Source organism: Falco peregrinus, chromosome 2 (assembly GCF_023634155.1).
Source record: "Falco peregrinus isolate bFalPer1 chromosome 2, bFalPer1.pri, whole genome shotgun sequence".
Lineage (NCBI taxonomy): Eukaryota > Metazoa > Chordata > Aves > Falconiformes > Falconidae > Falco > Falco peregrinus.
In genome coordinates, this window is record NC_073722.1 from 350,894 (window position 1) to 639,251 (window position 288,358).

Consider the following 288,358-nt stretch of genomic DNA (forward strand, 5'->3'; position numbering starts at 1 on the left):
TTGATAATTTCCTTTGGTAAGTAGGACTTGACACCTAACGGTTTAGAAACAAATCGATCTATAGAAAACAGACTGGGGTTATCTGAGCCCAGTTTGTACTCACACATTAGCCGGAGCGTGCTTCTGCAATGAGCTCCTTACTTGAACAGTGGCTTTAGGAGTTTCGCAAGTAATTCGGTTGTGTGAGTTACCGCTGGCAGCTTTGCAAAGTTTAACTTTGCAAAGTTTAAGCACGGCAAAGTGGGAAACGGAGGCTTGCAATAGCGAGGCTGTCACCGTCCTGCGTCCAGCCCCGACAAGCCACTGTTCGGCTTTAAAAAGGACGGAGCCGGCCCGAGCCTGCCGGGAAGGAGCCGGTGGAAGGGCCCCCAGCCCAGCCCGGCCCAGCCGGGCCCGGCCCTCTCCGGCCCAGCCCAGCCCAGCGCCCACCCGCTCCCGGCTCAGCGCCCCCCCAGGCCGCGCAGCCGGGATGGCGGTGGCCGGTGACCCCGGGGCGGGCGGGGGTCAGCCCGGCCTCCCGCTGGCGGGGCCGAGCCGGGGGGGCGGCGCGGGTGGCAGCCCAGAAAGCTGTTTTCCCTTCGCGCTGGGAGAGCAGTTGGTGCTGCTCCTCAGCGAGCCCTGGCACGATGCCTTTCCAGCAGGGCTCTGCCCGGACGCGGCAGCGCACCGTCCTTCTGGTGGGGATCGCGGTCCTGCTGGCCGCCCTCGTCCTCGCCGTGGTGCTGGCCTCCGTCCTGACTCACGGGGAGCGAGAGCTCAGCCCCCAAATGCTGAAGTGGAAGGACAGAGGGACCACTAGGAACCTGCAGGAAGTCATCCTGGGAAGATGTTATAACTACATCACGGCACGGTACCCTGAACTGGGGTGAGTAGTGGTCTCGGGTGTGCATCAGGTGTGTAAAGTGATCCAAAGAGAGCTGGCTCTCACCTCCACCTGGCTGTGTCCACTATGTTTGCAGTGGCAGAGAGAAGTCAGGGGGGTAAGACCCCCGTTTTGTAGCAAAATGTTCAGACTCTGACAGCGACCATCAGCACCTGAGTGGGGGCTCTTTAAGGAAACTACCTGCAGAGCCAGTGTAATGAACAATAATCCTAGGTCAAAACGTAATCATCAACAGGTTTTGAAACTTCCTTAAAGCCAGCTGAAATAAAAGCTGCATTCTAACAGGTTTGAGTACGTGGAGGTAAGCAATTTGCTATAAAGCTGATCTGCCAAAAATCCTGCATTCGTGTAACCAAACCCACACAGCAGGGAGGAAAAGGAGAAGGTTCAGCACAGATTTAAAGGATGGACAAAGGTGTTAGAAAAGCATTGAGAAATATCTCAGGGTTAGCCAAGACAGGTGTTTTTAGCATGTGGGTAAGACTTTGTGATGAGCACACAGACAGCTCGCACGGAGCAGTACAGATGGGTAACTGCCAGCACAGCAGTCCCAGGCAAAGCCTTCACCCAGTGCTGGTCCCTGCTCAGCCCATGGCAGCAGGTGGTGTGACACCCCGAGCAGCCCACCTCTCCTCTGCTGCAGAAGAGGATCCCCTGAGCCCACGTCTGTTAAGGCTGAGAACTGATTTTCTGATCTACTTCACCACAGGGAAAGGCAGAGTATGAAATAAGGAGTGCCCCAGCCCTGCCCCCTGCAAGTGTTGGGGACACACAGACCCTCAGGACAGGATCCAGAGCAGCCAGGGTCTCTCAGCAGGGACACATCCATCGCTTCTGTGGCTCCAGTCACCCGATCTTGTGTCCGCAGTAAGCCTCTGACAGCCATTTCCACCACCCTGGGCTGAGAGCTGTGGGGCTGCCCCACACCTTGGCCAGGTGACAGAACCATCCTGGTCTTTGTCTTACAAAAGGCAATTGCCACCTCTCGTTTTCATAACATTTTGCTGATGAGAACAAAGCTGTACATAGTTTGCTTGTGTTTGGACTTCTCTTGGCCCTGGATGTCTGGTGCCATATTTAAAAGCTGATTTGCAGCATCTGAAGGGAAACTGTCACATTGAAAATCATGGCCCAAGCATGCAGAGACTTAAGTTCATGCTTTACATTAAACACCTACGTGGGTTTAGTGAGGGAAGGGGGATTCTTTTTCAAATAAAATTAAAAAGCTCCTGAAGGTTTTGCAAAATCATGTACATATTTCTAAAGGCACATACGAATTTATTAAAGAAGCTTATTTATTAAATACACTTCGTATTTAAATCTGAAATTATTTTGAAGCCTGATAACCTTTAGTACTTATGCTTGTTTCTTTCAAATTGGGGTGCTGAAGATGTGAAAACCAGTTTTGTGTGAACACGTTTTCAAAGTCACCTACGTTTTCATTCATAACAACAGGCTGAATCTGAACCACAAATAGCACTGGGAATAATTTATTTAAGCAATTATTTCAAAGACACTTTTTAAAAAATCACAAACTCATGACCATAAATTTTCTAGGAAGGTTGTTTTTACAAGGCATAACATTTTGTGCTATTCATAATCCAACAATGTTTAACAGCTTCATGGCTGTGAGCTCACTTTCTTTCAGATTAAATGACTTCTGTATAGTGGGACGCTTTTTGGTTTATTTTATTTAAGAGACAAATCTATCCAAGACATAGAACACTGAAGAAAGGAAAAATACGCTCATTCACACACACCTGAAATGTTCAGGAGGTTCCTGAACAAAGGATTAAACATAGGTGCTTTCCTGGGAATCCAACACGAGATTCCTCATTTCTGATCCAGCTGACCTTGGTGCAGTTTGTCGTGTACGCAACCACTTGTGTTGCTGGCACTTTGCAATAACAAAATGCTTGCCTTTAGGACACATCAGAGCACCCCCTATCTTTGATCCCATGCTCTTTCATCGTTAATGTTGGCCTTGGATCTTGTGTTGCGTGAGATCTTTGATGCACTCAATCAAAGTAAAGGAGTAGGAACAAGGAACTGCAGAAACTTGGGCAGGTTTATGAGCTGAGCAAGCTGTGGTCTATATTGAATCAGGACTTCTGTTGCCACCGATCCCACCATGGGAACCTTGGTGCCTTGGTTAGACATCTTCTCATTTCCTCATAAATTTGCCCACAATCTCTTCTTGCCCTTTTAATCTTACACCAACATGCGCATTTGTTTAAAAAACTCTCCTTTTAGTAAACTCATGGGCATTTCCTCATACGTTTACCTTTTTATATCAGAGCCACTAAGTTCCATCTTTGGTGATACTTTATTTTATATTTTTAAAAATAGCAATCTATTCACCGCAGTAGTTAGTGAGTGTGACTACTACATTTTGGAGTGCCATAGTTCAAATTGGAATAGCTGGCAGATTTTAGAAAAAAGGGGGATTGTTGACATATGAATATGGACTTTCATAATGTTTCTGGATATCATGGATGGATTTAACAAAGGCCACAAGTCTACAGCCCCCCTTTAGCTCTGCTTTTGCAACTGCATGCTATAAATCATGTGAGAAGGCCAGGGACATGCTAACGTACACACCTCCACCATCATGGCTGCTTTAATCCTAGAGGATACCTCCTTGCACTCTTCCTCATTTTCCTGGAGCCCCAGACACCGTACACAGTCAGTACACTCTGGTCATGCTCTTCTTTGTTGCGACATGGTCTGTGGGCTGAACCCAAGCTCAGTGAGGCCACTGGAAAGGCTGCTGCTGTCTGCAGTCGCGTTTTGAAGAATTGCCTCATGCAATCAGGTATTACCCTGTCGATGTGCTTATCCCCCTCAGCCATCAAAACATGCAGGCGCGGTATTGAACTTGCTTGCTAAAGGGCAGTTCTCAGGTACTGTATGCAGCACCTCAGGAAAAAAAATTGTTGAAGTACCTGTGTGCAATGCAATCCTCAGTTTTGTCTCTGCTGCTGGCTGCCTGACTTGCACACCCACAGTTTCCTCGGTTCATCTTCCTGCACAGAACTGTCACCATGCCACAGTTCGCGAGGAGGCAGGGAATACCAAATGCTTAAACAGGGTATTTTCAATATTAGCCCCATTTTTTAGGAGAAAATGTGGGTGGTCTAGCAGCAGGTTTTAGGGGGTTTGTTCCTCGCACACAGGGTTGCACACCCAGATGCGGACATTAAAGAGCAGTGTTTCATTTTGACTTCCCTGGAAGATACTGGCAGCTGCCAGGAGACGGAGCTAGAGCCATAGCTTGCCACAGCTCAGCAGTCTGAGATTTTTTTCAACATTAACAAAAGCTGCAAGTTCTGCTTTCACTAGTCTTGCCGAAGTCATCGACCATGGCTGTTGGTACGCGCGGTAGTTTTGTCTGAGTAGGGGCCAAAGGCTGAGGGAAGGATTTGACCTCAGATTACTCAGTCTCCTCTTTCCCAGCGGTGCGGCCTCCCTCGTGGCTATCGGAAACTCGCCCTTCTCATACTCCGGGTCTCATGCAACACAAATTTGAGCTTGCAGGAATTTATCGCAGATATAATTGGAGGAGGGAGGCGTAGGGGTGAGCAGAGCGGGGCACCCACCAGCACCAGCCTGTGCCGGGGCAAGGCCGGGTCATTTGGGAGGTCAGGGCTGGTCGAGAGCAGCTGTGGCCACCTGGTAACTTACCATGGCTGGGGGATGTTGTGATGGCTTTGTGCCTTGATGCCTGCAGGGGGAAAACCGGCAGTAACAGGTGTAGCACGGAACTTGTTGACGGAGTTAACGGATTTCATTTTCCTCCGCCGTGGCTAGGTTGGCAGGCTGAGGTCAGGCATGGATCGACACCTTGTGCCCTGGGAAAGGAGGAGAGAAGACATATTCTAAAAGGTCATAGTCACTGATCCCCAAAGCATAAACAATGCTTTTTTTTCAGTCTAGAAATAAACTCATCTTAAATTTGCAGCCCAAGAGATTTTTCATTCCCATGCAGTGAGTATCCCCCTCGGATCTGCAGTCACTTCTCAGTCTCCCATTCACCCAAGCTAAGCCAAGCTTGCACGGACCTGCTATTTGGAAATGGCTGAAATCAAACCAGCTTATTTTTTGTCTAACCTCTGTCAGTGAGAGAGCACCAAGTATGCAGAGAGGGAGCCACTTTGGTAACGTACGTGACTCTCCAGGCCCAGCAATCCTACTGAGTCTGACAATGCAAAAACCTGGCGATGAAAGGCCCTGTTTATTTTTCTTACAAGCCTTTTTATATTTTTCTTAAGAACATGTGTCTATACATGATTGGTTTAATTAGAGACCGCCAGTTCATGATTGGATGATCTTTTCTTCGACACATCTTTAATACGCTTCTTTTACTTGCGCAGCTGTCAGTTCCTTTATCTTGTTAGCTCAGCTCTTCTCAGGACTTCTCGGACTCTTCATGGATACACGGGTATCTGTTCAAGGCTAAGCTCACATTCCGATCCCTCGGACCAGCCGAGGTTTCCCACAGTATGCAGTTGCAGGACAAGAGGCAATGGGCACTAATTAAAATACTTCTGTTCATACTTAAACAAAGAAAATAATTAAAATTCCATTTACACATCAGACAAAAAATCCTTTTCTTACTGTGAGGGTGGTCCAAGAGGAGAACAGGTTGTCTGGAGAGTTTGTGGAGGCTCCATCCTTGGAGATATTCAAACCCAGACTGGACATGGCTCCGAGCAACCTGCTTGAGCCAGGGATTGGACTAGACAGTCTCCAGAGGTACTTTTCTATTCTCCTGTTTCTTAGAAAATGCTTTTAGACTGCAAGAGGTCCGCTGACTAACTAGGACAGTGATGCAGCAACATTTTGGCTCCTCTGTAATGGCAATGGAGTTGATATCTGTTGCTACTTTCAGTTTGTCTCTCAGTATTAAGGTGGGCACTGTATCATCATAATAACACACTGCTTATTAGAACGCCCAAGTTAGAACATTTGCTACAATGCTTCAGTGTATGTTCTTAATATTCTTCTCCCTATTTCATATGCCAATATGATGACTTTAATACCTTTTCTGTGTTAGCCTTTGTTACATGAAGCATGCATAGCTGTTTTTCATGTATTCTGTCCTTCAATACTTATAACGAGGTCTTCTTTTACAGTTGTTTTCCCCTGACTTGTATGTGAGTGACTTTGACCGTTCTTGTAATTTCTTGGTAACTAAGATATAAACATTATAAACATTAAGAATTGCTTGAGTCTTACTTAAAGATACACTTCCATCAAAATATGCTGTATTGAGCTTTAATGGGAAGCTGGAGTATAACATTTAGTAGGCACAAATGGACAGTTATTAGCACTTTAAGATTTAGAGGTGGGGCCACTGGTTCTATAGTTGGTCCTTCAAATGAGCCCTCATGCTATACAGGGCTAGTTTCTTAACTATTCTTGGCTGTAAGATAGGGTTCTGTTTGGGTGTCATTGTAATCTTTTCGGAGAGGAGGTTTATTAGAAAGAATTCATTTTCTCTTTAGCAAGAGACAAGTTCATGTGGCAGTGAGTAGCTATCATTTATTTGTTCTTGAGATAATTAACCGCCAACATTTGTTTCTGCTTTTCTTGAGTATAAACATCAATGCTAGGCTGTGAAAGGCCATCCAATTCTGGGCAAAGCTCATACTCATTTCTGCGCCTAAAATTTACCCTCCCAGGCTGTAACTCCACTGACAAGAGCAACCCAAGCCTGAGAGTTTCCTGCAGATTTAAGGGGAAGATATCAAAAGTTGCATTGTCTTTTCTCCATGGCCAACATCAATGTACTTCTGAGGTACAGAGATGCTGTTGAGACCTGAACTTATCTCTTGTTTTGGCAGCCATATGTCAACTCCTCTGTCATCTATATTGAGTTATAATCATATGAAAATTGATATTAAATGACTATGTATGTCTCATATATTCAAACTTCTTACATTTATTTAACAGTGGTTAGATATTTAATGGCTCTTACTGCAAGATTCTGTAGGATTTCAAATAATTTTTCACATTTAGGTTAGCCTACACATACTGCATCACACTTACCCCACATCATATAATAAATCTGCTTGCAGTGAAAGTTTCCTTTGGTTTTAATCCAAGATACCAAAGAGAATATCATTCTGTCGGTACTGGCCTTCTATACATTAATCAGAAATATTTGTTGATGAAATACTGTCCAACTTTTCTACTGCAACTTTATGCAGCTATTTAGTCATATACAGTCAGTGCCTGTTCTTTGCCTTCTCTCTTGTTCATTGATTTTATAGAATTGGCTATACAGAGCAATGGCTGGGGCTGTCTAAATTATAGCACTGTTTTAGAATTGAAATTATTAGATGTTTGGATAGGCCAGTCAAAGAGCATGTTGTTGCTGAAAGGGGAAATCCTTTTCTTCCCCACCTCTCCCTGCTTCAGTTCTCCTGTAATATCTGTAGAGATGTCAGTGAAAACAGCTGTGCTTAGAGGTGATACTGTTCAGCTGTCATTGCTAAGGTATGGTTAAAACTTGAGAAATTTTAACGCTTCAGAGCACTGTGGGGAAATATAATTTTGCTTCTCTGTAGGGGCATCCTTTTTCTCTCTAGGGTCAAATGAAAATCTCCCTTAAGTGTCCAAGGGTAAAAACAGATGCTGAAGATGCAGGCTGTCTTCCCAGGAGATGTCACCCAAATCAGGTATTAGCAAGTTGTACTAAATCTCTGATCTGTTCCCTTGTCCTTGTCTTGCTGACACATGCCACCCTTGAAGCAGGGACTTCTCCTTACTGCATTTATGCCACATCCCAGCAGTTTCAGTTCTATAAAAAAACCTAATGTACTGCAATTTATTTCTTTTTTCGGGGGGGGGGGGGGGGGGGGATAGTCTGCAGCTGCATTAAGCTGTTGAGTGATTCCCTGCTATAACATACTTTAATTTAGATCTTTCTTATAGAAGTGTTTTTCCAAGTTTCATATTAAAAATAAAGCAATACTAAAAATACACTTTCTAATCAAGTGGCAAGATTCCAGCTTAAATTTGTTCCCCTTCTATCTGTTGATGACATGGCCCTCACTTGGAAGCTTAAACTGTAAAGCAGCTATGACCCTCTGTCAAAATGCAGTCCAGGTGAAGCTTCTGCCCTTCTAGACACTGTGTCCCACTTACAGAGCATCACTGAAAACACCATCTGCTTTAGCAGCTTGGGTTTTGACCCAGGAAAGCTGAAATCTAGCCAGCAAAAAAATCTGCTTATGTAGATGAACCCTTCACTGGTTTATAGCTGCCACCTCTTGGCTCAACTTTTCCCAGGAAGGGTGGTAAGGCTTACTGTTGTCCTGGAGCACACAACACACGTGAAACACTCTAGGAACTATAAACCAAAGCCACAAGTACACCTGCCATTAAAACCTTCTCATTGTTGCCAAAGGTGAAGGACCGATGTAATGAGGAGCTATCGTTCGTTCCAAGTCGTTACTTGTAAATGAATGTACACAGCCCTGAGGTGCACCCAGTGGAAATCTCACCTTGTACTTCTTTTTCCAGACCTCCAGACTCCCCACCTCTGCTGTGGGGAATTTAATCGCCCTGCCTGCAGGCAACTTTTCCAGAAGTCATCTTTCTCTGAGGCAGAGTTTTGGATCTTGTATCCCCAGTCAGTTCCTCCAACATTTTCTTTACTGGCTTTTGAACTATTTAATTAACAGAGAGCAATACCTACAAAATCAAGCTGCCAAGAAAATAGAGTATGTCATTCTCATATTGAAAAAAAGTTAGTCAGAAATGTTATGGTGGCAGACACTTTACAATAATTAAACCAAGTGGGTAGTGAGAGGCTGGTGCTCATTGGAAACATTGAGATCGACAGGTCTTCCGTGATTTTTTTCCTTCCTCCTTTCCCTTGGTAATTTCCCCCCTCTCTATTATCCTAATGCTAACAACAGCAGACAGTTATCTCATCAAATCCTCAGCGATGACAGCGTGTTGGCTGACCTCTCTTAAATCATATCTGTCTGATTTTTAGCACAAAGATACCTGATGGGAGATTTTAGGTGCTGGAAGAATAGGCACAGAGCTGATCTGTTGCATGCACGTACCCATCTTCTGACAGGTGGTCTGGAGATGGGTCTGGCCATCAGCTGGCATGAAGAACCGCACACCTCTGGGGCTGCCCTCAGCTGGGGCTCCTGCGAAGCCCCCTCTCCCTCCTGGTGGCAGTGTTCTCCCGGCATCCAGCTCCTCACACCTGCTGCTCGAGCTGGCTGCAGAGAAGCGCAACCACAGCCGCCTGGGCTGGGCTTGGCAGCCGCTCCAAAAAGCTACTCCAAAGCAGCAGCAGGCTGGGAGAAGGGAAGGGACAGCGGAAGAAAACCCAGAAATATTTAGGGCAAAAAAGGTAGCAAAAGGATTCTGGGTTACAGAGGGCTTCCTCAACACAGGCATAAAGGTTGTTGTTCATCCCATCATTTTTGACAACATAAAGACATAGCCACTCACAAGTTTACATGAAAAAACAAATTGAATATGGATGTGTAAATTGCAGCACTGTCTACAGCCATCACAGTTCACCTAAAGGAGGCAGATAAACTAAAACACAGGCAGAGACGGGTCTGTTAGATGCAGAAATACTGCTACACCATTTAGATCCTTCAATATGCATTCTCCTTCTGAAATGCCTGGGCTTTCACAGGTGAAGACGATACCTTAAGCTCCCAGCAGAGTGTGAATTGACCTTAAGCCTTTAAGGAGCTTCATAATAACCACAAACTTCTCACTGATTTTTTTAAAAAGCCAAATTTCCGAGTGCTTATTTGCATATCTGCATTACAGTTTTGGCTAACAGTGGTAGCAAATGAGAAGGGTTTTCTTATACAAATTGCAGTTGCTGGTGAGGTTTGGTGCCTGCAAAGGCCAGTTACGTAAAGGACTCAGGGGACTGTTTCCAGCTCTAACTTCAGAGCCTCACCACAGAACCACAATTAAAATCTCAGTGTGGCCTGAAGACATTGCGTGCTTTAGAAAGAAAACTTGAGACCTTGGAAAAGCCGCTACTGGGTGCAGGGGAGACCACGTCTCACCAGGAAAGTATCTGTGCCTCACAGCGATTTGAACAATACAGGCAGGGTTGACTGAGTTCTCCAGAACAAAGCCCAGAAGTAATTTCTTACAAATTTAAAATGGGTCCCATACTTGAAGCGTCTCTCTCAAATCTTTGAGTATAAATGTACAAGCAACACAGCCCAAGTAACTGAAAGCAAGACATTGTTCATGGTGTAACTGAAATCTGCAGGGATGAAACTTATTCATGATATTATAACAATTAAATAGATTTCAGTTGGGGATGAATTTGCTCTGTCATGTCCAGTTAAAGAAAATTACAAAGTAAAGAAAAAGGAGATCTATATTAATAGTGATTTTCCAGATAGTTCAATGCCATCCCATTCCCTTAAGTGAAAGGATACTCTTTCAAGGTTAGCCAGACCAGTGTACTGATATGCAAGAGATAATGATGCAGGAGCTGTCCGTTTTTCTAATAAGCACATTAAAGTTTGGCTGCTAGGATAGCTGCTAATGGAACTATTCTTGGCTCCAGCTTCTGTCTGATAAATTAGTGTGATATTCATATAAAAGGTAAATGGGTAGAAATACTCAAATTCATTGGAAAATGCAACTTCTACCCAAATGTAAGGACAAAGGCAGGATATGCTTTGCAGTATGTATAACATTTGGATTTAATAAGGCGATGTGGTTTTAATGGTTATTTGCATCCCAGCCCTTCTTCAACACTCTACAGAGTACAGGATATAGTGTCTGTCTCCAGAAGGTCATGAGGCAAGTTCTGCAGTCCTCACATTCAGGAGAAAGGGTTGTAAGTTCAGTTCTTGAGTTTACAGCAGGTTTCACAGTGTTCCTTCTAAGTAAGCTAGTTATTATTTCACACGTGCCAGCATTTCCCAAACTCTGTTCATAAAAAAAAAGTTTTAAAAAAATTAAACATAACATTAGAGTGTGTTTATGTTACATGTCACTGAATTTGGATTAAATATTTCAGATTCTGCAGTAGAATAAAAGGCCTTAAATATTTAAGCATAAACAATGTTAACCTCAAAGGAAGAAATCTGTTATGCACAAATATATGATATTTGCAGATATGATGCAGAATTAATATGCAACCCAAAACATACAAACGAAAACCAGAGAAGGAGATCACATGAGCCTCCCAGCAGTGTGGTATGTAACGCATTCACCATGGATTTCTGTATCTGGATTAGATAAATGTGACTGGTAGACTGGTGATCTCTTTTGCATGCTTCCTTTCTTTTGTACACCAAGAAAGAAAACAAAATGAGCCCATTCTGTGACTGAGAACTTCCCAATGAGAAGTTGGGAGGACAGTTTGTTTCTCAGGCATTTTTTGGTGGGGCAGATGTGCTTGTTTCAACCTGAAACTTCTTGCTGGAATTTTTAGCATACCACATGCCAGCGAACTTCTCGTGTTGTTTTCAGGAGGCCCAGAGCTACAGCAGGTCTCTGCCTTTACCTCTACTCAGCGTGAATTAAACGCTGCATACCAGACAAATGTTTTCTCGCTGTGCTGGAAAAAGGGAGAAGTGAAAAGTGTCTACCTCAACAGTGAGGCTGGAAAGAGTGGCATATCTCCCTGGAGCTGGCTTTAACAAGTCCAAAAGACTTCTCATGACTTATTTTTCCATATATCAATCAAAATCACAGTTCTACATGACTGGCAATCTCTTTGAGATATGAGGCGAAACCTGTATTTCGTATCAGAGAAATAGCTTTCCGATGGCATATCAATGAATTATTTTAATCCACCTTGATAGGTGAGGACAGCAAAAATGAAATATTGTTAAGCTCTTGCATGTATTTTTTTACATTGAAGATCTGTATTTTGATTTCTAAAACAATGCTGAAATTACCTAATTTCTATAAAAGCCCATCTTCATGCCTTATCATTTTAGTTTATACAATTAAAAGTACCACGCCGATTAGCAGCTGTAGATGACCTTCCCCCATTTGAAGTCTAAGCCATACCACTTCTGTGACATTTGTAGTTTTGCTCAGCTTTGCCAGGACCATGGATATAAAGACTCTTCTCTTGGGCACGAGTGACATCCATGCACATCACCAAGTACTGAGCTTGGTGTCTTGAAATGCTAGAGAGCTGATGCTTTGAATTTGTGACTCAGCAAGCTGTCCCGGGAGGATTGTTAATCACCTGGATGGTTGCTGCTTTGTGCTTTTTATGGCCATGACTTGAGTCCAGCAGCAGAACTGCTTTGTATTGTGTGTATTGCTTACCTTTCTGCTTTGGAAAAAAACCCTCCAGATTTTTCTTATGATTCCTTGAAAAATATTTTGTCTTCTGAGACCAAGTTTAAAAACTTTGTAATATGAAAGAGTAAATGACCAGGTAACCAGCTGTCATCTGTGGCTGTTAACACTGTTACATATAACAGATTTCAGGAGTAGCTTAAAAAAATTTTAAAAAAGCTTCTGCCAGGAGCACAAATCATTTGACAGATGAGAAGGTGTGAGCCATATAAATGTCTGTGAGATGTACCAGTGCTCATAGCCAAGCCCTACAAATTCTCTTGATTATACTGTTGACTGTGCAAAGCAAAGGGGACAGCTGCCTATTCTGCCCTCCATCACCCAGAGCCCTCTCTTTTGGCTGATTCAGTGCAGACATGTTGTAATCCTAAGTGGCAGTGAGAGGTATTTACAACTTCCCAACTCCTAAATGAAATACCAAAGCTAGAAGGATGGTCTCTGCAGGTTAATTACACAGTTTGCAGCCAGGGACAGGCTCCTCCAGGAGAAAATTTAATACACTCAAGTTAAATTCTGCTAAGTAAAACATGTGAAAACTTCCTGACATGACAGTGCACTGACTGTGCTCCCTAGAGCATCTGCAGTTTGGCTTCTGATTTCTACGGTGACTGTAACTGGAAGTGCATTTAGGCTCCCAGATAAAAGGCAACAGCCCTGTAAAAAATCATCATTCTTACTAGTCTTTCCTTACCTGGAGGTAAATTTGGTTGGTATAAGCAAGAGGTGTGGTCCCTAACACAGCAGTACCAGACTGCACGGTGAGGCGTTAGATGGGGCGTGCAGCCAGGCTGCCCTGGCCGGCTGGACACGCTCCGGGCTGACCTGCCTGTGCCCTGCCCCAGGCTCAGGCTGTGTCTCAGACAGCACTCTGCAGCAGCAGCACCCAAGCTTGCTTGAAATCTGCCAGGTTGGGCTGCGGCATATCTGCAGCCCAGCTAGAGCTCTGCAGTGTAACATGCTTGGCTGCCGTGGGAGCGAGAGCTGAGGACATACCCACCGCGGAGCCTTTGCAGAGGGCTGGAAGAATCCGGGGCATGGAAACCTGCTGTAGTAACCACCTTGGTGGTATGACCTCCCCATAACTAATATCATATACAATACTCAGTTAGATTTGCTACTACATAAATAAAGGCAGAAAAGAAGGAAGGCCAGGGACATCTTGTTGTGGATTGCTTGGTCCTTCCTGGCATGATACTGGCCCAAGCCCCTGCGGTGCGTCTGGTGGACACATTCCCTCTGGTACACAGTGCTGTCAGGTGCTGTCGCTTTCTTCTGGCCACAGAGTGAGTCTGGCCTCCTATTTGTCTTCTGATTATTTTCCATAAGGCTGAGGAAGGAAAGGAGGGGAGCTCATGCCCAGACAAGCAAGGAGACGGCCAGGAGCTCAGTGGTTCTGGCTCCTGCGGCCCACGTCACACAGAGAGCTCAGCATTCCAGTTTGGCCCCCTGATGCTTAAACGTGTAGAAATTGCGATCAGGTTCAGCAGTAGGAATGAGATCACGCAGCTGTAGGGACAATTAACTTGAAAATGCTTTGAAATCTTCAATGAATTGCTACTGCTTTTCTTAATCCCTTTAGGACTATTTGGAAGTGATCAGATTCCACATCCCACGTGGATGTGCCAGCTGGTAACAAAGCCTGCAGCTGTGGGTCTGTCGTGTACTAATTGATCAGTGCTGGCTTTATAGTGCTCTGAAGGCTCTAATTTCTTCACACAAGACAAAGTCCATTCTTCAAACAGCTTTTAGTGGGAACACTCTGGAAGATGATTGCAAATGGTGAAGAAAGAGCAGATGAGTCAAAGACAGAAGAGCTCCATTCAGACATGCAGACAGCAGGATAAGGCAGTCAACATTTTAAATTTACATTAAAATCGAGAAGAGAGTTTTTTATCACTGCTGTAAGGAGAGAGGCTGGCTTTCCACAGGGGCCTGAAACTGTGGGAGCAGGAAGAGGAAAGGAAGTACACCCATGGGGCACAGCCTTGAAAACCCATACTGGACAGGCAATAAATGCAAATTATCTTAATACAAAGTTTTCATTCATTATCTCAAGTACAAGAAAGCAAATGTCCTGAGCCATCCCAAATGGTATTGTATGCTGCAGCCTCAGGAAGGGAGCATGGCACTACATCAGTACAGAGACACAGTTGCTTGCCCACACTGTGCAACAGAGTTCCTCTTGGTAGTCCGAAAGGAGCCCTCCTGTCAACAGAGAGGTGCTTTAATTTCCTAGGCTGATGAAGCAGTGTCTTAAGAAACAAGCACAGGCTGCGGTGACAGAGTTGTGTTGTGGCAAGAAGCAGTTCCCCACCATGTAAATTTAGTGGAGCTCCTCTGACTCATGCCAGTGAGAGCAAAAGTGCCAGAACCTGTAACTGGGTGTAGGATCAGGAGGGGACTGAAAAAACCCACTGTCGACCAAGCACCTGATCTGGATCTTGGCTATACGTGTGCAAATCAGCTGTGGCTCCAGCAAAGTCAGTAACTACAAATGAGTGCATAAGCGAAAATCATATCAGGTCCAAAACAGCCAGACACCTGCTTTTGTTTTAGGTAAAAATATAGATATTATTTCTGTACAGGGAGATGCATGGGCATAGTTTTGGCTCACCGTACCTGAGAAGGTAGTATCCTTCAGCCATACTTTTAAAATTACAACCTATAGCCTGCCACATTTGCTTCACATGATTTGGTATGAATAATCAAGAAATCTGATCTTCTGGTTATGTGATATCAGCACTGCTCTTTTTAAGGGACAAAACCATAGAGGACATTCAGATATTGCAATAATCAGAAATTCAAAATGCAGGATAGAGAGAAAGATGTTTTAAAACTGTTCATTTGCCCAGGGAAGTTGTGGAACCACCATCCCTGGAAGCGTCCAAAACACATGTAGATGTGGTGCTTAGGGACACGGTTTAGTGGTGGACTTGGCGGTTCTGGGTTAATGGTTGGACTTGATGATCTCAAAGGTCTTTACCAACCTAAATGATCCTATGATTCCTCCGTTTTTACTTAATTTGCTTGAGATACTCTGCTTTTGTAATGGATAATGTACTTTGGTGCCTAAGGACAGTTAGAACTCTTCTAAAGCTTTTAACCATAACAGAAGGACATCCTATCACAGCAATAAATACTCATAAATACTAATTAACTATGTTTTAATCTTTCAGCAGAGATAAGGATTGCCTAGAAATATGGGAATCATTAAAACATGCGTTCATTTACAAGAACCCCTGTAATATTACATCAGAAGATTATCAGCCTTTAATGGAGTTAGCGAGTCATCCTATACCCTGTAACAAGGTAACAGTACGATGCATGGTGGACTGCTGAGGTAGGATTGTTGTGCAATGGCATGCCTGCGCAGTGCTCTGAGCGATGGGATCTTGTCCGTAATGACTGTGAGGGTCTGTAGGTCGACTAGGGTGATATTTTGCTTTTGCCCTTACTACAATAGTCCTGCAGTTATCACCTTTGGACCCCAGTGACCTTGTTCATTCTCTGTCACTGCAGATTATCCCTGTGTGAGGCTTGCCTCAAACACCAGTACCAGGGTCATCCTGGTGAAGTGAGGGAGATGTCCCTGTTCCCTGAGCAGGTGGCTTTTTGTAAGGAGCATCCCATCATGCTGTTAAAGGGACACTGCTTCCAAAAAGCTCTTCCTCCACGTGCAGTTCCAAAGCACACAACAAATTAGTTATGTATCCTATGAGAACTAGTCAAAACCTTTCTTTCAAAATGCTTTATAGGCTGAACGCATCCATTTCCACAAAAAAGTAACCACCCAAAAAGATTTTGGAAATGGGAGCATGGGCTGCAGGAGTAAGAACTGACCCACTAAGGTGAACTTGCAGCATTTCAATAAAAACTAAACCTCTTTCATTATCATGATATTTTTTGGTTTTGTTTTTCTCCAGGAAAATTTCCTGAGCAGCTCTAGTATAAGTATCACTTATTAGACATTGTACCTTATTTCACAGTCACTGTTTTGGAGCAAGACAAGTGACCTCGCTCATCGTTATACAAAATCCAATCAAAATTTCCTTACCTTGGAGGACACCTTGTTGGGTTATATGGCTGATAGGGTTTCATGGTGTGGAGACCCCTCTGCCCCAGGTAATGAGTCCGGTTTTTTACAAAACAAACATAAACACTGGAATTCTAGACTATTCTTTCCTCTTGTGTATCTAAACCTAAACACAATCCTTTTATCATATTCTTTTCTTGTAATTTAGTTTAAAACCTTAACTGTGTTTCTGTCCCATGTTATGGAAAACCAAAAATAATACTTAGTTCTCGGGTTAATTTTAAAACCACAGCTTTGGCTTTTATTAAAACACAAAGTTGCTGCTTGGTCTAATGGTCACATCTAGCTCTCTTTATCTAGCTTACTCGCTGCCTTCCTGTGACCTTTGTAGTACAAACCCTTGCGAAACAGGAATGCCATTCAAAAAGGTCCTGGCCATAGGCCAGTCAAAGTGTCAGGGGCACTATGTGGGTATCCTGGGGCAATTGCTGCCCACAGGACCCCTGGGTTGGTACTTAAGGCTAGCAACCTCTAAACTGGGCTGGAATTACTGAAAATGTTGGGCAAAGTTTAATTTTTCAATGCAATTGGACAGTATTTGTCAAGAGCCACCTGTTTCTCAATTTTTTTTTTTTTTTGAGAAAATCAGTTTTCTGAGAATTACTTGCATGCAGGGCCTGCAGCTGCCTCCCCAAAACATGTGTGAGCAAACTGGAAGACCTTTGAAGACATGCAAATTCGTTTCCCTCTTAGACCCCTTTCCTTGTGTAGCCTTCTTTCTTTGGTAGGGGGCAGATCTTTTTGCCATCGTTAGTCATCTCTCAAAGCCATGTAAACATTGCAATGATATTTATTCTAACCTTAGCTATTCTATAAATTTATTTCTTCTCAGGAATCAACTATGAATCCTGTCCAAAACGAAGTGAATGTGAGAGCAATCCTAGCTCTGTGTTCTGGAAAATGGCATCCAAGATGGTAAGATCTAGAACAAATCTCCCTGAATCCAAGAATGTTGAAAGGCACTAAGTTCTTGACACTGCCAAAAATGTGAGTTTGCAGATTTGACTTAAAACACACAACAGAAAAGTTCACATGAGCTTTAGCTTCAGGTGCTAAAAATCATGGTGTTGGAAATGTGTATTTCCAAGGTCCCATGTTTTACGTACAGGATTTAATAGCACTGTAGCTTGGGCATTCTTATGGGTGGGCTGAGACTGTGTGCTGGTGTCTAGAGCAAGACTTGGCAGACAGCTGGAACTTTGCAAATAATGCTTACACTAATAATAATCACCACCTTAATTAAATCAGAGGACTGAAATTGCTAAAATAAAACACATTTTAGCATGTAAATATTGAGAGCAGTGCCTAAATTGGCACAGAATTTTTCCAAGCAGCTGAGAATCCCCTTGCACCTTCCTGGCATAAACCTGAAGAGCATGTCCTCCTACAGCAGCATCTGGCCAGGTTCCTAGGGTGTACCCACTCGTATGCACATGCCAACTCCTGTCAACGCAATGAGACCCTGCTAGTCCAAGTTAAGCAGTTAGCCTGGGTTTGTTGAATCAGCACTTTACAGAAAAAAACTGTCAGAAAAAAACCTGTTCTGTATCAGTTTGATTTTACATGTCTCTCAAGACTTCATCCTTGATACGGCTATTAGTAGATGACTGCCCAGGTGGAAAGCAGGCATTCCTGTATGCTTCAGCTCTCGCGTACCCAAGAAAAAGTCTACTCACCATAAAAAAATAATTTTGTGGGTAAACTGGTGTACATAAGTTTTCCAAGGTCAGAATAGATTCTGTGTTCTTATTAATCCCTTCAGTTCCAGAATCTGGGAGGTATAAACAACCGTACAGTCAGTCTTGCTCAGCTGCAGGCTTTCCAGTCCAAATAAATTTAAGATCTATTAAAACTCACGCGTATTACATTAGCAAGTTACACTTAATGAAATCTTCCTGCAGTTTCACAGCTCTCAAGATGTGAGTGTGAGCCACATTGTTTAGATGTAAGAGGACTTGGAAGATTTGATAAGTACAGTCACCTGCATCAAGCTTTTTAAAAATTCTTTGTCTTACCAATGCATTATGTATCTAAAGTGGTTACTTTATGTTGTAACCTTAGTAGTCTTTAAATATTTGGCCGTGAGCTTTAAAGACTAAAAGAGCAGTGATTACATGATCCAGTAATGTAAAAATCAAATTAAATGAAACTCAGTGATGAGCTTTACGAAAACCACTGGGGAGAAAAATCCTAAGCCACAAAAGAACACGGAGGGTGAATCACGGTGTAACAAATACACGATGGTTTGCATCTCCTAAAACTAGTGTGGCATCTCTGTTCTCGTCATCACCACCTGAGTTAAAGTAGTCTGAGGATTATTGCAAGTTACTACAGCCCCATCAGATAGCTGTAGCTGCTGGGACTCTGAAAAGCCCTACAAAACCTGAAAACAGCAGTGAAAGCAAAGTTGCTGTACCAATCCCATGCAGCCTCTGACAGCCAATTCATAGCTGGCTAATGTACCTTTGTCACTGTTTTGCCATAGCCTTTAGAGGCTTTTTGGGGTTGGTTTGGGTTTTTTTGCACTGATATGTTCTGCAAAAATATTGGCCAGATCCTCTACTTGTATCCATCAGTTCTGATGACATCAAAGAAGCTACAGTAATTTCTACTAGCCCTGAGTTTGACACGGCACTGCATGAAGTGTCAGAGTGTAATGTCCATTTGTTTTGTTCAGTTTGCAGAAGCAGCATGTGGTGTGGTTCAGGTGATGCTCAATGGATCAGTAGAAGCTGGGGCTTTCAGAAGCAGCAGGTACTTACTCAGCGTGCTACCACCCATGTTTCTGTGGGGCCTGCACGCTGGTGAGCATGTCATTGCCAGCGAGTCCCAGTGCAGAACAGATTTTGGGAAACTCATATAGGGGTCTAAACCATTGGCTGTGGTAGAGCTGATTCACTTAACTCCTTCTATGCAGTGACTGTAATTGAAATCCTTCAGAGGGTATGAGGGTGGGGTATCCAGTATGCTCTTGCTACAGAGAGTAACTTTATCATAGCAGTTTATTTTTTCATTACACTTGAATGACACATTTCTAACCGTTCATGGAGCTGATTGGATTTTACCCTTTCAGACTGTGCTTCCTTGGGTCATCTGGTTGGAAGTGCAGTCTTTAATAATACTGAAAGATGCAGAATGTGCTGGTCAGGGGAACAGCCATAATCATTTCCCTTGCACTGGACCAAATCAATAGCCAATAAACCAAACAGGTGCAAAGGTACTAAAGATGGAAAAACTTCAGCTTGTCTCAGTCTGCAGACAGGTTCAGAAGTTCTTCTGAAATTGAAGTAATGGGGAGAAAATATTTTACCATAAGGTGATTAAATACTCTATGAAAATCCATTGGCAAGATAACGTTCTTTCACTGAGAATAACAGCAGCGCTAATAAGCACTAGTATTTGGGGAACATACTCTGTACGTCTTTTTCAGATAACAGAATGTTTTGCTTTTTCATGTCCCATTCTTACAGCATATTTGGAAGTATTGAGATCTTTAACCTAAATCCAGATAAAGTCTCTGCAGTACACATTTGGCTTATGCATGACATCGGTGGACCTCAAAGGTAAGTCATGCCAGTACGAAACAACAAGCATGTAGAAGCCAAACAGCACAGCTTAGTTCTAACAAGTGACTGACTAACAGTGACACTGCCTTAAACCTGCACATAATACCTGCTCTACCTTCACTCTCCTAGCTGCTAAGTTTACTGGAAAGAAAAACATCTGTACTGTTGTTTTCTTTAGTATTTTTTGTAGGTACTGCTGAGAAGTTGTAGCTAAGACAAATGACATTTTTCTTGCTTTCAAGAGGTCCCATGACCTTTACGTTCTTTCCAACCCCACTGAGTTCTACAGACCTTTATTATGAGTGCAGCACTGAAGTCACAGAGCAGGCTACATTTGCAAGGGTGAACGGCTGAAAATATCTTTGTCTGCAGTAATAGTATAATTATGCTGAGCAAAACTATTTTTGATAAAATAATTTTGAATGCTAAAGCAGGTTTCCCAGAAAGGTTGTGGAGTCTCCAACTGTGGATATTCCCCAAACCTGACTGGGTCCTGGGACACCTGCTCTAGCTGATACTGGTTGGACTAGATGATCTGAAGTAGTCCCTTCCAACCTAAGTGATTATGTGATTTTTAATAACAGATCTGGAGTCTAAGTGCTTACCATGGAATTACTGATACAAGAACAGTGACCTCAAATCACATCTGAGCCTTTCTGAGTGACCTTCTCCATCCTGGTCAGATTCATTTGCAGATCTATCACATTTCAAGCACTGAGCATGAGGCTCAGTCAAAGAGGCCTTTGACCCCTACCTTCAGAGCTGGTTCTGTGGTTCCTGTGGTTATAATACACTGCCATGGTTTCTCCCATTCCTAAGGAATCCCCATGACAGAGGCAGCAGCTCTGATCCTGTGGGTCAGGAAGCAGGCTGTGATGATGCAGTTGCCACTCAGGAATGAGTGTGGACCCAGCAGAGACCCTTGCTTAGCCAGCCTCACTGTCTGACACAGTACCAGCTCCAGTGCTGCAACAGCTTCCCTAGCCCAGACACCTGAAGTGTCTCTGCCACACAAGCTGACATATCTGTTGGAGCCCACAGGCACGCATGTATCCTGTGGTCAGTGTGCCAGACATACTCTTGTGTCCCATTGCACAGAGGTTTGCTGAAGAAAAGGACACTGAGTAATCTGTGCGTTAGTTCTAACAGACATAGCACTTGATCCTTTCGGTCACGATTCCCCTACATCAGAAAAGCCATCACGTTCCTCCTAAACAGCTTCAACAACCCAGTGCCCTGCCAACCTTCTTGACACATCCTCCTCCTGTGCCACATTCACAGCAGTTTCCTTTTTATTTTCGACTTCCTTCCAAGGAGAAAGAGGGAGGATTAGCTCCAATAGTAGATATTCTTTTTATCTTCTGATTTGTATTCCATGATGAGTCACTGATAGATCTGGCAAGTTTAGTGAACAAAGGAGAACTGCTTTCCACTAATGCCATATGTTAGGAACTGGATACGATCTGCTACTGTATTATTGCCCTGGTGTGTGTCCTATGTTCTGGACTAGGTAATTATTTTTATCCCAAGGTAGCAAGTCTTTTGCAGTATCTCTGCCTATGACATTTGTCAGTCCTCTCACTCAGCTTTGGGGCCCCTCGGGCTATTTCAAGCAAATTCAGCATAGACATAAATATCTCAAAGGCACGACATTGTTACATGCTTCATGAAACCATCAGCTGGATGGAAAAGGAACACACAAGTTAGGGCTCCTGCCAATGGAAAAGAGGTTGAAACAGCCCCTTGCCAAAACAAAGCAGCAGCACCCACAGACTGAATCAAACAGACAGGCGCTGCTCATAGCATGCTTTCTCCCATGTTGTCTACCTGCTTACTCCTGTCTTATGTTCTGCCTGGGGCTTAGCTGCTCATTTTCATGATTGGTCCTTTCTCATCTCACAGAGGACTTGATCCCTTTGTCCTTCCACAGCCTTATATTGTACTCCTGTGGATGGAGGCCACCAATAGCTCTGGAGCAGTTCTAGAGCTTATTGAACTATGAATGGAACTGAATTATTTCCCACTAACACCATCCTGCACAAAGTTCTTGTGCAAGGTACACAGCCGAATATCACAGTTCCTACCAGCGAAGGCCCAATGGTAGCAAAAACTCCACAGAACCAATGGAATTTACAGCACATTAGCAAACAAGCTTTTAAAGAATCTTACCTGAAAGAAAGCAAAGTGACATAGTATGGAATTTAGCTTCTTGTACACGTAAGGAACACAAATAATGAAAGACTTTTCTCTCCAGTGAATCCTGCTCAGGTCATTCCATAAAGAGGTTAAAAAGCATCTTAGAAGAGCGAAACTTTAAGATCACCTGTGAAGACAATTACAGGTAATTACTTGCTGTTATTGGTAACGCCTTGCTAACATAAACCTGAAATTGCATCTCCCTCTTGACAGGGTTTACAGCAAGCTAGAGCAGACTCCCCTCTTACTGCCATCACATGCCTTCAGTGTCTGTGTGCTTCTCAAGGGCTTCCACTTGGGCTGCAAGTGTTGGCTGGGTCTGGGGTTTGCTCTCTGCCTCGTGCTTGCCATTAAGCTTGTTCAATTGCTTTCAGAGAAGGAGCAATCTTCAACAGATTTTCATCTGACTGGGCTTTTTACCTACAATAATCAGAACCACGTAAGCAGCTTTCCTCCCCGTGGCATGCAGATAGCGCAGTATGTCAAGGATGGTCCTCACTTCCTTCGCTATAGTTTAAGCTTACTTTCTGTCCAGCTGCTTTGTCAGAGAATAAGGCATGAGACATGATAAGCATTATTAATTACTATAATTTACCATTGTCAGGAGAGAAAAACAGGAACCTGGGAAACAGCAGCCCAAGTTCTGACTTGCCTGAAATCTCCAGCTGCCTGCTGAGGAGATACAGAAGCCTGAGAGGCTTTATCCCTCTGTGTAGGTTTAGAGACCTTCACACAGAGCAAAACTATTTCTTAGTGACATTAGAAAAGCAGCAAAAGTTCAATATTACTCATATCTGTCAGGAACAGCTTTTCAGAGTGAAGAACTCTTAATTAGATAACATTTCCAAAGTAAACAAACATTTCTAAAACCCGCTGTGTTTGTAACATCGGTTTTAAGTATGGAAGTGTTGGCCTGCAAAGGAGACAAATGCCTTATCTGGTGATAGAACTTTAATCCTGAAGGCAGAGCAATATATTCCTGTTTAGGTATTGCTGAACCTGATTAACGGGTACTCTGCACCTTGTGAAAAAATTATCACTGGTGCAGTGCATAAATCTGCCAGATCATGTACTCACTTTCTCTTTGGGTAAATGCAGCCTTTAATCAATGCTCCCAGGACCTGTGAGTAGGTACAGACTATTTTAGATTAAGATGAATAAACTAAGGGGCCAGGAAGGAAGGGGAAATAAGTAGTAGCTTAGATCCCTCATGGCTTAGCACAGGAGAAACCCGTAACACATCATGAAGAGTTGTTACAGAATCCTATGATTGTTTAGGTTGGAAAAAACCTTTAAGATCAGGTCCAACCGTTAACCCAACACTGCCAAGTCTACCACTAAACCATGTCCCTAAGGACCATGTCTACATATCTTTTAAATATCTCCAGGAATGATGACTCAGCCACTTCCCTGGGCAGCCTGTTCCAATGCTTGACCATCCTTTCAGTGAAGAAATCTTTCCTGATATTCAATCTAAACCTCTCCTGGTGCAACTTGAGGCCATTTCTTCTCATCCTATAGCTTGTTGTCTGGGAGAAGAGACCAGCCCCCAGCTGTCTACAGCCCCTGTCAGGCAGTTGTAAAGAGCAGTAAGGTCCCTCATGAGGATCCTTTCCTCCAGGCTAAACAGCCCCAGTTCCCTCAGCCACTTCTCATAAGACTTGTGCTCCAGACCCATCACCAGCTCCGTTGCCCTCCTCTGGACATGCTCCAGCACCTCAAGGTCTTCCTCGTTCTGAGGGGCCCACAGGTGAACACAGTAGTCAAGGTGCAGCCTCACCAGTACCAAGTACAGGGGGATGGTCGCTGCCCTGGTCCTGCTGGCCACACAATTTCAGATACGAGCCAGGATGCTGTTGGCCACCTTGGCATACTGCAGCTCATATGCAGATGGCCATTGACCAGCACCCCCAGGCCCTTTTCTGCTGGGCAGCTTTGCAGCCACTCTCCCCCAGCCTGTAGGGCTGTGTGGGGTTGGTGTGACCCAGGTGCAGGACCCAGCACTGAGCCTTGTTGAACCACACACAGTTGGCCTTGGGTCATCGGTCCGTTCTGTCCAGACCCCTCTGCAGAGCCTCCTGTCCTCAAGCAGAGCAACAGTCCTGCCCAGCTTGGTGGTGTCTGCAACTTACTGAGAGTGCACTTGACCTCCTTGTCCAGGTCATTGATGAGGACATTAAACAGGACTGGCCCCAGTACTGATCCCTGGGGAAGCACCACTTGTGACCAGCCCTCAACAGGATATAACTCCAGTCACCACCACTCCTTGGCCTCAGCCACCCATCCAGCATTTTACCCAGCGTAGAGCACACCCATCCAAGCCATGAGCGGCCAGTTTCCCCAGGAGAATGCTGTGGGAGACAGTGTCAAAGGCTTTACTAAGGTCCAGGTAGACAACATCCACAGCCTTTCCCTCATCCACTAAGCGGGTCACCTTGTCATAGAAGGAGATCAGGTCAGTCAGGCAAGACCCGCCTTTTGTAAACCCCTGCTGCTGGGCCTGACTGCCTGGCTGTCATATGTGGCTGGACGCCACATAACAGCATTCAGTGATCTGCTTGAGCGCTGACACACTCATTGCTGTGATTCACAACTCTCCTCAGACACAGTAACAAGTGTGGCTTTTTGTCAGAGCTCCACTAATACATGAACAACTGTGTAGAGCAATATGGACAATTAATTTTAGTATTTTATATACAGAGCAATAATAAAATAAGCAATTTACACGTACAGTAAAACTCTTCAAGATAGACTGTGCAAGTTAGCATCACTCCACTGAAGTCATTGCAAACAGGACTGTGTGGGTCCATATCAGATGAGCATTTCGCTTTTCATGCCATGTAGCAATTTATGCTGGTCATTTTCTCCTGCTTCTGTCCACGTCAACAGCATCCTCCACAAGTAAACCCCAAAATAGATTCACTGGATGTGATTGCAGCAAAAAAAATCTAATCATATCTGACATTGTTAGCAACAGCTTTACATTGTAGCACTAGAGGTTACCATTGAGTAAGCAAGATGGTAAATTTCCCAGCATGGCAGCAACTCCATAGCCCGTGCAAGAGATCTTCTTTTTCATAATTATTTTTGTTAACGCAGCGTAGCTGACATGCTGTGAGTTCACATCATACTTTATTGCATACTCACTTGCTCTTGTCCCTAGCCCCTAGAAACACCAGTTATCTTTCTGCAGCAAGATCTGAAAAATAACCTAAGAAAAGACATCTACTTTATAAGCACAGATGTAACATGCACTGTGACTTTCATGTTGGGTTTAGTACCTGGGGAGTTACTCTGTTGTACTTGCAAAGTGGTTACTAAATATTTGTTTGTTTTTGTGTCTTATCACAGGCCAGTTCAGCTCCTTCAGTGTGTGCATAATCCTGACCACTCAGACTGCAGACTTTGCACCAACGCCACGGCAGCTCCATGAAATGCAGTCCTACACACTGCTGAGGACTCTCATTATTTGCATGCAAAACTGGAAAAGATGAGGTTACATAGCTTAGAACGATAAATAGTAGTGTGGTGTGTACAGAGTCCATAACCAGAAATCCTTGCTGTGATACTAACAACCAAATAACAGGAGATGATACTTTAGGTGTGATTACTGTACACACATGCACACAAACATTATTTCAAAGGGGCCGGGGCATGTTCAGTGGTTGAGGGCAGATGGTTGCCCTTGTTTGCTCCCGCCTGTACAGCTCCCCTTGTGCCCACAGGCTCAGAGCATGGTATTCCCTGGGGCATGCATAGAGAAGAGAGAGACTTTCTGGCGGAGGCAGAGCTTGCCTGGCTCAGTGCTCTGCTACTTCCCTGCTGGAAGACTGGATGGGAAGTGACTGGAGCATGCTACACTCTCCCTGCATCCCAGAGGGGAGCACTGCCCAGTGGCACACGGTATATATACATCATGTTTCTCCTAGGGACCGTGGCACCCCCAAGCAAGTGAAGCAAGTAATGGAAGAGGCAGAATGGTTCTTACCTTTTATTGGGCATCACAGCAAGTGGCTGCTGGGGAAATGGCTGAGCTGAGCTAAGAAAAGACCAGAAACCACTCAGGGGGTTGCCAGCATCTGTAAGAACACATCAAATATGTAGCTGGGGAGAGAAAATAGCAAGACTGACTCAGACTGCCCTATTAACATCCTACTGGAAACACTCTTGCAGTTCAGATTACATTTTATTCTTAATATAGCAGTAAGCGTAAGCCTTCTAACTCTCATAAAAGGTCCTTCAGGCCGCAGCTTGGCCATCCGCTGGAACAGAGACAAGCATCGAAAGGTTGCCACAATAAAGAGTCTCTCTTGACCTTGGTTTCTGAGGTGAAAGGTGATTCCTTGCAGTGCATAATTCAGAAGCACGGGCATGCCATAGTACACTGAAACAGCAGATTTCATTGATTTCCTTGGATTGCTATTTCACCAGCCTCATATGCATAGTTTATAGTGCAGTGTTTATAACAAAGCAAAGATCTGAGGGCAGCTTGTGGCCGTGGCTGTAGTGCCTTCATGCAGTGCCATTGACAGTAAGAGAACAGAGCAAGCCTTGTTACAGAGATGCTCCTAGGTGTTGCTGTGCCACCGTAACCAGCAGATTAGGCGGACTGAAGCTCCCATGATCCCACAGGCAGGAGGTTATAATGCCGTATGTTATTGCAGTTACCCAGAGTGTGAAGCATCCTTATGGAACTACACAAGCTGGTGTAATTTTGCGCGTCTCTAGATAAACCTTTCCTCTGTAATGCACAAGCCTGCACTGAGCGTAGCTGGACCACTCCCAAGACCTCACCCATAATGTTTACATTAAGTGAAAATATTTTTGTTTGCACTCTGTTATGTAACTTCTTAGATGCATCAATGCAGACACATACCAATACTTTGAAATAGATTATTTCTGACTATAGGTGAAGAGTTTGTCTTTGTGCTTGCTTTTGTACCTCTTCTGTTATAGTATAAAATATTGACTGTAAAGTTGGGATCTAGAATAAAATTGCAGATGGCAAACATGGTTAATTCAGTTTCACATTCTATTTAAACCTCCGACTGAACATAAAAATAAGCATTTCCTAAAAATAACTCAGAAATTCATTCAAAGTATGAAACCCTACATATACCCACGCAGGAAAGCAGAGAAAAGTCACAGCACACATCTTCCCTAGGCTGCACTCTGTCTCACTCTCCATCTTAAACAGAAATGTCCATGTCTCTGTAGGTGGCTGGCAGTGAAACATCCCGTGTCTTTATCTTGAACACATCCATCCATATATATATATGTTGTTCTCAGCCATATTAATTAAGAAAGGTGACTGTTCTTATTTGATTATGTAGTAAAATGCCAAGAAGGACATCCGTGGTTTTGAAAGCTGATGTTTACACCTAACACAGGCAACTGTGCTGGAGTAAATAACAGCTTTGTAACAGAGGTGGTTGGCGTGAACACTGTCCTGGCAAAAAGTCTTTCTTTTAAAGGTATGTAAGATGACACACAGTTACAGGAGAAAAGGGCAATAAACAAAATTAACCTTAGGGAAATAATCAACTTTCCAATTGCCTGATTTAATTTTGACTCGTTATTCTGCTGCCAAGAGGGGTTGCAAATTTTCTGCATTTGCAGGTGGATGTGCTGGGAAGAGGGTGCAGGACACAATGGCTCATTTGCTTTTCCCTTCATTAGCACCTGCAAAGGGAGATGTCAGCCCAAGTACAGCAGCTGTGGCACACTCTGGATATCCTTCAGCTCCTTTCCCCAGTACCACCCCCCAGACCCACAGAGCCTGGTGTCATCTACTGTGTTCTGCTCGTTGCCTTTCGGGAAGCAGCATTAATGTTGGCCCACTTTATTTACTAGAACAGATGCACTGTAGGTGTACATCTGGCCCACTGAGACACACTCAGGTCTGTGCTTGGATTACATGCATAACAGAACATTAGTGAACTCATTTACAACTAGCATTTTTGTTATTCATAGTCACACATTTGAAATGCCATGCAGACATGCCCTACCAGACAAGTATGATTCCTAATCCTATTGCTTTGCTGAAAAATTATAAACCAAAGAAACGCCCAAACCAATACAAAGTATCCCAAATTCACAGAAAACCAGACAAAATGAAGCAGAATTGATGCTTTTTTCCATTACATGGAAGAAGTATTTCTTAATATGGTTTGAAACACGTTGGGTTTTGAAAATATACTTTCAACCTGATGAAGCTAACCTCTGTCACAATTTCATTAAGATAAATTGGCTAACCTGCGCCCCAGGCCCCTAGCAAACACTGCCAAAGAACACTGTCCAGAAACCTGAGAGGAATCAGAGTTACTGGGTGATAAGGAGATATCAATGTTATGCACTCCCAGACCACACTGTGTGGGGAAAGCTACTTCTGTGACACTAGTACAGGGGTCCTCAAACTATGGCCCGTGGCTGGATATGGCCCCCCAGGGTCCTCAATCCAGCCCCTGGTATTTACAGACCCCCCTGCCGGAGGTTGTGGGGAAACTAAGCAGCCACAGATGACTGCCTGCCACTTCATCTGTGCGCCAGCCCCCTAGTTAAAAAGTTTGAGGACCGGACCGCTGCACTAGTACCACCGCATTGCTGCCTCCCCAGTCTTTGATGTACTCAACCTGACAAGAGCCTGCAATTATGAGATTTGTTTTTAAGATTAGGAAACAAATGAAATGCAGAAAGATTTGTTCTCCTTGCTAGCCATCGTTTGGTCTTGTGTTCAAATTAAAATATCAGCCTCTCCTAGTGTCAGGAGGCTCAATGCGATGGTATGCAGATAGCCTGAATCCCGCCTAGCCCCGTATGCCTCGTGTTTCCTCTTGGCTGATCCCGGGTAGCTGCCCCCACGCATCACTTCAGCCTCCTGCATCTCCCCGCAGTCACCTGTCAGGAACCATTAGCTCCCTCCATTGCCTAGGTGTAGGGATGGGGGTGAAATTAAGGACTGGGACTACAGGCTTTCATTTCAAATAACAAGCCTTACAAGTTAAGAGAAAAATCTGAAAACTGGAAATAAAGGTTGAAAAACACGCAGGGCAAATAAACCTTACTCTCAACATCATGATTTTTTTTTATTTTAATCTTCTTTTTCAAGTTACTGTCTGCTTTTTCTGGAGTCCAAAATTCTTAGTGCAGTGGCTGTAACAATCTATGGGTAAAAGTCTTTGGAGAGAGGGTTCTGATTTTTTTTTTGTATATGTATTGGCAGCGTGTAGTGCAGTGGATCTGGGTCCCCCTGAACACTGGCAATAGGGCAGTGGGTTTGGATGGGACCCAATGTAGCTGCAGCACTGCAGGCTCTGTCAGAGGCAGAGGTTTCCCTTCACTTGATTTGGTCTACCCTTCATGTGTTACCTGGGAAGATACCCTGATACTCAAACCAGTGACCCCCAGACATCATCTTCCATAAAAGAGCTCAGTAGAGAGAGTAGAAAAATGAGATCGGCAAGCCTTCCCATAGGAAACACTGTGAATAGGCTGTCTCTCAGAAACTCATAATAGCAGCATCATTTACAGGCTTAAGACAACAATTAAATGTGCTAAGAGGCTGATCCTTCCTATTAAATAGTTTAAAAAGAGTAGGGTACTGACTAATCCAAAGAAAACACTTTGCATGTAAAACCTGAAGGCTGGTGAAAAAAAACCCCACAACAAATAGCATGGCAGAATGACAGAAGGAAAACCACAGTAAATACAACAGGAGCTGCAGTAGCAGAAGAAAAAAGATCTATAAAAACTCCAGCTTTGTGGTTGGACTGTAACAACCATAGTGCCCACATACCTATGGCCATGGGGTGTACATGTACCTGTCCTCAAGCCTGAGGCTGAACTCAGCATTTGACTAAGCCACAGAGAGCTGTGCAGGCTTAAGCAGTCCCCAAGCAGCTGTTCCAGGTCACTCCTTTATCTTGCAGCAGCATCCCTCTGTTCTGCCAACACAAATGTTTCATAAAACTCCTGATGAACCAGGACCGGCAAATGGTCAGACATAGTATGGGGGTTTACTCCCTCTGGAAAAAAGAGATTTTATATCTAGCTGAAAAAAAAATATGTGAATCAATAGGAGGTTTTTGTTTCAAACTGTATGTGTATTTTCATCATGCTTGTTGTCCTTCCTTTCCCGTGTGGCACTGCTTGCCCAGATCAGAAGAGCCCAAGCAGCAGCCCATACAGCAGCATCTGCTCCACAACAGCACATTTCGCAGCAATACAGCTACCTTAACCCCGATTCATTTCACTGCTGGGATCTGGGTGTGCATTGAGGGAGAGTAAAGTAGAGAGGGTTAAAACTGATACTAAATACTTTAGATAGGATTGATATTATTTACAATTAGTCACCTGATTATGTAGACTTTATAGTCAAAGGGACAAACCAGGCACCCCCTAAAAGCAGTTATCCTGCTCTGCACTGGTGAGATAAGACAGCAAGGATGATGTGTGCTCCAACAGAAGCTTCTTCTCTTTCTCTACTGACTATGAAAGTTGTCTAGATGATTAGCTCAAATTTATAAAATTAGCTTCCAAGTGGCTAAATAAAAAGTTTCCCTGCAAGAAACACCCCTAAACAGAAAAGGACATCAAAACACCTTCTTACATAAAGCAGATAAGAGTTTTTTGCAAAATATTTAAAAATTGTGATTTAACAATCCGCTTTCTGAGTACATACAGCCACAGTTCTAAAAATCTGCTGATCATTTCAGGAACTGACTGTTCTTTCAAGCGTATCAAATGCAGTCAGTTAGAAAATCTAGTATTCCACTAGAGAAAAAAAATGCTGTTATTAATCTGCTGCATCTATTTCATATGTTTTCTGTTGACTGCCTCCATTTGCAAGACAGACTGCTGCAATTTGTGTCACGTTGGTCAGGAAATAATGCAACACAAACAAACTAGCAAACAGCAGAAAGCTTTACCACTGGTCAGACTCCCCTGTCCATGCTGTTTCTGCATCCTCCAATAACCAGACCACACTCCTCCTCATCTCTACTTTACCCAGAAGCTCATCTCCCACCCTCCTCGGCGCTATTTAACCATTTTGCGGATGAGCTACAGCTGCACATCATCAAAGCAAGGCCACCGCTGCATATTATCAATGTCAATCAACCCCACTACCCTCATTCCCCTACATGAGACCACATTTACTTGCTTTAGGCTTTACTTTTTGTGCATATGCCGTACTTCCTTAGATATTTATTTTTTTTGGCCAGTTTACTTGATAAGCACAGCCAAAATTGCCCAATGCCACCATGACAAAAATCTTAACAGTTTCTTTCCTGTTGCCTAATGGAGTAAAAATGCAACAGGTATAAATCATATTTATATCTTAAAGAGCTTAAAGGGTAGTTTGAATGTTTTTTTTCTCTTACTGAAACTGAAAATCCAGAAATCAGTAAATATAGGATAGTTACACCAATGGTTTGCACACGACTGGAACAAGCTCCAGGGAAAAATATTTTCCCATACCTACTTTTCCTGAAATACTAATAATAAAAAATAGTAATTAGACCTGGGACTTCTGCAGATGAGGTCTGAACCTTAGGAGCTGGAGCAAAAGGTCTGCTGTCTGAGAACATTAGCAAAATTACATTCTCTGTGGGCCAGACACAGTGGGGATGCATAATTTGCTAAACAGTCAGTTGGAAATGCATTGGCATAGATAATAAACTTCTTGACAGTGAGACCTTATGCAGAGTCATATTTTTGTGCTGTAACATGCTACATACAATGTTGGGTGACCAGAAGAAGCCAGCTTTGCTGCCCCTGAAGGTAGACTTTCAACAACATCAGTACGTGGCTGTGTTTGGTTTACAGCAGGAAAACATTAAACAAAGATTAAGAAGTGGTCTAGTCAGAAATAAACAAAATAGTAATATGGATAATAGCTCATTTCTTATACTAAAATAGGGAGCAGGAAGTCAGTGACAGTTTCCACAAATTTTTATCAGAGACCTATAGCTTTCATGAGTAACATCAGACAGTTCTGATATGTGATACATGGGGCAATTTCATATGGCTTGATAAGTGTAAACAAGTCCTGAGGTGCTTGAATATTTTTTTTCATTAATGAACTACTATTTTATTTTTTTTAAGCTGTAACTGTATTGAATGGACTACGTAGATAGAAATTTATTTCTAGGGCTATAAAGGACTTGCTATGTGACACTGGGCAAACAATTATATCTCTAGATTTGAGATGTCCTGCCTGAATGGGAGGAATGATAAATTCATATTTTAAAATTTTAAGATCATGAGGGTCATCACAACAGCTAAGCTGATCTTATGAATACTACAGCTTTCTAGTTTCATTCTATAGCATGCCTCTACTCTGTCCTCAAATTGTGCTTTAGGCTAATGCAGAGAGGCACCAGCCTCATGCTTTCTGATAACACAAGGCAATGAAACATCCACTCTTCCCATCATAAGTTGTTCCAGTAATCACTTATTTATTGTTTTTTTATATTTTACATGTATATAATATTTATTTATATTGATTTATACTTCACCTATATTCAGGTTCTAGCAACTTCTTGTATCCTAAGAACAAAATTAACTCTATCCCAACCAAAATCAGGACAGTGCTAAAGATCTTTTTTCTTGTGGAGAAGTGTAGCTTCTCCTTCTGAAAGGAATTCGTAATCCAGACACTTCTCACTCTCTTTTTTTTTTTTGTCAATTGAAGAGATTAAACTTTATAAACATTTCAGGATGATACATTTGCTAGAAGCTGTGACTTTTTACTTCACCCACTCCCATTCCTTATTATTTTTGTAGTGCAAAAAGACACCTTACACACCCTGCAGCATGTTGACTATAAGATTAACCTGACATTCAATCCCTGCTTTTATTGTCTTTATCACTGATGAGTCATAGTAAAATGATTACAGAAAGTACTCACAGGTTTGTTGGAACAAAGTCGAGAGGCACATTGTCTACTACTGAAAACCATCTCAGTTGTTACTTCAACCAGCTGAAGTGGGTGAATGTTGTGGTCAAAATACTCAGCTGCTGGGAAGTTTCAGGGAACCTCTTTCAAGTATGTCTTTCATTTAATCTATTTCACACACTGTATTTCATAACATAACATCATTGCATCAATTGACATACTACAGTAGGCAAGATTTTTTTTCAGACTTACACCAAAACACTTTCTTATCATTCTACTATGGTTAATTGATTACAAAATAACCTTTCCCTTTAATTAGTAACCCAAATATCCTAGCTATAACAGAACTCTAACAAGCTGGTTTTTCTTTTCTGATCCAGACATTTTGTCACTTTAACTTTCTTGAGAAAAATAATTTCTACTTAACAATATAGCTGCAAATATGAATTATGTGTATCAAGCTTTACTTAGTACATTTCCTGAAAGCCGAAAAAGCTGTCACCAGCATCAACATATCACTATTTCAATTTACCAAGAGAAAAGCAACAATCCTGGCAATGCAAAGACCTCTTCACCAATGTCTGAGTTCTTTCCTAATCTAAATACTACATTGAAGCACAGAAAGTCATAGAAGCGTAACTGTAAACCTGCTGATGCTTTATAGTCCTCCTTAACCCCCCAACCCTGCTGGAGTGCCACACATGTTCCATCTGACCATAATTCTACTAATTTTTCCTGTTTATGCCTAGTTTCTACTCAGTCTTCCTGGAAAACAGAGATGCTTGAAAGTAAACTAGATGGAAGGCACAAGCACATGGGCTGTGGGATATAACTGAACCAAAGCCAAACTGAACTGAAGCCAAAAAGAGATGATTAACATTTCAAAGAAGAGGAGAAAAATCATTTAATATTCGATGTCCTTTTGGTTTGGATTGCTGGTGTTCACAGTCTCACAATATCACCTTAAAATAAGTGGCACAAAGATAATTTACTGGGAGATGACTGATTTTGATCTGGGAATGTACAGCATGACAAATTGCATCAGTGCAAAAGTAATTGCTCTTTAATTACAATGTCAAAAATTATACAGTCCCACGGCAGAAATATACCAGTCTGCATTTCTAAAATTTTCACTCTTTTCATTGACATTATGTTCAGTTATCTCACAAAAGGTTACTGTGGCCAAGGCTTGGCATGATAAAAGTTTGATGTAGTAAATTAAAAATGGATAGGAAATAATTTATATATCTCCTCCTGTACTATTTTCAGCAGCGGATGAGTTGTACTAGATGGCAGCAAAAGTAGGAAGTGCCTGGACTGTCTCCTGAGCTGATAGGCACCGGCCGGTCAATAAACCCATGGCAGAGCCCATTGCAAAATGTCCCTAGCCAGAGATAAGAATGTTGTTATTACTATGACCTGAATTTGGTTAAATCTCTACTTAGTATTGACAAGGATATTCCAGCTGATCATTACTGAGGCAGAACCCAGCCTTTTGCGCTGCTTTGTCCCCAGTTTGGTGCCCACCAGCGAACAGTCCAGCCCCGCTGCGGTGGATGGAGCAGCACCCTCAGTGCAGTAACCGTGCCACAGCAGCCCAGCCCATGGCACACATGCAGCAGGGACACCGTTTCCAAAAGTCGTGCTGGCAGTGCAACACTACCCAGAGAAGGAGAATGTTAGCCATTCCTTGGGCCTCCTCAGACCTGAGAAAGGAAAACCACTGCAGGAAAAAATCCCCTGGGAGCTGGATGGGAGCTCTGTTTCCAGAAAGCCAACATTTCCCAAAAATAAAAAGCTGGAGGAGGAACGAAGAAATATGATGCGTCATGGGCAGTGGTGAAATTTTCTTCCTGGTGTGTGATTAGCAAGATTTTTGGTTACCCCTAAGAATACATAAGCCTTAGAAAAGGTCAGTGCTTGGAAAAAAGTAGGTAATCCCTCGAAGGTTTCACTGTGTATGCTGCAGTCAAAACGGCAGCCAGAGAAGGGTGGGCTTAGCTTCTCTGACTGCTTTCTCATTCAGCACACAGCAATGCTCTCCAAACACCCACATTTTTGTGATGTTCAGCAGATGCAGGGAATTCAAATACAAATCCAGTGTTTAAATGAAATAATACAAATTTATTGGTAATATTCATGTATTACTAATTATGATGCCAGAATAGCATAACGAAAATATAAAGAGCTTGTATTATTGTAATTATAATTTTCCCTGTCTCAACACAGGCCTCAACAAAACTACGGCTCTTGTTACCAACTGAAACAGAACAAACTGTTCCCTATAGAAAACATTGTTTCTTGGGATGCTTCTGCCTGTAAAATTCACCAGATAGCCCTGGGTAAAGGCTCTTTTCCAGCAAATACTACCAGCTATTTTCTGGCAATACTACTGAGGAAGTAAAGGCTGAGTAATGTTAGATTTTCACCTGTCAGCTTCAGCTTTAACTTTTTAACTTTCTGCAGACGGGATCAACATCAGCAGGTTCTGTGGACAATATGCTGCTTGTAAACCATGGGGTTATTTTATGTGTTTTGGATAAGTCATTTGTGGACATAACACAGGCATAACAGAAACTCAGTCTGTGACCTGCAGGCCCTTGGACAACAGCACACATCAAAGGCATGTGTCTAAGTTGCACGTAGCAGGAGTAAGATCAGCATCAGTGTCACAGATCCCTAGAGCTGGTGCAGACTTGTCACTGCTCTCTCTGTTTCCTCTAATAAAACCACTGTACTTGACTCTGGTTGCAGATGGCATGTGAAATGACATCAGTATGTCCAGAATTTATTAACATACAATGTGTGTGCTGCTTTCTTTTGGCTCTGTGTAAACTACTACATGTCCAGAATCCTAGGTAAATACCTGAAATCCTCAGAGAAGTCCAGGACAACACTTCCTGATGAAAAAAAGAGATGAAGTCCGGCCAAGGCCAAGCACATTGCTCTTAAAGTTTATTTCCCCAGAGGAAAAAATGTGTTGCAAAGCTGCAACACGTTCCTCTTTCCCCCTGGCTTCATAGTACTTATTATAACAGGTTTCTGCTCTGTTACTGGCAAACACGGTCTTCACCATCGCCATGCAGCCCTTGTGGTTGAGAATGACTGTGCAGGGTTGCTGGTGAGCTAAACCCAACCCATACCTTCTGCAGCACTGCTCAGCATGACCATTACTGTTGCTCTGCAGCTGCTTATTTCTCACCTTATTCCTGTCCAAGGTCTTGACGCTGCTGATGCACAATGCCAACAGCTTTCCTCATCAGGGTACTCTGCACTGCTGCTTGTAACTAAGCACTGCTGAGATCTGGTTAGTACACTACATGCAGTCAAACACATCCCTTCTGTATCCTGAGGCACTTGACCTTTCTTCATTACCGGATGATATATAATGGATGAATAATGAATAATTGTAGGCTTTTGAATAAACTGAAGTTATAGGCATGACTGTTTGAATATTTCATTCCACATTTGGTCCACCTCTTCATAACAATGGCCATTAAAGAAAATGTCTAGCAGCATTACAGTTATATTATTACTGCCCTTTGAGCTTCCAAAATTTTGGGCAAAGGCTGATTTTTTCCTTTGTGCACCTTTCTGATAACTGTGGAGTATTCCAACAGCATTTTACCTGAGTTCATGTTTTCCCTACAGTGGCAAGCATGAGTGAAGTTCAGCTACAAGGCATATGAGGGGGACTCACCTCCATCTATGGGAGCTTCCTTGGAGCGTGCTCTTTTGTCTCTAAGGCAGGATGGATACTGCAAACCTGCTCAGCTGTCAGCATGGTCTAGAAATCTAAAGCAAAGGTGGGGGCCAAGGAAGTTATTTCTTTAGTGCAACATACAGATTTAAGTGATTTAAACGTGGATGTAGACGACATGAAGACATTAAACTTTTCAAATTGTACAGAAAATGGGAGTCACTGCATGTGCATTTTAAAAGTCTGCACACAATTGTGACTGGGATTGCCAGCTTGTTTCATTTGCTACATCCATTGTTCATAGCTTATGAAATCCTGTCCACAAAAGAGGCACATGGATTTCCTCATGGTTGAAAAAGGATGTTTTTTGAATTCTTTTTCCAAGCTAAATCTCACCTGACAGCTCACCGGTAATGATGCCTTCATCAGACAGACTTCAGTGCATACTAGCATCGCAGTGTGAGGTCTCCTCAAATCTTGGGGAAGCAAGCTGGTTTCTGGAAAGAGCAAAGAAAGCATTGCTTATGTGTGCTGTTTGTTGCCAGACAGATCCATATCCAATGTGTAATAAATCAACTTGGTAGAAGATGAACACTGGTAATTATTTTTCTACAATGATTTTCAAATGAGATTTCTTTAATACCACCAGTCTGGAGCTCCTGAGGCCCCTGAACAGTCTGCACCGCAATGCCCTGCTTAGATTTGGCCCACTATTCACTGTTCCCTGTGCATCAGCAGTATGTGTGTTTGGTGATTTAGTACCACATGACAACATGGCACACAGTAGAAAGAGCACTACACATCCTCCCTCAGAGCTCTGAAGCTTAATTCAGCTACCTCTAACTCATCAGCTGATGGATCAAATCCAAAGACTCCCAGATTCCATGGAAGTATCTTTTCTTACGACATTCAGAGGTCAAGTTTTAGATCCTGTTGATTGACTTCTGAGGACCAGAGGCATTTGGAAACACTTATCATCCCAAATAAAGGACAGAAAATAGGACCATAAGATTGTCTAGTCGCAAAGACATTTCTGACAAAGAGCACTTATTTGTAGTCTCTTGCACACCTGCAATTGGTGGATAAAATCTGAAGTGGTTATTACAAGTGACTATGACATATATGCAAATGTATGGAACATGATTATTTTTTGTTTAGCATGTTCTAAGAAAGTAAATCTTCCTGCGATATGTAGCAGAACCTATTTCAGCTCTAGACAAATCATGAAAGGCAATTAGAACCTCCAAGGACAACACCACATATGTGATGTGATGGCTTCACCTGCTTTCCAGGGTTTTGATCTTGTCCGTTGCTTATATCACATCCTGAAGAGCTTACAACTTTCTCAAAACTTGTAGTTCTGTAATCAGAAGACATTAAAAAGAGGATATTGGTCAGTTCTCTTGAGTCTGCTTTCCTCCCCGCTTCCCCAATGAAAGCTCCCAAATGGTTCCCATTGTCCAAACTTGAGCAATAGGGAAGTTTCTATTGTTCCTGCAGCAATGCCCGTTTTCTCTTTCTCCTCTCATCATGCTATTTGAATTCATAAAGACAGAGCCTCTACCTTTCTCTAAAATTTCCTGGCACAATTATTGCCAGGAAAAGTAAGTGTGCTATTTATCTCAGCAGAACAAAGCTAGCGACTGTACAAATACTATTCTGCATTAATTCCATGAGCTGTCTGGGTGAAGAGCTGAGAGCAACTCCTTGTGTCACACAACTATCTAACAAGACAATGTTAGGAAGTCAGTGCTTTGTGCTGCATGGTTCAGCAATCCTCTTGAACTGGGTATTTCACGTAAATGTAAGGGAGAAAGGTATACTAAAAATCAATCATGATTTGATACCCTGTTATCAAAGTAGATGTACTGCCTAGAAGCACTGCTGAGTATGATGGTAGCCACCATGAGGAGACTTGATCTGCATATTTTTAGAAACTGAAGAACTTTCATATCTGTTAGGTCAGATACATCACCTCTGGCTATCGGAGGGGTCATATTGACTGAAGTGTTTGCTGAACTCGTGCGGCATTTGTGTCTTGTATTCATGAAGAAGCCTAAAAGACGTGGCCTAAAAGACATGACCTAAAGGAGTGTGGAAAGAGAGAGCTGTTGGTAGACATCGCTTGTGCCTTCGCTGCTTTCTCCTTCAGTCTGGTTTTCAGTTGTTCAATTAATTCTATTTGCAAGCAGTTAATTATTTGGCTGCTTCTGACTTACTGGTCAATAGTGAATTACAATAGCTATTTCAAAGAGTAAAATTAATCCTAATAGCAGGGTATAAGCCAAATTTACTTCTGAGTAATACTTACGTGAGTCTAGAGGAGCTCCATTAGTATTGAATAGACATATGTCCCTGAAAACAGTGTTCTTGTGTAAAGGGGTGCATCTCAGGGGGAAACCACTGGGCCTCTCAGGTAATACAAATACAAAGCTTTCAAATGCAGAGAAGCCAAATTCAACATTCATTTGGCAAGAGAGAGGAAAGGTGATATGAAGACTGGTGCTCTGTAGGGAGGTGAGTTAGTTTTCATCTCTAAATAAATCTCGCCCTGCTTCCAAAGACTGCGCCCAATATACTAACAGAAATGTCAGCCATACTCTTGCCAGAACTGTCTCCAGCAGGAAGCATGGGGCAAATTCAGATGAGCCATGCAGGCATGATCTGGTATCATCAGCTCCTAATAACAGCCTAAATTCAGGCATTAAGGTAACCTTTGTGCTGCAATGCTAGAGGGAAAAAAAAAAAAAAAAAAAAAAAAAAAGCCTACAATTTTTAAGGGGAAGGGCTCAAACAGCCAACGAGCACCTGCCAGTTCAGGAGTTTGTCATGACTCATCAAACCTCACTAAACCCGCTCTAATACACTTCTGCTTTGGGTTTGGTTTTTTTTTGTTTTTCATTCGTCCCTGACTGGTACTTAATCTGTTCTTCTTGGAGAGGAAGGAGACATAAATTTGTGTGATGTGCTTCTGGAATGATCCTGGTTTGTGTATGTCTTCTTCTGTTCTTTCATCACCACAAAAGCCTGTAAAACAAGTTGGTACTTGAAAATCCACTTGAAGATAAGGGGTAGGCTCACAATGTCAAGGAAGATATATAAAAGGTAGCAAAGGCATCCAGCTAAACATTGCCAGCTTTTGAAAAGGCAAACCCCACCGGAATGCTTGGCAATATACTCCAGCTGGATGAGGAAAACCTACATACTCAGGTTCTGAGAAGAGTTTTTAATACCATGACTGGGCTTTGTTCTACTTTTGGTAGTAAAATTATTGTACATTAAAATAGGTCTTTCCTCTTTTTTCTTCTGCATAACATAGCAACAGTCTATTCTTCAAAGCCTTTTAATTGTGGGGACATAATTTTTTTTAATGAGCCTTCCTTATACTCTGAATAAAATACACTGAAATAGAAGTAGACGTAAATTACCAGTGTCTGTTTTCTGTGAATTATATTTTTAATCATCGCTAAGCATCACAGCTACAGAATTTAATGGGATTATTTCTTAGTATTTCTTTTACGTGTACATTTTCTCTCCTTTCAGTTTGAAAAAGAAGTCAACTTTACAAATGTAATTTCTATTAATGCTGCTCCCATTTCATTGCCTGGAACCTCTCCCTCCTTTTTACCAATTTGAAACACTCCAAAGTTATGGGTCACCCTTATGAGGTTAGGTTAGAATGCAATTAAGGGAGTAAATAAGTAGGGGTCTCTTTGTATTTGGTATTTGGCTTTTGAACTGCTGATGTGGAGGTTTTTTTTAAGCCTTACTCATACTGGGGAGGCCAAGATACTTTTTCATAGGATTCATAGGATTTCATAAGATAGCATAAAAGAAACATCAAGCACAAGGATGTTAAAGATAAAAACGCTGGATGCGAAGACTTTGATTCTAGTTGTTAACATTAACTCTGCCTCTGAAATCAGTGTTTTCCTGCTTTTGTTTTTACAGCCTCACTTCTAATTTTTCTTTCACCTTCTCTCTAAATTACAGTTGGAAATTGCCCTAACAACTGGTCTTCCTTCAGTCTTGGGGGACTTCAGTAAATACTTTTCCAGCCTCCTGCTGAAGTAAAATCCGGCACACTGAAATATCTGTGCGGGCAGAGCACAAAGCGGTTCAAGATGGTGAAGAAAGATGCATCTGATTGAAATTCTGAGAAGAGTTTGGGCAGCAGAGTGTAATTACCTAGCTGGACATTGGCCAGGACTTCATCAGCTAACATCTTCACTCTTACAATGGTAGTGACCTGAGAGCTCTAATGACCCTGTACAACCAGCAACCTGATCATTAACCCAAGCAGAGTGTTGTTAACCCAAACACCCCATCTGCAGCAGCACATGCAGACCCTAATTCTTTGCATGAGGATTTTTTTGGAGACAAGATTTCATCTAAAATCACACACAAACCAGCATCCTCAATGTCCCAACTTTTCTCTATCCACAAACTGACCTCTTTAGCTCACTTCTGTGTCATTTGCACATGTAAATGAGGAATACAGTCTATGAGATCAACACTTAACTAGAGTCCTCCCTATAGGACAGTAAGGACTATAGGCTGCTGCACATATAGCATAAAAACCATGTTCGTGCCTGCAGGCACAAGAGGCAAGATACAAAATTCCCCGGAAGCTTGCACTGCAGGGAGGAACTGCAGCTATCCTTTGGAGAGCCCTTTGGAACAAGGAGTAGGAACAGAGCTGCCACGGCGCATACATCTGTAGGGATTCAGCTGCTGTGGAGCAGCCCAACAGCAGTCTTAAGATTTTCCAGGGAATCATACCACCTCTAGAGTGACTCTAGAAACCGCAGCACCTTCAGGCAACAGATGTAAAGGTATCTTGCATTATTTAAATAAAATTCTATTATCTAAGCACATTCATTACATATAATTTGTGCATGTATTATGGATATATAGAATACATTCCTGTTACAGTTTATATTGTAATTCCTGGATTTTAAGATTCATTTTAACATCAAACGTTCTGGCTGACTGGAACAACTCTCCTCTTCCTTGGCATACCCAAAGCACCACAGAGTGCTCATATGTGCACACTCGCAGACAGTTTTGAACATGTTGCAGGCTCTCATTACATAACAAAGTCCCTTTGATGTGTCTCTTTGTTGCTTGGAAATCAGTGTGAGACTTCCATGGTCCACTGAAAGCTTCAGATTAATTAAGAATACCCTTTCTACATGGGGCCTGGTATGATTAGTGAGTGAGGCGGTCAGGAAGCAACAACTTGGTGGGAAAGTCCTCACAGTTCTTCCACCTACTCATTATCATTTCTTTGTCTTAGGCCAGCTATTTCCAGTGGGATCAATAAGCAATTTTGAATGAAGTTCTAGCTGTTGAGTAAAACATGTACTTTACATAGACAGGAGCATGTTTCTGGAGAAATCTATAAGAATACTCATTAAAGAGATAAGCTGGGCCCTAATGCATCCTTTTCTGCTAATATTAACTTTATAAGCAGGTAAAAATCTTTGTGACGTGGCCAGTGCCCTCTCTTTATGTGTGACCCTGTAGAGTCTCACTGCAGTAATGTCAATGGAAGGAGCAAGCGAGGCACCTGGATACCCTTTAGAAACCTCTAGGGGTTCGGTGACCGCTAGTTCTAACCCTGCTAGGGTTCTTGCACTCTGCTTTCTCTCTGGCTCTTTGAAGAGAGATGATGACTGCAGCTGGGGTTCAAAGTCCCCCTGCTCTTTCAAGGGAGGGAGCAGAAAGAAGCTCAAAGATGTTAGAACACAGTAATACCTACAGCGGTCTTGAGATCCATAGGATATGTTATACCATTTATGGTGCTGACAAGCAGAAGCCATGCATCCTCCAGCCAGGGATGGGATGATACTACCACCCTAGTGACAAGTTTGCAAGGAACCTCTGCAGGCTGGAACCTGCTGAATTTCTCATATTGAAGCTGGATTTTTCCATTTGATCAATTCCCAGTGTTGTATAACTCTTGGAAATAGCCTAAAGGAACAAAAAATGTACTATATTGAAATGGAATGAAAACCAGGCAAAGGCACAGGTGAGGTGAAGCAGCTCCCAACAAGTATTGAGCTGCCTTGCTCAGGGCAGCATCAGAAAAAAAAATAAGGTAAAGGTGGGTAAGGGAGTGGAATTTATTATCTAGGTTCAGCTACGTCTAAATGGATTGAGCACGGCAGTATAAAATATGTCTTGTCTGAACACTCGCTCTCCACTACGGTTGGCCAAACTCAGGTGAGGTGATATGGGGTGGTAGGTACTCATTGGCCCCCTCGGGGGAGGAGGAGGGTGAGGCACTCCTGGAAGCAGGAAGGTTGAGTCACTCAACTCTATTCTCCTACAAGTAGTCATGCAACAAAGGAGATTAGATAAGTAATCTGGACTGTTGCTAAAGTGGTAAATGAATAAACGAGGTTGCAAAAGGAATGGAAACTCATTCAAAGGAATTTGTGTGTGAAAGTGAGTTGAAAACACACTACAGAAAATGACAGAAGAATAAAACTTCACAGTTAAAGGAGCTGAAATTTTAGAGATTTTTTAAGTAGTACTGCATTAGCAGAGCTATTTGCTGGGTTTTAGCAATGTCGCTCCATTTCCTAGTGAATACAAAGATACATGTAAAATTTTCTAGATAAGACTGTCATATATTAGGAGATAACTAGAAAACCTCTCATCTTACAAATTTTTCTCTCCTCTTTTTAAAAAAATCCATTTTTTTACTCTCCAAAGTTTGGAGAGTTTGTGGAGTGTGTGAAGGTTGGGTCCATCTAAAAAGATCATCCATAGCCCAAAGCAGTTACCAAATGTATCTTTATTCCATATTGCAAGAGCAGGGAAACTCCCTGAAACTTCTTTATCTCTGAAGCTACAATGAATTTCTTATCTTCAAAAGCCCCATCCTTCTTTCTAAGTAAATATTCAAACTATAATAGCCAGAGTATCTGGAGAAACAAACTGTATTGCCTACAAAGTAAGCTACTTTTTCCCAAGAATATTCCTAATAATTTTAAAATAGCTAGAAGTTAGCTGGATATTTTCAAGAACACACATGTAGTTCTTGTGCAGAATGATCTAATCACAAGGCACAAGAAGGAGACCACTGGAAATTCGAAAATCTCTATTTGGTTCCTGATTCAGATACTGCTTTTTTCTCCATGACTGTCAAGGTCATCTGGTCTTTCTATACCTAATTTCCCCAGGTGTAAAAAGGGGCTGGTTTTTCCATAACTCAGGTTGGTGCTAAGAAAGCTGAGATCCTTATGTTTTCAATATGGTGGGACAGAGGACTTGGGCTGCACAGAAATAATTTGTTATTGTTTCCCTGCACTGTGCTCCTGCTTGCCCTGCTATAGAAAGTGTTAGAAAAGTCACTACCACCATTATTCCAAGTTAAGCCAACGTGACTTTCTGACAACTGGTGCACCTGGGGAAAAGAGGCACAGGACAGACCTCAGCTGTGACCTGTCTCATAATGACCACAGATACTAAGATGAAGAATGCCAGGAAATGTTTTATTTATCCTAACCAGCTTGACTCCAGAAATACCAAAGTTATGCTGACCTAACTGGCTCTGTAAATGCCCAGAAAGAAAAATTGCTGTCAAGTAATTTTTTTGTAGATATAGGACAGAAACACAAGGTTTCATAAATGCAATGAGAACTTAGATGCACTTAGCTGTACACATGTAGTCTGTGCAGTTATGGAAAGAGCTGTTAATGAAGTTAGACTCCAGAGGTATTTGCCTCAGACCCTGTATTCTGAAATGTGCCCTTCTGAAGAACAGCCAAAACTATGTACTCATGGAAGTTAAAAATCCCATTGTTTAGCTGAGATAGTTTTGAGATCGGCACTCTCACATTAGTCCACCTTCCAAAAAAAGGCTGCTCAGAGATCTCCACACTGTTCTTGCAGGATACCGGCTCAACGGTGTGCATCACAGGTGAAATGCACCCAGGAACTGTTGAGATTGAGCATGTTTTCGTCCTGCAAAGAGCCATGCATGAAGAGAAAAGTCAGTGCTGAAAAAAACCCCAAGATGATGAGGCAGCAGAAATATAATGCATCCCTGGAAAGGAGCATGCAGCTCTAACATGTGGATCCAGGTGCTGACAGTCCTGCACATGGAGATGTAACTCCCAACTCTGGAATCCCAGGCTGGAATTTGTTCTGGGATATGTCACTGGTTGGGTGTTCCTGGCTGGCCGGCAGCCACAAGGAGAGCTATGCCCTGTGGCAACTCACACTCCAGGCAACAAAGTACTTAACATAGTACTTGTGAGGGTAACAGCAGCTAAGGGTAGTTAGGATTGGACATTTTCCAAAACATCTGGAGCAACTGAGCCTTTTAAACCAGGCCTGCCCAGTGCTCTGGTTGTGATCTGGGACTACAATACAGGTGTCTGTATACAAGATTAGATACTAATAATTAATTGCTACATTGATTGCTTGAGCCAAATGTGCACTGCTTATCCTTCCTCTGCATCTTTTGACTGTCTTACCTCGGTGACCTCCTAATGCCAAGTGGTATAGGCCAACACAGAAGGTGTCTAGCAGCTGGAACTCACTTGCACTTTCAGTATTTATCTATCTGCCTTAACAGCCGGGAGCTGGCAGCTTGGCACCCTGCTTCCACCCTGCTTGGCATCAGAATGGCTGTGTTTTCCAGCTTCCACAGGAGTTAGTGCTGATGCCCCTTTTTTCTGGAGTGGGCATTAGTCCAACAGAATTTACTCTGTGCAGCCTGGTGACTCCCAGTGTTTCCATAGGGCGTGCAGAGGCTGGAACTTCAGAAAGAAGAATCTCCTTCTTTTTTGCCATTCGGACTTGGTAAAATACAGCTGAATCCTTCTCAAACACAGTTTGCCGGACTAATAGCTACATCCCACACTGAGGATTTTATTAGTCACATAGAGTTCACAATATTGTAAGTAGAAAAAAAAAGTAAACAAATATCATATGAAGTACTTATGAGAGCTGTCAGAATACTATACTCTTTAAAATACTGTGGCTAATGCCTGAGCTGGCACCATACCTTCTTACTGACTCTGCCAAAATAATTTCAACCCTGTGTAAGAAGACTTGACACTTACTAAAAGAAAAAAAAAAAAAAAAGCTGTGTGTTTAGTAGCATATGTTCCTCTTATCGAGGACTTCCATCTACATTTAAGCATTTTTGCTAAGTTAATTCTTCATTGCAAATAAAATAATTATATTAAATAATGGCAAGGGCCTTTATTGCTGTACCAACAAGACAGACTAGTATTAAAATGCTCTCCCCAGACATACTCATTTAAATAAAAAGTGAGTATATGTGACAATGAAGGAAAAGAGAAGCGGCAGATGGTGAGTTACTCATAACTACCCATCTTAAGAATATTCTCTCAAATAACCTAACAATGAGATAATTGCAGAAGGGAACAGCCTATATTTTCGCAAGAAACAAGTATTAGTTTAATTTGCTAGAAATGCTCATGAAAGTTCAAGTTGCTCCAAGTGGGCGACTGTGCTAGAAGACCACCCTTCCTAACCCAGAGCCACTGGAAAAATATAACTTGTATATTCTATTTCTTCCAGCTGGAGTTTCAAAAACTATCAAAGGTCAATAGTCATTATTTAGCTTTACATTTTCTAAAATCTCTAGTCTTGTAGATTTTGGATTTTTTTATTTTAAAATACAGATGAATTTTAATGAATAAAAAAGTATTTATTAGTGTTGTCCATACACAAAATAACAGGCAATAGAACTTCAAAGGAACATACAGGCAGTGGAGCACAAGTGCTTTAGCTGCTTGAGTAAGAGTCCAGTCTTGGGCCTATGTGCGAAATTTTACAAGTGTTTTTATCTCTGCATCTCTGTTTACCTGCCAGAAAATGATTATAATGTGCTTCATACTATAGGAGAAAAGAAAGAATGAAGTCTGCATACTTTTCTGACATCCTTTGATGAAATTGGAAAACTGAAGTTTTGCAAAATTATGGAAAAATCTGAAAATCTTGTTGCCCTTCATTATCACGATGATGAAAAAAATAAAGGTAATGTAATTCCCTGCCGAAATGTTGCTTGCACTGGCTGAGAAACCTGAAGCCTGCAAAGCTGTAGAAGTTTTTTAAAAACTGCTTTCTAAGCAACACTTTGGCTAGATCCTGTGAAAGTGTTAAGACAAAGGCTTAGCACTTACAGAAAAATCTAGTTAAAGAGAGAGAGAGGGAGAGAGATAGATAATATTTTGAATATATTTTGAAGTTTATTTTTCTTAATAATCTTTAGGTCAAAATTATTGTACATAACCAAGAAGTGCATAGTGCTAAATTCATTTTGGCTAGCACAGCTCAAAAAGGGGCGAGGAGACTACTTATACACTTCTCTGTAGAGTATGTAACATCCATTGGTAACATCTGTGTAGCAGTGTATGTGCAAATAAAATCAATAACATCTTCAACTATGTCGAGTGTAGTCTGCTGTGTATATACAAAACCAGAAAAATATATTCCTTTTTTTTCTTATATACACTATATAACATAAGAATAAAATCTGGAATAGCGTGCTTTAACTTGGATGAGACCGGACTTCGATGATACAGAGCTTTAGAAACACTTCCTCAGCATTTTTTGTCTTGGACCATTGTGATAAAAAAGTTGCAGAAAGAAAGCAAGCTTTCTGGACAGTATTCCTCAGCCACCTTTTTCTGATCAATATAATCTATATCTTCAACACAGTCTTGACGACTGTGTTCTAGCTTTTTTTCAGTCACTGAGGCAGCTGCTGGAGTCTGAACAACTTCTTTTGCATGATGAATTGTCCCTTCTGCAGGACCCACTGATGTTAGCAGGCTTGAGTGGGTCAGCTTGAGATGAGCACTTCGTGGGCCTTTCCTACATACTTTAGATTTTAGGACACTTTTGGGGTCTTGACAGATCTGCTTCTGCTTCCCGAGGGATCGGGAGACTTGTTTCCAGTAGGATTTCTGGTTTGCTGCGTACTGTGCACAGGTGGAAGGGTCTCCAGAGAATTCACACCAGAACTTGCTGTCCCCATGCTTGCACTCTATGTACACAGCAGCAGCATTCGTGTCAGTCACTGCCCAGGTGCACTCAGCATTTTCTTTGGTTTTAAACTTGCCTTTAGGAGATGATTTTCCTCCTTTTGACTTCCGCCCTTTTTCACTGCCTTCGTTAGATTCAGTTTGTTTTTTCCCACTGTCTTCTATGCCTTGTCTTCCCTTTTTTCTTTCCTTCTGTCTTTCACAGTTGGCTAGTAGCATCTGGGCAACCAGAATCAACACACAAAGAAGTCCAAAGCTTTTGATCTTCATGGTCTCTGTTTTGCTTGTTATCTGCCTTCAAAACAAACAAACAAGCAAAAATGTAAAAATATTTTCGTTTAATGCTGGAATCCATTTGACAGTTGCAGTATTTCAGACATGGTACTGCACTGCTCTTTGATACCTTTTAAAATGATGTTGCCAGCCAAATCCTTTGTCCTTTGTGTGAATAATACCTGGTTTCTAGAATCATTATGTATTATCCTTGGGAACGGTAGATGGCTATCAAGTCCTTCTGATCCAATTAATGAACTATGCAATGTGGAACAGAAAAGAGTCACTCCCAGGACATGCTACTGCCCAGTGACTGAGGTACCTTAATTAAAATCTCTTCTGCAGTCAAAGAAGGAATTTGAACCTGGGATTTGTCAATCTCAGATGGATATCTGAGTTTATAAGTTTACGAGTTATAAATTCTAACAAGTAAGCAGTTATTCCCATGGTCTCCCATTTTCTAAATGGCATGTAAGAAATTTTGACTCTAGCCTCCAGCTATTTTTCAGAAATACACCAGACAGAAAGGAAACCATTTGGTTCAAGTTGAGCAAAATTATTTCTTAATTGCCTTAATTCGCTGGTCATGCCAGTATTTCAGTTTTCTGTTGAAAAGAAATATGAGAGTAGTCTTTCCAGAAACCAAAAAGTAACTATTGATGCATTCTTTGCTGCCTTGACTGCTAAACAAACAGAACTACCTTTCTGTTTTTGAAGACACCTGCAGTGTACTGCACTGTGTCTAAAGCTACCAAATTCAAGGGATAAATATGCAACTTCAGTTTTGATGTGTAGCTAGTTAGCAAATTATTGCCAAGCCACTCCCTGTGTCTGCACAGAGCACATTTATTTCAGTAGGTCTTTCTCGTTATGAAGCAGCTTTTAGGATCAGAGCATACCATAATAGTAAAGGGTTTAAAACTAGCATTTAGTTAATTAAATCCCTAAATGTATTTTTCAGATGTTCCCATCACAGCCATTTCTGTAGCCAGGTTTCCATGTTAGAAAGCAGAAATTCATGTGTAGGCACGCTAACAAGGAACCTATTTCAACATTAAACGACCTGCAAATATCTTTAGCTGCATAAACTTAGAATCTAGAATACACAGGTAGCAGGAGATGTGAGCAGGTTCTACTTTTGCATAGTTCTTACTTGACTTGCTTCAAGCCTTACACCATACACAGAGATTTTTATACTTGACTGGCTTCATGCCTTTTGCTCTGCAGAGATTTTTCACTCCATAAAACCCTCTTTAGAGAACATCATGTAGTATCTACAGATCTGTTGCAAATACAGCAACTAATAACACTAAAATGAATAATGATGTAACAGTAACCTGTTGCAAGTGGAACAGCGCAAAAGTAAGATAACTAAAAGACATACCTTGCATAGGGCTTGGGGACACCCAAACGCAACTCCTGCTGCAACTCGTCTCTTTCAAAAGAATCAGAGCCAGTTGTAAAAGCAGCGTGGTATTTATAAAGGCAGAGACACACCTTCAGGTCTCCAGCAAGACTATTACAACACAATAGGGTACTTCAGTGCCATGTTCATTTACACCTCTGACACACCTCCTTGGAAAAGCGCCAGTTCTCATTCTTAGCACAAAAAAACCCCAACCAACCACCCGAAAAACAACCAACCAAAGTCAGCTATGGTGGGGTGACAAGGTGTGTTTGTCTAAATTAGATACTACTTTAGCCAAGTCCTTCCCTCTTCACGAACAGCATTAAGAACTTTATTAGGTCATGAGCTTCTCTAAAAGAGCTTCTCCCAGCCATTGAGGGACATATCCTGCAACACCCTCAACAAGCTGCATTACCATTGTGTTTAGCAAAATTTGGGTAGTAGTATTCAGTGATTCTTTGGGAAACAAAAATAATTCCACAAAGCAATTTAAAGTTACCTTTTGAGCATTTCACTACCTCCTGTCATAAAAATGTATTGGAAAACATTTAAAAATCAAAATAACTAATAATTCTGCACGAAGGACAGCATTCATTCACATGTTTCTGAGCCCAAAGCTCCGACACAAGGTCAGGCTCCCTCAGAATCAGTGGCTGTGTGGGGTCTGAGAGCTTGGATCAGCTGCACAGCACTGCTCTACGCTCCGCCCTCTGCAGCTTTTGCATGCAGCTTTTGTGTATGTAAAGAAGTGGGGTACACTGTGAGATTTCATTACGGGACCACATCTAATGCATATTAACCAGAAAAAGATGACAGTGAAAGAACAAGCATTAGACAAATCCAAAAATGTGTTCAGAGTTGGGAATAATTGTCTCTTAAAGAATAGATAGAGCAGCTAGTGCCTTTGTAGCTCGGTTGCTTCAGGTGGTTTTACTGGAGAAAAGTAAGTGGGACATTTGTTATATATGCTTGGGAACTACTTAGAAGAATAAAAGGTGGGATGCAAGCAGAGATAAAGTAGAAAATGGTGTAAGATACAGGCTTTGACTCTTTCACATCAGACATAAATGGAATGAGACAAAGGGACAAAGCTATAGGCAAGGCATTGTCTGGTTTGGTTTGGTGATGACACGACTGCTAACTTTCTGTAAAAAAAGCAGAAGCCAAAAAAGAAAGAAAAAGTGTAATTCTGCAGTGAGTGCAGGACAGAAATGTGGGGAAAGGGATTCATTTACTTGAGATGCTAAGGGTCTGATCTGTGTGCCAGGACTATCTCCCAACCTGTGTATGTTCAGCTCCCTTTGATGCTTTCCAGTTGAGTTCAGCCACCAGATCTGCCTTGTGCACCTTCGATTGGAATGAGTTTGTATGAAGCTGTGTACAACAGTCCATTAAATGTGAAAGATTTTGGTTAGCACTGGCAAGGGCTAATGAATAGAGGTAAGGATGACTCAAGGATCAGAAAACCTTTCACGATGTGTCAGGTTGGATGGGAATGAGAGAAAGAAGACAATGTAAGAGATAATTAAGGGACTCTTGCTCAGGAATCCTAAACTAACACTACATAGTATGCACAGTATCATCTGGAGTATTAGTATTTAGCAAGGATCCTCAAACCTAAGCAGCTGCATTAGTGTGGCTATGTGCCCTACCTAATGAGTCTCTCAGCAGGGCTAATTACTTTGGGGACAGCATCAAGCCAAAGCAGCTACACTACCTCAGGTTCTGGCACTAAGTCAGGTATGGCTTTATCATGCCTCATTGCCTTGTGTACGCATACTATAAATTGGTCTTTGTGTGACAGATTAGGGGGTTCATTCAGGCATGTCACAAAAAACCCCAAACAACCAAAAACCCCAAAGCCACCAAACCACCACTGCACTCCTCCCTACTGTGTCTGAACAACGTCTACAAATAGGGAGGAGAGGAAGATTACAAAGTATGTAAAGAAACATGGGCAGTGGGACCAAGCACAAGGTTTACAGTCAGGAACTAAACATTCCTGTCCCAGCTCTGCCACAGAGTCTCGGAGGTATTCACCAGGAGATGCGAGATGTTCTTTACCTGCAAAGGGAATATCCTTGTAGATTATGTTGCAATGATTTTTTTTTGTTGGTGTTTACCAAATACCATATACTGGTGAAACTAACCACAATGCACTGAAAATATTTAAGCCCCCCACCATCTATCACTTCCAAAATTGCCTATTTTGACAACTTTGTCTAGCAAAATAGGTTTCAGTGCCAGCCTCAGTTCAGCTGCCCCATTGCCAATGGGACATAGCAACTTAGTCTTCCTACTTCATAAAAATGGGGGAGGATGGGGAGAGAAAAGGCTGCCCAAGAGATCTGCCTTTCTGCTGCTTTGATATTCCTTCCCTGAGGTCATGGCAGGCTGGACCCACATGAGCTCTTCCCATCTTGAGCATGCGGAAACTTCCGTAGAGAATTCTGCAGCTGAGTGCTTGTTGGCATGGGCAATTACATCTTTCAGATGATCTGTCTTGAGCCAGCTGGAACTCTTGCTTAACCTGCTTAGATGATTTCAAAATCCAAGTAAATCAAGATGTACTTACTTAGGTACATAAAATATAGTCACAGTCTATGGAAGTTGGCCTGGATACTCTGCAGTTTGTTGCTATGCCCCAAGAATATCTTTCTGTTCTGTTTTGCTTTAAGTAGACATGCACTGACATTTTATGGATGCCTTTTACCTACCTGGGCATATGGTGCATATTCATACTGTACCCTAATAATCCTGCTGGGAGCTGCCTCATCAAGTGATCAGAACATTGGTTATCATCTTGAAGAGACAGTAAACAAAATTAAAGTAGGACCTCCATTTCTTAGGTGTTTAATTAGTACCTAACTGTCAACAAAAAAATGCTGCAAAAACTTTTAAAAATATAATTTCCAAGAAAGTTGAGGTTTTGGTGGGTTTTTTTTGCTGTTGTTGTTTTTTTATTTTTGTGATGCACATTTTAAAATATACCTTAGTCTTGCCCTTTGCTGAGCGAAAACACTGTTCACTTGTAAACTGCAGGCATAGTTTTGCTGCAGAACAAACAGTGCAAACTAATAATCGAAAGACAATTTGATCTATGCAACATATGGCAAACCTGAACAGCTAATTTGGCAAGGTCAAATTTATGGGGAGCTATTTCGTTATTAAAATAGAAAGGCACAGAAAACATTTGGAAACACTAGCAAATCAAAGTAATCACTGAGAATTACAAACATGGACACCCAAATCCCAATGTGAGTTGTGTATTGAAAATCTTAAGCCTTTTGACTGAAACTTGAGGCAGTTAATCAGCACTTGAAAATTTTCATTAGAACTGTTATAACTAAACCTAGCTGATGTCTTTCTGTTGTTCAAGCAAAGAGAGGAGAAGTTTTATCCTTATTGCTAACTATGATTCATTGATGTGGAAGAAGTGCAGTATTTTCTAAGTTAACACTAATTGCTGCTTATATTATCCACAGATATATATATATATATATAATTATTATCATTTAAACTATTAGTTGCATTGGTGCATTATTTGCAAACTGCAGCTTGCTTGTGGTATCATCTATGTGACATTGTGAGGCTCCTGTTCATTTATAGTTTTTCCCACCCAGAATAAAAAGTTCATTTTATATACAAACAGTTAAGAAGTTAATTTAATTTACAAGTAGAAATTCATCAGTTAGTTTCCTTGACCACCTACAAATACAGCTCCATGTAAGAATATCAGCAATTTGTCAGTCATATGCATAGACACCAAAACGATGTTCTCTGTGCAAATGCTCAGGCAGAGCAAATTAAAACAGATCCAGCATCAGTGAACAGCTGCATTTCAAATTAATGTCAATGAGTACCATCCTGACCCATTCAAGCAGTCATGATTATGGGGAGTGACCCACTGCAGCAGGTAATGTTCCAAGGATATAAAAGGAGGACTTGATCTTAATGGGACTCCAGGGACATGTGTAGAATCAGTCCCTCTGTCAAAACATTCCTCTTCGTTTAAACAGTTTGCACATAGGCTTCCTTGAAAACCATGTCACCTGGCACACCATACCTCACCAGTTCTCTGGAGTGAGTTTGCAAACATTGTTAAAGGAACAGGATCAGGTGTATGTACTATAAACCTCACTTTCTACTTTTCTATATACTTTCTACTATACTGTTACTAGAAGTGAATACATATTTGCTGCAAGACCTGAAGAAAGAATGATATTCAGCATTCTACATCTAGAGTTCCTTTAAAAATTACCAGTCTGAATAAATGGATGATGTCAAGCTGCAGGTACTTTCAGGGGCAGGGAGCAGAGGGGTTGTGAGGTTTTTTTTTCATTTGCTTTTAATGTGACTAGCATTCAAACAGGCAGTTTCAGTGCATAGATACACACTGTTAATGTGCAACTCTTACTACAATTAAAACAGACGAGCCTGTTCATGTACTGTTCACTAATGAAATATAATTATGTACAGGCTGTAGGTGTACAACATTTTGCTGAAAATACCTGCTGAAAGACTTAAGTATGTTAACAAATGTGGCAGCTATACCCTCACCTCCAAGTGCAATACTCTTTTTACTGTGGTGATCAGCTGTTCTCTGGCACCTCACTTCCATCCCTAGGTAAAAAAGCTTCAAGCAAGGAACTCATAACTTCATTTCCTTCTTGATTCTTTGAATCTGGTATCTACAAAAGACAATAAGCTGAGAGCCCTAAATGTTCAAGCCCTTTAATGTAACATTTTTAAAGTTGCCACAAGGGCAATGGCATCAGTGCCAACTTTTCTGTATTCTAATTGCCTGTGCCAAACACTTCAGAAGATATCCATAGCCTACTGATGTTTCTCTGGAAGAGGCTAGTTAATTTAAAATGCGCTGATGGTTTCAGTGCAATGAGATCTGTTCACTAACTATTTTACATTGAAACATAATAACTTGAAGAAAGGTTGAAGAAAACCCATCACTTAACAATAATTTTTAGTAACCTCTGACCTGGAATTAAATTCATATTAGTTAAATAAATACTATAAAAAAGCACCAGATTCTTTCTTTATTGAGTCTTTAACGTGTCCAATTATTTCACAAACTGGCCAAAACTGACAACTGAATTTGGCAGAACAGCATCCAAGTGAAAACCAATATCATGAAACCCAAATAAGAAAGCTAATTCAAACAAGTGTTAACTTTAAGTTAATCCCAGAACAACAGAACCCGTATGACTGCTGTACACTAATTATAAGCCAACAAAAAGAAGACCACCTTACAAGACTAAATGGTGAGGTTTCTTTATAGCAAACTGCAGTTCATGTTGAGGTTCCCATTTCCAGATGCTCAGACATTGCCATTAAGAAATAAATTCCTGAAACACTAGTAAATGAAGACTGCTCCTTCACACACCAGTTATCTGTGAGTGAAACTAACAGCTTAAAATTTTATCCATCATTTGTAGCCCTAGTATTACTGAATACCTGCCTCATCTATGAGCTCAGTAGTTTTTACGTGTAGTGTTATTCTTCATTTACTTGCCGCATTATGTTGGCAACATTTTGATTAAAATATCCTGATAATCATTTACTGCCAAGATGTAGTGTCTTTTCAGCAGGGGTTATAACCCTCTTGGCTCCCAGCCAGCCAGCAGCTGTTAATCTGTTACCTGGCTGCTTACTGAACACAAGAGTATTGCTTTATCTTGGTAGGCAAGGACAGCAGTGTTTTTAGAAAAATACAAGTGGTTTTAATTAACCAAAGGAGATCCAAGCCAGTGGTGGAGCATGACCATTAGGAATGTGTTTCTGAAATGATGAGGAAATTCCTCTTATTTCATTAGACAATACACAGGAAAATTCTGTGGACCACTTGTATAGAGGAGACAGAAAACTTTGATGCCAAATGGAGTTTACAGAGTGTTTTGCCTTGGCAGGAGGAGTCCTTTTGAATTCAAACAAGGACAGGAAAATTTGAGATGCCTCCTCTCTCTTAATCTTATTGTGAAAGTATGTTGAACCAACCTTAAAGAAAGTTTGCCTTGATTTTGAAAAAATTCAAGGACAAAGAAGTATAAATAATTGCCGTTGCTAATGAAACATGATTGCCTTCTTCTATACAGGATTGAATGCTGATACCACGATAAAGATAATTGTTACTATACAAGAGTTGGTGGAGATCTGAAGACTTTGCTCCCTACCTATTTGCATTAGATAATGCTACAGGATCACCAAACAAGAGATAGGATTTGATAGATTAAAAAAAAAAATAAAATTTTTCCCCTTCTTCTTCAGGATTTAGCTCACACAGAATGCAAAGGCTATATTTTAAAAAGAGAAAAATTTCTTCCCAGAAAAAAAACCATGTAAAATAGAGGGATACTACACTGAAACGTGTGTTTCATACTGACTTTTCCAAAGTCAGGAAGAACTTCACCTCAAAATCTGAATTTTACATATTGTCATTTAATTTTGGTTATAATGGGAGTTTTCACTTCTCTATCTCAATCACAGCTAAAAATTCTCTAAGCACAATCATTTTGTTGTCCTGTGGTTTTGTTTTAGCAGGCTGGCTGCTTGATCTGTTAGCACAGATTCACTATATTTAGAGCGTACTCAAGTTGTTTTGGCAGCCAGGGAAAACAACTATTAACTAATTGCCATCTTAGTCTGCTAAGACTTTCATAGCTTAGAGCAATTCAAGAGCCTGTCTGTCTGACCAGAAAAGCTTCAGAAATGCAGACAAAAAGATTGCTCTCTTTGGGAAAGATAAAATTATAAAATAATAGAAAGATGCCATTGTAAATTGCCGCCTGCTGTTAGACTGGAGTCTATTCAGGGTAATGGCAAGTCATATCTATGAGGAGGAATAATCTAACACATTACACAAAATCATCAAACACCTATTGCTAGAGCACAAGGGACCGTTTTATGGGCACTGCTGTTTGCCATAAGCACTGAACACTCCAATCAAAATATTCTTTTGGCTGTCATGTCTCTTGCTAAAGCATTACAGTAAAAAATTCCCCACATGCTTATTCAGATGAATAGCTTAAAAAAGTCTTTGCATTAAGGCAATACTGGTGGAGTTACTACAGCTGGACGAGGGTAAGAAATGTGGTTCAGCCCTCTTCTAGTTCTAATCCACCTTCTCATAAAGGTAAGATTTTTTTTTCTTGGTGGGAATTCTAGATGACTGAGGCACTTGTATTTTTCTGATGTATACACAGTGGTCTCCACTGAATTACTTCCTTTACAGGCAGCAAAAACACTAATGGATCCTGCGTAAGTGAAGGTAACAAAGATCAGCTGAAGGTTCGGAACATTTCAAATATTGACTAGACTAGTGGTGAAATTCTTTCACACCTTGATGCAGTAGCAGAGTGATACAGGATGAACATGAACGGAGTTGAAGACAGAGTATGTACAGCCAGGATGTGGTGCATTAGAAAGACATTCTTTCCCAGCTGCTGGCCACTTTTTTTGGAGTTGTGTCTGGGCTTCTGTAAAACACATCTAATCTGAACTGATATAATCAACAGTTGTTTTTTTTTACAGAAGGTGCGGCAATTATCTTTTCTGCCTTTTATGTTAAAAAATCAAAGCGAATTACATTTCCTTTCTAGTTCACCTCTGATGTAGCTCTGGTCAGAATAGATGGACTTTCAAAAGTCTGGTTTTGATATCAGTGATATCTCTGGTCTTTGTCTGTTCTCAGGATCCTTTCCAGAAAGCTTAAAGCTGTACCAATAAATATACATGTGCATATATACACAGATTTATATACAATACAGTAAGCATTGAATAGTTTTCTCCCTTCCATTACAGTTCATTAATATTAGTCGGTTTATTTGTATATTTTTTTAAGTAAGGGGTGCATATATATGTGTGGAGAGAGAAGAATATATGTATCTACCCTGACTAAGAAAGTGTATTGCGTAAACTCTTTCGAGTTTATTAGTGCCTGGCAATTTTGTGGGTTTTAGCACTGGTTCCAAGCACAGCAAGACATTTCTAGCATCTGTTTTAGCATTCCATTCTATGGAATAAACATTCATTTCAAGTACGCTTTTTAAATATCGTGGGAAAATGGAAACAGGAACCAAGAAATTGTTCCAGGAAAAAGGAATAATGAACCAGGAATGGAAAACCAGGGACTTCATGGTGTAGGAGACTGGGCTGAGTCTGGCTGGGATGGAATTAATTTTTTATAGCAGCCCATATGGTGCTCTGTTTTAAATTAGTGACTAGAACAGTGCTAATAACACATGGATCTTTTAGCATCAAGGCTTTTTCTCTTTCTCACTCTGCCCCCTCTCCAGCAAGCATGCTGAGGGTGTGTAAGAGATTGGGAAGGGACACAGCCAGGACAGCTGACCCTGGCTGACCAAAGGGACCTAAGGGATATTCCATACCATACGGTGTTGCACACAGCAATAAAACAGGGTAATTTTTCTAAAGTAGCTATTGCTTGGAGACTGGCTGGGCATCAGCCTGCTTGTGAGAGGTGAAGAGTGAATGTCTGCACCACCTGGTGATTTTTCCCCCCCTCTTCCCTTCACTTATTAAGCTGTCTTTATCTCAACCCACTTTTTTTAACTCTTTTGCTCTTCCAGTTCTCTCCTCCATCCCACTGGGGAGGAGGAGCGAGTGGCTGGTGGGTGTTTCATTGCTGTTTGGACTCAGCCTACCACAAAGACTTCAATCCTGCAAATAACTAACAGAAATTTTTATTTCAGTGGATTCTAGTTGGAAAGAAACCAACACAGATTTCAGTCTGTGTGCAGAACTTCCCTTTTGCTAAAAGTACCAGTGGCTAAGCTATGCTGATACCGCCTTGGCTCTATGCTTCTAACCCACGACATTTATCACAGCAAACACAACAAGAACACACAGCCACAGTTGTGACAATTCCTTTGCTGATTTAGGTGACTACATTTGACAAAACTACTTCAGCTACATGGAAAAAGTGGCCTTGGGCCAACACAAGCTACGCCTCCACAAGTCATGTCAGCCACCATAGCCTGACTTACGCACTGCCAGGAAAGGCCACAATCTTGGGGTTATCCTTGAAACATAGTATAAGCATCCTTTAAATGCACTTGGGCTGTAAGGCTCAAGAGCTCACATGTTTCAGCTCACTTGCTGAAAGCTCATCAAGTCAGAAGAATTACTATAAAGGTCAGCATTTCATAGCTACTGTTTGGGCTGGTAGCTCTCAGCATTTTCACACATGACATAAGTCTCTGAAGGCACAGAGAAAGGGCAAAGGGAATGGACAAATCTTATCTGCCGTTTTCATTTTACTGAGATGAGCATGTTTAGGTATACAGTGACTAGAAACCATTAACAAAGAAAAAGGTTTCTTGACCCATCAAGTTGTAGTGCAACTCATTACGGTTGGCAAAAGCTGAAAGGACACACATCCCTCAGCATCTATGACAGATCTGGGGTTTGTTTAGTTAACCAAGAGTTAACCAAGCGTCAGTGTCTCTGACTATAGCGATCTTTCAAAACTTCATGTTTTTCTTGGACCATTTCTAACTCTACAGCTCCTCCATGTGGAGATGATTAACAAACAAGAAATTAATAATCCTAAACACTAGGTATTAATACTTTTTTAATGGGTTTGCAGAGGACAAGCAGTACTCTAAATATTTAGGACATTTTTTAGAGATAATCAACACTGTTCAGCCTGAAACTCATTTTCTGAAAATGGGTGAAAAGCATTTCTGAATATGCAGTAATTCCATACATCAGAATGTCACTGCTAATGCTGCAGCATTGCAATTCCTATTCTAATTTTAATTACCCTTTTTCCTCTGTTATCACATGAATTACACTAACTTTTACTCATATTTAATTGTATTTATTCCTGTGTGCCTGTGTAGGAATATCACATCAATGTCCTACTTTATGCTATGAGGGAATTTGGGGATTTTCTTCTGTATGTTGGCAAAGAGGACCTAAATCCTGGTTAACTAACCTGATGGTTGAGAACAGGGCTGAAGGCTGTATCTAGTAAAGAACATCCTTCCCATAACCCCTTCTCATACTGCCTGTCCACAGCCTTCAGAAATGGAGTTCTAGATTATTTAATGCAATATTTAAAACAATTATTTGATAGTGAATATTATCTGCATGTTATGATGACACAATACAAATTATTTCATTAAATACTAATAAGCACTAGGCTTGAGGAAACTGATAAGATAAGAAAAGAGCACCACCTGATACTCTGCAGGAATTTTGGAGAGTAGTTGCTGGCACTCACCATCCCCTCATACCCCTCCAGAAGGAACAAATGTGGCATGAAGAGAGACTCTCTCTCCTGCCCATTCTCACTGCTGAAATGGAAACGGCCAATGTTCTCAAAGGTTGTTCAGATAGCTTTCAGTCATCACAAGGATATCTGATGTATGCTTGTAATTAACAAAAAGTTCTCTTTTGACACTTTTTATTAAAGGCTTGGGGTTAAATAGGAAGTGGAAGAAAATATGGAAAGAAGAGAGACTTCAGGTGCTATTAGATTTGGCCTGCAAGCCACATTTTTAATGTATGTCCAGTGATCTGAATTCACATCCACTATTGATTAGTACCGGAGTGGTACACGTGGTAAAGCACTCTTTCCTGCTTTCTTTTAAAAAGTGTGTCCTTAAGCCAGGTCTCACAATAGGTAGGGAGGGTTGTAGGATTCTTTCTGTTAGCTCTGCTCAGGTTTTGACCTCAGATCTAAAATAAATGGAGCTAGCTAATTCCTTTTGAGAACAGTATTTTATATTTTTTTGACATATAGTTGAGCTCAGCAAGGAAACCTCAGTCCTTCCTTGTTTCAGCACCGCTAAAAGCCCAAAGCTTCTCTGAAATAGGATAAGCTCGCGACTGAAGTGTTCTCTGTAACCGCAATCTACAGTACAAAAAGGCTCGATTGGCTGCCCCACTGCCATGGTAGGGGGTGAGATGGGGTGCACCAGGCAGGCTTCTTTCACTCCAGCACTAGGTTGAAATCAAGAAGAAAAACAATAACATTTCGACAGCTCTGAAAGAACAAAAAAGATATTTTTGAAGACAAATAAAATTTATTAAATTAGCTCATAAAATAATTTCAAAACTATTATTTTAAAGATGGCAAAAAATTGACTACAAAGGGAAAAAGCAACCTTTTTCATTGCTGTCTCCTTGCCACGGAGACATTTGTAAATTTTAGTTTTGAATAATCAGTGAAATCTTGGCATTCTCAAGGGCCCTTTCCTGTTAACCCATCAATACGTACTGTGTTCCTCCAGCTACCTCAGAGCAGTTTCTTAATATTTGTACAAAGCTTGTTTTTATATAAAAACACAGACTAGGTTTTAAGTATTTTTGTTCCTCCCCTTATCAGCTCTTTCTCCCTTCTCTGAATCATTATATTTAAGGTAATGAACTAGAGAACCCAAGAGGAATGGTTTAAATAAAGTATAAACGTAACGAGACCAGAGGAACACTGTTGCATTCAGATGGGAGATTTACATTAAACTACCTGCCGGCACACGTAGGCAGGTCTGTATTCACTGGGCACACTATAGATATTAATCTGCACTTTGCAGCATGACAGATTTACAGTTGGAACAACTGAAGAGATGCAGACAAACAGATATGCAAGCCGATAAAATGGTAAACAGCAAGACCTGCGAAAGAGATGGCGTTTGCAGTGCAGAATTTCATTGTTGTATCTATATGCATAACCTACCGATTACAGCCGCAGTAAAACTGTGTACCAGGCTGGCTCTGTTTGAGAGCCCTCACTGCGTCTTCAAGGTCCAGAGCTGGGGCACGTGAGGGATAGACTTTGTTCCCATGTGTGTTCTCATCTAGTAGAATTACAAAAACATGTTACATTTTTGTTTCTGCTTAAGAACACATCTAGTACTGTTCAACATACTAGCTTCTGTCGAAACATCTGCTGTCAAAGGCATGACTCTGTTTCCTAATCTTTTAGAGGTGCGTAACAATACTTGTCTGTCAGAGAGATGCAAGAAAGTTACCTTGATATTTCTTTTTCTGGAAACATCCTGAAATCTACAAATAGAAGGCAATGTGGAAACAAAATGTATTACAATTTTAAACAATTTCTACGACTTAGAAACTAACTTCTAGGTGAGTTCAGTACTCTGTTGCATTCAGTTTTCCTTTCCAGGTCTACAGGTCTACTACACACTGGTAAGTGATGCGCTTACACAAAGCTGTTGTAGAAAGCACACTAGCAATTAAATCCTTCTATGTCTCTGTAAACAGCAAGAACTATTTTTGGTTTAGATAATGCAGGAGAAAACATAGACATGATGATGATGTGGAAAATTAATTACCTGAGGATTTCCTTTTCAGATGGATTTCTTCTTCTCCCTCAGGTATTTACAACATGCCTTTCTTCTCACAGATGCTGAAGACAGTTTTCTACATTGCTTTCTAGCCCTTGACAGCAGATTTTCTTTGCTCACATAAATTATGCTGGAGCTGCAAAGTAGTCACATGCAGTTCTTTGCTATTCAAGTTCAACTAATACATAGATATTTAGAAAGGGCCACAATATACCCTGAAGAATAATTTGTCTGGTGGTAAGGATTTAAGGTAAACTTTAATTTTGGATCTTGATTTTTTTGCAAGTCAGAAATACTTCAGACACAATCCTCCACAGAAATATGATTTATAATGAGGAAGAAAAAAAGTTTCCCTGTTCCCTGAAATACTGTGATTGATCTATTGCACTTGAAATGAAATATGTACCTGCCAAAGGACACTGCTGCCACTGCAATGAAATATGTAGTGTTCTATAAAAAGTTTTGTAGTTCCCTAAGCTGAAGGAAAAGTGTTTCTGATTTCTTTCAGTTGTTGACTCACCCTGAGCCAGGAAGATGTCCAGACACAATGTGATCAGCGTGAAGCAAAAGCAAAGGCTATCGAATTAACTCCAGCTATGTAAAAGATTTCAGGCCTGAGAAGGCAGGGGAAGCAGATGGCTACAGATGATGTTCCTCATTAGTACTACCCAGAGGCTCTCACCTCCTGTCTGGTGTATTGTGAAAAGCATCTCCTGTCATCCTGCACAGCTTACCTTCGTGGCAGATGCAATGTGGATTTCTACGGATGGGTTTTAACAACAAGTCTTGGAACATCTTCCTGATGAGAGAAAGTGATGTGAGTGAGTCATGGGTGACAACAGTACTTGAGGCAGGTCTTGTGGAAAGATGAAGATTTTGTCCTGAGGAACCACATCTCCATGGCCTGCTCCAGCATCCTCCCTTTGGGCAAAACCACTACCCCGTGGCCCAAGTTCACTAACATGACATGAAAGATACTGGTGCCTCCGCCGCTCTGGCCTCCAGCCCCCTGCAGGGTCCTGTCAGCCATACCTCTGCCGAGCGCCGCTGCTCCCAGCCAGACCCTGCTGAACAGCCAGGACACCTCCACCTGCCCGCAAACCTCCTCCTCAGCCCTGCCCAGGGCTCGGGAGCCACGGCCCCAGCCCAGCACCGCAACACGGCCCCACAGCCTGACAGCATGCAGCCCCCGGGGCCCGCACAGCTGCTTGCACCTGGTCCACGGGCAGCTCAACCAGGAGACCACCCTGCTCAAGGCCATGCAATTTTTTCCCCACAAAACCAGGCACGGCCCCAATGCTTGAGTTTCAGCTTCACGTGGGCCATCAGAGGCACAGAAGAGCCGTGACTGTCTCCGGCAGTGCTTTCTGCCCGATGATGTGGAAACCCTACTCCACGTTTCCCTCCTGCTGCCTTCCCACACTGACCGGCTCTCCCACGTTATCACCAGGGCATTGGAGGCAAGTCTGTGGATTCCCACATTACATTTCTGGAGCACCTCAGTGCCTTGATGACAGCATGCCCGCGGCCTGCGCCTGACTTGGAGCGAGGAGAGCGGAGGGGGGAGGCAGCAGGCAGCACTCCTGCCCGCCTGCCCTGGCAGGGCGAGCGGCAAGGCCCCAGTCAGGGCCCAGAGCCCACACGTCACCATTTCCCTCAGCTGGAAGTTTCCAGCCCTCTACAATTCCTAGCCAAATTAATTTCATTACAGCTGCATTTGTGGGGAGCCCTCCCCCCCCCATTATATGGGTAAGACAAATAACAGGGCAACCAACTTCACCATTCGCACATTAATTTTTAACAGGCAGCACCAGCGACAGAGTAACGCCATTTTTTCACGTCTGCAGGCAGCTGACCTGAAAGGACACCTCTGTTTCCACTCCTGACTACAAGCATTGTGAGCCCGGAGGCAGCAGGAGCGCAGCACGGGATGGATGGATGGATGTACGGATGTACACCCATGGCAAGCAGCCAGTTATGCAAACAGTGTTATAACCTGCTGAGGAGAGGGAGATGGGGAGGCAAACACGAACTTCCACTCCAGATCAGGCATCAACTTCTTCTTGCTCCGTACAGCCCATAATATAGCTACTCTGGAAATTCAGCAGCTGGCCTCCTGCCTAACATGTAAGCAGTCAACTTTGTGTGCAAGATGTGAAAGAAAGATTCTCAGTATGTCTGTTACGGTGTCCACGAGGTAACACCAATGTCTTGTTGTCAGACTGACTGCATCTCTTCTACTTTGTTTTCTTATTTTTGCTTTTGTATACGTATCACATATTTTTTGTCATTGTAAAATGATCTGCGAATTCTGGGGACAGCAGTTCTGGTTTGTAAGGGGAAAAGCAGAGAGCCAAAAGAAATCTCCTGCGCTGCATCTGACTCCTCTTCAGAGAGGAAAGCAGAGATTAGGAAAATTAATAGCAAGAGAAACAAAAAAAGAAATCAACAACCATAAAGCTCCTGAAAAAGCAGGAATGGCAATGGGCAACTTGGGGAAATTTTAGTTTCCCCCTTGTTTTATTTTTGTGGAAGTTGTCTGTCCCTAAAATCCATGTCACAGCAACTATGACACCTATTGAAAAATCAAGAATGCAAAAAGTAAGACTGCAAGCCATGCCAGAACAACCAGGCAACACAGCTGAACAATTCCCTCAGAAAACACCGGAGTGCACTACTGCATAGCTGAGATGATTTACAGGTAGACAAGCAGCACTGTTTTTGAGGTGTGGATTTGCTCTACTTTAACACAAATAACCTGCACACTGCAAACAGCAATCTTCTTACTTTCAGATACTTCATTTTAAGACAGACAGACTTGATGTTCGGTGTTCCTTAGCACCTGAATCTCTTGTTGATTTTCTCTGCTGTCAAAACCAGACTAAATAGAAGCATGCACTAAAACCCAGGGGCACTAAACGTGAAGTTATCCAAGATGATGCATTCGACATAATGATGGGATCTGCCATCAGGACATACTTAAGAAATTAGTCTCTTTAGTTCGATTTGATACAGTTAGAATGGCCAATTCAAGAGCATTTTTTGCACTTTAAGGAGACACGAATGCAGACGTGTTCATTATTAAATAACCTGAACTTCTAAGATTTCTTCTGTTTCCATTGTACATCACAGAATCATTCAGGACAGAAGGCACCTTGGGAGGTTTATAGACCAACCTCCTGCTCAAAGAAGGGTCACAGCAAATTCAGACTGTGTTGCATAAACTCTGTCCAGTTGGTCTTGAAAAGCTCCAAAGATGGGAGATTCCAGAGCTGCTCTGGGGAACCTGTTCCTCTTACAGTGAATGTTTTTCCTGACACCAAGTCAGAACCTTACCTGTATCATTTTCTGACCATGATCTATTTTTCTCCTATCAGACAGGTCAGGGAAGGGTCTAGGTCTGCATTCTCTATAGCTTGCTCATACATACTGGGGCGCAGCTATTAGGCCTCCCCTAAAACCTTCTCGAAGCTAAACAAGACCCATTTCCTTCCTCTTTCCTCACAGGAGTGTGTTCCAGTCCTGACCATCTTGGTGGCTCTCCATCGACTTGCTCCAGCCTTTCCTGGATCTTACCTATGCGTGTTAAATACACATTGTTTTATACACAGGTTCTCCAAACACATCACGTTGCTTTGCTTGGAAGATTATCTTGTCAAAGTAGCAAATACTCATGATGCTTCTGTGGGAACCTAAAGATGAGGGTCTTGAGGCAGGTGGACTACTTCACATTGCACCGAATTAGCAGCAGAAGCAATGGGCCTGGATGTCAAGAGTCTCCCTGGCTGTAGGAACAAGACAAACATTTTTGCCGGCTGTTCCTCTGTCAAGAAAATAAAGACCAATTTCATCCCCACTGAAGCAGATTTCCTGAGGTGCTTACATACGTGGGGACTAACCTAAAATGAATGAATCAGCAGATTTCATGCATTCATAAGGTACACGAAAACTGCATTAAACTCACCACAAACACTTCTCCATTCATCCTTTCATTAATGAATAGCACTTCCATACGAACAAGATAACTGAAACATCACAACTGTATGTTTCTAGTCCTGAACACAATTAAACCAGCAACATAGCTGATATAATCACAGTGCTGTTACACTAGGGTGGGCCATTTCAGTTAGCATCCAATTTTTTAAACCTTTTGAAAGCAAGATCATTATAGTTAACTGACTTGCTAAGAGTGCATAGTGCTGCCTAATAAAATGCAATCCATGCCATGCATCACCTTGGTGCCACAATTATGTATTTATTTTTTTTTTTTAGATTTAGTGCTTAACTCTGTATTTTGGATCCTGGGTATTTTACAAAAAGCATTTCATGAAAGAGGGGCCTTTGGTGCAAGACTATTTGATTTCTGGTTTCAACAGTGAAGCTTCAAGTGATGATTCTAGACAACGCAGTCCCAAATACAGAGCCCTGTGCAGCAGAGCTCTGCTCTACTGAAATGAGATACGAGTTCCCTAGGAAACAGGGCACTAGCAAGTATACGTGGCATTTGTCCTCTACTAAGCAGAATCAGTGATAACCATATATATATATAATATATTTGACTGTATCATCAAGAATTCTACAAAGGGTCAGACAACTGCTGCCTTCTGTGCTCAGTGCATTACATACAAGAGGGCATAAAGGGGAAATTTTTCTTTTGGTGAACTGATGAAATCTCCTCTTTTCTTCTGCTAGCAGTACAGCAGGTGAATGAATCTCCCAGACTCCTCTCAATGCAAGACACTGTCTCATTTTTGAGGTCATTTCTGTTATTGTGGATACTACTGCAAAATATTCACCCTGCAGTGTGGATTTTGGATCATACAGAAGAAGAGTTTCAAAACATTTAAAACACACCTCAAGAAAAATCTTAACATCCCTGTAACATTTCCAAATAGTTCCCAAACATCACTGTGATGCATTTTGCATGTTTGCAAATCAAAAAATTATATTCATTTCTATGACAGAAATAAGTAAATAGGTATTAGAACCATTTAGGTTGGAAGACTTTAAGATCGAGTCCAACTATTACAGCTGTACTACTACATTTTTTTACTCACAGCACAAGAGCACGGCAAGGGTAACAAGTTACAAATGAAGATTAACCACATTATATTTATGGCTGACAAAAATACAGACTTGCTTGAGCTTGCAGCTCATCAGCATTCAAGCTATTTTTCTGCCTTGTACACACAACCTTCTGCACTGATCCATGTTCATTACTTGCCTTTCCTTTCCATGTATTTTAAGAGGTTTGGGGACAGAAAATGATTTCAAGTTCTTTTGGTACAAGGCACAACATTTATCGATACGACAGTCACGGTCTGGAATTATGAAGTAAGAATTACTAATCTGTGAGTAAAGCTGGAGAAGTACTTAAGTGTAACAACACCTTGCAGAAACAAGCAAATACAGAGCACTACTAACTTCTGTGGTGCTAAGTTTTTCCAGTTATATCCCTGCTGCAAAGCTCACTTGGGAACAAAAGGGATAGTTGTTAAAAAATAATCTGAATATAAATGTGTTATAATCTCTGACAACAGGCTATTAGGTTTTGCTTTGTGTTTTGATGAGACTTCTGCAAGTGCCCAAGTGCAGGTATGAGTGACTTTTCAGAATATTCACAAAACATTAATATTACCACTAACAGATCCTGCCACACTGAACTCTGCAGATGCATCACAGATGAACACTTCTAATCTGCTACGTTTAGAAATGTATTATTACATTACTCTTACTTCTCCCATCTCTTTTTCCCTGCTGGCTGAAACTTATCATTGTAATATAAGTGTAGTAACATAAAAAATATTAATATTAATGAAAACATGTTCACAGTGGGAAAGTAATAACTCAGACCTGTAATTTCTCCTCACATTCTACCAACAATCTCTTAAGAAATAAGTATCAAATACCATGATTTTATACAAGTAACACCATTTAAAGTTTTAAGAAAGCACATTGGGTATGTTTCAAAAAATCTTACTTTTATTGTTTGCACTAACTGCAGCATCATTTACAGTTTTTATCTCTAATAAATTGAAGTAGATCAGCACACAAAGACTTTTTCAAGGTCAGCACTCAAAGTGGAACCTTGGTTACATAAATGCTTACACCCTGGTGTGTAACAGACCTAGGAACAGTTAGTTCATCCTAACACTTTTAAGTATGATCACTCCAGTTTCATGCATTTTTCAGGGCTGTTAAAGTTTCATTTTAGGGGTGCAAAAAGAAAACAGCTGCAAGATTTATAGAGATGACTCATTTTTAAACCAAAATTCTTACATCTAAATTCTTAAACTACAGCGAGGACCCTCTTCAGCTATAAAAATTTTGCTCTGCAAAACAAAAAAGAAAAAAAAAAATTAGTGACTTTGCTGTATTAAGCACAGGTAAGATCATTAGCTGCCTAAACACTTGCTGGCTTACAGAGCATATATTCCCATTTCTGTCAAAAGTTTGCCAGGTTTAGTCAGCAGCTCCTGGCTTTCTCACCAAGCCGAAACAGAGGTTGGTATAAAGCCAATCCTTCTGCAAGGGCTTTGCATTTTTAAATCCTGGCTGAAAACCTAAGACTTCCCAGACAACCACCTGCATGCGATCCCCTGTCGCCCCTACAAACCCGCAAACCAAGACAGTGCATTTGGTTTTACGCATTTCTGCCAACTGTTTATGAACTCAGTTTTTAAGTTAAAATGGTTAATTATTAACTAGTAGTTTTAATGAACCAACATTATCCTCTCAATTTCTGAATGTAATTTTAAATTGTTCTAGCTGTTGTATTTGTTATTGGATCTGACGCATTTCTTACTTATCTTACTTCACTGGCTTAAGTCCAGAAGTCAGCACAAAAGGGAAGGAATGACAGGAGGTGGAAAACAAGCCCAATTCAGTTAGAACTGAAACACCATAGGATTAATAACAGGTAGGACAAACACCTCTGTACGTATTAAAGACTTCACAGGAGGCTGTCAGGGAGTTCCAAACCAGCAGCTATCACTGGGAGTTTATGCCGTCCAGCTGCTTGGAAGCCACGGTACAGGCTTTGCCATGTTAGATTTTAGTAAGTGAGCCTAGAACCTCTCAGCCCACACCCCTGAGACCCCAAAGATCAAACTAAACCAAAACTACAACAGGATTACTCTTACATCTATTTTGCTGTGCTTCAGGATGGGAGTTTTACCTGAACCAAATCCTTAACCCCTGAAGAAGCCAATAATGTAGGAGCAGAAACCATGCAGGGATTCCCAGCAATGTTCCCGTGCCAGTTTCATTGCTTCTGTTTCAACTTCAGACCCTTGACCATGTTGGGCTGTTTTTATAAGAGGTAGTATTGGAGGTTTCCCTATTTTCTTAACAGAGCTTATTCCTGCTTCGCTCATAGAAGTGGAAGTTTTCTGGACTGATTTGTCCTGGTTCACTAGATCTTCCAGCTCCATGCCAGCAGCTACTTGCTTCATGAGAGCCTCTGGGTGAGCCTTTTGGCACATGGTGATCTTCAACACTTGCGTGGATTCACAAGCATGCGGGAGCTTTCTAAGTTCCATGGCAATCTGATTCCAGTAGATCTTTGGATTGTTTAGGAAAGCACGGCAGACTGACGGCTTGCCAGTGAATTCACACCAGTAGGACATGCCTTGGCTTTGACATTCAATTCTAAGTTTCATTTCCTCATCCCCACTCATGCTCATTGTGCAAACATCTTTGGTTTTAGTCCGAAAATTGATTTCTTCACCACTGCTTCTTCTGTTTGGCTTCAGCTTCTCTCCCAGTCCTCCCAAGCCACAGATCACTACCACAAAGAGAAGAGCGAGACTCTTCATGGTGACAGGAGTTGACCAAGATCCTCGAGCAACACAATCCAAAAGAGTGAAAGCTGTTAAGTGGCTGCTCACAATTTAAAGGCTTGGTGCACAAAGAAGCCTCTTTCCAGTGCAACATGGGATATAAGGGTTTTTCTTAAATAAAAATCATAAATCACACTTCAGTAGGCAAGTGCCCACAATTTATAGCCTGAGACAGCGTCAAATAGCCTGTGAACTCTCAAGAAGGTAACAAGACAACTCTTGTAAACGCAGTTAAATACAGAACGATAGTTGTATAACGAAAAAGTGCATTCCTTTCCAGGATGAACATGTCATATTTGATTTTTAACAGATATTTTCCATTCTCCAGCTGCTTTATAGCTGTCTTCATGCCAGAGCTTGTAAGACCATATTGAAGTAAAAAAGGATAAAAGTGCCAAAGCAATCTATGCAGCTACATCTGCATGATTATAAATGTGTCCTACTAATAAAGGCTGATTTGTGGAACATGTCTTCACCGTGAGGATGCAATTTTAATACTTCATTTTGTCAGCACATGACTTGCAGTGGAGACACATGGAAGAATCAACTGCACATTCTGTGAGCCATGAAAGATTTTTAGACTTGCAATATTTAAGCAAGATAAGGAATAAAGCATTAGCCAAATAAAGATATTCCAGGCCTAAACATAAACAAAACATTTGGAAGTTTTATCATCACTGTCATACCATGGATTATTTTCAGCCAACAGAGCAAGACTAGAGAACTAGCTTACCATGGGTTTCAGCAGCAGGGAAATAACTCTAGAGCATGTCAGAGATATCTGTGCTTTATCACCTTTCACTTTTTTTTTAATACATATTTTCCTGTTCATAATAAATGAGCTGTAAAAATGCCATAAAACGAAGGCAAGAGAATAGAAATATTTTAGCGCAGAGTCCTGTACTTGCAGTTTCTGCTGCAGTAACTAAAAGCAGAGCTAAGGAAAATTGTGTTGACTCCCTTGGCATTTAGCGGGTCAGGAGATAAAACCCCTCCCATGCTGTTCCGAGCCATAGGACTTTTCTGGCTAATAAGACTCCACCATGCACTTCCTTCAAAGACCCGTATGCTACACTCAGCCTGACCTGAACAACTTCTGGAAGGCGCATTGTATTATTTAGGGGTATGCTTGAATAACTGCGAGGTGCTAGAAACCCTGGGGTTAAGAATGACCATTTATAATAGGACAGAACACCATTCTGTATGTCTGGCCACTCAACAAGTATCACTACAGAAAATACCAAGGCAAAACACATTCATTCCACACAGACAGTGAAGCTGAACAAACAAACAAACAAAAAAAAAAATGCAGAAAATGCTTCTGTAATACTTGACAACAGACAGAGACCCTTAGCTGCTGTGGCATCCCAGCTAGCCTGAGAGCCGCCTGCTTGAAGATGAAGCCACCTGGAATAGCCATTCTGGGTAGCCTGAACCTTGTTCTCCCAGTAAATGTCATGAAATTCCCCAGGACTAAATACCATTTGACAGAGAGAACACCACTGTTTTCTTTTCATCCCCTTGCTAAGGCTGTTTTAATAACATTTTTAGCAGAGGTCTCATTTCTAGCTTCTGCCATTTGTTCCTCCTGACTGTCTCTCTTTCAAAGCATAGTGGTGCGGCTCTCCAGTCAAGTCTTAGGAGAAACACTAATGGTACAAGCCTACTCAAGATTTACAATTCACTCTTCTGTTGTTTTCTGGTGCGTCTTCTCACCCATCATCCAGCCAGCCAGAATCTTGTTGCCCACCTCCTACTTCAATTTCAAGGATTTCAAATCCCTACTGCAAGCACTGAAAGACCTCCTAATATTCGGCAAACAAATGTGTTATTTACACTTGGTTATGCACAAAAGCACTGACAGTCCCTAGATTAGAAACTAAAGGCACTCATCTCTCCTGTTCTAACAATTGCTAAAGAATCCAAAGCTACTTAAAAGTCATTTTATACCAGTTTCAGACCTCTTTTTCTGACACTTTTTAAAGTGTAATCGTGAAAACAAATCAGACTACAATGATAAGGACAAATACCAAAGCTTGGACTCAAGAGCTCTGGTATATTTGTGTATCACAGTTAATATGTTATTGCCAAGCGCCTGTCTCACTTCCACCTGATGTTTGTACTCTGCCTGCCTGCCTATCAGATGAAACAACTCATAGTCTGTTTTATTAGTGGAAAACAATTGTCCTTTTACAAGTTAAGCCAGGATGCCAGCAGTGAACTCTGGGAGCTGAAGAGCTGCCAAGCATTTAATTCTGTTGTCAGTGCTACAAAAGCGAGAGGCAAGCAGTGAGTCTTGAGCACTTACAGAGTATGTGGATATCCTCCACAACTCATCAGCTTGAATTCTACCACCTCTGCATAGATCACATTCTTTGTGGAAGTCAGAAGTGCCTCACCCAATATGCTTTCAGTCTCTTCTGCTCTAGTTCTTGGTCTCTTATCTTGCTTAAGTTAAAGTCATCAATAAAAGTCAAATATAGCAGAAATTTTTAATCAAGGTAAAAAAATTCATTTTTGTAAGATTTAAATTCAGTGCAACTCTTCTGAGACAGCTCTACACAACAAAACAATTGAGAATCAAACATCAGGTAGTTAAGCAAGTTCTTTTTTATTTAAATGAACTGGGAACATTTTCTCAAATTAAAAATTGAGACTTTTAAAAATCTGCAGTTCTGAACATTACATATACACATATGCTACATACTGTCAATTAGAAATGTTTCCATTTATGACCTAAAAATAAAAAAAAATTAAGGTTATTCCAGATTGAATACCGGTATCACTTTTCAGTGTTCCTTTAAAATTATATAAATGATTTACAGGATTGTCCCTACTTCAAGCCAATGAACCTTGTTGGAAACAAAGCTAACAATACTGATACATGAAGAGACACTTGTTTAGATCAATATACCCAGTTACTTTACCTGCTGAAATGTTTTACGCTACTAACAAATACTTTTGGCCTTGTTGATGAATTCTACTGTTAACTAATTCAGCAATGCAACTGTATGCCAAAATTCAAGGCAGTAACTCTAATAGTACAAATGTTAATTTCAATTCCTAAACGCATTTGAATTTCAGTATTGGTAACCATATTTTGGTATTATTTAGCAAAAAATAGTCTCGCTGCCCCCTGAAAGAGACAAAGCTTAATATTGACACTGTTAAGGACATTATAGAATTGAGTGTGAATGAGGAAAAGGAAGTCAGAGAATGTAAAGCATTCTAAAAATCACCAACATATGACACCTTTCATGCTCTTTTTGAGTACTATTGAACTGTAGGAAGCTTAGCTTTTTCACTATATTATGCATTATGCATTATGCACAGTCCCAACCCTCCCACCCAAAGTTTCAAAACAAACTTCTCCAAAAAGTCCCTTTTAGGTCTATACTGCAAAACCCACTAGATATTAAATAATTTAAAAAAAGGGAGAAAACAAAACTGCAACTGAACTTTTCAGACACAAAGAGACACTGTGGATCCCATTACACTTCAAATTTAGTCCAAAGTGGTCATTCAAGAGCACCAGATAGCAACACTGAACATGCTGGTAGATTCATTTGTGAAGAGTATCATACAATATTAAAATCTTAACTAAACACTTAAAAGTTTTAAGAAAAAAGTATATACAAAAGTCTCTGTATACAAAATGTATTTTTATGTAAACGTGTATGTACTTGTATTTAACACAAATCTACAATTTAAGAACTTGACTAATTGTCAGAGGATTGCTAGGGAAAGGCTGTTAATCTAATTAATTTGTATACTGTGATGTAAGGTAGAAAGCCCAGTGTAAAAAAAGTAAAAAACAAAAAACATTTTAATTCAAGCTTTGAACAGTGGTATTTGAGAGGCAGTGCCCTGATCGCAAAATATTCTATGCAGTAGTTTGTGGCATAACATTCGATAGTACATTTGGGATTTACAGTACAGGTGTCATAAAACAAGTGGCTCAGGATTTGGAAGATGAATGCAAATGCCAATACACTTGGAAGAATAATGATATATTCCTGTAGAAGAATCTTGAGCCTCATTTATGTAGCCTGTAAATCACACACACACACAAAAAAAAAAAAAAAAATCAGGAAAATTTGATGAAGACAGAATTATAATACAATTTAAGCAGAATAAAGTAATAGATTTTCACATGAATATCAATATGGTTCAGTATTTTTTTTTATTTAAAACCTTACAGCACTAATTTTGCAGAAAGCAGAGCAGCCTTCTTCAAAACAGTAAAGTAGTAATATACTAGAACTGGCTTATTACTTACCCCTTAATGTTCCCAGCACGTGTTACCACTGTTCCATAGAGCTATAAAAAAAAAAAAAAAAAAGAAAAAAAAAAGGAAAAACAAAAAAACCACACAAACCAAAACAGTCATTTTCTTTTGCCCACAAATGGAACAGAAATATCGTGTCTAACTAAGGCTAGACAAGCTCAGCCGGCGCAAACTATTCTCAAACTTTTACCCATTTATTCAAGAATTTTTCAAAGAAGAGGAAAAAGATTCATGGTTTCCTCCACCAACCTTTCTGGTTATCTTTGTTTTATGATGGAAAGAAACACTTGGATTACCTATTCAACAGCACTTCTTAATGCAGCCTCCAATTTTGCTCTCACAAAAATGGTGGCTGCATTTGAGGTTATTTGTATCTTTGACGTATATATAAAAACATCTGTGTGAGATATTTATACAAATATAACTCACATAGTTCTCATACTTGTATTTATGTATCTTATATTTATAAAGATAGATATCTGCATCTCTTCCCAGCAAAATAACCCAGCTGATTTCAAAGGACAAAAAAGAAATCCCAACAACCCATGGGATTCTTTACACCTGCAAAAGTACAGGCGTACAGAGATCTATTCAAAGTCAGATCTCTCAAAGTATGTCTCAAAATAATTTGTAGGAAATGAGAAACAGCAAAGATAGCATAAAAGCGAAGAGTTTGTGATATGAAAATTAAACCCAAGACTATTGATATGGGAATCCCAGACTGAGAAATTCAATGCATATATAATTAGCAGGTTTTCACATTATTTCAGCACATCAGAAGACCGGATTGCTTCAAACCAAATACTTACATTTTATTATGGAAGCCCACTTTGAGTAACTTAAAACTTAGGAAGTCAGGACTGAACTAATGCACCTTTGTTCAAAAACTTATTTTATATTAGTAATTTTTAGCTTATTCAGGAACATTGTATAAAACTATTTGTCAATCACTGAAATATCAAAGAAAACATGCTATGAACCTCAAGTATTAACATCCGTATTAAAGATTCAAAGATCAGAAAGCAACTTCTAAGGCCTGAGCAATTATTAGTTTCTTCTTATGTGAAGTATCAAAAGTCTTTAAAACTGAGAGTCCTTAGATACACCAGTGGAGAGCACTTTTGAATTGAACGTGTTGTAGGTTAATTTAGGGAGTACCCTTACGCTGAAGAAGGGACCACGACAATCATGATCATAAATATCACTAAAAAAAAATATCATTATATATAAATACTTCTTCAGAAGGAAATGTGGAATCAAGATTTGGTCAGTAAATAATATTGTAAAATACAGTTCTAATAAATAATAATATACAAGTGATGCAGCCATAAATTCTGGCCAGACTTCCAAACTTCGGGCTCTCTGGTATTTACACATTACTGAAAGAATGGTGGTATCTCACTTCTCTGCCAATACTCAACCTATACTTTCAATCATGAAGTTGCAAGTTAGGCACAGTGAGCTACAGATTTCAATCATAAAATAGATCCTTTCCTAAACTCTGATAATTTTTCAAACCCAAATATTGAAATTGTGGGATGTAAACGGGAAGTCTCACGACTATTTACAGCACAGAAATTGTAGAGACAGAAGAACCCAAATCTCCTCCTGTTTAAACTTAACTTGAATTTCTTGTCTTGTGATATTACACTAGTTCTGCCCATGCAGAATCACCCATTTTCTCTGTTCCTGTTTTCTGCTTAGCCTGGATCACCTGCTTTTTGCACAGGAAAAGCTCTTTTCCTCACCATCTAAAAAATAAAACAACTCACGAATGAGAATGGATCCCATTCCACCACTTTCAACTGCTGTCAGGGTATTTTAATATGTTTATCAGTTCAGGACCACCCACTGCACTAGATAAATACCTAATTACCTGGATTTTAAAATCAAATTTAGGGAATTGCTTTGTTAAGTTGCTGGAAATTACTACAATATCTGCTGTTATGCAAAGAATATTTGAGAAATACAAATCATATAGCATTTGCTATAGAGAGTAATCATGCAAAAAACATAAATGGAGAATAAAGTGGTTCACTTTAAGAACGCGTAGAGAATTGGATAGGTGATTAATATAGTAGATTAAGTATGGACACATGAAAGCATGCAGTTTCAGACTTGGTTTACCTTGTAAAAACAGGATTGTGTATACCATATAAATGCTCTTTATGATAACCATTATTACCATTTTCCGTACTGTAATAAAATAAATACACCAAGAAAATCCACGTTAACTATAAGATGCAGTATGTACAGTATGGCTTCTAAGACATGTATGTCGATGATGGTCTTATATGCAAAGATAAACTGTGTCTGTACAATAGAATATAACTTTTCCTTTGTAACATTCAGGAGTTCTGACACAATTATAATTATACATTTTAAAATATTTTTTTATATTCTCCAAAAATTAATTATTTTGTTATTCTTGTTGAGTTGGATACTCTAATAGAGTCTGGCGAAACAGAACATGTTACCTCTTTTGAAGTAGCAAGTTACATTAAAAATATAAACCCTCCCTCCCAATATAATAATTTTAATAAATACCAGCAAAAATGTCTTATGTTTTCATGAGTATAGTTTTAACACTAAAAAACACAGAAAAGGAGGAGTAATTAACTGGACACCAATAAGCGAGTCATTTTAGCTGTACATGCCTGTTTCTGCTCTACTGACTTGTGAATGTGTAATGAAAAATGACCAGTGTGAAATTTGAGAAATGCAGTGCACAGGCTAACTAAACAATGAGTAAAACGAAGTAGAAGAGAACAGTAAAAACAAAACTGATTGGAAAATTTGTAAGAACAGTTATCATAAAGTAAAATGCCAAGTCCCTGAGACAGAGGAACTGCAATTGAAAAAGGAAAGACTGGTTAGGAATAACTAAGACAGTAAGAAAGCAAATAATTAATTCAAGGACATTGCAAAAGCAGGCATAGTTCACCTTAACAAGTTATTTAACAAAGCTAATTACTTGCACATTGGAAATGTATTTATATAAATGCTGCATACAAAGCCCTGAAGACCTCATTCTGAAATAAGTTTCTCAAAGTCAGAGCTAGAAATATCTGCACAGTCAGGGCAAGGCAAGGCAATCAAAGCCCCCTTTGCAGGCACCAACCCAAACCTGCAGCATTTCACAATAACATACAGTTCTAATCTGACAGCACAGAAGGTTTAAGGATTATGGTGCTTTCATGTGAGACACTAGAAAAAGCATTTCAATTCATTTGCTAATTGGCTTGCTTAGGACTATATACTTACTCATCATATACATCCTCTGTATCCATTCTACGATAGTATTTGGAGAGTTTCACAGCAAAAATTATGGCAGGAATTAAAAATATTGAAGAGCCTCCCAAACCAAACCAGAATGTATTCTGAAACAAAGCAAAATCCAGGCAAAAAAAGATCATAGAGAAAATGTATCAGAAAAGTGCTGAATCCTTGCTTGATATTCTAAGCATTGTTACTGGAAGAACACAGTAGAAATCAGTGGCTATCTGAGGCTCCTTATACCAGCGCGGAATAGGGCAAATTAAGCATTCTCCACTGTCAATGTGAACTAAATCAAGAACTCCACCGTCTTACAAATTTAACCAAACAGGAATATGTTCACGGTTTCCCAAAGTTACATAGCCCTAAGAAGTTATTTCCATGTAGTCAGCCTTATGCTAGAAAGTGATTTGGTGTCTCAGCATTTAATTTACTAGCCGCATTATTTCTTTTTCCTTTCTTGATATTTTGAAGTATTTGGCAAGAACCACAAGAAAGACAAAATCTGAGTTTCCAGCACTTTCTCGAAGTACTTTTTAACTTACTAACTGCAGCCTGTTTGTGTAATTAATTTCGTTATTGTACAGTTGAACTGAGTTATCACCAGATGTTAAAATGATGATTTTTCAAATTTGATTTGTATTGGCTGGAGGCATTTTGACTTATAAGTGACTCAGCTAAGTTCTATCATCAGGAAAACTATGGTACATCTGCCACCAGATGGTTAGTGGCTACACACAGGAGAACAGAAGCTGTGTAACATACCAGATAATCTGTAAGTACAACATGATTCTAGCAGATTAAGAGGTTTTCATGGTTAAGCATTACGAAGGTTAAGCATTTCATGGTCAAGCATTTTCAAGGTTAGAGTGCTTTGGCTTTGATTGTTACATGCATTTACTGTTGGTATGCTTAGGAACTGGATAAATGTATCACGAAGCTAAACAATAGCTAGAGGTTTTAGGGGGGTTCCAGGCACATGGTTTCTTATTCTATTTTTAACACATGCTGTCCTCTTTCCAAGCTACTCTGGCAAGATGAAAAAGCCAATTTTATGAAAAAAATGATGAAAAAGCCCTTATATACTGCTACCAGTCATGCTCGAGCCTCCACCGTACAGGAATGAATCAACATCTGTCACAAGTGATAAAACCTCATCTGGGTTTTCTAGATACCAGATAAATCTAGATATCCAGAAAGATACTTGAGATTTCCTTGGTATTTCTCACTCACTTTCTGCCCCCACCCTATTCCCATAAATTAGAAATGAGTACAGCTCAAACTTCAGTTCTTTATGCTTTTCCATTTTAAGGTGATTCAGAATCAAGCAAACCAAACCCCACCTTTTCCAAAATTTTTATTCCAAAGCAGTCGTACTGCATTTACTTTGCAATTCAAGTTGGAAGAAATTTACTAAGGAAACAATTTTACAGATTTCTTGCTAATAGAAGCCTAAGTTCAATGGGAACCTAAAAGAAGTCCAGCATTGTTGGACTTGATCCAGAATAGTTTTTCCTTGCGTAAGTCTGGACGTGATACTTTACTATCATACTCCATAATAATTAAAAGCAGATTAATGTTCAAAGATTGCCCCAATTTTGAATAACAGAAAATATTTCTTACCACAGAATCAGTTATATAGCTGCATAAAAAAATATCTACTGCTGTATCTATCACATTGGCAATAGGCTTGCATGCTGCTACCTCCATGGCAATCTGAAAGACAAATTAAAAAAAAACAAAACCAAGAAACAGTTTAAGTACTTAACAGAATAAAATAAGAATCTCAAAACTTGCTTAGTTACAGATACTGTTACTAAATTGTTAACTCTCACCCTATCAAAATTAAAAATAAATTCCAGTGTTATCAACTGAACATCTTTACAAGATCAGCTTATGTTCTCAAAGACTGCAGCTGAACAGAGAAAAATAAACCAAGAAGTTAATGACATCAATTTGAACTAAGCAGGGTCAGGCTCAGTGCAGTATTAGCACAAATTATTTCAGGCTAGCCCTGGAAAAAACGGTACTATGTTCAATTTGCATTTTATCCCAATCACCACAATTCATCATTTCCATTCTACTTCAATCACAACAAAACTATTTCTAGAAGACAAGTTTCCTCTTCATAGTAAGTACAAATACCTTACAAACTGAAACTATAAAATATACTATCGAAGTAACATTTTTATTTTCGTTATTATTTAGCTATTTTACATGGTTTTAAATGCAGCTTCTCCCAATGAAGTAAATGCACCTTACCGACTCCTTGACCCACTCAACGTATTGCTCAAAGTAGCCAACTATGGTATCCATGTACTTTTTTGTCTCCTAGGAACAGACAAAATAAGTGAACAAAAGTAAGTGAACCTCTATCTCCATGACATTATAAATTAATGTACTTTAATCAAATAAAGCTTACCTGGACAATAACTAGAGAAGCATTGTTATTTATGAGAAGCTGGGCAGCATTAACGGCACTAATGACATTTTTCACCTTAACCTGGAGAGGAAGAAATGGCGTTTAACACAAATAAATCCCTTCCAAGCTGTTACAATGGCTCTGCAGCCATTATTAGAAACTTATTCTCTTGATAAACCAGCGTCACTAACCTGAAAAAATACACAATTCCAGACAGAACGTGAGCCTGCCTAAGGATTCATGATCATTTGACTAAAATTCTCTCACTACTACGAAAGGAAGGTATCAGTGGCTACAAACAGCACCTTTTCCTGAAACCTTTGTAACTATACACTAGATCAGCTTTCTCTTCCATTCTCTTTCCTTTCCTGAAACGTAGAAATAGTTTCCATCCATGTATTTATATAAACTACAGACCCCCACAGTGCACAGGAAGGAAACAGTGGGCTATAAACTATCACAGCTCTTGATTACTAGAGTATGATTCTATACAGCTAGAATATGCTGCTAATCCATATCCCAAAGGATCAAGACACTTCTTCCATAAATGTACAACCCCATAAAGTCTCAGAAAGAATGCACACAAAGGAAAATGTAACATGCAGCCTCAAACTTTAGAGACATTTCTTAAACATACTAATGGGTCAAATATCATCCTCTTCTTACCAACACCTTATTTCATGACTTCTTACCTCCCCATCCAGATTCAAATCACAGATTTTTAGAAGAAATCTAGCCGGTCTGCTGCTGTGGATGGGTGAAAGCCATAATGGGAGAAACTGAGGTAGGTAGGGCCCACCAAGCTGTTTTTATTAATGACCAAGTGGTAGCTAGTGCGGCTGGATCCCTGCTGCCGGAGCCAAGGCAGGCCGATGGCACCAGGAAGCTTTGCTGCCACAAAAGTAACCAACCTAGTGCTTACTCTCCTGAGTCCAGCAAAGCACGGAGGCAGCTGGGCTCACAGTGGTGCCCGCACTACCTGCTGCTTCAGAGGTGAAACATGGGCTGCCCTGGGGAAGCCTCCACACAGCGAGGCCAATGCTGCGGAACCAGGGAGGTACAGAGCACAGTGCTAACAACACGGGCCCTGCTGGGAGCTGGACATTGGGCAAGAGGAGGTTAATGCTGTGAATCACCAAGCTCTCTCTTCTCCATTGTATTTTTGCATTTTGTTTCTTGATTGTCCCCCCTGAAGTTTTGCATTCAAGGAGTCTAGAAAAAACAACTATATTTTTAGGAAAATAAATAACACAGTATATGGAACTGTACTGAAGTCTATTTATCATGTGACAATTAAGTTTACAATTTATACTTCAAAAAATTTCCCAAACTTTTTTTTTTTTTTGCCTTTTTTTCCCCACCTCCTCTACAAAGAAAGGAAAACCAGGGTAGAAAAATCTGTGCAGAAGAGATATCTAAATCCCTGTTACTACCTCAAAACATTACAATCTCTTCCAATAACAGAACCGCAAGAACCAGAAAAAGCTGTACTGAAAATATATGCCCTGCATATGTGGCAGATGGATTTAAAATGCATAAAAATATTCCTGTTGCCAGAAAGAAAAGCTTACCGTAAGTTCAGATGATGTCCTCTTCAATAACCTGATGCTCTGATTTAAAGTGCTCTATTAAAGGGAGGGGGGGGGGGGAGAAGATTCAAGTCATCACTACAGGTAAAAGCCCACCTGTTTTAACATTATATGCATGATTCGTTCATCTATAAATTATTTTGCTTCTAATACAACATAGCACATTATATATAGTAACAACAGTTCTATTAAAACAAATTTATTGTGGTTTTAATAGCTGAATCAGTATTTCACTGACAGCACTTAGTCATGAATTGTGTACTGGAAGACTTCAGATTTAACTAAAGTTAGTAGCAATAAACTGAGCAGGATTTATTTAGAGGGAAGAGGGAACAGTTAAAATCAGAAGCAAGTGTTCAGAGAATTCTGTATTATGCAATTTCAGAAGGGAAAAAGCACTTACCCTAGCTTTAACATATTTCTTGACAGTCAGTTTTGTAAAAGAAAAAAAGATATGAGAATAATTAGGAGTTAATTAGGGAAGAACAGCATAGAATCAGAGTGGAAGAGAAGACTTATTGCTTTTCTACAAGAGGACTTTGATAGGGGCAGAAATACTGTACCAGATGCTAGGATAAAGTAAAGTCTTCATGTTACGAAGAGCAAAAAGCAACACCTAGCATGTATGAGATTCACAGCTCCATACTACACAGATTGGTGCCTGGCAAAATCAGGCAGAAGCACCCCTTTCACGTCTTCTATAGCATCAATAAAAGAGATTTTTCTTTGGCCCTAAATACTACTGCCAGGAGTTTCCAGTTCCAATACTGTTAGGTGATTGCTAACTCCCAAGAAATAGTGTGAAACTGGCAAATGCTCTTGTTACTGAAGACAAATGGGAAAAAAATAAAAACCAAAAAGGGATTTAGGACTAGAATTTTGCAAAGTTCTCCCCTGCTTCCTCTCTTATCCATATATAATCACAAATAGATACATAAAAAAATGGGAAAGAAAAGGGTCAATATTTTAGAGAGTATTAATTATATAGCAGTAGTATTACAAGGAGTAAAACTATTTATTACACACATACTTTAACCAGATTACTCTTCAGTGACAATGCAAATGCAACCTGTGCTTATATAATATTGAAAGTCCAGCTTTCTAAATTGTATTTAAGAGATTTAGAGATTCATACTTCTACAAATATGTTTTAACATTGCTTTAATATTTTACCATAGCTTGCTCTAGTGGAATGACTTGCTGGTTATGAATCATTCGAATGCTGTTTGCGTGTCCTTTTAAGGCATTTTCCAGTGCTCCTTTCGGCTGCAAAAAATGCAATTATGCAGTATTGTTCAGTAGTCTCAAAAGCCTTCCAACAAAGCAACAAACCAATGAAAGCTGTATATTATACTCATCCACTGCAGAACAGCTGATGCTAACAATGGGATATGGCAAATTGAATTTCTCAACACAAGGAGGGGAAAAATAGCCATATCAATAATTCAAACCTCAGCAACCAAGAGACAGATGTATTACACCGCTTTTCAGGCTATGACATTATCAGCACAGATTTCACCGAAGAGAGTTTTCACATGGTGCAATAAGTCATTTTAAATACAGAAGAGCAAGCACATTCACCTCTCGCTCATCACTTCTGCCAGTGGATCAACAGCCAGACTTCATCACAAGAACTGTGCAGCATGGTTCCCAGCTGGGATGAGCATCTCCCAGTCGTGGATGCTTGCTTTTGTTTTGGCCACTGCCAACACCACCCTGAAGCACCCTCTGCTTTGAGGGGCACAAAAGTTTAAATATTTTCAGCCAGTAACTTGGAAAGGCATCTAGGAAGGGTATTTGTCATTTTGGGGGCTCCTGCCCTTCAGTCAGAAGATATGAGTTTGTGCCCCCATTTCCATGCCTGAGTGCCTGTCTGGAGCTCATACTTGTTCCAAAATACTACAAAATTTGGTTTTACTCTCAACAATACATTCCTTTTCCATTTCCTTTTGGTGGCAAAATCACTTGGTTCCCTGCATACACACTGAATACACACTGCTAACTGCACTTTGGAAGTGTAATAACAACACACTTCAATGCTCAGAGATGTGCTTGCTTCCTGTGAAGTGTTCATGTAAGCAGTCAGCTGTGGGCACTAAGCATCTTCAAGACATCTCCTGTACTGACAAGTTTAATTCACTTACCTAATGACACTTGGGGTTGGTATTGCACCCTCCTCCATACCCTGACCCCTTGGGTTGATGCGAGTTTTATTACACTCGCTACTTCCAGTGTAAAAACATAGGCTCCATTTTATGTAAGGTGCCAGAAAATGTAAACTATACACCCAAAGTTAGTTAATTCCAGAAGCTGTTAGTTTATTTCTTAATTGATTAGCCTTGTAAACTGCAAAAGCTATCACTAATAACAGGGTGGGATTATAAAATATCCTTGGAAACCAGTATAAATTATGAAACAATCTAACTTTTGCAGTATGTCATATTCTTGTGGGTTGGACTTTTTTTTTTAGACATTTCATAGATTACACTAAATACCATCACAAAGAAGAAATAAACATGTACCCTTTGTGTTTGTGACAGCAAACACATTTAATATTGTATTTATCTTTGTCTTTTATATGGAGAAATTAATTTGCCTGATCTATTCTCAATTCTAATGCTTGCTTTAGATTCTATTACAAAAAATAATGAATAAAACAATCTATCAGCACAATATATTTTCCTTTGTGGAACTACATGGAATATACCTTTAAGAAGACATCTCAGAAGCAATTCTACGTAAGATGTGACACGTTTGAAGAACCTCAGCTTTCACTTAGAAAATAGCCCCAAAACAGCAGCAAAACACTCCCCCACCTGTATAGCCTTCAAAATAGCACAGTAAAAATTGAGAATGGAAGTGAAGCTACTGGTGTCTGTCCAAGTTAGCAGACAGCCTACACGAGTAAAGAGGAAATGTGCAGCTCACTCACAGTGCCTGGAGAAGATGTTAACTACAATACAAAAAAAAAAAAAACAAAATCATGAGCAGCCTAACCTTGACATGAATGCATGTGTGGCAGGAAAAAAACAACCCAAAACAACAAAACCCAACAGATGTAATCAAATTACGCAATAAGCTGCAGTAAACACATTAGGAGTCTCTGTTGGTGCCCTCCTCTCCCTGGAGTAGGGATGGATATCTGATAAATTCCAAACAGCATGGTCTCACTCTGCTGTCTGTGTCCCTTAGTGATCCAAGCAATTGTAGTACGTGTGCAGCATAACTCCTTCTCCTACATCACAATGCAGGGATCTGTCTTGAGCCAGTGCTCAATCTAGTATCCAAACGATGACTCATTTTGAAAAATAAACATAAAGTGACCTTGACATGCATTACAAACGTATCAACTGAATATTCACTATCTGTTACCACAGCTGTGTCATTCTGCAGATTCATTCGCAGGCAGTGTTGTAGCTATATCCTCCGACCATTGTCCATGTGTCCGCATTCAAAACGCTTTTCAGAGCGGACAGGATCTCTTTTGTCCACTCTCCCTCCACAATGGAGCCCCACTTCTCATTAGAGCCTTTATGGTGCCACAGTATTAATTTTATTGCTAATTGTCAAATCTGCTCACTAACTGAAAGAAAATTCATTCAAATAGTCTTTCCCATCATAATCTAACCAACTTTTCTTCCAATTGGGACCCTAAAATGTAGACAGCATAACAAGAAATACTCTAACAGAGTATTCCCCTCTTTTCTTAAGCAAACAGTGGAATTTTAAGAAATTACACTTCCAAAGAAAAATTGTAGAACAGTTAGCGTACAAAAATAAATAATTAGCAATATTTAAAATACAGCTCACACACAAGATTGTTCTTTAAAGTTTTTCGTTATGTGACAATCCATCTTGTATATAAGTACATATATAAGTACAAGAATTCTCTCATAGGAAGTCTAAATACTTGTCCATTTATTTATACTTATATAGTATATACAATAATACATAAAATGTATTGTTTATTAGTGAATTAAACTTACCAGCTGGTCTGCCCTTGCTTCTAAGTCATTAGCAAATGACAGAAGATCAACCTTGGTAACGCTTTTATTGATCTGAAACAAGATGTGAACAGTAGGGAAAGAAAAAGAGTATGTTGTTATTGTGTATACAATTTGCACTTAACCACACCACCTACTTTTTCAATCCTTTATTTCTTTAAATGTTTATTGACCTTAACTTCTGAAGTGCTTTTACTCCAAGTTTTGTGATTCTTCTGCCCTATCACACAAAAGCAGATTTTTTTCCATTTTGCCCGTTGTTAAAGAAACATTTCATTTTATGCTTTCTTCTGACTGTGTCTCTAGTTTATTAGTCTCACCTCTGTCAAATATGCTGCAAAGTTTATCCCTTCTATTCCTGAAGAGCTAAAATTCAGAAGATTCTCCTTTCCAATTTCATCCAGTAGAATGATTTTGCTGAGGTTAATCTGAATATGTTCAATTTTAAGTGCTACATCTTCTGTATACTGAGGGAAACAAAATAAAACACAAAAGTAGTTTGCACCCAGTGAATATTCTTCTATAGGTGTCCCCCCCCACTGCCAAAAATCTAGATTTTGCTGGCTCTTCACTTCCATGAAGAAGCAGGCATTCATTTTTGCTCACATCAGTTTAATTCAATTAACTTTAACAGAACCCACCAGGTAATGTTCCTACCTTCCCTGCAGTATCCACACAGTCTAGCCATGCCATGTTATAACCTACCTATGCATCTTTCATACCAATTAATTATTTGCCTTCCATTAAATTTTAAGCAGGCTACTCCAAATAGATGTTAGTCCCTCCTAAGAAGAGACTGAGTTAAAACAGAATTCTCTTTCCCCTCCAGGAAACAGTACCCTTACAAATTTTAAGTTGTACCCCTGGCCCTAATCAAGGAAACATAAAGAATTCAGTACCTTAGCTGTGGCCAGGACAGATGCTATCTGCTGTATTGGCTACAGGACTGGATGAGATTCCTCTAAGATGTCTAGTGACGACCAAAGATGACTTGCTTATTGTTACCCAAAGTACTCCTGCACCGCACCCAAATCTAAAATGTTACCTGTCCTGTAGAGGCCGCAAAACAATGGATGAGGAATCTGGAAACCCAACTTGCCTCCCAGCCTCCACCATTAGTCTGTTACTGAAACTCAGTTTTCCCCTCTTAATGAATCTTCCCTGTTAATTTCGTACATTATTTGGGACAGGAACCGTATCTATTAAATGTGGGTACACTGCCTGGCAGAAGAGAACACAGATCCCCTAGGGGCTGCTGTAATGAAGACCACTATTACAGGCAACCCCACAATTAGTACAGGCATGTAATAAAAATGCAGTCGTGTACTACTACAGCTTAATTGAAAAGATTTTATTTTATCCCAACACCTTCCCACTGAAACCAGAACCATTCTTAGGAGCATGGTGTATCATATCCTGGATCAACATAAATCTGACTGCAGGAAGAAGAGGTCACACCAAGAAAGGCATTTATATAAAAAACAAGACTCTCCATAAACACCACAAGCAGCCTTTGCAAGATGCTAGACTTGAACCTTCTATGCAATTTTCAAAATTAAAACCAACATTATTATCAGCACCCACAAAAAAAAAAGCACATCAGAAAATGTCCCATGGCCCACCAAGACTGGTAAAGAACACCATATTCGTAAATAGATTTCTTTCTTTCAAATTAGCTTGGAGAGTTCTTCCCTCCTTGCAGGGTATATTGTATATAAAAACAAAAATCCCCTAAAACAGAGACATGATATACTGTGTTTAAGAGCAAACCCCTCTCCAGCCTTCAAAAATAATCATGCACTCATTCAAACTTTCTTTACTTACCATACTAACATTTAAAAATTCATTGATATTGAACAGTTGTTCTAGGTGAAGTGAAGTATAAATTCCTTTGTTTTCCTTGCAATCACTATAAAAATAAAAATACATATATTAGCCTAAAAACGACCTTAAGGACCAAGTATTATGAAAACGGTTAACAACATTTTCATATTCTAAGAAAATCAGCACTTTAAAAAATGTTCTGGCTATATTTTTTGATCATTCTACAAGAAAGCAAGTAATTAACAACTTCTGCTGGTCTCAAAGATGCAAAATGTTCTCTCAAGTAGTATTATTGCACCAAGACCACCTCTAATAACCCATATATAGGAGCAGAAAAATCAGAACATCTTCTGCAATGTGATTTTTGCATGTGCTTCAAATGAAGCATGGAGATACCACAAAAACAAAATGTATAAATTGAATTAAATCTTGAGCATTAACTTTAATACCTGTACACTTTTTCAAAAGTCAAGTTAATATTTGGATTTTTAAACAGGATGCCAGAAAGATAGTTTTTCCAGTGTTGATTTAGTAAGTAGGGAGTATCCAAAACCTAGGAGACAAAATTCCGTAACGTTACTATGATTCTGAGTTTTCAATTAATGAATTTATTCACATGCAAACTTTTGACACATACCTACATCTAAGCTTATTACCCACTAATGGAAATACAAGCAAAACAGTGAATTCAACTCTCTGGTGCAGAAGGCAAATATTAAAGCTCCATGTCACCAAGAAATGCTGAATCACAGAAATACTTATCTCCAAAGGAAGACAGACATGCAGTATTTACATCACAAAGGAAATTCAACCAATAAAGGATAAATGTCTCTATTTGGTGTATAAGGGCAAAGCAAACCCAGATCCAAACTCACTTGAAGTGTCCCATAAAATAAATATGCCACACAACTGACAAAACCATGGGGACTCATGGGGATTCTACTCATTATTTAATAGCTTGAATAACTTCACCTTGAATAAAGTTTTATCTTCAAAGGGCTCACAGACCAGTTTTTCTACATTTCCACCTGTGACAAAGGTGAGCACCACGACAATCATCAGCACCCAGGAGAAAAGAAAACTGAATCCAACACCACTGAAAAAGAAATAAGCTGAATAAGTTTTTGCTTTTTAAGAACAAAGTATATATACATGGGGCAAAAGTGAAGCCAACAGTTAGCAGTTGTAACAGAGATAAGAAAAACATAAAAAAAATGGTTGAAAAACTTCTGTTTTCAAGGTACGTTCTTGCCCTCTGAAACATCTTACATGTTTCAGCCCTGTAGTCTTCAGCTAAAATGAATATAAAATGCTCACATTTGCATTATGCATGCAAACTCTTTTAAGCATTAAGTTTAAGAGCCACAAAAGCCTACAATTTTCTTTTTTAAATTCAACTCTCTAGCCTTGTGCTCTCAAATGAGTTTTAGACAGATTTCAGATGCAATTTTCTCTTGCACCCAGCAGAAATTATATTAAACCACTACTGGGAACTTCCAAGAGCATCCCCAAACCTGAAGTGCCAAACCAAAGGGCTCTGAGAAAATCAAGTGTTTCTTGTCCCTTGCATGTTTTTTTTTTCTTTTCAGCAAATGCTCAAGTATACTAAAAAGCTATGAATTTCCTTTGTATTTGCAATTATCTGTTCCCAGTTTTTGCAGTTTCCAAATGGCCTTACTAAGAAATTCACTAGCTGTAATTTACTCACCTTAAAACAGCAGATTCAGAGGTTTTATCCTTCAGCTATGATACTTAACGAAAGAGCAACCAAAAATCCCCAAGTCCCTCAGCAGAAGTACATAAGAACAATACTTATTTTTGTTCTTTTTTTCAGCACATATACATAGGTAACAAACTAAATTCTTTCCATATCTATCCATCTATATGTCCTTCAAAATCAATAAAACCAACCTTCTACAGACACCAATAAGTGAAACTTACGCCATAAGAAAGTTTCCCCCAGTGTTGGAGATGCAGCCTCTGGTGGTTGGAGAAGCGTGTTTATCATAACCACAGGTGCCACACAGCAATCCAAGATAGTAAAAGACCAGAATGAGGACCACCATGCAGCACAGGATGAGACAACCCAGCCACCTAAAGAATAAAAACCAAAGTGCTTTGTTAATAGAATGTAAAGAACACACCAGAGACCTGCAGATTACTTCAGGCAATACCATATTCCCAACTGGCCCACTTGTGGTTTTGTTTGAGCAACACATGCTAGCAACGAAAAAATGCTTTTCCTACACTAGCATGTATTTTGGGCCGAACATGATCACTGTTGGATTATAAACAGCTGCTGCTGAAGAGCTGGGGAACAAACATCACAAGAACAAGGTGTTTCCAACCTCAGTTACTCCAGGTTGCTCCAAGCAAACTGACACAGAGGAGGCAGATGGTCAAACAGTAATTTATTCAAGAAGCAACTGAGAAATTTATGAATGTGGATTGGTCATGTAATTGTAATTAACTGTATATAAGGCTATTAAAACCTAAGGCTTTGCTTGTCTGCACTGGAATGCTTTCAATGTACGGAGCAGGTAACAGAACTCCATCATGGGAAAGATCTTGGATAGGAATTGAACTTTCATTTTTATTAATTAAATCACATTTAATTATTTGTTACACAAGTACCAGTTCTATATGCCCACGTATTTGGAGCACATCCATTTATTCATGTTTTATATCTCATTCTAGCCTTTCATCCTCTACCAATTCCCTCTGCTCTTCCTTTTCCCCTGTTATCACTTCTCCCAGCTTATATTTCTTAAGTTCCCTTTTCTTCTCTCTATACCTTTGTAGAGAGAAAGCAGGAACAAGAAAAATCAGAAAAGGGAATACCGTAATGAATACGCACAGCCAATAAAGAAAAACATTAATGCTGACAGGTACATTCATAAAAGAATACTTAGTAAGAACCACAGAAAATGCACCTGTAATCATGAAAGGGATGAACAGAAAGTAATTTGGACAGCCACAAGCTACTTGGTTTCATTTGTACTTGAAGTACTACTAGTTTAGGTTTGACAAGAATGGGTATTTCAGTGTCATGCAGATAAGATATTTTGCCACTTTTTTGAACCTAAATAAAAGATTAACATATACACACTGTAGCAGAATGAAGCAATATATTTATTTGACTAAATGCAATCTGAGCTTCAAAGAAAACATTGCTAAATTTGTCAAATTAGGCTCACTACAAAAAGTGCCAGATAAGGAATGGCCTAAAGGTAACATTAAAAGTAAGGTTCTTAAAGTTCAGACTTCTGCTTACTTTTATTAACCACTGTATTAAAGCCATTACCGCAGTTATTCTGTAACAGAGAAACTGATTATGACACAAAGATAGAAACAATTATCAAATTATAGGATCAATTGAAATGTCAAAATGTAGGGAGAGCATAGGATGAGCTTGAGGACTGAAATGACTAAATGTGGACAAAGTTAAATGGTATGAAAAGAAAAGCCTTATGCTTCAAAATATGAGATTATTGATCAATTATAGGCATCACACAAGCCCCAAATAGGAAGAATATGGTTTCTTCAAGGTACATTCAACCCATGCATTCACAAGGAGAAGTAATACACCAGTAGGAACAAGCAAGGGTGCGCAAGGATTTACAAGGTGCAAAGCAGAATCCCTGCTACTCCTCCTCCGCGGTAGGAAGGGGGCAATAAAAAGGGATTCACTTCAAAGTCTCTCCAGTCACATGCTCTCAGCCACTTACCCTGCAACTCAGCAAAACCAAGACCTAAATAAGAAGTCACTCAGACACTGTGAAACAATCCATTCCTTTACACATTACGTCTTCAATGTCCACCTAGGTATATCCTTCCTGAAAAAGACCTGAAGACCTAGTGGAAACTACCTCTTGCTCTGAAGTGGAACAGCACCCAGTTGTTGATTAGCTGCAGTTTTGGCTTTTACCAAAACACCAGTAACAAACAATTGCCTTACAGCATATTTGTTTCACTGTGTTTATCATTAATAGTTTAATTACCTTTACAGAACATTAAAATATTAAAGTATTAACAACAGGTAGCACCTCACTACTGCCTTATTTCCTGTACATACCTGTAGAAATCATACTGCTCCACTACTGGAAAATAATCTTGAACATATGCTTCACTCTGTGTAAGATATATTGTCAAATCTGCTAAAATCTTCTGAACAGGGAGTGTTTTTGTGAAGGTAGTGATATTTGAACCAATTGATTCCAGCAAATTTTTGATATCTAAAAGAAAAAAAACCATATTGCACCATTACAGATTCATAGAAGAAATTTATATTCCACATATGCATTATAAAATGGTAATAAGCCATTTGCCACATGTAACAAGCAAGCCATGAAGACAAGCGTGAGGAAGAGACAAGCAGGCAACAAAAACTTCAAAGTAACACAATGGCATTTTAAAACACACACTTTTAGCATTCAGTTTAATGATGAAAGATGTAGATGTCAAGCCAGAATTCTCTTTCCTTTTGTTATAAGGAATGTGTCACTTTCTATCTAGCCAGCTTATATGTTGCTTTTCATGCAATATTGCAAAAGGTAACACTAAGCAAGATAATTAGCCACTAAGTTTAAGAAGGAGAAGATCAATATCTATTTAAAACTCCATCCCTTGGGAATACAACACTGTGGAAGAAATTAGACTGCTTATATTGAGAATCTATACCAGTTATTTTCAATCTTATTAAAAAAGATCACTTAAATTCATTCCGATGAGTTAGCAACACTCTTCAGATAATGACCACTTAAAGCCATTTTTCCCCTCAAATTATGTACAAACATGCTATCTTATACTTACACACTACTTAGATACACGAAGACATGATTAGTTCACTTATTACACATCACCTATTTGTAAAATGCAGTTTCTGTTCACTCTTGCCCTTCTTTCAGCTTGGAATATAGTTGAAACAGCAGGATGTATAACTATAGGCTGCTATTTGGTAGTAGGCAACACCTTCCTCTTTCTCAAACAAGAACTGAGCAAGTTTCTGGATGTTTGTTTTGTTGTTTACTTTTCTAAATTCAACCAGGTACCAAAACACTCTTCTTTTAAAAGTTTACAAATAAATGCATTTTTTTTTGCTGTAAACCTATTTTTTCATTTGCTTTGTAACTCAAACTCAGTTTTTATAAAAAAAAACCACCTTGACAACTTATAAATAGATTAATTAAGATGGCTTGTCTGTGTTCAGGCATATCAGCAGATACTGAAAATTGAGTAAATCTGCACTAGATATCCTAATGAAATGCATAACATCAATTTTAGAACACTGGCTCATTTTAGGGAAGTTCACACAGCATGCTATGCTTGTATACATACTGTGTTTCAATTTGCCTGGGAGGGAAAAAAAAAAAAAAGAAAAAGAAAAACTTACAAGGAACAGCTGTTAATATAATGCAGAACGGGTCCACAGTGCAAGAACAAAAGTTAAAACAGGTTAGTATACATACACTATACTACATTTTATTCAAATGTCAGGTGTCCAGGTATTGTCAAAGAATAACAGTGTAAAGCCCAAGTAACAAAACAACTAAGATAGACGTTTAAATTATCCTTCAGGTGTATTTTTACCTCCCCTTTGCCATTCACTACATTTTAACACAGCAGCAGGCAGGTTCAGTTTTTAACATCACACTACTAAACACATCATAGGCACGTTGGTCAAGGAAAATTAGCTTTTCAACCAAATAAAGATAAAGTGTGCAGTTGTGATCCCAAAATTTCTCATTACTTGAGCAGTAAACCCCCTATCAAATAAAACTCCTCCATAAAATACCATATGGCCTATTTTTAGATTTAATTTTGTGTCTTCACTACTACACGGTTGCTTTCTATGAGTTTTTTTGTGGCACCAAATTAAAAAAAAATTGTTAACTTCTACATTGCCATTTTTAATTATCTTTAGCCCAGAAAATATACTATCAATAAAAGAAAACAAGAACATCAGTAAGTGATACAAAACCATCAATATTAAACAATCAAAGTGAAAACATCGTTTGTCCTCACCTGATAAAATGTTCCTGGTTTGATTCACCACTAAATCTGGAGTATCATTAAATGCTGCATAACCCTAAGAATAAAAGTTGAAAAAATTATAAGAAATTTCTATTGTCAAATTACTTGCATTTTTTTTCTTTTATAGAAGGAGTAACAGTATACACATGCTAAAATGTATGTGTCAATACTATGAAAAATATATTTTTATCACTGCACATTAGAAAAGGTCAAAGCAAAACAGGAACTCAAGTATATTTCAGATTCAGTTTGCTCTCTGGGATATTCCTTGAAAAAAAAAATTTAGAAAATCTAGATTGAAATATACATGCATCAGTCACAATAATCTCAAACTTTATAGTACTGTTACCTGTCAGATCTAACTCACGTAAAACTGAGAATACACACGTGAAGACTCACTAAGTAGAAGGACTTACCGCATACCGAACACCTCCTCTCTGCAAGCCTGTGCCTTCCTAACCTGAAATGCATGTCACACAACCATGGAATCCAACTGCCACTAAAGACACTGCAACGCTTTCTTCAGTGAGAAGGGGAAAGCAAGGGTCTAAACCAGGGGAACCAAGCTCAGTAGCTCAACCGGACTGAAAGCAGCAGCCACTGCAGCAGATGCTTGAAGTCTTACTTCTTGCAGGCATGGTCACTTCAGAAGCAGGCAGAGGTCTAACCTACACACAGCCTATGGTTTCAGAAAGCGCCTTCCATTCCTCACGAACATTTTCTGATTGCTAGATTTTTAAACTGCTCAAGCTAAGCCATTTTTTTTCTAGATGAAAATCATCGTGTTTTGTGGATAGTCTTGCAAGAATACTATTAGTAATTCCATTAGGTCCATTGCACCAGATTTAATAACAAATATACACATAAAGAATTTGAAAGGCATATTTCAAAATAGCTGGAATACAATAAAATTAATTAGGACAGCATGGATTTTTTCTTTAATTTGAACCAAAAGATATAGAACATGCTAGTGGATCCATATTTCTGCTTTTTTGTTTTTTAATGATTGTCTTTTCAGGCAGACAATTAGCAATACTTCTTAATCTGTAGTATCCTGGAGACAAAAAGCACTACATTCATACTTTCAAATATTAAATCTTGGCCAAACAATGGAATAAGGAGAGATACCCGCCATGAGGCAGGATGAGGTGGGAAAAAGACAATTCTGCTTGAAAAAGTCAAAGGAAAAAAACAAGTGATACACAAGTACCCCGGTTTAATTAACAGTTTACAAGCCTGCCAAGAAACATACCTTTTGAACCAGACTAGAAAGGTCTGTTTTTAGAACATCATTGACCTTCGCAAGCTGTGAACTCACTCCTGGCAACTAGGAAGCAAAAAGCATTCTTGAGTCACATCGAAGTAGTAGTCTTGCTAATTTACTAAATATTTCAAAGGCAGGAGAGAGGGTAAATAAACTGGAAAGATGTTTTGTAGTAGATTCTTTCTAGCAAACTTGTACAAAAGCAAAGCTTAATCTCAGCATTTTTGCAAGGGCAGATTACTTCACTGCCTGGGCACTGCAAGCACTTTAATGTAGCTGCTTGACACACATTTTATTCTTTCCTACACAGATGAAAACAGTGACTGGAATTACCCAGAAACACAATAAGGAAAGGTGACTTATCTCACAAGTGACAGCACTCACTGAGCCATTAAGTTGCAGAGATACTGCTGGGCTTATTCAAGGCAATCACACTGTAAGAATCTGAAAAATATTCTCTTACCCCACTAAAATTGGCATTGATGTTCAACTGATGTAATGAATTCCTGATGATATTGCAAGTGGAGGCAGCCTGAGCTGCAGAGCATGCAGAATCATTGAGGGTGTTGCTTAGATGCATTTTAACATCTGTCAAGTTTGCATGAAGCCTCTCTGTTCCCTCCTGCAAAACCTCTACAGAGACACTCACATTTTCTAGTGCTTCCTTTGTTTCTCTGATGGCTGCAAAGATGTGAAGTTTAAAAAAAAAAAACAAAACACTTTAATTAGAAACCAGTCTATAGATACAGTTATGAAGAGAAAGAGCACATGTAAATGCTATGACATTCTCAACAACACTGATTTAAATAACCCTGCTTCCCCTCCAGAAAAACCCTCTAGCACAGAATATGTATTTATGGCGCACAAAAATACACAAGTTATGCCTTCCTACAAACAAATTAATGTGCTCAGGCTACTTTTATTGAGATTCTATCCATCTCCCAGATTACTCTTTTCTACCCTTTCCCTACCTCTCCTTACTCAAGTGGTTTCAGTAAAGAACTTTAACACTTGGTCATTAGGTATCAAAAGAAAGCCCATGTCCACAAAACTGTATTTTCAGTATTTTTTTATAATCCAACTCACAAATTATGTAGCTGCAAGAAAGGGAAAGAGACTATGTTGCATCAGTCAAGCATCATGAGTGCGCAATGCTGTCTGGCTTTAGGTTTCATCCCAATCACACCAAACAAACCACTGATCAGATGTTTAATAGACAAAAAACCCACACAGATACAACTAAAAATACACAAGTCACAAAAATAAAGTGCACTTCACACAACACAAGGTTTTATCATGTTTTTTTACCTTTGATAGCCCTTTCCACTTTGACTTCAAGACAAGTAAGAGAAATAAAGCAAAAAAGGAGAATGATGACGAGTGAATGAAAAAGAATTCATGGATAGAAAAACCAGAGTGACTCAAGTTCATGGGTGTCTTTCACTTTGTGCTATTAGCTGTACCTGATTTTCTCTATAAACAGTACCTAATTCCTTATACAGAAAATGTAATAAAAGAGTACTTTCTTTAAATGGAGACAGAACTAGGCATGAGCAATGCTTAACTCAAAGAGACTGAAGAAATGATGGTTAGCAAAGCTTGGGAGTGTACAGGATGAGGCCATTGTATGTCTAAGACTAACCTGCAAAGACCTATGGACAGCTCTTAAAGCACAGCTTTCCTAATCTCCCTTATATTCAATGGAAAGGAACAACAAGCTGGAGCAGGGAATTTGGATTTCATCTCTCTTCAATGATGCTGAAACTAGGTATCAACAATACCACATAAATCTTGGTTTAGTTTATAAATGTATTTATACATTTTAAAATATCTGAAGTCTTCAGTTTAAAAGAAACATTGAGGCACGTAGAAAAATGGTAAGTTGAACCATGTTACTGCATAAAGCCATCCCATACTGCGCACTAGAAAGATGATGCCTGTTTTACCACAGCAACAGAACATTAATACAATGATATGTACATCTTTACCTCCTGCCATTGTCAGAGCTGCATCAAGTGCAGGGCGTACTTCTTTTCCCAGCTGTTCTTGAACTCTATTTCCAAGCAAGGGTCCTACATCTATATGTGTGGACAGATAAAAATACCCATTACACACTAGTTCAATTTAAACAACCTCTTAGTATAGGCGCTGTCAGACTCTTAAGTTAAAGTATACCTATAAGATTAAAATTTCTCTAAGTCCTGACAGCGAGAACTTAATGACAGAAGATAACGCAGGTACACAGTTCTCCTTTAGCTAGCTATAGGCCTGTAAATTAAAGCAGTGAATCAAAATGTGACTGAGAACATTCACTAGCACATAACTATATAGGTAAAGACACAACACTTCTCCAAAATATGTGGTTTATTGCATTTACTACTTTTTTGGAAACAGGTATTTTTTTTCACCATCTATCTCAAAAGAGGTCTGGACAGCAATGTTGTGTCATACTCTTTCACTACACACCGTTTTCATAGTGCAAGAGAATCTAGAAAATGGATTATTTTCCTTTCTCCTGTTCCTCATGTACCCAGCAATGTCAAGGTCACCCACAGCCCAGACCTGTCAGCCATCTCCGCTGAAATCCCGTAAGCGTGTCAGGCACCTGTCTCCGGTCCCTGACCCCTCGTGCAGTGCACCTGGCACCCCTGCTCAGGGCTGGTTTCGCGCTTACCCTACAGCTATCCCCACCTCCAAACAGACAGACGCTGAGCAGAGTTCGGTGAAGCATTTTAATGTAACATATCCTTTAGGTAGTTTCTGGGTCCCCTCCATTTGCAGATCACGGTAAACAGCTTTTTGAGTGTTTTGTTCTTGATGAGATGGGAATACTGCATGCTACAGAAGCATCCATTACTGTCAACACTGCCAGGTCTGGCTTGGGATGAGAATTTTTATCAAGCAGAAAACACTTCTCAGCATTTCCTTAGGGTGGGCAAACTGAACTCATCTACACTTCTCTCCAAATTTATGGTACTGATTCCCTTAGAATGAATTTTTTTGCCCCCAGGTGTCACATACTTAATTCTGGTATTTCAAGAAAATAAAAGCTATCTTTATTTATTGATGAGCACTCTCATCACAAATCCAGTTCGTTTTCTGTTAACATATTAAATTAGCATTGAGAACAAGTAAATATTTAATTTGAAATTTCAGTTTGGAGCGCCTGGTAAGCTACAAGCTAGCACTTGAAATGCAGGTGTCAATTCATTATTATTATAGACTTAAAGATGACACACACCTTTTAGACAAGAGTGTTTCTGCCCAGAATTAAGTTGCAAGACTATTGTTGCTCCTTGTTTCACAAGAACATTCAATGTGCATTAGTAGCCTCACAGAGACAAGACATACTGACCCTGGGTCATGCCAAGCTGGCTGCATTGAGGACTACCTTAAAAATACATTTTAAACCTAGACAGAAGCATGGATTCTGGGTAAAATAAATCAGTTTAGGATAAGTGGCATGCTGCCACATTTGCATAGTTTGATCCCAGCAACAATCCTTGGTTTTTTGGTATTTCTGTATTTCACTTCAGTCTGAAATGCAGATCTGAACACATTTATCAACACCTGCTAAGAAGACATCTTGAATTATAATCTGCACTGTATTTGGTCAGCCCTTTCTGTTATCTGTTTTGGAAAGCAATGCTTAAATTAAAAACAAAAGTCAGTCATTTGGTTGTTTCTGTTTACTGAGATCTTTAAAAGATAACGCCTCGCACTTTAACTGTGCTGAAGGGGAAAGGGCAGCTGTTGTATTTCAATTTTATCTCCTGCTCTTCAACTGCTCATTCTGAAATGGCAAATACGTTAAGCAGCTTTAGAAAGAAGATAAGCTTATACCTCAACTTCTAGCTGAGTAGAGGACAAAGGTGTAACAACAAAAATAAACAAATACAGAGCTCTCTCACTCACTGGAACCATCAAAACAGCTGGCAGCTCTGTTCCTTGACATTTGGCTCCACATTAAAAACCAGGGAACAATATTCTGAAAAAGCCTTGAATATTAGTGGTTATTGAACTATAAAAAGGAAAATAAAATACTAGCCTGACTTATGGTATACAGTATTTAAGAAAATACTTCTATTTCAGGAAATAATATGCATTATACCAGCTCCAAGACATTTTATGTGAAATTAATTTCAGGTTTTAGTCTCATTTACCACTGACAACAGCACTTGTTTGAAAACCATATTCTCATAAAGAAAATTTCATTTTGCATTATGAGCTATTGACATCATCTTATTCAAGTCTTTAAATACACATTGCTAACCCTCTTTAAATCAAAGTACTTACTATTTAGGTCAGAGAGTGCTTTATCCTTAGTTGTGTTGTACTGGCTCACCAAGTAGTCAATTTGCTGAAAAGAAGATGATAAAATAACTATTAAAACAACTGGAAAAAAGTTATGCTTTTAAATAATGAGTCAAACTGCCTCTTTGAAGCAATCAAAACACTTGTGCAAACCCCCAAAATCCTGGCACTCTACTGTTTTCAGTTAACTAAGTATTTAAAAAACTTCCTTGGCAGAACTGCATGTAATAAAAGATGTGTTTATTTGGGAAAACTACTTAACTAGAACATCACTGGAGTAAATGATTCCACTGAAAAGTGTTAAGTAGCAGGAACTCTGGCCTTATGAAGGCCTCAAGTCAGTCAGGCCAATAAGGTTTTGCACATCATCATCTCTGTTATTTGATTTTCTAGTGGCATTAGCTCCTCCTTCGTGAAGAGACATGCGCAAGACGACAGGGTGGTAATTTGGAAACGATTGACCACCAGACTGGCTTGTACCTGGGCAGCCCCTCAGAGCTTCTCTTTCGGAAAGGAGCTGGCTGCTCTGACTTAATGCAAATGGTTTTCCTTAACCCCAGGTAGGTTTGGCCCAGTCACAACCTGAGCTCTACCAAGACACCATTAAAACCTGGTTACCAGTGGATGCGGAGTTTGGACAAAAGGCTACCAAAGAGCCATCCCAAGTGGAAATCTTACCATACTAGTTTTGAAAAGACATTAACCACCTTTACTGATTTCTGCACATTTAAAATGGTGCATTACGAATCCTACCCCAACTGAGCTTAAGTAATGTAAAAGTTAACACACTTGACAAATGGGTTTCCGAGTTTAAATGTGACTCAAATGTGTACCAAAGCGTATCTGGCTTGCAGTCTCAAACTTTCTGTTGAGTAACGAAAAAAACCCGAACAGACAAAAAACCACCCTCAAACCAACATATTGATCATACAGCACTGGATGTAATTAAATGATAAAGTATGAGGCAGAGCTCATTTTTCTAAAAAAAAAAGTGGAAAAAAAACCCCAAAACAACAAACCTGAGAATCGCTTACTAAAGGCAGCTGCAGGTATATTTTTTGTTTATTTCTTTTGTCTTCCTAGGCTAACCTAAGGACTAAAATGTTGCAGAGCTACAGGTTTTGCATTGTCTCCAGCAATGTCACAGACAAAAGGCGATTCTGTGTAACTAATAGTGTTATCGCTCAATACTCGGTCTGCAAATCTTCTATGACATGGACACTTAACATGTGACTTCTTTTTATAAATCCTCTTATATGCTGTATACCTCATACTGATGAGTCAAGGACACCAGTTAGGATTTCAGAGCTTTATAGCCAAATAGTTGTATTCTACAACTTTTTCAAGAAGCTGACATCCTTCTCCTATCCTCAAGAAATTCTTACAAACATGTGTGTATACATGATACTCACGTACCTTCTCTGACAAAATTACTTAAAAGATATAACTGGTGACTGCATCATTAAGTAGCAAGTGTAAAAAGAAAAATAATGCTGCCTAGAAACTAAAAACCTGCTACCTAAGTGAGACTTTGAGGAACCCCTGGCACAAGTGTTCAAATCCTGACACTTAAATTCAGTAATTCAGGTGTTTATTAACTTTTTTAGCTAGTGTCTGTGGTTTTTTTACCTATTAAGATAGTTAGTTCTACATAACAGATTTTCTGTTCCGACATTTCTTGTCATCGCTCAATGTACTGCGAAGGGGAGTCTAGTGGTTTCTGAATGCAACTGGATTGCATCTTTCTGTGCCTGAGTCAGTTCCAAACTGACAAAAAGGCACTCTGCTTCAAGAAAGAAATTGTTGGCATGGTGTCCACTTCCTGCCACATATGTTCATCACCAGACTGTCACAACACCATGAGCAAATGATTAATTCTATAGGGAACAACTCCAGCTAGGGAAACATTTAAAGGCACCACCCAGATGTCTCCTGTTTGAGAACAGCCCAGAGTTACTGTGACTGTGATGCTACCACACTCACGGATCCCTCCTGTTTCCAATTTATCAGTCACATGGAAGTAAAACAGATTAATTAAATGTAATTAATTAAAATTAATGAAAGCCAAGGTAATAGGACTGTCGGGCTTTTTTTTCCCTCCTAATCCATTAAGAATTGACATTTGTACATGGCAAAGTTTAAAATCTTCCTTACTAGCATTTCCCCCCCCATGCAAAAAAGATACGTAGAGGGCTCCTTTCCAGACTCTAAGGAAAGCTTGAGAGTGGAAAGAAAAGAATCTTTCCTGTTTATTATGGCACAGTATGACCCTGGTTTAAAGAAAAAACAGTAAAAATACTTGTGGAAAAGAAGTTACTGTAGCTCAGTCCCAGAGCACATAACAAGTCCAAAATACAAGGAAACAGGAAAGAGAAACACAGAATCCACATTCTCATGAAAAACCTTCTTTCCCTTTTTTGTATGTATTCCTTTTAAAAACATATTTTTTCCAAACGATTCACCTTCTGCTAGCAACCTGCAGTAGTTCTGCAGAAGGAAGAGGGCCTACAAGCACCATCGCACCATACTCCAGGAGTACAGCTCAGAAGTTGCTCAAAGAATACTGATCCATCAGGATAACTCCCAAACGTTTACTGCTGTCTTACCTTGCATCATTTGTTCTACTTTGTGAGACTGACATATAAAGAATAAACAAAATACAAAAAAGTAATTTATGCCAAACAAACAACTATGTTCTGCAATATTTCTTTCTTACACTTCTTCCCTCCCACTCCCCATAAAGATAAAAATTCTTTACCGCTGGAGTGTCGTTAAGGAAAATTTTCAGATCTTTAAAGTTACTGTTAACCAGTTTCTTTGCTCCTCGGACTTGGTTAGTTAAATGCTGGTTGGCAGCATAAGCACAGAGCACTCCAACACTATAAAAAATACAGGTAATTATTATTGTAAACGACCATTCTGACATAAAATAGATACAAAAAATTACAGCTAAAAAAGGTCAACTTTATCACAATAAACACTTCCATAAATTCACACATTCTCTTTTTCTTTCTGCAAGTTCTCACTACTCATTCAAAAAACAGAAAGGAGAAAGCAATGTTAACCTGAAGTCTTCAGAAGTTACTAAAGCACAACTACTTATCCATTTGCATTGATACTGTCAGAAGATGTATATAGCCCAGGTAAATTGTACCAGACTTAGAAACGTTAGGCTTTTTTACAAGTATTATTAACCTTGACACAGCTACCAGCAAACGTGCATAAGTTAACAGTGAAAAGAAATATTTTACATTTGAAAATGTCAGCAACATTTACTGCTAATGGCCCAATTTATTTACATAATTACAAGGATCTTTTAAAAGCACACGAATAGTCCCTGTTAACACTAAAATAATATATAGGCATTTCCTGATACTAAGCCAAAAGGTAGCGAGTTAGACTTCCAGTCAGCACTGCTGCTGATTTTCTATTTGATCATACCCCACTGTAAAATTCTAATTACAATATGACAGATCTGCACAAACAGTAAGTAAAAAGGCAATTAGAAGTCCCGTGAGAGGCTTCAAAAGCTGTCTTAGCATATATCACCCTTACGTTTCTTTGTTTAGTTTAGATGTAAAATAGACTTAAACAGAAGGATGACAAGCACTTGACAAGCAGACTCCAATGACTAACTCTTCAATACAGTTTCTTGATGATGCTTATAGAAAGTGGTGGAAACTTCAGTAGATGACCTGATAAGAGAAACTGGTGAAGAAACTAGAACTGATAGGAGAATTAGACAACATGTACATTTTCACACAGACAATGGCTTCCACACTGGCCAGTTTTCTTTGCCAACAGACAAATGGCAACTTGCATCCATAACTGTGTGGCCAGCAGGACTCGGGAAGTGACTGTCCCTCTGTACTCAGCACTGGTGAGGCCGCACCTTGAATACTGTGTTCAGTTGTGGGCCCCTCACTGCAAGACAGACATGGAGGTGCTGGAAGGCGTCCAGAGGTGGGCAATGAAGCTGGTGAAGGGTCTAGAGAACAAGTCTTATGAGGAGCAGCTGAGGGAACTGGCGTCATTTAGCCTGAAGAAAAGGAGGCTCAGGGGGGACCTTCTCACTGTCTACAACCACCCAAAAGGAGGCTGTAGCAAGGTGGGGGTCAGTCTCTTCTCCCAAGTAACAAGTAATAGGATAAGAGAAAATGGCCTCAAGTTGTGCCAGGGGAGGTTTCGATTGGATATTAGGAAAAAATTCTTCCCTAAAAGGGCTGTGAAGCACTGGAACAGGCAGCCCAGGGAAGTGGTGGAGTCACCATCCTTGGAGGTATCTAAAAGACACGTAGACATGACACTTGGGGACGTGGTTTAGTGGTGGACTTGGTAAACGTTGGGTTTACGGTAGGACTGTATGATCTTAAAGGTCTTTCCCAATATAAACGATTCTATGATTCACTTTTTTTTTGTAAACATCTCTTGGTCACAACAGCTAACCTTTCAGACAAATACCAGAAAAATCAAGTAAGCATTAGAGCGGTAGTAGCCTCAAAGGCAGCTCACTACAAACCCACTTGATGGGCTAAGCTAAGCACTAACCTTCCGCAGGTTTAACTGGCGGACAGCACAGATCCACTCAACACCGGCTCAATACAGCCTCAAAGGGCAAGCACCGCCCAGGGGCTGCATCTGGGTGCATCACAAGCAGTTGCTGGATGGCACATTGGGTCAGTCCCGTACTGCGCATTACAGCACATCAGCTCAACACTGGAGAGGCAGGTAGTACCCTGAAAGGTCACTGTGGACATCCGCACAAAAGGGAGTCACTAACACCAATGGTATTGCGCTCCACCCAGACTGTCAAACTTCCTGAGTTGGGGTGTCAAGACAGCCTAAATACTATTTTTAAGTAAGACTTAGAGAAATACTGTAACGGGCTTCTGATGGGGCAAAATATACAGGGTAAGAATAATTCTTACTGCAAAAAAACGTGTGTTCAAAGGAAGCCATAATACAACCAGATAAATGAGAAATGGGATGGTGGAGAGCAAATGGGTACTTAAACCAACATGATTTGCATATCCTGGCAAGACAGAAGCGAACACCCTGATGATGCATGTCTCCTCTTATCAGTGATCCAAAACCAAGCCTTCAACTTTATTTTGCTTTTCCTATTTTAGCCTTCCCAAACAACGTAAAGGCTTGTTCTCCTGGTAAAACTAGTCTCAAGTACAAGAATCTCTTCTGCCCTGACAAATACTCTCAGTAGGAAAATTCTGATTTCAGAGCATGATACAGAGAGATGGCAAGACTATATGCTACAGGTGCTGGTCTACTACAAATGCTTCAATAACATTTTTCTCAACATCCAAGAATATTCATAACAGGATAACAGAGTCTGACAAAGCGGTTGCTTCCCTAGCCAAAATTTCACAGCTATGTCTTCAAAACTGGCAATTAACTATCTTCCCAGAAGTCATTAATGAATGAAGGGACACCAAAATTTATCTTGCTATTTACTTAACTAACAGCAAATGACATAGTTGTATTTCCACTACAAAAAACATTTGAGCAGCCATTACCATCAGCTACCCCCCATGGGTAGCTCAGAATGCATAAAAATCCCAAACCATTTGATGATTCTAAAATGAAACCAGTTACTTTGCTTATCATAGACACATGCAATGTATTACTTCTTTTCACTCTACAGTGATGGTAATTGTGGGTTTTTTTAAATCAGAAGATGAACTATCTCAATTTTTCCTGATAAACAAGCATTTATATGTCACTATGAGGTTTGGAGTTTATCACGTCCTTGTTCTTTGGACAGCCAGCGTTTTTATGTCTTTTCAATATTATGCTTCCAGAGCAGAAAGGTCAACTGGAAGCTAACAAAACAGTACTTTGTAAGATATGAGCATGATAGTTTTTCTCTTCATCTCCTAAAGGGAAGGAGTGGGAGGAAACAAGATAGCAGAGATGCTGTAAGCAGACAAGGCACTCAGAACAATTGTGACTACATTCTGAATGTAACTAAAACACACAACATGAGAGAGGATAAAAATAAATCTATTTAACATGTAACTGAGGCTGGAGTCAACATTCAATAAAAGGCTACAAGGAGAAAGTCATAAAGCAGGAATGAAAAGGACATGCCTTTTCTACATTCTCTAACAGATTAGAGAATTGTTTAAACAGTCTCTTCAGGAATCAGATATTCCACCCTCAATTTCTTATCAGGTTTCACAGATATAAATGTTACTAATCCAGCTGCAGTGGGGGACCGAAGCTTCTCCTTTAGCTGTGTTTGCAAAAAATCCCAAGTCACAGAATAGAAAACTTGAACAGATTTACATATTGTAAGAATCTTACCTTCCTCACTACTAACTAACAAATTTAAGAAAATAACAGGCTAGAAACTTCTGTAACAACTTTTTCACCAGATGCCAAGTACCATTCCCTTCCTTCGGACTTGGCTTTCCCTAGCCTCATACATAACGACATCCACAACTTCACAAAACTTACAACACAACCTCTCTTGGAAGGACAGAAAACTGACTATGTGTTTTTCTATCCAATAGCCAGGACACCTTCTATCACCAGTATTAAATTTGGTACTGTGATGTATCAGGATATTTTTCTAAAGAAATCAAGTGTCCCTTCCTTGACTTTACAATTTAGAACTTAATGAAATCACATTTCTTTCCCAAAGAAAACATATGTTTGCCTAAGCTTGCAGATGACTAGGAAATCAGATTTAATAGCAGGTCTCTGATCCTGAATTCGAGTTAACCTTTGCAGAAAAGCACATAATTTTTTGATGATAAATTTGGAATATCAAAAAATCAAATTACTCAGCTATATATTTGATAGATTATTTCTACATCCTATGCCCTTTAGCAATAGAATCCTACTTTGTAGGACAACATTCATACAGAAAAACTGCAAATTACCAAAAACACCAGATGTGTTCTTGGTTCAATCTACCAAAAGAAGTATTTCAAATGCATCAAACAAATGCACGTACTGGAAAATTACACACTGAAGGCCTATTTAAGATAAACAACAGGGTATGTAATCACAAGTCTTCTGAATGGTCTCTTGTACCTTTCCTTGAGGAAAGCATACTTCCCACATGCACCCCACCTTCAGAGAGCAGATCTAGGTAGAGTGGTTTGTGGGTTTTTTTTTTTAATTAAAAAAAAAAAATCTGTCATCTTTAATTCCTTTACACATGATTCCAGTAAGCTTAGTATTGACTTCATCCTAATTACCAGAGGACCCTATCAATGGAAAAGTGAGAAGAAATGTTCCTTGAGATTAAAATCTACTAGCTGAAATCTTCTAAAATCTGTATTAACTGCATATATATGTCAGTGTGAACTTGCATGCTGACACACAGAAAAGCCATTCCCCACCCTTTACTAGAGTTTTCAAGAGATGTCACCTATATACACAATCTACTGCAACCTCCACATTCAGAGTCTTTCCCCTACTAATACTCTCTACTATGCATTTGACCTGTCCTGCCCAGCCAAGGAAATACAGTTTGAACCCATCTTTCCATACCAAGGACTGGAAAAAATAAAAAGTTTAATGAAAAAGAAATAATTCTCATGCTTCCTACTTTCAAAGTTCTGATCATTTGACTGTGTGAATCCCATAATGTCTGGCATTGCAAGGGAAAGGGACAGGAGGATGCAGAATGTACACTTAAATAGTAATCCTGAAGAAGTCCATCACCTAGAAAACCTTCCCATTCCCCCCATCAGCTGTCTGCATGTACCTTCCACTGGACAGCCTTAATTTAAAGCAAAGCTCCACTGGCAGAGGTGCAGGTTCGAGGCACTCTGACGGATGCGTGTCTTGCTAAATGCATCTCCTGAAGCAGCACACTAGTTGGGGTGAAGAAGTCTACAGCATTCCAGTCACCTGGCAAGGGTTTGGGGGGGACATTCCCAAAGGAGGCCCCTGATGCTCCACGACCTTTACCCAAAAAATGAGAGGATCCACCTTAACAATTTAATGTTGCATCTTGATGTAATCCTGTATTAGCAGAGATCATTCAAGTTTTTGTTCTTTTGGCTCTGTTTGCAAGTAGCCATAAGCATTTTACTTGAACAGGATGAACCTTTTGATTATTGTCATAGCATATGTATTCAGCTGTGGCACATTCCTTGAGAAGTGTGATTTTGGAAGAACAACTACAGGTAAATCTTCCACCTAATATGAAATTCTATGGCAACTTGGGGGAAAAAGTAGAGAATAGTCCACAAGGAGACAGCCTGCATACAATACAAGAAATAAACAGTTTTAAGTAAATCTCAGGCTTTCTCGGGGGGTTCTTTTGGGTTTTTTTGGGGGGTGGGGTGGGTTTTTTTTTTGTTTTTTGGTTTTTTGGGGTTTTTTTTGTTGGGGCAATGGCTACCTGTCCTTTTGTGTTTCAGCACAGCAGCAAGCAAGTTGACATAGGCTTAAATAGATCCAGAGCACATCATCTTCTCTTCTCTTGTGAAAGAACATCCAGGAAGGGCAGCAGAATCTGCTTTGTACGGAGACCCAAGCACTCAAGCCAAGCTGGCCTAAGTAATATTTGTCTCATAAAGTCCTATCTTGCCTTGCACAGCACTCACAGCGTTAGAGACTTAGCCAGCAAGTCATAGGAGATTATCTCCACCTGTGCAAACCTGCAGACAGAGCTCACGCCAACACCTCCCTTAAATTAAGCATCTGATACTCCTGATGTCTTACAAAAAAAGGATGAGTCCGAGGCAGACTCCCTAGGCATGGAAAGCGTGTCAGTAGGGATCACTGACTTCCCAGTCATGATCTGCAAAGAATCATTTGCCAGTGCTGGGTATGCTTAATACCACAAGAATAGCTCACAGCAAACGCGCAAGATAAAGAGACCAACTGGGCAGATGATCTCCCAGTTTCTCTGCTGACAGGCAACATTCCTCAGTCATTATTACCAGAACACAGCATCCTGCAACGTGGTGTAAAGATAGCTGGCAAGGTCTGTGAGCTACCTTCAGTTTTGGCATGCTGAGAGATAATTTAATAACTTACTTTCTTTAAGGCACCATTGTACTATGGAGAACTTTTGTCCTGTCATCATGGCAGGGATGCACCTACCACCTGCAGTACCATTTGACTTTCTGGTCTTCAGGATACTGAAGTGTCACATTTGTTAGTGATGCCTGGGAGAAAAGAGCATGTTCCCACACCAGATATCAGTGTGGCCCACATTTGAGCATAGGCAAGGTCTCAATTTGTCATGAAAAGCAGTAGTAAAAAGAAAAAAAAATATTCTAGGTTATAGTGAAGTGACAAAGTAAGTCCCACCTGACTGACACAGTATAGGTCAAAAGACTTGATCTATAATCACAAAATAAGGATAGTAGGCAGGTGAAAATATGAAAAGGTTGAAGGAAAATAAAAAGCCTGAAAGCAATGTATTTTGAGAGCATCTACAGGGAAAAGTCTTGACAGTAGTCCTTTATCATCTGTTACACACCCAGCAGAGAACAAGAGTGTGCTCCTAACACCAGTAGCACCGAAGTGTCTCCAGACTCCAGGATTTCACAGTGAGTGCATGCAGGCTGTAAACAACACAGTGCCCACAAGAAAACCCATTATTCTGAACTAATGTGAAAATCAGGGGGACAGCAAATACTGAAGGAGGTCACACAACTATTTTTCTCACTGCCGCTACACTATCAAGAACAAACTAGCATTTTGTACCTCAGGTTCTCTTATGGGACGGTAACTGAACATAGGACACTATATCCTATATTCCTAAGGCTAACAAAACCTTCTGCAGCTGCCATTTTGAGACCGGTGAAAACTTCATTTGCCAAAATCGAGCTTATTTTTTTTTTGTTTCACACCTACATTCCTCTCAAGCAAGTACATAATGACCTGTGGATAGCAATGGTAGCAGCCTTTTTACAATGTAGTCACATTTTCTTTAATAATTCTGCACCTGTAGGCTAATACAGTAACATTATTTGTCACATGATACTGCAAAATTAGTGCTATACCAAGCTTCATATTGTTCTCTTTATTACACTTGCCTTATTATTAAAGAAGCAACAAAAAGAAATGTTGCAAAACAGCTCCTCTGACAGTCAGCATTTTTCTTCTGTCTTTGATGCATTTCCCCACCACAGTTGTCACAGCAACGACACATACAGAAGCAAAGTCCCACAAGAGGCAGTAACAAAATAAATAGCAATCCCAAGGCTGCGGAGACTATAAAACCGATTTCATAGTAGATAGCCTGTAATTCAGACAAAAATAGTGGTAATAGCAGATATCACATAGTAACTGCAATCAATATAGAGCAAATAATATTAATAAAAAAAAAAAACCAAAAAACAAACTACAGACTAAACCATCTACAAAGTTCCCAAGGTTAAGGACGTTCTGTATTTTGTCAATAGCTGACAACTTTTGATACAACAAAAAGATACATAACATTGTAAATACTGATAGCTAATAATTATTTACGTAGAGTATTAGCTAGGTAAACTACAGGAATGAGTGCTAAGAGAAATACGCTCACAAGAAACAAATGTGAATCAATGCAATTGAAACAGGTTAAAAATGAACACATTTGATTTCCTGGACCACAAATTTACTGTTTCTCACATCTGCTTCCAAAAAGACTCCACAAATTATCTGCAAGGCTAACTAGATCAACACTTCATTGGGGGCGGGAGGCTTGCCTTGTTCTCCTTTTTAATCAGTAATGGGCAGAAAGGTTCATATGAACCGCAAAGGGAAGCACTTCAACGGATGATCAATTGCAAATGCTTCTCCAAACTGCTGATGCTAAAACTGCTTAGGGACTGGAAAACACAAAGAAGTGGATTTTAAGCTCTCTCAGGTAAAGACATTTATTCTGCTGCTGAACAGCAGAGCACCAGCAACTAAAAGGACACTTTCAGAAGCTGGAAAGAGTGAAAGGGAACGATGCAATGCAAGAGCCTAATTAGCTTTTACTGCGGAAGCTGTGCAAGTGCCCCAGGACCAAGAAGCAGGGCCAGGCAGCCCTGGGGCCAGGCAGCCCTGGCATAGCCCCTACACAAGGCGCTGTGGCTTCAGGGGATAAGCTGGGAGCTGGCCACACTGCTTCCCACTGCTGCAAACACAAGCCAACACATTCAAAACTGGATTGGGCGGGTGTCTGTGCACAGAGCTAGACAGCACGGCATGGGCACCCCCCCCACCCCGTTTACCTTCCCTGATACATCTCTCTTCTCCTTTCCTTTCCCAATTTTAGGAGAACTAATTCTCACGCTAGTACTTTAAGCCCTCTTCTGTTTTACAAATCAGCCAGCACAAGGGCAACTTGGCAGCAAACGGATGAAATTGAGGCTGGATATAGTCCTGCAAAATAAGTTACAATTTCTCACAAGCTATCACTCATGCTCCAGTTCCAGCTTTGCTGATGCCCTTCCTCACAATCCCTAATTACCAACTGATCCAAATACGGCAATCATCACCATTAGCAGAGTTGCAAATTTCTGACCTAATTACCCATTCTAGGATAAAGCCTATTTTTTAATTTATTATTGTTATTAACTGCTGGTTAAAAGCTGTTAGCCCTTCTGAAGAATACAAACTAGATGCTTGGAAGAACTTGGCTAGATTTTGCAAAAGGATTACTGTTCTCCTTTCTAATTAGCTGAACACTTCAAAAACTATTTGACAACATAAACGATCTTAGAATAGGTTAGATGGAAAAACACTATTAAAAAAAACCATTAAAAATAGTTATGGATGTTTTAATAGTAGTAGTGCATACAGATGTGGTTAGTGTCTTTTGAAAGCTGTACATCTACCATAAAACATTACCTGAAGAGTCAGGACAACATTTTCTGGCTGTGGAAGTCAAAACAAATGAAGAATGTGTGTAATACACAGGCAGCATGCACAAAAACAAATCACGTGAATAATGAATAATTAACCATGACCAAAACAATTAACAACACAGAAACAATAACAAGAAGCAACTAAAGTAAAATAATGCACAGAAGCACCATTAAATAATTATGCAAAAAATATTTACAGTAAAATACATAGCAGATAATTTCTGGTTTCCTTGGTAAGTGAAAGGAATCTAGTATTTGTCCAAAAAATATTCCCATATTAAAACAACAACAGACCAGTTATTTTCGCACTGAGCATCTGTTTTGTATCATTCCCAACACATCTCACAGAAGAGAAGGACAGGGCTTGCATTATACTTCGTGGTTTAGTGATGTCTTCATGAATTCCACCTGTCATAACTGCTATAATATTCCTGACTTTTTCTTTTCAATGCTTATTTCATTTTTGCAGCTTCAAAAGCAGTTTTGGGACCTTAACACATCACATGCAAAATTCACCTTCACTTCTAACTAATTATGTACAGGTTTATTTTAAATCATTCCAAAGTATAACAGAAAAGGCATTCAAGAAAGACTGAAGAAGTCTATTTAACAGTTTCTTCACTGTCTTCTTATCCATAATTTCAAAACAACACTGAAAACTAAACATTCAATTAGAGGAATTTGAGAAGAATCCGATTTGCACAATGGAAACAGAATTTCTTGTATTTTTCCCCTTCATCTCCATATGACAAGTTCACAGCTGATAACTCTTTTCCCCTTTCTTGTAAGTGGAAAAGGGAAGCAGAGAAGCTAAAGATGGCAAGACTCCTCAGACCCGAGTCTGACGTGTGAGAATCAGAAATGTTCTCAAGGTTTAGGAAATTTTTTTTCAGCATCACACATATCTTTATGAAACTTCTACTGTACAACATACTTAAAATGTTCAAAATCATATTTGGAACTATATTTTTAATGGGAGGAAAACAAATGCTTACCCACCCTTATAAATCTGGTACCAAGTACGATTTTGAACATTTCAAGCAAGCCCATCTCCCAGCAGAAGTAAAACAACGGCAGCAGCGAGCTGGCTCGCCTTGAGCAGGCACAGCAGCTGCGCTCAACTGCTGGGCTGTCCTGACAGATTGCTGCCCCTGACAGGGGACCAGGAGATGTCGACAGTAAGAGTCCAACTGGGAACACTGGGACACACAGCACAGAAGTGGAAAAAGCCTCCTGGGTCACTAAACACATCCCACAAATAGGATTAAAAAAACCAAAACAACCAAACAAAAAACCAGCAGAGGAATGGCAGCAGATATTTAGCAGGATAAACGAGAAGCAGATTTCCTGTTCTTGCTACTGAAGGCCTGTTCCCAGCGCTTGGTCAACAACTCGTCTTTCTCACATGGATTTATACATGGCCCATTTCTGCCCTTTGCTTCTGTGAAAGCGTCATCGTTCTCCCAAACAGCAGTGTTTTCTTCCTGGTGTTTCCTCTCCAGGTATATATTTAAAAAGGGTAATTGCACCCCTTATCCATTCTTTTCCTAAGCAAAGCAAACTCTCTAGTCCCCTCTGAAGACCTCTGTGTTTCCCAGGTGACCCTAAGAGACACTTTCTGAACTCATCCTAGCCGGAGTTCATTCTCCTAGAATTTGAGTGATCAAAACCATAGGCAACATTTCTAACTACTTACTCACACCCTTCTGTGACATTCACACCTCCCTATCCTCACTGGAAATTCTTCCAGGGGCACTTCTACAGCCACACTGGCCTCTTCACAGCTACCTCTCACTGATACTTCTGTATTCGAGGGGATTCTCTACTTGTCCTGATATATTTTCCTTTTCCAAATTTGTTTTACAGTTTTGCATGGTATTCAGATCATAATTAGGACCTATAAACAGCCTCTGTTTTGCTTCTTAAGCACACCTAATATTGTATTTGCCTCCCTATAATCTCACAGTATTTTAACAAGCGCCTCCACTATGCAGGATTACAGCTGTCATTAGTCTCAAATTTCCCATGATTTTCGCACTAGTTACTAAATACTAGTGATCATGTATACCACCTATGGTCTAATGGTTTTGTCCAAAGCCTCTACCGAGCAAACCCACCCTACACTCCTCCCAGGTGTACAGGCACAGCCTACGGCACACCGCTGTCACAAAGCCCCACAAACAAGCCTATCGGACTGGCAAGAGTCACTTGATACAGCATGACAATACCCACGCACTTGGATGTCATGCAGAGGTTATCAAGCTACTGGAGCAATAGGCTTGTTGTCAGGAGGCCATGGAAGCACAAGGCTTTCCCCCTTCTAATCACAAGCTCATCCCGGTCATCCTGATTCAAAGCGATAGCTCAGTGCCTGCATGCCAAGCGCCATACTCATCTTCCTGACAGGTACACCATACTGCAGGGACTACAAGCAAGGAGCTCACATGAGGTAACGTGCCCATTGCATGGTCGCGGTTAAGGTTCCTGCTGCAGAACTCAACCAGCGATACTGCTTCAACAGTGGGCCACTATATTTGAGAACAACCTAAAATCAGAGCACGTTACATTCAAACTTCTCATGCTACCAGACTTAAGAATTTCAACTGTTACAAGATGATTACCAACCTAAAGAGAGAATGGAAAATACCCTTGACATGATTAGCACGCTACATAAACTAAAATACATTTTATATGTAGGCTGCGGAAACTTTATTTTACAAAGGCACCAGAGCCAGCATAAAAACGCAGCTTTTTGAGGACAATAGCTTTAGCTAGAATGAGAGCTGAGCAGTAATGGTTCTCTCTAAGCATTTTTAAATAAAAGCAAAATTTTTCAATACAGAGTCTCCAATCTTTGTGCAACACACACCACAATCACATTACAGCTGGAATTTGTAAGTGAGCCTTAACCATGCATAGCTTCTTTACAGTGGCTTATGAAATTTTCTTCACAATATTTTTGGAAAGGTTTTGGTCCCACTTTTTGTATGAAGCCATCAGACTTGTTATTCACAAACTTCATTCTTTCATCCTGTTGTTAATAGCTTTAAAACACTTATCTCCTGTTTTAGAAACAAAACTTAATTTCAAAGTCATTGTTTCCTTTACTTTATGCAGATACACATAGACAATTTACCTTTTGATAATCGCCCTGTGTATTTCCAAACTTCTGCTGTGCTAGTTTTCTGATGAGATCTGAAAATAAGCAAGAATATTCCAGAGTTTTAAACAACAAATTATAAAAATGGGGGTAAGAGGATGGTATGAATCAGTTCAGTAGGCAAGATGAAATTAAGAACAGACATCAACAGGACAGGCAAGCACATAAGTGTTTCCATAAACCTGTCTAGTAGCAACTTTTTTAATCAACTGTGTGTTTTATGAGCTCACAGGAAGATAACCAGGCTATCTATCAATCAATCAATTCCCCCTAAAATACAGTGAAGGTTTTTCTGAGGTCATCCTCTGTACCATAAAATCATTATTAAAAGTTAATCACAAACTTATCAATTACTTGGACAATGTTCTGGCTATCCCTTTTGCTTCAAATTTATGCCAACTATATACATGCATATAGACATAGATACATACACACACAGAGCATAAGAAACATAACATGCAGCTCCATCTAACACACTCATTCCTCATTTATTCACAATATAGACAGAATACAGTAACCACCAAAAAAAAAGAAAGTAGGAATGTAACATTAGAAGTGTCATTTTATTACACCAGTTTCTTTCAGTAAACCCCAGTAGCTGCAATGAATGGATCCCCTTTCTGGGACAACACCAGCCTATCTTTATCAAGGTTTTGCCATCCTTATGGGAACTCTGCAGGGAATTATGGCCCCCAGCCATTTCTGTGACACCCTGCACTTGAAGGGGGGGCACCAGCAGCTCTGCAAACCCTCTGCCTCAGATGGGCATCAGCAACTCTGGGCATGCTCTATGCCAAGTTGTGTAAAAGCAGCATCGTTCGAATGTTTGGGAAGAAATAACTGATGAACTTCTGGTCTCCTCCAATGAAGAGGAAACACATTAGGAAGGAGCACCCTACACCTCAAGGAGGAGCACTCTACCCCCCATGTTCATACAGAGGTGGACTTCATGGTACTATTGCCCTGTCCTTAGTCTCCCCATATGCAAATGAACGTACTTGATAAAAACCTCCAGTAAGTTACCTATCCTGGGGACCAATACAGGGCCTGACAGCTCAAAACGGACTGTTCATCTCCCACAAATCCAAGCCCCCTCAGAATTCACTGTAGCACTCATTAAATATGTTCAGTGAGTTCACAGGGGCTGTGATCTCATTCCTTTCTAATCCTGCACATGGCTCAGGAAAACAAATCCCTAAGTAAACCCACAGTCCTCCCTCCCCAGCACCCTACAGCGGGAACACAGACTGGGCTGATCTGCAAGGTGAAGAGATCCTCCAGAGCTCCTCACAGAAAACTGCATCCCAGGAAAGAAAACACACAACAGTGAGGTGACAACTGCTGTCCTAGAGAAGGTACTCCCTGCGAGGAAGCTGCAGCCAGCAAGGCTGCCGGCTACAAAACAAGAATCTGTTAACGTATCACAGGAGTGTCAAGCCACGAATCACCCACAGACTGGAAGTATGTTCTGTAACGCAGAAAGAGTGCTAGCAGCAGATGATCAAGGACTCTGTGGTGAGGCAACCTCATTTCGGAAAGACCATACATAAGGCAGAAGATAAGGCTGAATCCCACAATAACAGAAGTAAAGCCAGAACTTATGTAAATAAGCACCTGGGACAAACAAAATGCTTTCAGGCTCTGCAGCTTAAGAGTCAGGAGACCGCTGAAGGAAAGGGCATACACCACCGCATGGGTAACACGCAACTGATACACCACTGACACATCTCACAGACTGGGACCAGCAGAGTCCTCCTCCCTGTATTAAGACCGTTCTAAGCAGAAACGGTGTTTCTCTGGGAGTTTGAGCGGCAAGGACATACAAAGCAAAATGAGGCAGGACTGCACAAACCCCAAAGATGTAACTCACAATGGTTGTTAGACATTTTTTTCTTCTTCAGCAGAGATAACATTCCTTTCTTTTTGTTTATATACCTACCACATAAACAAATTTAGGAAATATTGGTTCATAAACTATCATGCAATGAATTTTCTCTACAGCTAGGTGCCTTTTAACAAGCAGGAAAAGAAAAGGGCTAAACCAACTCTTGTTTACACATTTATTCAACCATTTGACATTATGTGACAACACACTGCAGAACAGCAGCTAAAGAAAAACTTCTACCAACTTAAATGAGAACGTGATGGGAAAGAAGAAAGGAATAGCTCCTGTGATCCTCAGTGGCACAAAGCAGTACAGACTGTACGGACTGTGTGCGGGCAGCCAAACGTGGCAGCTGACCATCCAGGATGCTGTGGCATCACCCTCCTTGGTGCCACTCCAAAGCAGAGAGGAGAGCCCCCAGCAACCTGCCTTTGCTTCCAGGCTGCTCCTAACTCAGAGGTTCATCGTGCTTTGGAAGAGGGTTGGACCTGATGACTTCCAGAGGTTCCTTCCAATCTGAAGTATTCCAAAGTTATCCTACAATCATTATAACTTTGTCTTATAAATTACTTAATGAAGGAGTGAAAGCACTGCTAGGAAGCGTGTATGAAAACTAGATTTTATTATTGACAAAAACTTCCTTTGATACATTTCCTGTTGTTGGGAATTGGTACAAAGTCAAATTTTAGAAAATTAGCCTTTCCTGTTAAATAAAAGTTGGAAGTTTTCCCCCATTCTTCTAGTTGAGTCTGTCCCCATCATACATTAAAATTAAAAAATGACAAACAAAACCCAACAACAAAACATTTTACATGAACTTTTACATACACGCATATATATTTATGGACATCTGTATGCACAAGCATACACACATGTTACACTACTCAAAAGAAACAGGATGGTTGAGGCTGGAAAGGGACCTTCCAAGATCATCCAGTTCAAGCCCCCAGTGCAGTGCAAAGTCACCCACCACAGGTCATCCAGGGCCACATCCAGTCAGGTTTTCAATATCTCTAAGGAGAATATTTAATACTTAAAAAAACCCAACCAATCACCCCCCTCCCAAAAAAACCCACACATAAAAAACCCAAACAAAAACCCCCAAACCACTCATTACTTGCAATATGCTTAAATTGCTCAGAAAGTTCCTGATTCACCATTTATTTATACTGTTTCTGTAATTTATAGCCTGCCAGTCAAAACAATGACAGAAATCAACCTGAATACACTCTTAACAAACTGATGCAGAAAACAGCATTTTCAACGTGGGTTTGAATTTCAGAGGCTCTAAAGCCTTTTCATCTGAAATGAAAACACCTTCATATTTATAATAAACAAGAAAGCCTGAAAACAGGTACAAAAAGTTCCAACATGGATTGAGTAAGTTAAATAGTGAGAACAATACAGGTTTTATACATAGCGCAATGCCCACCATTACACTGCCCATTTTCTCCCCTTAGTTTTCCAGAGTGTGAGACATTCCTGCTGAATAAAGATTTACTACTTGTATTACTTTGCAATGATTTTTCAAAAGTAACATGATGCTTCAGGGTGTTTTCCTCACCAGTGACTGACCAGTCTTTGCCATCAACTTGCTATTTCAATAGCCTTACTATCAACTGCATTAGACATATTCCCAGTTAATTAATTACCCGCAGTTACTAACCCACACATCTGTAAGCAGAAACATGCCTTAGTGGTTTTGCAGCATCAAGAATCTCCCTGCACATTGCAGGGGGGTTGGACTAGATGATCTTTAAAGGTCCCTTCCAACCCAAACAATTCTACCATTCTATTAGGTTTTACATTGATAGTAATCACAATTCCTACTGCAGCATTTAAGGGTTAAGCAGGCAAACACCCTGTGCCAGGTACTGTGTAAACATAAGCATCCTATTTTTACATATGGCTACACTGCTTACTGTAGCACAGTGAAGAGACACCTCAGCTCACATTTAATCCAGTCTGTGCTTTTGGTTTGCTTTTATGAAGCATCTTTCCTCCCTATCTAGAACATCTCATTTCTAGCATTCAAGTAAGTTTTTATGTAAAATTTAACTAAGGTAACTCCATGACTTTCTCCTACATTACTGGTAGAGTACCACCTTGAGGCTGATTTCTGTTTCAAACACAAAAGTGCCAGGAAGGTGTGATAAAAAGCAGTGCCCTCTATTTTCTGATTAACAGGATTACTTCTGAAATCTCAGCTTGACCAGCTGCACACATTGTTTCACAGGACCAGTAATCCACGGCTTTAGTACAGAACACATTTTATCACTGGGGTTAAAGAGCTTTACCTTGTGAGGCTCATTTACATGGCTAATTACATTACTGCTTTGCTCTGTCTCTTTCCTGCTCTCATCACACATGCAAAATGCCATCTGCCCTAGTAAATCTAACTAGCCAGATGAACTGTTAATTCACCAATGCAATTTGTGATGAAATATTAAGCACCTCTGAGGAGCTCCAGTTCAGAAAACATAATCACCAACTCCTGCATTGCATAAGTATTGTGTACATACACTTGCTATCTCATTACCCAGGCAAGAAAATGAGGTTATCACTAGGCTGGCTTAGAACTGCTCTACAGAAAGGAATAGCAAAAATAATAGAGATTTAAAATAAAGCTGTCTGGCTATTAAGTACCAACATAAATTAGTTACAAATTCATCCACCAAGAAAGCTTTTCAAATCTAGGTGACAGGAAAACAGTTGGAGTAAAACCTTTGGGAATGCTATGCTTTCTCCTCACTCAAACAATTCCATTGAGCCAGTTCAGCTATAGTGCAACTCCAGCATTAATCAAATTATGCCAGAAATTAATTTATCTTTTTATTCATAATATACCATATTAGGCTCCTATTCTGAAAAGGACTTCAAACAAAACAGTAAGAGCCATGACTGAAACATTCATGTCACACTGAATGGAGATTTTTCAGAATAACAGGGGAGAATTAGATAGATAAAATACATGATAAGTTAATAACTGCTTTAATGCCACCTGATTGTAATGCATTAAACTGTATTTCATCCCATTCCTCTTCACACATAATAGATAAGAGTCAGCAGACTACAGACATGCTGAATAGTTCAGCATCTCTCTGAATATGGGCCAGTTTGACCACACTTAGTCTCATAAATAAGAAGCAATAATTAGTCTGAAATTAATTAATGAAAATAACTTCAAGCTTGTTTTTTTCCTCTCTAATTATGACTCAGAGTAATGAATAACTCTTGCAAGTCCAAGAAAACCAGGAAAGCCCTATTAGCCTTTCAGACTTACCAGAGATAAAAACCTTTCTGGTATCTTACAGCAAGTTTTACTGCGAGTTCAGTTTATTGACATTTTAAAATACTTGCTTTCACTTGAGTGGGGCTTTGGATGCTTCCCCAAAGTTAGAAAGCCTCTGGCCATTAGCCTTTACTATGGTCAGACTCAGCTCCCACTGAAGAGGTGTCCTTCAGCAGGTAACCCAAGGTTACTTTTGGTTCCCTTTACCACCTCTACCTGCTTAAGGACTCTGCTCATTCTTACTGTCCCTCATCCTGCAATCATCACTTGGCTCTGATCCCACCACAGAGTAAGCTGACAGTTCAGTAATGTTGATGGCCAAAGAATCCACCATGCACTTTGGTGCAGCGACTGCAGAGAGGGTCCTGCCGCATTCCTCACCCCCTGCAGCCTGTCCTCTTTCCACAGAGCAAGAAGAAAACTCACTCTGTAGGCCAAGTGGGGAAGTCTCAAAGATGAGGAGATCTTCCCACTTCCCACACAGTAAGAGACCACTTTATAGTCCGCAGATGAGAAGTCTAATCCATGCATTCACTCAAATAGTCTAGTCCATTCCTTTCCAACTCCAGACTCGAAAGGTTCACTCCCCTTTTCACAACGTCTACCTCAGACAGTCTTGGGCCATAACCCTTGCCCCTAAACTAAGGAAAAAAGCAGCCTTCTCAGATAAATTCTCCCCACAACTTTCAGGCAAGTCATCTCTCTATACAATTTCCAGGTTTTTTTCTTAGAGTTACTGGGAACATGAAGTTGGTTCAGCTTTCACCTCCTGCTCCTCATGAGAGGCCATTCTGGCTCCCTTCACTTCAAGCACAACTGAGCAACACCCACCTTCCCCCCCTTGCTTCTGAAGCCTCCACACAAGACCACCTACTTACACTACAGAGATGGTAAAAGGGGAATTACCTGTTCAATCACCTGTTTATTCATCTGCATTAAAGAAATAAGGTGCAAAACCTAATCTTAAACCATCAGCCATGCCTTTGGACAAGAAAAAAAGACAAGAAAGGAACCTTGCTATTGTACCTCACCAATGACATCCAAAATGAAGCCCTAGAACCTGTTGTTCCACAATGGCTAGAAGAAGTCATTTTAATGGAGGTAAAAACCAGCAAATTCATACTAAATTGCTGAACTATGTTAACATCTAATCTCATCTGCTATGGGCTGTCTGTCTTCTCACCCTCTTCTGCGTTCAGTAAGCCATTTCCTCTCATCAACACGATCATTGTCCATTCCCTGACCCTGCACTCTTTAATTATGTGCTGATTAAAAGCAAGAGAAATACTCTTATCCTACAGCACACACTCATTCTCAAAATCCAGGAACACACAATACAACACAAGCAAAAACACAGTAAATGCATTTTTAAGGCCTCAGCAGACTTGTAAAGCACATACTGCTTTATTCATCGTTGAAAGGACAAGCTACTAGACCACCTAGAAATGAGTCCTAGCTTACACTGGATGCAGTAAGGGACAACGTGAGAGCGGGGTAAAGCTGCAATGTGAAGTAGGTAATGAAGAGATGAACAGCTATGAGCAGGAGCAAAGCGGTAGGAATGGTCTAAACAGGGTGAGCTTTAACCAGAGGGCAGATAGGACTAAGCATGGTGCAACTGCTGAAGATAAGGAATTGCAGGGCAGCAACAGCTGCTGAAGGAACCAGGATGTGAAACTAAGGAGACCCTCTCTGCACCCTTCCTGACAAAAAAATATCATTGATCCACTGAAGAAATTATACAGCAGTGGATCAGATAATCCACTAACAGTCGATGAGCTTCCTTCGTGCACACAAGAAGTTCACACAACACTTCACAAAAATGTGGATGAAACAATGAAGTTTTATAAAATCAGCTTCCTCAAGGCTGTTATTAGTCAGGAAGACCAACTGGGTAATGGAAGTCTTCTACAGAAAATCCTCACATCTTAGAGCAGCCCCAAACTTGAGGTTATTCCTTTAGTGCAGTTCTGCTTTCTGTTTAGGCACATTCTGCTTTCCATCAACATGCACAATGTTAAAGAGCCTGCTCAGGAAAAGGTTTGGAAAAAAAAAGTAAATAACCACAGTATTGACTGTTACAGGATGCTTTGAATAAAGATTTCTCCTTTGAAAATAACCTTTGCAGGGCTTTCTAGTTGTTCTTCGCTACAAAGAAAGTTCTGTTCTTGCTGAAGTTTTGGAAAAAGAACAAAAAGAGAGAAGCCTTTAGAAAAATCTTTGCTTAGGAGGCTGTAATAAATTTTGCATGTATCACACAGACACAAAGTCAAGTACAAAGCTTTGAAGAAGTACTGCAGACAGAAACTGCATACTCTCATTTTCTGAAGGCAACAAAACTTCTGCAGCACATTGTTTCTGCCACGGCAGCTATTTTTTGCCACTTACTTTGCAGCAGCTTACCTCAAGTTCTCCCTAGCCCACCATCTGGTAAAGATTTACAACAGATTACAGGCGAAGATTTAACTTGGTGCACTGTATGTGCTTGTCTGTTTTAGCACACTGCAGAGACTGAGCAACTTCTCGATAGTGTGGGTTGTGCAGACATATTGGACTTGCAACTTTGATCAAAGCAGTAAATATTTAGACTGGATGAACAAAAGCATTTTTCCTACTCCTTTCTCTTCTCAGAAGTTGCTGTAAACCAAGGAAAGCACAGAAAATCTTCTCATATCATTGAATTATTGGAAATATGAACACAGATAATTGGGGATTACATGCTGGAGCCCTGCCAGTACCAGCTTTTAATTACTTCAGTGACTGGCATTCTGGCAGCTCCAGTGAGATTCCTCAGAATTCTTTCTCTCTGTTTTCCCACTTCTGCAAGGGCCACAATTTTCCACACACGTAGGCTAACTGTGGCACGCGTATTAGTTTGAAGTACTACAGAAATCACTACTTCACTGAAAGAATCAAAGCAAAAGTAATGGTTGCTACTCTGAAGGAAGTTAATTAGGCCTCAAGTTTGTATTTCGTCTATACAGGTACACCCAGGCATCTTTCAGCTCAGTTAAACAGCCAAACCAATACTTAGTAGTATTAAGAATATTCATACTTACCATTGTAATCACTGTTTAAAGTTCACAAAAATTAAATGATTTGGTATATTTTCAGAGAAAATAAGTATCTTGACTATGTTATAATGCAATACAGGTCACAATTTAAACACAGAACTCTCTTTAGATAAGAAGAAATATATCTGCATATTGCCAAAAAGTGTCAAAACAGGTTTGTGGGGGGGGGGTTTTGTAACAGGTAGGCTTAGACTAAGATATATACACTGATTCATTGCTCAGCTGAAACTACAATAGCTGACATTCATGGCAGCTGGTTTCCTTTCTAACAATGAGATAATCTGGTTGCAGAAAAGGAAGAAGTGTACTCAAAAAGTTTTAATAGCAATATGAAAAGATTTAATACTGTTAAAAGGATGACAAACCCCACTAAAATTAATACACATATATTTTGCTCCAGCAACTTTTGAATAACACATATTAACTTTAAAAAAGCATCACTTTTGTTCAGATCTAGAAGTTACACAAAGCATCTTGAGAAGAAAAAAACAGTGAGAAAAAGGAGAGGAAAAAATTCTAATTGTCGTATCTTTTGATGTAATTAAACATTGAAGATGAGGACCGTGGGAAGAAGATTTGTTGCAAACATTTATCAAATTCTTATTACTTTGGCTGACATCATTGAAGAAAAAGCCATCATTTAACGGGACCTAGGAGTTTGTTGCTTTGTTAAATGACAACCTAAGAAAATTGTCAGACAAAAAAATGAGAGGGCTAGGCTAATGTTATCTAATGATGGTCTGTACCAAAGAAAAGAAAAAGTCAAATGACTGCTTTTCCAATGACAGGCAGTATCCATACAGTATCTCACATGATTAACTCAAAATGCTTTGTAACAGCCAAGATGACGAAGGAACTGAGAGGTCCCTTAGAGGCTTGTGAAAACATTATTCCTGTAAGTCCAGTGACATCCCCCACCTCTCCCTGTCAGTTCCATGAACTACAAGTTAGAAAAGAGAACAAGGTTGGATACTATGCAGATAGATGAGCTTGTAAAACCTAAATGGAAGGGGGAGAATGGACAGCCATCGTTAAGCTAGGAAAATCACGGAGCCTCAGCAGAGTGGCCTGAAAACCTGTAAGATGTCTGCAGTCACAGATACGTTTTCAGAGGTTCACACGTGAAACATGTTACCAGAGAATGTGGCTGACCCAAAACCTATTTCATCCTACTTCTTACCATACAAGACGCTGCAGGTATGCTCTGGAAGTCTCAAATAAGCTTTCATGCTTTTAGCGGTTTAGATTTCCTATTAACAGCAGAAGTGACACAAAGAACTGCCTTCTTCACATGGTATACTCTGACTGTGATTGTGCACTGGCAGCTGAAAGGTGAACCTTAGGCTTTGACCAAGGTGATGCCCAAGGTACTTATCTCTTTGCTACGAGATACTAAATGGGACAAGCAATCTTTTAGAGAAGAAAAATTAATGCACCCAGAGCTTAATTCAAATTGTGGTTTACTGTTATTGGTAGCACACAGACACCATGCTATATTCAACTTATCTAATGTTACCACACCCAATACACACACCACACAGTAATCTAGATGCAAAGGTACTGTGTCCTAAAATTGCATGTTTTTTTAAAAATAAATACACAAACCCTACCAATGAAGCTACTTTACCTAGGACGATAAACAAACAATAAGGCTACTCTCTGTCACAATACCATCCTGTAGCTCCCACCCTTCCCTTCCCTGTAGCCAGCACCCCTGGATTTAGCTGCGCCCAGAAGTCATCCCCTGCGCACCAAGGCACAGAACACTGCTGATCACCTCTTTGGTTATATGTTGTGTCTCCCATTGATATCCACAGACAAACAGAACAGGGTCAGGACACTTTCAGCACTGGTCTGGCACTGCCCATGCTGTGACTATCAGCAGGTCTCCTGAGCCAGGTCAGTACCTTGCCCAGAAAATGCCCAACCCATTTGCTATGAAATGTTCCCAACAGACACGACTGACATAGCTGTCTAATTTGGAAGGGATAGAAGGCAATTTAGGTTTGGGAAACATGAGCGAGTCTCAATACCACACAACTGTAGGCCCATTTTATTTATTATTATAATCTAGCTTCCAAAAGGCACTGCTGCTTCAGGTGCCCTCCAGCCTATCACCATAGCCACCTGTGGTGATGCCACTTCTGAACATTCTCCCCACAGAAAGTAACTCAGCTCCCTCAGACTCTGCTTGAGGTTCACTTTCATTAGTTTTTCCCTTCTGTCCTGGTAATATTGAAGTTGTGAAGCTGGATTGTCATTTTCCAATTGCTGTCAAGGCATGTTTTTCTCCCAGGCACAGCAGGCAGGCGGTATTAAACCAGACCAGGGCACACACTGAGGATGCTGTACAAAAAGGATTCCACATGTGCGTATAGTGCAAGACGTTCAGATGATCAGCCATGCTACACTTAAAAAAAAAAAAAAATAACGGAAAACCTGTCTGCAAGAGAGATTCCTTGTTTACATCACCCAAAAGAAGTGGGCAGGAAGACATTAAAGAAAAGTTAATGTCTGCAACTACAGTTCTCTGCAGTAGCCTCTAGCAGATAATCTGTATAAGCCTTCCCTCCCTGTCCACCAAAAATCCTTTTGGCGAGCAATCTGTTAGATAGTCTGCAGTCTGCAATAGTTCAGTGAAAAAGGAATTACTCTTCTGACACCTAGGAAAATAAAAAAATAAAAAAATCAGGCCTTAAATCTACTTCAGAAACATTCCAAGTGTTCCTTGTTTACACGGGTATGTCATCAAGTAAAGCATCTCTTAACTTCCCAGCATGAAATGAACAATGATCTTTTCAAACACACTTTCCTTAAATGTATATGAGTGGGCAGAGAAGAGGCTAATTTATCTTGTATCTTCCTGCTGCTCCATCTTCCCCCAGTATTTCCAACATTAAACACAAAAAATTTCTTTCAATGCATACACATTACCAAGTAAAGAAGCACTGCAAGTCCCCCTTCTTACCCCAGTTCTACACAAATGACACCACCACTACTTGCTATATATAACCTCTGTCACTAAACCTGTATTTTTGATATGCACACTTCAACTACTACTCTAAAGTCATATCACAGCTCTAGCCACAGTGCTGGGGAAAAACAAACACCAACAACCAACCAACCAACAGTTAGAAGGTTGTGGTGAAGGCACTGACTCTACAGCTTACTGAAATTGTTTTTTTTCACAATAGCGCTTAGCCAATCTAACAGGTAACCTGGACGGCGAGTCTTGCTCTTCTTCCCTTCTTCTCAGTTATTGCACCCCCCAACCCAGCTCCAGGACGTAATAAGCTTTAAGAAAACCAATCCACATACACAGGGGGGTAGCTGTCAAACACTAGCTCAAAAAAGCAGTCTCTTGCATCAGTGCAGTTTCACACCCAAACTAAAACTGAGACTTCGTACAACTGGACAAAAAGATACTGTAATTTAAGTTTTTACAAGAGGTCATAACTGTTTTGGGTACCTGCACAGTATCTTACATTGCTTGACTGCAGCATCTGTGTATGTCAGAACTCACATCCCTTCACCACCTGCCTGTGGCAGACATGGCCAACACTCCTGGGAAAGTCTCAAGTTTAAAAAAAAAAAAAAAAAAAAAAAAAAAAAAAAAGGGCATTGCCAGCTACATGTAACTGAGTTTGGTTCCAATGCCACAACATCCCGACGTGCTTTTTTTTTTGGTAGGAGCGTTGTGGAAGATTTATTACTATCAGGAAGCAAAACTGCAGTAGAAACAGGCAACCAAGAACTAGTTACAAAAGGCAAAGTTAGTCTTGCACAAAAAGAAAAATAAATCTGAGTGAGTTTTTAACTGAGGGGGTGATAAAGCATTTTTATTATTTCCTTTTGAACCTCATAGCCAACATAGCTAATGTATATTTAAAAGAAGAATTAATATCCTAGAAGCTCAAACCTACCTACAATAGGGTTTTGCATATACATTTTGTTACAGCTATACTAGGTACAGATACACTGTTTATTTTCACATCATTATGCAATTTTGTAAAAAAATGTTACAATGTTTTAATTGCTGAATACACTAATGTGAGAGATTAATTGAAGAGATTTCACACAAGACTAACTTGCTGAACTCTGCAATCTGCAGCTGCTTTAAAGGCTGACCAGGTAAGGAGAAAGGAAGACCAAAAGGGGTCAGAGGCAGGACTTTGCATTAAAATAGTCAAGTCCTGATCCTCAAGTCTTATGCTCAAACTGTTCAACAAGTGAAACTCCACATACAGAATTGAGAGGTGTACTCCAGGTCTAAAACCTAGCTTGCCCTTGCTCCCCACAGGCAAACAGTACATTTACCTCTCCATACTATGTTTTGCCCAGGAAGTACCTGCATTCAACAGTTGATTTTTATGATAAAGTTTTATTCCTGCTTCAGCAGAAACAGGCTTACCCAAAACAAAAAACAGAAGCTGGAACAAGGCAGCTGTAACTTAACAGAAGTGGCACAGCTGTCCTGCAATACATTCAGGTACAGCGGAGTAAGGTAAACAGGCCTGTACGTTTTTGTCTTATTTCACCTAAAAATAGGTACAGGAGCTTTATTCCCAGCTTATTTCCTTTGTGAACTCTTCACATTCTCCTGACAAGACACAAGCTGTGAAGCTGAAGATTTGTGTACATCCTGCTGGCAAATGGAATCTCAGATTAACATTGTCTTACTGCAACTAACAACTGGTTTCCATGGGAACAAAGACAAAACCATAGTAAGATAATTCATAGCAGCCAGAGGATCATACTGACCAGGCCGTGTCTACACCAGATTCACATCTGAAGGTCTGTGGCAGAACAGATGACATGCAACATGTCACAACCATGAACTAACTTAACTTTACTAATAAATTAATGCTTCGGTTTATGACATACAAGAAAGGAGAACTGACAATGTTTTGTTAGACATCCTCTTAGCTGAGTGATAGAAACAACTTGTAATTTTCCTGTTATCATCTATTTATTTTAAGTGGTGCTATTAACAGCAAAGAATAATGATGGTCTATACTACACAGTCGACAAAAGCAGCAGTGGCACCTTCATTTCCATTTTACAAATGGAGAAACCAAGGTAAAGCAAGATTCAAGTGACCTGCTGAGCTTCAGGCAGCAAGCCAGTGACCAGTCTTTTCCATTCCAGTGTTACCATTAACTCAAAATGGGGGCTGCTCTCCTGCGTAACATTTTATGCTTAGAGGAGTAAATTCACTCCCACTTACACCTGCACACCATCTGGTGAGGACAAAACCATTTGACTGCTGGAGCTGAAAGCAGAATCTGTTTACACTCACTGAACCACTGCAATCAGATAACCTAGTTCACTTTTGTTAAATTAGTTTCTTGCCACAGCTAAAGAGCACAGTGCTGGTCTTAAATGTTCAGCAATTTAAAAAAAACTTCAGGAGTTACAGATCCTTGACTAGGTTCTGTTATCGTACTTTACGCAGCACTGTATTTAATCACATTAATAATTTACCTATTAAATCTAAACTTAGATTTAAGTTGTATGTCCACAAATCTGATGGCATGCACAAATTTGGAAGTGAATAAATAGATTTAACCAAAAAAACCCCTTACAAAATATTTGACTGATTTTTCTTTAAATGAAGTGATCTCTTTCAACTTAAGTAACATAAGAACATTTATTTAAATGTTAAGGCTTAGCAGCATGCAAATACTTTAAGAACATTTTCCAAAGACTCTGATGTACTTCATATTTTGCTTTATTGTAACAGTATGAAGCTCATTTAAGCTTTCTTCCTAAAAGGCACACTTGGGACTGAAGGAATATGAATGTTGTACTGTAACATATTCAGCTCCATCAGAGCACTACTGAAAGGACAAAAATTACAAAGGCAGGAATATCTAAATGCAATTAGACAATCCTGTCACTTTTTTCCTCTCAGCTAAGAGGACTTACAGTAGATTGGAAAACCAAACAGCAAGTACTTCCAAGTACTAAGAAAAAAAAAAGCCTACGAAGATCAAAGGTCTAAATGATTGATGTCAAGTTCTGCACACAAATCACACTTCTCCACTGTTATGGTTATACGCAATACACTGGGGCATCAACCTGGAGCTAACTCTTCTGAAGCACCAGCCCAATTGGAATGATGAAGTTTTGAGTTAGAAACATCAAAAGGCTTGCCTTCTGTGCCCATTTGTGATTATGTTTATTTTCATCTCTGAATCAGAATTAACTCTACTTCAAGTTGGCAGTTTAAAAAAATAAAAGAAGCATTTCAAGTATGTAGCTACACCACTAATACACCGAATGTGAAAATAGAACAGCATATGGCAAAAGAGATTATGGGGATTAACCAATTAAATGGTATGACTCAAACTGTCATGATCTGTCAAATCTGTATTTTGTAGTGAGGTATGTGGGGGCATGGGAAAAGGACTTCACCTAATGCAAGTAATGAAAGCCAAACTTCAAAAATAACCGATTTGGCAAAAAGTATCCACAAGGAAGGAAGAGTTATGAGATGTGCAAAACTTGTAAGTTAAGAATAAGTGATTTACTTCTGGATGTCTCCTTTCTCTTTAATGATGGATTTCACAACACCTACTTGACACAGAACTTACTACAAGCAGTCACGCAGGGCTATAATCTCGATCATAAACTCTATACTCAATTATTTATATGCTTAGGGTGCATAATAGTAAGTTTGACATACAAGGATACATACAAAACAGGACTAAATTCCTGTTAAAATAAAGACACAGTAAACATCTCACTGAAATCAAGTTTCCACAATCACAAGAGAATAAAATACTCAAGCAGGACTTCGGGCAGAACAAAGTTCTGAGAGCTGAATGCAGATGATTCTACTGCATCACACAGTAACCCTAACACACCAGGTCACACAGAGAGGCAAATAGTTCATCTGCGTATTTAATGGAAGGAAAGAGGCCACGAAAGCAGAGGTATCTGGAAACAGTTCCTCTAAAAGGTGACATTACTTCATGCAATTGCCCTCATTTACATCTTGTGCAAGACCTGCTCAGGCTCCCCTGCAGGGAACAGGCCAGGATTTTGCTCTCCTGGTTAACACCTGGGATTCTGGGCACCTGTCTAAATAGAATTCATTCACTCCTGTTCATTTGAGCTCATTCTTCTATAGCTATTGAAGAAGTGTCAAAAATACAAGCAAATAATAGTTCACCGGTATCACACAGGTACATGACCACAGAATTTATTTAAGACTTTAAATTACTAACAGTTTTAATATATAAATTGAAAGATGTACTACAAAACAACACAGATGCCTTTTATACACAGATACAGCTAAACCACCAAAAGACACTAATAACAAAACAAAGCCATTCTTAGATTTTATTAGCGCTTCACCTCAATATAATTTTATATGCCTGTATTATACAAACACATTAGCATTTTCTTTTAAGAGCTAAAAGAAAGAGAAATGTTGGAAAGTGGATACAACCACCATACCCACAAACACACAGAGTTCACAAAAGCACCTTTTAATCAATACAACCTCAGTAAGCACACACTTCTCTGATATCTTAACTCTTCCTTTAGAAGAAGAGACAACTTAGTAAGAAAGGAATGGAAAAAAAAAAAACCCCACACAATAAAACATCAAGTCTTAAAATGACAGCTCACAAAGGAATGTGTAATGGAACTGCCCTTACATAAAACCATACACTGTGGATGCACAGGTATGAAACAAATGAAATTTATTTCAAGTTGCTAAACTTCCATTTCCTAAGCAAAATCTTGTAATACCGAAACCACCTGACTGTTTATCATATGCAATTCTAAGAGAGTTGTCTCTTATAGATTTACTACTTAATATAAAGCAGTTCATGCTTTACACCTACCTCATGCTTCTAAGCATACTTAAGAAAAAGTCTCAGATTCATCAGTGACAGCTTTGAGATCTGTAAGCATGTATGAAATTTCACCAGTATTTCATTTTCATTAACAACCTCCTCCCCACTATGCTTAGCAGAAAAATGTTATTTATATGGAACTGTACACATTTCCAAGCCGTAACACATGCTACTAACAAAACCCTTTGTATCATTTACTTCCAGATTATGGTCTTGATAACTACAACAGGATGAACACATCAGTAACAAATCTTTATTTAAAAAAAAGAAAAAAATATAGTTTATTGCTTACCTTGAGGAAAATAATTTGGCTGCACTAAGTACAGGAATGCATGTACTATTTTGAACAAAATTCCTATTGGCCCAGGTTCATGGTATGCACCTGTATCATAGGTCTTGGCTGGTACAAATCCAAAATCCAAAGTCCCAGGAGGTGGTTTGTATATAGGCTGTACCTCTGAAATGGTACTTCCACAAAACAGCAGCAGCAGCAAACAAAGTTCCACAGCCATAGCTAGCGGTATTCATAAAATTGGAGGTAGAGATATCTGTCCCACCAAGCCTAGAAGTCTTCAAACATTCACTTGGGGGTTAGCTTTCTAACCGGGAAAATGCAGGTGCGCCCTCACACCTTTTATCTATCCTTCAATGTATTCTTTCTTCAGAGTAGTACAGAAGCCTCTTGTGGAAATGACTCAGCGCACCATCTCTGGCAAAATCAAGAAAGAGCTTGTTAAGGTGTGTGGAAGCAAATTAGAAAGTGCAAGATAACCTGCAGTCTTCTGTGAAAATTGATCAATAGTTATAAAAGCAAGCCAGATAGGATAGAAAAGAAAAAAAAACAAAAAAAAGATTGAGGCTTGTCAGTAATACAGTCTATAACATACTGTACTTGGGGGGGGGGGGGGGGGGGGGGGGGGCGGAAACGAACAGTTATGCATAGTTCCAGGTCAGTGAGTTTTCAAAAACAAATAAAGCAGAGTACTGGGACAGCTCCAAGGGAAACAAAACTAAAGGAACAATGTATGAATTGCACTTCTGACTGAGTACAATATGTCATGTCACAACAGTTACACAATGCATTTAATCAGCCACCTGATGTTACCATAGTTGATGGCAATTATTACTAGTCATATCCTGTAGCTTCTTTAATCTCAACCTTTCAGTAAAACGTTCCAGATGCCAACTACTCTTAATTGTCTTCCAAGACAGAGGAAAGAAATTATTCATCGCTGAAAAGTTAACAAAACAAAAAAACCAGAACAAGAACTTCACTCTCCTGACAGGTGACAATGGGTGTCAGTCATTACCTTCTATTAACTCAAACTATCTCAAGGCTCTCCTTCGGAACTGGAAAAGTCAACTCAACAATTTTTATTCATAGCTTGCTAAAGCTGAGTGTCATTAAGATGACTTTGGGTGCTTACGCATGTTTTAAGAACATTCTGAATCTACAGAAATGACAGCAGTTTAATCAACCACCACTTAAGAAATGCAACCCCCAACAAAGTTTCCTGCAAAACAACTGATCACATCATCTATCTGGGGCTAAGTAAGGCTCCTTCACTTCAGCATGGGCTGTGGTGGCCTCCAAGGAAACAGACCAGAAGAAAATCAAAAAACAACCAACCAGCAACAGAAACATTTTCTGACTTTGGAAACAGACAAAAAAACCTAACAACAAAAGTTAACAGAAACATTTTCAGCTTCCGAAGCCTCCTGTACTTGGCAAGTGTGCCAGCAATCACTGCGCTGACCTTCCCACCCATCAGACTGGCTTACCTTTGAAATGTCTTTGGTGATCTACCAAAGTGCCATTGGTGGGGACATCTGGGGACACTGCGCCCAACAAACTGCACACTTCAAATCAGAGAGCACCCAGCACAAACTGCCTTTGCTTAGCATAGTTATCCCTCTGTTGCCTTTTTCAGCAGCACTACCCAATAGAAATATTTTTAATCTCCACCTTGGTGTTCAGACCATTCATGTGGTGCTGACATGTGACAAATGACAGCAAAATAACACAGACATCTCATGGCCTCAGTCAGTCCAAGCCTACACCAATACTTTTTCTTCCAAGGTGCTTCCAGGTCAAGGTGATGCTGAAGACAGAAGACTTAAAATTGGTAGTAAGGTGAGTCTTAAGTCTCTCCCATGCTTTACAGTGTCTGGCAAAACCAGGCTACCCTTCCAAAAACCAGCACTGACTTGCAAGAAACCACGTTGCAGTCTTGTTTAATAGTCTGTGCTACATTCAAAGGATAGATCAAGACAAATACGGAACAAAAGGAATACAAGACCAGATCAAAGAACCAGAGGTAGTTTTGCTTCCCTGAAGTCCAATCGAGTTAAGAAGAAAAACAAATCTACTTTTCCCCCTCATGGCTACTGAAAACCAAGAATGAATAGTAATAATGCTATGAATAGTAGAATTATCCAAGCCTTATTCAAAAAGGTGATGTTAGCGACCACTCTGAAATATGATGCTCAACACAGAAACATAAGAACTTAAACCACAAACCATAAGTATTTTTCCTATCTGGAAAAGAATATTTTGTTAAAGAATAATGAAAGAAAAAAAACAGTGCAGCTCCAAATTATTATTTTTCCTCCTTTAAATTTTCTTAAGACTAGTTTTCTTCAACATAAAAGATCTTTTTCAGTGGAATTTTAAGTTAGGTTGGTCACAGAAATCGTCAGAACCCAAAACTTTCTTAGGCTGCAGTCATTTATTATCTAATCTACAGAAACTCTCCAGGACAAAATATCACAAGACCAGAACTAAGTGAAAAAAAATTATTTTGCCTTAATGACAGAACAGCGAAGATTGTACAAATTTGATACAGTACAGTAAAACTTGGTTTTCTTAAAGTTTGAACACTTCCTCTAAGTTTAGTTTAGTTTTCTGGAGATTTCTCAAGTACAGCTGCAACACTTCAGGAGAAGAGTCAGGAGAAAAAGCTCACACATGGTGACTGAGCCACGATTCCAAGAGTTAAGGAAACAGATACAAAAGTGTACAGTACTGAGAAATTTTAGGTGTGTTTGTGAAGAATGAAATTGAGAGGAAGATGACCTACCTAACTGGTGGCTTAAGGCAAATCCAGAAGACTGAGTGCATTCTGTTATACTAGACAAAGGGCAGAAGTACACACAAGTTGCTCGGGGTTTTTTGTTGCTGTTAAGATTTTAGGTTAGGAACAATTTAAAGTGTATCTAATTGCACAAGCAGGCAAATAAAGCACTGTCAAAACATCCTCCCAATATAAGAAAATAATCACTACAACTGCTAGAAACATGAAGTCATGTATTAACCAAGACAAAAGGGTGGCAGTTTTAAGACAAGGACACTACTGAAATTCCAAGGACACTACCTGTACTGCAGATACAAACAATATCCTGCTAAGCGGAGACACATAACCAGCTTTCAACTCCAAAGACATTACTGCAGTCTCCAACTCTACCTAACTTTCAGTTAAACTTTTATAAAGTTCAGAATCTTTCAAAAGCAGGTGGGTTTCTTGCGTATCACAAAATCTGCAGAATTCTGACCATAGTCTCTTCTTCTCCCTTTTTTGACAAATGTATCACGATAAATGTGGTATATATAGTCTTACTGGGCGATTCCTCCACACTGACACCAGATCCGCTCCATACTACAGAAAACACTAATGTATTCTCAAGGTTACATTAATAATGATCAGGAACTCACAGAAACACTATTAAACCTGTAACTCAGGATACATCTGAGCATTCAATATGTATTCAACCTACCTAAAAATAACCCAGATATAAAAAAGCTCCCAGCAGTTATCCTTATCTTGGTATCTAAAGGAAACTTAGCTGGGAGCATATCAGTTGTTAAATATGCAAGACATATAGCACCAAAGAGCAAAAATCTATCCATGAAATTTGTAATTGAGAACTGCAAGAACTCACACAAAAGTGACACATGTAAAGAGAATTACATAGCAGTTCATAGCACTCTTCATTGCAGCATACAGCCATCCCATTTCCTCAGAAACAGTGTGGCATCCCTGCAGTCAGTGAGCTACAGTAACTGCCAGTACAACTCTCCCCAAGTTCAAGCAAATAGAGAATGAAAAGAAGTTGTGTGAACCTTTCAAGTGCTTATGTTAATTATCAAATAAGATATCCATTACATTATGTTTTGATTAAAAACAAACAAAACACAAACCCTGTTAAGTACTTCAGATATGTAATAATGAAAGAGTTTATTTTCTGTGTGGTTTACAAGTGTCCATCTTTAAAAGACTAGAGCTTCACTGTCTGTGGAGAACACCCTCATCCTTTTACCAAGCATGCTTCAGTATTATCATATCTCTGATATATCCTACCTGTTATTAAAAATATTGCAGTATTTTCCAAAACCAATAAAGCTTCAGCAACCCCACTGTAAGTCTGAGAGGAGGAGAGGAGACAGAGCAAGAGATGCATTAGTTCAGAACTGCTTCCACGATACATCAACTCTAAATAACAGAGCTCTGAAAGAGCATGATGCCCAGCTCTTTGTTTCAACAGGAGTGGTCTCCCTCTGTTTAACACTGCAATCCATGCAAATACAACGCTGCAGTGCAGTGATGCAACAACGATTAACCCTGCAAACTGAAATTAAATCAACCGGAGGCTAGACTGCTAAAGCTTGATGAGGGAGCCAGCTGGCCATGAACCACTATGGGATGGGATGGTGGAAGGATGCAGTTGTCCGTAGGAAGCCCCCACAAAGTATCTGGCTATGTTTGTTACATTTTTTAGTTAGTCATTTGAAAATCCAAGTCCATAATCCCCTTGACTGAGGTTGCTCCAGTGAGAGCAACCACCAGAAGAGCAGAATTAATTAAAACAGCCACAAAACAGATAGTTACAGGTAGACTAAAACTCTCAAGTATAAAAAAAAAACCAAAACCAAACAACAACAACCACCTTCCCATTCAAGAGACATAACCCGGTAAGCCACATTAGATGTTGGCAAGTTAGAAAGGTACAGTTTTCCATTATAAAATCTGTGCTAAGTCTACCAACAATTACAACCTGTTGCTATAGAAGGAGTAAGAAGCAAACAAACCTAATAAGCACTAGGGCCTGCAAAATAGAGTCTGGCAGCACTGACAAAAAACAAGTAAAATGTTCCACACGAGGTAGCCTCAATATGCACCTGACATGCTTGCTATATCCTCAAAATGAGTAAGTGCTCAACTCAGGAAAAACTGGATATTCAGAACCCAGTTTGCTTTGAGCAGCTACTTAATAATGTGAAAATAAATAGTTTTTTTAAAAGCAACACAAAAAATCCTTTCATTGTACATGTCACAACCGTTTGCAAGCAACAGAGACAGACCTGTAAAAATTGTTAAGTGATGTATCTTCACCAGAACACCATCAGCAACTCCCTAAATGTTTAAAGTATATTTTCACTAACTGGACAAACAAAAAACAATTAACTTGATTTTACCCTAGTATACATACATAGAGCATTCCTTGTGAGAGGACTTTTGAGCATCACATAGAAAATTCTAAACCACAGTAAAGCCAACCCACAAACTGGCAGTTTTCTGGCAAACCTGAACCGACAAGGGCTGAGTACACATCCCACTACCGAGATGCTGCCACACGTACTCCCGATGGCAGCTGAGGCCAAGCCTTCCCTTCATCTTCTTTCCAGTTACTACAACTGTAGAGACCTCCAGCACGCTGCTTACTCCTCGATCTGCAAACTGCAACACCAGCACGGTACCGCAGCTCTGCCCCTGCGGGAACACCGACCCATTCGGTAGTTTCTCCAGCCGCTCCCCCGCATGTGTGGCAGAGGACGGCACTGCCCAGGGTTACCGCCGCGCCTGCCCTCCCCCCCCCGCCCTCGGCCCCAGCCCCCAGCCCCCCCTGCCGAGAGCAAGGCCTGACCGCCGGGGGCCAGCGCGCTCTGCCAGGTGCGCGCTGCGCGACCAGCCACCGCCGGCACCGCCTGCTTAACTCCCGCGCGGCGGCGTTCGCCGCAGCACCGACCGCCAGCCCCTGGCGGCAGCGGACGGGCCCCCTCCCCGCTCGCATCCGCGGTGTTACTGCAGCGCCCAGGCGGGGTTTCGACACCCGGCGGGCCGATTCCGTGGCCAGCACGGTGTCCCCTCACCGCTCCGCCTCGCCGGCGCCACTCAGGCCACACCACCCGCTTACCCCCGGGCAGGTGCGCGCAGCGGGCGCCCTCCTCCCCGCGGAGCGGCTCCCCCGCTCCCCGCAGATGGCCGGGGCTCTCCCCGCCCCGCTCCCGCCACCCCTCTCTCTCCAGCGGCCGGGCACTCACGGCCGGGCCCCGACCCCTCCTCAGCCGGGCCCGCCACACGCGGCCCTCCGGGGAGGAAACCCGCCTCGCTCGCCGCGGCCGCGGCCGCCGCCCCGCTCCCCTCAGCGGGCGGATCCTCCCTCGCTCCCCGCGGACCCGCACACACCGCCGTGCCGTGCCGCAGCCCCTGCCCCGCGGCCGAACCCGTCCCTCCCGCACAGCCCCTGCCCGCAAAACCCGCCTCGCCCGCCCCCCTCAGCGCAGACTTGCCCGCCGGCCGGCCCCTCTGCCTCCGCCCGCCCTTCCAGGGCCGGGGCTACCCCCGCTGCCAGCGCCGCCACCCGCCGCCCCCCGCCCCCACAGCTCGCTCTCCCAGCCCCGACTGAGCCCCTCCCGGCAGCGCCGCGGACCCCTCCCCGCAGGCAGCCCCGCTCCCTCGGGCACCCGCCTCCCTCGACGGCCACGCGTCCCCTCCGCACCCGGCTTCCCGCAGCGGCCCCCAGCCCGCCGACACCGCTCCTCCCGCGGGGGAAGGGGCCCTCTGCCCCCGCCGCACTCTCCCGGCCAGGACCTTCTGCCGCCCGCAGCGGGAGCGGCCGGGGAAGGCGGCGGAGACCCACCCCCACCTGCTGCCTCCCGCGGACAGAGCGGCGGCGGGGGAGCTCTACCCCGGCAGCACTCACCGGCCAGGCGGGGAAAGCGAGACGGAGGTGGCGGGGCACGGCACGGCACGGCCCGCTCAGCCTGCCGCCTCAGAGCGCCGCGGCGGTCGCGGTGCCGCCCGCGCATGGATTACGGAGGGCGGGCTCTGCCCCGGGCCGGGGCTGCGGGACCACCCCAGCAGGCTGGGGCTGGGGCTGGCGGGGGGAGGAAGAGGAGGAGCGTGAGGGGTTTAACCCCGGGCCGAGCGGGAGCTGGAAGGGGGGAGGGCTTCGTGCCGTGGCTGCTGGAACGTGGCCGAGGGGGCCAGGCTGAACCTGTGCCCGGGCGGGCCGGAGCGCGCAGCCACTCGGCGACCTGTTGCGGGCCGGGCCGGCTCCGAGGCGAGAGGTGACCCCGCGCTCGCCCGCTGGTAAGGCGCCCCGGAGCCAGGGGCCAGCTTCTCCTTGCTGCTCCGAGCCTGGCCGTGCCGCCCCCCCCCCCCCCCGGTGATTTCGCCGAGGGCTAGCTTTGAGTTCGGGCGGGCTTGCTTGCCCATCAAGGTGACTTATCCGTTAGCTTGTGGAAAAAAACATCTTGGTTTACCCTTCTCACGGGCTGTCCTTATTTCCTGATGGGGTTATTGTTTCTTTTAGGGCTGGTATCCATGTTCCTGAGTGGGTTTTGTTTCTGAGGGGCAGTGATTTTACTGGTAAAAAGAGACGTGCTTTTCCTACAGGTTGCAATACAGGAACACGGACTTTCAAAGGCTCCCGCACATTCCTCCTCTGTCCTTTGTGACTTTTATTTGCAGCTTTGGTATTTTAATATGGTTTCCCTGTTGCAATATATGAAACATAGACATGATTCTTGCCTCTTAGTAGACCCACCATTACTCAGCATCACAAATCAAGGCAAAGAAAGAATTTGCACTGGAGATCCAAGGTCATGCTGGTATGAGTGATGGAGAAGCAAGTTAGTCTCCCTTTTGGCAGGCAGAAAGAAATCAAGGCTACGGCTGTGGCAGCAAACTGCATTGCTAATGCAGGTTTGGCCAAACATTGAAAGGTTTTCCCACATGTACCCACAATACCTCCAAATGGTATTTGGTGTTGCTGAACTCTACCTGTATTTCAGCTCAGGGCATTTACCAGCAATGCACATCAAAGAACAAGTTGTTACATTGGCTGAACCTAGCCAGAACTATTATTCTGACTACAGCTAATTGTGGACTTCTTCAGCAGGAGGATGTGTAGTGATACAACCGAAAACGGAGTGGCAACGAGCTCAAAGAAAGGCTCTTGACCTAGTTCTTGTTATAGTTCTCATATGCACCCTAAGCCCTGTGACAAAGAGGACAATGCTGTAGTCATGGGGAAAACACAGAACATCCTGACAAAGGGACAAATATGTTATATTAGCCGGATAGTCCTCAAATCCAGAAGTACAGTCTTAAGCTTTGGATGATAATGGTTCTAAATGGTTCTAAATACAAGAGAACATTCCTTCCACATAGTGGGCTGTGAATGCCAAACACTGTTAACGAGATGATCTGGTGGATTTGATTGCCTTGCTTCCATACAGGGTTAAAACAGAAAGGCCAAATCTCACTGCAAGGGTGGAACAGAACTTGAGGAGAATGTGGAAATGTGGAAGAGAACAGCATGGAATGAAGTTTCAGAAAATCTTGCCTTGCTGGAGCCAAAGACGCTAAGATTTTCTTTTGGATTACTAATTTATACATTATAGGTTTACTACCATTTATAGTAGGCTACCACAGGACTTCTGGGTGAGAAATGTCTGCAGTTTGCATACACAAGGACATGCAACTAGAGTTACAGGAAAAAGATAATAGCTTTCAGAGAAGAACTGAAATTAAATCAATACTAACACTGTTAATGAAGGCATTTCTTCAGCAAACTAAACCAACACCTATTTTCTGATTAGTGTTATCCATGTGTAACAGCTTTCCTGCTTTTTATGCATGATGCAATTAATATAAGAAAGCTCTCCAGTCCCGTCTGAGTTTCTTCATACTATTGGTATCTAGCCCGATACAAGGAGTCTGCCTAAGGTCTCTGGAAGTGACTGAACTGAGTTAAGATAATTTATATCGCATTCGGTCCTGAAAATGTGTTCTCTGAGTAGCACCTAGTTAAAACATCAGAGCTTATCACTGTGGGATGGTAAATGGAAGCATGAGCTCTTCAGCTGCCTCCCATTACATTGCTGGCAACCCCAAGTATATGTCTGACCTGAAAGCGCTCCGAGGAGCTGTTGACCTTTCCTTGATGTTTCCTCTCTGCTAACTGCATGGCCAGTAGAGGCAAACAGCTGTGAAGTGGGAAATACTGCAGCATTTTGTAGCCCTTCACTCCGTGTCTCCCTGCGATCCAAATCGCAACTGTGTCTGGGCTTGCTTAGCTGCACACCTGCCTGTTTGATGTTTGGCTGTTGGCACTGCAAAAGATGTGCAGGTATGTGCTTTGTGTGGATGGTGTAATGCAGTCACAGTAGAGAAGCCAAACTTGTGAAAATGATGTTTAGTCTTAGCAGGCTCAGAAAGCATCAAGAAAACTTGTTCTCCAAGGACTACACCATCTTTTGATCTGTGGTCCTTCATGCCTTGGGGCGATTGGGCTAAAATTAATTAAGATGCCTTCTAGCTTTATTCTTTGTGGCCAAAACTTTTAAATGGTCTGCAGTCAGATTCTCAGGACAGGTAAGCCCCTAATTACTCAAATAAATGAGGAAGTGGTCTTTCAAACCACAGAGCAATAGGTGCTAAGGCCTTTGAAAAGCTGCTTTATAAGCATCCAAAACAGAAACAGCTGGATGAAGAAACCTGGCGTGTACTCTATGGTGAACATTTGAAAATCTGGCTGCATATCAATCATCTCTGTTATCTCAGAGGAAAATCCTCAGATAACAGGAAGATATGTGAGATTTAGAGCTTAACTATAATAGTTGTATCATGTAATTGATTTTTAAGTAGAGCTTGTGATTAAAGGTCTATTAGACAAATAGCCTTTTTCATTAGTTGGAGTTAAGCTAGGCATAGTATTGCCTGAAGAGATCTAAAATCGTAACTCCAACCTTTCCACCTCCCAAAGGGAAAAGGTAGAGGTAGAAAACCGCTCACATTGCATTTAGTCTTCCTCTGGCTGTTCCCTGAGCATGTGTTCAGGGAGAGAAGGGTGCATGGAAGTGGGGAAGAGGAGCAGTGTGCCTTCCCTGCACCAGGGCTATGGAGAAAAGTGATTTACACCCTTTGCCAAGAACACGCTGAAGAGTGAATTCTGCCAACATGCCAAAATCCAACCAGTCTACATATCCCTCTTGTCAGCTCTACCCTTTATCCTGATGCCTGCGCGCTTTGCCTAGGTTTCTGTGGGTTATAACCTGCGAGTCCTTCATTGCCCCCTACCACTGTGCACTCTGCCTAGCTCTGCCCTCCCTCCTGCCACCCAATGCCCTCTTCCCTTTGGGTCTGCTTAGCCCCTCGGATTCTGCCAACCCTCCCAATTAGCTAATGCTGCCCAGCAGCACCCACCAGCTACCCACATACAACGTGCCTCTCTTCTGCTCAGCTCCCCATCGGCACTGTTTCTCCCTTCTCTGACATCCACAGCTGCATCCCTGCTCATCGTTAATTCTCCTGTGGGATGTGAGGTTTAAGGGATTATGGGCTGTGTGAGTTCACAGCTCAGATTTCGGGCTGTGAACTCTCCCAGGGTGGAGCCAGGCTAGCTCAGGCTCTGCGGGCTCCGAACTGGATTTGCAGCAGGCAGGAGGAATGTGTTGCTGTATTAGAAGCAAAGCATGTAAAATTTGAAAAAATGATTAAGACGCATAAAAATGGTGTGAAACAGCACAATAGCTGTGTGCTATAGCCTGCCATGTATTTGCTTAATTTCTTACTCCTGAGGGAAAATAAAAAAGGGAAATGGACAATCTTACTCATGTTCATTCTCAAACTTAGAAAACAACATGACATTTCATTGTAGACCTTTGATTCTTGCCAGTTTATGATATTATTTCAGTGAGGTTTGCCTTCATTTGAACAGAAGATTTATCCTGCTGTATATCGCTTTAGGGTGCCTTCAGAGAGCTGATGTTTTGCCAGCTACACGTCTTGCCACTGCTCTGCTGTGCCCTCTTCTCACAACTGTGATAGAGCTGCGTGACAACTCGTCAAGGAACTTAGAAATTATATTCATTGCTTTTCATCTGAGGAATCGAGTTTTCACTGCTAAACAAAGATACAAACTGACAGGGATTACATGATGCATGTGCTGGGAGTTTGTAGCTTCTTTCATGAGCTCCCCACCCCGCCCCGTTTTTCCATCATCTCTGTGTTTTAGTTCTGCTCGCAAGCTTTGGTGCTTGACATCCTGATAAATTACCATGTCAGGAATGCTTGAAATTAAAATGGGAACGGCACATGTCTCTTTGACACTGGAACAAAAGGAGCATGACTTGGTTCTGATGCTGTTTGATAACAGATTGTGGAGCAATGGCTAACTACCACCGCCGATTTTGGTTCTAGCTCCAGCACCTTGCGTTTCTCTGGTGACATAAAGATCCTGAACAACAGCTCCCAGGTTCTCTTTGTGGGAACTGTAGCATGACCTTTCTGACAGAGGACATGACCATGCCAGCAAGGGCATTTCAGTTTGTTAGAAAGCAACTTCTGGCCTTAAATAAATGCTTTCAAATGAAGTCCTGAAAACCTTCTGCACCTTATTTCCCTTAATTTGATCTTTTAGGAAAAAAAAAATTTAAAGAAGGATGTTCCTGTTTACCAAACTTGCACACACAGTTTGGTGCCTTTCCCCTTAGAAATGAGGGTATGGCCATGGGGCACGTGTGTTCTCAACTACTGGTAATTCCTTGCTTGTGACCAGATGATCTCTTACTACCACTACGGTGGTATCTTGTGGCACACCAGTATGTTGTGGAGGTACATACAGGCTTCAGCCACACAGTCACAAAGTTGAGTCCTGGCTAATGAAGCCCCCTGTGTGTATGGTGCAAGCGGCCAGCAGCTGTATGTGATCCAGCACCAAGCCCAGCATGCTGCCTCACCTTGGGCTACAGACACGGACGCCTGGAGATTAGGACTGATAGAGTCTTTGTTCTTCCTTGTGGCTTATTTATTTGATTTGGTTTTGTTTTAATTAGTGCATTTATTCATCTATTCTGAAAGCCAGGACCTGAGCTGGACTGCTTAGACAGAGGCAAGAGAGACTGTAATATACAGCTTAAACATAATGTGCATCTAATAAAAGTATCTGTATGTCAGTAAGAACAAAACACTACAGAGGTAATTAATCAAGCCAAACCAAGTACACTCAGGAAAGCTAGCACAGCAGCAAAGTAATTCATGTCAGTAGTCAGTTGTCAGGAAAAAAAAAAAGATCGGTTTTCATCTCTGTTTGTGACCCTATGATAAGCAGAAGTACCCTCAGCGCAGACTAACTATCCCATGCTTCCCACAAAATGTAATCCTACCTTAGGAGCTTAGCTGCTGCAGTGACCTTCTTTTGTCTGCTTGCTCCGGAGTAAATTCTGTCTGATGTGAGTAAAGAAGATTGGAAGAAGGTTATTTTTAATATCAATATAAAATAATCTGTAGCACAACAAAATACAAGAAAGGAAGGCGTCCGTTCATTATGTTTTCAGGGAGAATGGCATCACCACCTACAACATCTTGCAGGAAGCGCATAAACAACACACATCACAGGATTAACCTGACAGGGTCCCTTCGCTCTAGTTTCTATTATTAACTTTACACCTAGTGCAAGTCTCCTCAAATGAACTATATGCAGTATAACGATTTATCTTACACAGACTGTACCTCAGCTGAAAAGTTATTACCAGGATAGTAAGGGGCCTGGGTTTTATAAGCCTTTCACAGAGGTGTGCTGAGTATCTGATCCCTGAGTTTCTTATAGCATGGGTAGAGAAATTATTACTTTGTCCAGGCTTTTGGTCTAGGTAGTGAACTTTTTCCTCCGTTTCCTCGTGTTAAACTGCACACTTAAAAAAAACCCCACATTTCTGACCGTCCCCATCCCAAACCCACACTCGCTGATGCTGTTCGGACAGCAGCCAACAGCTATCTACAAGCTGTTGTCTTGCAAAAAAAGTGCAGCTTCACCCCTCTACCACCTGACATCTCCAGCTCCCTCCTTCATCTTCTCAGGTGTGGTACAAAATTATTCCCTATGGCTGAGCAAAACACTGCAGCCACAATGATAACATGGACCAAGCAAAATGTCATTTTCTCCTCGATAATACAATTCTGTTCTTTTCTTTTTTTTTTTTTTTTTTTAAGGAAGGTGTTTTCAGAATTTTATGGAGGAGATTGTTTTTTTCTTTCCCTAATGTTCTCATTAATTTATTATTTCCTGTATTCTACCTCTCTGCTGATTAAACTATGAGAGACCAAGCAAGGGAAAAGTATTTCTGCTGTTGAAGCATGCACAACATAAAAAAGAAAAGGTGACCTTTAACTCTGCTCCTCTGTCTCTTTGCCCATCAGAATGTCAAATGATTTTCCATATTGTAAGTACTTCATGACAACACCAAGCATTTGAGAACTGGGAACATTTGTATTGTTGGAGGACACCTGAGGTTTGTTGCTTTAAAGTTAATCTGTAGCCTTAAATTCTAGCCTGAGTAAGAGGTAGCGTATAACTGTATTTGTGCAGCCAGCAGAGCACAAATCAGCCTCATGCTCCAAGAGCCACAGTGTGCCTCTTGGTTCTGCCCTGCTGCAGGCTACAGCTTCCATCTCTCTGTGCTAGAGTTCACAGTCGAGCTGGTGAGTACAGCAGGGACGCATCCATGTTGTCATGCTTGTTTGCTCTTTGCTCAGGTTTCCAGTCTCTGGCTGCATAAGTATTAGTTCACAGGTAGTGTCCAGACTGCCATGGTTCAAGGAATAGTTAAGTCTGGGGTGCAGGTCATCCACTTGTGCACATCCCACAGTCTGCACTTTGGCCTGGGAATGGAGGCCCACACAGGCACAGAAAACAAAGACATTGCACACATAATCTAGGCAAAACAAAGAATAACTTTCATTATCATCATAGTTACTCATCAACTACTTTCATAAAAGGGACTGCAGCAAGTCAGGCACTTTTTGGTCTGCAGCGCGTCCCATGAAGAAACGAATGATCAGGTGCTGTTTCATAAACTCCTTGATTCACAGGGATCTTTTTTTAAGTCAGAGAGGACTGTTCTGGTTACCTTGCCTGTGATTCATATGCACAACATACATGAAGCCATGAAGACTCACATACTAGCTTCAACATCAAGCTCATCAGGCAGACTTCTGGAGAGAGATGCCTAGGTTTCCAGTGACAGTGGACCTTGGTTGTATTGTGAACTGTCTGAATGGCCATCTTCTCTCATTATTAAAGATCAAAATTTTAGCCTTCACCTGAGTTTCCTAGTTTCAATTTCCAATTTCTTTTCTACTGTTTTGAACAGCCTTTTAATAGTGATGACTGATGCAGTTGCTCCACAGCACCAAGCAATACCAAAGAATTAGGTGTGGTACCACTCAGTGCTGGTACTAGTCCTCAAGTCTAACCTCTACATCTTGGCCCAACAGTTTGCCATTTGACCTTTATAAGATTCTTTTAGTCTTTTCCTTTGGCAGACTAAACCTGTTAGGATACAGTAGTTCCATTTTTGAAGGCAACCTTGCTAAGTAGAACTTTGATGCTTTTCTCTTTTTTTCTGAACTAAATATTAGAAAGAACTATGTTAAATAACATGTTTTAATACCCACCAGCACTGGTATTGCCTGGTCACTTGATTAAAATAATGCTTGTGACTGAATGTTGTTGGCTTTCCCTGCCATCAAGTATAGTACAAGCTATACAGTGTAGAAAAAGAAGGTCTGTGCTTGGAAGAGGCAGTGGTCCAAAGCAGACATGACAGATAAAAGATTGGGATTTTGGCACCAGTTCCAACTAGAAAGCAGCAGTAGCCTCTTCAGCATATAAAGCCTGCAAATCCTACACAGCTGCTAAGGTAGAAAAGATCTTTTGTGAAAGCTGGAAGCCATTGTGTCCTGGTTTCAGCTGGAATAGGGTTGATTTTATTCTTAGCAGCTGGTGCAGCGCTGTGTTTTGCATTCGGTGTTGATGGCCATGTTGATGGCACACCGATGTTTCTGGTCATTGCTGGGTGATGTTTACACTGAGTCAAGGACTTTTCAGTTTCTCAGGCCCTGCCAGCAAGAGGGCTGGGGGGGCACGGGGAGCAGGGAAGGGACACAGCCAGGACAGCTGACCCAAACTGGCCAAAGGGATGTTCCATACCAATGAGCATCATGTTGGGTATATAAGCTGGGGGAAGAAGGAGGAAGGGGAGGACGTTTGGTGTGATGGCGTTTGTCTTCCCAAGTCACAGTTACCTGTGCTGGAGCCCTGCTGCCCTGGGGGTGGCTAAGCCTGCCCGCCGGTGGGAAGAGGGGAATTAATCCCTTGGTTTGCTTTGCTCGTGTGCGTGGCTTTTGCTTTACCTGTTAAACTGTCTTCATCTCAGCCCATGAGTTTTCTCACTTTTACTCTTCCGATCTCTCTCCCATCCCGTGTGGGGAGAGGGAGCGAGTGGCTCCGTGGGGCTTGGTTGCTGGCTGGGGTTAAACCATGGAACATTGTTTATTACTCTTAATGCTTTCTCTATAAATCTGAGCCTGACTCATATTGTGGCAATCTTTCTGCTCTTTAATTCTCTGAACACTGAATTACAGACATTTGATGAGATGGAAGTCTAATAGTCTGAGCTTAGATTGCAAACTCCTGTTCCCACTCCTCTCAATAAATGGACCCTTCATTTAACTCCTCTGCGTTTCAGCCTGTCTCTCTGAACAGGCAGTGACAGAAAAGCCTTACAGGACAATTGAGGGCAGCTAACTGCCAGGCAGATTATTCCCACAAATTTAGGGACTTTGTGCTGTTTTGTTGTACTACACTTTACAAGACCAAAAGAGTAATTTTCACCATATTTTGGTAAAGCCTTCTCAAGGCTACCAGTTCTCAGTTTCTGTTGCGCCTTGCTCAGCCTAGCATTTGCCTCTGCACAGACTTGAATATTTGCTGTTGCAGATCTTTATTTGTAGCATGGAAAATAAATTCCCAAATCATGCTGTAGTTGTAAAAGCAATCATCCTATAGAAAGTAATCCAGAATTCACTGCAGTAAAACATATTAGTTTCTATATTCTATATGAGCTGAGAGTTGATACAGTAAAGGCATGCAATTAAAAAGTGCACATCAGATGTATTTTGAGCTTTCTTTAGCAGCTGTTTTGTATTACCAAACATGCACGTTGCAGTAGTTTTTAAATTGGATTTAAGTAGCTTGCAGAATATCTCAATACACAGAGCAAAACCCAGCAAAACATTATAAAAAAGTGTGCATAGTAATTCCACCCAAGAGTTGCCAAAGTAAGAGCAGAGAGATCACATGAAAAATATTTCCTGGCTATGTGAAATCTGTGAAAATTCCCAGAAAGACTAGGAAACAAAGTCTGTCCTGGGATGGGAATACAGTTTGTATTGAACCCAACAAGAGGAGATATATCTGTGTGTAGCTGTCAGCCCAACCTGAATTCTGCTGTACTTCAAATGTTAACACGTGTACTGAAGTGACACAGCATACCACATGCACTTGAAAAATCCTTCCAGTTGAATTTCAGCCTAAGTTTGTGTATATTATAGCCATTCTGATATTTATTTCCTGCAGTCACTTCACAATCTCTGAAAGACAGCAAATTCAATACCTTGTCTTTTGATTTTGACTGAGAAGCCCAATTTCTTCTTTAATATTGAAGTTTTTTGTGATGGAGGTCAAGGGGAATAGAATAGTATTTTTATAACTGGATGCTGAAATAATAGAACACCAGGTTGGAAGGGTCCAGCCTTTCTTGGCAAAAGCACTTAAAGATTTTAAATATATATTTTCTCACTGATGTTAAAGAGGGGAAAGAAATCTTCTAATACATTTTTGCTGCTGAAGCAAGATTTGCAATACTTCCAGGGACTGCTGTTCTATTTGTGAGCTAAGATTACTCTCAGTGAAGTGGCTCAGCTCCCCGAGGTTCTGAAAACTCCCGTTACGCCTTTGCCAGATTCACAATAGTCTCACGTTTGTTATTTCAGTAAAAAAGACAAAAAAAGGGGAAAACCATGTGCATGGCTGAAATAAAAAGGAAAAGCAAGTGCATGGCTGAAAAGCTTCAAAACCATCTCTGCAGAGCACCTATGTGAAGAGCGCTGAGGATCATTTATGATCTCATCTGCCTATTCCAAGTCTTGGAACGAAAGTCTGGAGGGTGGACACTGCAAAGCGAAAATCTCTCTCTGTGAATCTGTCTCCTCTCACATTGAGAAAAACACTCACTTGCTGCAGTTCACTTTACTGGTTGGCAAAACGGTCCTAATAAAACTTGCCTTTTGTCACAGCTTTCTGTCAGCATGTATTTCAGAAGTGCTTCTGGAGCCCTGTTTGAAGAGCACTGTATGGTACAGTATGGTGTCTTGGGAAATAGGACAGATGTGTGCCATGTGTAGAAATTATTTTTCTGTCACATGAGATCATAATTTGTTAAAGTGCCAGGTAATTAAGGAATTTTTGCTGTTCTTATTAGATAAACAGGCTTTTTATTGCAAACAGTTCTCATCTTTCTAAATCAGTTCCAGGAAACCCTATAATGTCAGTCACTATTAGCATTTGGAATAGCATTAAGAGCTTTATACAAGCTCATATTAATCTGTCTAGGTTAACCTTTGTATCCAGGCTGCCTCAGTTGCTGTATTTCAAATCTGTAGAATGTCAGTTCTTCTCCATGGGCAGGAAGAGGTTTAGCACAGATTTAGCAGTGCTTTGATCATAGTATGAAGTCATTTTGAACTTATTTGTGACCAAAAAAATTTCTCTGGAGCACTTCTATTCAGCCTTATCAATTGAGTTGCTTAATCATTTGGAGTAAACTTTTAGCCTCTCTTTTGCTCCAGAAGCTACTTCAAAGACCAGATAAATGCCAAGACAGATAGTGTCGGGAATATTACATTTAATTTGGGTACTGGATCTCAGAATTTCAGAAATACCACGTAGGCATAGAAACAGAGTGGGAAGGGTCCCCAGCTCCCTCTCGCAGCTGCAAAGTCTGCCCAGAGCATCCTGAGGCACTTGCTCAACCTACACTCCAGCACCTCCCATGAAGGCAGATTCACTGTGTGCCTCAGGCAGTCTGGTCCAACACTTAATTATGCTCATAATTAGAAAGTTTTCCTAATATCTAACCCAAATATTCTTTGCTGCAAACTAGGTTCATTTCAGCTCATCCTTCCCTCAGTGTACATAGAGTAATTGATTGTCATTTTTATAACAGTGTTTGAAATATTGGAACATGAACTGGCACATGTTACCATGTCCTTCCCCTGGTCTTCTGTTTTCTGGATCAAAGCCCAGATCTTCAAAGCTATCCTAAGAGTCATGTTTTAATTTCTGACTTGTGACCTCTCTTTGATTTGTGTATGCCCTTTAAAATATATATAGTTCCTCTGTGTAAACATGCAACCCCAGCTGAGGGTTCCCTTCCTGAGGAAAGCAACCTAATGATGTCCCACACCATACATAGCCTCTTCTTCATGCACTGCTGAATTTGCTTTCTCGGTAAGGGTGTCCTGTCCTTGGTACGTACCCAGTGTGTGTGTTGGTCCTTGCAATATTCAGAATCTCTTAAGCAGTACTGCTGCCTAGGCAAGTCTTTCCTGGTTTTTTTTTTTTTTTTGTGTGTGTTCAATTTTTTTCCTCCTTTTCACTTCACTTTCTTTAATTTTATATATTTGATGTACAACTTCCACATTTTATAAAGATTATTTTGAATAATTCTGTCTCCAAAATGGCTACTGTTTCTCTCAAATTGGCATATTTTGTAAGGACACCCTCCACTCCCTTATCTGTATCATTGAGGAAGGTATTCCTCACAAAACTGGGTCCCAAAAGATCCCACCTGAAATGTTTTCAGGGGTTGTCACTGAACCATTGATATCTAACCATTGTGTTGCGTACAACGAAAGGATTCACAGGCCATCAGTTTTCTCAGTTGCATGTTTTTCTGGTAAAAGCACAAAACTGGGAGTCAGAGGTTTTTGACTTTTTGTGTTCATTTTGTCCCAACTTTTAATACAGGTGGTAGAAAGTTATAATTGCTCTTTTCATTTATTTCCTTGTCTGTAAGAGAGAAATGAAGATGCTTGTGAAGTGAGTGACTCCTCGGGGGGAAGATGCTATTGAAAGTGGCAGAATATAGATGGTAGTGTATCGGGCCCAGTCATCACTCATGCTAATTGAAACTAACCCTTGAATCTGTAGGACTTGCACTCCCAGTATCAGAACCCAGCTCTGTACTGTGTTGTGGTCTTCTCAGGGCCCTTTGCCTTGATTTCCCCTTCTAGCATTCAGCAGCAGGATCTGCATTTGTGCTTGGTTGGCATCAGCACTGTGTGACACACATCTGGGAACAAATTCTAGTTACAATTCCCTTTGCGCACCTGACACAAACTTTCACACTGTTAAAATGTACCAGTGACCAGTGGAAACAGCGTGTGGGATGAGTCTGTGTTAATGGTCGTTGCTATGATTTTGTCATTCATATTAGAAGAGTTGACTTCTTTCTGCTTTTAAGCTTCCTGGCAATGATGCAAACCAGTTTTTAAAGCTCATTTGCAGCAAAAGGTTATAATAATACAACAGCTTGAAGCTGCAGTGAGATTTGGAATCACAGGGGTAAACAAAACTTGTTCCAAACAAAAATGGGCCAAAATGCCTGCTCAGTGCTGCAAACAGCACTGGGTAACCGAGGCAGCTGAGCCGAGCACCAGGGCTGCAGCCCCAGGGGAGGAGACCCGCTGCTGTGCCAGGGACTTGGGTTTCAGCCCCAAGGGGGGTCCCAGGCTCTGTTCCAGCCCCTGTGACTGCTCCCGCACAGCCGTCCAGACCCTACCTGGCTTCTCCCCACTCTGTGGCACCAGGGTGACTGTGATGTTTAGCCTTTGAGGGAAAAAGAAGAAATGTAGATGATCCTGGAGGGATGGTAAAAAAAAAAGTTGTTTATGACTGGCTGCCTGCTTGTTATTTAAACATGCAGGGAGACATCTGATAAATATTTAAGTAGCTCCAATTTATTTAGTGCTGTACATGTTTAACATGATGAATACTAAAGAGGCTAAATAGATTAAGATTTCTAAAATGATTGTGCCAAATGTGTCTTTTTACTTCAGGCCTCTATGTAGCAAAGATGTTTCCACCAGTGTAACTATCTGTTAATATATTAATAAATCCTGTGCTTTGAAACCCTGATGAACATATCCTGCACAGAGGTAGCCACGCTAAAGTACGCAGTATTTTGTGCCGCTGCAATGCATCTGTGGTGTATCTGTACCAACAAAACATCTTCAGGCCAGACCAGGCTGGGGATCCTGCGCCTCTCTTCTGGCTGTCACCTTGAACACCTTTATTCTCGCCTTGAAAGAGGCTTTGCTTTTGCATGGAGATGGTGTTAATGTTTAACATTGCCCTTGCACATGTGCACACATGCACACTAGTCGCACTAAACTCACAAGTAAAGATATGTGTATAGAGATGGAATACATGACCTCCCTGTATTTCTGTCTCAGTCACATGTGGTGGGGAGTAAGTCTGTGTGGAAGATTCGCTTGAGTACTTTGTATGGCACATAAAGCCTCAGTGAATCTCATTTGATTGGTTCTCCTGTCCTGACCCTAATACAGAGGTAAAAATATTTAATGGCCTGTACTAAATTAAGTAACACCAGACTGACTCAAGTATGCATGACTAAATCTAGTTTAGGGATTCTTATGCTTGAAGTGTCACCAAGCTACCCCCAGAAGAGAATGGCTTAGGTAAATACACCATGGGATCAGCTTGCAAAGGAAGAATCACTTTTGAATACTTGTTTATATTAGTCATAACCATACAAGAGCCCTCTGGCAGTGCTGAGCTTTTGTTTCAGATAGTAGAATACCCATTAGAAGTGAAATTAGAGCATTGGCATCACTGAGAGCTTTTTCCTTTTGCCGTATTTTGATTGAGAGAAAGCCTGCCTTCGTTCAGCATGACACCTAGCAGCTACCACGGCCACGGACATCAGGGCAGAAGACTCCAAATATACATATTAGCGACCATTCCATGCTTTTAGTTGCTCCCCCCTGCCACAACACCGGAGAAGCTCAGTGAGATCAGTGTTGTCTTACAAACGCAGGCTGGCATCCTGCACAGAGGTTCAGCTTCACATGGGTCAGGATGGGACAAGGCCTATCAACGCAAGTCTTTTTAATGGAACAGACAAAGCTGGACTTCTGTATTTCAGCTGTGAACATCTCCCTGATACAGCTCCCATTAAAGAATGGGGTCAGAGCTGCCTCTGCCCCACCACTGGAGCAGCCCTGCCCCACACAGCCGAAGCCCTCACCAACAGCAGTTCCCATTCTTGTAGGCAAAGGAGGTGATGGCTGCCTCTTCTAGGGCTTTTCCTGTCCCTGTCAGGCTTCTGTCTTCCGCAACTGTCTGTTTTGCTCAGGTACCAAGCCACTTAAAGGAGGGGGAGTTTGGTCTGGTGAATTCTTTTTTAAGCAGAACTGGAGTTATACAAACTTTAACAATGCTTTAGAAATTAAGCTATCATGTATGAGAAATACAGCCTATGCACTCATATATAAAACCAGATTTCATATTAAATGCATTCATCCTCATTCTGTCACCCACACAAAGTTATTTTCACCATTAAAATTATGCGTGACAACTTGTTTATCCATTCTGAATGCACTGGACGGGAGCTGGTTTTCTGTATTCAGAGCAGAACATACATCACCTCCAAACATGAGTATCGCATCTATTTGAGATGCTTGTTGGAAGATTTAATTCCTTTATCAATTTTGTTAGACAGCATTTCAGACAGGGCAAAGCTCTGGGTTTTGTACTGTGGAAAGATCTTCCTTGGGTCTTATTAGCATGCAATAAGAGAAAGGCTGTTGAAGCTGTCTCAACAAACAGCATGGAAGGGACACTGCCAGTGAGGCAATAAAAAGCCTAGTGGGAGGCTATTAAAGCCACAGCATTATTTTATTTGGGAGAGGTTTGCCAGGACAGCAGGAGTCCTGGTGCCTTGGAGGCTGGAGGCTGAAATAAAGACCAGAGCGCTCCTGTGGACAGGAGGAAGGCCCAGGCCGTCAACCAAGTCCCCCCGCTTAATCTGCGGAGATCAGAGACAAGACAAACGGGGGTTTCTTCTCCTCTGTAATTGGAAAAATATGCAGAGGATTTATTTTCTCTGGATTTCACAGGACTTGGTTACATTTACTTACCAAAACATAACACGGCGGGGTGTGTGCGTGTGTGTCTGAAGAAAGACCCCCCAGCACGTGGCCTCCGCTCTGCGAAGGCCCAGTTCTGCACGCTGCTGCCAGGCAGGATTATCTGGGGCTTTCCTCACTGCCAAGACCACCACAATTACTGGAATAGAAAGGCAGTAGATAAGATATTGGGATACAGAAAAACTGGTTGCCTACTGCCTTCTGTATTTATGATCATTTTGCCCCAAATACGAACACTGTAATCTGTTGCAAAGAGCCATTTAGGACGCGGAAGCAGAGGAACAGCTCAGGGTAAACTTTTGCCGCTTTTGAGTGAAGGTTTCAGTAGCATACAAACACTCGCAATGCTTGGTCTCTTGCTGTGAGTATCTTTTTTTCCCTAGTCCTGAGGTGAATTGCAGTATGAGATACAGCCTTTAGAAAATCATTAATTAGTATTTCCAATCCGCAGCATCTAGCTTGAGCCAGCTGCTGATTTAGATTCATTTACAGCAGCACATGTCCATCTCTGAGATTTTCTGAACAAATTAGACCGTGTTATGTACTTGTTTCCAGTCGCACAAAAAGAGGACGTGCATTTTTTGTGAATTTACCCTCTAGCGACTGAAAAGTTCAGTATTTGAAGAAGTCATGCATTGGAAGCCCCCATCCATACAGTCACAAACCCCTCTTGTGATGAGTGAGGACAAAAGGAGAGAGGGATTCATCAAAATACGATTCCAAAATTGTCAGTCTGAATTTGTAATGGCTGCTGGGAGATATGTGTGTTCTTGTGGCTTAGAGACTTATTTTGAACGCTATTATCAGGCTCTCCCTGGTACATTCTCCTCTGTTTCAGCAGCAATGGGTCAGAGTTACTAACTGTATGTGCATTATTTACACCTAAGTGCTACGCAATTTCCGTCATCCACCTACAGAAAATATCCACATTCAACAGCACACTTACCTATTCATTATGCATTACTTCCCAAGTCTCAGAAACACACTTCAGGCCATGCTTTCCTACATAAAATACTTTCTTTTTTTCTATTTACTAATTACTTCTCCTTTGCCCTACAAATATATATAATTCATTTTGAATATTTTATGCAAAATGCAATACTAATGGGATTTGAGTCTTGCTGATAAGGATTCAGGTTCCATAACGGGTATTCATGCAAAACTTAGTCTCTGTGTTTCAAAATAGATGTGATTCACACTGCAAAGCTGCTTAAAGGCACAGAAATAACAATGATTAAAAGGGGGGGGGGGGGGGGGGGGGGGGCGGGGAAGGGTGAGGGATTAACTGTCACTCATGCAATTTCCCTAGAATTCTTCCTGAGCAGGAAGAACAACTTCTTCCCCAAGTAAATGACAGTGCTGAAACCTCTTGCATTGCCTGTTTGGAAGAACATGAAAAAAAAAATGTCCACCCTCAAGCTGGCAGCTGGATCATGCTGCAACAGAGTCTTGTTTCAGTGTTCATGATGTTCACAGCCCAGTCTATCCAGCTTAAAAGGGGAAGATGACATCCTCCCTCCTGTGGTTTGGAGCAACATGCACCCTGAAGGCAAACAGAAAAATCAGTTCTTTTAATTTCCAGTTGCAGAGAAATAAAGATATTTTTTGTTCACCCTGCAGCATCCTCTCAGTATTTTCTGGGTGCACCCAGTTATGTGACGAGGAAAAAAAAATAATATTTGAACTATTTGCCATCTTGTCCTCTATGGCTGTTTCATTCTCTCTATCTGCAGTTTGGTTGACTGGAGAAATGTGAGTTTTATTTGCAGTTGTGATAGCTCCACTCAGTGTGATAGTCCATATAATACTGTGCCCTCACCACTCAACATCTCTCTGTTACCCATACAGGGTGAATATTGCCCTCTGTATAGCATTCATTGGTCAAGGAGAACTCCTTCACGCTCTCAAAATCAAAGTTACCCTTTCTTTTTATACAATTGTGTTCTACACAACATTTTTTCATACAGAGGGACCAGACTCTTCACGTTAATAGCCAAAGCATAAGTAAGGACACCTATGAGCAAGATCACTGAGTGGAGCAGTGAAGTCAGTCAGCGCCACTGTTAGACTGCCACGTTGGGCTACCCTTCATTCACCTCTCATGAAGGAGACCTGCATGAAGGGATGTCTGACATCCAAAAACTGTCAGCCCGCGCTCTGCCTGTACCTTTGTTAAGCATCTAAGAGACAGCCAGAGCCTGTGCAGGGCTACAGTCCATGTTGGCTGAAGGAACCCAAGACCCTCAGTCGGAGAGATGGGGCTGTGCAGTTACACTGAAATCACCTGCAGGGCAACTGTAGAGAGTCAGATTTTTTCAGGATGGGATATGTACAAAAACATTGGGAATTGACTGAGCTTCTTATCAAAATAACATGCAAGAGGTTTACTTTGTTTTCTGAGTAACTTACCTTTCTTCTTCTTCTTTTTTTTTTTTTTTTTTTTTTAATGGAAACCTCAGAGGAGATAGTGATCCTACTAGAAATAATTCTCAGATATTCATTAGAAGAATTTCTGGTGACAATAGTGTTTTGTATTTCTGAGTTGGACATCAAACAACAACTGGACGGAGCAGCACGTAAACCTGGAATGTTTCTCCCTGGAGTCCTTCACAGATAGCAGGTCCCAGCGCAGCCTCTCAGTTGTTGAAAATCTGGAGGGATTATATGAACTACCTCTTGCTGGTGTGTGTGCAGGCTACCCCCCTGATCATTAGAGCTGTCAGGACTATTACAGGGTCTGGGAAACAGACAGAAAGAAATTCAGCAGGATGGATGCAGAGCAACCTCCCCTGGCAGAATTCCAGCAGCTCCGTTCAAACACGGCAGCAGCTTGTGCAGCGCTGACGGAGCCTCCCTGCAGAGTTCAGGTTTCCAATACATGGTGCCCATATAAAAGGGCACAAATAACTGGCACTAATTGTGCAGGGCAGAAATAAAATGGCAGTAAAAAAATGGGAAGATCAAAAATGGAGACATTATTTGTATCAACACCAGATGTCCTGGAAAACGTGATCCTAAGTGACTGGAAATGAGAAAATCTTGACAGCCCTGTTTGTGCACTGATTCACAGTTGCATTTATCTCCCTGTTTTCACTATTGCCAGTGATACTGAGTCATTTTCGGAAAGGCAGCTGCTGTTTGGTATGCTTGGACACCATCCTTTTTTCTGATGATCGCTGCTCTGCCATGGTTGGCTTTCCTGTAAGCTCACCGTGGGAACTGTTGGGTTAAGTAAGACACCATCGGTTTAAATAAGACACGTTTAGGATAAATGAGATTCGTCAGGTGTTAGAAGGGCCTGGTAACAGGAAACAAACACACTGAGGTGAAGGGCTGGAACTTAAAAGGAGGGTGACAGTTCAGGAAGGAAAGCGTGTGTGAAGCCCCACAGCAAGCCTCGGCAGTCTAGTTCAAACTCATTTCTTTCCACCAGTTACCAGGATTTACCACGTTTACCCAACACGGGAAGAGGAGTGCTATAGTAACGTGGATGTGTTTTCAGAAGTGGTATTTGTTTAAAGAGGAAGCCTCTAGGAATCTTATCCAGGGCAAGGCTAAGGCACAAAGCTCACTTGGGTATTGCTTAGGTAGGCATAGGTATGAACCCAAGAGGAGGAAAAAGAACTCAGAGGAAGCCAGTGGGGACTGCCATGGGTACAGCTGCAAAATCACATGTAGCAGGACCCTAAAAGAAAGTATGTGAAGACAAGGCTCTGAGACAGGGCTCTGGCTGCAAGGCTGCTGAGGCGTTAGAAAGGAAACAGCGTCCTGTTTGATCTTTCTCAAGCTCCACTGAACAACTCCAGAGTCATTGTCAACGAGCAGCATCACATTTAAGACACATCCATGTTCAGTTTCCTCCTGCAGTTAAAACAGTTTGAAAGACCTTTCTGGTCTTTCACTGTCTTGGTTCAGTTGTGCAGCAATCCAGAGTGAAACCTGTGAAGATGTTAAGTAATTCTATGATTCTATGAAATCCCACATGAGATTTGCACAATGACCTTTGCTGCTCTAAGGCTTGTCATTGAATTATCATGAACAAGACCACGAAGACGAGCAGTAGTCTGCTTTCAGACTCTCTTAAGAAAGCCTCCTAATAAAGCCCTCTGAAATTAATGGAACATTTGATGTGTTTTCTTTGAGGAATGTTTGAGAAACAGCATTTGTTTCAAACAGTGTTACTAAATCTTTGATCAGTTCTATATGCTAGCACCATACAGGCGCATTACGTTTGGATTTTGAAAAAGAAGTGATTTACATCTTGTGATTTGTCTTGAAAACAAATACATTTGAACTACAACTTACTCAAAGAGTTTGTTGAAGAGAATTTGCCTATCAAAACTAAAGCTGTTAGATAATTTCAATTTTTTTTTCAATAGAGTAACAGATGAAAACTACCTACTTTAGCACAAGAGACATTGCTGTGTCGTTCTGTTTTCATGCTCCTGTTCAGCTTCTGCAGGTGAATATGCTAGAAGCAAATGGTACTTTCTGAAGTGAAGTATCTAGGTCATCAGTTACTATCCTCAACTGTCTATGGCTGGTCTGGTCATTCCCAGCGTGTGTTTATAGCTCCCCTAACGCAATGTGACCCAAACCGCAGCACAGTGGTTGGCTTCGACTCAGCACAGTTATAGTTGCCGAATACCAAATACTCCTGCTATTGAGGGAAATGCATTCAGAGCACATCCTCCACGCATGTAACCGGTGCTGAATTTCAGGACATTTTTAAGAATGATTTCTAGGCCAGGACTGGGCAACAGACGTAAAGGTTGACATGTTTTGGAGGATGTTGCTCGAATGGAATGAAAATCTTTTCAGTAATGCTTTTTCAGTACTTACCCAATCTGAATCTACTGTTAGCTTTCTGCTACAGCCAATAACACTTCTGCTAGATGAACTGGGGAGCTCTAGCAGAGTACTGCTGCCACGGTCAGAACTTCCCTGCTAGATAAGATTAATGTATACTTTACCTCACCAAAGCAGTACAATTATTTTTAGACATCAGATCTGGAGCAGAGCCTTCTCACCTCTGTACCATTCAAAGACACTGAGAAATCATGAAGTCAGGAAAAAGAAAGACATATTCTTTAATGAAAAACACTTAGATTTAAGAATTCTCAGATACACATTAAAGGAAAAAGCATTCACAGCACTATCAGATTACTATTAGCTCTAGAAAGCTGAGAAAAACTCATGACAACTCTTCAGTCAAAATAAATTGTTCTGAAAGCCAAATATCAGCTAATCCTTTTCATGAAAGGGGTCTGCTTTAACTGCTGCACGCACAGTTGAGGCAACACTCACTAGTGCGCTCATGACAGAGATGGGAATTAGGAGTTGTTCAGTTCTTACTATGACTGCTTTTAAGCCCATATAATTATATGGTAGAACAATCTGCGGTAAAGGAGCATTTCACCCCAGGAGAAAGCATCTAGTTAAGGTGGCAAGCCTCATTTTTGCACTACAGTCCTGCCAGTCTTGCAATACTCACGCTTGCTGTATTTCCTAAGGCTGGAACTCCTGGTGTCTTTCAATTGTTTGACAATCTGCAAGTATTGTGGGTTAACCCCAGCCAGCAACTAAGTACCACACAGCTGCTTGCTCACTCCTACACGCACCCAGTGGGGCGGGGAGGAGAATCACAAAAAGGTGGGTTGAGATAAGAATAATTTAATAATTGAAATAAAGCAAAATATAATAATAATAATAATAATAATAGTAATAGTAGTAGTAGTAGTAATAATAATAATACCACCATGTGATACACAACAGAATTGCTCACTACCTGCTGATTGATGCCCAGCCAGACCCAGAGCAGTGATCAACCCCTCCAGGTTATATACTGAGCATGACATCCCATGGTATGGAATATCCCTTTGGCTAGTTCAGGTCAGCTGTCCCGGCACTGCTCCCTCCTGGCTTCTTGTGCCCCTGCTCGCTGGCAGAGCACGGGAACCGAAAAGTCCTCCACTTAGTGTAAGCACAGCTCAGCAACAACTAGAACACCAGCATGTTATTAACATTATTCTCACACTAAATCCAAAACACAGCATCGTACCAGCTACTAAGAAGAAAATTAATTCTATCCCAGCTGAAACCGGGACAGCAATTTACATATTTACCTGTTCGAGAAGACCCTGCTTTAGCAGGGGGTTGGACTAGATGATCTCTAGAGGTCCCTTCCAACCTTCACCACCCTGTGATTCTGTGAGTGTGTATTTATTTTAGAGAAAAATCTTCCAGCTTTCAGGTTACAGACAAAATCTTAAAAAAAAAAAAAAAAAAAAAAAAAAAGAGTAATGTCCTGGAGGTCCAAGAAAAGAAACTGGTATCTAAACCATTTTGTTTTTCAAATCTCATGGTGTGTATCAATCATGGTGCTTCACAGAGGGGAAGAGCCTGCTCAGACTTTTCCCCATGAAGAACGGGGAGCCCCGAAGCCTAGGCCTGAAGGACCTTTGCACATTCCCCCGATGAAGCCCAGCAGAGTGACCATAAAACAAATAGTTTCCTTTGTGTCGGAGAAGTGCTGTTCTTTAGGATGAACCAGCACTATAGGTCCTTCTAGCCTTGTCCCTTACCATGAGACACACTTGGGGTTAGCAAGCTAGAATCCCTGCACTTTGTTTCATTACTTTCTTAAGCAGAAATAGTCTTTTATGTCCCACTGTGGGAGAATGTGCTGCTATGAAGCTTAATTGAGATTTATTGGTTTTGAGATTATTGGATGAAATATGAAAGCATGATATTATGTTTGCACAGGGATTTATTGCACATTTCAAAAAGGAGAAAGTATTGTGGCTTAAGTGAAAGCTATTCTAGGATTTGAGTATGCATTTTAACATGTGTATCACTTTCAAGCAGACGCAAGCTTTCTAAGTAGTGCCAGTTGTTTGCTAGGGGAGTTGCCGAAGGGGTACTATAGTGTATTTCCTAATTAAATACTTCACATTAAACATATCTGTAAATGTTACTGCATGGGCAAGCTATATTGGTGCTTTCAACTTACAACCTAGGAATTACTAATTGAATTTGTTTTAATTAGGAAAAGCTAGCTAGAACTGAGGAGCTGCCCCACATAATTTTGAAGATTTTTGCACATTGCAGTGCCCTGGAAATTGCTATCATTTGCCTAAAAAAGACAGTGTGGAGTGGGTTTTGCGGGGTTTTGGGTTTTTCTGGTTTTGTTTTGGTTTGGTTTTTTTTTTTTAATTTTATTGTTTTATTTATTTATTTTATTTATTTCTTAAACAAGTATTTGACTTTAGTTTTTTTCCTTAGGTGTTATAGACAAAAGAGTGGGGTCTTTACACTAAATTAGCACTGTATAAAATACATTAATTGGGTGGGAAACCTGTGAAGTATATATTTCTGATTCTTTGTAGTCTGCTGATATTCCACTGAGAGTACAGGCTCAAGGACTTAAATTCTTGCCTGAAGTATTTTATTTCAATTCTCATCCAAAAATATAACATCAAAATATTTGACACCTCACTGGAAGTGTAAATGTAAAGATTATTGAAGTGCAAAGGAAACCAGGCGAAGCCTGCACCTTTCATCTCTCCTTCACAGCACTACATCTAGGATTTCATGAGAAGATACTGACATTGTAAGTGGAGCCAATATTGCATCTTAATTGCCTGCTTCTGGTCTTGAAAAAAGTGACTTTTTATTATCTGTAATCAAGGCATCGGGGTCCCAAAGCAAAATCATTAATCCATATTTATGGCTATTACTCCTCAATGAAGTGACAGTCTCAACACAATATGCAAGAGAGGAGTTTTCTAGAAGTATTCAGGTGCCTAAATAAAATTAATTAGCATCTAAATCCTTTTAAAGCCTAGCCCAGACTTGGTGCAGTTGGCCGTGCTGCTACATGGGAAATGTCCATAGTTTGTGCTGGCAGAGACAACTTCTCTGAAGATTTTGCTTTAATAGTTGATTAAAGTTTTATATAGTTTTATAAAGTTTTATGTAGTTTTATAGTTGATTTTACTAGATCAACCATAAGATACATTAACAGGAGCATAACTTGGAAAGGAAATAATTATTCTGTTGGTTTTGTTCCCAGCGAAGCCTTGACAGGAGCACTGCTTCTGCTCTTGGGGATGAAGATGCATTATGGAGAGTCTGAAGAAAAGAACATCAAGCTACTTTAGCCTAGCAAAAAGATCAAGAAGACATATGATAATGGTCTTCTACTAAAAATATTGTTACGAAGTGATTCGTTGCTCACTCTATCTGCTAGGATAAGGAGAAAGGAAATGAACATATCACAGGCTTCCTCTGCTTCAGTTCTTGACAGGGAGCCACCAGTTTAAATTGCTGCTCCAGTATCCTGTCAGAAAGTAAGGATTTTCTCTTTGTTGGGGAAAAAAACAAATGGCTTGCTAAAACCCCCCAAACATTTCAGAGCCATCACTGCAAGGAAAAAGTAGAAGGAACTGTGGACTTCCAGCTGGGTGCAACAGAAGGGCTCCTGCCCAGGCGGTGGAGTCTCTGTTGGCACCCAAGCCTCAAAGGCACTGGAGAGGCACAAAGACAGCCAAGAGCCACGCACCAAGTGACCCTGGCTGCTCGACTGAGATACTTTCAAGAAAGGCCTGAACAGCAGAGAAAGTGGTGGTGGTGTTGCTCTAGACTTGTGACTCCTAATCCTTCTGCCTAAAGACCTGGTGGTGCCAAATGCTTCCTGGAGGCAAGTGCACAGATGTTTCTGAGATGACCACGGGGTGACGCTGCATGGGCTGTTGAGGAAGACGGGATTCCTCTTGACATGGAAAGCCTCTTTGACTGCCACATTTCCAGGATGGGGAAGCTTTAAGATTTGGGAGGAAAAGAGTAACAGGAGCCCATTGGCAAGCAATAATGTCTCCATCTGGACTTAAGTCAAAGGACCAGAAGAAATCAGGTAGTTACTGTAAATCCAAGGGAAGGACGGGAAGGAATCCCTCCACTGAAGGTTTTGGATGCCTGGATACTGCCTGGGCTGCGTGCTGCTCCCCCTTCCCGAGCCAGCAAAGGATGGGGCAGAGCCTCAGCCCTCACCCTGTGTTTGAGGGTGATGGTGGGACACTGCCTTGCCTGGCTCTTCAAAAGCCCTTTGCTTTCTTGTTTCTCATTACTGGACGTTAGGACACCACAAGACACTTCAGTGGGTTCTCTCATTTCTTCCCTATTCCTCCTTGACATGCTTTGATAAACATTGATTCTGGTGATGGGTTAGCACTTTCTTCCTTTTATCCCCATCGGTACTTGCAGGCACATTAGTAAGGCTTTGCTAGAGAGAGCTGCTTACCAGATTCACATCAACCTTCTTTGTGGGAACACCGCATGATGACAAAATACAACAGTACAGACCCCACCATTCTCCTTATCAAATATACCACCTGCAGCCTCACGGGGACTCATACAGATCCTGCCACAGCGGTACCGAGGCATGTAATATTTTGCACTCAGCTTAGGTTTGATCCTTGACAACCAAACAAAAAAATCCCGAGTGGCTAACGGGTCGTTAGCAGTATTCTTGTGATTTAAAGGAGAAATCTTTACAACAGGAAAAAAGGAAACTATAGATCAAACCAGTTGCAATCTTCCAAAATTTTTCTGATCAAGTAATCAGATTTGAGTTTTGTTCGTTTTAGTGCCTGAAGAGTAACAGGATGATGAATGAAAGCTAGTATAAATTTGTTGGATCGTTTCAAACCAGTGCGTTTTCCTTCAACGGCATAACACACCGTAAGGTGAGAACCAGCAGATAGTCACATATGTTGATTTTCATGAGGCTTTTGATACTCTCTCACATGATATTCTCAAACCAAGGAAACAGTACAGATTAATATTGCATGGAGCTGTTGACAAAGCTTGTCGGGAAATCCTGCTTGGGGAGTATTTAGCACTAGACTAGTTCATCATCACACAGCAGCAGTTCTGCAAGAGGTCTCATGCTCCGCGGCTCTTCAGTGTTTTTAATCAGTAGTATGGTGCTGGTGGGCGGGCTGTGGATACGTTACATGACAGGAGCTCAATACAGGCTTGGCTAACACCTGAAACCAAATGGATGGTAAAAATATTGAACAGAAGCATTTCTAATACAGGATTTTGCAGCACTGCACCACAGCACAAGTGCAGGTTTGGGAACCATTAGGCAGTTCCACAGAAAGCACGTAGATCTCACAGTGCATTCACACCCTCCTGGTCAGAAGTCGCACCCTGGTTTTAGGAGGTAAATCTCATACCAGGAACGGGCAACAAAAAGCTGGCTGGTCTAATCCTCAGGCTCAGCTCAGCTGTGTAGGAAGGCATCAGCTGGAGTTCTGTGCCCAGGAAAAGCATGGGACACGCTGTCTGCACAAAGAAGCTGGACTCATTGGAGTGGTTTAGCAAAGGACCCTGAGGGGAAACACGAAACAGTCTCATCTGCCGAGGATGTAAAAATAAAAAAAAGGGGGTGGGTGGGGGGTGGGGAGGTGAAATTTATTCTCTATGCCCAGGATGGACAAAAAGTAGCAGGGGTTAAATTTCAGAAAGGAAGATTTAAAACAAACAGTAGGACCAGTAATACTATTATTTGCAGTGTACATATTTACCATTCAAGAAAGTCGTGGAATCTTGGAATCTGTCATTTAAGATCGAGGAAGATGCTGAGCAGGTATCTGTCAGGAGGTACACGAGTTGGGTGCTGCATCAAACAGGACCCGAGCTAGAGTAAGTAGCTCTACCCAGCTTCTGATACTGTGAAACATGCTTGATTAACAAGGTTCAGAAAAGTAGACAAGGAAAACAAGCGAGTGCAGCAGTGAGTACTGGAAGAAAACTGGCAGAACCAGCTCAACAGCTCTGAGAACAGACCTCAGCCCTGGCACTGCTCTTGTGGCAGAGAACCCAGCCACCAGTGCCGGGCTGCGTGATGAGCACCAACACAGAGGAACAAGGAGGAAACCAGCAGAATGAAAGCAGAAAGATCCAAATTATGACAACTGGCCTCCAAAAATACTCTAGCTGCTCTAGCATGGTGTACTGGACTAACTTCCCTGACTGTTTAATAGCTGTGACTGTTGTGTGCATCTGTGGCTTGGTAAGGCAAGTAGCTTACAAGGGTCCAGTAGTGGGAGGGCTGGACCTGCCGTGCTGGTAGGATAACTCTTATAAATGCCTCCCTTACCTTCTATGAGGCACTGGCTGGAGCTCAGATGTTCTTATCCCCATCTCTCAGTGTATGCCAGGCTGCTACATGCCTCCATGCCCCCACCCCCCATTTTACATTTTACATGGGGCAAGTGGAACAAAGCCCACCCGCCTTCTCCCTGTGCCCATCAAATCACACCATCACCAGCACCATGGCACCATCCCTCCCCCCTCCTCCGGGCACTCAGCTGTAGGCTTTGAGATCCAGGAGAAGCTTCTCTGGATGCAAGTGCACTGCTTGCTACAACAGGAGGTCAAGCAGGAAACTTCTGTACTGCGATACAGAGGGGCTTTACTCATAGGCACGAAGGGGGCTTTGACAAAGGTCTCCATTTTCTGCTGTTCTCTACGTGCAATCTACATCCAGGAGAGCCTGTCAGAGTTCACATCAGGCCATGGACTCACCTTGGCACCCATCAGCACAGGGAAACCGTATCTGCCCAAATTCCTGAACAGTCTAGCAAAGCAGAGGAAGTATCTGCTCCCATGAAGTGCCCCCCGCCAGCTCCCCGCCCCCCAGCTCAGCGCGCCCAGCGTTACACCGACCCATGAACGAGGGGGTTTGCTCTCACCTACGTACTCAGAGCTTTCCCTGTGACTGCTTCTTGCCTGGTGGCAAGACCTTCCCCAGGTCCTGAGCGCAGACCTTTGCAGAGGCAGCTGCGTGATCTGGAGACCTGGTACCCAGCCAGGGGAACAAGAGCGCCCAGTCACGAGTGTTACAGGGTCATTTCATTCAGGGGCTGTTCAGTTGATCTGAAAGGGCCAGGCGGACAGTCAGTGACGAGATGGCATGGCTTAGGAGTGTGGAATGACAACGAAAAAAGAATTCCCCTACTTTGTCCCCACCCCATAAACATACACAAATGTGTCTCTGGCAAGATGCACACAAATGCACATTACTGCTACTGCTGCACTTCACGCATGCAGTTCTACATTTGCAGAGGCTGTTTTCAAACATTTCATTTTTTTCCCTCCACTGGCTTAAGTTACTCATCAGTCCTCTCCTTTTTTTAAATAAAATAATAAATATCTATTCTTTGTAGATCATCGGCCACCATATAAATGACACATGCTTTAGAAGCCCCAGTCTGCTGAGCACTAGCAGGAGAAAGCCCCCGATTATTTTTTTTCTATGAAAAACATTATCCTGAACAATTTCTCCTCAAGACACTGGGAAAGATTTTCAAATGCTCCATAATATGCTAGACAGCATTAATGGGTTTTAGGTGGCTTTTAGGCCACAGCTTCTCGTTAATTAGGGAGCTCCGGTTTATAGCTGTTGTAGGATTGTACTTGAAGGTTACCAGGTGTCCTCGTACTCATAATATCCCGTAGTGAAATCATTACGCTGACAATCCGATACCCATTTCACCATTCACCACAGGCTGCCAACAGCTACTTGGAATATTATGGCAAACGATATTGTCTTTAGAGGAAGAAAAGGTGATTACTATAAAAATAAGATCACCGTTTTCTTAATAGCCCAAGAGCCCCTCCCTTCTCAAGTTAAATTCTGTTGAAAAGATTTTTCCTCCACAGACAAAAGTTATTCAGTCTTTTATTAAAAAGAAAAGGAAAGGAAAGGCTGCAGGTTATGGTTATTCTAGCATTCATCCAGGCCAATGAAAATTTGACATATCCTAAATGACAGCAAGGAGAAGAGATTTAAGATCTAACTTACTTCCCTGGTGTTTAAATTGTAAGGCAAATTTACAAGTAAACTGTTAAGACCTGCAAACTGATTGTCCTGTGCATTGGTCTTTTCCTCACTGTGCTCCTCCCGCTCTTGTGGACTGCTCACACCAGAGAGACACCGGAGACACCGGAGATTATGTTGCTCCTTACAGCGGGGTTACGTGACACTACGAAGCCTGTATTCCTGTTTCTCAGGGTTTGTGGTTGGGTTAGCTTACCGAGAACTTAGCGCACCTACGCCCTCAGGCCCCTTGGGACAAAAAAAATGTAAATTACTGAAAGTTGGGACTACTGGAATTTTAATGTTTTAGAAACTAGACTTGCCAAATCAATTGAATAAATATCAATAAAAGAAAAGACAGGTGTGTTAAGACCTTTAGCTGAAACTTACCTCACGCCATTTGCCATTTTGAACATAAGGTGTACAAAACAGGTAAATCAATTCCACACAATTACTCTGATGCCATTAGCAGAAGATCTACTGTAAAGAATCACTTATTAAATATACACTGGGATTTTGGGTCTTGCTTTTAAGCAGCGAGGGTCTAGCACAAAAACTAGCTAGAGAAGTTCCTCCTGCCCACATGAGGCAAAATAGCACGTGGTCGTTAAACAGCAGAAGAGGCACCATAAACCATTACCTCAGATGGAGCAGAGTTCACTCTCCTTCTCTAATGTCAGTCATTTTAAGTCACCAAAGACAACTCACATTTTTAGATCAGCCTAATGGTGGGTTCTCTGCTACCGTATCGAGGACTTTGTCTCACATCAGTAGCTAGTGCCAAGCCTCAATGCATTTCCATTACGGCTACGCCCTGCAGGGTTCCAAAGGGCACAGAATTAAGCAAGTGACCTGAAAACAAGGTCCCATGGCTTTGAGGTTAGCTACATATACACACAACACTTCAAGAATTGTTTCCAGAAAAGACAAGTTTAGCACAGCTCCTGCTGCCTTGGCCAGAGCCAGAAGCTGGCTGATGGCTATATTGCTGCCCTTACCGAGAATGTCAAGTTCAAATCAAATCTGCAGGAAAATTCTGGACTGACAGTCAGTCCTGTCACCAGGCTTGTCCTTGCTAGCATCAACTCACACATCTTACTGTTCTGATTTGGTGCACTGAGCCGAAGAATGTGGCGTCCAACGCTGAATTTTAAGTTTCCTTGCCACACTTCTCTGTGAATTGGAGGCATCGCTTGCCAAGACTCTGTGATTCCAGTTCTCTGAATTACCCATTTTAAACTATCGGTGAACAAGTGATTCCTGAGCTACCTTGATACTTAATTTCAACAGACAGAAGCATCTGTCAGGACTGGGTATCGCAGGAACACACTCTGACATTCAAAGCAGTCAACATACACAGAAACTTACTCCTGCTTTTGTCCAACAAACAGAGCGTGGATGGGAAAAAGCAATACCAACATAAAACCTGAGCCTTCCTTGAACACCAAATATTGCTCTACTCAAAAACATACTTGCCTTGCAATATCACACTCATACCACTGATCTAAGATTAGTAAGTTCTGATATAAACCCATGAAAGCAGTAAATTCAATGTAACATGTAATACATGCAATGTGTTTGCATATTCAATACAGGATTTATTCAGCAAAGTTTACAATAGAACTGCACCAGTCACCCTAAAAATTTACAACCAAAGTTGCTGCTGCAACTCACATATTTGTATTCACAAAAAATCGACTCCTCCCTCTCCCCTGGATGCCCAACACTTTCTGCAGCTTGGCTAAAGCCAGCACTGCCTCCAAGAGCGAAACCTTGGCTCTGCCTGACGACATTGCTCGCCTACAAAGTAGTAATGGATTGAAGAACTGACAGCGCCCAGCCTAAGACAGTAGCTGGGAGGTACGGGTGGGCAGCTTGCTTACAGTAAGGGCACATTTTGAAGTCTTGCGATTATTTCAGTGCAAACATGGTAATAGGTGTTTTGGTCAAGATTGAGAAATAAATCCAAAACTATAATAGGTTTTTAAATATTTCTGTTACTACAGCTGTGAGCTTATTAAAGAGTGTTCTTCGGTGTTACATATTTGTGCTCCCTCTTACAACTGCTCTGTTGGCAGCGTTTTTTCTAAATCAGAATATAGCAGATACCAAAGTCCTAAAAAAAATAAATTTAGTTAGGCTTAGTCGGCATGGCCAATGAAAGATACTATCCTCCTAGAGAAAAAGACATGCAGAAACGATAGGTTAGGTGTTTCTGACAGCCTTCACAGTCTGAGCATCTCAGACCCACCACATGCAGGAAAATTCCCTGGAGATCACAGCGGTCCTGTTGCACCACTTTGCCGGTGTTTGTTCCAGCCCCCTTTGCCAGCTGCTTAGTACTTACAGGGAACTATTTGCCTCCTTGGAGTCAACAAAATTAACAAAGTCCAAACTTCTAAGTTTCCTAACTTACTCTAAAGAAGTTTTAAGAGCAAATTTTGTTTAGTAATTGCGAAGGGCATTTCTGAAGCCATGATTCCCCAAGTCTGACACTGTCGGTACAACTAGCTTACTCACCCACAGAGCAGCTTACAAACGTTAAGACAAAATGTTGTAATGTTCCAGGAGTTTCACAGAGGCTGCTTACATTTGTGCTACAATTAAGGAGCATTCATCCTCCCTTACCACCACCAAAGAGATTCAGAATTGTTGCAGCAGTTGGTGTAGCAGCCACAACTGGGCAAATACTGGCTTTAACAACAGTGACCTCAGCGACCATGCTGACTTACAAAACCAGACTTCTAAATGAATACTTCGAATGTAGAAAAATTTGCACCACAAAAAACCAAAACAAAGTTGAAAAGTTTCAACAAACTCACTCTAAACTGAGAGGCAACTAAATTAACAGCATACTTGTGACTGTAAAAAACTTTGCTTGAGGGGAAATCTTGCTCAGCTGATGAACATCTGAAAGGCTTCAAGTAAGTGATCAAATAATCCTACAGAAAACACAGTTGTTCCTTAATGCTCCCATAATGAATAATGCTAATTATGAATATACTGTACTCACCGTCTGCTTTTGGAATTAATTTGGCAACTGTGACTTTAGTTGAAATATCACTATTTGCATCAGAACTGCCTAGATCTTATTTTTTGAGAGATTTATGAACTGAAGAATGCAACTTATTCACTGCTTAACCTCCAATGCTCTTACTTCACTGTTAAGACAGGAGCTTTTCAAGGAAGCCTGAGGAAATAAAACCCTCTATCTATAGACCAAAATTCGGTGTTGGGGTTTTGCCTGGTAGTTTTTTCCCCCCACTCAGCCACCTCTAGAGTTCTGAGAGGACCACCCAGGCTCAGAGAAGCAGCTGTGACCTTTTATTAAAGGTACACTGCTAGATGTTCAAGGAGTCGCTATTAATTGCAAACACAAATATGAGAACAAATAGAGAGCTTGGAGCAGGAGAAAACAATGAAATTTCATGCTCAGTTGGGCCCCTGCGAGACTTTCAGAGAGTTTAGGGGGAAGTGTTGCATTTGCAATGCCCTCTACAACCAACGCTTCAAGTATACCTTCGAATTACCGTGACCCAGAAGTCAGAGCTATGCCCCCCGAAGCCCAGCTATACTGCTTCAGGCCCAGTTACCACAATCCAAGCGTGAAAACAAAGCAAGAAAGCTCCCAGCCTTAGGACGAGGATCTGGGCCAGGAACTGGACTTAAGTGCAGTTAGCCATTACCTTTTCACCTTTTCACCACTACTGTTGGGCTCAGGAGAGTACCTGTCTAAGCTTATACTGCAGTTACATTTGGCTTCACTGTGTCGCTGCAACTAGTCTAGTTGTAGTAACCGACTACATAAATTACAACTCCCTTAAGACATAATAACTTTGCATTTACACGGGTTTTGTCTTCAAAAAACAACATAGCAGTAGGCTGGCATCAATACCTTCTTCCTACAAGTGGCAATAACTAACTGGTACAGAAATAAATCAGAACTAAAGGCAGTGCTAACCCAGTCTGCACGCACATTTGTACCCCGCATTTGCAAGAATCTCACTTTAAGGAAAATGGAACTGAATCCAGTAAATACATTGCAAGTTCACCAACTCTGAACAGCAAGAAAGAAATGTTGACACTGTACTTTTCCTTTTTTTAAACAAATATTACAAAATTGAATTTTATTGAGTTTCACACAAGATGCACTTATAAAATTGATACAGAATGTCATTCAACAACAACAAAAAAAACCCAAAGAAAGCAATCCCAAGCTTTCTTTAGCAACTGCTAAATAATTCAAAAATAAGATACACCAAATTGACAGATAATCTGAATTTCAATGTGTGAACGTCTCCAATTAGTATAAAATACATCAAAAATTAAAGAATTTCAGAGTTTTCCCCAGCCCAAGTCCTCTTCTTTTTACTCTCCTCCCTGAACAGTAACCACAGATTTTGGCTGTTACTCCAGCTACTCTTGATGGGAAAGGAGTGGCTGAAAGACTGCAGCAAGAAGTTCCCACCAGAGCAGACCATGCCAACCTGTATGGCAAAGCGATCTCATCACCAAGGCTGCTCAGATACACAGTAACTCTGTCCAGCTATCTCCATTTGCTGTATTACTGTAGTCCTGTAAGTTTCAGGGTTAGCAGATACATTAAACTTTCACATGTTCATTAGGCAGAACAACTTTGGCTTTCCCACTCTTACAAATTATGAAACTGGCAAAGAGCAAATTTTATCTTCATTTGTTCAGCAGTGAAGTACTCTTATGATACCTTCCCTGGGAAAGTGAAACTGCTGCTTACTTAAATATCTTAAAGGCATCTGAAGTTAAAGCTGTGTTTTAACAACAATATATGAAGAATTTATCTTCTGCTACAAGCCTCCAGCCTAAGTTTTGAGCTCAAATTTATTCCATTCTTGGTCTGAGGATTCCAAACCATCTTTCATCAATTCTCCTACAACTGCATCTCACACCAGAAATTAGGACGCATTGTGATGCTTAAATGCTTTTTATAGATCTAGTTCATCTACTGAAGTCTGGCTAAAACCAATCAGTTAAAATGTGTAATTCTGATTTGATTGTCAGTATGAGTTTTCATATGCATGTTCTCAGGCAAGTTGATACACAGACTTGTGTATCATTCTTACCAGAGTTAAACCCCAAATGCTGTGTAATATTCTTTACTGCTGCATTCATTTCATACGTACAATTCCAACATAACGCTTGCTTGCTGCAATTAACGCCGCCTTTCCTCAACGTATAGAAGTGCCCCTTTGTTATTTTTTTCCTACAGCAACAAAAAATCCTCAGCTTTTTAAAATAATTTTATAAATAATTTGCTTTGCAGGACACACAACACAAGAAATGAATATGCTTCATATTTGCCCAGTTAAGCAGAACCTTCATTACTGTGATCTTTCCTTGGTGTTTAGATAAAATAGTATGCAGTAAGTCTTTCATTTAAAGGCAAAGTTTTATTCCGATTACAAGATTTTCAAGATACATCTTGAAAAGATTTTTGTTGACAAGAACAACTATCTTGACTTACTGTTTTATGTACCAATGCTTTATGCGTTTGTTGATATAAGCACAAGTTTTGAATTCTGCTTGCAGATGTTTAATAAAACAAGGTAACTGGAAAGGCAAGCTTCCGATCAAGCTGTCATACATTTCCAGGAATGTCCTTATACTGGAGGAACCTTCATGAAAAGTAGTATGTTCTGGAAGCATGGTTTCAGAACGCAGAACAGGATTATGCTTTTTTTTCCAGTCTATTTTCCAGAAAAGTGATACTGCAGCTCTGCCACCAGGCTAGAGACTCAGGATCCAGCACATTTTCCAAGAGGCAAGTTAAAGACCATTTATTGACCTGACCAGATACCAAGCCAAGTTACTTGTAGAAAGAAATTAATTTTTTTTTTGCCATTAATAATTTAAGTTTTAAATAAATATTATGTGCCTTTTTTGGCAACTGTCCATTCTGGTAGCATCTGCTGTCCCAACAGCTCAGTATCCTTAGCACATTGATTAAAAAAAATAACAATAATCTTAGTCAATTCTGTTTCCACAAATAGTAAACCTGTCTATCTCCAACAAGTCTTTCTTTGAAGACCTGTGTTTCAATTCTGAACTGTCTTGGCTTATATCTTTTTCTTCACCATCAGGAGTTGTCAGAAATTGATCAGAATTGCTTGTTACAAGTAAAGATGGCATGTTCTCCTTCTGATGCACCGGCTGATTGGTAACTGATGTAGATCCATTTTCATCTGTGGAAATTCCTATTGGAACAGAAGATTATTACAAAGATAATAATGAATTTAACAAAGACATACTGATGCATCTATAACATCCAGACTAATCCAAAGCTGTTCTGAAAAGCATGTTGCACCAAATCAGCAGAAGCCACAGAAGAATGCTTTGTGGAAGCTACTACCAAGCCACTACCTCTTCTTAGTTTTACCATAAGAGATCTCCTTTTCTAATTTGGTAGAAAAATGGAAAACAAATTCCACAGAAGTTCAGATAACGAGCAAGAGCATAAGCAGTAGATGTTAGGACATACACTGCATCCTTCTGGTTTACATACTGTTTCTTGTCGGCTTAAGCAAGATTTTTGACAGTCATTGTATGAATCAGATGTTTTCTAATGAAACGAAGAAAAGGAATCTCTGTAGGAAGAACTAGATGTGCCTAATCCCCTATATAAGTACAATAAACCTGGCTTTTCTAGGAATAGCTCATGAGTCATGCACTGCTACACACTTTAATAGCATTGGCTCCTAAAGCATTCCATTAAAGATGTCTAATTTTATTCCTGCCTCTTTCTTTAGTGGAATTGAACACTGGCTCCATTAACTTAAGATATTTGTAAGTAATACCCATGTATTGTTTCCACTTTTTGAAAAAACACTTAAACGCACAAGCAACGTCAAGGAAAGAAATTTTTCTTATTTACTATCTCCTGGTAAAGACTGAGTTACTGTTTCTACAGGAATCGGGGAAAAAAAAAAAATCTAATGTGGAGAATGCTGCAGATAGCCCAAGGGATCACTATCTGTCAGAATGGCAACATTATCCAAATTACTACAAAAACTTCTTTCTATTGAGCATCTCTTCACACTATACCATCTACTACCTGAAGGTATACGGATTATTCTGCAGTCTTATGCAAGTCAAAGGTACTAGGCCTGCACTGAGAAAGGAGACAAGTAATACTAATTGTAGGACTTTGTTATAAAGGTAACTATTTTCTAAACCAGCAGCTTCCAGAGAAATCTGGTCAGCCTACAAATGATTACCAGGAACTAGAACTTTCATTCTTCAAGAGCAAGTGTAAAATTTTATCCTTCAAAATTTTAAGCTGTTACTGTGGAAGAGGTGGAAACTCTTAAGAAAATAACTTGACTTTCATTATAAACTGATAGAAAGTAGACCAGATTAATTCCCCTCACCCTCATTCTAGTAAGAGATGGGTTGAGTGACTGTATTGAAAAAAACCCAAAAAACCCCGATAAGTGGGGCACAGGGATTAACCAATATTGCAGAGCCCAGCAGTAATAATACAAACACACAGAAGCTGGGGAAGGTAAAATCATTCTTTCACATAACTGAGGTTTCTAATAAATAAAGAGCTGTTAAAAGGTAAACGCCCCTGCCCCCCCAAAATACTGTTAAAAACAGAGCTCTTTCATCACTGACAGAAGTTAAAAATATTCTAAATAAAATCAGCAAAAGCTTTTTTGATTGCTACTTTTCAATCAAAATATTTCCAGTTGAGGAAATTAGCATCTCTGCTGACTGACCTGGTAAAATTGCTGCTGCTTCAGCTAAAAATAGTGTTCAGGATTTATTTACTGTGAGTGAGTTTGAGGGTCAATCTAAGTAACTACAACTTACCAAGTCTCATATCCAAGTGCAGTACTAGAATGTTTAATTAAAACATTATGACAGTCATCTAATGAAATACAAAAGACATCCAGACCAATTCATATTACGTTCTTTCATCCTGAAACTAAAGCAACTCTGTAAGTTTAAGCTATTTAAAAACAGATGTCTGCACCAAGTTTCTGCCTGATGTGGTCTGACACAGGTGAGATACAGAGAATTACGACTGAAACACTGACAGATTCTTAACTCCACCATTGCTGGCAAGACACTATGATGACTAATAAGCACCTCACATTTCAAGCTGTTCAAATCTTTGGCAAGCAATAGAATGAACGCAATAAAAGCCTCACTGTTAAGTTTTCTAGGGCTTTCATTGAGCTCTTCACAGAGGATGATATACAGTCCAATTCAGCTGACCGGAACAATGAAGGTTTCTATTTCCTTCTATAATGTGTCACAGGAATATAATAATGCCCCATTTCTATTACGTATTAACCACTAATGCTGAGGACCTGTACAAGAAAACTACAAGTAATCATACCTATTATGTGCCATGTTTTACATTAATTTTTATAATAAATGCATAGATTGCTTCCTTATTAAACTTCAGCCCTTTCAGAGATGACTTATAAATACTTACTTATTTGTGTAGTGACAAGGCAGAGAGCGGTGGACTAGATCTTTAAAAGGTCCCTTCCAACTCAAATCATTCTATGATTATGATTTTCAAACAAAAGTGTGCCATGTTCTGATGGCTTGCATCACCTCCACTTATCAGGGTGGGATCTTACCAGAGATAAGTATTTATAACCAAAAGAAGATGCATGACCTAAAAGCAATTCACTCTATTACATTCAGAGACTTTCACAGCTGCGATATGGTACAACTAAGGTCTGGCAGCAGGGTTACTATGCAGCAGCGTCATACATCTGGTTTAATATTAAATTTAGTCTGAAAGCCATTTTCATTACAGCTGAGAACAAAACAAGGTAGTCAGCCTTACCTTGAGTAGATTTAAACATGCTTTGCTGTTTGCCAGCTGGTTTCCCTGGGGTGGCAGTCAGGACAGGATTGAATAATTTCTCCTCCATTTTTGCCTCCTTCACATATTGACATGATTTCCCCAGCAATACAATACTGTTAAGGACTTTTAGAGTTATTAATCTGAAAAAATAAAAGGATTTGTTTTCATATTTTCATTAGCATATTAAAATAATTGCATATTATTTATACTGCAATTAGTCACATTAAAATACTTGCATATGGTTACTGCTCTCTTGGAAGGATTAGCTAACAAATTAAATCCCTCCAATACCAAGATCAAAAGGTAATTTCCTTTTTGTAACAATCTGTTTCAGATTCAATGCCTCCCCCCCCCCCCCCCCCCCCCAAGGCATCTGGAGAAAACCATGAAGTTTTATCATAGTTTAGCAAAAGGACTACAAGGACAGTGAAGCAGCCATTTGCCATTTAATACACCAAATATTTAAACACAGAACTAAAAAGGCCCCTTAACAGTGCAAGTCCAAATTAAATGCACTACCATTAAAACAGCAGCCTTAAGTGTTCCCCACCAAGGATCACCAGTGGACTTTGAACCACAAGAAAGCAAGTATCTAGCTTTCACAAATTACAGCGATCATAAAAGTCCTTTTTCGCATCCCAAAAGACAGTCCATAAAACCCAAAGAGGCAGCACCGCACTGCCATCATGGTACAGTCCAGTTGATAGCAGATTCCTTTTCTATTATCACTCATTTGCAGAACAGACTTCAGCAAATCGTTGAAGTTTTTTTTCTTTTTAACCTGTCTTCTCGTTTGAAGAACAGGAAGGTCTCATCTTCCATTAAATGCTTTTATATTTACAACTCAAATGAGCTTTGTAAAATCTAAGTTCTGTTACTAGGATTACAAGACACGCAAACCAACGTCCACTGCAGAGGTGACAGCAGCGGTGACGCAGGTGAAGGTTTATACAGTGTAGCAAGGAAATGGCGATCTATTCTCCATATGATGAGTATAAATATTCTCCACACAAATCAACCTATGTAACAAAAGTGAACCAAATACAGACTCTAAATTCATTCTCCACTCTGAAAACCCATTTATTATGTACATCACTAACAGATTAAAAAACTGAACGTTCACAGATGCACGAGGGGGTTTAACTGCTTAATCATAAATTGACCCAAGCACACTTCAGCAGCAGCTTCACTATCCCTCACTGCATTAATGTAATCAGAACTTGTCAAACAGAAAAACAAAGTACACTGCACTTTTAAGGGAATTTTAAGTAATACATTTACTTGTAGAAGAAATTTAGAGACATGGAAGAATGAGCAGAGGAGACTCACATTTTAGTATCCAAGCAACCATTCAGCAAGTTGAAAGCTGTGACTCTACAGTTTTAGTAGGTTATCGAGATAGATCTTGTTTCTGAGAGTTGAAAAGCCCTCCTCCAATTTTATTAAGTTTTAAGAGACGCTTTTCCCTACAATTTTTAGGTAGCATGCTTTTGTTCTGAGACAATAGGTGTTTATACCCCGACTTGACTCTGATTTAATGAGGTTGGAAGTTGAAAAGGCCATAAATCAACACTTCACTGTATCAGTTCCAGTTTCTCACAGAAAATTATGCAAGAGTTTCCAGCGAACCTCCTTTATTCTTTTCTGCCAGTCCACCCCGGGCTTAGATTTCTAACAACAATGTAAAATCTGTGGTTATTCAAAATCCCAGAAAAAGAATTCTCAGGTTTCATATGCTGGGCAAGACTCTTGAATAGTACAACTTAAACTATTACATTTGTTAATATCAGTACAAAACAATATCCTCCACATTATAGTCTCAAACCTTTGCCCAGTTAACTGTTTCGGATTTTATCAGGTTGTTTCTCACATATCTATGCTATACTAAACTGATGAAAAGCTGAAATTCTTGTTCAGAACACAAATTGCTTGAAAGATGCAAGGAGTGAGTTAGCTCCAAATCTGAGATCATGGCAGAAGTAAAAAATCTCTTCTCATTTTTCAATAAAAACAAAATAAACCAAAATGTATTTACTCTTGTAACCTACGCCTTCAAAGAGCAGCTTTTAATCCTTCATGTTAAACCACGTTACTTCTTCCCACCCTCCATCATCCAAGCCACAGAGACACTGAAAAATCCAGTACTGGGCTGAAGCAGTGGAATGGTAGAGGTAGGGAAATAATTATGTTTATTGGGAAACGGGAAAAGCCACTGAGCAGAACGAAGGCGTTGAGCTCGGTATACCACGGCTTGAATGGGACGAGCAGGGGCTAGTGCGTGCAGCTGCACAGAGCTGGCTTTCAGGAGAACACGGGCACAGCACGGGGCACGCTGGGGAAGAAACCCAAGTACGGTGCAGGGAAACATGGCTAACATTTTAATATTTGGCCTATATGCAATGTCTCAAAGCCTTAGTTATCCAACACTGAACAGATGTGTCTCTACACTGATGTGGACTAGACACATCAGATCAAGTTCTATTTTTTTTTTTGCAGTCAAGGTCAGATTAGAGGTAAGTGTCTATTAATAAAAGACGTGTAATAATATCTTCTTTTTCATAAGGAATTGTAAATTAGCAGCCTCATCTCTTCCACTGTACCTGCTGAACCACTGCCCCACACCTAGAAGTCTCTTACTTCCCAAGTCTCACTGCCTTCCGTTACAAACACAGCTTGGCAGGGCACTGGAAGAGGCAGACTCACAACAACATAGGCAGGTCCTCTGTACTGCAGCAATTTGAATCACTTAATTCTTTATGATCCATTTCAGGATGACTCCAGTATCAATCAGTACTGGGAGACAACAAATGCTGACACAGTTCAGCATACAGCTTTCCTAGAAACTGGCCATCCCCATGGAGTCGACAGTAAGTGCCTCAGGACCAGCAAACTAGACTGGGATTGAAGTACACCTAAATGCATCTCAGAAGTAGGTACTGACTGGAAAGCAGTTAAGGATAACACAAGTATAAACTAACTCGGCAGTGAAGAGATACTTGCAAGTCATCGGTTGCGGTAAACAAGTTGCCATAAGATGTTCTATCCTTTAACTAAGGTTACTTACGGAACTCACACTTCCCAGAAAGATGAGCCCTGTATTTACTTTTTCTTTTCTGTATAGCAGTTTCCCAAAATGAAGAAACCTTGCATTGAACTACCAGAGAGAAGAATTCATGATCTGCTCAGAGCAGTTAAAACTGCTTATTTTTGTTGGCATAATGAATCTTTTGTTCTTTTCACAGAAAGGTTCATTCCTTAAAATTCAGTTTCCCCTTTTATGCAGAGATATGGTGCTTGTCTGTCAAACTCTTTCTATTATTTTTCCATTACTTTAATTACTGAAGTTACTTATTGAGGGTTATAATCTGCCAATACAGTTACAGTACTTGGGGACCAATCTGCACTCTCAATTTCAGTTTATGAGTGTTAAGTGTTTTACACTTACGTTCTACTGAACATAAACTGTGTTTACACTTATACACCTAGAAGTATCCACAGAAGCTTTGTTCATGAATCTGACCAAATAATGGTAAATACTTTTCAATTGTGTGTATTTACTTACCCACAGTAGAACAGCACAACACAAACATAAGCTAAGACTCCTTGTACTTTTATGGAGCTTGTTACAACTCTGATGAGCTGTTTTAAGGATAAAAGTTAAACAGTTAAAACACACAGCACACAATTATTAATATTCTAACAGATCTTTCGTATTTGGTAAATTCAAGACAAAAGTAGAAACATCTACATTAATAGACGTTTATTCTAATGTTCCCCTTGGTAGCACTAACTATTCAAGATTTTGATCTGAGTAAGTATCACGTTAGCAGCTAGTTGCAACTTTGCCAAAACTACAGTCTGATAACATTTCCTTCACCTCTGACTTCCAAGTAAAATACCTGAAATAAACTTCTCCAAAAGTCAAGGACTGGAAGCTGAGCTACCAGTGTTTGAGGAGAATGTCAAGAGATGCTGATGCAATAAAACAGAATCAGTGTTTCACACATGGTAACATTTTGAATACAAAATTGCTTTGTGGACTAGGCAAAGGAATCCCAAATTTCAGTAACAAATGATCCTGAAGTCTCAGTTTTACTTTAGTATTTCAGGGTTAGGATTCCAAGTTAGGAAAGCACTTCAGTTTGTTGTAAACCTATGAGTATCCAGGATATCATATCTGAACCCAGTTAACCTGAAAAAAGAATTTCAATTGAATTTTCACGGGATGTAATTTAGTTATAAAAGAAAACACGATTATGATAATAGTTGTTTTGATTTTTTGTGGTTTGTGGGTTTTGTTGGCTGGTTTTTGTTTCGGTTTGTTTTTAAGTCATGGATAAAAACTAGGCAAAGCCTGTCAATAGTATTTTTTCCCCATCTCTACAGCAGAACATTCTATTTAAGTTAATTCATATTGATATTCTTCCAGGAATAGCATCTTCGCTGGCAAAGCAAGGACATGTTCCCAGTACTATGGTAACTACTGCTTGTCTACATGTGTGTATGGGGAAGTCTGAGCAGCTATTTACAGAAAACATTCTGGAACAGTTTCAGAACAGAGAGCATGTGGACACAATTCCAATAATGAAGTGATTAATTTTATAGCAGCATGTCCATGTAACAGGATCAACTATTTCAGAACCATGTATTCGATAACAGCTCAGAAATTCGGTGCCCCATATAAAAGAAAACGTAGTCATTAAGCATACCATTACAGGGACAACCAGAAGGACTCCTATGAAAAACCTACAAACGCCTAGTACGCTACGGCTAACCTTCTGGCAACCAGCTGCTTTGACTATTCCAAATGAATGAACAGGATAATTGCCAAAAGGAACAGATTAATAAGCTCAGATGTAGTTTAATTCCACTGCTACAATTCAAGAGTTTATAAATTCTAAAAAATTAATATATATTCAATTTTCTATGAAAGGCTGATAAACAGTAACACATAAGTGAGGTCATAACTAGTATGTGATAGGTTATACTGAATGCTAACTCAACCTCAAACTCGCAGCATCATTACAGTTACTTGAGATGATCTTTTTGTCCTCAAAACATCAAACCGAGCCAGCTATCTCACAGGCGTATATTCTCCAAGTGAGATCTTATTAACAGAAAACTGATAGGAAAGATAAAACTTACTAAAACAGCCAGTGGAAGAGGAATGAAACCCATTCTTCTGGAAACTGAATCACTATAATCTGTATATGCCTAGGAGAAAGAAGAAGAATAACGAACTATTTATGCAAAGGAATGAGCTTATTTTAGCTTGGCACACCACCTAGATAAGAACCACATCTACAATAACAAACACTATACTGGTATAAAGCATGCCTATTCACATTTTGAAATTCAAACGTGGATAGCTGTACTCTCAGACAAAAATGTAATACTACCATAACCAGTAAGATTAGCTTCAGTGCTCTAAATCAAGAGCAACTGGAGTGTAATACAAATCTCTAAATCGAGAGCAATTAGGACACTGAATCCAAACGTGCTATGATATTTCATCTGTACACTATTACTAGCTTAGAGACCTTTTTGTATTAATTTGACTTTGATCCTCAAATACTGTACATAAAAACCCGTAACAGGGATAAAAGAACAAATATCCGTCACACTAGACATTTTAAACCATTCTACAAACATCTGTAATTAGCCAGACAATAAATGTGTTAAAATCATTCCGAAAAATATGCCGGCATTGGAACTCTCAAAACACAATTGCTTTGCATGACAGCTTTCATGCAGTATTGAATGTGATGCCAAAGTTAGTGCCTGTGTGATGCTACGTCATTTTCCACAAAGGATCCTTAGGAAAAGTAATGGAATTTTCAGGACTAATAAACAGTTGTTTTTTTTAAATTAACACATTATTAATAGTCAATTATTTGTAATTTAAGGTGTCTAACTCCTTTATGAATACAGCTACTGCATTCCTAGCAATAGCTATTAAACATGCCCAAAAATTCTACATAACTTATTACAATAAATTTCATTTCATAGTTAAGAGCACTCACTAATAGTTAACAGACTCATCTAGGAAAGGCGTGCTGCAAATAGACTTCCCAAAACAGTACTGATGAAAAACAAAAGCAGGCTGTGTGCTCTGCAAATACCCATACCACAACAGTAACACACATGGTACAAACACCCCTGAACATTGTGCAGTCTGTGAAGTAGTCATAGAAATTCCTCATGAACACTGTATTTTGATCCAACACAGTTAAGATATTCTTGAGGTAACTTTAAATCACTGTTCTTTTTGTTTTATTTTGTTAAGCTTGCTTACTTCCCATATCTCAAAAATGTCAAAGTTGTTACAACCATCCCCTGACTATAAGTGTGTTTGGAAGACTTCTCAACAATATATAAAATAAAGCTCAAAATAACCTGAACAACTGGATAAAGGTAAGAATGTACATCAGAAGGAAATACTCCTTTTATCTCTTACTAAAAAAAGCAGAGTAGAATTTCAGTGCTTCGGAAGTGTAACAGTTCCACACATATTTAAGTACTTGTTTCCATATTCCCCCCACAACAATTACGTTAGTTAATACAAGCAAATCCCTTTGTTTTCAGGCTTACGTTTTTCTGTCGACTGCTAACAAGGTCAAATGCAAGACTAGCTCTGTATTCACTGTAGACCTGGAAAAAATCCAGCACAAGGGATGTATGATTAATTTGTTATCACACTTCATACAAGTGACAGAGATATTAATAAAATATTTCTCTAAAAATACTACAAATATGCAGAAGCTGAATGAATCAAAGCCAGTTTATCTGAGGTCTAATTGCAGCCTTCAACAGATGAGCCTGTGTTTCTGTGATCAAGTAACCTGTGTGTATATATACAACGAACAAACAATACTACGGTAAGGTTTAGGAATTGCATGAGACTTTATAAAGCATTTACTGGATTTGAGGATCATCAGAAACATGAAGTAAGAGAAGTCATGCTTCATAGAATCACAGAACGGTTTGGGTTGGAAGGGACCTTAAAGATCACCTAGTTCCAACCCCCTGCCACGGGCAGGGACACTTCCCACTAGACCAGGTTGCTCCAGGCCCCATTCAACCTGGACTTGAACACTTCCAGGGATGGGGCATCCACAGCTGCTCTGGGCAACCTGCTCCAGTGTCTCACCACCCTCACAGTACAAAATTCCTTCTCAATCTTAATTAAATCTACCCTCTTTTACTTTAAAGCTACTACCCCTTGTCCTATCACTACATGCCCTTGTAAGAAGTCCCTCTCCAGCTTTTTTGTAGGCCCCCTTTAGGTATGGAAGGCTGCTATCAGGTCTCCCCAGAGCCCTTTCTTCTCTAGGCTGAACCCCAGCTCTCTCATCTGGTTTTCACAGGAGAGGTGCTCCAGCCCTCTGATCATCTTTATGGTCTCCTCTGGACTCACTCCAACAGGTCCAGGTCCTTCTTACATTGGGGGTCCCAGAGCTGAACACAGTAGTCCAGGTGGGGTCTCACAGGAGTGGAGGAGAGGGGAAGGATCACCTCCCTTAGACTGCTGGCCAGGCTTCTTTTGATGCAGCCCAGGATATGGGTGGCTTCCGAGCTGCAAGCGCACATTGCTGGGTCATGCTGAGCTCATCCACCACCAACCACTGCCTGCCTTCTCAGGGCTGCTCCTAATCCATTCTCCACGCTGCCTGTATTTGTGCTTGGCACTGCCCTGACCCACACGCAGGACCTTACACCTTTGCTTGTTGAACCTCACTGGGTTCACATGGCCCCACCTCTCAGGCCTGCCAAGGTCCCTCTGGACGACATCCCTTCCCTCCAGCACGTCAACCGCACCACTCAGCCTGGTGTCACTGGCAAACTTGCTGAGGGTGCGCTCAATCCCAGTGTGTTGCAGACAATATTACACAACACTGGTCCCAGTACTGACCCCTGAAGAACACCACTCATCACTGGTCTCCACTTGGACATCGAGCTGCTGACTGCAACTCTGAGTGCAACAATCCAGTCATTTCCTTATCCACAGAGTGGTACATCTGCCAGATCCGTGTCTCTCCAGTTTAGAGACAAGGATGTCGTGTGAGACAGTGTCAGATGCTTTGCACAAGTCCAGGCAGATGACGTCAGCTGCTCTTCCCTTACCCACCGATGCTTTAACTCCTTTCTAGAAGGCAACCATGCTTGTCAGGCACAATTTGCCACTAGTGAAGCCATGTTAACTGTCACTGATCACCTCATTTTCCATGTGCCTTAGCATAGTTTCCAGGAGGATGTGCTCCATGATCTTGCCAGGCACAGAGGTGAGACTGAGTAGCCTGTAGGCCCTGAGATCTTTCTTTATTTCCTTTTTAAAATGGGAGTTATGTTTCCCCTTTTCCAGTCCATGGGAAGTTCACTGGACTGCCATGACTTCTCAAACATGATGGACAGTGGTTTAATAGCAAAAAAAGTCCTTTAAGTACTTCAGCCTTCTCCATATCCAGGTAACCAGGTCTCCTCTTTCCCGTTTACTTTTTTCCTACAGTTCATAAATTGGTTTTAAGCTACAAGAAAGGTAGCACTGGGATCAAATTTAAAAAATGGGGGAGCTTACTTACGTATTTTAAGGAAGCGATCCCATGAAAAAAGCAAATTTTATGAGAAAATGAAGATGCCTTTTTTTTGTCTTTATAACAGTTCTACATATTGCGACAGAAAAGCATCTATTTTAAGGATAAGTGTCAGGGTAACTTGCACTGCAGGTGTTCAAAACTTCTGAAAAAGTCTGATCTAGTAACTATCGATCTTTAGAACTTCATACAAAAAATTCAATTTATTAAATAAACCGTGAAAACTGTCACTCACTACCCCCATCCTCCAGTTATTTCAGCACACTGAAGCATGCTATATTTTTGGCTATCGTTACTTCATTACTGCTCTTTTCCACACCCTCTGTATGAAAGTAGGGCATGCATAAATGCCTCTGGCATAAGGGAGCTTATTAAGTACATCTATTAAATTTGTTTCTATACTACACAACGTAGTTACTTTGGAGATGCTGAAAAAGATAGCACTTCCAAGTTCTGGTCTATTTCCTGAAGTGTTTTTAGTAGTAAAAAAAAAAAATTCGAACTCATCTCTTCACAAATTTATCAAATGCATTTGAATTCACACAACATGCAAGGCAAATGGCCAATGTATCATGCCACAACACACAAAAAGTAGCCTCATTTCCTACTATAAAAGAAGGACTGCATAATATATACAGCCTAAGAAATTTCAGGAGTGGGAAACTAACATAACCTACTTCGTATCGGTGCTCCAAGGAAAGTGGAAAAATGTATCTCTGCTTTCAAATTCCACCTCTAACACACACGCAAGAACAGAGATTCAGCAGCCTCACTAGATTTGCTTTTCCCAAAACCTGAATTTTAACCTACAATCCATTCTGTTAGGAAAAGGTGCAAGCTCTGTCTAGATCGTACAACAAGTAACCTGTCAATTTAACTAGTGATCACTTCACAAAACGATCTGCCAGTTATGTGAATTGTACTTATTTTGTGAACTGTTATACAATGCTTTCCATAATTTATGGATCTGGAACTACTAATTTAGAAGCAGAGGTGTTTGTTCCACATTGTAAGGATCCTCAGAAGTATACTGCATCAGGAAACTACCAACCTTCCCCAAAGTATATCCTATACATGAAGATAACATTTTTTACATTTTCTGCACTGGAATAGATTTTAATATTTTAAAAAAATTAGCAAAATAAACTACAACTTAAAACAGCACTCAGCATTCCAAACAGGATACCTACATCTGCTGTGATGTCATTGAACTTTGTTATAAAGGCGTGTTTCACAATATCCACCGCAATTTCTGAAGCAACCACCATGCAAACATCTGGGAATAACACCCAAAGATGATCTGAAGGTTGGAAAGAAACAAGTTAGGCCATTTAATTTGATGTCAGTATACAAAACCACCAAATTATAACACGCAGTGTTATATATAATGCTCAACAGTAAAAAATCGTCAAAAGTCTGAAAAGTCTGTAACTTTACATCACCACTCAACAAGCAGCGTGTGTGTTCTTGCTTATCCCACTGCTGTTCTAGAAACTTATAGTACTGTACAACCACACCACAGTTTGGATAAGCTTTATCTCTACTAGGAAGACAACCTTTGCACATGCTAGATAAATGTTGAGCATGTATGAAAGATAGACAGAGCACCTGTGGTGTTAGATGCGTAAGGTAAAATTTAGGTAGACTGGTAACATTCAAGCAAAATACACCACACAGATCAGGGCTCAAAATTATTAAAATTCTAATAAAACAAAATCCAAATTTTACTCAATACTTACTCAATATAGTATTACAATCTTAAGTATAATAAAAATGGAAATTTTTACATACTCGTCTCACTGGCCTGACAAAATAAAATTCTCTAGGGGATCCTTCATCTTCAAAGTACTTCAAGGAAAGGGCAGGACTGGGAAGAAATCATTCAAGACACTACGCGAAACCTAACTATGCACATCTGTAGTGTAACAGCATATACTTCTAGCAGAAAGGACAGGGTCACTCTTACAGGAAAGCCAGTAATTAGAAAAATGAGAATCTAAGGTATCTTGAAATATTGAAAGATTTCTCAATTAAATGCCCTGGCTACCCTTATCTTTCAGATTGAGGAAAGAAGCAAAAGATCAATTGTCGACAGCACAGGAACTTGTCATTTTGTATTTAATTCTTCTACCAGTTAACTCACCTGGATTCCATGAGAACTGTTCCATATTTCTTAGACATACAATTAGTAGCAGCACGTAATTGGTGAACCTCTCCTTTATATCTAGTTAAAAAAAAAAAGCTGTCAATTCCAAAGAAATACTTATTTGCATACATAGTTATCTATTCATTCTGAGGTTCTATTACTTAGTAAATCTTGGATTAGACAATCTTCTCCCACAAATTTGGATTTGAGAGGAGGGGACGCTGGGAACCACACCACAGACAGGAACTCTGCAGTATGCTGTGACCTGACTGGAAGTCCATCCAGTGCTGCATCAGCTCAGCTTTCCCAGCATCAAAAGGGACTTAAGTTGTGACTTGTTGCCACCTTTTCCAATACATTCATAGAATAGTTATCTTTCCTGATGAAGTGTGTGCATTTCTTAGGGGATTCAAAAAGGACCAGCACCTCCTGGTGCAAAAATGGAGACAATACACCTGTCTATCTTTTCAAGTTATTAGCAAGGCAAATTTCATTTTCTACAGATCATGGATATCCACATTTTTATATACTGGGTCCAGTAGTCAGAAGAAAATTAACTCTATCCCAGCCAAAACCAGGACAGACATCTTTGGCCTTGAATTTCCTCTTATGCTGGGCAATAAACATTCTTCCCCCACTAATTTCTGAGACCACATGACAGGCTGACACCTATTTTTCCCCTCTGCTTATTTTTCCTGATCTCACTGATCTCCCTTCTAATCTTTTATCTTTGCTGCCACAGCGGTTCAAGGCTGCTCAAGAGTGAGAGGAATGAGTTCAGCTGCTCTTCTTCATCCTTGTCCTTCTCATCATCCGTCAGAGATGCAAGCAAGGGAGAAAGTGAATATTACAGCGGCTTCAATAGTAAACCCAGATGATTCAGAAATTTGTTTCATTTCTGTCTCATGGGCAATGACAAAAAAGGCTTGATGATATCCAAAATAACCAATGGTAACCAGACCTAAATCCCGATTAAAATTTCAGAATACAAAATACACACCAATAATATTTCATCATTTATTATGAACTTCTTTGATGTTGTATATGTACTTTTTTTTTCTTTTAAACAGGCAGGGGGAATTTCCTGTACCATGTATTACCACTTCTTAGATGATGTGATGAACTATAGAACAAGTGAAGCTACATTCCTAGATTCACACTTACGGACATTATACTCTTAAAGAACAACAAAAGGAAAGTAAGTTACCATGTTTGTGAATCTGGGGAGACAGTGACAAGGCACCAGTGTCAGCGTTCAGTTACAAAGAGCATAGGTACTGGCAAAAAAATGTCTCTAATGTGCTTTAGTGTGAAGAAGAGTAAAGCAGGAAGAAAAAGGGATCTCTTCCTCATTCTCCATCATGACAAATCCTTAATATTGATAGAAGCCATTTCAACTCGATTTCAGACATACCCCATGAAGTGCTGGTGATAAGCGTATCACAAACTGTTTCTCAGTTAGAATACAGTACAGCTTTAACAACCCTTTCCATCATAAGACAGGGTTAAATGACAGCCAGAACAACTCTGAGGGCATTTTAAACGGTCTTCAGCTACCTCCACAAGCATGTGATTAAGAAGTTTACTTTCTCACTGTTCATGCTCCTAAGTGTTGCAGAGCTGACATTGACCACCAATTCAGATATATTCAGACCCCCTGACTGGTCTCTTATCAGCACATACCATGCATACACTGCATTCCAATACTGTAATTAAACTGTACACTTAACAGGGCTGGCCCTAAAGCCTGCCCGCACATCATACTGCATACTCCCCTATACCCGCTCTTTGTAGACTATTTTGAAAGATGACACTGAATTTGCTTGTGCTTCCATGAATTCACTGGTGGTGCAAATGACTACTTATGATTAAATCTTTTCAGTTTCCTTTAAAATATGAGTTTCAGTATATTGAAAAGGGAAAGGAAGAATCAGGCATTCCAAGACTTCGTACGAAGATGCCATGTGTACCTATTATGGTTGTCATATGAATAGAGGTGGTAAACATTTATTTCAAAGCCAGTAACGCACATACTGCCATAAAATGCAATAGGGGAAAAAAGCAGGAGGTACTTTTTGTCTATTGGTTCTCTGAAGTAAAACCCAAAAAAGGCCTGTACATAGCGAAATCAGACTTTAAATTTGCCTTGCTTATATCAACCCTGCCATTCCAATCTGAACGCAATTCTATGCCCATGTTAATAACACACTCTGCCCTTCTATAAATCCTTCTGAAAAATAGAGACATTCAGTTTAAAGGACTGATGACAACAGAGACTCAAAGTTAAAACTACCAGTGAGTCATAGGTATCATCCCTCTGAAAAAACGAGGGGAAAAAAACCACAACTAAAGAAATGGATGTAATTGGAAATACAGAATTGTTCCTAGGACAGCACAACATTGTCAACATCCTAAATAATCAGTTACTGAACTCACGCAGTAAGGACCTGAATTCTGAAGAACTTGGGTACTTTGCTGAATTAACTAACGAGAAGGGCAGTGAGATCCCACAACAAAGATCCAAAAGTGGCCTTTCTACTCGTCTGGGTAGAAAAAAGTCTTTAGAACACCTAGTTATTTCCTTCTAGATTCCCTGACACATCATGCAGGAATCCTTAATCAGGAAGGAAAAAATAACTTTGGTCATGTTAATCCCACTGTTCATATGTTTAGATCAAAAGCTGGTTATAAACCAGTGTGTAAGTAGTAAAATAAGATCATTTAGTTTGTATCTCAGCAAATCCTAACTAGCTCTAGTGACAACTACCTCTTAACATGTCACCAGAGCACAAGGAAGGATCAAAGACTGAACAAGGAATCATCAAGGAGGCACTGGTCTATCTTAAATGTACTCCTGCCCCCAAGTCCCTCATCTTTAAAATGAACAACTGGATTAGAATAGTGGTATTAAAAACTAGAGCCACATGAGAAAAGATTGAATTCAAGAGACCAAAAGGTAAAAGTGAAGGCTGTTCAATATTTTGATCAAAGCCAGCGAGACTGATAAATCAGGAACAAAGCAGGAAGAACAGAATTAAGAAAAAAAAAAGGCTAAGAAATTATACAGAAAAAAAATTGAAGTTCCTAAAGCTTCCGAATAGATATGTTAAATTTCTGAGAATAAAGAAAAAACATGGAATAACAAGGCCAAACAGCAATTGAAGCAAATAACTTAATGCACTGCACCTAGTGTACTTCATATGAGGTACAACTGTGTTTTGTGAAAAACTGAGCTTCAAATTAAAATAAGATACTTAAAAGCATAAAGGATGACAGCATGCTGGGCTTTCTAAAAGAGTTTCTCTTTATAATTTTGTCTCCTCATTCACTAATCCTGAATCCTACAATATTTGCTTACAATTATCCATTTCAAAAAGGAAATATACTACTTACATTTAGGAAAATATTTCATTCTGCTACAACAAACACAAGGTTTTATGTCTTTTGTATAATAATTTTTTCCAAATGCGACAGTGTTTAGATTGCCTGGGTGTTCATAAATTTCCTAGTAGAAGTCAGGGTGACCATGTGAAAGTAGTTTTGTTACAGCTGACAAATGAAAGCCACAGGAACAGTATGGTTGAAGTCACACATTCTGTAGCTGCAATCTCAAGCAGCTATACAAACCTCACAATCTTTGCTGACCTCCTGCACCTAGAAGATAACAGGTTTGGTTTTATTAGGTAACTGTATAACCAATGTATATCTCATGGTTTGTTCAATTAGTTTTTATGTAGATGTTTCGCAGTTCTTTCAGTCCTGAAGTTTTAATGAATTGGCTGTTAGAGCAGAAGTTTAAATGGCCATGCAAAGGTGAGAAGGATCACTAACTCCACTGACACCAAGTCCAGAACTGGAAATACTGGGAAAAATAGTACAGCCACATATCAGCTTGCTATCCACAAGCCAGTGCTGAGCACAATTGCCAAGTGAAAATGGTTTCACAACTTCCAGTTCTAAACTGGTAGCTTGGTGGCACTTCATACGTTGGTGTCTTTCTACATGATGTCTTCATCACCAGACAGAGCTCTGCAATGTATTTCAACACATGACATAGGACAAGCCTTAGGACACACAACTGAAACCATTCATTTCTTTTCTCACGCTTCTGTACACAAGATTACTTGCTTTTGAATTCTATTTGTAGCACATCCTCTTGGTCACAATGTCTACTCTTGAGCTCACTGATACCTTACTTTTCTGCTAGTTTATGTTTTTCTTTTAATTAACATGTTAAATAAGGGAGTTTCACCTATTCATGACAAGTTCCTCAGATGCCTCTATGAGACTGACCTTAGTTCCCTCGCTCCCCCAAAATTAATACATTTAACCTCTGTGGACTAATCAGCACCTGAATTAGGATTAAATGTTTGAGACAATGGTAATACTTTGATCAAAGCCCCAGAAAAGGTGGGGCAAGGGGGCATTCATTCAGTCTACCTAAGCTTAATCAGCTACTGTTGTCATTGTTGCCCTACAGCGGAGACTGCAGGCCTCAGAACATGGGTAGAAGAAACTGAGAGAAGTGGGAAATATATGGGGGAACCTGTATTTAGTGATTTACTTTAGCGGTTTATTTCAGCCCAGGCATGCAGTTTAAGTATATTATATTCTAGGACGCAGAAGGCACTCCAAGGGCTAACTGGAAGTTCAGTCCCCAGGACCAGACTAGCCTCAGCTCCAGAGGCAGGAATATAGCATCGGCTTAGAATGCCAACACATTTCAGCTGCAGGAAATAAACACATCTAGAAGGATAACAAAGTTATCAGAATACATGAACTGAAGCAACACTGATCCATCCTTAGAGAAGCTGTGATGCAGTAAATCTCTTCAAGTCCAAAAGAGGTGAAAACCTCTTCTAAAATCCTGTCTGCATTATATATCTACAAGAAGAAAAACATTGCTATTTATAACCACACCAAGAAAAAAAGGTTATCTTTTTGAAGGGAATAAATTAGCTTGTTTTGTGCACTCTTCTGTGTATGTGCTCACCTGCCTCCATCCCCGTATGGTATAATGAATGGCATCACTTTTTCCACCAAGTGATAAAGGAAGGTCTGATATTGCTATTATGGGTCTTCAGCAATAATGCCTAGCAATAAAATATTGATATACATTTCTTCTAACATACTATTGCAGGTGCTTTTTGTGGAGGAAATGACTAGCCATTTCTAATAGTAGTCCCTCATTTATTTCAACATTTAAATCAAGAAAGAGGCCTCGCCTTTCAGTAGAGCTAGGTGCATACTCGTAACTATTATCTGCAAGTATTGTGATTAATGAGAGGAAATGTAAGAAAAATCATCGGTGTTTTCTGTTAATATTTTAGTAAACATCACTTTTAGACATTCTCACTGTAAAGTTAAATAAATTTAAATTTTAAAAAATGCAAGTATTTAAATCTTGGAACTAAAATTACATACTAGTAGAACAGATAAACACCTTAACCCATCTGGGAAGATTTTTTGGGGGGCATTAAGAACTTATGTAAGTTGAGGTACATTCAAATTTAATGCTAATTTTTTTGTTATGTTATATATTTAAGATGTTATATAGTCTCTCACCCAAAGCATAACAAAACAATTGCCATTTAACATTTGTATGTAGTATCATCACAGTTTGCAGATGAATTTGATGAAAATCACACTAAGAGCCAGAATCCAAAACCTGAAGCAAGCCTGCTGGAAGTTTAACTCTTGATAAAAAAATCCAAATCATCTATTTTCAGATGAGTAGCTACATCATTTTTTTTAACCTTTTGAACAGTTGAGTTCTCTGGTTTAAAAAACTAGGAGTTGGCATGAAGAAATATATTCTGTTTGCCTATCTATAGCTTTGACCAAGAGCGCCATATGCAGAAATAAACAGAAACATATGTGATGAAAGGTCAGAAAATATTACAAGCAAAGAAGCTCTAGTTTAAAGTGCAATCTCTCCTATTAGTTTTGAAACGAAGAATTCCGCAAATATTTCAGATGGCTGATACCAGTATTAGAAAGTACCCCCATCAAAGTATACCTGTAACAGATTTTCCTCATGAGACACACTGAGTAAGACTTCCCAAATGCCATACTAAGCAGCAACACAGTTAAGAAGTGCCAGAAGCAAAACATGTTTCCCAAATACCCCCTCCTACTGTCTCAACACCATGTCAGCAGTTACAGTCACGTCTGGTATTTCCCTCATAAACCAGCTACTTCATCGTTACGTTCTTTTTGAGAAGCGAGGAAGCATTTCAAGATCCATGCTCACAACTGCCAACAACATACGTTCTAAGATCAACATCAACTCAGCACACTATAAAGTCAACTTTTTGAAAACACAGATTACTTCAGATGCTTTGAAGCATACATATTTTGAATACCATGAATTAAATCTGAAAGTCATATTTAATAACTTTAGCACACAGCCAATAGGTTGTTTTAGCATTTCAAATAAAAGTAGCCATTTAAGAATGTGTGAGACACTGGTCCTGGAAGTGGAACCCCAGTTTCATCCTACCGAACCAAACAGTAATATGGGAGATGAGGAACTCAAGTCAGAATGCTCAAATTCACCAATGTAAAGCTGTTTTAACAATAATATTAAATAAATAAATAAATTAAAAAATTAGATCTCACTTCACATTTTCTCCTGTTTAGCCCAGCTATACATACCACTATTTGACATTTGAAAAAGATTATTCTTCTCAAACTTCTTGAAAACACTTCCTTTTATTTCAACGAACTGCAATTTTTAAAAACAGTTAGTTAGTTTCTATTGATTAAAAAATGATATAAACAAATCAGACTATCAAATAATATGAAAATAGACACGATACATATGATACACAGATTAAGGATGGTGAAAAAAATTAGGGTAGCTATGTAATAAAGCTACATACTTACATTATTGGACATCATGATGGTAAGCAGTGATTTATTGTGGGAGTTGAAGGCCACATTAAGGGTTGTTGCTTGAACCATTATAAGAATAGCGTGCAGGACTAGATAGCAGGGTTAAGGAAGCATATTTGGAAGTAATATTTCCTGTTCTGTTTCCAAAGTTTAACAAAGAGATTTGTATCTCCCTGTCCACTAGATTTACAGCTCAGAATACCTAAACCTATGTAATGTGCCTACAGTGTTTCATAGCATGCAATAATTGTATTAATTTTTCTTGTTCTAGAAGAGCCTCATGACATTAGTCAGGAGAAGCAGCAATACAACCTGAAAGAAAAAAAAAAATCTGAGATAAAGAAAGATTCAGAATTAGCCTAAAGATGTCAGAGAAAACAGAGGAAAGTACAAGAATTCAAAATTCATCACCATATCTATCATTCTGTATGTCTTTACAGATCACTTCCATTATTTCACTCTAAGGTTACTTCACACTGAACTCATTTGCACCCTGAATATTCATGAGTTTATTCCTTTGTTTCAAGAAAACATTTTCAAGCTATGTTTGTAACATTCCACTAAATAACAAAACCCCACTGTCTTCAAGACCCTGTAACCCAAAATAGTCAAATACAAATCAGAGATCAAAGTTTCCACGAACTATCCAATTACTGTTTTTAATTTTACTGCACATTAAAAACCCCTGTCTACTACTGCAGTGGTATACCGTTATAAAGGTTTGGTGTTTTTTCTGAAGCAGGTTAGAAGAGGGTTTTTTTCATTAATTTTAAACTGTAGTACTGGCAATCTTACTTTGAAAGCAAAGGAACACCAATTTAGGAACACTATCAATTTTTCAAATATTTTATAAAATAATGCAGAGCAACTACTCTGTAATTTAATTTTTTAAAATTTGCAACTTCGTGAAGAAAAAGGATACAGACATAAAGCACTGCCATGAAGAAGTGAGGAATCACACCTATGTGAGCTCTTTTTCTTTCCTTAGGTTCTGTAGCTGTCCAATAAAGAGCATCCAAAATATCTTGTCCAAATGAAGAAAACAGACGATCAGCCACCTAAACAAGAAGAACTTTTCACTGCCTTAAAGCAATATTTTTCTAACACCTGAATATGACACTGTAAGTACAGCTCAACCTAAAAAAAGTTTCACGTATTTATCACTTTCCAGCTCTTATTCATTCCATTTCCACTCTGGATTTCACAGACATTGTTCCTTTTGTATACTCAGCAGCTTACTTTCCCTCTCAATCTCACTATATCCCATTTTCAGCAGTATTTACAACATATAACCATTTACTTTTATCTTACATGCCTCCTTGGAAGACACCCAAGTACAGTTCTAACTTCAGCCTTTGATAAAGCAATATGTATGTTGCATCAAACTATCCTAAATACTTTTTTCCTATCCCTCTGGGTTTAATGGGAGGGTGCTGGGGGAAGAAAAGTGAATTTCAGATGTGTGGTAAGGAACATCATCAACTTACAGATACAAGAAAGACTGAAATCAGATTTGGCTGTACTGTTTCCTTACACCTTGGAATAAAGTACATACTTAATACAAATCTCTGCATAAAGCAGAATTCAAAAGTAAAAGTACCACAGCACAACAGCAGGTGATCAAGAGGGACTAAAATTCTGACAAAAGGGGAAAATAAGTTTGAAAAAGCTACAAACGTCTCAAGTGTAATACAACGAATATATGCACGAGTTGGGAAAAATATCTAGCAGCAATTCTAAAGATAGGAAAAACATGGACAGCAATCTGAGCTCGCAATACCACAGGCAAGAAAGGTCCCATGGAGTTCTACCAGTTCCCAACACTTTAGTATCAGCAAACATGTAAACCTGAAGATAATCACAAGGGAAGTTTTTTTCTGCCTATACACTACAGTTCAATAATTTTCAAACTAAGCTGCATAAAACAACAAAACCAGCACTTACAAAATTAAATTTGGTATCACAAGGCACATGTCTGGCTAAAAAAAAAAGCCACACTGCTTACTAACTCTACAAAACAGAAATAGTTGAATATGAAAACCTGATTAAGTCTACTTAATAAAGACAACTGATATTTCCTCTTACTGTCTTTCTGCAAGACAACTATTTTGGACATGTTAAAACAACATGCAACAATACAGAACTAGGTGCATGATGCACCTGCAAATATTGAACCATACCTATTAACAGGAAAATAACTTCTTGGGACAACATAAGTAAGTGTGGATTTGGGATCATTTTCTGACTTTGTTCACTAAGAGTTCTGCAGGTAAAGATACTGAAGGAGGGAAGTCATACACTTTAACCTATTCAAGCCAACATTTATTGAAGTTACCTAGAATTTGAAGGCTGAATTAAAAAAAGTAAACTATATGCTACTCTTTAAGCATCATCTATGAAATAAAATGAAAGAAACCATGAGCTGATGAATCATCATAAATCTGAAGTTCAAACCCCCATCAGTCTGAGAGATATTTACAGTGGTATTGTTTTCGGCTTTTAAATTTTGTAAATTAAGGTGATCTACATTATTTAATTCCTGCTCATTGTGATGACCCATTGAGTAATTACACCTGGTGTAGTAACACCGACTACAGAATGCTTAGAATTTGGTAAATTTTTGTTCACAATATTGTGAGGGTTTTAATAGATAACATGGTGGCTTTGCTTTCCTTTTTATTTAAGCAGTCCTTGCTTCTCAGCTGACAGAATAGAAAATATTAAAACCCACCACACAATATTGTTGCTTGCTTTTCCAAATACGACTTACCTAAACCCTACATGCCGGCTCCAGGCTCCAGCAGAATTCCATGGTGAGTGCTGTCACCAGCGGTAACGCACACTGGGGCTTCACAAGGAGCAGGAGCCGGTGGGTCTGAATCTAAAAAAGAGAAGTGTCATTTAAGCTAAATGTGCTGAATGCTCCCCTTAAACTGTCTATCGGGAGCATTCAGGACACAATTTGAAGCTTTTGCATTCCTCACATCTGTCCAGGACAGTATTTCCTGGACTTGCTGACAGCCGAAAACATTAGGACATTGTAAACATCTCTGTTGCTCAAGTGATTTAACTAAATTAAGGAGATCTTCCTATTTTGAAAACTTGTAAAAATGTAAAGTTTATTGCTTAAAAAACACTGCTTGCATAGTAGCAAAGACTTACAACAAAATTCAACAAAGTAATCTAAGCAAGCCAATATTCGAACTATTGAAAGCCGACTATCAAGTCTTCCAGTGGGATCCCATGACATTTACTGCCAATACTGTGCCTGCAACCTACCATGGTAAAACCAAAAAAAACCACTTTAAACATGCCCTCTGCTTAGCATGCTGGGTTTCATGAGACACCATGGAAATTAAATACAATTTCTAACTTCAAATTCTAATGTAACTTTTCTAATAACTATGAGTGGCAACAGACTTCCCCCTTTCCCAAAAAGAAACCCGGGCAGCAATTCTTAGTTGAGACACACACTTCTGATTCTGCCAAACATAGCAAGGAAACTCAACTCTTCTCCTCTCCATTTAAATTGGATTGGCATGTGGCTTCTAATTTATAGCAAACACTGCAGTATCTCTTCAAATTACATGGTAAGCACATAGTGCTGTACTTTCTCAGTTTTTGAAGTAGTCTTGAAATAAAAGAGAAATTACTATTTTGAGCACATGGATTTTTTGTTAAATTATACTCTCTCAGATTGTGGAGCTATATGTGGATGAATATTTCCCAACACAAGTAAAATCCACATAGTAACTCAGTGCGAATTTAGTATGTGTACATGTTTTTCATCAAATCTAAAAACAACCGAAACAAATCCCTATGAATAAACAACTGAGGAGGCTTGTATGTTATTTATTTCACATAGGATAATGAATTGTATTCCTTATGCAATATTTTCATATTTTATGAGGAAAGAACAAATACCTTTAGACAAAATAGTCAGATTTTGCACAAAGCGTAGCCCAATTTTAACAGTCTTCAAACAAAGGTAAAACAGATGTTCAAACAAACATTAATATGTTATTCAGAGATCCCAGAATCCTAGTAGATTAACTCTTGTGTACAAAGATCTGATTGAGTCCTTTTAAGAGGTTGTATTCCTATACATGTCCTACGGTTGCAGGATAGAGACAAGATTGTAGCTATGAAAACATTATTCGTGAATCACTGCTCATAAAAGTGCAATTGAAAATTTCATGCTTTAAATTAATAACAAAACAAACATTTTTTTTACCCCTGAATTTCTCTTTACCTTACCTCCCCAAACAGGACTTCCTTTTCTTGTTTCACTATATCCATTCAACTTACTGTTTACGTACTCAGGCTTTTGTCTGCTAGCCAGGACTGAGACAGGTTAAACAGTAAAGCATGTCCTTGCATACAATGAAAGGTATACTTCCAAAAGTAAGAATTAAAAAAAGAAATTCCATGTCTTCTACTATCTTCCTTCTCCGCTCGCTCTCAGGATCTTATTATTTCAAATCGATAGTTTCTGCTTTTCAAAACTACTTCAAAATCTTATCCGGTCCACCCCTTGCATTTCAGTTTAAGACAATTCTTCCATTTCCATTTCTCAATTTTCATTCAACTAAATTAATTAATAAGCTCCAGGAACTAGGCAATACGAAACAGTATCTATAAAGCTTATTTTTCATGAACTTGTCTGTTTCACTGCACCTAGGCTTATTAATCATGGGTGTGCGCACATTTGTGAGAATACGAGATGCACCACATTCTAATTACAAATACAGCGATACAACAATATTTTAAACAGTCTGAAAAAAGCATGCTTGATATTCTGATGTCAGCATTCTTACCTCAAGCATGTTATAGATGATGTAGAGCTTTATGACAGACTGTCCCCTTATCAGATGATACATCATAGAGTAGTCAACATAGTGCATCATGAAGTAGCAGATGACCAATATAACTCCTTTGAGAATGTCACATACCTGAGCAGGTTGTAGCAAACGTCTATCACTGAAATACAAAGGGCAAAAAGTTCCACTAAATGTCATATACCCACAAAATACAGACATTACCATATGAATAAGAACTTACAGAAGCTGTTAATCAAGGATATATTTTAATGGTAGTTTATTACTGCCCCTTTCCCTGCCCCTCACTCCAACACATAAGGAACACCATGACCGTGATACACATTTATAGATCACGCTCCTGAACAGGATCACATTCTCTTATCTGCCACATCCACTTAGTTAAAATACTGTACTTGTTGGGTTAAGAGCTTCCACTTGTTAAGAACCTTTCGCATGCATGCCCATTGGTTTTTAATTTACCTTCCCTCTTCTAGCCAGCCAATTCGCCTTATCATTTTGACTTCCTCAGTTACAGAAATTGTATTTACTATGACCGAAAAAAAAGAAATGAAGCAGTCATCTTCAATTTCAGTGAAGCAGATGCTGAGGAACAGGTTCTAAATGAAATCCTGTATCTTCTTTCAGCTCTAAGCTCTGTAGCAGTAAATGCAAGCGATCTGACATCGGAGCACTTGAGGTTGATCTTGAACCAATGCAGAAGTCTTCTATCTATAGTTCCACAAGTAACTCAGAAGTCTTCTATCTATAGTTCCACAAGTAACTCAGAAGACCAAATGAATCATTACACAATTTCATCCTATGAACTAAAACTACAGGATGAAAATAGCTTTACTTCAATTGCCACAATAGCAGCCATAAGCATAATGAAATCACAAGGCAGGATTTACTTGTCTCTTTACTTAGTTTAGTATTAACATGATGCAAAGCATTTAAACAGCTTTCAAATTAAATCAAAAGGTTGAGAATATAAACAAATAGAGAAATAATTTCTATGACAGGTATTTAATTTTAATATACACTGAAAGGTTTTTGCAGAAATTAATGGTTCATAAAAGTCGGAACCAATTAGCAGAACGCAAGTTATGGATTTTCATTTTCTGTATTTTTAAATCACTAGGTTATCCAACAATGCTCACAAACTGATAACATGTTTAGAAAAAAACCCTAAATTTGACAAAAATTCATGCTATTTTAAAAAAAATCTGAACAGTTACTTATCACCTCTGCAAGTCAAGACTTTCTACAGATCTGCAGACAAGTAAAAAATGCCAGCTACAACATTGGAGCTAGAGTGTTATACTTCAGGTTTTTTGTTGTCTTCCATTTAAAAAAACACAAAACAAAACCCCTGAAGACAGCATTAACGCATCATAACACTGAACCACAGTGTCATTCTACAATGGGCAAATAAAGCGTGCGCATAAGAAAACTTGCAGAACTCAGATTTACAGTATTACACTTTGAATAGAGAGCAATTGCTCCTTTTATTCTATACTTTTTACTGCATAATCTGTATTAAAATTAATTATATTCTGAAAAATAGAATTCAACCTGGTCTAGCACAACAGAACTGCTTAGAGTGGCTTTCTCACCCTGAGACATTTTCTTGCTCTCAGAAGGCATCCAGTAACAGCAACCATACCACCTTTTATTTCAGTCTAAGTCCTTGACAAAAAGCCTGTGAATTTTCTTCCTTTTTACCCCCCGAACTGAGTTTGAACTGCACCAATCTTGCAAAGTTCATGAAAACTGAAAGTGTCCCTTTTCTAGCATATCCAGTAGTTGTCTGCTACTTAAGGAACCTGCATGACACACACAAAAAATGCAAGCTCTCCAAACTGCAAAATTATATTTTAAAAGTTTATTGCCCTATTTAACTACATCTGACTTAAATGATTATACTTATTTAACTATATTAGCATACATTGAAACATCTATAGGATTTAAGGAAGCCCATGATTATGATTGCCACTCATATGCCGAGCAACACAGCACGTTCCTTCTCCAACCTACTTCAACTTTGGAAGTATACTCATTCAGTAAGAGTCAGCCAACACTCATACTCCACGATATAGATTGGGATAAAGTGGTAACGGCATTATTACTCCACAACAGTAATGCAAAGTCCTAGCATTTCAAAAAGAGAATCAGAATTTGTTACTCAGAAAATTACCATCTTCAGCCTTCCAGCCTTCTTATCACTACAGAAGTAGTCTGTACCTGGTAGAGAAAACCTGACTAGCAAGAGAGACACCCACTTCAAAAGTTGATGGTTTAAAACTTTGGCAAGGTACCAGTTTTAATGACGGGCTGGTCTCTTGTCCAAATGCACTAGTAAGTAGAACCTGTTTATGAAGTTTCTGAAGCAGTTCAGAAAGATTCTCACACGAAAATGCTTTGATGTCCACAAATCAATACAGACTGAAAATTATAATGTTAAAGGTTTTCTGGCTTACAAACATCAAAGATGCCCAACCACCACTACAGTCAGAAGTTGCAGTTATTCTGTACTGTTAACCCTATCACTCTTCTGCTTATGTTGATTTTCATCAGTATGACCTACATTCACTTGAGTAAAACCAGTTCAGGTGGTGATGTAAAAGCAGACAGTGACCATTACAGGTGAATACAAACTCTAAGACCAGACTACACATAACCAAGAGCACAACTGCTCTTCTAAAGGTGGTCTCAACTCCAAAAACTAACTCAGGAGAGTTAACGCCATATGAAGGTGCATCCAAACTTACAGCGCATCCTGTACACTGGACAGATGAACCATTTTGAGAACGTGCTGTGCACTGAACAAACGGAGCATCGCTATCATTCAATTCAAAGGCTGCCCAAAAGGGTCAGATCAAGTACACTTGACTGCTGTGCCTCACAGGAATTAAGCTTTTGTACAACAGAGTACATTCAAATTATGGGTTTAGAGAATTTTACCTCTCAAAGCCACTTGGATTTAATTTCTCAATTGTCTGTGTATCTAAGAAAAAATGCAGTAAACACTCCCATTTTTCCCCCTGACATTTTAACTAAAAATACACTCTATTAATGCTCTATTCAAAGTTCTGCAATAGCTTCTTGTGCTTTGCATACACACAAGTAGCAGACTACTTCTTCAAAACACATCTTTAAAAGAAGTCACAAAAATATCCCCACGGTTTCATTTTACTGAGTTTGATGACCGAAGAGCTGTCAGCACCCCTAACCCCTAGTCAGTACAAGGGATTATGGCAGAGGCTGAGTACAGAAAACTGCTTTCTAGAGAGAGAAATGAGTAAGAATATCCTAGCATTTACAATATATTCCATGTTCTTTCACTGTGCACTAAGAAAGACTCCTACATATTGACTAGGCAAGTAATCTATGGTCCTACAGCTAACATATTTCCGCCTGAGAGAGATTAACCGTAACTACTGCATAAACCCACAAAAGCACTTTTATTGCAGCAGAATCCTTTTCTGCTCTGGCTAAGAACATTTACAAAAGGATTTCGAGGTGTGGCTCTGAATATAATATGGAATAGGGATAATTATTTCCTACAAAGTAAAAAAAAAAAATCAAGTAAATGAATTAAGACTAATGATTTGTCACCTTTTGGCAAATACACGGAACTGCAAAGCTTGCAGTTATGAAACTATGTGATCAATGTGAACCGAACACTGCAGTTTTAGCATATGATCAGGCTCACATTGGTTCAAGCTGTATTTGTCACAAATCATACCTATCCTTCACATTAAGCTGTTTAATACACAAACACACAGGCTGATGTGATTTTAAGCCTGTAAGAAAGTCTTAGCTCACTCATTACATAGATTACATTTTCTGCATTTCTTAATACATGTTTCTATTTATTGCCTCCAGTAACTACTTAGTGCCAATACTGGAAAGTACTTCCAGAACAATCTTGATTAATCAGACCTCATGATTAGTATCACATACAAATTTGTAACTCTGTACTCATCTGCACCATGAACACTAGAGAATCTCAAAAACATACGAAGAAAAAAGCCAGTATTGGCCAAGCTATGACAACTAGACAAAGGTCAAGAAAAGCATAGCATAGTGCTGATAATACTTTCAATTCAATTTCTCATTTGAAAGAAGCCAAGAGGTAAAACTAGACAATACTGAGCTACTGTACAACTCCAGAAACCACTGAACAGAGATCTGAGAAGCTGAAACAGCTTAGCTCATTTCAAAAGACTTTATATTTTTAAAGTTGTGCAGGAAGTGTGACAGAATACAGAGGGAAAGATTTCACATGAAAATTAGTTATGGGTGTTTTTTCTCATGCGTGAATAAAGTAGAAAAATAAAGAGCATAACTACCACCTTAATTTATATTTAATTATTCTGGTTACGAAACAGCAAGGAGTAGGATCTTTCTACAGAGATCTGTTTGTTTTTTCCTTCAAAGCTATCCCATGAATACAGTGATGCTGCAGAAGTAAATTAAATATTAACACTTTCCTGGCTTTAGTGAACTCTGCTCTTAAAAGATAATGCCATGAGAGCCTTTGTCCAAGATGCAGTTCCTCTAATATCCTATTGGATTCCAGAAATAACGTTATGTAAATTGTTTTACAATTTAGCTGATTACATAGCTGAACAGAATTTAAATTACAAGTTTCACATCTCACATACAGCAGAACATAAGCGGATTCAGGGCATTTGAACTGTCCTTCAAATGCACCTTATTAAGATACATGATTTCTGTCTGTTCACCTGATTATTTTCTGCCGTTATTCCATTATTACTTTAACATTTTTGCTCTAAGTCATGCTCTTCAAGATGCTCTTTACACAATTTTAAGAGGTTTCATTACACTAAGCCTCTAGTTCCCACATTTAGCTGTACAGACTACCAAGGAATCAATTTTTAAAAATTAAACTTCAAACACCAAAGTACCTTAGTAATAAAGAGTAAGGCTTATTCATTCTTTCTATTACCCGCCACATAAAATCTTGTATTGCTTTACTATTACTACTGCTGAATACACTGAGCGGTTTGAACATGGGATGATCCTTCAACCTGCACAAATTCAAAGTAAAAATCCAAGCATTTCTCTATAGATAAAACTCTCTCACACTGTAACACTAACTAGCAAATTAAGGCCATACAGAAAAAATAACACACAGGGACTTCAATATTCTACAGCATCTACTTAATAAGTCGTTCAAACTCCTCAGCCTTTGGGTACGTTCACCATTTCATCTACTAATTGACAGAAAATCTCCAGTGAAACCAACTCTTATGTCTCCACAAAATATAATTATACAAATGCATGCTTAAGGGGATATACAAGCTTATTATTAATTTTAATATGAGATGTGTGAGCCTTGCTACTATACCTCCCTATTTCACCACTGCATGCTTCTGTTCCAGCCCAGTCAATTAACAAAAGGAGAAGCATGCCAAGCTCAATGTTTATCACACACTGTTCGAGGCAGCTGGAAGGGAAACTACGGCAAAATTTATACAGTGCACTGACTGACATCGACCATGAACTAGCAATTCAGAAAACTAGTCTGTTTAGTAGAAAAAAAAATTACTTTTTTCAGCACAATTCATAAGCTCAAGGCTTAATACTCATGCTTTGAGCTTTCCATTTTACGGCTTGTCTGCCCTGAGACACATTTAGAAAGTGTGAATCCAAGTCTTTCCTGCTTAGTAAAAATCACTGGATCTGCGTATGTCCTCCCCCTTTAGAAAGCTAAAGCCAAGCAACTTTCCTTATAAGAAGTTAAGAAATATTTACTTTGCTATTCTATAGAATTAAAATACTATAAAATTAGAATCAAATATTACTATTAAATATTAATATTGAAGAAAATATTATGGCTACCGACAAATTTGCTCTATATATTTTAGGAAAAAACCAGCAAAAAACCCTGGGTTTTTTTCATGATTACTTGTGACACACGTCCACATAATCCACTCTAAATGTTACAAAATTAAAAATCAAACCAATTTCAAGATATACATAAACCAGCTACCCAGTGAAATCCGGTGTGAAAAAAAAGCGTTCATCATATTCAGTCTCCTCAGACAAGTGAAAGTTTAAGTAACTAGTGACCTGACTGTAATTTTCAAGGTACGTCTATTTAACACCATACACAAGAGGCCATGATCTGCATTTCATACAGTAATAAGAGTTCTGTCTCCATCCACTGGTTGAAAACCATGAGGTTCAATCATTCACAAAGGCCACCACCATAAAAATGGTCATACTACCAATATATAATGTTTGTGACTTTTAACTGAACAGCATGTTGGATTTCACAGTACTTTTCCCTTAACAGTTCAAGGCTTTCAGTGTATTGGCATCTACCCTACAAACCTCTTTTTTGTTCCAACAAACGTACAATTAAAATAACTTAGCATTAAGTAGAGCATTATTACAAATCAACCACAGTTTACTGATATCTGGCTTTAATATGTTACAAACCACAAATAGCTAATGCATAAATTTGCTGAAGTGACCGACTTCCAATAAAATACCCAACAAAAAAGGATGTTAAGTGTTTTAATAAGCCTTGCATATTGAATTTGAAGTGGTTAAGCCATTCGGAACATAAAATGCACTCCGCAACACACACAAATTTGTCCTTACTGTATAAAAAAAAAGTCTAAAAAATACCAGTAGTCTGTGGTATACACATTTCAAAAACCATCACTGCAAAATGAATATTTTCACTATATAGTATACGAAGTAATGTGTGGATAAGTACACTTGTCTGAGTACTTAACTACTTTAGCATCTGATGCGTAAGTGCTCTGATTATACCACTTTAAACTTACCTCTGCACAGATTATCATACACTGTTCATACAACTTCTTTACTTTTTCAGGCTTTCTAGTGCTACTCATTTCTTCACTAGTCTGATTACATACGGTTTTCCAGTCACTTTGTAGAGTTTTTTGCTTTTTGATTGTTTTGTTGTTTGGGGTTTTTTTAAACCAACAGGAACTAGATTTACAGCTTATTGCATTTTTAATTCGTTCCTTAAATATAGTCTTGTCCAAATAGTTCAGATTGTTCCTTCATCATTCATCATTGAGCACAAACAAAATTTCCAATGCTCATGTCACAGACAATTTAAAGATATGAATACACTATCATTGCAATAATGCTTTAGATTGATATCTTAATAATGAACCTAACCACCTGCATACTATTACCTTAGGAGTTTAAAAATATATATGTATTATTCTATAAATATTATTGTACTTCACACTATTAAAAAAAACTTTTCATTTATATAGGTGCACTGCACTGAAGAAGTGTTTCAGCACTGAGTTTACAAGTTTGAGCAATTATTTTACAGCAAACTTTCTAACTATTACTTATTCAGTGTTAACACTTTGAAATAGTTAAGACAACCACTGAGGTTTATATTAATTAACAATATATTACTGTTAATGAAATGGTGGTCCAGTTAATGTTTTGTTTAGATATCTTTTCTTTCTCCATTTTTACATCACAGATACTTGTATGGAAACTGAACTGTGGGCTTTTGTTTTACAGGTAGATAATTTAGTCTTGATCAAAGTCTTAATCCTTCAGTGTATCCTTCATTAATGAACTGTGACATGGTAAATTTCTCATTTTATATGAAGCATTAAAAAAATAATCAGATTAACACATAAGGGGATGCTTTCCTGTTAGCATACTAAAAAAAGATGTCAGGGAAAATAAAGCCCAAGCAAGTTTGTCTGAAGAGTATACCTTCCTATACAACTACACACTAAGAATTTTCAAAACGCATGTACTGATCTATTGGAAATACTTTCCTACAGTTATGTTCAAGTTTGGAATTAAGTCTGGTGTCGGAAAGAAAAGCCATTTTGATCTAATATCCAGTTTGAGACTTAAGAGATATAGTTTACAGTATGCAGGACTTCACTGTTGTAAAACTGTGAGATATTACAGAGTGAGTGATCATAAAAGTATGTCCCAAATGAAGAACTCTAGGATATGGAGAGCCAAGTTTGCCAAGATTAGATGGCATTTCATTTTTCAAACAATAAAAAGTCTCTACATGCACACAACACAGCACAAGACCATGCTAAGAATGAAACGAAACCAACCTTGCTGTTAGGCCCCAATGAGAGCTGTCTCAAAATAAAAAAAAAAAAAAATGAGGTTTCAAATAAGTGACAACTAGAATAAGCTTTCATTAAGCTTCTACTGTTTTAATAACAGAATCGACTATAACTGAAGTCAGTAAATGAACATATGCTGAAGTGCTGTACTTTATTATGCAGAGAATCAACTTCCAAGTCTAGTGTTAAGATACCTGGCAATGAACTTTCAAAACTCCCCAAAATTTACATTAAGCATTACGAAAAACCTGCTTGCAGTACACACAACAACAGAGCTCTGAACCTGGCTGAAGTGTTACTTAGAATAAATGTAAAAAAGCTTAAGGCACTATAAGTGCAGCAGGGGCTACAGTGTTTCCAAGATACCCTATTTTTAATCGGGCTTAACTGGTCCATAGGCACTCTGTGTAATAATAAACAAAAAAGTTTTAAATCTACTAGGTTCACAAACTACTTCCGCAGTGATGCAGTTACATGTGGAAATATACCTACCATAAATAGCACTGAATCAATTTCATGTGTTGGTTATTAAAACTAAGTGTTGGTTTCTCCTTTGAATTATGTCGGTTAATTGAGCGATACTGTTCATTTGTAATCAGGCTTTTTACTGATTACATGTAGATGTATGAATTTGGCTGATAGCATAGAAGGAAAAAGAAAATCAGGATTTACTCACCAAGGAGGAATCCCTGTGACACCACATTCCATCCTATAAAGGAAGTGAAAGTGCTCTTCCCTTCGGTCTGATTTACAAGAAAGAAAGAAAGAGAAGGTTGTAACGTTGCTACGCTATGCACTGTTATGGAGAGGAGAAAGGAGTGCTTGATCTGAGAGTTTACTACAGAAAATACTGAGTGCACCTCCCTTTTTTTGGTTGGTAGAAAGCCACATTTTTTGGTGAACAGGTGCACTACTTTCTCAATTTAACCAAACAATAGGAAGTTTATGCATTTAACAGCTATAGCCCTTACAAAAAAAAAAAACAACAACAACACATAATTTAGGCTTGAGAATAAGTGCAACAGAGGCTCAAATTTATTTAATACCTGACAGTATGAACAAAGAAACAATGTTCATAATAAGAACACCAGTAAATTTGTTTTGTTTGCTTTCTGAGATTCTTTCTTTGTACAGGTTTCTTTCTTGAAGTAATGCGGTTTACTTCCTATTGGAAAGGGTAAACCTATGATTTCACACAAGGGCAATGGGAACTTTAAGAGGTATATATAATAAACTGAAGTTAATGATGTTATTGCTGACAGGATCTAAATTCACTTATTTCCGGGAAAAGAGAACTGAGTAAAAGAAAAACACAGAACATATATATTGTCTATATCTATTTCTATATGGAAGAAATTTAAAGATCCTGTCAATCAATCTTCAGATACAAGAACATTCATAATCTAATTCTCTATTTTCTTGAGAAAACTAGAATTTGGAGAGAAAAAAATTAGTCTCACTTTCTGTAACAAGTCCATACTGGCATTGTGGAGATGTAAAATGCCTTTAAGCATAATTAGATTGGGAGTCCCATCAGTCTCACTAACATACAATTTTAGCTTTCACATCATGGTGTTTTTCAAATAATACACAAGAGCTTTTACACATCCCCACAAGAGCTTTTACTGGTGTGCAACATATTTTCAAGAAGAACAAAAAGTTGGCTCTATAAAAGTGTTTCAAAACAAGCAGAGATATTAACCTGCCCAGAATCTCTGGGTCTAAGGTACTAATAAAAAAATGTGCCTAAATTGTAAAAGGAAACCGTATCTTTCAACCACAGGTATAGTTACTTTTATGAACCTATCAAGGACTGCAATTCCAAAGAGAACTCCACCATGTCCACTTCTCTCTCTACCTTAGATCTGTTGTTCCAGCACAGTATATGCTTTTATGTTGTCAAAGAATATTTAAATAAAATGAGAGCAGATTTGAAGAGACTCATTTAGGAAACTTCTTTCCATGACATGGAAGAAAATACTGCACAGCTGACGTTTGTTGGGGTTTTTTTTGTAATTTCAGGATGTAATTTAATTTTGTGATGTGTTTGTTAATTTTTTTAAGAGCACCCTATTTACAGAGCACAGCAGTAATGAAGGTACACCTGCCAAAAGCACAATGTGATTATTCAACCCCTGCCAGTTTGCCCACAGCAATTTAAGCAGTTTACTTAATGACAGAATCTTGGATTCTTGTGACTAAGTTTTCGAAGCTTTAGAGTCTCTCTCTTTAGAACAGCTATGTTAACACCAGCATAGCTCTGACAAATAACAGAACTGCATTTACTAAAAAGGAAAGATCAAGTGATAAGGAATGACAAATTAGCAGCCAAACTGAAGCACTTACAGTGCTTAGGCAGAAAAAGGAAACAAATTCCCTTAAGATACAGCACTCTCTTCTCCCTTTCAGAGGAATTTTAAAATATGTGGAAGAGGCTATAAAGCACTCCCCCTACCTTTAAGCACTGCACACAATACCATAGACAGGAATTAGCCGATCTTACATGGAATGTAGTTTTATTGTTTAAAAGAAATGATGCATAATATAATCTTGTTTCTACACTGCAAAGAGCAGACAGAGTTAAGAGGAAATAAATGACTGGAAGAGTAAAACTGGAGGGGAAACAGAACACCCACTGCTCAATCACTTCCCTCAGATGTTGAGAAAAAAGTCAAGATGAAGGGAGGAGCACTTTTATTTACTACACAGAATGGAATATGATGTGGCAGGTTCAAATAACTAGTCACATCTCTCAAAACTTACTTGACATTTGTGAGGAAGAACAAGTGAAAAGATAAAACAGCCACCTGCTTTGTAAGTACCTTTTGTAATTGTAGATGTTTTACCTATTGAACTCTGTTTTGTTACAAACACATAAAAACATTTCCTGAGCGAGAAGAAAATCCCCGAATGTTTTTTTGCCATAATAAATCAAATCAGCCTAACTAGGGAAATAAATAAACAAATATCAAAGTGCAGGCTCTGAATATTTAGAAATAAGAATCATTACAACTGAAAAAGTTCCATTACATACTATAAACATGAACTGTGAATCTTTCAGTAAAAAGCCACAAACTTTAAAACATCAATGATTTGGATAAAGCCTCAAGTAGTGAACAAATAAAGAGATTATAGGGCAATAAATTCCACAAACATTTAAGGAAACAGCGATGAAAGAAACTGCTTCAGGAGTTGTTACAAAAACAAAGCCTTCTTCACTCAAGATAATCTCAGTTTCACCGCATCTTACCTGACAACACTTTATACTTAACACAGTCAAGTTGAATAGATTAAAGTGGATTCTGTCCTGCCTCACACTAAAAACACTGTCAAGCAAACAGACTAAGTTTTAACATTGCAGGTGCATGTACCTAAATATACACGTGTGAGTGTAGATGGTATTTTCAAGATCACTTCCTTCAATATACTGAACAATACCCAAAAAACAGCAACTGGTCTTTCACATTTTTAACTGTAATTTCAGAAGAGTAGAAAACTTGTTTCTCAAAAGCACAGCTGAGTTTATAAAAACAAAGAACACTTTTTTTAAACCCACAAAATTAGTACATTTACCTGAATTTTAATATTTTAGCAACAGCATCCGTACAGATATTTAAAATAGGCAGAAAATTTGACTTGACATCAGGCTAAAACCAAATAGCTGGTTTGTTTTTTGTTTTGTGTTTTTTTGTTTTGTTTTTTTGTTTTTTTGTTTTTTTTTAACACAGCTAGGCAAACTCTCTTAACATAATGGAAGTCTGAGATTCAGCTCAAAATTAACAGCACTGTAACACATTAGAGACTATGGCTTAACATAGCCACCTAGTGCCTACGGTAAGCATCACCAAAGTACAAACACTAACTTAAGACTATACATTAAATATTATTTTTTTATGCAAACAGATTAGCATTTACCCTAATCAGAACATAAATTCTAAACTATGCATATAAAAGCACTTCATATATGAAAGACTATTAATAATGCAAATGCAAGCAACTAAAACAAATAAATCTATCAGCTACCATAAATCAACTTCAGGTTTGGGGAAATCCAGAATGAAAACCCTGAAGTCCTTATTTATTCAAGGAAAAATTACAACATCAATACAAATACTCTTTTTCTTTTAGGCTACACTTAAGATTTGCATAATTATCTTTACCATGAAGTAGCAACTTTTATGAGGGAAATTAATTCTATCCATCTTTGATGCCTATGCCAGAAAGGCAAACCAAAAATCCTATGCATTAGCAACAACTTCTCAGGATTGATCTGAACAAAAAAGCAAGGAGTTAAGATATAGAATTTCTTAATATTATTCTGGTCAGCCCCATCCAATTACTCTAAGATTCTCCGAAGGAAAGAAAATAACACATTTTATTTGGGGATCCTTTGGGCAAAGTTGACTGTGGAAATAAGGAAAACTTCTGTTGTAAAATAATCAAACTTTTGTTCCGATATCAAGGAGCCTATCAAAAGACATGAGCCAAATCATTAACTCAAGTCGAATAAATCTTAAACCACTGTTCAAACAGATTTTAGTTAAAAGAACAAAACTACAGGGTAAGGTTACATCTCTGTCCGTTACTAACCTGAATATGCCTAAGTAGTGCTGTTATCAACCTGTTGTGTCTGAAGGAAACAACGATGACAGTTAATGGCAAAGCTTAAAGGTCTCATGCACACCTTTGCTTTGGCTGTTAGACCAGAACTTCTATTTTACAGTGGAAGAAATCACTAGTTATTCAAACAGCACTGAAAGGCCATAAAATCAAGCACATGGATGAACAGAGAAACGTTATTTAAAGGTATTAACACTATTCTCTTGAATCAACTTACCGTAAGCCATAGCAAGGCAAAGTGATGAACCGGAACATTGCCAGAAAAACTCTCAAAGGAAGCAGGGTGAATACATACAGAAAAGCATCCAGGCACAAAAAGATTCCAAAAAACATCAACTAAATTACAAAAATAAAACAGAAGTATATTAGTAGTTTATAGAGAGTTACAAAAAGTTTATAAAGAATTATTTTATGAAAAATAAATTTACTTAAGGCTAATTCATCACATAGGCGCAATACTCTCACTTTGTTTAAATCAGCTGGACTGCAGGAAAAATAGTACGCTATGCACCTGGAAGACTATTCAGCAAAAATTCTGCACCACAAGCTCTTGCACCAAAGGCTTTTGCAGACCTCCATGGCTCACCAAACTCAGTCTTTAAAGAACAGATGAACTGAATTGTACTTGGATATAACAGCAGCTCATTTTGCCATGGTGACTTTCCTCCAATGTTACAAAAGTTAACCTTGGGAAAAAAAAGTAGAGCTGTATGTACATGTGCTCAGCCATTTTCTACCTACCTATAATATATATATATATAGTTTATATAAATCTATATTTTTACTTCGTTAAATTTTCTATTGCACAGCTAATTACAGCTGTGGTAGTTCTCCTTCTGAGAATATCAACCTTTTCTATACAAAGAAGAATATAAAATATGAAGAGGCAAATTTCCAACTGCCCTTAGTTTAAATGCTTTATCCTTAGTTCACAGAAACAGTTAAAGCCATTCCATTATAGCCACAAGCCAAGCAACTCTATGATATCTAAGCTAGACCTAAACTCTGCAGTTCGAAAGCTCTTATATACCAGACTCTCCCCACACGACATTCCTTCTTTATCTGCTTTTTGAATGTATCTAAGATTTACTTGAATGGGACTTTAGGCATATGCTTGCATGCTTCTGTCAGAAGCTAGTGGTTTTTTCCTGCAAGGAAAATCACACAAAAAGGTAACCTTAACTGGCTACACAATTAAGACCAGCAACATCTAAGCAAGCCTACCCATCCATGACAGATATGCACTTACATGTGAAAATTCTATGTATTGCTGATGGGAAAGGAAACCACTGGTTTTGGGCAGGGTGGGAGGTAAACCAAAGCACAAGTCAACTACTGTTATCTCCCACAATATCTTTGCCTTTCAAACTACCTTCTCTGTCAGCTTGTGGAACAGCCAGTTCAATGTCCAATGAGCTAATCTCTCACTCTTAGTCCACATGCATCCTTGTAACTTTGAAAGCAATCCTACAGAGTACACACCAGTACATCTATCTGGAAGCCACGTAAGATGACTGAGTCAGGCACAAACGCACTGCTATAATCTCTGAGCTGTTGCTTTCCCTTATAATACTCTTTCTACCGATTCTGCAGTCTGTACTTCAATACCATCACAACATTAATGTGTCCTCCCTGATATTCACTCATTCACCTCTAATACCATTTCCTAAAATTTCAGTAGAGGTTTTTTCATTCAAAATTATCAGAAGCAGTGGTTACAAATAACAGATGACCTTATGCAATGCATCTTAATATACCATTGTTACCTATTTCTTTGCTAACTTTTAAACCAGGTGCTGAATATCCAAGCACTGAAGCTGAACATGTATCTTCCCTGGCTTGTTTCGTTGGGGTTTTGTTTTGGTTTGTTTTTTTTAATTCCTTAGTCCAAGCAAAATAGAAAGATATCCTGTCATTTTGCCTCTGTATTGTTTGAGGGCATCTTTATAATCTAGAAAACAACTCTGCATTTTCTTTTTCATTTAGACTTTTTCTCTGCAACCATGACTTTTCACGTTCTATAAACTTGTATTAAAATTTGCAATTATTGTTTAATGTCCTCATTTTCCATTTTTTTCTACATTCCACTTGCATGCCTACATGCGCCCATTGAAATATAATCAGCACTGAACCTGCCACACATTTCTGTAAACATTATTTTTGCTGCTGCATTCCAGATACTGAGAAGCTAACAGAAAAGCTTACAGAGTTTTTCCACCATAGTAACTATATTTTAGCAAAATAACGCTAAGTTTAATTTTGAGATCAATTGACAAGTATTCCCTTAAGACAGCAGGAACAAGGACCACCTTTGAATTTAGTATATATAACCTATGACAATGAAAAGCTTCCACTGAAACTGCACCAAAAAGCTCAGAGACACCATTTATAGAGAAGCTAGATAGTTTTTAATAAACAAAAAAGAACACCACCACTACCCTTTTAACATCACCCCCCCTCTAAAATTACGTACAGGTAATAAGTGTATGTTGAAGAGTATATTCTGATATTAGGCTTTGATAAATCTACTCCATCTGCTCTCACTCCACCCAATCATGATTTTCATTCCTAGTCTATAATTACACTATTAGGTAGTAAACACTGCAAACCATTAAGAAAATTCTTCTCTTCCCTTCCTAGTGTCTCACATGCTTTATTTCAATTAAGCAGACATTTCAATCACATGGTCAAGTGATTTCTCCAATAGGTGATGACCTATACACTACTTAGTTTGCATTCTAGGTGCTCATCCTCATACTTTTTCAATGAGGATGATTCAATTTGATATAGCTAGTATGTACACTAACCTGGACTAAGCTCATGCAAAGAACTAAGAAATTTATTTCATAATCTCTGTGTAAAAAGATAATTATCACTTAAAATCCACCTGCTTATTACTCAGTTTCATATTCTTTCATGTTCAAAGTACTGACTGAAGTTTGACCTACCATGCAAAATCCACCAATTTCACAATTTACAGCATCAATCTTATAAATACGTAAGGCTGCTGGCCTTCACTTGTTCTTTCACACTAAAAGTTTTATTGGAAATCTATGGCGATGATCCTTCAGAATAATTTTTGTGGCTTGGAGACAACATGTAATAGTCTACATAATTACAATGAAGGTGATGTAGAACCGCTACTATTACTCAGCTGAGACTTCACCGTAACTGGAATATTCCACTGTAAACTGCAATGGGTGAAAAGTAAGGATGGGAAGACACAACCGCTGGAGATGTTCAGAACCCAGTGGGATCTGGTCCCAAGCAACCTGCTGTAGGTGATGCAGTTTTAATCAAGAACTTAGACTACATTGTCTCCAGAGGTCCACCTCATTCATTCTGTGATTCTCTGCAGTAACTGACTGGGAATTTAGTTTTGTAAAACCGTGTCTCATCATGATCCAAGGACAAGCTCAACTCAAGGAGGAACCTGACTGCTGCTGACAAAGGGAAGGCTATTCTCTCTCCCTCCCCACTCTTTCATCTTTCTACCCGTAACCCCAGCTATGCAGCTCCCCTTCCACCCTTTTGCAGGCACTGGATTCTCAAAAATACTGGCTGAGCAAGTCAGCTCACTATCCTAGCAGAGAACAAACAAAGCAAGAAATGTGAAGCATTCACTGCCAAATTATGAGCCAATTTAACTCTTAGAATGGTCCAACAAGCACCACAGCTCATGTAAAACCGGCAGCACGCATAAGGCAGAAGACTAAAGTAGAATAGTGAAACGAGACTCTTCCTTCAATACAGTTTAGAGTTAAATTGATATAGCCCTACCACGTACCTTTATCCTTAGTAGTTTTGAGAATTTCAGCAATACTATTTTTAATATTACTGTTACTCTGCAGCATAGCCAAACCTTACTACTAATGTTGCCTTACTCATCATCCTTGAGCATATTCCTGCTGCCTCCCTAATCAAAATGGTTAAGCCAGAATAAAACTCTTGTCTACGTTACAGTATTGGAACTGGCTCACTGCAGGGCCACAATTATATCTAAGCTGATATAAAGGAGGTGGCAGGAATGTCCCAGGAAAGGCCATAGCACTGCGACAGGGAGAGAAGATGCAGTTAAGTGGCAAGATGCAAAATAGAAGGCTATAAAAATTAAATCAAAAACCTTAGTCAGGAACTCATCCATCACCATATTTTTAAAGGACTGAAATCTTTCCACCCTCAAAACATTTTAGACTGGAAAAATCTTTAAAACAATATTTTTTTAAACATAAAATTACATTTTGCTGTAAAAAGTTTTATTTTGACTATTCCTTTCAGGACCAGTGACATCTTTATATTTGAATCAATTTTTCATCATTTGAACTTGAAAGTTGGTCATGTCCATCTCTGCTAGTAACATGAGTTGCCAGCAGCAACAAGCAAGTGTAGGCAAAACCCCCTGAAACACAAATGTTGAAGTTACTAACACTGAAAATTAATCATTATGATGTTTAAATTTTTTTAGTAGCAAACCTGTTTGGAAATAAATATTTCTTTAAATAATTTAACGCAACAGATTTCATTTCTGAATTAAAACAAATCTTAAAGTATACTTCACCTTTTCCAGTTCTTTTGGTATCCGCATGCATGTGTATACTCTTTCTCTCCGCTCTGTGTATTTTGCTTCATTGTGTTCAAGGAAGTAACCTCTTGTTAGCTCAGCACTGATGAATCTCAGCAATGAAAGATCTACATTCGGGAACACACACAAGTGTAAGACACTTCAGGCATAACCTCCAAGAGAAGCAAGAAGAACGCTATGCTTTTACATTTTGCTATGTTTCCTTTACATCATACCTAACCCAGAAGATTTCTGCTGACTGTGATGAGAATGTCAAAGAACTTGGTGTGGAAGGAGCTATATGAGAAGCAAGTCCGACGCTATGCCGTTCCCTTGTTGCCTCCCGACAAACAAAACAAGCTATTTTCCCAGCCACCATTTTCATCAGACATCCCATTTCTCCAAAACATTACTCAAAGCAGTTACACTGAGTGCAATACACCTAGTAGACCTAATCCTTAACATACTGACAGTCCTCCTAAACTTACTAAGCACTGTTTCAGACTTAAGCTATTTTCTCTCTCAGCAACACTAGCAACATGTCCTTTATGTTAAAGAACTTTCTGTAAGATCGAAATGATCACGGATACATGATCCCAAGTGATTTGGTGCACAAACAGTACAAGCATGCTTTAATGATGCTATTTAATGGTGATCAGACTGAAGTCTTTCAAGACTGACAAGCCATCACACACATACAGGTCTTCTGCATTTTAATGGCTATACTTAAGTAAGCCGAAGGCTGACTGACCTATGTTTAGTGAACTCATATGGCTTGCTGCAAAGCAGTCTTCAAAAGGAGTTAAAATATGAAATTATAATGATGAAAATTCAGACTGTCACCGCAAGGAGGCTGAGCTTAAACTTCAACGTTCACTGACAAGGTCTGACATTACCACCTCCTGGTAACACTTCAGAAGTGACAAAACGCTACAATAAAGTTCAAGATTTCTCGTTATTGTTGACATTTAAAAACACAAACTCTCAGTGTTCACACAACATCCAAAAGATGGAAATCACTTACATAGGTGAAAAGCTACAGAGCATTTATCATGACACAAGAACACGTTAAAAGTCAGATTTTAATCAAAGTCTTAGTGACTACTGGAGGTAGGGGTGGGCCTTGCATGGTACAACACTCCACATTTTTGCGCGGAGGAAAAGGCTGCAAAACACCCTTAGTAAAATTGCCTAGATAACAAGTGTCAAGAGGAATGCAAGTATAGATGCTGTGTCTGAAAAGTTCACCCAAAACTGTCTCAAGACAGTGGCTTCTCAATATTCGTTACACTGAAGACTATAAAGACCACTAGCTGGAAGAGTAGCCAGAAAATTACAGACTTTTAAAGCGAATGAGGAATCAGCCCAAACAGAAGCATGAAAGAATCAGAAGAGAAAGGCTGTGCTTATAACCTACACTGCCTTGGGTGGGGGGCACATGTATTGAGTCTGATTAGAACTTGGTGGGGGGATAACAAACGGGCATTTTGAAGTTTGTGGTGGTGTATTAACATTCTGTGTATATCTACTATTGCAATTTATCATGTTGCTGATACTGATCACAGCTATATAATTCACTGACTGCTGGTTAATTATGCATTGTTACTACGTCATTTACGTGATCATTTGCTTTAAACTACATGAACTGAACAGTTTTTCCCTGTATGAGCTTGTTTGGATAGTGATTTTGATGATTTATACACTACTGATCCACTTCTATTAAGTAGGCCAAAGCCACTGTAAGCCTTAAAGGTATTTATTTTAGAACAAACAAAGCCAACATGTAGTTTAATAAGTAGTGAAAAGCCTAATATTTACATGTAAAGTTTCAATCAAAGTTCATTCCAGTGAAATAAGGCCAAAGGTCATACCACAAAATTGTTGTTCAGATCTCTTGCAAACTTATTTTCTGGAGTCTTCCTTTGTAACACTATGACTTGTAACATTTTTAGGTTTACCCAATTCTTTCTTGTTTAAAAAGTAAAAAGAGATAACCTTAAGTATGAAGACACCAATTAACTGCCCAGGTGCATTTTCTTACACCTCAGACAATCAACCTTCTCTAACTTAAAGATAACGCATCTCAAACAATTGAACTTTCCTGCGAAGTAAATAGATGTATATGGACAGCCACCACAAAGTGACTTACGGGTCCCTTCCAACTTGAGATATTCTATGTTTCTAACCAATAAGCTATTTGTTCTCACGCCTCCTTACCTCAAAGAAACTGGTTCATGGGCCTGTTGTTGAAAAACCAATGATTTTAAGTTTCCTCCAGCTGGCTAGACTTTCACGCCCTAGATATTAAGAGATAATCACTCCTCATAACTGAGGCTGATCAGTACACAAGCTCCAGACTGTGACTGCAAAGCAGTCTCTCCAGTGACAGGGGATGCACTGAAGTACACAGTTGGTCAGCCACCTCCTTTCTGAGCACTTACTGCCACCCAGCATCTGCCCTAGGTCTGCACCAACTGTGAAACGCATCAGTGGCTGACCCTGTAGGAAAAATACAGTAAGGAAAACAGCATGAGACACCGAGGCAGGACAGAGTAATAAAGCATTTGAAAAACAGCTTAATTCTGCTATCAAAGCATCATTTTATTTTTAAAATAAGTAGACACACTAATTCCTACTTCAAATTTGTTCCCTACTTCAAATTTCCCTTTTTCCATCAGAGTTTTAGACTGAGGCCTAAATTTAAACTCTTCAGATAGCATACTCCTAATGCTCAAAGAATTCTCATTTATCTCTCCACCTCAGGACAGAAAAGTACAGGCATCTTCAAAACATAAAAGGCCACCAATTCCTTCAGGGTAATAACATAATGATTTACCAAAGTTATACTTCAATGCATAGCTACACAAAGGATAATCATTAACCAGAAACGGAAAGAAAATTTGTGCAAATACCAAATGTACTGCTTCTCAGTAAGTGTCTATTGTTATATAATCATAACTTTAATCCTAAATGCAACAATTCCAGGCACTCACTTCACTCCCATCAAACCTAAATACACACTTCTTCCACAAACACTCAAATCAAGCACAGATTTTTTTGGTTTTAAGTATTTCCTTCTCCTCTAAACAACTTATCTGTGCTGCACTGGTCCTATTTTACCATCATGAAAAAACCCTACCTCTATTATTTAATATGTTGCTACCATTAGATGAGTTTGAATTTTTAGTTGCTCTATTGAGAGGCCTGTTCTTCTAATGTTTTCCTGTCCTGAAGGGTCAAAAAGTGCCAGTGGTTTTAAAGTATTTTTAAATTTAAAATAAATTGCTGGAATATAGTTAGGAATCACACCCACCCACCTATAACCATTTCCTTACTTTTTAAGGAGTTATTTGTTCAGATGTCTTTCAGGCACATCAGTATGTGTGTTGACCATTGCTTTTTCACCATACCACAATTCATATATAATACTACAATCAAGCCAATTCCTTACAACCTATGGAAATTAAGTCAGTTCCATCCACACCACAGGACTGCAATGATGCTGCAGGTCCTCTGACATCCCAGGTCAGAAACTGACACAGCACCTGCAAAACTTACAAGAAAAGCGTTCAGTTGTTGGCAGTGTTTTTAACTTAAATCCTAACTTCTGTTTTTCTCTTTCTGTGTTCGATTAGACCTGTGTTATCACATTCAAACCAACATGAAGGCAGAAAGCCTGGAAATCTGAACACCACTGAGCGCTTTCCAGATTTTTGGCAAGCCCCTTAATTAAAAATTAGGTGCTAATAGTTATAAAAAACCTTACCAACACTTAAATCAACCATGCCACACCGAGTGACAACTTTTACAAAAAAGGCAGGGCTATTTTCAAAAACTGCTCTGTAGATGCCTGAGACCACCAGGTCAAGTGTAAATGTAAATACAGCCGCAGATCGATAGCGAAGGCCGTGACATTTTCCCTTATTTTTACCTATGAAATCCTTAGTACGCTACATTTAGTTTAAATGACTTCTAATAATCTGCGTGTAACTCCAAGGCTCTAAGAGAACCGCCGTTTTCAGCAGTAGGCGCGAAGACTCCTGTACTTATAGCTGTGTGTATATAACAGGAACCGCCAAGAGGACGAAGCACTCCTCGTACTTCAGCAACGGAGCGAGGCCGGCCCGCAGCCCCCGGCCCGGGGGGCTCAGGAAACGGGGCCCGGCTCTGACCCGCTCCGCTCCTGCCAGAAACCGCTCGCCGCCGCCGCTCCTGGCGGGCGTGCAGCCCCGCCACCGGAGCTCCGACCGCAGCGCCCAGCACTTCCACGGATGGCGCCCACCTCGTTTAAAGACCTCCTGGCGACTACCCGTTACCACGCTGCGCGGCAGGGCACGGGGGCCTCGCTGCCCCCGCTCCCCTTCCTGAAGGTGCCGGTGCGGGAAGCGCGGACACAAGCCGTCACGCCGAGAGGCTCTACCGCACCGGCACGGCGAGCTCAGCGCCAGGCGGCAGGGCAGGCGGCGGGGAGGCAGCGCTGCCGGCGGAGAAGCCCCGGCCCGCCGCCCCCGGGGCGGCTGAGCGCCGCCGCTCCCCAGGCCCCCGAGGTCCCGGCGCACTTTCTGAAGTCGCTCGCCGAAGTTTGCCCGGGCGGGCGGCCGCGGCGCCCTCAGCCCCGCCTCAGGCACCCGCCCCGGCCCCTCGGGCGGGCCGGGCCGCGCCGTACGGAGCCAGCGCTGGCGGCGCGCCCCGGAGGCGCCTCCCGCCCCGAGCAACGCCGCCACGGCCACCCCGGTCTCCCGTGGGGGCCGCCCCGGCCCGGGGGCCCTCGCCGCCCTCCAAGCGCCCCGGCCTGCGGGCGCAGATCCCCTGCCCCGCCGCCGCCCCTCACCCGAGAGGCTCCGCTTCTTCTTCCTGCCCCGGTCGCTCTCGTAGAAGCCCAGCGTCTCCGTTCGCTGCTGCGGAGACGGCTGCCCCGGGCCGGCACCAGGCGGCCGCGGCTCGCTGCTCCCCCAGAGAGTTTTGGGCTCCCCGCGGCCGCCGTCCTGCTGCTCCGGGGCGCCGCCGCGCCGTCCGTCCCCGCCGCTGCCGGGCGCGGCGGCGGAGGCAGCGGCGTCGGCCACACCAGCCATGTTCGCCGCCAGCAGCAGCGCCGCCCGCCGCGCGCCCGCCGCCCCCGCGCCGCGCCCCTGCCCGTGACTCATCACCGCGCGACAGCAGCGCGCGCCGGCCGCCGCGCGAGTGCCCAGCGCGCGGGGCGGGGACGGGGGCGGGGGCGGCGCGGCGCCATCTTGCCGCGGCCCCGCCGGGCTTAACCGCTTGGGTGCCGGCGCCCCGGCGGGCAGGGCTCGCCGCGCTCAGCCCGGCCTCGGAGCGGCCTCTCGTTATGTATAGACACAGCCGGGCACAGGGGCGGGTGTTTGCGCTAGGGGAGGGATCTAGCGGCTCCGCTGCCGTTGTCGTAAGGAAAGTGTGTAATGGCTTCACCCGTCACACGGGCCGGGGGGCAGTAGCTTGAAGCAGTCGTGAAGAACGTGAGCAATCTACCCTGTGCCGCGCAAATAAAGACCTCAATCGAAAATGGAAAGCGGGAGGTGAATTATTAACTCTAAAGCCAACAGGGTTTCGGTGAACTGCCTGACACGTGTTGCACTGGACCGGGCACTTGAGGTCACAGCCGGGCTCCCTGGCTTTGTGCCGCTGCTCTTGCCAGAGGCCCCTGGAAGGAGCCGGCCGGTGCCAAGGACGGTGCTGCGGTAGCCACCTGGCTGGCCCGAAGCTCACCTTGCCCCGCCAGGCAGGGGCAGGCAGGTGCCAGCGCTCCAGGAGCCTGCAAAGGTCAACAAGCCCCACCAGCCCGAGAGCCAGGAATCTTGCGGTTCAGTAAGTGCTGAGGCTGGGAATGCAGTTAGTTACTGGCAGCGTGACACCGGTGGTGATAAGGCTCCTCGGAGGCCATGCTAACGAAAAATAATCATTCCTGTCTCAAAGTGCTTGTAATTTATATGGGAGTAAACATGAATATAAGAAGCGGGGAACTCAAGGTAACAGCAAAGCGCTTGTTTGCAGGAGGAATTCACGTGGGCATGAGGACAAAATACCAGGCCTGAATTTCAACTACAAGATCTCCTTCACATTCAGTTCTCATGGTCTCATGCATTCAGAGGCCACACTCAGTCAGCTTAATATTTAGCCACTCGTCCTGGGAAAACAGTGTGCTTAATTTTTTCTTTGGAAGGCCACAGTAGTCTTCCTCTATAACAGGGGTCCTCAAACTTTTTAATCAAGGGGCTGGCGCAGATGAAGGGGCAGGAGGTCATCTGCGGCTGCTTGGTTTCCCCCCCAACCCCTGGCTGGGGGGGGGGGTGGGGTGTTGGGGGTGTCTGTAAATACCGGGGGCCGGATTGAGGACCCTGGGGGGCCCTATCCAGGCCGTGGGCCGTATAGTTTGAAGACCCCTGCTCTATAAGATAACTGTACATTTGTCTCAAAGAACATTAAGAACATTTCAGGCTTTGTATAGACTCGAGGTACCCATTTCCACTACAATTAGTGGTTCTAAATGCCTAAAATCCAGCAGGATTAATCCAAGTCTTGGTATTTTCAGGTAGTGGAGCACGTTTTACAGGCACTCATAACATATAATGTATGTATCATACAAGGTGCTAACAGTGATAGGTACTATATATTATCAGCTTGGGCTTTCTTCTCCCATCTTTTCTCTGCTGGTGTAAAAAGCAGTTGGAAAAACAGGAAGCAGAACAAAGACCTCCAAGAAGAGCTGAGAAGTTCCCTCAGCTGGACTGCTGTTGCAGTCCACACAAAGTTGCACAACACCCTGAGAGATGGTCTGCTTCTCTCCTTCCAACTGTGTATAAAATCTGTATCCATCCATAAGACACACTGCGTAATATTTAAGGTCAACAAGTTGTCGCAACCTTGTTACCAGTCTTACCCAGAAGGTGTTGGCTGCATCAAGCATCATCTAACAACCAGCTATATTCTTCTTTCAGGCCCACTTGAGAAGCTGTCTAATGAATTGCCAGCACCAGTTGTGACAGCACATACATTTTCAGCATTCAGGAGTTGACCCAAGATAACCTGTCTTAGTTTACAAGATCTTCCAGTTTTCTACTTGAAGTAGTTCAGCTGAAGGCATGGTAACAGTATGTCTGCAATACGTTTCAGCTAAGAATTCACTCAATATTTTTGATGCTTCAAAAGCACGTTGAGCTGCTACCCTCAAGTTTCTACCCATAGAGTCTTTCTGTATGTTTCTTCTGTACCTTACACCCAGTTTGTAACCCATCATTGGCCAGAATGTTAATGTGTTCTTTTCCACATGCAAAGATGTGTGTATTGCAACTGTTACATGTGTTATTTTGGCACAGTGGCCACTTCCAGAACGTCAACCCAACTGCAGCAAAATCCTGTCTCTAGGTGTTTGAGTCCTTGAACTAGTCAGAGGGGGAAAGTTGTTTAGTAAAAAATGTTAGCAAGTGTTGATACAGGAAGTAGTGGTTCATGAAGATATCTGCTGCTGGGAGTTATCTGGGACCATCTGCTGTTTGGGCACGAGGGGCTGTATTTTGTTGCTTTTTGTAGCTTATCTGCTAGGAGACATGCTACGGAGTGACCCTGCAGCAGGTCAGAATCCACTTTGCAGTTTTATAACCATTCACCAGTCCTTTTGCTGGAGCGATTTTCATAGGACAAGACACAGCCCTGTCTAAGTTTCCACAGCTGGAGTTCCACTTTTTTCCCCAAGAGATAATTAGCAGGTGGGGGAGAAAGGGAGGATTCTTTCAAAATAACAACTGCCTCAAAGGAGAAAAAGCAGCGCCAAAATCAGCAAAAAACCATTAGGATAATCACCCAGTGAATACAGACCGGGAATTAAGAGTTACTTGAATTTTGTTAGAAATGTCACCACTGCTAATCTTTGAGGCTTTGCACAAGCTACTTCTTTTTTTGCCTCAAATTTTCCATACATATACTTGAGTAATGTTTATCTACCTATAATGTATCTTATACATAATCATCACAGAAGGTTTTTTGCTAATTTGATATCAGAAAAGTTTATTCTGGCACTATTAAGTATCAAGTATTAATGCTTTTTATAGTGTGTCCAGCTCAGTTGTGCTTTAGACCCTGAGTAATAGTGAGGATGGTCTTTTTCTAAATAATGTTTTCACATGGTCTAAAACTCCTCCTTTTTTGTAATGGATTTCCCCCCCGCCCCCCCCAGAAGATCCAACAAAAAGTCATTAGGAAGACAACTCAGAAAATGGATAATCACTTTTTGTAGTGCTTTTTGATGGTGGAATATTGTCTTTTCAGACCTTGCCATCTATGTCATTTACCCCCACCAACTCAGATATCCCCTCTTAAAACACATGGTCTATCGCTGAGGTGTGCTAAAAGGAGGTCAAGCAAGATCTTCTTTTTAGAGAGCAATACAAACATGGAAAATATCTGTCAACAAAATTATATGAGAATTAAATTATGAACACAGTTTCCAAAATATGAAAGAAGTCTAGAGAGAAGTGTGGAAACTCAGTGTGCTGTACCAAGCAGAAGTACCTGAAACTGGCAAGTACATTAACTAGCAATACAGAAGAGGCAGGTGTTAAAATGGTGGTAATAACAATGCAGTACTCATAGCTGTATGAAACAATTATGAGTAACTGCAATACTCATAACTTTATGAAAACATCTGGTATCTGTCTTCCATTGTAAGCTTTTTGTCAATGAGGGTCGTCTTTAGAATTTGCAATATCATTCAAAAAAGACTAGATACTAAAAATGTATGGTTTAATGGTTTAATTTCTAGAGTCTCCTGCAAGAATTATATTGTGTTATAGTCTTCAATGTGATTTTCAATCATCCTTTATTTTTGAAAATGTCATTACTGAGTATCCCTTCTGTGAGGAGGCAAGTCAACAAAACTCACGATGAATTCAAAATGCAATAATGCTGATTGTTTTCCACAATAAAATATTTTCAGGCTCTTTTGTCATATAAACAAGTTATTTTGTATTGGGTTTGTGACTTTTAGTTCATCAATCCACTTAGTGTGGGTGCATATTCATTCTTCTGCTAAAGGCAATGCATCTCTTAGCAACAACTGATACTAACAAACTTAGTTCTAAATCTTTCAGAATCACAGCTGTTACATATTTGCAAGGTACAAAAGTATTGGTTGGAAGTATAATCTAATTCTGTCTCAGTCAGTTCTGTTTGGTAGCTGAAGTTAAAAATATCTGTTTACGCCCACAGGAGAAAAATCATGCAAAGATTCTTTCCTCCATTTTATGTTCAACATCTAAGCAGCACATGAATTTTTGCATGGGATAATCTTCACATATGAAAAATAATCAGTATAAGAAATTGTTGTATAGACAGTAGCATCCTACATTTCACTTTTTTTTTTCTTCTTATTCAAATCTAAGATTTACAGTGCTAGAGTTTACCTTTTGTTTTTGTTTTTGTTTTTTTTTTTCCCTCTGAGTTGTAGGCTCACTAAAAATTTGGTTTACTCCTAGGTAAGCTAAGGGCATTACCCAACATCAGCATGTCCTTGAATAATGCAAGTACAAATCATGTTATGCAACAGTACAATACCTGAAAGTCAGGTTTGACTTCTCACTGGTACATTTCCATTATTTGTTTGCTTTGGATACTGTATTATATAGCACAGGAGCTGCTGCACAGTTAAAATCAATGGTGATTTCCAGTGATAGCATGATTTTCCACCTCTGCAATCTTTGACATTTTTGGAAGAAGTAATTCTTTTGAGATACTTTTATGTGGCATCTTATTCTAGGACCATAGTTCAAGGAGGACTGAAGGGCAGAGGTACAGAAAATTAGTTCAGATTACAGATGTTTAAAAACTTGCTCAAATTATCTTACAAATAAGTTTCATAATGTGCTTTGATTTTTCTTAAGACTTCTGGGGGTTTCCTAGTGTAATATTTTTATAGCTCTTTCTGTCAGATATCTTGAATGTTTTTATCAAAGCAATACTTTTCCTGTGATTGTCAATGACAGTTCTTCCTGCCCATGGTCTGATCTCCATTTTTCAGTGTCAAGATTTCATCAGGGTTTATATCTTGAGCAAAGTGCTACAACTCATGCTTAAACTGCTGCCTCTATTGGTGCACAGATACCTAAACCTCTGACACCTATTATGTAAGAAAAGCAGCAAATGGTCTTTTCAACATCAATGTAACTGAACTCACTGATACATGGGGCATTTCTCCATAAGGTTCACACATTTGAAGGTAAAGCAGGAGGGAGATTCCTAAATCTCTTCGATCCCAAGTTACTTTATCACAATCTTAATCCTGAAGTGCCGGAAGAAAGCTTTTGTAACCTCCCCTTTCCTCTTTTTTTTTTCTCGTTACATATCTGTAGCTACACTACGTAACATTTAAAGATTGCTTTATCTACAACAGGATGGTTTTAAGTGTTACAAAAGTGCAGCTGCCTTTGACTCCATCCACAGCTACTTCTCCAGCAGAGCTAAGCCAGACATGAGGTGTGAGTGGAATAGGTGTGAGGAAATCAGTGGAGAAAACGCAGATGGAAAAACTGTTATGAGAGCTCCAAAAGTCATGAATTGGGAAAAGGGGAGCACCTGGAAAAGAGGGGCTCAGCACCTAAGCATGAGTTTCCTGTACCTAATAATGAAATTCCCAGTGTCAGACAGAAAGTGATTTAGATGTCAGAAAATGTTACCTCTAAAAAATTATTTCCTAATGTGTAAGTTTCAATCTACTATTTCTTCATATTTTTCAGGTCCAGGGAGCAGAGATGAAATCCCAAATTTAGAGTGGCCTGGGTTTTGTGCCTGAATTTACAATATGAGTTTTCAGTGGTGCCAAACCCAAGTGGAGATGGAAATCTCTGTTATAAGAATCATTAGCAATCAGAGTTGCTGTAAAAAGTCCTATTGATTTCAGTAATTTGAAAATCTCATCTCAGCAAGAGCATTTATATTATGATAAAGTATGCAGATATATACATACATACAAGCTTTGTGCCTAAAATTAGGTTGTGAGATCTCAAGATAGGCTCTTAAGTCTCCCACTTCTGGAAAGTATCTCGACTCAGGAGGGAATTCAAATGTGTTAGACTTAAACATAAGGGTAAGCGCTTTTCTGATTTTAGGCAGTAAAATGTATTCTTCAAAAATGTTGAGCCTCCTGTAGGACCAACGGAATCAATTAAGAGGTTCTGGGACCCCTAGTTTAGATTCCTGTTTCTGAAAATCATGGCTTATTTTGTAATTATAGTTGCACATGAAAAGCATAAACAATAGCATACATAGGGAAGGAAATGTATTGCTCATAAATGTGCAACTAATGGCTGTGAGACCAAGCCTTCAGTCATTGTAAATCCAAATAACGATATGACCTTCAGTGGACTCATGAGTTTTCATGAGTTTGGGACTGGTTTTGAATTATTTGAAGTTTGAAAGAAGAAATTTTTTATTGTTTAATTGTTATTTGCTATTTAAACAACGCTAGGACAGATACAAATCACCTTATCCACTGTGCACAATATAGTGAAGGTGAAAAACCGTATGCAGAACATATCATCAACATAGATGTTGGTTTTATATATATAAACACATGCAAATGTTTATTTACATATACATGACAGCAGAATACTGAAATCAAGATCAGCTTTAGGAGCTAAGTATTGTTTTAATGTTAGAAATGTTCTAAAAGCCGCCAGTCTCTTTCAGGCAAGGGTTCAGCGCAGGAATTGTCATCCCTTGAGACTGGCTTTTGCTTTAGCTATTGTTTTTGTTATTAACTCTTACAATCCAATTGTCAAACGTTACAACAGCGTTTGGATCAAATTCAACTCTGATTTAATTCCTGTAACATCAACGTAGTCTGCATGATCTTTTGTATGTGAGTGTACAGATGTTGATTTTTGATGTAGTCACAAACTGTCTGTCAATATATCAAACTGTGTCTATTGATAGCAAAGTTACAGCATCAAGGGAGTGATTTCTTACTTCATGCACCAAAGACCCACTACAGTAGCTTGATGAGGTAAGAATATATTGTCAACTGGAACTCAAAATTTCCCATCCTTTTTTTTTTTGCTCAAGTTTTATATTTTGAAGCAGGCAATTTTAATTTGGCAGGCTCCATACAAACTCAATTACCATTTGGAACTCCGGGAGGATTGCTCTACCTTGATGAGTAACCAGATGCAGTGGAATGTGCTTGGGATTGCTCTTACAGCCCTGGCAGATCATAAAGAAAGGCACTTAACACTGAAAATGCTTGATATTCCTGCAAAGTAACTCTACCTGCCCTACATTTGCATCAACTAGCAAAGCATTAACTAAACATGTTTTTACTTTCCATTTTCAAATTATTATTGTTGTGAGATCCTGTAATTTACAAGTTATTGTAAACACCAAAGCAACGTTAAGAATTGACAGAACTCACGGAGGGGCATCAAGAGTAAATGCTAAGATTCCATCTGTCAGCCACTGAGCTGATGTTTGGAATATCAGAACACTTGAGGAAACCCTCAACTGGTTAAAAAATCCAGAAATGTAATTGAAACAATATGAAATACCTTCCTTTTTGGAAAATCTTATGAAGGCATATTTTAAAAAACAGGCAGCTAACTAAGAAAAATTCCTGCAAATGATGTCTCTTAATACTATTATGTTTAAGGCACTATCAGCATTTGTTAATGGGATTTAGTGTGGAGTCCTAGATTAACTTCTAACTCAGCCTTAAGAATATATGCTTCTTTACAATCTAATGGCTTGGTTTGGTCTGGAAAACTTGCACAGATATGCTCTGATGTTCATGTGTTTGTTTAGAGCACCTGCACACAGAAACATGTGTTCACATAGCCAAGTACCCATACATTCTGTGGAGACGGTTCTAAGCGAAAAGAGCCCTAGACAAGCAATTACCCAACCAGCTTGCACAAAGATGACCCCAATGCATATGGATATTTTTGTGGGCATGAGTCAGCTGCTTGGTTGTGGTAACTTGAGCCAAAGTCTGACTCTGGAGTTATTTTAGTGACCAGGATGCACTATTTTAGTTCTGTATTATAAATCCATATCATGTAATTGCTGACAGAATCTTTATCACAGCATTGCTAACAGATCAGTTATGATCATTGTGATCTGCTAGCAGATCATTTATTCATTCAACCCAGGAATAAATGCTTGATACATAAATTTTAATAATTGCAGCCCTGTCCAGTCAGGACGACCCCTTTCCAAATGACTGGAAGTTACATGACTCATTCCCTCCTTTGTATATTCCCACAGCTGGCACATTCAGTTCCCTCCCAGTACTCCTATATTTCACAATCCGTAACAGCTTTCTCCCCTTTCCTTAAGTGAGATTGTTTGAAATGAAATCAGGAGAATTACCAATTAAAGTAAGAACAGTTGAATGCCTGAGTGTAGCCCCTTGGATGAATGCAGAACTATCATCTTAATTGCAAGCAGCATGCCTTACGGCAGTATACAAAGCACACCTTGTTTAATAGAAGTATTTCACACTTCCAGTAAGATGATTAAATTTTATGTCCCGATGTGTCTGCAAAGCACAAGCATACGTTTAAACTGGAGTCCATAATGTGGACAAGCACGACTAATAAAGCAACCCGTGAGAATTAACAGGAAAAAGGTAATAATGCAGAACTACTGTGTCGTCTGATTTACTCTTTCCTACTCACAGCATGTTACTGGCTTCTGATGCTGTGAGTAAAGATTGCTCATGGTGCCAATTCACCCTTTTTTTTTCTACAGTGTGTCTCCATGGCAGATCCTGTTCTTGCCCCCTTAGCTGTGTTTGGCTGGTGTCCTCAGTAGCCAGATTTTTTAAACTTTGTCTGAACATTGTTGTTGACCTTCTAGACCTCTAGCCCAAGCTGAATGAGCAGGTGTAATGCCTGGCTGAATCAGCCACACGATCAGCATTACAGTGTTCGGAAGGCGCAGCCAGGAGTTGGGTGTTTCACTCTGGAAAATAAGTGCCCTGCGAGAGAGGAACCACCCTCCCCTGTATTTGCAACGATGGCTCAAACACTGTGATGCTAGAAGCTGACGGTTTTAGGAAGTTAAAGAACAGACTGATCCTGAGCCAGCTGTTCCAGTGCAACAAAGTCCGACTTCTGTGGGCTTTCAAGGAAGTAGTTGAGCAGGTAATTCAGCACTGAGAAACTGTCTTGCTGGGTTAGAGGCAGCTGGAGGTGACGAGCAGTTTTGCAAGGGAGCCACTTGCATTTAAAATTTTAGATCTGGGTTGAGGAGTGTCATTTTAGACATGCAGGGTTAAAAATTGTAACTTAAATTCAGGAGCGGCTTAACAACTGAATTTCTCTTGTGGGAAATGGATTTCCAGGTCGGGAACAACTGTAACACTTAGGCAGCTTTCCCATTTACTAAGTATAGCTATTAATTTTAATTTGCATAAAGAACATGGATATGTAAGTCTTCAATTACTTTAAAAGCAGTATTTCAACTGATACAGTGAAGTAATTAGTTGAATGAGGAAATGATATTACATAGTGGAAAGCTTGGTTTGCCAAGGATCAATTCGTTGACATTTGAATCCAACTAGAGATGAAATGCACAGAACAAAAAGTAGACTATTTTAGTAAAAAGCCATCTCATCAATTTGGAACAAATGAAAAGTATGCCTGCTTCTCAGCCAGAGTGGCTAAGTAAGGAATTTATCTGTGGTAGAAGACTTACAGATAACAATTTAAAACATGAAGTGAATAGAACAGTTTATTATTAAAGCATAGGGAATCAACATGTTTCTTTTGTTATTCCAGAAGCAGAATCATTATTTCTATACCATTTTTTTCCTATGTATAAAATGAGGATACTATTACATATGACACCTGTTCACAGAACTGTGATGCTTGAATTCAGCAACATCTGTTAATATCACTGCAATCCTCAAACAGGAAATACAACAGGAAGGAAAATACCATAACTTTGATCTACATCTGGATTTTCTTTGCTTGATTGTTGCAGTAGTTTATGTACTGTCATAAATTCATAGCATCTCTCCTACAAATAAAACACAACAAGATTTTGATCCAAGAATTTTCCTGTCTAAACTGGAGATTGTCATAATAACAAATCAAGTGATAACAATGAAAAATGAGTGAGCTACAAGGGAATGAAGAACATAGCTGTGAGAGGTAACAAAACAGTTACTGTTATATCCATATTTTGTTAGTTCAAGTAACAAAGGGAAAGGACAAGGTGCTTTTTACAAGCAAGGAGGTTTTCTTTCTCAGTACAAGATGGATGTGAAGGCTGCTGATGTAACAGGTAAATGTAGGGTTATTTAAACTGTCCAAAGCACAACGATTTTCAGTTATTCTATAAAACTATATTGTTTTTTAATCTTTTTATCAACACAAACTTGGATTTAAAATATATAGGCCCTCCCTACAAAAAAAAAAAAAAAAAAAATTGCTGCTGTGTTTTTCCTAGCTACAATAAATTGACAAGAACCATTAATTCCTAGTCTAATTAAAGAGAGTGATGATATCTTAAGTTCATTCATATCAGTGTTAGATAAACACTTAGAAAGAAGCTAGTAAGGATTCTCTTTGTCCTGTAGAGATTGTGTAATCAAACCTACCAGAAAAAACAATATTAAAAAAGTCTGCTGAAAAGCATACACTATCTCCACAATGCAACTGAGTCAAAACAGGGATAAAGAAAATCTCTTTTAACAACATATAGCTATGCTACACCACAGCTTCAAATAGCAAATGAAGATTCAGTATTCAGAATTGCATTGGCGAAGGTTCAGTTCTGTGGTAAGAAACTTCATTTTTTTGGACACGAACCAATTTTTAACTGATAGGAGTCAGAAGAATCTGCCTATAGGAACACTTCTTATTCCAGCGCGGTATGCTTCAGGATATCTTGCTCTTTCCTCCTAAGAAATCAATCGGAGTTGAAGATAGGATGCTGGAGGCAGGATACTGCCTCATAGCAAGTAGAGGTCTCATCAGCTGTAGCCATGCTTTTCTGTTTATCCAAAAGATGCAAAGATTTTATGAATTCCAGTCTGATAGGTCTTTTAAGGACCACATAACGAACAATTACTAGTAATTGAGAAGAATTCTTCACTTAAAAGCAAAAGAGTCCCCAAAACGGCTGTGTGCTGCCTTATCATGTTTACACTCCTCTGAATTAGTGGAGGACTAGCTCTGGCACGCCTCAGCCCTCTGCTATATTTTGCCTTCACCCCCATTTGTGGCTTGGACAAAATTGGCACAAAAGGATTTCAAGCTGACAGAGATCATTCATGTCTCACTCATCAGCGGACACTTGCCTCTACCTCACACTGCTGTTCTAACCTGGATCAAAGTGGAAGCCGTACCAGGGCATCTGGCTGCACCTGGGCTTCTGCTTCCATGCCATCTCGGTGGCTTTCTTTGCATCAGCAGTCAGAAAGGGAAGATTGCTTCTGGGTCTCTCACCTGTTAAAATTTGTAAGTTCTGAATTTATGTGGTTTTGAAGGAGAAAAAAAGTGCAGAGACCGATCACTTCTGTGATGAAGAAACTCCACTAAGTCCGAGTATACATTCTTTATATGGGTATTTTTGAAACATTAGTGATGCAGCCTATTGAATCTACGTACCTGTAATAATGATAGCAAGCTGGCAATCTATGTTGACATTAACCGATTAACATCTTTACCAATAATACAAAGCATTGTGAAATGTGGAAACAATCAGCAATGAAATTGTATTCTAGAGGCTTGCCCCAGCCAGGTTAACAAGGAATGGCTGTAAGGCAAAACCAAAAGGCTTCCCAGAATACTGGCTGCAGCTGGTTGTATCGACGGGCTGAGTGCCCACCGCTTGCAGAGGCCACTGTGAGATGTGTCAAAACATTCTTGGGTGAATATTTGGAGCAGGCGAGAATTATGCTCTGGTCAGTCTATTATCCCACCCATGGCTTAGCTCCTGCAAGTTCCAGGGGGACGATGAGCAGCCAGGACAAGTTATGGAAGACACTTAGACTAGGCCAGTGTGCTCCAGGGGCTGCACACACCTGTGGTAGCATATATACTTTTTAATTATGGCATTTCTTAGCTCTCTGTTGACCTCAGGGACCTTCAGATGAGGACCCTGTTCACTAGTCTGTCTTACTGATGCATCCAGGCATGTATTTATGAGTAATCCCTTGATTGTTAAAAATGCATCTTTCACTTCACTGTAATTTCCAATGTGGACTTTTGTCAGATCTATATAGTTGCCAGGGAAGAGTTCTTGCCAGTAGTTGAATTATCACAGTCTGTGCTGTAATTCTGATGTAGATATAAATTGTTTGTGCTTGTCTGCTTATAAGTACAGTCTCTCTTTGAAAGACTCACAATGAAGAAAATCCAAAGATAAGCAGGTTTGTAAAAGAAAGGCCTGGAATTCTTTAAGAAAATGTAAAATAAAAATGTGAGTCTGCTTCTGTAAATTATTTAATAAATTTAGCACCCAAGATAAAATGGTTTTGGCACTGCTAAACTCAACAATTATAGTATAGAGTCAAACTGAAATTCAGCTAATAGATGTGACAGAGAACATACAGAAATCTTTTATTGCATGCTGCCATCTTGTGACTGTACATGTGACCTGCTGTATGGAATAGCTGGGAAACCGAGCCCTATAGATTCGGCCAGTAGCGCTTGGTGAAGACATTTTATTGAATTGAATTGAATTTATTGAATTGAAGGACGCTTTCTGTTCTGACATAGTCAGTCCATGCTGAACTGACAGCAGGGAAAGAACAGATAAAATACTTTGGCAATATTTTGGCTAATCCAGTCATCAGTGGGGAGTCCCAAGCTTGGCCATTGTGGATAGGATGATTTTACAGTGAAGTCATCGTCCATGAACTTTTCTGAGAAGGAACTTTTCTGTAAGCATCTGTTAAATCAATTCCCGCCTATGGGTAAACAGGACCACCAGGCAGTGCTTCCTCGAAACTCACGAGGGAAAATACCGCGTTAGATTTTCTGTCACTGTGGGAAAGCGACGTGAAATAACAGCCAGCCTGTGAGTACCCTCTCCTTTCTGTAACATAAAGGACAGACATATAGCTTGGGATGAAATTCAAGGTCGAATAAGAAGATGTTATAGAGCATTATATCCCACTGTTCCTGCAGCTTGGCTTTGAGGAGCCCATCGATGATGACTGAATGAGAGCCACTGAAGATGGCTCTTAGCTGCTAAACATGCAGCGAGGTAGGTAATACCAGGCACTGTGTCACTAGCATAAAGCATAGCTAGCCTGGAAAGCCTTTGGTTCTAGCGATGCTACTCGGGATGAAGTTTTGCCCATGAAGGCACCCCAGCTTTGCAGTAATGGGTAGATGGTAAAGTAGATATTTACATTTAAAGCTTCCCATGCACCATACTGTAGAAACAAAACTTTCAGAGCTGGAGGACATATTGAATAACAATAAGCAAAAATGATCTGAGTGTGGAAGAACTAATGTGTTATGCAAATATCATTCAATAGATCACAGGGCATAAATTGTGCAGGAATTAATTTAGCCTAGAATTTAGAGAAAAGTTTCTAACATCAGTGAGGTTCTGAAATGGCCATCTAGGAGAGCAAAGGGAACCTGGCTAGTAATGGGATGGATCTTGTTAAAGTTGTTGAAATCTGGCTGGTCAGAATTCAGGATGTTGCCTGCAGGTCAGCCCGGTGGTTGCTGCAGTTACCGAGACACCAGCTTTTGAAAGCTCGGGTAAGAATTATAGTTGTATGAACAAATGGAAAGTGCTGTATCTTAGCAAAATCATACAAGAAAAGTCCCAACAACTTAAGAGATTTAGGTGTAGCTTGAACTGGAAAAGGTGAGAGCCTGAAGGACATAGAAATACATGCACAGAGAGAAATCCAAAAGGAAACGGAAGAGAAATGGAAGACCAGAACAGAAACCAGAGACCTCTGTTTTACCCACGCTGAGTTGAAGCTGGCAGATTCAAAGGTTAGTTCAAGGCCATTGGACCTAAGTATGGCTAAATTTCTCTGTAACACTGATGAAGCCTGGCAGGTTCACTCTTTCCCATGGAAGTGCACCTGTAGTGAGGAGGAAGAACTGCTGGTCGAAAGAATTTGTGGCGTGTAGCTCCAGTTTGGAAGTTTGCCTGGGGAAGTGTGAGAAGTCCAGCTGAGACAACCCATTTTATTGAATTGCTTTAAGTGTTTTCTGATTTAATTTGTTGTTCACCTTCAGTTTTGTTCAAATAGCATGCAATCATGGTGAATTAAGAAATAACATTATTTAGAAACTAGGTGGAGCTGTTTGTTTAGCACATGCAGCAGGTCTGATATGTTGCGCTCCGTGTGCAGAATAAAGTGCGCCTTTTATGTGCACAGATGATGTATGTATGTATCACCCATATTTCATGACGCATACATTTGCTAAATTTCAGTGAACGCAATGATACATTTCATGATGGATCTGAGAGCTGATGTACTGTGCACATAGTGTACATTTGCAGAGTGGCAGTTCTTTTTATGTTAGAAGGTATTTTCAGACAGATTGAAGAAGGCGGTGGCAGCTAGTTACAGTGAGTGGCAGAGCTGGGGGCTGCACTGGAGATTGACTGGTGAGGAAAGTCTTAAAAGGAGCCAAATGTTACGACTACCAATATTTTGCGATTATTTGGTTGTAGAACAGGATTATGTAAGATTACTGTAGGAGAGATGTGGCATTTAGAAGATCTTTTGAATATTCCACTGGATGTAGCAAAGTAAAAATAAATACACTGCCTTTTACAGGTGCTCAGAAAGAAAACAACAGTGTGGAGATTGAAGAGGGGAGTCAGAGATGGGAAATTAAGCTTTTGAACCTATTTGTACCATGATGTTCCAGCTTTCTCAGGGTTTGCTTTGGCAGATGTTGCCAGCGTAACCTTATTCCTCTGAACAGTAGCGAGCTAGTGCTGGAATACGTGGCCTCTGTGCCATCTACACCTACATTCTTTGCTGAACCTACTTTGTGGTTAGAAGGCAAACTTCCCAAAAAGTGGTAAGAAAACTGGGTTGGGTGTCATTTAGTGAGGCCTCATGGCCCTAAAACCTTTCCTTCAGCCTGTATCGTTCCCCATGGAGCTCTGCACACCCTTTGTTCTGCACCTTATACATACCTCAAGAGTCCAGTTGCGCTGAAGGGTGACGTGCAAGTTGCAGCCGTCTCCAGAATCCCAGCTTCTCTACGTCTGCCCCTGGAGTTCCCTGCATCTTTGGCTAAACAAGGCTGTGCTATTCTGAATGGGTGTGCTACACCTTGGAAGAACTGGAAAGCTTCTGCCTCTGTTCTTTCCGTAACAGCTTGAACTTACAGTAAAAAAGCTGGCCTGTGTTTGACTTAGTGCAACTGCTGGCTTTAGAAAAATAAATAAATTCACGTAGGACTGATTTTTGGCTTGTGAGAGTTTGTGATGAATTCAGCCACCAAACCAGGGCACCCTTAGCGAAGTAATATATATTCGTTTTGTCAGCCATGAGGTTGCAAATAAATTGAGGGGTTTCTAATGCGCTGCATTGTTCAACATGGAGTGGTTAAGTTTATTAATTATATATTATATGATTTTATATTTATTAAGACCACAGACATTGATGATATTGCTTAATAGCTGGTTAAATACTCATAGTTAAGGTTGACAACATTCTGGTAAAAGACCTGATTTGTCTGGGTCATACAGTGTTCTCTGTCCCACTGTTTCCATCCCCTTGACTTTGCAAAACAAATGTCATTTGTTAAAATTATCTTTTCTTTCAAGTTTTCTGAAAGTTTGCAATGCCTGCAATACTGACCAGCGGGTCATTTAACAGAGGAGGCTGCCCTGCTTTTTATACCTCTCCCAAGTTAAGACCTTGGCAAGAGCTTCCATTTCTGCTTGTGTTTGCCCTTCCATAAACCTTACTTCCATAACCTCAAGTTTTCCTAATGTCTTCTGCTACTGCACACTCCAGCTCCATCCACCGTAGCGCAGACCTTTCACCCACTTCTTGTAAATATGGCCAGTCTATATATTTCTTCCCCTTTCTAAAGTAAACTTTTAATGTCAGTTATCACTTTCCTTTCTCTGCTGCCTTAATGCCGATTCATTTGTGTTCTCTTTGCTGTATCAGTTTGCAAGAGGCAATTAATGTTATTTTTTTCTACTCCACACAATCCATCACACACTATCTCTTCTGCCCAGATTCAGGGAGGTCAGCAAATAAATACTTTTTGTGAGATTTCCATCTTCTGCTCCACTTTCATTAAAACGAAAGAGGTAGTGCCCTCAACATTAGGGTTAAGAAGAAGAATATGTGAATATGAATGAAGTCCAAGGACTTTTCCGTGATGAAAGAATGATCAACTAAGTGTGCTCATATAGCAAGCATGCTGATACAGTAATACTATAAGAACATTTTTTCATCCACCCAAATCTGTCTTCTTCCTCAGTTTAGATTATGTTGCCTGAATACAGCATAGGTAGATCACACGTAATACAGCAATGTTTCCAAAAATCATTTCCAGGAGGTGTTAGCTATCCTGCGATGTGTGTAAGAAAAGAGACAACAGTGTCACAAAGTTTTGCATCACCCACTGTAAGTAATCTTTTCTTGGGGCCACTGGTAAGAGGGACTTTCTTTTGCCAGTAAGAATTATATGAAGAAACCAGAGCAGACGAGGAGCTTTTGGGTTTAACTCATAATGCCCAGACGGAGAGCAGCTTTCCAGGATAAAGTGGAAATTAAGGAAAATGCCAGTGGGTTGCCAGCATGGAACCTATCAGCAGGTCTATCTGAACAGAAGTAAAAGTCTAGCTGGAGTGGCAGTGCTCCAGGGAGAGGTGGAGAAGAGAGCCTGAGTGTGTCTTCTCTGAGAAGGTGGCAAAGGCGAGCCATCCGTCACTGCTAAGTGTCTGAAATGCAATTTATAGAAAACTTAATTTTTCAGTTAGAGAAAAAAATGATGAAAAGAATGAACCGATTCTGTATCAAAGATACAGGCAGGTGGAAAATCAAGCACTATGCATGCTGTTTAAAGGGAAATATATCTTGTCAAAATAAGCTGCAATGAGGCTAATTCATCACTATGCCAAGGTACCTACTGTACTTGGAGAGGAAGGAAAGTTACCAGGAGGGTTTTGGACCAGTCAACTGCTTGGTAAATTCTCTAAGCCTTCAAGGACTGTACATGTGCTGTAATTTTAGATGATGTTGGAACATAGGCTAAAGATGGGGAAATACATGGTTGCGTACAACAGCATGTTACATCCTGGGAATAGGTATAAATTGTCTCTATCAGTGTTATAGCCTGAACCGATGAAAGATGTTGAGTTTAAATACAGTTAGCTGGAGTGCTTAACATAACGTTCAGTAAATTCAGGTAAATCCAGAATTACCATGTGTCTAGCTTTATTACACAACCCAAATTAAGGAAGGACCATCTAGCTTCAGAGTTTCACTATGCCCAGTGATCAAAAATAATGATTTCTGATACAACACTGTGGCCAAGCATGAGTATCAAACTTGGGTAACCCTGTTTCGTTAGTTCTTCTCAGGTAGAAGAGGAGGATTTGCTCTCATTTTCTCACCTAGTTGACACACAAAGACCTCATCTCAAATCCTGTTGTATTCCTCTGAAGGGTCATAAATCTGCATGCAAGATTAAAAATCCTTCAAGTGAACTAGGAAGAGATGCTTTCAAATACAAATAGATATAACCTAAGTGTTTTGAAAATACAGCCAGTACTGGTTGCTTTATCTGGCCCTGGAGCAGCAGTAGGTTACTGTGAGATACTCTGCTACATCAGGCTTCAGGGAGCAGCAAGGCTTTGGGCTCCAGAGCTGCAGGTACCAGCCAGGCAGCAGGGTAGGGGCTGCGCCAGCATGAGCTCAGGCCCATCACCCCAGAGCTTAAATGCAGATGATGGACCATGGGCAGAGGATAGACGGGATATTCCAGGTGAGGCTCTTTACAACTCTGGCCTGAGGCAGGGGCCTGCAGCTGTGCCCCATCTGCGCTGACCTGGGCCACAGGATCTGAACCCCTTGCATGAACTGCTGGTGCACGCAGGCTCTGATGCTAGACATATTAGAGGTTAAATCAGTGTGATCAAGAGATACTTCACTACCAGTGGAAAAGTATTTTGAGAAGTTTAGGAGGCTTGAACAACATGGATTCATTAATCTTGATGAGTAAATGAGTTTCTTTTAATAACCATGGTGATCAAGGACTGCCTACTGATGTCCCAGCTCTTTCACTGAGGTAACTCACTGCAGAGGTAGCAACTGATGTAGGTACACAGTTAGGAAAGAGTGAGCCATATGGTGAAGAGCGTTGCAGAAGTAAGCATCAAAAGTAAAAAAAATCACAAGCTAAGGACTTTGAATTCACCAGAACTGCAGCAGGAAGCAGCCTCCTGCAAGAACCTGCCGTTCCCCGATAGTTAAGGATGGCCAAGCTCCCAGTCCAGAGCATTGCTGGCTCACAGAGTAATTTTGGGGATAATTACAGCATTGCTTGCCTGGGTATTATGGTTCTGCCTTGACAGAAGGCTGTTCCTCATCTTTCTAAGCCAGAAAGGTCACATCTGCACTCCTGATTAGGGCTAATATGTTGAAGGTGACTCTCACAACCCACTTTTCTGCAATACTTTATATCTAACTGGATATACTAAACACGGGCAGAATTCATCACTGCACAGCTACATTTGAAACCTCTGTATTATCTACTATTGTATCTAATGTGAGCATTTCAAATAGGGTAAGACTAATTTGTTTCCCTTCTCCCAATTCAAGCCCTATCACACCATAATGTTCTACAGTCTTAATATCGAAGCAGTTCATTCAGTACCACCTTACTCACTTTTCTTATTTTGTCTGGATTTGCAGTCTTGAACGTTTTCTCACGTCACTTCAAGAATTTCCTTTTGTGCATACACAGGCAAAACAGCTGACTGTCAAACACACATCTGTATGGTGTAGGCACAACACTTGGGGTGAGTTTGATGCTTTACTAGAGAACTACAGCAAAGCCACTTTGGTTATGGGCTGCAGGACTGTCCAATCTCTCTCCCAGCCTCCATACTCTAAACATTGCTCCTGGTAACAGAAGAACTGAAGGATCTGAGATCAGGATTCCTTTAAAGAGAATTTATTGAAACCTCAGAAGGTCTATGTACAGGAAGAAACTTCCAAAGCTAAGATTAAAGTTGGCACTTCTTTTAATAAACAGTGAGATGCTTGAATAAATTGGTGGTCCCACAGGGGCTGAGCATCTGCCACTAACTTCCATAAAAGCAGAAACCAGGCAGCACGTGTGAAAACTAAGCTCTCTGTGTAGGTACCTGAGCATAGCATATCCCGACTGTGCCCCACGTTTCTTGTCCCTTTTGACTGACCTCCGTTTGGCTAACCCACTTTCAAGTCACTCAGTTACGGTACAGCTGCTCAGCACAGCACCTAGGCTCGGGGAGGGGCATGCGCACAGCTGTGCCCATTGGAAATGCTCTCTCTCCCCCAGCTGTGTGCTACTCGCTTATGCTAGAGATTACTGTCCTCAGGAGGAATTTTGTCAGCGTTGCTAATCTGCTTCAGATAACCACAATTGGGTTAATTGAAACAGCTGATGAAACTGGTTCGCACTAGCAGGGCTAAGTTTGCCTGCACAGTTTTAGCAAATCCACCCAAGATCCCTTCCAGGAGCAGAGCCCTGGGGACAGCTTCCAGCTGCTGGGAGTAGAGTGGGGGTAGAACAGGCACTTGGGATCTTGAGGAGGATGTCTGCCCATGGCCTGACGTGGAATTATCCGAGACACTGGGAAAAATGAGCCACAAGAGCAGCACCAAATAAGGGTAGAGTCCAAATTCAGGGTTTGTCTCTGATTTCTTTGCTGTGGATGGAGATTTCAGCAGAATACTGCGGATGACCAAGTGTCCTTCAGCATCACAAGGAGACTAGTCCCTTATGAAAGTCTTTAGTGCCCCAAAGATTATCAACTGGTGCCTGAGTGTCCAGCTTTGTAACCCAAGTACCTTCTTCTGCTTTATGATTTCAGAAGACAAAAGGAAATGAGAGCAAGCAAATAAAATGTAATCTCTCTTCAGTAAAAAAATCATCTGTATTAAAGCTCACAAATACATCTGTTAGCTTTCAGGCACTAACGCAGCAACAATGTCTGCTTCTTATCCTTTCCTCTCAGAGGAAAACGAAAAGCTGAGAAACAACTGTTCCTTTTACCTCTCCCCAGCATCTAATATTTTCATCTCCTTAGTCAAGTATATAACTCAGTCCTTGCATCCATATTTTCACAGTTGTGGTAATCCAGCATTCTCCGGGCTGCCTCTTGCTTTTTTCCAAGATATATTATTACCTCCTGTATATTACGCTCTCTTCCTTCCCACCATATTTCTGGCACATTGCATGCCCCATGTGCTGGATGGGAACATTATCTGATTCCATGGTTGTAAATAACTCTGTTAATATTCTTAGATTATTACCAGATTTAGTATAATGCTACTTCTACAGCTATCTTTCAAGTGTGTGAACACAGACTGGCCTCCTCTGGGCTGTTTTTGACTGCTACAGTGCTTTGTCCTCCACATTGTAAGCAGGATCCTGTGGCCAGCATCTGAAGATTTAACCCTTCAAAGATAGGAAAATGTCATCTCTGAAACAATAAAAATCAGTAAGCTTCACTGGGAATCCCCCTAACCACTCATTCACACACCTCCAGGTAGCCAGTAACATCCTGCTTGGTAGAATATTTTCACGTTATCTCCAATTTGTATTGTATTAGACATCAAAGTTAGTACTTGACATCTTTACATGGTCCAATGTGTTTTGCTAGGGATGCACTCACTGGTTATTAACTGGATTAAACCTGATATTAGCTTGGCTTTGTTTAATTTCTAAAATTATTTACTCTGCGATAACTGACTAACCTCAGTTAACATTGTGAATTGTTTGCCCTGTAATGACCAGATATTCCATTACATTATGTAAATTATTTGCATAGTGATTATGATTTAATGTTATTGGTAATTAGAATTATTTGCCTGCTGGTAATGCTGTATAAATGATCTGTCATTAATCACCGAGCACACCTTACTAAGAGCTCTAATGGGGAAAGCTGCAGTCTAATGTCACTTGACTATCGGTCTCCTCTGGGCCATTGTTTTACATCACAGCGAACTGTTTCCTGTGTTTATTGATCATTTATTGATCATTACCATAAAGACCTGGGGCTTTGTAAATGTCTTTATTCTTTGATGTAAGATATCACAGGACTTTGAGTCACAGTAATCAAAATGTGTAGCTGCTGAAATTTGCTCATCAGATTTTCACACCTGCAGTTTTAAACCACATCAGCAGTTCGGCCTCTTGAAGAAGGAAGAAGTTCCATAGTCCACACCTTCTCACTAGTACCCATAGAGCCAAGGGCATGTCTTTGCCAAAGGAAAATTTAAAAAGGCAAAAGCCAGTGAGACCCCCAGCCAGCAGATCACCGTCTTTAAATCAGGAAAAAATACGTCCTGACTGCAAGCTCCTCTTCCCCTGCAAAAAAGCCAACAGACAAATGTCATTGTTCATTTTTTTTTTTTTTTTTTTTACACTCACTACTTCATCACTTTTTTAGGAACCACTTTTATTGACTCTGTATTCTCCTTGCAACAAACCACTAGTAAACTAGTTGGTGAGAAGAATAACCAAAACTACTCAACATCCTTCCTACCCCTGTTCAGTGTGTGCTGTGCCGAATGCGATGGACTGAGTGTCCGTTACCGTAAGCAGAGAAGCCCATACCCCTGGGAGCTGGATGGCCATTTGTAAGCCGAGTGCCTCGAAGCCAGACCTCGAGCTCTGCACTGATGAGGCAGCGTGCAACGGCGGGTCGGATTCACGCTGCAGATGTATACTGCCACTTCCAGTGCATCAAAACCAGGACAGAACCATTAAATTACCCGGTTTTCCAAGGTGGGAACTAGAGCTTAGGGGTCTCAAGCACAATGCTAAGACCAAGACACGCAGGATTTAAGGCTCATTCCTGCCCTGCACCTCCATGCACCCCTGCAGGCCACGAACAGGGTATTTCAAGGTCATGCAAGAAGTCTGAGGCAGATTTTCACATATCCACAGTCGGTGCAAAACCTGAATGTTTTGTCTTCTCAGGCTCTGAAATAACTATTTCAGAATTATTCAGAATGTGAAATAATCAGAATTCAGAATATTCAGAATGTGAAATAATCAGACCTATCTGATTAAGTAATGTAAGATGATAGGAGTTATTCCCAAATGGGAGACACTCTGAAATGAGACTCATGCTTAGTAAACAGTCTTTACTGTGACTTAACTGCAAGGTGTTTAAATACTTACTGTGAGTGTGTGAAAGAGCTAGAACTGTATATGAAGAATGAAAATACTTGTCATAACACTTTCTGTAATTTTTGTGGAATAAAGAACTGTTTATCTATGTAGCGATTCAGTTAAATTGCAATGCCTGTTTATCATGCTAAGAGATTTGAGTAGTCTGAAAGAAATATTTGTACTGAAAAGCTTTGTTTAGAATCAAAAGGAAAATAGCTGAAACCTACTGAACCAGAAAATGTATGCAAAGGAAGATCAATGTGAATAAAGTATCTCTTTTAATATTTTACCAGGGGAAAAAACAGAATCATTAATGTTATTTTTAATTTTGAGCCTCTGTAAGATTATGAACAGTCTTGATTTTGCCTTGGAAGGTTAAACAAAAAGACTAGTCAGTTGTAGAAGAGAGGAACGGGTAATAGAGGAACATGAAGAAGAATTTCATACATTTAAAAGGCTAATTGATGATTGATCAATGCAAATAAATATAGAATATGAATGACTTTGATGAGCCATTCTCATGGAATCCCTGTGCTTTGTAAAATCTGAACTATGAAACTCTAGTAAAATATGGAAGGCAAGTGTCCATGCATTATTAATGAATAATGAAAAAAAAAAAAAAAAAAAAGGGGTGAATAAATTTCAAAGTATTGCACCAGTCCGTCCCCTTCATAAAATATCTACTGACAGAATTAAGCAGGCAAATAGTGAGATGTGCATACAGCAATATATTGGAAACATGGTGGGTATCTTTGGTTATTCAAAATGAAACAGCTACCTTTTTTTGTGAAGCTAAATAAAATCAAGTGAACAGTTTGTCCAATAACGTTGTGCTTTTCTCGTGCAAGAACATTATGTTTCTCTAAGTCTTCTGATAAACATGGAAAAATTCCCTCTAAGAAACTGAGGAAATGTATGATTTCTGTGAGCATTTTGCTAAAACAGCAGCAAATTACCTTTTCTCAGGATGTAGGTATGTGTTTTGCATTTTGGCTCATTTCATTTCGCTTATATCTTTCATCAGCAAATTAGTCAATAGAGGAGTACATTTTTTAATTTGGAGTTAGATTTTTTCCTAACAGTGGTTCCAACAAATATATTTCAATTTAGATTAGAATACCATCATCCATCAGACAGTGCATTCAGCTAAAAATAGTGGAATTGCACAAGCATGAGTGCTGGACGAATGCTGGGGGTAGCAATAGAATAGCCATTGCCATATGAGAAAACCAAAAACATAGGTCTGGTTTCAAACACGGGAATCCAGAATCACATATTAGCTTTATTAGTGTCTGTGACTTTTTTCCTCCCACACTTGGTCAATTAATGAGATTAGAAAATCCCATTAAGTAATCCTCTGAGTCTTTGCACAGAGGCAGGGAAAATAGCGGGGAGCACAGAAAGGCATTGGAGAGGAGGGATTTTTAAAGACTTTACAGTTCCTTGAAAGTTTTCAGACCATGTCTATCATGGGAGACCAGTCCAGCTACACCCGTGTGTTCCCTGTCCAAGAGCTGAGCTAATCTGAGCACACCAACAGGCGTTTGTGTAGGAGGGGAGTCCAAGAAGAGAGCCTTGCAGTCTGGCGGGGACAAACGATGCAGGACAGGCGTGTGTGCAATACCTGCCATGTCCTAGACCCGCCCCCCACCCCCGCCCACCCCCCCCCCCCCACCCCCCCCCCCCGATCCTCCTGGCAGTGGAGGGTCTGGTCCTGTGCAAGGCTGGGGCACCACATTCTTCCTGCTGAGAGTCTTTGGACTCTTTGTTTTGTTGTCCCTGAGGAATGTGGGGAATTTCTACTGACTCCTTTCTTCTCCAGGCTGAGGAGATGTGCTGGTTTTGGCTGGGCTAGAGTTAATTTTCTTCCCAGTAGCCAGTATGGGGCCATGTTCTGGATCTGTGCTGGAGACGGCGCTGGTGGCTCAGGGAGGTGCCAGTGGGTGCTGGGCAGCGCTGACACAGAGCCCAGCTGGCCTGGCTGGCCCAAGGGACATTCCGTGCCGTACCGTACCGTGGCATCATGCTCAGCAGGCAGAGCTGGGGGTGGAGGAGGAAGGGGCAGACGCCCCGCTCTCCTGGGGGTGGCTGAGCCTGCCCGCAGCTGGGGAGGAGGGAACGAATCCCTTGCTATGCTTTGCTTGCATGCACGGCTTTTGCTTTACCTGTTAAACTGTCTTTATCTCACCTCAACGAGTTCTCTCACTTTTACCCTTCTGATTCTCTCCCCCATCCCACTGCAGGGGCAGTGAGCGAGTGCTGTGTGGGGCTCGGTTCCAGCCAGGGTTAAACCACGACAGAAGACTGTGGATAATTTGTAGGTACTGGATTGATGCCACACTGCAGAGACTGCAAAACCGCCTCAGCAAAGGAGAGAATTCCGTACACATATATGCTAAAATACAGCCTGTACAGAAACTTACATAGCACAAAATAGGAAAAGAAGTGTAAGAAAATACTGACAAAAGTTACTGCATAAAAGTTATTCAATTTACAAAGAAATTCAAAAAGCTGCTTGCAAGGACACAAGTGTGTATGTTATAAAATAAAACTTACGGCACTCTCTTAGCAGTTTAATTCTGAGTAATATTGGCTAAACTTTGCTTGGCCTTCAGCTGAGAAGTAAAAAAAAGGTAGCATCTTAGAGTTACATACAATATTACTTCAGTGCCTCCCTAATCCGTAACGGAAGCATTAATCACTGTGTCTTTGTCATGGCAGCAGGGCGGTTTGCAGTCTGTCCATGTACTTGATTTATGAACAGCTGATGGCCATTGAACTGCAGCAATCCTCCAAACAGTGTTTTGTACTTCCTTCTGCTTTGAGTATAAAGGTGACAGAACACCGACATTATATTCCATATAACGTATACAAGGTTAATTTTGTAAGCTCCTTCATTTTCGCCTCTCTTTGGTCTGGTTTTCATGTCTTGCTCTTTCCTCCTCCCGCACAAAATGCCTTGCTGATCTCAGACCCCCAGCTCACCACCTTGCTTAAAAGCCCGGGCTTTCCTGTGCTCAGGAGCAGGATCAGCACACTTGCATCTTCCAGCACTGTCATGATGAGCTTGTGTCCCAGCTGAGCAAGAAATGGTGTGGTCCTCCAGCCTATTTTCCTTCATCTCTCAATAGGTTTTGTCTTGTCCCAAGAGTTTCATGAGCAATTTGGAGTTTAAAGATCTGATGCAGATCCTTTTGGGCATCAGTCCCCAGTATGGCCAAATTCTGCTTCACATAGTTGCTTTGGAAGGAAAAGGAGGGGGGCTAGATTTGCATTTTGTTTTGTAGATGCCCGAGAGGTGGGATGCTCAGCCTGAGTTCCCATTTAGAAACACCTGGCAGTCAAAGGGAGGCCCCTTTCCAGTGCTCCCCCCTGGCCCCAACAGGGTGCATCTCGAGTCCGAAAGCATCAGGCTCCAGTCTCACCAGTTGGAGGGAAGTGGTTCCCTGCTGGTGCGGACCCGCGGTGACAGGGCAGCTATGGAAACCCACACACTTAGTGAATATGCTCCCTCTGCATGGGTTTTCTGTTGCGGTCTGCTCTCTGGGGGAATTCTGCCCATTTTGGATGAAATATCCATGTTTCCCTTTCTTGATGTTGTCTCATTCCTTAGGCCCCCTTTGTGCTCTGGTCCGCAACTTTTAAAAGCCAAGGCTACATCCAAATTTCTGTTAGTCACAAGCCTATGACAGTGCAGCGGATTGCTGCATTCGGTAGTGTTTCAGGGCTTATTGCTTTGTAAACTGCACTGTTCACCATTGCCTGTAACAAAGCACTCCTTGTTGGTTAATGGGGTCTAGAAAATAATGGTTAAATTTAAGCATTTCAAATTCTCAACAGTGTGTTAAGAAAAAAAAAGAAAAGGCCAACTGCTGGAAAAGCTAGTTTTTTTAGTGCTTTATCTCACCTCTCTTGGTAAGAGAATGAGGGATGTATTTGAAATATTTGAAGCGTGGTTTGAAGATATAGTGCTGCCCTACAGGAATCCCTGGCATCAAAGGGTGTATAACGAGGCATAATGGGGTGAAATTAAGCCATAAAGCTAGCCAGGTAAGTGGCCTTTCATCCTGGAAGTACGTTCCAAATGTTCATAAATGCAATAGTGATTGCAAACATTCTTTGCAGACAATTACTACGGCCAGGTAGGGCGGGCTCGGTGGGGAGAGGAGGGGGGGTGGGCTGAGCGGCACCCTTGCCCAGCTGGCAGTGCTGGCTGTCACACAGCCCTCTGCCACCCCGGCTGTGCCAGGGGTGTCCCCTTCCCCTGCTGGAAGCCCTGACCCCTGTAAAGCTGAGCTGAACCGAAGAACTATTACGAGGTTCCACCTCACGCTGGTGAAAAAAAACCCCTAGGGTGGGACCAGGACCAGGGCTTGGCCCCTGGCACGCATGGTGGGCAACGCTGGGCTCATGAGCGGGGATGCAAAGCAGATCACGGCTGCCAGTGTACATTAACTATTTAGGCTATAACCACCATAAGTGATGAGAACAAATTACTGGCCCATTTCTAATGAGAGGGAGTTTGGGAGAAAACATGGAGATGAAGCAGAATAGAGTCAGGTGGTGGGGCTGAAGAGGGTGGCACTGCTGGTTTGCTTTACCTCTTTTGGTTTGCTGTAATGTCTCAATAAAGATCTTGTATTATCATAATTATTTTTAAATTACTGCAAATTTTAAAAATAATAATATTGAGTTAAGCAGAAAACGACTTCGGATCCACCGTCACCCACGAGATGGAGCTGTCAGCTCAGGAGCGCGGAGGATTTCCTTTGTGTTACTGAAAAATGAAACGCTTTTGCTCTCACCCCTCTCTAATTTTTATCTTTTGCTAATATAATGCAGATTGGTTTTATACATTATTTATGGAGCCCAGAACTGGTATAGGGAATGCTGTCACTCATTTTAATGATTTAGATATGGTTTTTATTATTATTATACTGGATAGACTTTGGGAAACCTTCATTTGGATCCCATTTAGAATACAGGAAGTTGCCCAAAGCTTGGATGCGAACCTTAATTTACTGAAATCCTTGTAAGGCTGAGAATATTTACTGCTGGCATTTATTGCTCCTGTGAGAGTCAGAGCGAGGGTGAGTGGTGGGTGGAGAGAAAGAAAGGGAAGGAAAGACAACTGTACCTTCAGCCAAAAAAGCGAAGAACATATGCTGGAGTCGTGCTCGGCTGTGCGAGTACGGCAGCAGGGCAATCTGCCTGTGAGCCCTTTGCCGGGGTGAGGAGGTGCCTTACTGCCTCGGAGGTTCAGGAGAGCTCTGCCAGGGCTTGTGCCGCAAAGAGCTGAGGCTGCTTTTCTAAAGCCTCTCTTTATAAAGTGGGCTTCACAAGCAGTTAGGACACTTGGCTTGATGCGCCCCTGAAAGGATCGGGCCCTTTTTCTGCTGCAGCAGAAGTCCCTTTGGACTTTCTTCTGTGTGCTGCAGGTAAAGACTGTAGGAATTTTAGCTGTGTGGATCTGCAGCAGTTCCGGGGGTGCCCAAGGGAAACCAGATGTGGAACCCCGGGCAGCCCTGGCTGGAGCAAGGGGAGCGCAGCAAACCCACCGCTGGGGTGCAGGGGCTGGAGAAGGTGACCCAGCAGCCAGCAGTAATGGAAGCAGGAAAAGGTCTCCTCTTTTTCCTCCTCTCAGTTACTTTGTGCCTGCACAATAATAATAACCCTATACAAATTTTAGTTGTTAAAACCTGTAGAGAAAAACATTCCTAGGACAGGGGCAGTCTTTGCTCAAGCTACCAGTGCAGGTGTTTTCATCAGGCTCTAGCCTTTCCGAAAATTCTGCACTTCAGGTAAAAGAACAAGTGCCCCAGTAATTCCCACAGTGTGTTTTACTTTAAAGAAAAGCAGAGCAAAATGTTTAAAGTAATGTTTTTGGTTTTTTTTAAGGTATTTTCTTTATGCCCCCCTATTTCTCCAGCCCACTTTCATTCAGCTGCTTAATTTACCTTTCAACCAGTCTCTCTGGTGGATTGTTTTTCCTGCATCACAACGGTACAATGGCTAATAAAGCAGCTGGCAGGAGGATGATGGAAGGGACCATGCCAGCTATTGCGCCTATTGTGGAAAAAAACAACAGTGAAACTTTGATATGTCTTCACTGAAATTTCCTCAGAAACCTGTATATTATAGACCAGAGATTTCTTAAATGGAAACACTGTTTTGTGAATCTCTAAAGAAATGCGATATGTTTTCTGAAGAGCAATATAATTTAAGAGATTGCCTATTTACATGCAATACCCACAACTGTTTGTTACTATTATTACTGAAACAGCTTTTGATGATATACCATCATTATTTTGAATTTAGGTATGCTTTGTTAGTATTTATTACTATCACTGTGAAAGGATCAAGGAGTTGCTTAACTAGGCGTACCAGTACATGGGGAGAAGACAGTTTTTCTCTAGGAGTTCACAGCCGGAGTATGGCCACAGAGGAAAGCAGGCTGGGGTAAGCAACTGGGAGGTGGTGAAAGCAGACGGGGTCAGCTTGTGGAAAGCTGTCCCTCGCTTACGGGCTATATGTTGCATGCAACAGCAGAGTGAGTCCCAGATACAACAGATGATTGCTAAGGTGTCAAGTCTCAAATATGGCTCAGAGAACGTGATTGAAACAGCAAGTACATAAAACTGGAAGATCTGTGTTCATCTAGATGCTTACAGTATAATTATAATCATAGCACCAGATTGTCTTTCGCATAAACACCGAACATCTTTCCAGTAAAGACCTTCTGAAGTACCTCCAAAGACATGCGGGTAGTTCAGATATGCAGTGTCTGCTTCTAGAATTAGGAAAACTGAAATGAAGTGAAGGGATTTGCAATTGCTTGTGGACTGCAAGGTTAGTGATCATTCTTATTTCTTTTTGTGTGAGTGGGAGGGCACCCATCTTGAACAAACCACTAGATGAACAGTTGTTCCTCTTTACATTAAGATGTCTTTTCACATTAATTTAAAGGACTCCACTGCAAAATATGGCAGCATAGTTTCATTCTCAATAATCTTATAACAGTTTCAATTTTGAGAAGATATTTAAGCATTGGAATAGGTAGAAGAATGTGGGAATTTTATGATTAGAGCTGTTTAGAACTAGTTGGACAAACATCTGTTGGGGATGACTTAGGTATAGCTGATTCTCCCTTGAGGCGTGACCTCATGATGAGATGACCTATTTACTCTGTTTTCTAGGACTTGTGTGAGACTAGCTGTAGGTGCTTCAAAGTGGAAATATTCTGTGTCAAAACAAAGAAAAAAGACCAGCTGTGTTGAAATAAAGTTCAACTTAAGCTTAAGCTAAACAAGAAATTTGTAGGAATCCAAAGTCAAACATAAAAAAATAGTATCTAGAATTCCAAAAGAAGATGAAATTTTAAGAAAATATTTAGAAGATAGCATGACAAATGCTCAGAAACGGCATCCAAGGAACCTCAGCTCTGCCGTATAACAACATTACCCAATAAAATTATTCCAGTGAGGGGCATTTTTGTGTTTCTAGTTCTGGATTTGAATGTTTGCCTAAAAATAGAAATTATCCTTTTTTTTTTCCCCCTTTTTGTGTCATCATAGTGTTCCCATTAAGAATATAGCTAGCAGCTACTTTTGTTAAGAGAAGCCTGTGATCTCAGCTGCAGGAAGAACAATGGAAACATGCTGGTCTTCCCAAAATGCCCCTGTGGATACAGACTTCTTCTGCTCTGCCTTTTCATCATAAACTCTCTTCACACCAGCACCGCAAGCCTCACAGCAGCCAGGGAAGAGCAGGGTCAGGCTGGATTTCTGGGTACCGCCGTCACTTGGCGCAGGCTGGGCATGTGCAGGCGGTGTCTGCAGGTTGAGCTGCAGGATGTCAAGGCTGCCGTTCTGCATTGCCTTTGCCGCGCTGGTGCCGTGGGCTGGCCGACAGCCTGTAGACCAGATTTCCTGGCATCTTTCCCAGAAGGGCACTCATCCCATATCTCATCCCATAAACTACAAAGGTAGCTGGGACGGACGGACAGCCTGAGTTTTGCATGCTGTGAGCGCTGGGAGCTCAGCTGCTCCCTCAGCTACTCCTCAGGTACCGGTGGGCTATATTCTGCTCCTCATAGTATGGTGGACTATATTTTGCTCATATGACCACTTATTCAAGCAGCGTATAGATGCAGCACTGTATTGGGACTTCACTTCCACTTAGGAGAAAGCAACCATTTTGAAAGACAAGCTTCCCACATTCTGCATGAGATTTTCTGCAGAAGAACTTCTAAATATAACAACATTTGGGGAGGAAATGGTTGTTAGTCCTACAACACTGTCTTAAAGTGTGGAACACAGACCTCCAAAGTTTTAACTACTTGAAGAGTGTAAAGAATCATCTATTTTACTAAGATCACATAATCAGGGCCATGGTGTACTACTTTTATTCAAGATACCCTTTAAAATAAAAATTAGCTCCCAAACTGACTAACCTGGTTTATTTATAAAACCCTAAAAATGTATATCTATTTTGTGCTTTCCCTGTTAACAAGGTCGTTACATTTGGCAAGGCTGTGACCATTTTTTTGAGGTCTTAATTGACTGTGTGATGGATATGCTGAAGAAGAACCAGGACCTTTGAGTTGACACCATTTTACTTCAGGATATCAAGTGCTAGAAAGACATTGTCTTGTTGGTTCCATTTGATGAATTCTTGCAGGTGGGATTCAATTGAATGTGCAACAAGCAGTGTACAGTGACCTGATTATTTATCTTGTCAAATGGAGTCCCTGGACGTAACTATCAAGTTGCCGTTGACACTGGAGTATGACCGGTTCTGTATTAAACTGTCCAGCTCTGATGTGGAGACTGCAGCAATTATTTACTGAAGAATCATGACACACAGCACTGAGGATGTTTGAAAGATGTGAAATAGAAGTATAGAAGTATATATAGAAGTAATGCTGCCTCAGTAGCCTTTCTGAAGGTATCCCAACCTCAAATTTTCACAACACTGCTCTAAAACATCATGTTTATATCGGCTTTAGCACAAATTAATGGAACATGCCCACAGTTGCAGAGGTTTTATTCTTTTTCTTCATTAGCTACTTCCTTCAGTGTAGCGGGGTATGGTCAGCTAATGAAATATCTAGATCTAGCCCACCAACAGCCTTCATTAGACTTCTTTAGCACAGTCGTGGTGCCACTGCAGCTGGAGGCATCTCCTTCTACTGGTGCCATATGTCTGTGCTTTAACCCAGCAGGCAGCTGAACACCACACGGCCGTTTGCTCACCCCCCTGCAGTGGGATGGGAGACAGAATCAGAAAAAAAGGTAGAACTTGTGGGCTGAGATAAAGGGAGTTTTAAGAGGATAGAAAAGGAAGGGAAAATCCTAATAACAACGATAAAAGCAGATACAAACAAGTGAGGCACAGTGCAATTGCTCACCACCTCCAGACCAATGCCCAGCCAGTACCCAAGCAGTGGCCCACCACCCCCTGACCAGCTCCCCCCCAGTTTTATAATTGTCTTATAAGTTTATAATTTATAATATGATGTCCCATGGTATGGAATACCTTTTTGGCCAGCTTGGGTCAGCTGTCCTGGCTGCGTCCCCTCCTGGCTTCTTGTGCACCCCCAGCCCTCTGGCTGGCAGGGCAGCATGAGAAGCTGAAAAGTCCTCGTCTTAGCGTAAGCACCGCTCAGCAACAACCACACCATCAGTGTGTTATCATTATTCTCATCCTAAATCCAAAACATACCACTATGCCAGCTACTAGGAAGAAAATTAACTCTATCCCAGCCGAAACTAAGACACCTCAGTTTCTCTGTTAGGGCTTTTTCAATAGGCTGTTGAGTTTAGGCAAGTATGACATGAGGAGAACTTCCAGTCATTTATGCCAGCTTCAGACAGTGGTACTGGTTCCAGAAAACAGACTAATACTAGGGGCTCTTGACGTGCCCAGTCTACCTCCTACTACTCAGGCACTGTCGTATCTACCTTGCTTGGTGAAGACCAGCCATAGAGGATGATAGTGACTGGCTACATCTCTGATGTAGCTCCACTCTTCAGAGTTCACTGACCTGACTCTCTTTGGATCCTGTATAATTACAACAATTAGATAAAACAATAATTAGTAACTTATCTTAATTACAACCTAATTTTGTAAAATACACCTCGTGCAGAGGTTTTCAATTAAATTTTAACCACATGGAGAGTTGAGAGAGTCTGTTGTTTTAAGATTGTTCAGGACAAAGAACAGGTGCTAAACTTCTTTAAATGACCAGTTTAATTTTAACATAAAATAACAGATTTGTTCATTGATGCTCAGAACGCTCATCCCATTTTTAAAGGATGAGTTTGGACAAGGTGTGCCCATTTTTTATACATAATAAAAATGGTGGATCTCTGCTTTAGAAGCAAGAGAGAAATCTTCCCAAATGGTAGGGTTGTGACCAGGGCCTCCATACCAGAAGAAAGGACCCAGTAACTTTGTGGTGAAGCGGGGGAGGTGAGCCTTTTTCAAAGAGATTCTTGAAGGTGAGACCTTTAACAGAAGTTTTGCTGTGAGTTGGACCCGATGCGGGGTGTCATGGCAGTTGGGCTTTGCCTCTTCTTGCTCATACCTCCAACAGGCAGCCCCAGGAGCAGGAGGGACTGCATGTCCCTCTAGTGCCACACTTCGTCCCTGTGACCACCACAGGTTGTCTTCTGCTTATCCTTTAAGTACCCTGGTCATCATAAACCAGCGTATGATCCCAAGCTATGAAACCACACTGCATTTTAGACACAAGAACCAGCTTTGAGAGGTCCCCTCTGTTTGCAGAAAAGCTAAGCGTCAAAAAATGCTGCATATCAACACCCATCAGAGTCTGTGATTCCTGGCATTCATGGGGATTAATTGGCTGTGTGAAATCTGAGAATTATACAGGTTCACTGCTAGAACTAAGTCACAATTAGTGCCAAGTGCTTTTACCACTAAAAAAGCCCCATGGATTAGGCCTTTCAGAATAAGGGAAACCTGCTTCTGAACTTTTTGCCGCAGTTGGATACTCAGTCATAGAATAGTCTACATACTGCCAGTACATTTACAATGTAAACGCTTTCTTTTCAAGGTCAGGGTTTTAAAGCACTAGACTGCTATTGAAACTGCAGGGGCAGAGCCTGAACAATTCTACTGGTTTTCTAAAAATAAGGAGCTTTATAGCTAAACTGCAGGATGTATTTTGAAAGAAAGAGTCTCAACATTTTACTTCTTACTGCTACTTGTATCCCATCTCTACCAATTTTTAGTGCTTTTACACAAAGGCACATCTATCGCAAGGCATGGCATAAAATCAACACGCTTCCATTCTAGTAGTTAAGCCCAGTCTTACAATATTTGTGATGTGCCACAATATTCAAATGAATTAATACAAAACCTGACCCACCAAAGGGAATATAGCTTTCAGGTAAAATGACAGAAGGGGAGAATGCTTACGTGGCCAATTCAGACTTCTTAGCTGCAACTATTATGTTGAATTTTACATTTCAAAATGTCATATTTTCATTTAAAACCTGCATCCCTCAAATACCTCACGAAATCCTGCAAGGCTCTGAGGAGTAAATGAAGCAATTGCCTCCTTCATTATAAATGATTAATTCTAATAAATCAGGGCTTAGTATTCCCAAACCTTTAGAGCTCTCTTGTTTAGCTTTTGCAGTGCTTAAAAATGTTTATTGACTGAAAGGTGAAAATGTTTTTTCTTATTATTGGAAAAGATTTGCTGTTAGCTGTGATATCTTAAAATACCAAGGAATAAATTCTGGTTGGTTTGTAGCTAAGTGTACTGACAGAAAAACACCGAGGTGTCAGCACCCTTAGAAGGTTACCAAAAAGTTGTCTGGTGTTGCAAGTGAAAGATCATATACCTGCTTATATGCATACTTCCCTGCGGCTGTGGCAAATGGTCATGTGTTTTCAGGTTGAGGGGATGGTTCGATGTGTACCTGGCTGTTCCTGCTGCAGATCTCAGGGTAAGGAACTTTGGCCGTAGCCTAGCTGAGTCTTTTGCCCAGCCCAGCTGCTAAGCGCAGTTCCGATGGAAAGCCCCACGAGTGAATGGAAGTGCTGTGGTCTTTCTTCCCAGGTCTTCACTGGGCACCAGGACTGAGGAAAAGCAGATGATAGTGAAACCCCACCTGTGTGGATAACAGTGACTTGTCTCTCATTTTCTTCTGCAAGATTTTCTCTTTAGCTTTTAATATCAGATTTAAAGGTGAAATACTTAACCTCTATTTTATATGTCTGAAAGATCTTGTTCTTCAGTTCCAAGCAAGTCTAATACTGATGTGTTATCCATCATTAGCCAATGTGAGTAAAAGGAGATCTTTTACATACAAACTCTTCCCCTCCCTCCCCCCCCCACCCCCCACCCGCCTTTGGTCATTTAATATTACTGTGGCGATACATGTGTAGATACTGTACATGAACAGTTATTTTTACATGCTATTGTACCTTTGATAAAATATCTGCTTGAGTAAGTATGAAAAACTATGCAAATGAAACTGTGTTCTTTTGCTCCAAAATTTATAGTTCTAAACATAAATCTTTCCTTTTCTACTTATCCTAGCTTTTGTCTTGAAGAACAACTTTATGGTCAGACAAAGTGTGGCAATTTAGTTATCTCAGTCCAAGTATGTCTTGGCTGAATTTAGGTACTGGACTGTAAAATTTCATTTTTCTTCTCTAAACATATTCAGTTGCATCTACATCTTTCAAATTATTTTTTTTTTTTTTTTTTAGTGGTTCTATTAAGGTTTGAAAAAAATATTATGAGAAAAGTAGCAACTCTTTCAGAAATAACAATTATCTTTGATGAAATTGCTGCAGTTTTTAGGACAAGACTCAACTATTAGTATTTTTAGAGTGCAAATTGTATTGCAGAGCTATATTCAATGCATCCTGATTTCATTCCTTCTTGAACCAGGTACACTAAGAAAACATTTCAATTCTTTAACATATGGAAATGTACATATGGTTTGCTATTACTGCTGCCCAGCACAAAAGCCAACATCTCAATCTGTGCAAAGAAACAGGAGGACAGCTAGTGGCTGGGCTTGAAGCATGAAACAGAAGGAAGGAGAGGGAGTGAGCAGGGGAGGGACTGTGCGTATGTCCAGAGGAGTTAAATAGGGCATCCGTCATAGAGATGAAGGACCAAGACTCACATTCTTCCATATGATCCAAGAAACTGGCTTAAACTCAGCTCTACCAGATCCCTAATGGCCAAGTTATTTGGTCATTTTCTTTCCAAATGTCTCTTTTTAGAGATATACTATTATGACTAAAGAAAAGATTTCCATTGGAGCTGGGATATGCTATATGCTCTTCATGTTAATTAACCAGTGTTCTGTATGTTCTGCTCCTTTTTTTTTTGTTCCTGTGGTAACTATATGAAGTTGGACAGGACCAGTGGGACAGATGGCAAGTTTCATCCTAATCTGACTGAGGTGATGGAAAATGTTGGTTCAGGTTCTTGCTGTGAATGAGAGCAGAGCATGGCTGCAGGATGTGTCTCACTCTCAGGCTCCTGCTGCAGGAGCATAGAGCATAGCTGATCAGAGTCGGGTGTCCAGATTCAGGTGGCGCGGCTGCTTCAGCTCCTGGGGCTTGTCCTGTCCTCTGAACCGCAATTGTACCTGGTAAAGCAGCGCTTGTCTTCCTCCAGAAGTGTTCTCTGCTCCCACAGGCTCCTAAGTCAAGAATGGAGATGGTATTAGATGGCAGCCATCTATGAGAAAGATATTTCAGTAACTAAGTTACTTTGAGGACTTTTTCATAGCTTTTTCTGAAATCAGTGGAAATACACATACAGATTCCTCTGCAAGTCAGCCCTCAGGAGTTTCAATGGGAAAGGAATGTCTGGGCATCATCTATGTTACTAAATTCTATTTTTGGTGTCTCCATAGATTTTAAATTTTTGCAAAAACATGCAGCAAACATGGAATTTATTGCTTTTAGTTCATCCAGGAAACGTGCCATGGTACAAGATGGACCGAACATAACAGCTGTTTTGGTTTTGCTTTTCAAATGTTAACAAGTATATGGCAATGGTCTGAAAACTGTTAAATAGATCAATAAATAATTCCAGTGGTAGCATATTGAATTTCAATAGTCAGTGAAACACTTTGAAAATGCTGAACTTTGCTTTTCTAATGACTAAGTCTGTGTCACTTTACCATAAATACTCAACTTTAGCAATTATCATCAAGGCCTTCTTCAACAAGTTTCTAATTTTTATCAAATGTAATTTAATGCAGTAGTGAATTGTTGATACGATACCGATTCTTTATTCCTTAAGGAGTTTAACCCGTAAATTATTATATAACTAAAAAATGTGTGCAGAGGATTTTTGGTTAAGCCTAAGGAATAGGAGAGGAAAAAACCCCAGTATCTGTGACGCTCTTGGGATATAGAACCGAAAGTCCCCTGATGTCTGTCTGACATCCAGAAGGCTGGCAATATCCAGTCTTTAGGGAGCAGCTCACCTATCCCAGCTTGCCTGGGTAGTAGGATTTGTTCAAGGACCTTTGCTGTGGTTAGTCTGGGTTTACATGGCAAGACCTCAAGTACTTGAGGGCTGAAGGCTGCAGCAGCCAACCTTGCCAGCCTGCCATCTCAGGGTCCCGAGCTGCAAGATTATCAAAGGGAAGAGTCAGACACTGAACATGTGTTCCCAGAAGGAACAGAAGACTTCCAGACCTGACCTGGGAATCACAGGTGGCTTTCCAGGAACCAGTGCCTGGAGAAATAAAGCACTGCAAAGCACTGATTTTAGAAGTTAACTGAAAATATTAGTAACGGACTGCTGCAAATCAATTTGTGTAACAAAAATACTGAATGAAAGAGGTTAAAGAGCAGCATAATTTTATACATGTAACAGAAAGAAACCTAATCCAAAAATTCTTAAAGGTTGTAAACCCCATTAATAGATGGCTAGTTGGTGGGTGCTAAATCTTGTTCAAGCTTTTGCTGTTAAGGTGTGGCAAAGTGAGGATCTTTCTGCTCTGCAGGTGAGAACCTCGGCAATCGTGGTTGTTCAGCTGCGGAGGACTGCTGCTGTAGGGCACTGTAGATCTTCATTATCTCATCCTTAATATCTTATTATCCAAACATTGATACAGGCTGCATTGTTACAAATAACGCAAGTGAATGTAATGCCAGGCAGACTGGATCTAAGTGCATTAGTGAGTATTCTGGGATTAGCTAAACCAGCCTGATCTCACACTGTGGTCAGTCCTATCTGCACCAGTTAATTCCTTTTTGTCATTTTGATTTTTCTTTTCTTGTCATTTCTTCTGGCTGAACTCTGGCAAACAGACTTACTTTCTAAAACGTTCTAGGAGGAAGTCTTATAAGGTATATCAATACCTGTTAGCATTGCTACATCTCTTCAGGGATACTCTTTCTCTGTTCTCTGCCTTATTCTTTCTGTCAGGATCAATCTTTTTTTTTTTTTTTTTTTTTTTATATACTAATGTTTGTACAGCACCTAGTCTAATATGGTTTTGGTCTCTCAGGTGCAGCTGCATGGAGCAGTAACCCAGTAGGATATATGAAGTATGCAAGTGTAATTTAGGGCCCTGGCTAATGAGAAATGAAAAGGGAAACAACAGAAGTAAGAAACCCATTGTTACCATCTGAGGTAGTTAGAATTAGCTACTAGAGCAGGCCCTGAACGTGTGGTCAGCAGGGAGTGTACCCATCAGATGTGTTCGTATTAGGTGTGAAAAATACCCTGACAGTGCTGAGAAGCGTAGAGCTCTGGGTGGTACCTAAACAGGCACCAGGCGAAGCTTCTGTCAGAAGAGGAGTGTTCACGGCAAGCCAAATGGGTTTCCCACAATGGGGAAATATTTCTAGGAGTAGGTTTATAGTAAAAACAAAATAAGAATTTCTTAATTCCGGCATAATGCTCAACAAAGCTCCCATGTTTCATGTGTCTGTTGCCAGGCTGGAAATTAAAGGGTACAATTATAGCCACCAAAACACAAAAGTTACAGATATTTTATGCTTTCCTCTTTGCAAGCCCTTCGATAGCTGCTGCAGGTAAACAACCTGGCACAGGTAATACTGAGCCTAAAACCTACGCTTTCCTATTAAGACTAAATTGTCTGATGACAACTTTTTACAGCTTCCTTCCCTTTCACAAAAAAATAAATTAATTGGCCATGCAAATCCTTTTCGTACCATACTGTATTGTTCCTCATTCCTGCATAAATTGCCTTCTCTGGATAAATAACATGTAGTAAATTTGTATGGCTCAAAGAATTTAGTGCAATCTGTCTGGGCTGGGCTGGTTGCTCTCACCCTGGTTTGTCCCTCTCCCTGCCACCCTCCCCACCCCCACACCCCCCACCCCACCCCGGCTTCCTGCGTTTTGCGGTAATACTTTAATGGTTTTGTGACCTACTAAGCATGAACACTGTGGAATGTGTGTGGGAGCTGTAGTTCGCTACCTATATTTTAATCCAAATGCAGTACTTTAATAAAAATATCGGTTTAAACTTCTAGGTACATGAAGTATTTTGGTGTCATCAGATGTGTTTGTAAAATCCCTTCAGTCCATTGGGAATTAATTACGTATGTGGAAACTAGCAAACTCTAGAAGAACTATTTAATATTGAGAAAAAATATACCAGCCCAATGGCTAATGCAACAACTTTTGTAACATAACAGCAATAAATTTTCTGCATGCATGAGATATGCTGATAAAGCAGAAAGTTTAGTAACTTATACTGCTGCAAGTTGCATGATCATCCATAATCCCACTGCTTCCAGTAGGTGTACCTGGGTACTGAATACTTCTGAATAAACATGTCCATGTGGAAAATTATGGGTTTTTTTGCCTTGCACATAATTTAAAAAAGGGTATTCACATTTTTGGCAGTAATTTTTGCCTGTGAAAGGGGTATGTGTTTAGGTCTCCACAATAATAATAGGAGAACTATTATTTGCCGGTTTTCAGATAAATATTTATACATTATGAAGTATTAATAACTAATTATACATTGAATCAAATAATCAAGTTTTGTTTCACAGTGAAAATGTTTATGCCATTTGATTTGTCTTCATAGTTCTTCCTCATTTCTGTATATATATACATTAGTCAGCACCAGGCAATTCAAATTGGTGTGAAAATATTATCTCACATGCACATTAAAATGATTTATATGATGGAATCAGTAAAAAAAAACCAAAGTGAACTATTTATCACTGAAAAAGATCATAGTTTCTGACACTTTATTTAGTTCATTTATATAACCTGAGCCAGTGCCTGAACTGAAACTAACTCCTCTGGCCTGCAGCAGAGCTGGGCTAGCAGGGACAGACCGTGAACCAGATCTTTGATCTTGATTCCAGTTTTGGTGCTAGCTGAAACTGAGAGCTGCTTTTTCAGTTCAACTCCACACACTGAAGCCAGGGCTGACCTTTAGGAAAGTGGAGATTTCCCTGCAGAGCCCGGGTTTCAGCTCAACTCTGGCCCATTTGCAGAAGCCTTAACAAAGGTCTCACAGTTTACTAACATCACGATTCCTATAAATTTACCTGATTACTGTAGATCTAAAAGAGGTAAAGAGAGGTTTTTGTGGGTTTTTTCTTCTTTTTTTTTTTTCTTTTTTTTTCTTCCTTTCTCTCTGTGTAGGTGCTCCTGTTACTGAAAGGTCTTGTCTCTTTAGGGAGTAAAATCACTAATCCAGAACATGTTCAGACTGTTCTGCTCTACTCAGAACTACCCATAGCTGTATAAAAGCATGCCATGCTACATTGTGCAACACCGTACAAAAATTTCTAAACTCGTGGTGGGAGTTTCTGATATTGTGTTTCTGATATTATTACCACTTATTAGCAGTTATTAGCATTCCTGGTCCTGGAGCAAGCTTGGACGGTCACTGCTTTGGGGGTTATTTGTACTGAACTTGGCCGAGCTGCGCAGAAATGCTTGTAGCCTGGGATCGATCCAAGCCTGGATCATAGCCTAGTCTGATCCTCCTGAGAGGAAAAGTTTTTCCCATGCCCCAAATACTTGCTTTAACGTTGCCTACACTCATGTCTAGGCCGGGGTGCTGTCCCTTTGGTGACACTCTATGCATAAATATTTTTCTTGCCGCCTCATGGAGTGGTGCTGCTTCCTACTCCTCATTAGAAGAAGTGTTACTGACCCCCAGCACACCCCATATTGCGCTCTACCCCAAAGGTCATCTTCACCCAAGTCGAGCCATCTTAGCTACTCTTCCCAGTCTAGGTCATACCCTAAAACCACCTCAGAGGCAGTTCTGTCTTTTCCGTACTTCTCCTTCAGGCATCATGCTTGTCAAGAGTCTTTTGGGCTTGCCTTTGTGGGGAGGTTTGATGCAGAAGAACACAAAGTCAGGAACTGAGATTTGTGGTGGTTTTGCTGCCTGAACTTCTCGTGCTCCCACTCTGCGAGCCGGGCTCTAACAAACTTCTCAAGGGGAAAATCTCAAAGGGAAGGTCGTTCAGTGGCTGAGAATCTGTCACAGCTCCTCAGCTTAATGTGAGAGAAAAGGGACGGCGGTGTTGCAGCGCTGGGGACTGCCAGGCACGGTGCTGACCTCGGGCTGGTGACAATACACAAATTCAACCTGCACCCCAGCTGTGGTGGAGTTTCACTTCACCTCAGTATGTATTTTGTTTAAAGCCCTCATTTGCTCCTTTGTTTTTGTTTTGTGGGGATTTTTTTGTTTGTTTTCTTGTATGAGTGTGCAGGTAAGGCTTAGATAAGGAAAGGAACAAGTGCCTAGTCCAATCCTGCCTGCTGTTCAGATATGTCTCTCGAAGCGACACTGCTCGTTCCCGTAGGATGCCCCAGATAAGTCAGCAGTACTCCACTGTCAGTAGCATGAAGAGAGACACCTTGCCAGCGCAGCGAGGGGCCTTGTCCTCCCTCACAGATGAGGCAGGCAGTGCGTCCATTTAGAGTTTGCAAGGCATTGCTCACTTATACGGACACTCTCCTGCTTTGGGAGTTTTAAGCAGCTTTAAGTTCTGTTAGTAGATGAAGTTTTGAACGGATCCCTTCTGCTCTGCCAAATCTCTGCTGCACCAGTTTGGCCAAGCTGTTGGTTTTATTTGCTTTTAGGCAGATTTGCAGTTTGTTAATGCACTATAAAAAGCCTAAATATCAGATTTTACCATCTTCACATTTCAATTATGGACACTTTCACTTCCTACAAATAAAATTCTCAGCGTCCTTATAGTCCAAATTACCCATGTGCATGACCTTTATATTTGCTGTTTATTTAGGAACAAGACTGGGGAATTTCAGACCATTTCAAATGTTGGTTTTGAGATACACTCTTGGTATAATTTTTGGATTATTCCTTTTTATCACATCTTAACTTTGAATATCAGAAATCCTTCTCCTGTGGATAGGGGTAGTTATTGCCAACCTAATTTCAAATGGACTTTAAAAATTCACTCTTTTTAGCTCTTTAGGTTTGATTGTGAATGGCTTGTAGGATTATAGCTTCTTAGTTTTAATGTCTATTTTTGAATGCTCGTTTGGGGTCAATGGTTAGAAACTCTCAGTATCATTTTTAGTGCTGAAATATCCTTTTGATTTACGTGTCTGAAGCCACAAAACCTCTTATTGTTATAATTTTTGAAAAATTGCCAAGATGCAGCCAAATCTTTCACTGCTTGCTGCACAGAACTGGTTCTTGCCTTCGTGTCGTGTACTGTAGAATTCATTATTGTAATGCCTTGTTTACTTACATTTCTTTCTGATGATAATAGGCTTTTCAGCCTTCAGCATTCAAGGCCTTTGTCCACAGAGGAAAGAAAAGAAAAATCAGGCAAAACATCAGGCTCTTTTCATCAAGCTTTTCAATTCTGATTTCAAAAGTTTGCTGTTAACCATTTCAGTGTCACGAGGAGGAACAAAGACCTTCACAATAAAAGATCCAGAAGCAGAAATACCTCTGCAGGGAAACAGCTTTTGTCCATAAAGCTGTTCTGATGCAAAGCATATCTTCCAAGACGTATATGCCCCTTTCAGTAGTAAGGGCTGCCTACCTTCAAATATATTCTCCAGTGTATTTCTTTCGATAAAGTCAAAAAGTGAAGTGGTAGCATCCTTTCTATTGACATGCTGTGTACGATCATTAACGCGGCAAAGAAGCAGATTTAACTACTGATCTATACTTCTCTACATACATGAATTTTCTTGTATGGTCCCTGTAAGAATGGCAGCCAAGATTAATGGGTTTCAAGGAGCGGTTGAAAAATTCTCAACCATTTTTCTTTCTTTTAAAAACCAAAATATTGTCTGAAAAATTGCTGGCATTGTCAATCAAGTTTTGTTTTATCAAAAATGTTTTTTTTTCACCTTTCAAAATAGAAAATATTTTAAAAAATGTTATTTTTAGCTATACACATCTTACGTGACTATTGCAACAGTAAGAAAAGCTTTCTTTACCACCAAGAAACCTGCAAGTCAGAAAGTGCATATGTGCTTCTTAATAAGTAGGCTTCTGTTTTTCAGATGATTTTTAAAAGCTTTCTATTTTTTAATACTAACTTCACCGCTGTTCTAGTTCCTCAGACTTTCCTATTTTACTACCTGCTTCTCCGTGCCTATAAGATTGCTGTACTGTACCAGTTTGATATCATTGATGCATGGCTCAGGAGAATGTCTCAGAAACGTCTTTTTATGCGAGCGAACACAAGTAAACCATCTCAAAGTACAAGGCAAGGGGAAAACGCTGAACTCCCATCACATTTTTGCTGAAAAGATCTGCTCATCATTTGAACCCTACCCATTCTGGGCACTAGAACGTGGTGTAGTTCGACATGAGGGAACAAAACAAATGTGTCATCATGCATTTGATGGCCACATGCAACAAATTAAAGTTCATCATCATCCTAGTATTAATTCCAGACTTTTCTGACGGCTCAGTGCTTGCCTTTGCAACCGTGAGTTCTTCTGGCCTGTCTCCATCGTCTTTAGTGATTTGTTTGGCCACTCCTGTTATGAGATCTTAGGACTTTGCCAAACAGAAAACAGCTAGGCTGAAATTTTCTGTGCTTCACTTCTGCACTAGGGTGATCCTTTTTGGAAAGCTTGGGCATCAGTATTTCAGATGGCTTTTCCAGAGTTAAGATGGATTTCTGACTTTCCCAGAGTTGAGATTCACAAAGAAATTATTTTTTCTAGAGTCGAAACGCTACTTTTAAAAAAGTCTCTGCCACGTTCATATTTACAGCAGAATTTGAAATCTGGCCAAGGGGGTTGGTTTTGTGTCAATGACATTCATTTTTTTTTCAAGCTCATGAAAATTCGTATCTGTTTTCTTCTCGTCCTGTTGAGACACATCAGTTTTGTGGCTAATTGTCAGAAGATTTAATCTAAATTGATTAGGCTCCATCTTGTTACAGCTTCTGCCTGCCAGTTAGACCATTCTGTGCCTGAGCCATCCTCCAGCATGATAAGCAACACATATTAAATATGAGCTGCCCAGACTTCCCAGCAATGCTACAGCTCTGTTAAAAGCATTTGCCCAGTGAGAATAGTGGCACTTCCAATGCAAGCAACATCCCCCTTCTGAAAGACCTGTTGGTCTATAGCAGTGGTGCATCGTCTAGTAGTTCGATGAGGATTGTCAACTCTGAAACTTCCTCTCGAATTTATGGTTATTTTTGGGTTTTTTTAGCTTATGCTTAAGCTCTGGCTAGTTGCTTTTGAAATATCCAAGCTATGCATACGAGTACCTGCGCTTCCCCATACCATGGAACAACACGGTCCATCTGGAAGAGTGTCACAGGCCCCATCAGCGTTCTGGGAGAATATGAGAATATTTTTATCTTTTCCCATCACTTACATAGCATTTACTGATGGCTAAATACCATTATTTGAATTTCAACCATAAAAAAAAGCAGGAGCATATTTAAATATGGAATTTGATTGTTTTAATAAACTGCACACATTTGAAAATAAGACAGTTAGGTTTCTATTTTACTGTAAAGATAAACGAACCTTTATGAGTTGAGGTAAGGATTCATAAAAATAAACATTACCCTGTGCTTTATAAACATCTTATCGATGTACAATAAACTAATTTTATTCATAATGAGTCTTGTAATACTATAAAGGCGAGAATCTGAAATAAAATATGTTTGGAAATGTATGCTTTAATGAGTGCATGCTGCAAGCACATCCATCTGTAAAGCTGAACTTTAGCATTCAGGTAATAACTGTGCTGTCAGTTTGGCATCTATTTTACAGTCAGCACTACAGCACCGAAATAATTAAGAAATATTAAGTGTCTTAAGATCCTCCATTTGAAATTCTGCATTAGAAACAGAGTTTTCCTAAGTTATTTTTGCTTGCAGTGTTGGCACATGAGGATGCACATCTTCTCCTTTAAGGCTCTTGTTCTGGGAGCCCAGTGAAGTCCCCACATTCTGTGCATTCCTGTGGGTTTTGAATTGCGCTTAATGGGTGAACATATGAAGCCATGAAATGCTTTACCCCCAGCCATAAATTATTCATACCAATAGGCCACTCCTGCTGCTCCTACACAGGCTGGGGAAGCTGGTGAACAACACATGGAGAGACTGATATTCCTGAGTGCTTTAACATGAATCATGTTGGAGAAGCATTAAGACAGCCAGCGTTCCCTAAAGATGCAGTGTATGTGCTTTCTTCTTGGAGCATGTGCTCATAAGAAACCCTCAACTTATTCTCCAGCTAGAGTGCATTCAAAAAGATCCTTTTGAGTATATTAAGTGGAAACACTTCAGCCTTCATTAGCAGGCCTCAAAGTGAGCAAGTGCATTAAAGAAAATATTGGCACACAAGTTAGATGTGATCCTGAGCCTGCACCAAGCAGCTTTCAGAAAGCATTAAAGCAGAGCTGAGACTGTGGCTTGCAAAACACCAACTTCATCTGACAAAGAGAAAGAGAGAGAGAGGGAGAATGAATGTGTGAAGCAAAGGCAGGGAAGTTCTTTGGTGTGAGGATGCTGCATCCCCATACTTCAGATCAAGCGTGCAGCAGAGACCTGCAGGCTAGCTGGGACAGTATGGTGGAAAACACAAGAAGTCTACGTGGACGGCTGCTAGCTTTCAGGTTATATATGAAAGTCTTGACTATAGTTTTTTCCCATTTAATTTTGTGATGACAGATGTCAATGGGATTTGCACACATATGTTAAGTGCTTTGTTGAATTAGGGCCAATGGCACTGATGGTATCAGTATGTGAAGACCAGATAGTAGGGGTGTAATAGACTCATGTACCAAAACCCAGAAAGCTGGTGTTAAAAACTGCAAAGTTAGTCAAATGTTTCATCTTAGCACCCACAGGCGGGGGAAGGCAGATATATGAGGTTTTAAGTAAGAACTCTGAAGAGGTTTTTAATTGCTTTTTTTTTTTTTTACTTTGATGTTCTTTTTGTCCTTGATTCCTTTTTACTCATGTATTTAAAACTAATAACAGTACTATTTAAAATATTTTTTTTGTACACCAGAAAATATGAAGCTGTACAACATAAAACTAAAACAATTATTTCTCCCATTAGGAATTATTTTTTGATGAAAAAAACAGTTAAGTTAAACTTAAAAGAAAGAAGATACAGTTCTTCAAATCTTCAGCCAGAATCAGAAGAAAACCCTCAGAAATGAAGATCCATTATAGAGGCAGATCAATCTAAAGGATAAGGTCCAGGCTCTCGTGTAGAATTTAAAGATTAGTGCAGAATCTGGCTGTTTCCTCATCACAGTTTCATGTTTGCTTGTCTTAAAATAAAAGAGACTAAAATTGGTTGAATTTCCTTACATCTATGTAATTAATAAATCCTCATTAGAAATCAGTTAGCTCTGATAATTCCCATTGGTGCCATGGTTGATAAACTGAATGCCAATCAGTATAATAAAACCAGTGGAATCAAATTTCTTGTTGTTCAAAGTGATGATCAACTACTCAGCGGTAAATTTAATCAGAACACATCAACATCAATCAAACATACTAGTGCTTGCGAGCTATAATGACCTGCTATGTCTGACAAGTTACGGATCCTGAAACAATTGTAGAGCATGCACACATTTAAACATATGGTTTACACATACACGGGCAAGCAGTTTGAACATGTAAGAATGCAGAACTTCCATGAATAAAGTAGTATAGGCTTGTAGTAAATGTGCATTGCTTGAACAGCCTATAGTTTCTAAAATCCGTACTGTGCTTTATTGTTAACGGATCCAAGAGACTCTTATAATCAATGCCAGCTTTTTTGCATGTCCTATGAATGCATCCACACTGCCTGTTCAGACAGAAAAGCTTTAGTCTCATCCCCCTTGCTGGTAGGCAGTAAGTAGGGAGAAAAAAGGACCTGATACATTTTCCTGGATTTTCTTTCGTTAAACAGTAAGGAGGGGACCCTCACCTGTTCAGAGCCCGCCCACCAGTGGGGACTCAGTCGGATTTGAGATGTCCTTCTGGGGAAGAGCCTGGCAGGACTTGGGAGCAGGGACACTGGCTACAATCAAATTAGCTTCCAGAGCAGTTCTCAAATCTGTGTTGGGAGTCATCACAATTCAGGCTATTTAATGAAGCATTTGAGCTCAGGCATATAGGATGTGTGGGAACTTATTAATTCCTATGGTGGAAATACAGACTTCTCTATTCAGGTCTTGACATTTAAGATGCATATATTTGCAGTGTTTAATTCTGCACTGTACATGTTCGTAGTAATGACTGAAGTTCTGAAGTGTTTTGAAGAGTATTTATTTGATATTAAGAGAAGCATTTTAATTTATCTTCAAATAGACCACAAGTGTACATCAGAGCCGTGTACATCTGTTCAGGGTTAGTTTCTATGGCTGAATGAGTATTTTGTAGTAAATAACCTACTTAATGGATTTAACCTTTTTCTGTTTGCATATTTTCTGAAGATACTTCATAATTTTCTTGGATTAGTGGAAATTACTCTTTCAATAGGTTCGCTGAAGATCACCTGTAGATTGTTTACATTTAAGAGACTCACTATTCAAAATGAAAAATGTAAGATCTTTCTAAACATCACTTGCCACATATCATTATTTCTATTCACAAATTAAGAGAGATTTCTGATGAAACTGCTCCAAGCTAGAAGTTTAAATCCATGTTGTGAATAGTGTCATTATTCTCAAACATTCTTCAACACTCCTGCCTGTGAATTCATCTGAGGGAATAGTCAGAGAAAGTAAACAGAAAGAAGACAAACAGCCAAGATGCATACACTATTTTACTTGAGTGAATATTCTTAGAAAATATTTAGAAGTATTGGCTCTGTTATTAGTTGTATAAATATGCATACAAATCTGTCTATCAGATTGCCTCCCTGAAATTACTCAGGCTTTTTTAGGAACTTGGAGAGAAAAGTCTCTTAAAAATATATTTCTGCACATTTTCCAGAAGTATAATAGACTGGCTATGGCCTTATAAATTACAGGCTTTCCCATACTCATCCAGTCATGGGGCCAAATCTCAAAGTTAACTTTAATGGGATTTTGGCTCAGCGAGGTTGGAGGAAGGGCAGCAGAATTTAGCCTATGATTTATACTGCTTTCAGAAATTGCCCAGTGAAAAAAAAATACAGCAATGGTACTTACGTAGTATAGTTGCATGTGTAATTTATTTTCTGCATAACCCACATGAAATTTAATAAGATATAAAAAAGTCACATTTTTAACTGAAGTCTTACAAATTCTAGCTTTAGTGAAAATAACTACCGGCTTCTCAAATGAGTTGATCAAGTAAGGTAAAAAAGTGGAAAACATCTATTCATTGCAGTGTGGGTTATTTGGCTATTTTTATTTTTTAAAAAGGGAATTGCATTTCACAAAACACACTAACATATGATAGAAATTAGGAAATGTGCTGTAGCTGTGTTCTCAGCGGGGTTGAAAAATGAGAATGCTCTGGCAGTCTAGGGAGATAGGGTTCAAACTCCAGGGCCAGGAGTTATATTAGTCTCCAGGAGAAAAAGACTGATTTTCATTAAAGACAGTGGTACCCACTGACTCAAAAAAAAAAAAAAAAAGAAGAAAAAAAAAAGAAAGAAAAAAATCTTGTGGATTTAGAAGTTTCCTTTGTAGAATATCATAAGTTGGGACAATTGCCATAAAGAAAACTTTTGTAAGCTATCGGCTTTCGTAACTTTTCCATAGGTTTTTATACACAATTGTGTGTGTGTGTGCTGATCAGATACCAAGAGAAGGCAGCAGTCAAGCCCTGATATAGTCAAGGTTTGTGGCAAATAAACAGAATTCAGTGAAAAATATTGTTTGTGGACTTACAGAGGTAAACCTTAAAGCAAAACAAAATAAAAAAACAAAGCAGAGAGCTGCCTGCGTCCACTGGGGATTTCATCCAGCCTGCCACCCAAAGAATAGCTGTCACTCACAGGAGCTTTGCTGTGCACCTAAGACTTAAGCAGAAGAAAATTATATAAAATTATATATATGATTTTACTTAGGTCCAGTAATAATTCCTATTATGGAACATATATATTGATTACAGACCTAGGAACTATAAAAACAAAACAGAAGTGCTCCAAATTTTAGTTGCCAGCAGTTCAGTAAAACTTGCTCCATATAGCCACAGGGCTAATATGCGCTTGTTGTTTTCTGCAACTGTAGCACAGCAGCTGAGAGACACTGGGTTTACATTTGGAGCAAGAACGACTCAAATTAGATATTGGGAATAGATTGCCTGGGGCATCTTTCATGCTGGAGGTCTGTAAGAAGGAATTAGATAAATAATTGTCAGAAATGCAACAGATATGGCTAATCCTGCCTTGGTGCAAATGACTGCCCCCCCCCCCCCCCCCCCCCCCCCGCCCAGCTTTTCTGGACTGATGATTTAAAAGACAAAGCTATGCGTACAAAGCTACATCTTAGGTCAAAGCTATATATTCAATAAACAATAATTAGGAACTCTTAATTATTATATTCTTTTGACACCTAAAATTAGTCCAAAAGAGAGATTTCAATTGTACTGTTAAGGTTTTAAATTTGACCCAAAACATGTATTTCCCTATAATTAAATACAAAGATAATCACAATTATTTTTTTTTTTTTCTTTAAACACGGATGCTGTTGCCTTATGCTCAAAGGTCTGCACTAAACGTTTAGAATTCCACTAAGGGCAAAATCTGTCCCTTGCATGCAGTGTTCTGAGAAATGAGGTCAGGCATTTCCCAATCCCTGGCAAGAAAACTTTCTGACTCTACTCCACCACAAAGCATCCAGAATTTCCCCTTGGGTTCCAGTCAAATTGTTCAAATGCTTTGGAAAAATGTATCTTTGACATCCCAAGAAAAGGAATATAGAAAAGATGTTCTCATAGCATGAAAGGGTTAGAACAGTCTTAGATTTGAAGCAGAATGTCTAGCAGTTTCCAAGCTATTATTTTTTATTAATTAAAGCAATGGGTTTCAGAAGCACTAAAGGACTTTGCAGAGTTACAGCTTCTACTGTAAAAACACAGATGTGAAAGTCCTGTTGTTATTGACACTGCTGACACGTGACCAGTTTTCTTGTAGGACCCAGAAATCATCAGAAATCACCACTAATTTGGCATGGGAATGATTGAGCTCCCCCTGCCTGATTGCGGGAGACTTCCAAATTCCCCAGAGCTTCTTGGTCCTCAGTTTCAGACATCAGGTGCTCACTTCAAGCACTTTGAAGGCCTCCTGCGTTTTCACTCAGTGATTGGTCCTGTATGTTTGTGTCCTGAAACTAATGCAGCTCATCCAAGCCTGCCAAGCAGTACCTGGTCTGCTGGGAGGTCTGGGGTCCTTCTCTGACTCACGAAGCCTCTCATTCTGTTTCTTTATGACTAGCCAATATCTGGGCTGAGCCTACCCACTGCAAAATCACGTTGATGCATTTCCACTCCAACCCTCCTTCCATACCCAGACTCCAGCAGGCTGAATGGGACCTCTGGAAGTCCTCTGGTCCAGGCCCTGCTCAGAGTGGGTCCAACCATAAGTCTTCCCTTCTATTTTTTCTGGGAGTCTGGCTTAAATACTAACTTTGTCCACTTTGTGTACTTTCATTTTTTGGTTGCTAATACATTGTTTATAAAAAGAGTCCTTAAAGTCTTGCTGTGGACAGAAACGGGCTAGCGCCTGCCATGGTCACAACCAAGGGAGCAGGTCGCTCAGGGCACTGGCACTGCTATCCCCTTACGTCTTCATAGAGCCTCTAAGCTCAAAGAATGGCTTACACAAGAGGTGTCAGAAAAAAGACTGAGGACTCAGGGTTGGTGGCGAGGAAAGAAAAGGCAACACTGAGTCGGCGATGAATTTATATCCCTACATTGTGTACCTGTCTCAAGCAAAGGGGAAAAATGAGGTAAGCAAGGGCCACTCTCACTGTGTTGGACTGGAGAAAAATGGAAACCTACCCCTCCATAAAATGGCAATAACTATAAAAAGTTAACAAACGTACCAGTTTTGCCTGGGATCTTGCCTGGGTAAGCAGACAAGACCGCCTGCCCTGCAAGGTGCTTCAAAGCAGCTGTAAGTCAATACAACGGACAAGGAGAAGCTTTTCCTGAGAAGGGAAGCCTTTCTCTGTGTACATGGCTGGCCACCATTCTCCCTTCTTCTGTCTCTTCTGAACTGCTCCTATAAACTCTAACACTGAGTTTGGTACTGGAAGGACAAGGGTAAAATGTTTGTAGGATCACAAGGTGGTCACAAACACCAGACAAGCCTTCTTCAGAAGCTTTCATTCACCTCAACAATAACATTTTTGTTTAAGCTTGAAGTAAGTAAATGTAGTAAAACAATTAGAGCTAGGTAAATTTGTCATCTTAAAAATGCAGAATTATGCTTACGCAATTAGCTGTTTCCGAGCCATATTTAACAGGGCATAAGACAGCAGAAAAATAGCACTGCTTTGCGACTTGTCCTGGAGCTGGAGAGCCCAAGGACCAGAGGGTTTCAGTGCGGCTTAACACCATTTCGTACCTCTGTCCCCCAAGGCCAACCTCTCCATACGCACCCCTGCTACTGCCACCTCGAGTAACCACATCATGCAAACCTGTCTGGAGATTTTCCTCACTCAGACAAAAAGAGAGCTTTTCCACCCCATTTATTCCATACTGGAAAGCAGTCACAGAAAATCATTTGTTCAGCACATGATTATATATTAAGAACAAGTGGTAACAGGCTGCTTTAGCTAAGGTGAAGTGTCTTGTTAATATATTATATGCTAATGTTAATATTTTTATTTAATATTTCTTTTTTGTGTTTAGATAAGAATTCAACAAACTTTCTCAATCATCTCCCACACGTCAGTTTTTTGAATATCGTGCGCCCTGTCCCTCACAGCACTATTCACACATTAGGAAAATATTGACACTGTGTCGTTATCCTATTTGTGCAAAGACTTCATCTGCTGTTGACATGGCTGTTCCTCTAACCAGCTGTAAGAGTGCTGATGTGTCGTACAATCAGCGACAAACGTTTACGAGCCTGACCCCACAGCTCTTAAGTGTGCACAGCTCCCATTGATTGAAGTGGAGTTTTATGTGTTTAAGGGCAGCAGGATCAGGGCAGTTCAAGAAAACGATCCCAGCTTGCATTCATGGAGGACAAAGTGAAAACTCTTGACTTTCAACAGGGTGTCGCTTACTGGCACTTCCTACGCCATGTTCTTCTTCATTTTTTGGCTTTATATAGCCATTGATTATCCTAATTAAGAAACTGCTTGACATTGTTTAGATTGAGGGTGACAATTTTTTTTTTTTTTCTTTTCAGCATATGACACAGCGGTTCGTGGGAGCTCAGCCCCTGCCAGGTTTCCAGGATCAGGCCCTGACTGATCTCATTTTCAGGAAAACTTGAGATTAGAAAAACAGTCTTTCTGCCAGAAAGTGAGACATGTAGATTTGGTTGCTTAGACCAGAAAGATTAGGCTTACCCTCCAGAGTTTCCTGATCAGTTAAAGATGTGCCTCTTCAAGAGGCTTTTATCCCAAAGCAGCATAGTTTCCCCCCTTTTTACTACTCTGCATTTGTCTCTAACAAAAGCTGGCATATATTTGCTTTCTTTGCTGAAAGACCTATTTTCCCTTATTTAAAAAAGTGTCAAGTCTGCCCGTTACCCCTTGCTAACGCAGAACTGCAGACTGGGCAGCCCAGCAATTGTCATCCAGCCAGTAACTCGCTGAGCTCCCAGGCAGACAAGTCAGACAAAGCTCTCGCTGCGAGCTACGCCAGGATCCATTTCTGAGGCAAGGCTTGTGGGAGACAGCCAGAAACCAGGAGTATGAGCTGTTACACCTTCAGCTTCTTCCCCTCCTCTGGGAAAAGAGGATGTTCGTATACTGGACACAGCAGAAGGCAGTAGTGGGTGTTTGCTGGGCCTCTAGTGACTTTTACAGCTATTGAGAGTTTTCAGAATTTTGTATGAGAATGAAATCTCACCGATTTATTACTATCCTGGTTTTCCTACCTCATGATAAATGTATGAGTCGTACCACAAGGCAGACATACTACATGTTGTTTGTGTTAAAATGGCAAGCATATTCCTCCCACCTTAAGCAACAAATTGAGGGGCTTAAGTTAAAAGCCTAATTTTCCACTTCTTGCCTGAGCAATGGATTCAGGTGGATGCCTTTGAGGGGCCTCTTGGATTTTTGGGTGGGCTGAATCAGCTAATAGAAAAACCTTTCTCTCTTCCCTAACGAAGGCAGCTTCACCTCCTAACTTATTTTTGGTGAGAGACTGAGTACTTTAAGCTCTTCCCCCACATCCAGACTGGGTTCAGAAGTTTTGCAGTGCTGAAGCAAACTAAGGGAGGAAGCAGGGCAGATAACGATGAAGGAGTGTCAAATAACAGACTTACGTATATCATACCGAACAAGGACTTTCTGGAGGCTGTATTTTATTTTTATGGGGTGTGTGTGTGTAATTTAGAATTCATTTAACTTTTAAACTGCCAGTGAAAGGACAAAACAGGGAGCAACTTAAAGTTCACATTTGCTTGGACTCACCTCGCCTTGAGCACAGTTTTTCTTTGTTGCTCATTTTTCAGAAGAAAAACTACCATAAGAATCATTCCAGGGCATAAAGCTAAGATTTGGAAGTGAAATTTCTCAAAGCTTTGGAGTATATGAAGTGAAAAATGCGCTTCTGCCTGTTGGGGAGGTGGGGAAGGAGAGCAGCTTGAATATAGACCCATTTCCTTCATGTTCTGGCATAGTCAGGAATCTGGGTTTTCATTTAACCCCACACATGTCTGTTCAGCTGCTCTCCTCTCTCCTGGGCACACAAGAAATGGAAGGAATGAGCGAGAGAGGAATTTATTTCATTAACAAATGGGGAGATTTTATTTTATTTTTTTTAAAGTGTCACAAATTTAGACAATGAATGGAGCAAGCAGTCATTATAACATCTTGTCATTTCTGCTCTGCCTTTCCTCCAGCTTTCATAGGCTGTACTGACACGCAGCTATCTGCAAATCTGTAAGGTATGAATCATCTCACACATTGCCGAGGTGAAACCTGGCAACTATTTAACAGCACCACTGCAACACTACGGAACATTTTAAGACAGGAAATTAAGAATACCTGAGCCAAGTAAAGCCACAGGGGGAAGGTTAGATGGACAGAATTTAATTACCCATGTTGGAATTTGGCCAGGACACCAAAACTTATACCCCAAGCCTCCTGTAAAGTGCCATCAGACCTTTAATACTAACAACTGGTCAAAACATCAGCTTTAGATCTGCTTCAAACAAGAACAGCACTAAAAGTCATCCAAGACCTGCTGAGGTATTAATTTACTACTGACTGACAGGAAAGGGTACAACATACCGAATCACGCAAACCAGCTACAGTGCAACAAGAAAAATACGTTTCCTAGCAGCACTGGATGCTTTTCTTCTCTAGCAGTAGCTTAATATCTTTAGGAGAATTTGGAGTATTTTCAGAAATGCATCAAATGACTTGGTAAAATAACCACAACACTTTCATTATCTCACAAGTCAAAATATCCTTGTGCTCCCTTTGCAGAGTCCCCAGATGTATCTCAGTGCTCAGCCTCTTGTTTATTGCCATTTGTAGCGTGGAGAAGAGGCACACTATAGCGAGTAACAGTGTGTGGACTTTAAAAGGAAGATTAAAGCCTGAAAGTCTATGCTTTTTCGCTTCTCACATTATTTTTCTAAAGAAAGTTGTACACTATTTAACATTTATTTGTGGTGAAGATGAAAAATTCTGTGGGTTATCTTTTCTAGAAGAGTAGCATTTCTACAAATCATGGTTCTTGAAATTCCTTAGGCTGAGGAATTATGTCAGCCCTGAAAAGCATGGGTTCATTATTCACATCGTGTTACTTTGTTGACATAATTCCCTAACAGACTGGGACATGAGGTGTCCCAGTTTGATACTTCATCCTACAGTCACTGCTTTCGCCTTCTCTAAATAGTAAACACTTCTGTGGCTGAGTTCCTGTTTTTAAAAAAATCCTTTGAGCAGTATATCTCTATGAAAAAGAAAATCTGGGTTAGCTGTGGGCCACCAGCAATTTATCAAGCAGTATTAGTTATGTCTGTGGGATATTTTTCATTATCTGAGGATTATTAATAGAGACACTATATACATAGTGATTATTCCCTCACTAATAATTGAGATAATATCGATACGGAGCCTGGATTCATTACACCTTAGTAAAGAGACTATGATGTGAAGGGTATTTTTTCCCTCCAATTTGTAATCAAAAGTTATTTAATAGTAAAAATCAGTCTTTACTTATAACTGAGGTTGCAATCTCTGGGAGTTGGCAGAGCCAGCTGCTGGGCTGCTGGGAGCCAGACTCTTTTTGATCTTCATATTGAATGGTTTCCTTTGATCACCTAGACAATAGATCATAAAAGAACAGAGCTTTTACCCATATCTGCCTAAATTTGCAGGTAAATAATGAGATGGTCTGAACTGCGGCTGGAGTGTAAGATTTTTAACAAACAATTCTCCCCTTTGAAGTAGACTTAGTAAAATTAGCATATAAATGAGCAATGCTGCTACATAAGGACATGTGGATGAAGAAGAAGGATAATTGGACTGAAAGGGTTAGTTTCCAAATGAGGTCACTTGCTAAATGACCGGCAGTTTGACTACAGGTGGGTTTGTTTTCTGAATTAGAGATGAGATTTTAACAGTGGGGTTTGCTCAAGTTGGGGACCTCCAGACAGCATGGGGGAGGACTGGAACTTTGTAGCTGGCCTGGAAAGTGCAAGGTTGGGTGGGAGACAGGGCAGACATAGACCATACATCTGTGGGAACAGATATCCTAACTGATGCTGTAAAGTCAGGCTGTAGTGCATTACACCAATACTTGTCCCTATCAGCTTCAAGTATGCAAAGCTATTATCCATAAGTCTCTTCAGAGCTCTGTTCGCAGTGCCTATGAAGAAGGACCAGTATGCTGAAATATCTGCACCGGTGGGTGCTGCCAGGGGCTGCATGGGCTGAACTCACCGAACTCAAAAAGCCAAAACAAGGGTTTAGTGTGGTGGTAAACAGGTTAACGTTAGGATCTTTGAGACTCACCGCTCTTCATTTCAAGGTGAGTGGACTTACCTACGCCAGTGGGAAACTGCCACCTCATTGCAGAGTACCTTGGACTCTCTCCTCTGTGTGGCCAGGACAGCCTCCCTGTCTGTCAGAAAATGATCTTGTCTTTCCAAGGCAGGGACACATGGCTGGAGCTCTCTCAGTAGTGACGCTTTCAAATTTACTACATGAAAAGAAGCTAAATTAAGTAATATGTATTTGACTCAGCTTTAAAACAAAAATTTCTTACTGTGCTTGAAAGAATTATGATCATTTCACTGGAACCTGCCTCCTTATTCATTCTATGAAAAAAGATTGAGATTGACAGGGGGCAGTAGATGGAAGAGAGTGTGACCCCGAGTAGCAGCTGAATAGCCAGCAAGATAGTTTTTTTACCACACAGAAAGCACTAAGCTCAAATCCTCCATCATTAATACGGAGGAAAGAAATTGTGACAGACACACTCAGCCCCTTAACCAAACGGGCAGTAGTTTGGTCCAGGCTCAGAGGAGGTGAAGGACTGAGCCTGAGCAGCTGCTGCTTGGTAGCTGGGCCAAGAACTCCTTGAGGAAACCCACAAGGGAGCAGAGTGACACAGTGAACATTGATGCGTATGAACTTGGGACGACTATCGTGATCAACACATGAATGGCGGTGTGGCTCTTCCAAGACTCCTTGATCAAGGAACAAAGAAAGTTGTGGGTACAAGGACTCTCAGGCACGCCTTTCCCATTGCATACAGTCTGAGCCACACGCTTCATTCCCTACCTATGACAGCCTGGGCTGAGCCTTCTCTGCCAGGCAGCGTGGCTGCAGGACAGTCATCTCACCTTGAACTGGGACGCCCCTCAAGGTTGCCTCTCAAAGCAGAGACCTTTCACCGGCGACAGATCTTTGGATGAGTCCAGGTTGAGTGCTCCCTGAACGGCGACTGGGCTGCACGCCAGGTGACTCCCCCCTTGAGCAGGGATGCTCTCAAGGTTTGACATTCCGTACCTGGAACTAGCTGAGACAGAGATCCTTCCTCACCCAAGGCAGAGAGACCCCTTCTTTGCAACAGGTCCTCGGTAAGGGACTGATAGCATGTGGAATTAATAGTAATGAAATCCATGTAGCCAATTCCATTAGACATAAACCGTTGTCCAAGTCTGAGACCAAGACTGGACCCAGCTGCACATAAGCTCCACCAAGACCTTTAGAAAGGAAGGGGGTCTGCTCTGAGCCTTGTGACTCAGCAGGAAGGCTGCCCTTAGCCTTTTGTGTCTCTGGTCTCTGTGTAAATCAGTCTGGCTCGATTCTAACTGGATTTTCCTTTGTTTCTTCCATGTAGTAAGTAATAGAGTGAACCTTGCCATTGAACTTTCTGAAGTTACGCTTTTATAACAGCATATTACAACCACTTTTGCCAATACCTTTGATGGTGGTTCTTTAAGTGATCTAAATCACTCATTTGTGACAAATTCATGTAGTTGGCAGGATCCTAGATAAGAATTCATGACAAATTGGCATAGTCAGCAGGATGAAAATAGTATCACTGGTTACTTATGGAAGCATGGAATAAGTCAGAGTCTCAAATTCTCAGAAGTATGGGCTTGTGATAACTGGCACAATTGGGAAGCTGTGGAAGAGCAGCTAAAGGTGGCCAGGGATTGAAAGGATGGCAAGAACAATAACTTATTTGTAAAAATGTTAGGCACCTGCCTAAAAGCAGCCTGTCAGGACAGGCTAAAAGATAGTAGAGAAAAACAAGACCGGAGAGAGGAAATAGAAGGCAGGAAAGCAGCTGAATTATTACAGTCTTTGAAAACTGAGCAGCTGCAGAAACAGTTACAGAAAGAAAAGGAGAAAAGACAAATGTTGGAAGAAGGTGTCAAAATATTCTTATATAAGCTCCCTATCCTCCTGACATCGTAAAAATTAGGAAATTAATAGTGTTCCTAGAGGATTGGGATGGTGATATTTGGGGTGATCCTGATGACTATGATGAGGGAAATTATGACCCCTTGTTCCCCTCAGAATTCTCTGAATATCTGGTGGAAACCCATCATTAAAGCAGTACACATTGTGATTTCAGTTGGTCCTCGATGACAATTGTTAACATTTCTAATAGATACAGGAGCACAAAGTTCAAGATTAACACAACAGGATGCCGAGAAGCCAGGTGTGTGACCTGGACAGTGGAGAGTTAGAGCCACCGAGGTAAATGGAGCAAGTGTTATTTGCCAAATGACAAAAGTTAATTTATGGTTCCCAGGTGAGAAGTACATATGGGCTACTCAAAAAGCACAATGAAAATATTTCAGATTTTGATGTTTTGGCTGGATGAAACTGGTGCTTGCCAGATGGCAGTGTGTGGCTTATCAGTACAAGTACCAGCCCCAACCCTGGCAGAAACTGGGAGGCTACGGTGTGTATACTCCACACCCCTGCAGTCCTGATTCAAAAATTACCAACGTACTGTAGTATCCAATTCCTGCTGTGGAACAAAATGAAATTTCTGATGTAATAACAGACTTGGAATAACGGCACATTATTTCCAGAACCCACTCCCCATACAATTCACCCATATGGCCAGTCTGAAAGTTGGGTGGGAGATGGCAACCTGACAATTGATTATTGGTGCCTAAATGCCGACACAGCTCCACTAATGGGTGCAGTACCCAATATTGCAACTTAACTGTCACAATACAGGCAGCCACACATCCATGGATGGCAGCGCTAGGTGTCAGAGATATTTCTTTATGGCCCTTTTGCAGGACAAGGATAAAGAGAAATTTGGTTTTACTTGGGAAGGTGTACAATGCACCTTTAACAGGCTCCCACAGGGATACAAACATCCACCCTTGATTGCTCACACTGTGCTTGCTGAACTTTTACAAACAGTCTCACTTCCTCAGAATGTGGAACTGTACCAATATATAGGCAATATTCTAATCTGAAGAAATTCCCCTGGAAAGGTGAGGGAAGCAGCAGCAGCATGACAAGCGCTAAACAAAGCGGAAGGTGAGATCCCACCTGAGAAACATAGGGGATCAAGCAGAAAAATAAAGGGTTTGGGTACTTGGCGGACCGTAGGCAGTGCAGTGGTTCCTCCAGATACATTAAGAATAGAACAGCTGCAGATGCCTCACTCTAGGAAAGAATTATAACAGCTTATGGGTACTTTAGAATATTGGAGAAACACATACCTGGATATTCTCTCATTGCTTGTCCACTGCACTCACTTTCACAAAAGTGGAAACAGAACCCAGAACATGATGAGGCAGTCAAAACCCTAACACAGGAATTAAAATGAAAAATGTATCAGTCATTGGGACCAGTACACTCCCACTACCCTATTACAGCAAAATGGGGTTTTGCTGAACATGGTACTTCCTGTAACTTATTTCAAACTGGCCCTGATGGATCAAACAGACTTTTATTATTCAGCTCAACTGCATTTAAAGAAACAGATGTACTCTGAGTGGGAAGAAGGACTTCTGTCTCTAGCCTGAGCAGTAAAACTAGTTGAGAAAATGCAACAGAAACAGCATGTGCAAACCCAAAGACCACCGAGGTCCTTTGGTCTGCCTTCTCAGTGGAAGCAGGGGAAGGAGATCCACACAGCAGCAAAGATGCAAGTGTTACTGATGTATCAAAACCCACAAAAGTGCCTGAGAATTGTCATGTAGGAATTAGGGCTTCTCCCTCCCAAAAGCTGGCAGGGTCAGTAGTGCAACTGAAGTGCATCTGTGTTGTAGCACTCTCAAAACTAACTGGCTTCAACAAGGCTTTTTGTTGAATCACATACCAGGTTAACTTTAATAAGTAGTTCCCACACCTTGCTCCAGCATCGCCACCAATCCCCCACAAGGTTTCAAAAGTTCACCTACTGTCTGTGCTGTTTCTTCCTACTCTTCAGGACAGTTCACCATGCCTCTTGCCTCTGCTGTGTCCAGATTCTTTCTTCTCCAGCTTCTCTTCCAGCCAGCCTCTCCTCATCCAGGCTCCCTTTAGTCTCCTGGGGCCTTTCCTACAGCCAGTGTGCTCCCTCTCTTCTTTTTGGGTCTCTCTTCATCCAGTACTCCTCTTCACCACCACCTTAGAGCTATTTAACTACATAGCAGGAACCAGCCACAGCTGCACATTAGCCACATCAGCCAACCCACCACCCCTGAAGCCAGCCCATAGCTGTATATTATCAATGGTAATTAACCCAGCTTCATTCCTCTACACATCTACACCAATGCACGGGCAACAAACAGGAGGAGCTGGAAGCCATTGTGCAGCAGGAGAACTATGACATAGTTGACATCACAAAAACATAGTGGGATGACCTGCACAACTGGAGTGCTGCAATGGACAGCTATAAACTCTTCAGAAGGGATAGGCAAGGAAGGAGAGGTGGTGGGGTAGCTCTGGAAGTGTTTTGATTGTCTAGAACTTAAAGATGGTAACAATAGGGTTAAATGTTTATGGGTAAGAATCAGGGGGAAGGCCAAGAAGGAAGGTATCATGATGGGAGTTTGTTTTATGCCACCCAACCAGGATGAAGAGGTAGAAAAAGTATTCTATAAGTAGGGAGAAGTCTCACAATTACTAGCTCTTGTTCTTATGGGGAACGTCAATTTATGAGATGTCTGCTGGAAATGCAATACAGAAGAGAGAAAACAGTCTAGGAGGTTCCTGAAGTGTGGAGAAGATAACTTCCTGACACAGCTGGTGAGTGAGCCAGCCAGCGAACGGGCCCCATTGGACCTGTTGTTTGTGAACAGAGAAGGACTTGCGGGTGATGTGATGGTTGGAGGCCGTCTAGGGCATAGTGATCACGAAATGGTTCTCAGAGAAGTAAGGAGAAGGGTCAGCAGAACTGCCACCTTGGACTTCCAGAGGCAGACTTGGTCCTGTTTAGGGCCTGGCTGATAGAGTCTTTTGGGAGGCCGTTGGACCCTGAAGGGCAGAGGGGTCCAGGAGGGCTGGACATTCCTCAAGAAAGAAATCTCAAAGGCACAGGAGCGGGCCATCCCTATGTGCCAAAAATGAGCTGGTGAGGAAGAACACCAGTGGGCAAGAACACTGGCCTGGCTGAACAGAGAGCTTTGGCTAGAACTCAGGAAAAAAAAAAAAGAGAGTTTATGACCTTTGGAAGAAGGGGAAGACAGCTCAGGGGGACTGCAAAGATGTCATGAGGTTATGCAGGGAGAAAATAAATCCCATTTGCAAGAGCAGAACTCTGGGCTCGTATCCTAGCTGTGACACAGATTTCCCTTTTCATCTCAGACACGTCATGTAGGCCAAGAGTTTTGCTTTTACGCATCAAATGTAAAAACTTAGACAGGTAAAGAACTGCTTTACTTTGCTGCACGGAGCAAGTGTTGGCCCCAAGACAGGAAAAATTATGAAGCTACTCTCACAGACTCTCCTCAACATAGATTAAAATGACAAACAAATCACCCAGTGAAAGCACTATCCCTACATATCAATCGGGGAAAAACTTTGTGGTCTACATGGCAAGTTGATTATATGGGGCCATTCAAACCCTCCATGGAACATCGATACATCCTCACAGGAGCAGAAGTAGTCTCTGGCTTACTTACGGTGACTAGGTGACAAAAAGCTGATGGACAAAATACAAGGGCTATCGTCTTAGTTCTGAAGTCTACCTACTCCTGATACCAACCAAAGTGAGAATGGCTGACACTTCTCATGCAAGGAGGTGCAAGAAAGGGCAAAACAAGAAAAAATTCAAAGGGTATTCCATAGTCCATATTACCCTCAATCAAGTGGGATGGTAGGAAGAGCTAATGGCTTATTGAAAAAGAGCCTTAAGCCACATGAGGCCCAGTGGGATACTTGATTTTCCAAGGTACTTCATCAACTGAATAATTGGTATGGGTCCACAGGGAGCCCTGTGAGCCGAGCACTCTGCAAAAGCTGAGTTTAATGCTCCACCTTCTGACAGAATAAAGTATCCGATAGCTTACAGCCAGGACAACCTGTTATGGTAAATATCCCACAAATTGTAACTGCCTATGACTCTAACTAAACCTTAGGGCTCACTTGCCTGGGAGGTTACTGATAGCAGTTGTGAAAAACACAGAATTACTGCATGGTGGATTTTTCCTTCTTTCTAACGGGGTAACCTGTCCAGAATACCCCACTGAGACCAGTCTACTTTACTTCTTTGTCTTGCAGCCTCCTCCAAGAGGAAAGTAAAATACATCATCCTGTTGCTGCTGAAGATTTTTGGTAATTCTTGCTTCCCCACAAATGCCTGCCTGTCTCAATTGAATTGTCAATCAGGAAATCAACTGCAATTGTGTCAATAGAGATAAGCCACCCATCTTGTTATTAACTGATGATAACATAAACATGAGTTGTGAAACCTGACCACCTGTTAATAAAGGGTGTGTATGGTGTTATGATAATTCACAGTAACTCTTACACACCATACAGAAAAGGCTGTGACATCATTGCTCAATATATAGTGAAGGGACAGAAAGATGTTGCAATATCATGCAGATGGAGCACTGTAAAGAGATGCATGATAATACTAGGAACAGCATCTCTCAGAATCACTAAACCTATCACAATGATGTCAGTACCCACTTTGAATATTTCCCCAGTTTTATTAAGAAGCCTTACTGAAGAAACCCTAGGGTGGTCTCAAGCTCATTTTAAGTATACCCGGAGTATGGGAAGACACTCTGATAGGAGAAATTTAGATCTTTCCACCGTGATCATGCATGGAGCTGAAGTATACTTAGAGAACAAATGGAGCTCAAAGATTAAGCTTATGGCAAAGTTCCCCAACTTCAGGGAATGGCAGGGGAAGAAATTAAAATAGGATGCTGGATAACCCATCTGTCTACCCATGAGAAGGCATTCTGTGGACAACATTACATCAAACCCAATAATAAAAGATATGAAACTTTGCACCTATGAAAGGTTGCACTGTTGGAACAATTTTACCTTAGTACAACCTGTTGTATTTTGCCTTGGGGCTCATCATACCATGGGACTAGCATTTAGATTTACAATAGATGTTACTGAGCCCAGTACAACAACATCCACTCCGACTCCTGGGCCTTTGATCACATGATCTCCCCTGATCATGAAAGATAAGAAAACTCTATCCTCACAAATTTCCAAAATTGGACCTTACGCTATTACATATACAGGCCAAAAGTGAGTGTTGCTTAATCCGTTGTGGTCCCTCAAATGAGTCATCTATCAATGCAGATCAATATCTCTGCAATTAAACCTACTTGCTCACCATTCTTAAGTACGTCCTGTGCAGGGTGGTTAGTGTGGCTGCATCCTCACCTCTCCAAAATGATCAACAAGGGATGTGACTGGTATTTTAGGAACAGGATTAGGAGTATTAAACAGCATGATGCTGAAGCTTTAGCAAACAAGACAAGCTCAGCAACAAGTAATTTACGCAAATCAGAATGCCCATTGCAATCTTCACTGTTGGCATTGGGAACTAACCAGTGGCTCTTATCTGATATATTACCCCAACGGGAAAGAATTAATGAAAAGGAGCACCAACTGTGGATGCACTAGGTGCAGCCCAGATAAGATCTCTCCTGTTCATAGTTGTATTCAGGCTTAACTGTGGATACAATCTGCTGTGGCAACAATTGTGAGAGAAAGCGGAGAGGGCACCTTGCCCACTGAGATTCAAAAAATAATCTGGGATAATGCAACTAAATTTGAAAGGGAATTCCAATCTTGGTGGCATCTAGTTAATTTCACTTATAACCCTACTGAGAGTAAAGCCACAGCTTTTGTTTTGACAATATGCAATGCTTCCATATACCATATACCAAATCATTGCACTGGGATTAAATTACAATGGAACTGTCCTCTATCCATTAGAACATAGAGTATGGGCCCAACAAAATGTGAACAAATGGAAAACTATTGATGTTGATGCATGTGTTGTACAGGAACAACAAGGATTTATTTGTGAAAGTCATACCATTAAAGCCCAAGACATTTGTCTTCATGCTAAACAAAATGTTTGTCATTTTGAAACACATCCTGATGAAACCCCTGAAACAGAACTTTGTATATGTTGGAAATGTATGTGTATGTATGAGAACCCTTTGTGATTCTATATTTACAGACATCACCCCCCTAGAAACATATAACCACTCAAATATCTGTATTTATAATTTTACCAAAATTATGGGATACAACTTTAACTATTCAGCTCCTATCACAACTCCCCATTTGCTACAATCTAGCTATATATCATATCACAATTTACTGCCTGCCTCCATTAGAATGAATTTACATTGGTAAGAAAACTGTTGCAACATGATGACCTGAGTCAATTGCTTAAACTAATCCAGAGCAATGCACAAAGAACCCTGATTACCATCCATCGTGATGTAGAGAAGGTACACCATGTTCTAGGAAGAGTGAGTAAAGATGGAGAACACCATTGGTGGGATACCTCATTCAGATGGTTACTGACAGCAACAGGAACTTCAATGCTTCATCCAGTTGTGATTTTATTTTCTCTAACATTATTAAGCTTATTACTTATAATCATTCTATATGTAAAGATTTGGTAAATAATGAAGCAAATACTCTTTGTTCATCATGAGGAATCCCCCCAGTAATTTAATTAACAGTAATACTTCATACTAAAATATATTTCTTACCATGAATCTGCAAGCATGCCAACATAGTATAAAAATAACATTAATATTGACACTTAAATAAACAGCTTATCAAATAATGGGACCACTGATCTGCAACACGCTCCATATTTGTCACATAGATTCAAGAGTTAACTATACTACCACTCTATGAGTCGATAGAGCGGATTGACTGTAGTCATGGGGTGGAGTGTGACAGACACACTCAGCCCCTTAACCAAACGGGCAGTAGTTTGGTCCAGGCTCTAGAGGAGGTGAAGGACTGAGCCTGAGCAGCTGCTGCTCGGTAGCTGGGCCAAGAACTCCTCGAGGAAACCCACAAGGGAGCAGAGTGACACAGTGAACATTGATGCATATGAACTTGGGACGACTATCGTGATCAACACATGAATGATCAAGGAACAAAAGAAAGTTGTGGGTACAAGGACTCTCAGGCACGCCTTTCCCATTGCATACAGTCTGAGCCACCCACTTCATTCCCTACCTATGACAGCAGGGCAGTCATCTCACCTTGAACTGGGACGCCCCTCAAGGTTGCCTCTCAAAGCAGAGACCTTTCACCGGCGACAGATCTTTGGATGAGTCCAGGTTGAGTGCTCCCTGAACGGCGACTGGGCTGCACGCCAGGTGACTCCCCCCTTGAGCAGGGATGCTCTCAAGGTTTGACATTCCGTACCTGGAACTAGCTGAGACAGAGATCCTTCCTCACCCAAGGCAGAGAGACCCCTTCTTTGCAACAGGTCCTCGGTAAGGGACTGATAGCATGTGGAATTAATAGTAATGAAATCCATGTAGCCAATTCCATTAGACATAAACCGTTGTCCAAGTCTGAGACCAAGACTGGACCCAGCTGCACATAAGCTCCACCAAGACCTTTAGAAAGGAAGGGGGTCTGCTCTGAGCCTTGTGACTCAGCAGGAAGGCTGCCCTTAGCCTTTTGTGTCTCTGGTCTCTGTGTAAATCAGTCTGGCTCGATTCTAACTGGATTTTCCTTTGTTTCTTCCATGTAGTAAGTAATAGAGTGAACCTTGCCATTGAACTTTCTGAAGTTACGCTTTTATAACAGCATATTACAACCACTTTTGCCAATACCTTTGATGGTGGTTCTTTAAGTGATCTAAATCACTCATTTGTGACAAATTCATGTAGTTGGCAGGATCCTAAATCAGGATTTGCAAGAGACATGGACTACTTTTCTGTGGAAAGCATCAGCATCCTCTAAAGCCACGCTGTCCTCTGGCCCACGTACTGTTAAAATCATCTTTGCTCTTCAACAGGAGATGAGATCACTGTCCTTCCAGTGTAACCCACATGTAACACAGAAGGCTGAGGACTGAGTCCAGTTGTTTTACATCTTAAATGAGTGTTAAGGGCAACATTTTTTGCCAAGATATAAATGACATTTCTGTGCCTTGTGAATGTGACCTGACGAGAGGTTCTGTACATCAGATTTCCCCCATCATAATTCTCCTTTCCTGGCTTTGGAGACCAGTGAGGACAGGACTCTCACTGCACTGGAGAGTGCAGCATCCATCTGGGATCTTTTGCTTGCTGCTGGAGCAGTCAGGCTTTTTCAGGAGGTGGGCATGGGCGCAGTGGTCTGCAGCAGCCATCAGGGAGGAGCCAAGTATGTGCTCTGACATGGATGTCTGAAGCAAGAAGGGGATTTGGGGAGACTTTTTGGAGGTGCTTGAGGCTGGGGAGCTCTGTGTCGGTTTGGACAGGGAGAGTTTCATGCAGAGCTTTAGGAAGAGCAGTGTGGGATAGCAGAATCTGTGAGATCTCCAGCTGGGACCTGGGTTCCTGAGAAGGACCAAGGGATGTGGAAGATTGTGATGGATGGGTGTGGAAACAGGAGCTTTGGACAGGAGAGGGGGAAATCTGAGTCAAGGGCTGAGGTGGAACAGCAGTGGGATCCAAATGAAAGGGTTTTATTAAAAACCTCTTAGATGTTGGGTTTGGGGCAAGATAATCTTCTGGCCCTTCCTCCCCCCATCCCCCCCCCCCCCCCCCCCCCCGCCCACCCCTGCCGTTTTTTTTTTCCAGCTGCTGGGAACAGGGGTAGCCTAGCCCAACTAAACAGAGCTGATTCATTTCAGAAAAATAGGCATGAACTTTTTCTGCATTTCTAAAATCTTTCTGTCCTCACCTCTTATATTTATTAGTTCAAAGTGATTCACCAAAAGTTGACCTGAATTTTTAAACTACTTTTCTTCTGGCAAATAAACTCTTCACTAAAAACATATGTGCTTGCCACTACACTAAATGCATGCAGTCTATTTACTTGCTGTTTTGCTGATGGCTGGCCCCTTCCCAGCACTGCAGAGGAGATGGAAGGCATTAAGAAAAGTCTTGAATATTGTAGGTTGAATGTTCTGCAAAAAAAAATGGATAGGGATGATAAGAATGAAATCCTAGAACTGTTAAGCGGAACCTGGAAGATTTTGCTAAAAAGTTTCTATCAAAAAACCACAATAAAATGGAAGTCATAGAAATAAAAACCATGGACAGCACTTTGAAACCACACCAGTGTGCCTCCATAAATGCATTGGATTTAATAATTAAATAAATAAATTTTAAAATTTCCTTCGTTGTAGGCAATGCACTTGAATGGCTCAGCTCATGGAATGACCTTGTAAATATACATTCCGTAACGGTTCTCTCTATCACATGGAGGAAAGCGGCAGAGAGAGCTGCAGATACAGGGACACAGCATCTGCTAAAGCTTCACTGCCTGGCTGCTGCACTGGCACACCTACCATCCCTGCTGAGGGTGCTACTCGGTGGGACCGAAGCCAGCCCTGTGCTGACCTGCTGCTCTGAAATCTGTAGGCAGCGAGGCCAGGTACACGGGTCACTTTTATGGAAGCAGGAAGGTGGCAGAGGAGCTGAATGTGGAGCTGGTGTTCAACAGCCCCCTCAGCACAAGATGCAGGGGCCCACAAAGAAGCTACTGGGTTGGTTCAAAGCGTTTTTAATAGCAAACAGGGGTGAGGAGGCAAGGCAGCGATGGCTTCAAAAAGGCACTGAGCTATGCTGTGCCAATAGCCTGATTTGGAGACACCACCAGAAGAGTTGTAGAAGGGTCTGCCTGTCCTTAGGCCATCGGAAGAAGGGTCTATTTGCTCTAACGACGTTTCCCAGTGCAAGGGGCAGGCTGGTGGCTCAGGCAGTGGCAGGGCAGAAGGGGCGGTTTCCACTCTGTGGTACAAGGTGCTGTAACGGCACAAGCGACAGCTGCTCCTGGGGCTTCCCTAGGACTGAAAACGTAACTCAAGGGATGACGGAGAGTGGAACAGAAAAAAAAAGCTGTTTTTTTTCTGTATAGGGCATCCATTTGGTGGTACTGGAAGGGAAACGTTTCGCTAGGAAATCAGAATAATCATCAGGGAAAGACATGGGAAACAGAAAAATCACAGGCTGAAGTAGGCATAGTAAGAAAACAACTGGGGGTTTGAAAAATTACCAGAAAAGTGATATTCTCAAGAGTGCAAGCAATCGCACAGGCTCCACTGAAAATGAGGTTAGTTTTGGAAATTAACATCACATCTGTCTAGTTCCAATAATCCTTGTCCATTTTAAAATGGAGCTCACGCCACAAGATACCTGCTATAAATAATCAAATACATTATAACCTGGACATATCCTCTACATCGAATAATCCTGCTATAAAAACTGAGAATAAAGGAATTTGCTGGATGACTAGCACTTAAGAAATTGTTCCCTGGTGGGTTATTTGCAGCCTATTCTCTACTACAGTAGGAGTTTATGTTGAATAACTCACAGCTGTGGAAATACCTGCACAATGGAATTTGATACTGCTAATAAAGGGATCCAAATTGGCACAGCTCCACTCAAGACTCACTAATGTTGAGACATACAAGTGTCTTGGGTCATGTAAAAGACTGAGTGGCTTCAGCGCAGGACGGTGGATGCTCAGGCAGAGGGGTAGTACTAGCCAGTGAAAGCTGGGACGGGGGCAGCTAATCGCCCCGCGCTGCAGGCACCGAGGGGTCAGCCCTGCTCGCTGCACGGGGTACTCGGAAAAGGCAGAAAACCCACCCAGGTACTAAAAGCCACGTTACACTCAGGGTTGTTCACTTCTGGTCACATTTAAAGCACCAGCTGCCACAAGAGCATCCTGAGATGTGCACTTGTACCTGGGAAGCCAGAGCTCACAACTGCTCATGCTGCTTTTTTTTAAAAAAAAAAAACTTTTTTTATTGTGACTTTCCTGGATTAGTCTGTTTTCAAATACTGAAGGGAACTGGGGAAGGAAGGAGAAGAGAAAGATGGCACTACTGATGCTTTGGGTGATCTATATCATTCGTATGTCCTTCAAGCTACTACTCCGCAACATTTACAAGCATATTTCTGTAGAGACCTGGGGAGGACGTGATCTGTGTAATTCACTCCGCAGCATAGTGGTTTAGTCAGGAGCCTTGAGAAGGGAACCTCATCAGCCCACCCCCGGGTAGATCGGAGCTGCTTGTATCTGATACTCAACTTTTAGCTCCAACGTTTTTTAACTGTTTGTTTTAAATCAAAACCAAATTTGCCGTGCTTGGACCTTCATGCAAATCAAGTCTGGAAAAAAAAATTATCAAAGTATAAGTTAACATTTCAGTACCTGGAAGGAACTGAAAGAAAAAGTGCATTCAAACCAAACAAAGAAGTTCTGGTTTAATAAAATAAAATTTAAAAAACCTGTGATTTTGAGATATAACTAGAAATGATGATGATGATAAGAACAACAATAATAATAATTTAATATTTTTAATTATTTCTGTACATGTATTCTAGGTGTTTCGCAGCAGCCTGCAGTCACATAGGCAGCATATTGCAGTGAAAGTCAAACGTCCACAGACCTTCCCACTAGGGGAGACACTGGCCTGGAGGAGAGTGCAGGGTACTGGGATGGAGGGTGAGGTGTAGGTGGATGGGTATAATAGTCCCAGAAGATCTGTGACTGCAGCCAGGCCTTTAATGAGACAAAATGACTCTACTGATTTCAAGGTAGGACTGTCCATGTGTTTTGTTTTACCTCAAAGGTTATTTCAAATTAATCCATCTGTTAATCAGTTAAAGGAGATTGTTGCAGTTTAAGAAACCAGAATAGTTTTGGCACTGACCTACATTATCACTGATGATTAAAAAATAAATTAATAAAATGGATAAAAAATAAAGTACAATGAATTTCCCAT

At 40.5% G+C, this 288,358-nt stretch overlaps 5 protein-coding genes and 1 long non-coding RNA gene across 33 annotated transcripts; 2 read left to right on the forward strand and 4 right to left on the reverse strand.

The window, feature by feature from the left end:
• Positions 1–590: 590 nt before the first annotated feature.
• LOC101912278 (ADP-ribosyl cyclase/cyclic ADP-ribose hydrolase 1) lies at positions 591–25,946 on the forward strand. Its single transcript, XM_027785637.2, has 8 exons — positions 591–865; positions 15,397–15,529; positions 16,207–16,342; positions 17,146–17,228; positions 18,991–19,067; positions 19,784–19,876; positions 22,134–22,220; positions 25,427–25,946. Exons 1-8 carry the CDS (start codon positions 627–629, stop codon positions 25,506–25,508), a joined length of 930 nt encoding a protein of 309 aa, XP_027641438.1. The 5' UTR covers positions 591–626; the 3' UTR covers positions 25,509–25,946.
• Positions 25,947–46,885: 20,939 nt separating this feature from the next.
• On the reverse strand, positions 46,886–48,218 carry FGFBP1 (fibroblast growth factor binding protein 1). Its single transcript, XM_005236695.2, has one exon. It carries the CDS (start codon positions 47,976–47,978, stop codon positions 47,265–47,267), a length of 714 nt encoding a protein of 237 aa, XP_005236752.1. The 5' UTR covers positions 47,979–48,218; the 3' UTR covers positions 46,886–47,264.
• A 19,508-nt stretch (positions 48,219–67,726) lies between these two features.
• FGFBP2 (fibroblast growth factor binding protein 2) lies at positions 67,727–72,008 on the reverse strand. Its single transcript, XM_055797176.1, has one exon. The coding sequence runs from the start codon at positions 69,548–69,550 to the stop codon at positions 68,924–68,926; it is 627 nt and encodes a 208-aa protein (XP_055653151.1). The 5' UTR covers positions 69,551–72,008; the 3' UTR covers positions 67,727–68,923.
• A 157-nt stretch (positions 72,009–72,165) lies between these two features.
• Positions 72,166–142,340, reverse strand: PROM1 (prominin 1). 20 transcript variants are annotated; one of them, XM_055797158.1, is made up of 30 exons: positions 142,147–142,340; positions 134,054–134,117; positions 129,988–130,404; positions 113,553–113,611; positions 110,400–110,426; positions 108,614–108,819; positions 101,347–101,467; positions 98,571–98,634; positions 96,263–96,352; positions 95,583–95,606; positions 94,738–94,955; positions 94,263–94,337; positions 93,002–93,065; positions 91,053–91,212; positions 88,919–89,071; positions 87,950–88,073; positions 87,427–87,530; positions 86,978–87,062; positions 85,474–85,620; positions 85,136–85,207; positions 82,323–82,415; positions 81,553–81,570; positions 81,132–81,185; positions 79,561–79,641; positions 79,401–79,469; positions 78,762–78,854; positions 77,127–77,242; positions 75,990–76,058; positions 73,854–73,894; positions 72,921–73,623 (listed from the first exon to the last, which is right to left on the reverse strand). In XM_055797158.1, exons 3-29 carry the CDS (start codon positions 130,205–130,207, stop codon positions 73,876–73,878), a joined length of 2,625 nt encoding a protein of 874 aa, XP_055653133.1. In that variant the 5' UTR covers positions 130,208–130,404; positions 134,054–134,117; positions 142,147–142,340; the 3' UTR covers positions 72,921–73,623; positions 73,854–73,875. The 20 variants fall into 20 exon arrangements, with proteins under 20 accessions (XP_055653143.1, XP_055653147.1, XP_055653144.1 ...); XM_055797155.1 differs by lacking the exon at positions 142,147–142,340 and adding an exon at positions 136,677–136,850; XM_055797157.1 differs by lacking the exon at positions 142,147–142,340 and adding an exon at positions 136,473–136,610.
• A 28,008-nt stretch (positions 142,341–170,348) lies between these two features.
• Positions 170,349–218,695, reverse strand: TAPT1 (transmembrane anterior posterior transformation 1). Of its 9 annotated transcripts, XM_055794134.1 has the most exons (16): positions 216,905–217,829; positions 215,787–216,068; positions 213,567–213,697; positions 209,226–209,344; positions 204,374–204,397; positions 196,257–196,419; positions 192,362–192,497; positions 191,431–191,528; positions 191,200–191,269; positions 184,540–184,620; positions 183,587–183,696; positions 180,397–180,456; positions 178,951–179,019; positions 177,368–177,444; positions 173,785–173,945; positions 170,349–171,172 (listed from the first exon to the last, which is right to left on the reverse strand). In XM_055794134.1, the coding sequence occupies exons 3-16, from the start codon at positions 213,591–213,593 to the stop codon at positions 170,943–170,945; spliced, it is 1,425 nt and encodes a 474-aa protein (XP_055650109.1). In that variant the 5' UTR covers positions 213,594–213,697; positions 215,787–216,068; positions 216,905–217,829; the 3' UTR covers positions 170,349–170,942. The 9 variants fall into 9 exon arrangements, with proteins under 9 accessions (XP_055650109.1, XP_055650106.1, XP_055650108.1 ...); XM_055794131.1 differs by lacking the exons at positions 215,787–216,068; positions 216,905–217,829 and adding an exon at positions 218,401–218,695; XM_055794133.1 differs by lacking the exons at positions 215,787–216,068; positions 216,905–217,829 and adding an exon at positions 217,852–218,078.
• A 147-nt stretch (positions 218,696–218,842) lies between these two features.
• LOC114011943 (uncharacterized) lies at positions 218,843–222,537 on the forward strand. Its single transcript, XR_003554092.2, has 2 exons — positions 218,843–220,428; positions 220,523–222,537. It is a non-coding gene; the product is annotated as an uncharacterized LOC114011943 (long non-coding RNA).
• The last annotated feature ends 65,821 nt before the right edge of the window (positions 222,538–288,358 follow it).

Excerpts from the sequence above, each read along its gene's own strand:
- LOC101912278 (XM_027785637.2), top strand. The coding sequence starts at position 627 with ATGCCTTTCCAGCAGGGCTCTGCCCGGACGCGGCAGCGCACCGTCCTT. Across the intron at positions 15,530-16,206 it reads ATCCTATACCCTGTAACAAG|TCACTGTTTTGGAGCAAGAC; the intron begins GTAACAGTACGA and ends CTTATTTCACAG. Across the intron at positions 16,343-17,145 it reads TGGAGACCCCTCTGCCCCAG|GAATCAACTATGAATCCTGT; the intron begins GTAATGAGTCCG and ends ATTTCTTCTCAG.
- FGFBP1 (XM_005236695.2), bottom strand. The coding sequence starts at position 47,978 with ATGAAGATCAAAAGCTTTGGACTTCTTTGTGTGTTGATTCTGGTTGCC.
- FGFBP2 (XM_055797176.1), bottom strand. The coding sequence starts at position 69,550 with ATGAAGAGTCTCGCTCTTCTCTTTGTGGTAGTGATCTGTGGCTTGGGA.
- PROM1 (XM_055797161.1), bottom strand. The coding sequence starts at position 130,207 with ATGGCTGTGGAACTTTGTTTGCTGCTGCTGCTGTTTTGTGGAAGTACC. Across the intron at positions 98,635-101,346 it reads TCCTTAACGACACTCCAGCG|CAAATTGACTACTTGGTGAG; the intron begins GTAAAGAATTTT and ends TCTTCTTTTCAG. Across the intron at positions 78,855-79,400 it reads TTGAGTGGGTCAAGGAGTCG|ATTGCCATGGAGGTAGCAGC; the intron begins GTAAGGTGCATT and ends TTTGTCTTTCAG.
- TAPT1 (XM_055794131.1), bottom strand. The coding sequence starts at position 218,641 with ATGGCTGGTGTGGCCGACGCCGCTGCCTCCGCCGCCGCGCCCGGCAGC. Across the intron at positions 196,420-204,373 it reads CATTGGGGCCTAACAGCAAG|TGATAGACGTTTGCTACAAC; the intron begins GTTGGTTTCGTT and ends TTTGTATTTCAG. Across the intron at positions 177,445-178,950 it reads CTCTTCCACTGGCTGTTTTA|CTCATCAGAGTTGTAACAAG; the intron begins GTAAGTTTTATC and ends TCCTTAAAACAG.